The 221,013-nt window shown below is 42.8% G+C and overlaps 32 protein-coding genes, 2 long non-coding RNA genes, 3 other non-coding genes and 1 pseudogene across 49 annotated transcripts; 15 read left to right on the forward strand and 23 right to left on the reverse strand.

Annotated features, from left to right (window-relative positions):
- Positions 1 to 5,636: 5,636 nt before the first annotated feature.
- LOC6528165 (putative mediator of RNA polymerase II transcription subunit 26) lies at positions 5,637 to 9,901 on the reverse strand. The gene is made up of 3 exons (XM_002089194.3): positions 8,684 to 9,901; positions 6,966 to 8,627; positions 5,637 to 6,900 (listed from the first exon to the last, which is right to left on the reverse strand). Exons 1-3 carry the CDS (start codon positions 9,587 to 9,589, stop codon positions 6,175 to 6,177), a joined length of 3,294 nt encoding a protein of 1,097 aa, XP_002089230.1. The 5' UTR covers positions 9,590 to 9,901; the 3' UTR covers positions 5,637 to 6,174.
- Positions 9,902 to 10,553: 652 nt separating this feature from the next.
- On the forward strand, positions 10,554 to 17,286 carry LOC6528166 (blastoderm-specific protein 25D). 6 transcript variants are annotated; one of them, XM_015198401.2, is made up of 8 exons: positions 10,554 to 11,146; positions 11,909 to 12,153; positions 12,365 to 12,584; positions 12,737 to 12,817; positions 13,327 to 15,088; positions 15,532 to 15,958; positions 16,022 to 16,133; positions 16,195 to 17,286. In XM_015198401.2, exons 1-8 carry the CDS (start codon positions 10,891 to 10,893, stop codon positions 16,443 to 16,445), a joined length of 3,354 nt encoding a protein of 1,117 aa, XP_015053887.1. In that variant the 5' UTR covers positions 10,554 to 10,890; the 3' UTR covers positions 16,446 to 17,286. The 6 variants fall into 6 exon arrangements, with proteins under 6 accessions (XP_015053887.1, XP_039226440.1, XP_002089231.1 ...); XM_039370506.1 differs by having other exon boundaries at positions 15,568 to 15,958; XM_039370507.1 differs by lacking the exon at positions 10,554 to 11,146 and adding an exon at positions 11,710 to 11,842.
- Positions 17,287 to 17,721: 435 nt separating this feature from the next.
- LOC6528167 (bone morphogenetic protein receptor type-1B) lies at positions 17,722 to 70,883 on the forward strand. 2 transcript variants are annotated; one of them, XM_002089196.4, is made up of 4 exons: positions 17,722 to 17,857; positions 47,102 to 47,239; positions 68,349 to 68,536; positions 68,600 to 70,883. In XM_002089196.4, exons 1-4 carry the CDS (start codon positions 17,800 to 17,802, stop codon positions 69,905 to 69,907), a joined length of 1,692 nt encoding a protein of 563 aa, XP_002089232.1. In that variant the 5' UTR covers positions 17,722 to 17,799; the 3' UTR covers positions 69,908 to 70,883. The 2 variants fall into 2 exon arrangements, with proteins under 2 accessions (XP_002089232.1, XP_015053888.1); XM_015198402.3 differs by lacking the exons at positions 17,722 to 17,857; positions 47,102 to 47,239 and adding an exon at positions 51,672 to 52,747.
- On the reverse strand, positions 17,922 to 22,832 carry LOC6528169. Its single transcript, XM_043206848.1, has 10 exons — positions 22,531 to 22,832; positions 22,269 to 22,472; positions 22,128 to 22,209; positions 21,972 to 22,072; positions 20,775 to 21,714; positions 20,355 to 20,647; positions 20,093 to 20,296; positions 19,961 to 20,042; positions 19,806 to 19,906; positions 17,922 to 19,741 (listed from the first exon to the last, which is right to left on the reverse strand). Exons 1-10 carry the CDS (start codon positions 22,733 to 22,735, stop codon positions 18,804 to 18,806), a joined length of 3,150 nt encoding a protein of 1,049 aa, XP_043062783.1. The 5' UTR covers positions 22,736 to 22,832; the 3' UTR covers positions 17,922 to 18,803.
- LOC6528170 (probable cytochrome P450 4ac1) lies at positions 23,232 to 25,588 on the reverse strand. The gene is made up of 5 exons (XM_002089199.4): positions 24,898 to 25,588; positions 24,634 to 24,837; positions 24,494 to 24,575; positions 24,334 to 24,434; positions 23,232 to 24,278 (listed from the first exon to the last, which is right to left on the reverse strand). Exons 1-5 carry the CDS (start codon positions 25,097 to 25,099, stop codon positions 23,338 to 23,340), a joined length of 1,530 nt encoding a protein of 509 aa, XP_002089235.1. The 5' UTR covers positions 25,100 to 25,588; the 3' UTR covers positions 23,232 to 23,337.
- Trnad-guc lies at positions 47,458 to 47,529 on the forward strand. The gene has a single exon. It is a non-coding gene; the product is annotated as a tRNA-Asp (tRNA).
- Positions 47,825 to 47,896, reverse strand: Trnad-guc. The gene has a single exon. It is a non-coding gene; the product is annotated as a tRNA-Asp (tRNA).
- Positions 70,884 to 70,939: 56 nt separating the features above from the next.
- LOC6528173 (troponin C) lies at positions 70,940 to 71,761 on the reverse strand. Its single transcript, XM_002089200.4, has 3 exons — positions 71,644 to 71,761; positions 71,133 to 71,550; positions 70,940 to 71,071 (listed from the first exon to the last, which is right to left on the reverse strand). Exons 1-3 carry the CDS (start codon positions 71,644 to 71,646, stop codon positions 71,043 to 71,045), a joined length of 450 nt encoding a protein of 149 aa, XP_002089236.3. The 5' UTR covers positions 71,647 to 71,761; the 3' UTR covers positions 70,940 to 71,042.
- A 1,657-nt stretch (positions 71,762 to 73,418) lies between these two features.
- LOC6528174 (phospholipase A1) lies at positions 73,419 to 74,820 on the forward strand. The gene is made up of 5 exons (XM_002089201.3): positions 73,419 to 73,524; positions 73,574 to 73,682; positions 73,734 to 74,311; positions 74,371 to 74,539; positions 74,592 to 74,820. Exons 1-5 carry the CDS (start codon positions 73,488 to 73,490, stop codon positions 74,728 to 74,730), a joined length of 1,032 nt encoding a protein of 343 aa, XP_002089237.3. The 5' UTR covers positions 73,419 to 73,487; the 3' UTR covers positions 74,731 to 74,820.
- A 498-nt stretch (positions 74,821 to 75,318) lies between these two features.
- LOC6528175 (TBC1 domain family member 19) lies at positions 75,319 to 77,666 on the forward strand. Of its 2 annotated transcripts, none has more exons than XM_002089202.4 (7): positions 75,319 to 75,728; positions 76,019 to 76,205; positions 76,259 to 76,352; positions 76,406 to 76,658; positions 76,714 to 77,183; positions 77,247 to 77,328; positions 77,383 to 77,666. In XM_002089202.4, exons 1-7 carry the CDS (start codon positions 75,459 to 75,461, stop codon positions 77,554 to 77,556), a joined length of 1,530 nt encoding a protein of 509 aa, XP_002089238.1. In that variant the 5' UTR covers positions 75,319 to 75,458; the 3' UTR covers positions 77,557 to 77,666. The 2 variants fall into 2 exon arrangements, with proteins under 2 accessions (XP_002089238.1, XP_015053889.1); XM_015198403.2 differs by lacking the exon at positions 75,319 to 75,728 and adding an exon at positions 75,869 to 75,961.
- LOC6528177 lies at positions 77,588 to 82,055 on the reverse strand. Its single transcript, XM_043206887.1, has 13 exons — positions 81,830 to 82,055; positions 81,617 to 81,755; positions 81,452 to 81,559; positions 80,763 to 81,390; positions 80,437 to 80,706; positions 80,217 to 80,379; positions 80,005 to 80,037; positions 79,313 to 79,582; positions 79,123 to 79,261; positions 78,952 to 79,059; positions 78,213 to 78,843; positions 77,889 to 78,152; positions 77,588 to 77,833 (listed from the first exon to the last, which is right to left on the reverse strand). The coding sequence occupies exons 1-13, from the start codon at positions 82,021 to 82,023 to the stop codon at positions 77,667 to 77,669; spliced, it is 3,114 nt and encodes a 1,037-aa protein (XP_043062822.1). The 5' UTR covers positions 82,024 to 82,055; the 3' UTR covers positions 77,588 to 77,666.
- Positions 82,056 to 82,120: 65 nt separating this feature from the next.
- Positions 82,121 to 83,529, reverse strand: LOC6528178 (annotated as a pseudogene).
- Positions 83,530 to 85,363: 1,834 nt separating this feature from the next.
- Positions 85,364 to 85,942, forward strand: LOC6528179 (acylphosphatase-1). The gene has a single exon (XM_002089206.4). It carries the CDS (start codon positions 85,488 to 85,490, stop codon positions 85,848 to 85,850), a length of 363 nt encoding a protein of 120 aa, XP_002089242.1. The 5' UTR covers positions 85,364 to 85,487; the 3' UTR covers positions 85,851 to 85,942.
- A 2,141-nt stretch (positions 85,943 to 88,083) lies between these two features.
- LOC6528180 (angiotensin-converting enzyme) lies at positions 88,084 to 130,412 on the forward strand. Its single transcript, XM_002089207.4, has 9 exons — positions 88,084 to 88,600; positions 88,777 to 89,283; positions 90,692 to 90,850; positions 90,907 to 91,147; positions 91,212 to 91,936; positions 92,276 to 92,379; positions 92,438 to 92,536; positions 129,448 to 129,588; positions 129,920 to 130,412. The coding sequence occupies exons 1-9, from the start codon at positions 88,364 to 88,366 to the stop codon at positions 130,233 to 130,235; spliced, it is 2,529 nt and encodes an 842-aa protein (XP_002089243.1). The 5' UTR covers positions 88,084 to 88,363; the 3' UTR covers positions 130,236 to 130,412.
- On the reverse strand, positions 92,538 to 94,684 carry LOC120320835. Its single transcript, XR_005560417.1, has 2 exons — positions 92,871 to 94,684; positions 92,538 to 92,813 (listed from the first exon to the last, which is right to left on the reverse strand). It is a non-coding gene; the product is annotated as an uncharacterized LOC120320835 (long non-coding RNA).
- LOC6528181 (pollen-specific leucine-rich repeat extensin-like protein 1) lies at positions 95,069 to 100,399 on the reverse strand. The gene is made up of 3 exons (XM_002089208.3): positions 97,758 to 100,399; positions 96,894 to 97,367; positions 95,069 to 96,825 (listed from the first exon to the last, which is right to left on the reverse strand). Exons 1-3 carry the CDS (start codon positions 98,091 to 98,093, stop codon positions 96,190 to 96,192), a joined length of 1,446 nt encoding a protein of 481 aa, XP_002089244.2. The 5' UTR covers positions 98,094 to 100,399; the 3' UTR covers positions 95,069 to 96,189.
- Positions 105,077 to 106,045, reverse strand: LOC26534616. The gene is made up of 2 exons (XM_015199040.3): positions 105,798 to 106,045; positions 105,077 to 105,738 (listed from the first exon to the last, which is right to left on the reverse strand). The coding sequence occupies exons 1-2, from the start codon at positions 105,990 to 105,992 to the stop codon at positions 105,358 to 105,360; spliced, it is 576 nt and encodes a 191-aa protein (XP_015054526.1). The 5' UTR covers positions 105,993 to 106,045; the 3' UTR covers positions 105,077 to 105,357.
- Positions 107,537 to 109,664, reverse strand: LOC6528182 (MAGE-like protein 2). Its single transcript, XM_002089209.3, has 2 exons — positions 109,560 to 109,664; positions 107,537 to 108,779 (listed from the first exon to the last, which is right to left on the reverse strand). Exons 1-2 carry the CDS (start codon positions 109,569 to 109,571, stop codon positions 107,979 to 107,981), a joined length of 813 nt encoding a protein of 270 aa, XP_002089245.1. The 5' UTR covers positions 109,572 to 109,664; the 3' UTR covers positions 107,537 to 107,978.
- On the reverse strand, positions 119,577 to 122,381 carry LOC6528183 (zinc finger protein 512B). The gene is made up of 3 exons (XM_002089210.3): positions 122,253 to 122,381; positions 121,930 to 121,968; positions 119,577 to 120,872 (listed from the first exon to the last, which is right to left on the reverse strand). Exons 2-3 carry the CDS (start codon positions 121,939 to 121,941, stop codon positions 120,051 to 120,053), a joined length of 834 nt encoding a protein of 277 aa, XP_002089246.1. The 5' UTR covers positions 121,942 to 121,968; positions 122,253 to 122,381; the 3' UTR covers positions 119,577 to 120,050.
- Positions 130,413 to 132,097: 1,685 nt separating the features above from the next.
- On the reverse strand, positions 132,098 to 135,579 carry LOC120320834. Of its 4 annotated transcripts, XR_005560415.2 has the most exons (4): positions 135,102 to 135,424; positions 132,548 to 133,363; positions 132,343 to 132,460; positions 132,098 to 132,271 (listed from the first exon to the last, which is right to left on the reverse strand). It is a non-coding gene; the product is annotated as an uncharacterized LOC120320834 (long non-coding RNA). The 4 variants fall into 4 exon arrangements; XR_005560414.2 differs by having other exon boundaries at positions 132,343 to 133,363; positions 135,102 to 135,428; XR_005560413.2 differs by having other exon boundaries at positions 132,098 to 133,363; positions 135,102 to 135,579.
- LOC6528185 lies at positions 132,493 to 138,137 on the forward strand. Of its 2 annotated transcripts, none has more exons than XM_002089212.4 (5): positions 132,493 to 132,795; positions 135,575 to 135,749; positions 135,803 to 135,920; positions 135,988 to 136,691; positions 136,842 to 138,137. In XM_002089212.4, exons 1-5 carry the CDS (start codon positions 132,493 to 132,495, stop codon positions 137,249 to 137,251), a joined length of 1,710 nt encoding a protein of 569 aa, XP_002089248.2. In that variant the 3' UTR covers positions 137,252 to 138,137. The 2 variants fall into 2 exon arrangements, with proteins under 2 accessions (XP_002089248.2, XP_039227578.1); XM_039371644.2 differs by having other exon boundaries at positions 135,988 to 136,695; positions 136,842 to 136,994.
- Positions 138,138 to 138,215: 78 nt separating this feature from the next.
- Positions 138,216 to 139,845, forward strand: LOC6528186 (tenascin). The gene is made up of 4 exons (XM_002089213.3): positions 138,216 to 138,475; positions 138,627 to 139,184; positions 139,301 to 139,504; positions 139,561 to 139,845. The coding sequence occupies exons 1-4, from the start codon at positions 138,294 to 138,296 to the stop codon at positions 139,814 to 139,816; spliced, it is 1,200 nt and encodes a 399-aa protein (XP_002089249.1). The 5' UTR covers positions 138,216 to 138,293; the 3' UTR covers positions 139,817 to 139,845.
- Positions 139,774 to 141,828, reverse strand: LOC6528187 (fibrillin-2). Its single transcript, XM_002089214.3, has 3 exons — positions 141,300 to 141,828; positions 140,216 to 140,752; positions 139,774 to 140,156 (listed from the first exon to the last, which is right to left on the reverse strand). Exons 1-3 carry the CDS (start codon positions 141,713 to 141,715, stop codon positions 139,847 to 139,849), a joined length of 1,263 nt encoding a protein of 420 aa, XP_002089250.1. The 5' UTR covers positions 141,716 to 141,828; the 3' UTR covers positions 139,774 to 139,846.
- Positions 141,829 to 142,351: 523 nt separating this feature from the next.
- Positions 142,352 to 142,926, reverse strand: LOC6528188 (protein draper). Its single transcript, XM_002089215.4, has 2 exons — positions 142,680 to 142,926; positions 142,352 to 142,626 (listed from the first exon to the last, which is right to left on the reverse strand). The coding sequence occupies exons 1-2, from the start codon at positions 142,838 to 142,840 to the stop codon at positions 142,419 to 142,421; spliced, it is 369 nt and encodes a 122-aa protein (XP_002089251.1). The 5' UTR covers positions 142,841 to 142,926; the 3' UTR covers positions 142,352 to 142,418.
- Positions 142,927 to 143,193: 267 nt separating this feature from the next.
- Positions 143,194 to 144,989, reverse strand: LOC6528189 (von Willebrand factor D and EGF domain-containing protein). Its single transcript, XM_002089216.4, has 3 exons — positions 144,586 to 144,989; positions 143,832 to 144,395; positions 143,194 to 143,747 (listed from the first exon to the last, which is right to left on the reverse strand). Exons 1-3 carry the CDS (start codon positions 144,873 to 144,875, stop codon positions 143,255 to 143,257), a joined length of 1,347 nt encoding a protein of 448 aa, XP_002089252.1. The 5' UTR covers positions 144,876 to 144,989; the 3' UTR covers positions 143,194 to 143,254.
- A 489-nt stretch (positions 144,990 to 145,478) lies between these two features.
- LOC6528190 (tenascin) lies at positions 145,479 to 146,938 on the forward strand. The gene is made up of 3 exons (XM_002089217.3): positions 145,479 to 145,853; positions 146,093 to 146,635; positions 146,695 to 146,938. The coding sequence occupies exons 1-3, from the start codon at positions 145,546 to 145,548 to the stop codon at positions 146,789 to 146,791; spliced, it is 948 nt and encodes a 315-aa protein (XP_002089253.2). The 5' UTR covers positions 145,479 to 145,545; the 3' UTR covers positions 146,792 to 146,938.
- Positions 146,939 to 147,302: 364 nt separating this feature from the next.
- On the reverse strand, positions 147,303 to 148,380 carry LOC6528191. Its single transcript, XM_002089218.4, has 2 exons — positions 148,082 to 148,380; positions 147,303 to 147,910 (listed from the first exon to the last, which is right to left on the reverse strand). Exons 1-2 carry the CDS (start codon positions 148,202 to 148,204, stop codon positions 147,536 to 147,538), a joined length of 498 nt encoding a protein of 165 aa, XP_002089254.1. The 5' UTR covers positions 148,205 to 148,380; the 3' UTR covers positions 147,303 to 147,535.
- A 2,276-nt stretch (positions 148,381 to 150,656) lies between these two features.
- On the reverse strand, positions 150,657 to 152,651 carry LOC6528192 (multiple epidermal growth factor-like domains protein 10). The gene is made up of 2 exons (XM_002089219.4): positions 151,714 to 152,651; positions 150,657 to 151,548 (listed from the first exon to the last, which is right to left on the reverse strand). Exons 1-2 carry the CDS (start codon positions 151,924 to 151,926, stop codon positions 150,679 to 150,681), a joined length of 1,083 nt encoding a protein of 360 aa, XP_002089255.2. The 5' UTR covers positions 151,927 to 152,651; the 3' UTR covers positions 150,657 to 150,678.
- Positions 152,652 to 155,113: 2,462 nt separating this feature from the next.
- On the reverse strand, positions 155,114 to 158,528 carry LOC6528193 (protein draper). 2 transcript variants are annotated; one of them, XM_002089220.4, is made up of 2 exons: positions 158,231 to 158,528; positions 155,114 to 156,932 (listed from the first exon to the last, which is right to left on the reverse strand). In XM_002089220.4, exons 1-2 carry the CDS (start codon positions 158,441 to 158,443, stop codon positions 155,205 to 155,207), a joined length of 1,941 nt encoding a protein of 646 aa, XP_002089256.2. In that variant the 5' UTR covers positions 158,444 to 158,528; the 3' UTR covers positions 155,114 to 155,204. The 2 variants fall into 2 exon arrangements, with proteins under 2 accessions (XP_002089256.2, XP_015054449.2); XM_015198963.2 differs by lacking the exon at positions 158,231 to 158,528 and adding an exon at positions 157,505 to 157,701.
- Positions 158,529 to 159,092: 564 nt separating this feature from the next.
- Positions 159,093 to 161,439, forward strand: LOC6528194 (probable cytochrome P450 28a5). The gene is made up of 6 exons (XM_002089221.4): positions 159,093 to 159,339; positions 159,498 to 159,744; positions 159,808 to 159,912; positions 159,994 to 160,540; positions 160,606 to 160,872; positions 160,990 to 161,439. The coding sequence occupies exons 1-6, from the start codon at positions 159,152 to 159,154 to the stop codon at positions 161,151 to 161,153; spliced, it is 1,518 nt and encodes a 505-aa protein (XP_002089257.1). The 5' UTR covers positions 159,093 to 159,151; the 3' UTR covers positions 161,154 to 161,439.
- Positions 161,440 to 161,964: 525 nt separating this feature from the next.
- LOC6528195 (tenascin) lies at positions 161,965 to 164,843 on the forward strand. Its single transcript, XM_002089222.3, has 5 exons — positions 161,965 to 162,119; positions 162,184 to 162,286; positions 162,352 to 162,407; positions 162,476 to 163,394; positions 163,544 to 164,843. The coding sequence occupies exons 1-5, from the start codon at positions 162,055 to 162,057 to the stop codon at positions 164,504 to 164,506; spliced, it is 2,106 nt and encodes a 701-aa protein (XP_002089258.1). The 5' UTR covers positions 161,965 to 162,054; the 3' UTR covers positions 164,507 to 164,843.
- Positions 164,642 to 179,063, reverse strand: LOC6528196 (leucine-rich repeat-containing G-protein coupled receptor 5). The gene is made up of 14 exons (XM_002089223.3): positions 175,031 to 179,063; positions 173,655 to 173,726; positions 172,916 to 173,059; positions 172,447 to 172,590; positions 171,815 to 171,886; positions 171,669 to 171,740; positions 169,780 to 169,848; positions 168,532 to 168,669; positions 168,337 to 168,477; positions 168,205 to 168,270; positions 168,006 to 168,149; positions 167,576 to 167,943; positions 165,730 to 167,511; positions 164,642 to 165,672 (listed from the first exon to the last, which is right to left on the reverse strand). The coding sequence occupies exons 1-14, from the start codon at positions 175,594 to 175,596 to the stop codon at positions 165,356 to 165,358; spliced, it is 4,095 nt and encodes a 1,364-aa protein (XP_002089259.1). The 5' UTR covers positions 175,597 to 179,063; the 3' UTR covers positions 164,642 to 165,355.
- An 11,235-nt stretch (positions 179,064 to 190,298) lies between these two features.
- Positions 190,299 to 191,000, forward strand: LOC26534617. Its single transcript, XM_015199041.3, has 2 exons — positions 190,299 to 190,532; positions 190,602 to 191,000. Exons 1-2 carry the CDS (start codon positions 190,415 to 190,417, stop codon positions 190,991 to 190,993), a joined length of 510 nt encoding a protein of 169 aa, XP_015054527.1. The 5' UTR covers positions 190,299 to 190,414; the 3' UTR covers positions 190,994 to 191,000.
- Positions 191,001 to 192,984: 1,984 nt separating this feature from the next.
- Positions 192,985 to 193,056, reverse strand: Trnaq-cug. Its single transcript has one exon. It is a non-coding gene; the product is annotated as a tRNA-Gln (tRNA).
- Positions 193,057 to 196,361: 3,305 nt separating this feature from the next.
- On the forward strand, positions 196,362 to 202,125 carry LOC6528198 (very long-chain-fatty-acid--CoA ligase bubblegum). The gene is made up of 6 exons (XM_002089224.3): positions 196,362 to 196,518; positions 198,496 to 198,743; positions 198,843 to 199,188; positions 199,268 to 199,767; positions 200,803 to 201,394; positions 201,453 to 202,125. Exons 2-6 carry the CDS (start codon positions 198,505 to 198,507, stop codon positions 201,774 to 201,776), a joined length of 2,001 nt encoding a protein of 666 aa, XP_002089260.1. The 5' UTR covers positions 196,362 to 196,518; positions 198,496 to 198,504; the 3' UTR covers positions 201,777 to 202,125.
- LOC6528199 (epidermal growth factor-like protein 7) lies at positions 202,006 to 203,350 on the reverse strand. The gene has a single exon (XM_002089225.3). It carries the CDS (start codon positions 202,941 to 202,943, stop codon positions 202,269 to 202,271), a length of 675 nt encoding a protein of 224 aa, XP_002089261.1. The 5' UTR covers positions 202,944 to 203,350; the 3' UTR covers positions 202,006 to 202,268.
- Positions 203,351 to 210,341: 6,991 nt separating this feature from the next.
- On the forward strand, positions 210,342 to 212,716 carry LOC6528201 (long-chain-fatty-acid--CoA ligase heimdall). Its single transcript, XM_002089227.4, has 2 exons — positions 210,342 to 211,441; positions 211,608 to 212,716. The coding sequence occupies exons 1-2, from the start codon at positions 210,372 to 210,374 to the stop codon at positions 212,581 to 212,583; spliced, it is 2,046 nt and encodes a 681-aa protein (XP_002089263.1). The 5' UTR covers positions 210,342 to 210,371; the 3' UTR covers positions 212,584 to 212,716.
- LOC6528202 (insulin-like growth factor-binding protein complex acid labile subunit) lies at positions 212,599 to 214,944 on the reverse strand. Its single transcript, XM_002089228.4, has 4 exons — positions 214,062 to 214,944; positions 213,292 to 213,885; positions 213,036 to 213,233; positions 212,599 to 212,800 (listed from the first exon to the last, which is right to left on the reverse strand). The coding sequence occupies exons 1-4, from the start codon at positions 214,905 to 214,907 to the stop codon at positions 212,744 to 212,746; spliced, it is 1,695 nt and encodes a 564-aa protein (XP_002089264.2). The 5' UTR covers positions 214,908 to 214,944; the 3' UTR covers positions 212,599 to 212,743.
- Between the last annotated feature and the right edge of the window lie 6,069 nt (positions 214,945 to 221,013).

The raw sequence follows: 221,013 nt of genomic DNA on the forward strand, positions 1-221,013 counted from the left end.
ATACATATATTTTCGAATCATAACAGGAATAAATACTGATTCAAATTATAAAATTCAAAAGACCTATTCCATTTTTCAAGTCATACATTGTTCAGGTCGCAATTGCATTCGTGTTTTCAAAGTCTCTGTCAACGGCGAACGAACAAGTTCAATGCTAAGTGGCCGTCGAACATGTTGCATGCTGCAGTGTTCGCCACCGAACATGTTGCAGTTGCCAGCGCTCGTTTGGTCGCTCGACCCAGTTTCGTTCTTTTTCTTTTGGCCTGGCCCGTTGGAGTTGGTTTTATGCTGCTTATGTTCCCCATCTTACCGTTGTTTAGTGTTCGTGTTCTTTAACGGGGCCCGCTTTCTCTTTTTATTTTGGCCAAGTCAATTGATATGCTGCGCTATGTTTTGAAGTCTAGCCCCGTCCCCCTAACCAATATCACTCCCATTTCACCCAGCGATCGCCTGTCAAGTTCTCGCTTCGTGATCTTTCTGCCATTTGCTTGAGATGGCCGTTTCTTTTGGCCCGAAATCGAATGCCAATCGAATGCATGAGCGGCTTTCTGGATGAGATGCGACATGAGTCAACGACTGTTTCTGAAAACAAGCCAGCTTATTGTGCTAACTAATCTGCATACAGTGGTCCTTGGCCAGAAGGATTCGAATTTATTTTAGTTACCAATAAATTAAAACCATTCAAAGGTATTCTAGAATTGTACATTAAGCAATTAACTGTAGATACGTAAGCTGTGATTGCTGGCCTTAAGGACTTCGAGGGTTCACTGTTCAGGCCCACATGCTCGCTATTTCCCCTCCGCATCCGCATCCCCTACCGTTTGCTTATCGCACGTCCTTTATGGCGAAGTTAAACTTTTCAAGGTTAAGTCTTTGGCTGGCGACGCCGGCGAGCAATGACACTTGGGCATGGGCAGAACGAGCCTGGGGGGTAAGGGACGCGGATAGGGACCAGAAGCAACATCCAATTCCACGTCCACATCATCGCCATCGAACACCCTCTCGCACACTCACGCACTCACTCACACACACACGCAGCAAGCAGTTCGTTCACTTGCCGGGAACCCTGCCTCCTCGTTCCGCGCTTCGTCCTCCATCGGAATCTACCCTCCATCCTCTTGGAAGCGTCCACCATCTACCATCTAGCATATACCTCGTACCGTCTGCCGTCTGCCGCAATTCCTGCGCGACCAACCGTGGCACAGTGGGCCTAGGTGTACAGTTTAAGGATCAAATTCACAAAAATATATTATTAAATAAATATTTTTAATTGCTTTACAAGCAAAAGTGTAACAAACGCGTGCTGAGAACCTTACTGGAAATTTCTATAATGGTAAACTAGTCGTATACTTGATATCTATGCCTATAATTATCTGTGATTTAAGCCAACGTTTGCTGAAAACTTTAGATTACGCTTGTTTCAGCACGATCAGAATGGCTATTTAAATAAAAGCTCGATCGATGACCACTGTGCGTACGACACCCTTTAAATATCTTCTAACCCAGCTCTCCCCCCGATAATTGTCTGCCCGTCTGGATGTTATTGCTCATGTTCTCATTCTCTCAGGTGCACGCTACGCTCCAGTGGTGCAGTCTTTCCGCCCTTCTGTGCACTCTACTCTTCAGCAAGGACCAAACTTGCAATTTGAATAGAAAAAAACTAATAGATCAACAAAAAAAAGCGTTAAAAGTAGGAAGTTCAGGCTCAGCATAAAAAAACAACGTTTTACACTCTAATAATACATGTATTTATCTAAATATTTAATCTCTATATTAACAAAGCAAACTGACTATGAATAGCAAGTCCGAAGTTATCACATTTTATCCAATTAAAGTCATTAATCAACTTAAAAGCACGGAAATTCTGTGCTTAAATCATTAATAAACCCTGTTCATTGGCATTAAATTAACAAAATTACTGCCGATCAGCAGAAACTACATAGATGCACAGTCCTAACGCTTTGTACTACCAAGTATACAATGGAGTTGGCAGCAGGAGTCTGACGATTTCATTAGCCAGGCCCGAACTTACATAAGGTCGAAACGGGAGCGGAGCAGGAAGAAGATGTCTGAGCCTCGATGGCGATGACTTTTACTGTCGTTGGAGGTGCATATATATATATATCATGGTATATATACTTAGTTTGTTATATATGTATCTGTGTGTGGGCGTCGTCTGGTGGACTTGTTTGGTGAAAGGGAAAGGTTATTAGACTCGCCCCGTGCAGAATTTTAAGTAGTGGGGGTCCAGACACTGGCTGCTCCTTATTGTTATAATAACCTTTCGGTTTTCTGTTTTCACTGTCGACGGAAGTGGGCGGCGTCGGAGGCAGCAGGTGCCGGTGGGCGGGGCAGTGCAATGACAGCGGTCGACGTCGGTCCTTGGTCCTTCGAATTCGTGAAAATCATTTATTCGGCGGGCATTACGAAAGACTCCCTCTCCGTCTGTTTTGTATTTCTGGGCGACGAACTCACGGCCCAGTCACAGGCTCAGTTTGGGCCAGGATTTCTCGCCTTTTCGGGATATTTCGGCCGTTGACTCGACCTGCGGACATTGCCACATGGCGGCCTCAGTTGCGGACATTGCCACATGGCGGCCTCAGTTGAATGCACCCGACGAGGTCACAGGACATCGGCCCAACGAGCCCATCTCGGTCAAAGTCACATGGCCACTTGACCCCGAACCCCACAGATAACAGCAATTACAATGACTCGGAGATACGTACGTAGCGATGTGAATGATGAAAATAGGATTTGAAGTAGGCTTTTCAGGACGTTTGCATATGCTCAGGGGGTAGTGAACTGAACAAAAGGACTTTTCGGGGTCAAGTGAATGACGGCTGATGAAATAAGTTTACTGCTGTGTATATGTATTTTATTAAACATCTAAACAATGAATAAATAATCAAATGCTTAACTATAAATTTCTTGCATGCACTTAATAAGGGGAAACACAAATATTGTTGTGTACTTCGTTATTTCGACCAAATATGTGTTGCATGACTCATTTCAGTGATGTCACGAGTATTGGCATAGGTTTTTATAAACGACATAAAGATTAGAAGTTACCACACATGTGCTGTTATCAACTGCAAAATATTACTAACAAATCAGTTATCGCTTTGCTGAAGGTCACTAACAATTGGCGGCTATTAAATCCCTAAATCGTATAAGGAAATATTAAATTAAATGATATTATGAATCTTGTGTGTTTGACTCATGAATCATCAAACCAGTTGGATTGCCCCATAAAGATAGCTGTTAAACGGCCAATCAATTGATCAAATTTTAGTGGGTCAATTACCGGATGCTAGATATCGCTTTTCGTTCAAGAATTTTCCTTTTCACGTTTGTCAGCTGCAATCGGTGCACCGCACGCCTTATTAACGCTTTCCGCCAAAAAAAAAGTTTCTCCATCCCACTCAAGTTTCCCTCGGCGAGATGCAAAATATTTGGCGAGAAGAGAAAATGGTAAGGAAAATTCGCGAACAGATTTTATGAGGTCAAAACTCATTACAAGCGGTGGCGGCGGCGTTACTATGCTGTTGCATAGTGCACACTGTACAGTACATACACGTTAGCCCCAATTCGGCGAGTGGGAAAAAGAAAAGCTACAGCAAGCGGCCCATGACAGTTGTTGCAGTTGCAACTTTCTAATGCGGCAACAGCAACAGCACTGCAAACGGATGTGGATCGCGGCGACTGCAGCAACGTGCAACGTGGCAACAGCATTATGTGTGCCATGATGCACAGGCACCGCACCGCATCCACCATCTATGCCAGAAAGCAAGAAAATCGAATCGAATTTCTCCGACACTGCTTTCCACTGCAAATTACTTAACTATTTTCCCAGTTTTCGCTTTGTCGTGCAATTTGCGAACAGTTGTTGCATGTTGTTGCATATTAGCGGCTGCAACAACAGCAGCAACACGGTGCGGCAGTGAAAAGTTGGTCATGACAATCAAATGGCCAACACTGCGTGGCATTCAAGGGGAGAGTATCGCTATCTGCCGGGGGGTCTTAGCTGGTTTTTCTGCAACCACATACACATATACACATATTTTGCTGGCTTTGTTATGTGCCCACTGATGCATTCCGCCTGCTGCAACTGCCACTTAGGCGAGCCTAGGGTCCCTTCCTAACCTTTGCAGTCCTCCATTTTGCACGACTTGCTGGCGAGGAGGTCCACTTAGTCACTGGAATGACTAACCGACTGGTAGTCGTTGTTCTACCCTAAATTCCCAGGGTGACTCATATCAGTCCTTACCACAAACTCAAGTTGTTAACGTTCCTTTGGGCGCAGCCCTCGGTCATCATTGAGTGATCTTCGGTGGGGGAGATACAAGTCTTGTTTTCTAAAATACAGAATATGTCCTACTTACCAATTCTTAAGAAACTGTTCTTATACTAAATATCTTTATAATTAATATTTGGAACTCTGTAAATTAATTGAATTATCTAGCTAATTTCTGAGTCAATCGTACCATGGCGGAACTATAATCTTGGTTTCAAGTCCTGGCAAATCGGCTTAGGCACCTGTGTAGACGGTGGAAATGACGAGCTTGATGGCATCTTAACCAACTTAATTGCTGGCGGGTACTTAACGAAAAGTCACCCACTTTTCTGGGATTAAGACTTTCCTTTGGCGGAGACCCGAATACCGTTGGCCAACTTAATTAGAAACGAGTTAAGTGTCGCAGCTCAGCACTTAACTGATCTATTAACGAATTTCTTTCTACCCATTTCTATAGGTTTCTGTTGTCATCTTGCTTTGTGTTGTTGTTGTGTTTGGCTGGCGGGTCGGGTGATCGGGAATGGGATCCAGATGGAGATCGGTGTGCCCCAGTGATCTAATAAATGCCGCATTGTCATTCGCTTCGCTTGGCCACTCCGTTTGTCACTCAATGCCCATGGCCCCGAAACTGGGGCACATTCATTAATTTATCGCATGCAAAACAATCCGCTGAAATATCTAATGCTGCAGCTGACGTTGCAGTCGACACACAAAAAAATAGAAAGTTTTTCGCAAATCGCCAATCGCAAGCAGACTGCCGACTGCCTGCTGCAATTTTCTCTTTGCAATTTGATTAAATAAAATATTGTGTAAAAGCGACGCCGGCAGAGCAACTTTCCAACTGCAAACTGCAAACTGCAGGCTGTAAGCTGCAGTTTCGCGCCACGACTTCTAAGTCGGTTACTAGATGCAATAATAATTGCATTTGTCCCACTTTACTTTCACTTGGCGAACCGAGCAACAAGCAGTAAGCAACAAGCTTCAAGCATCAAATATCAAGCAACTAGCAACAAAAAGCTGCAGCGCAGGCGTCGACTTTGACTTTGTGTGCCTGTTGCAGCTTTTCCAACTGTCGATGTGTGTGTATGTGTGTGTTGCATGAAAAGTTGCAACTTTTTCCAGTCGCTTGGTGGAAATTGTGTGCCGTTTGGTTGACTGGCAAAAAGGAAAAGTGGGTCAAGCGCACCATTGTTGTTGATGCTGCTGCTGCTGTTACTTGTTGCATGCCCCCACTAAATTGACAATTGCCTGCAACACACACATTATGGGTTCGCCACTTTGGCATTTGATTTATGAAACTGGGTTACCGCTGCTTTCCTTTTTCTCGTTGCAATTTATATGGTTTTTGCTTTAACATTTCGTCAATTTATTCACTATCATTTAAAGATCTTTATATATTACTCAATAGTACAGCAAGCACTAGTCTTAAACATATGTACGTCTCTTTTTTTACATTGCCTTCAATATATTGTTTTATTGTGCTGTACATAAAAAATTACAATTAAATCCAGGGCTTTTTAACACAAACTCATTTCGTAAGTTTTGCTTTAGATCGAGTATGTGCCTAATATTTACAAAGATTTTGAATTTCGTAGCGTACTTTTTGCTTTTGTTATTTTTTGGCATCAAAACAATAAATAAAGTATAGAAAGATTAAACATTTAAGTTAGGCGAAAGGGAGTTGGTTCGCAGAAAACTAGCTTAAAATAGATCGCGAAAATGAACTCAGCCATGTCGGCAGAGATTTTCCAGGTTTGGTGTTACTATCTTTGAAGAGTGAAAACTGTTTTAAAATAAAAACTCAAACAAACTAATTGGGTGACTTGGTCAACAGAGTTATACAGAAAACAATTTAATAAAAAGGAATAGGAATAGATTGGTTATCGTCGATGCAGGATGTTTGATAGGGCGCGTATCTGCTTCTGCAGTTCGGAGTCCATACGGTACGCCTCCTCCTCAAAGACGAGTCGCATCTCCTGCAGCGCTGGTAGCTTGTCAGCCTGCATGTTGAGCAGATCTCCAAAGAACTTGGTCCACACGTGCTTTTTGAGGTAACGCGGCAGCTTCTGTCGGATATCCCAGCTGGAGCCCTTCTTTTGCGGTTGCATATAGTCACCAAAGAGCATCACATGAACGGTCGCCGCGATGCAGAAGAGATCTGTTTCGTAGGACCAGCTGCGGCCCTCCTGCATCTCGATACAGGTGAAGCCATCCGTTTGCACCACCTTGCGGAACTTTGTCTTCTCAGCGTTCGGGAACAGGGTCATATCGATAGCACAGCCGAAATCAATCAAACGCAGCGATGGGATCGGACTGTCCACATTGGGCACACGCATCAGCAGGAAGTTGTCCGGTTTAATGTCCGCATGGATGATGTGCTGGCGATGCAGGTGGTCCACGATGTTGCAGATCTGCGCTGAGAAGTGCATCACCAGCGATTCGTGCATTACTTTGGTGGTAGCCTGGCGGATTTTGTTGTTAATGTCCAGCAGCGAACCGAACGGAGAGAACTCGGTGGCTATTAGGCTAGCATTTGGGGCGATAATCGCCGTGGAAATGTCCATCAAGCCAGGCAACACTTCCGGCTCCTTGATGCGTTTAAGCACCTAAAATACGCAAATTGTATTAGCATTTTATTACAATAATAAGTGGTAAAGAAAATGTATCTCACCTGATCACATATGTAAATCTCCCAAGTGTTTGGGGGCTTCTGATACTTCAGCGCCACCACATTACCAGTCCGAGAATCAGTGGCTTTATAAACCGAACCGTAGGATCCACGACCCACCTCCTTGTCAATGCTGAAGGTAACGCCTTCCAGGACGTTCAGCGAGCGAGTGTTGGATATTTTTGGCAGTGGCGTTTGGACAATCTTGTAACTGGCATGGGCATCGTGATCGCCAGGAAAGTCCAGCTTAGCGAGGAAAGCACGGCACAGTTCGCTGTTAAACGGATCGATGGCCTCCTTGTCCATGTGGCGGGCAATCGTTTCAACGGCCTTCGATAGTCGACGCTCCTGAGCTTCCGTATCGTGTTGGGTGGCAAAGTAAGAGTTCTCCTGAAACGTCGTGAAGTCGGCCAGTGTGCTAGTGCCATTATTGTTGTTGCTGGTGCTGTTGTTGTTGTTGTGCGCTTGTATGGTCTTATTGACCGGATGGAGGATCTGCTGTTGCGATGTGTCGCGGAAGTTGAGTCTATCTACAGCCAAGGCCAGCGAGCTATTTGAGTTATCCAAAGCAGTGGCACTAGAGAACGAAAAGTTTGCATTGTCGTTAAATGTGCCAGGTGCTCCGGCAACCACACTACTCGAGGCGGCAATGGCCACATCAGCCGCCGAGGACGCCGAGTTGCTATTGCTGCAGAGATCCGGTTGGAACTTGCTGCGCTTGACTTTGGTGCGTGCCTTGCGATAGCCATTCGCCTCGCTTTTCGGCGTCGAGGTCTGGCCCAGCATGTAGGGATGAAAATGGTGGTGGCTTCCGTTGCGTTGACGCTGGATGGGAATCGGTGAAGCGGGTGCCGGGTCCGGTGAAGGGTGATGGACTACCTGCGTTGGCTGATGGATTATTTGATGGTGCTCCTGCTGCTGTTGTTGTTGCTGGTAAACATTCTCTATGGTATAGGCACTGTAGGTGCTGCTGGGCTCCTTCCTGAACTTTATCTTAATCGATCGGTTTTCCTGCTCGAAAGTGGTTTGCGCACTGAACTGCACGCCATTTGCGTAGGGTCCACTAGGCTCCTCCTCCTCATCGTCTTCCTCCTCTTCATCCGATTCATCATCCCCGTTATCTTCTCCAGCTTCCTCCTCTTCACCCTCCTCGGCGTCATTGTCCTCATCTTCCTCACCCGTATTTTCCTGTCCACTGCTAGTGTTTTGCCCGTAAAGAGCTCCATCCACGGCAGTCATATAGTAGGATTTCTCTGATTCGTAGGAATTATAAAGATTTTGCTGTTCTTGTTCTGCCGGCTCCGATGGCTTGGCTTTTTGTTCCATTAACTGCTTAAACTTGCGGGCTAGTATCTCCTCGGGACTGTACTCGATGCCTGCTCCTGGTGGGTATACCAACTGCTTGGCATAGTGACACACACGCGAGGGATCATCAGGCTCTTCGAGCGTCAAAGCCGGCTTCCAGGTCTCATGGTTGTTGCGGCCGTAAGCATGGAAATTGCGCGGCAAGCGCAGGCCAGCCACTTCGTTTGTCACCGGAGGACTTTGTTGAGGAGGTGGATTGCCGTTGCCGTTTTGCGGCTGCTGTGGCTGTTGTACTTGGTGCTGCGGTGCTGCAGTTCGTTGCGGATGCAACTGTGGCTGTTGGGCTGGTGCATAATGGGGCTAGAAATCAAAGGAGTGTTTATCAAGTAGCTTTAATATTACATTTTATTGCTTACCTCTGCCACAGGAGCATACTGCGGCTGTTGCTGGGCTTGCGCTGGTGGAATTGCTGCTGGGGACTGAGTAGCAGGATGTGGTGCATAGCGTGGCTGCTCCTGGTAGGGTGCCTGATAGGGCACCTGTTGTTCTAGCGGTAGATGCTGCTGTGGCACCGGGTGATGAGGCTGTGGGGCTGGATGTGCCTGCGCCTGCGGATGATATTGCTGATAGACATTCTGTTGATATGGCTGGGGACGGTGTTGTGAATAGCTTTGCGGCATCTGCTGCTGTGCATAGTTTGTGAGTTGCTGCAGTGCATCCTGCGGGGGATGTTGCTGCTGCTGTTGCTGGTGCTGCTGTTGTTGCCGCTGATGGAAAAGTGTCCTGGCATAGGCGAACTTGGTGTGGGCGTGCTGGAGCTCCGAGGTGAGCTGCGCCTTCTCCTGGAAGGCCAAGTTGAACACCGCCTCCGCATCCTTAAACTCCTGACGCGACTCGTAATAGGCAGCCCATCCAATGTAGAAGGCCGCCACCTGGCGACCAGTTCCTCGCTGAAAGAGCACCTGGTAGAAGTGGAGTGGATCCGTCTGCATGGCTATGTACTTCAGCCACAGCCGCACCAAACGGACATCCTGACGATAGTAGTCATTGTGCTCATACACCGTCAGACAGCGCTCCAGAGTCTCGCGGTACTTTAACTCCGGATCGCTGGGCGCATGATTCTCGTACCAGCAAATGTAGTTGTACCAATGATCGAGTGGATCCGGACCCTGGTATAGGGAGATGGCGTGCTCCCACGCCTGCTTGTCCTTCAGAAAACCGTGCATCTCGTCCGGACTGGCCAGTGGCGGTGCTCCATCTGCGACTACTCCTGCTCCTCCTCCAGATCCTGATCCCTGGCGCATGTACGAGTGCATGGCCATCTTAGCCGGACGGGAAACCCCCTGATATTGCTGTGGGATATTTGCCGTAACACAAACAAATGGATGCGAGACTGCGGTTTCTTCGGGTCACCACTCGGAAGTCTCGGATTTCGGATTGTAGTGCCTCCTGCCGATTGGACTGGATTGGCTGCACCAATTCAGTTAGTCCCTCGGCGTCGTCGGTTTGCACTAATGGCACATCCGCATGATTTTCGGTTGGATTTTTCAATCGTTTGCAATGCTCAAAGATATTTTGTATCTTTTCCTCCTTTTTAGCTTGCAAATGGAATTTATTAGAGCTGCAAAACAATCGATAGAACTATTGGCTGTCACTGTTGACGATAGCTAGACATAAGAGCTATCGATAGTGCGATAGAAACGTGTTAGTCGGAATTTGTAACCAAAAACTAATTCTGTTATAACTTTATTTCGTATATATTTAAAAAAAACTTAATTTTTTAACATAAAAAAATATAGCCGCTACTGCTTAGATTTAGTGTAATTTGGATTACGAGCAATGTATATAACTGTGTGTGTGAAACACTGCTTGATTCACGATTCACTGCTTGATCACGTAAGCAGTTCATTGCAATGCCTTAAAGCGCTTAAGAATAAATAATTTCAAAATAAACACCACGTTTAATTATATTAAAATTCACTTAGGATTCCATAAACATTTTGCAGCTAAAAAGTGTTATATGGGGAACCAAGATCTTTATTTCGGATGATATTATTTTATGTGACGTTCCTTCTCCTTTTGGGCAGCCTGAACTGACGTTTGCCAAGAAAGGATAGTGAACTATAAATGACAATTTGTTTTCTCTCGATACAACTAGTTTTTTTATTTTTTATGATAAATATTTTACTAAATATTTTACTTATGCGATAGTTGTGTAGTGCTGATGACGATAGTCTGCGATAGTGCCACCCCTGTCGCAAGTTCGCTAACTGGCCTCCAGAGCGCGCCACCGTGCTCGGTATTACTGCATTATTGTTTTTTATCAACTCGCTAGAAATTACGCTATTCCCAAAAAAACCGCAAACCCGCGAGTGTTTATGTTGCGTTCCGAAGTGCATATCATAGATTAGTAGTATTAGTAACCCCGCAAACGGCCTGCTGTCCAAAAAACACGCGTGATTCCCCACGCACATACATAGACCCCGAAATTTCTTTTCTCTTGTTTTCGACCCCTGACTGCGTTTGTGGATTTTCCCCCCAAGAAAAAAAAGCGAAGAGAAAACGCAATTGAGCAGCACATCGATTGGAACGGCTGCAAACTGAATCCCCCGGGATACGGATAATGGAGGTTTCCGCCGACCCGTACGAGCAGAAGCTCTACCAAATGTTCCGCAGCTGCGAGACGCAGTGCGGACTTCTGGACGAGAAGTCCCTGCTGAAACTCTGCTCCCTGCTGGAGCTTCGGGATCAAGGATCCGCACTGATCGCCAGCCTGGGCGGCAGCCACCAGCTGGGCGTGTCCTTTGGCCAGTTCAAGGAGGCTCTTCTCAACTTCCTGGGCTCCGAATTCGATGGCACGACGTCATCGGGTTTTATTGGTGAGATAGCACTAAGAATCAATCACTCTATAGATTAACTTACATAAAACAACAACTCATAGAACAACATACTTTTAATCTGTAATTGCGCTTTAATCACCTATCAAGCAACATCAGATAATCACGAAGTGTTTGCCAGGCACTTATTTCAGATAGTGAGTCGATTTTGACACGGATTTGGAACCGAATGGGTTTCCCTATTAATAAACTCTGATCTCATGGACCTATTTCAATCAATATATAAATTATTTCATACTGATTTTCCATAATTTAGAATCCCTAAAAAGGAACGCAGTTAGTGCGATCATGATGCTTATAGTAATCAATCTATGGGCTAATTTGCAAGGATAATACACATTTGCTTCAAACCCCTGCTTATCTGCTTCGGAAACTTCTAGGCAAATTTAGGACACCTTAGGATACGAATATCATAATCAGCACGCGGATTAGCACGGCGGCAGCTGGCGGTCATAAAATCATATATGCAACTTACAATTTTTTACGACTCCCAACTGTTCTCGACTACCTGATCCTGCATGATTCTAATCAGGTAGCTGGTTACGATGTCCTGTATAAATACGCGACTCATTCAGCTGGGCAGTTTAGTCTAAATCGAAATGGGAACGCGATTGTATTATCGCCGATCCGGCGGCCAGTTAACAGATCCAATTATTGAGAAGCTAGCCGCTCGCTTTGGTAGTCACCTAAGATCCATACAACTCTTCCAGTTCTCTACTAACCTATATCTATTGAATCTTACAGAGCGTTCACTGGTGATTACGGATGAGCCGCTGACCAGCACATACATTGAGAGTCCGCCAGAGTCTTCCGATCGCGAAGTTTCACCGAAACTCGTCGTGGGCACCAAGAAATACGGTCGCCGGTCCAGGCCACAACATGGTATCTACGAATTTTCCGTCACGGACTCGGACAATACGGATGAGGACCAGTCGCAGCAGCAGCAGAAGCAGCGAAATCTCAATGGCTGCGATGAGCTGGGAGTTCAGGTGAGTGTCGGCTGGCAAGTCACGTACGAAGTGGCGATACAACTTTTGGTTATGTATGCAAAAGTGCATAGTAAACAGATTTTGTTTAATCGTTAATTATTGCTGGTACGGTAGAACACCACTAAGTACCACAATGCAAATGAAGTATCTTCAATAAACATTATGAAATTGAATAAGTTTCTTATCAGCATCTCATTTTCACCAACCACAGGTGCAACGTTCCTCGTCCCAGAGCGATCTTCCTGGCAGCCGCCGCCTGCGGTCCGTCCACACCAGCGGCAGCAAACTGAAGCGATGTGCTTCGCTGCCAGCACGCCGAAAGATGAACAACAGCACCACAGGAGCAACTACATCGCCAACGGCAGCAGCCAAGTTGAAACAGCTATCCATCCAGAGCCAGGCGCAGCACAGCAGCAGCGTGGAATCCTTGGGTAAGTTCCCACCGGCCAGCAACCAACCCGAACAATCCCAGATTAGCCGATCCCCTTGTCCCCTTGCCACCCTCTGTTGTTGTTAGCCCAAAATGCGAAAATTACGTTTGAAGCAATGATAAAAGTAAAACACTTGTCGGTACACACCGTAGGCCATCACCTGGCCACCAATCCCGCACCGTCGTCCGAGCACTGGAGATGCTACCACGGCGGCCGTTGGTCATGCTGCAAAGGTTTGTGCGCTCTGAAGCAATTGTCAACACCCCCACACCCACCGAAACCCCAACCCAGTCATTCGGTTTCTAATCGCACCCTATGTAGCCGCACCATTGATTCGTTCTACTTACTGGTATAATCACATATTCCACATTTTCAACCCCTAGTAAAGTTGTGAATCCTTGACTACTTGTTAATCTATTTAGTTAAAGATTTTATATTAATGAATTTCGGTTAGGAAGGATATTTCTTTATAATGTGTTCCATTTTCTTGGTTTAATTCCTAACTCTTTAAATATCACGCCAAAACAGAAATATATTTTCTCATTTCGAATAGCCATTTGATATAGAGAAATAGCAAACTTTCGGCGCTTTCGCTTACACCATCGATTCACACACACCCTTCCCCACTCCCAATCCCACACCCACCTGGTATCTTGGGCTATATGTATAATAAATGTGTATATACAACAGCGAACCTAATCTCATTCGTCCCACGCTAATTGTTAATTGCCATGATTTACAGACACCGTGACGCCTCAGCAGCTGGAGACGATCTCAGTGCATAGCATTATCGAAGCCTGGGAGCTGGCAAGCATTCCCAACACTCGCAACCTACTTCACGTCCTGGGATTCGATGAGGAGGAGGAGGTCAACCTGCAACAGCTCACCAAGGCGTTGGAGGAGGAGATGCGTGGCCTCGAGGGCGATCACGAGCAATCGAATATGCTGCGTGCTTTGGCTGCTCTGCAGGCCACTGAGTTGGGTAACTACCGACTTGCCTTTAGGCAGCAGCACGAGGAGAACCTCAAGCTGAGGGCCGATAATAAGGCGGCTAACCAAAGGGTGGCCTTGCTGGCCGTGGAAGTGGATGAGCGGCATGCCTCACTGGAGGATAACTCCAAGAAGCAGGTGCAGCAGCTGGAGCAACGACACGCCAGCATGGTGAGGGAACTTACGCTGCGAATGAGCAATGATCGCGATCACTGGACCAGCATGACGGGAAAGCTCGAGGCGCAGCTTAAATCCCTTGAGCAGGAGGAGATTCGCCTCAGAACGGAACTCGAACTGGTGCGCACGGAGAACTTGGAGCTGGAGTCGGAGCAGCAGAAGGCTCACATCCAACTCACAGAGCTGCTCGAACAGAACATTAAGCTCAACCAGGAACTGGCCCAAAGGCCGAGCAGCATTAGTGGCACTCCGGAGCACAGTCCATTGCGACCAAGAAGGCATAGCGAGGACAAGGAGGAGGAGATGCTCCAGCTAATGGAGAAGCTGGCTGCTCTTCAAATGGAGAACGCCCAGCTGCGTGACAAGACTGACGAACTGACCATCGAAATCGAGAGCTTAAATGTTGAACTAATTCGTTCGAAAACCAAGGGCAAAAAGCAAGAAAAACTAGAGAAACAAGAGGAGCAGGAGTCGGCGGCGACGGCCACCAAGAGGCGTGGAGATTCGCCGAGCAAAACAAACCTCACAGAGGAGAGCCCTCGTCTGGGAAAGCAGCGCAAGTGCACCGAAGGAGAACAGAGTGATGCCAGCAACAGCGGAGATTGGTTAGCTCTAAACTCTGAGCTGCAAAGAAGTCAAAGCCAAGATGAGGAGCTAACAAGCCTCAGGCAGCGGGTGGCTGAGTTGGAGAAGGAACTCAAGGCGGCAAAAGAAGGCAGATCTCTAACTCCGGAAAGCCGCTCCAAGGAACTGGAGGCTAGTCTCGAGCAAATGCAGCGCGCCTATGAGGATTGCGAGGACTACTGGCAAACAAAACTCAGCGAAGAGCGGCAGCTGTTCGAAAAGGAGCGACAGATCTACGAGGATGAGCAGCACGAGAGCGATAAGAAGTTCACCGAGCTGATGGAGAAGGTGCGCGAGTACGAGGAACAGTTCAGCAAGGATGGCCGTTTGTCGCCCATTGATGAGCGCGATATGCTGGAGCAGCAGTACTCAGAATTGGAGGCAGAGGCAGCCCAACTGCGCTCGAGCTCTATTGAAATGCTTGAGGAGAAGGCTCAGGAAATTAGTTCTCTGCAATCGGAGATAGAGGATTTGCGACAGAGATTGGGTGAGAGCGTCGAGATCCTCACTGGCGCCTGTGAACTCACATCGGAATCGGTAGCCCAACTGAGTGCCGACGCGGGAAAAAGTCCAGCCAGCTCACCTATCAGCTACCTCTGGCTGCAGAGCACCATCCAAGAGCCGGCGAAATCCCTTGCTGACTCCAAGGATGAAGCCACCGCCAGTGCCATCGAACTGCTCGGAGGCTCACCATCGCACAAGACAGCCAGCCGGTGAGTATGAGAAGAATCTCTGTGTGTAATTGGTGTGAGCATCCCTGTGTGTCCCTCATAATTTGCACTGTTTTGTCCTGTATATATGTTTTAGTTTGATCCCTCACATCTAACCATGTCTAATATAAGTTAATTTAATATTTTTTAAGTGTATGTTTGTGCTTGTTTAATAAATATAATTTAAATTCATAAAGAAACTCATCACATTTTCGAAAATTATTGATATATGATTTCAATAAAGACCGCTTACATTATTACATATTATATAAAGGAATTGCACTTTTTCGGTTATGACATTAGCTGCTGGAACTGCTTTTATTTGGTTAATTTTCCCATTTGTTTCATTCGACGTTTTCATTTCGCATCTAAATATTAGTTCGACAATTTGTTCAACGGCGTTTTTTATTTTTTAAATAATTTGCATACAATGGTTCCTTAAACAGCAATAACCTCACCACTTCGGAAACATCCATCTTTAGCACAACACCCTTTGAAAGCTCTCAGTCGGGTCCTTCGCCAACAAACAGTGGCACCACCAACGCCTCCGGCGCCAATGCCGGTCCAGCTCCGATCAGCAAACCCAAGAGGGCCCAGAGCCCTCATCAGGCTCCATCGGAGGGAGAGATAGCCGATTGTGAGACGTCGTCGACGGCGTCCAACAAGAGCTTCGAATCCAACAGTAAAACGTCTTGCCTTAGCCACGAGAAGTGCAGCAGTCCGTCGGCACTGAAGGAGGAACTGAAGCGCCTTAAGTTCTTCGAGCTGTCGCTCAAGGAGCAGATCAAGGACTTGAGCCTGCAGCGGGACGGTCTGGTCATGGAACTGCAGCAATTGCAGGAGGCGCGACCAGTTCTCGAGAAGGCCTATGCGGTGAGCCGTGGATTTTGTTTATCGGAGAATATTTATTAATCAAATTTGGTGACTTATCATTAGCGAACCACGCATCCAACGCTTCAGCAGCGACTGAACCAATTGGAGCTGCGAAATCGCCATCTGCAGAATGTCATCAAGCAGCAGCAGCAATACACCGAGTCCCTGATGCAGCGTAAGTGGCAGAAACGTAACACTGACCAAGGACATTCAATTACTTTGTATGTCTTTATTAGAATCCTGGAGGCAGCATCAAGTGGAGCTCAACGATCTGCATAGCCGGATCGAAACCCAGGGTGTTTTGCTGGCCGAACAGACACAGCGACTGCAGAATGCCGACATCCTGGTGAAGGACCTCTATGTGGAGAACTCCCATCTGACGGCCACAGTGCAGCGGTTGGAGCAGCAGCGAGCTAGGGTTAACCTAATTCACCAGCAGCAGCAACAGCAGCGACTTGTGGGCGGCGGACTGCCCGGCATGCCTTAGTTTGCCCCACCGGCAAACGGATATAGTTTATAGTTAATTATGAAAAAGACAACCTGAGGAGGGGTGCTCAGCATCAGCAGACATCGAACATGCACCTACCCATAGTTCGTTATGAATGTTTAGACATATTTAACACTCGGTAGATTAAGTTTGCATACTCGTCGTATTCGTACGTTGCGTTTTTGTGAATGAATGTGAATCCATGTTGTTCGACACGAGAGCACCGCAGCAATAACTACAGTGACTATAATCTAAACTTAAACTCACCCACGCGCAAATGAGGAACAATCCACACTAGTGTACCAATTTGTAACACATCTAGTAATCGACTAACTAATACGAATGGATAAACTATTTACACGAGCTAAAGGCATATATTCGATTGGACATAGACGAAGAAGTATCCACGTAATATATGTTCGTTCATGTCTCACTGCAATGTTGACCTTACTAATTGACTACTGAAACAGTTATCGTATATTAATTATATTAGAAGAAACAGTATTTTAAATTTGTTATGCGTCTGAGTAGGCGAGCACGTTTATCAATGTTTATCACGTGCCCAATCAAATGCATCGGAATTGTTGTTAATTTTATTGATAGAGAAAATGAAAATGAGCGTAAACAATGATCTATGATATTGATGTAATATGTAACGACAAAAGACCTGTAAAGCTGTAACCATACACACGAATCTATGTATTTAAATGCGATTTAAGTTAGCCAATACTCTTCAATATTGCTTTTGCGAACGCGACTTTTTGTTAAATCTATATTCGTCCCAATAACTCACTCGATTTATATGTAAAGAAAAAAAAACCTCAACTTAGTTTATCAATCACACGATTTTGTGTAATCAGTGCTTAAATCAATACTTTCGATCAAAATAGAAGTTTACTTTTTAAAAGTATAAAAAAATAATACAACAAAAAAACCAAATATACAATTATTTATAAAACCAACTTGCGATAAATTGATTTTATTATTAATAATAATTAAAAGGAATGGGGGAATTTGTTTTATACTTTTTAAAATATGTTTGCCTTTTAAAATTCTAAGATCTATAAAGTTTTCAACCATTATAAATCTAGTTTTAAATTATATAGTGATAAGATTAAGATAGCAAGAATTTTGTTTATTGCTACAAAATGTATGTTAAAATTTTATTACGAAGTTCAAATTCGAAATATTTATCTGATCTTAGTTTTTCCCTTTTTTAATTGTTTTAAATATAATATCGATGTTCAAATGGTTGACACAATCGAAGTATCGATACCACTTCGCTGTTTCTTCCAGCTCTATCGTGCACGCGCTGTTAAAGTTTATTTGTACTGTTAACGCGAATTGGATTAAAATGTTTTGTTTTTTGTTAGTTTTCGGTATAAATGTGTTTCTAGTGCATTTAACAACTGGTGAGTGTGCGTTGTAGTGTATAAACTTTAAGGCAATTATACTGGATCCCTGAAAAGCTGCAGAATACAAGGGTTTTCCATGATGCGCGCGGTTGTGTGTGTGTTTGGTGCACTGCCAGTGCATGTGACTTTGTGTGTGTGTGTGTGCGGTTTGTTTTGTTATTCGATGCGCAGAACGGGAATATATAATTAAATTAGGCATTTTGTTGGCGAAACCATATTGTAATCAAGGCCTTTAAAGTTGACCCTCAAATCGAAGCAGGAAAAATCATTAGTTAGGTGTTGAAGACCATGAAGTATGTGGTACAAAATGTTAAGGACACCCTTTTCCGCTGAATTGTTTAAGCCATATATAATCAAAAATATTGTTTGTGTATATATGTACTTTTGTTTATGTCAAGTGATACATTTTCTCAGCAACAGGCATTAAAGTGTTATTCTTGTTGGATATTCATATCTTTGCCAATTGGAAATAGAACTAGATGCGACGAAAAAATTTTCTGCAAGTGCATTCGATTCTGTTTCGGTTCTATAAATAATTATAGACAATTACATTGTTTACGGTAGAAACATGTTTGATAACAGCGATGGCACATTGCATTGCACTCTGTTAACAGAGAGCTTCTATAAAAATATTTGTGATTACATTATTTTTTTATATTGCTTCATATTCTTTACATATGTTTTATTGTCTTTCCTCAGTGCGAAAATCAGGTTGTGTTTAACTTGTGGGATTCTAAAATGTTAATAAACATGCTTATTTCTTCCTTTTTTTTTACATATGTGTACCCTTTCTACATATATTTGACTTCAACCAACATTTTAAATATTTCACATTTTATAGCCTACTTTTCGGCTGCTATGATCAAGTAATTTCGATTTAGAGGAATTTTCAACTATTTGTAAAACACCGAATATGTTGATTTCTTCATTATTTACGCTCTTATTACACTCTTGCTTCAAATTTCACTTTGATGCTCTGCGCTGTGCGCAGTACAATTCCGCTCTCCAAAGTGAGATCCTCTAACCGAGTGGCGGGCAATAGTTTGAAGTTCCTAATGACCGTTGCCAGGAGCACCTTCATCTCCAGGATGCCGAATTTCTGACCAATGCAATTCCTTGGGCCTGCACTGAAGGGCACAAAAGCGAAGGGATGGCGATTCACAGCGTTCTCTGGCAGAAAACGCTCAGGCAGGAACTGATTTGGGTTCGGGAAATGGCGTGGGTCTCTCATGATGTCGTAAAGGTGGATGCTTATCTGGGCATTTTTTGGTAGGATTAAACCATTCATTACACTTTCCTCCACACATTTTCTGCCAATGATCGGTGCTGAGGGAAACAGCCTCAGCGATTCCTTGATGACACACTCCAAATGGACCAGTTCGTTGAACTGGAACATACTGATTTCATCAACGTCTTCGGGAAGATTTTGTATCTCTTCGTAGCACCGCTGTTGCACATCCTCGTGCAGAGCCAACAGGAGCAGTGTGAAGATTAGGCTGGTTGATGTGGTATCGTATCCGCCAAACATAAAAGTATTGACCTCATCACAGATACCCTGATGATCGATCTTGCCCTCCGCCTCAGCTGCCAAAAGGGTATCCAGCATGGCGTATCGCTGCTTCTTGCCGAATTCATCAACTTCTCCGAGTTGTTTCTGCTTGAATTGCTGCCTTTTCCGTTGGATGATACCGCTCGAGAAGCCGTGAATAGTACGTAGTATCTTGGAATACTTTCGATAGTCTCCGAAAAGAAAGAAGTACCAGTTGTAGAACATCAGCGGATTGCACATGCGCTGATTGAAAACTATTTCAAAGTCATGGATGGCCTTTCTGTACTCGTTTCCTTCCGACATGTCATCTAGTTTTACGCCCAGGGCCGTTTCTATAACATAAAATATAAAATATGAATATGTAATAAAATTTTATAACTAGATGATTAGGCTTGCCGCAAATATTGTTTAGAGTAAACTGTGGAATAATCTGGTTAAGTTCAAGTTCGCAGCCCACGTTTTTGTCCAGTATTTGGATAAACTTTTTGCTCTCCTCTCTAAAATGATATTAATGATCAATTAGTAGTTAATATGTTAAAAAAGTCACTCACTTAAAAATGAAGAGAAAAGACTGCAGAATATTAAAATGAAAAGCCGGCGTCAAAGTTTTTCTTCTTGAGTGCCATTTTTGATCTACAACGAATTCAATTAATTAATATTTATGATTACATACGACTGGTCACCTGTGCTTATCAGCAGCCCGTCTCCCAAAAAGGGCCTTATCAAATCATAAGCCATGTTCTTGGTAGTAATTTTGGTGTTCTGAAATATTTCTTCAGCTTCTTCGGCACGAACTATATTATATTCTGGTGCAAATAGGAAGTACCATAGATAATTTTGTCCATTGGCTTTGGCAGTGGACTCTCGTATAAAGTTAAAAATAGTAGCTGCAATATATATAAATAATTAGTTGTAAGCATACAACGATTTACATTCAATATATACCAGGCGTTAAATTAAGTAAATCAAAGTTGTTGCCAAATCGCGTTTTTCCAGGAATTAAGAATACTTTGCTTTCTAATGGACTGCCATCCGCTGTTCTCACTCGTTTACATAATGAAAAAATAAAGTATGTTTTATTAAGTTGTCTCAGCAGGAGCCAAAGGACTCCAATCAAAAGTGTAGACCCCAGAAGAGCGATCCACATTTTTAGGCTTTGGGGAACCGTACTACTGCGAACTTCAAAACCCACTGAGCTAAGGCATACCCAACGAAAAGAAAAGGCCCATGAAAAAGCTCTTTGTTATCGGAATATTTTATTTTATTGTTCAATTCTAGTCATTGAGTTTTCACGTTCTGTTATAAAAAAATCTATAAAGTTCAAACTGAATGTACAAAAGTAGAACTGCTAGTCTAGCGGTTTATTTATTATCCCTAAACACCAGCTTAACCTTAACATTTTGCCGCGTACGCAGCACAATTCCATTTTCAAAAGTAAGGTCCTCGAGGAGAGTAACAGGTAATATCCTAAAATTCCTGATGACCGCTGTCAGCAGAACTTTTATCTCAAGGATTGCAAACTTTTGACCAATGCAATTCCGTTGTCCTGCACTAAAAGGCACAAAAGCGAAGGGATGACGATTCACGGTGTTCTCCGGAAGGAAACGATCCGGTTGAAACATTTTCGGGTTTGCAAAATGCCGGGGATCCCTCATGATTTCATAGATGTGAATGTTGATTTGTGTATCCTTCGGCATGATCAAACCGTTGACCACGCCCTCCTCCACGCAGCGACGTCCAATGAAAGGGACCGAAGGAAACAACCGCAGAGATTCCTTGATCACACACTCCATATAGATCAGTTCATTAAACTGGAACACACTGATATCATCGCTGTCCTCGGGAAGGTATTTGATCTCCTCGTAGCAACGCCTTTGAACATCCTCGTGGAGGGCCAGCATGAGCATGGTAAAGATTAGGCATGTGGAGGTAGTATCGTATCCCTCGAACATGAAGGTGTTGACCTCATCGCAGATTCCCTGATGATCGATCTGACCCTCTGCTTCGGCTGCCAAAAGGGTATCCAGCATGGCGTATCTCTGCTTCTTGCCAAATTCATCCTCTTGACCGAGCTGTTTGCTCTTGAAAAGACTCCGCCTTTTCTCTATGATGTTACTGGAGAACTCGTGGGCTATTTTTAAATTATTAACCTGCTTCCGATAGTCACCGAATAGATAGAAATACACTACGTTATAGAAGAAGGGGTTGCATAAGCGTTGCTGCATCACTTCTTCAATGGCGTGAATCGACTTGCGATATCGAATACCCTCCGTCATGTCATCTAGTTTTACTCCCAGTGCGGTTTCTGCAATTATATTATTCACATAGAAATTCTCAGCATAGTTGTATGAACGGTGAGTGAAAATTGCTGCTATAATTATGATTCATACTAAAAATTTATTTCATTGATGAGATAGGGAGTAATTTCTGTATTTGCTAGTCAGCATGAGTTATATTTATTATAGTCAGCATGAGTTATATTTACTGTAGTCAGCATGAGTTATACATTTTAGTATATATTCAAAGGTGGCGTTATCAATTCATACATGTACTTGGACTTACCGCAAACATTGTTTAGTGTGAACTGAGGAATAACCTGATTTAGCTCCAAATCCTTATCCACACTTCGATGCAGGACTTTCACCAGCTTACTGCACTCTTCCCTGAAAAGCGATCGTGCTTACAACTTACTTAACCTTTGTTATTTTGTAAACTCACTTGAATATGGTCAGAAAAGACTGCAATACATTGAAATGAAAAGCAGGAGTCAGGGCTTTTCGTCTAGAGTGCCATTTCTGATCTATATTTGGTTGAAAATCCTTTAAACAAATTAAAGTTAAGTAAAAAAATTTTAAATACCTGTGCTAGTCAGCAATCCTTCGCCCAAAAACGGTTTCAGAAGGTCATAGATCATATTTTTGGTGATAAGCTTGGGACTTTGGAATATTTCCTCGGCTTCCTCGGCCCGAACCACATTGTACATGGGTGCACGGAAAAAATACCAGAGATAATTCCGACCTTTTGCTTCGGCAGATGCATCTCTCATAAAGTTAAAGATGCTTTCTGAAATATATTTCAAACCACGCTAATAACGGTTTAGTGTTGATTTCGTTTTACCTACCAGATGTAAAGTTTAGAAGGTCGAAGTTGTTTCCAAATCGGGTTTTTGTCGGAGTTACGTAAATCTTGCTTTCCAGCAAACTACCGTCTTCAGGGCGAATTCGTTTACACAAACTTAGAATGAAATAGGTCTTATTTAAATGGGTCCACAGTTTGCAGAAGATGAAAATCAAAAGTGGAACAGAAAAAAGGGCTTCCAAAATCATTTCCACGTTAATATAATATTCCGACTAGAGGTTCTAATACCTTCCAGATCAAGCTCTGATCTATAAATGCCGAATACTGATTAGAACTCAGTGATCGGAACAATTGAGTTTTGTAAAATCAATATTTACTTAGTATAAAACATGTTCCCATGCGGCATGCAATTGATGGGTATATTTAATTACTTATAGTGCAATGCATTTTCAACGTGTTTAAAACGTTTTTTGAATTTTACGATATTTATGTACATATATTTGAATTTGTCTTTCACGTAAGCTTTAACTTAAGCTCTATAAAACAGTACAAAGTCGTCGATAGTTTTGCAGCTTTGCAAATGTATTATAAAAAAGTACCCTCTTTATAAAAAGCCAACCAGTAATTAACTTAAATGTTTATAAGAGTCACGAACGTATTGCTTAAGTTAATTACATGTTAGGATCTGTTTTATTCAATCTATTTAATAATAATCCGCTTTGATGTAACTGAGAATATGATCACTTCTTTTGAATCGGTAACAGTATTACTGGTTTATTTGTCTCTATATATTACATATTACAAATAAATGATTTTTGGTTTTCGCTAAAATTACAATAAGAAATATTCTTCATGTGACCCTTTTCGTTAACTTTACTTTGATATTCTGCTGAGTGCGCAGTACAATTCCGTTCTCGAAAGTGAGATCCTCCAGCTGAGTGGCGGGCAGGAGCCTAAAGTTCCTGACCACAGCGGCCAGGAGCACCTTCATCTCCAGAATGGCAAACTTCTGGCCAATGCAATTCCTCTGGCCAGCACTGAAGGGCACGAAGGCAAAGGGATGGCGATTCACAGTGTTTTCTGGAAGAAAACGCTCGGGCTGAAACTGATTTGGTTTCGGGAAATGTCGCGGATCCCTCATGATGTCGTATATGTGGATGCTGATCTGTGTGTCCTTTGGCATCACCATTCCATTCACCACAGTCTCCTCCACACATTGGCGCCCAATAAATGGCACTGATGGAAACATTCTCAGCGATTCCTTGATCACACACTCCAAGTAGACTAGTTCGTTGAACTGAAACACACTGACGTCGTCGCTGTCCTCGGGAAGACTTTCCACCTCCTCGTAGCACTTCTTCTGGACATCCTCGTGGAGGGCCAGCATGAGGAGGGTGAATATTAGACACGTAGAGGTGGTATCGTAGCCCTCGAACATGAAGGTATTGACCTCATCGCAGATACCCTGATGATCGATCTGTCCCTCTGCTTCGGCTGCTAACAGGGTATCCAGCATGGCGTATCGCTGCTTCCTGCCAAATTCATCGACTTCTCCAAGTTGTTTCTGCCGGAATTGCTGCCTTTTTCGTTCGATAATGCGGCTTGAGAAGTCGTGAACTATCCGAAGTTTCTGCACATGCTTTCTGTAGTCTCCGTAGAGGAAGAAATACCAGTTGTAGTACATCAGCGGATTGCACACGCGTTGAATGAGAACTTCCTCGATGGCATGAATGGCCTTTCTATACTCGTTGCCCTCCGACATGTCATCCAGCTTCACTCCCAGAGCAGTTTCTGTAAATGGTATGAATTAGTATAAATGTAATTAGATGTGATCGCTTTAGCTTACCGCATATATTATTCAAAGTGAATGGCGGAATAACCTGGTTAAGTTCCAGTTCAGCGTCTAAGTTTTTCTCCAAGACGTTTAGGAATTTCTTGCACTCTTCCCTAAATTAAACACATATTTTATTTGCAATTGTAATAAGGAATTGTTAACTCAAACTTACTTGAAAATACCCAAGAACGACTGCAGGACATTGAAGTGAAAGGCCGGCGTTAAAGCCTTGCGTCTGGAGTGCCATTTGTGATCTTGAAATCTTCGACTGATTAGTAAATATAATACTGCAATCAATATTGACTGACTCACCCGTGCTTATCAGCAGTCCGTCTCCCAAAAACGGTCTTATCAGTTCGTAAACCACGTTCTTGGTTATCAGCTTGGTGCTCTGGAATATCTCCTCAGCTTCCTCGGCCCGAACCACATTATACATGGGTGCATATAGAAAATACCACAGATAATTCTGACCCTTTGCCTTGGCTGTCGATTCTCGCACAAAATTAAAAACACTAGCTGCAATAAAACAGTAAAAGTAGTTATAAAGTTATAAACCTTGTGAGTAGCATTACGAACCCGGCGTAAAGTTGAGAATATCCAAGTTATTGCCAAATCGCGTTTTTCCCGGCATTAGGGCCACTTTGCTCTCCAATGGGCTGCCATCCTCGGTTCGCACTCGTTTCGTCAATGAAAGTATAAAGTAGGTTTTGTTAATATGTTTTAAAAGAAGCGCCAGGGCCGCCAACAAAATTGGGGTCCCCAGCAGAGCGATCCACATTTCGGCGCAAAATTCTCCGCTCGGTCCGTTCTACAGGCAATTTCAGTACCCACTGAGCTTTGGCGTATCATCAAGCCTCAATAATCATAATCAATTGTATGTAGTATAGTATAGTATAGTATACGGTTTAAAACAATAACAATCGCAAAACAGCTTTCTGTTATCAACCAATTATATGGTTGGATTATTTCAATTATGGCTGCTGGGATTGTTAGGTTCTTTTGATACATACACTTGAACTTGCTATTTATAATTTTGGATATTGTATAGTTGTGATGTTTAGTTTCAAATCATTCCAAAATTTCAGGTATTTTCCCACAGAATTTGATTGTTGGTGTTAAATGTTTAATCATAGTTTTCTTATCTTTTAAGTTATTTTAGTCTGCAAGGTTGTGTTATTACTCGCGGTTATAAATGCGTCAAGGGTCAATTGCGATTGTCAAATGGTTAGTAGTAGAGCGATTAGTTGTGTCAACAAAAACAGGATAAAAAAATAATAATTGGAACATTTATTTTTATAACAATCCAGCACGTAAACCTCTTAGACTGTCAGAAATGAAACTAATTGCTTGCTAATGCATATAAGTTATATTGTCATGCTATCGAATTCAAAGCGTTTTGGTTTTATTTTTGTTGGCATTATGGGTTATAATTAGTGCCTATAAGTATACACAGGAAATTCAGTTTGAATTAGCTTATCTACTGATATAGTAGTAGACAAAATACTCATTAAATTCAAATCGTTATGAGCTGCTAAAACATAATGGTATTATCCATCAACCAGCTGCCTCCTATTAAGAGGCATAATAATTAATTGAAGCACTTGGCAGATATTGAAATTGTTAGAGGAGCATTTGAAATAGTTGAAACTGGCTTACGATCGTTTCATTTCCCCTTATGACCATTCCAGATTAATAACAATTTCTTGGCAAATTTCCTCCCAGGCCAAGCGGCATATTTTCCCATCGTTCCAACTATGGATGTGGCTGCAGAAAAAAAGGAAACTGGCAATGTCGCATCAAAATGCCGCATTGATTAAAGTTTGATTAGCTGCAGCTTGGCCAGATCGCATTTGGGCTTGAGGAATTAATTTGAGCCAAGTTTGTAATGCGCGCGCAGAAATGGCAATGCAGCAGTTGCAGTTGCCGCAGTTGCAGTTGCTTCAGTGGCAAGCTGGCCAAGTGCAGCCTTTGCTGCAATAGAAGTAAATGTGGAAAAAAATTAAATCACAGTAATTACATTTTCTGTGGAAATGGCAGAAGCCGGAGATGGACGCGCAAACATGCTGCACGACCACTGCGTGGACCTGGATGACAAAAATAGTCAATGCAGCAGCAGCAGTAACTGCATCAACTGCAGCAGTCGCAGCAGCAACAGCAACGGTCACAGCAGCAATCACAAACTGCATTTGGGCATGAAAAGTGCTGTGCCGGCACAATTGGATGGAAAAACTGGCCCTGTCTCTCCGTTTCTTGTTGTTATGAACAAATGTTATTGCGGCGGCAACATGCTGCATGTGTTGCTGCTGCCACAGGAGCAACATCTACTGCCCCTGCTGCTTCTGCTCCTGCTGCTGCTGCTGCTGCTCATTAAGATGCAAAAGACGTCGCTTGCCGCCTTTTTAGAATTACTAATTGAATCGACGCGATCAGTGGCAATTGCAGCGGCGGCATTGGCCACAAAAACCAAAAACCAACAATGAACAACAACAATTGCGGTGGCGGCTTGAATGTTTGTTTGTTTGTTTGTTGTTTCAACCGCTGCTGCGTTGAATCTTGCTGCTGCTACTGTTGCAGCTTCCGCTGCGGCGTGAGTACACAAACATACGGTCATACGCCTGCGTATTTATTTATTTACGTACGTGATTCGCGGCGTGGTTTGCGATTCTCTTAGGGCAAATTCCGCCGCAAAAATCTGAGCCAAAGCAGAGCTATCCCTTTAGTGACGATGCACATCCGCAAGCCGCTTGGGGCAATTGCTAAGATAACAAATTCAGAGTTACTTGGGAGCTGAGAACCCTCAGGCACCTGCTCCACAGTTGCTTATAAGGCAGAAGGCACTGGTAATAATCATTAAAATTAAACGGGCGCTTCTACTGAAATCCTCTATTACTCTGTATATCTTAAGGTTATCGACCATATTAGTCTTACATTTTGAAAAATAAAAACCACACCTTTCAGCCGCATTCTTTAAGCTTTAGTACACAAATTTTCCATCATTTTCCAGCATCTTTTTAGTCAAAATATTCATGTTTTCAGTGCTGACCTTAGTCGCTGCATTTCTGGCTAAGCACAAAGTCATGTAGCAACATGTTGCGCGGTCGCGGCAACATTTTCCGTGCGGCAACATGATTTTTCAATTATTGCACCGGCATGTAAAATTTGTTGTAAGCGCTTGCATATTTACTTTAACACCTCGTCCTCCGTATGTATCTTTTTTCCGTGCTATTTCCTTTTTTATTTATTTTTTTTTTTGTTATTTTTCTGCGTGTATGGGCTGACAGCGAACGATGCCGGCGACGAACAGGCGACGCTTGTTAGCCATGTTGCACGGCCTGACACTTGTTGCACGGCATTCTGCCCCAGCAACCTTTTGCGGTCGCAGTGCCCCAAAGATCTCAGCTCGCCGATGTTGCTCTTGCGGTCGATGTACAATGGTCCAAAAGTCGAATGTTTGGCTACCTATTATTAGTTTTCTTTATTTTAAAAATAATTTTTCACAGATCATTAATTAGGTCTTTAAAATCCACTTTACTCAATGATATTTGCTTACAAAATTCTGTTTCTTGATCTGCAGATTACAAATATATTTCGTTTAAATGTGACTGGAAAATGCAGTTTGAACCCACTGTGCAGTGTTGTTCTTGGGTTGCTTTTGGTGTTGATGTTGCTGCTGTGTTTTTTCGCGTTGTCGTTGGCGTGTGTCTCTCGCTCCACTAAACTTTTAATTAAAATTTGGTCGTATCACAGTGGCTGCTGCTTCCTTTTTTGTGGCTTGTTAATGTCACCTGAAGGAGGCGGGGAATACGGGCAATATACTCCACTGATTTTTATGCAAATTTGCCAGTCTCGTTTTTCGGTCACCGGGCAACTTGAGGGGCTTCCAGACGACGAGGGCTCGCTTTTGGGATCGCAACGGATCGGATCGGGTTCCCATGCCGAGCTGCGTTCGTCATTAAGTTGTCATGACCATAATCATCTTTTGAGATGGCCATAGACCAACTTTGGCGTCCACTTCTTATATAGTATGTCTCTGTAAAAACTGAACCGTCGATCAATATGGCAATTGGCATTTCCCCTACGATTAAATAAAATGATAATTTTAAATGGATATTTTCTTGAAAATTGCATGCGAGATGATTGAATTTACTTGCTTATCTAAAAGATTTCAGACCTATGATTTCTAAAGAATCTTTATACATAACAATACCCATTTTAGAGTTATACACTCTTTTCTCCATGAAAGTAACATTAATTGAAAAGAAAATTGGACAAGTTCCAGCTTTGGTTGCCATTTCGGCGTGGGACAGGTGCATAAAGATATATTGACTCCCGTTTGGATGTTGCATGATCCGGTGTGGCAATTGGCCAAGATTTATTGACATAATGAAGACTAATTCGCGCGTCTGTGGCCGAGCATTTTGACAATTATTTATGTTGTATTAAGTTGTTTGGCGGCAGCGCGTGTAACGATGTAATTAATTGCCATGGATTAGACACCGCCGATGGCCGATGGCTGAAAAGACCTGGTCACGCAGACCAGACCGAGATGCGGAGGCACCAAACCGGGGCACGATCCGAGTTACTCAGCCAGGAAAGCCAAAGCGGCTTAGGCCCATAAACAACCAAGTTTATTCGCGACGACCATCTGTGACGATCCGAATTGAAAGCGGAATGGAATCGAAGCACTTCAATTGGTCATTCGACTTTGATGCGATTTTAAAGCGATTTAAATATGAATATCAAAAATATTTGCCGTGATCAATTTATACACTTCTTGGCGCACAGATATTGTTCGCTTTATAATAGAGATGGCTGGATAGTCGTTGGTAGTAAAATTTATAGTACAACTACTTCTGCAACACATATCAAAGAGCAAAGTCTATAAAAACTACTATTTCTGATAAGAATCCTTCTAGTTATAATATTTTATTGCCTAACTGATAACCATTTCCTATAAACATTTTGTTTGTAGTTATAATTATCTTATCTTCTCTACATTTGATTTGGAAAGTAGGAGAAACAAGAGTTAGTAAGTTGTTAAGTATTTTTTTAAAATTTATTTATACCGTTTGGGGTGAATTATATTATTTCTCTGAAATAAATCAGGCTGCATTAATTTTATGTGCCACACATCGCTTGCGTATTGCTTCCACTTTAAATTTAATTAAATTTTAGCTGCCCGAACTAATTAAAAAAACAAATTTCATTTTAACAACCGCTTCGAATGGCTCTTGCCCATAAAGTGTACACAGACTTCGGCGGAATCGCCAAACTGAATTGGCTTTCTCGAATGGAAGGTGGTTTTTAATTCCAGCTCTATTCCACTTGGCCACGTATTTTGTTTTATAGAGCAGCTACCATTATGAGGTTTATGGATCTAAGCTCATCAAAGCTTAAGCAGGCACTTTATAGGCAGGCTTGTATATTATTTTGCAGCCATTGTTCGTCTGCATTTCGTTCGCAAAGACAATGCCGAGTGTTGACAGCCAGCAGGAAAGAGTAGCTGGGTGTTGATAATCCGTAGACCAGTCTAGTTAATTTGCTTTAACAAGAAAACCGCACGCCGATCGTAAAGTTGGCCAAGAAAATCAAACAGATTTTGCCGCGCCAAAAACGCGCGCGACTCGCGTTCGAGTTCGCTAATTGAGTGCGACAGGGCGGTGGTGTTGGTCCGTCGTCGGCCCTTTTCGCCATGTCCTTGTGCAGAAAAAAAGGGAAAAAGCGGGGGAAAAAAAATAAATAAAATTTATTACGCCACGAAACACATGAAGGACAATGCCGCTGCCTCCTACTCCACCACCTCCTTATTTATTGCTTCCACGAATCGAGCGCGTTGTTTCCAAGAAATGTGCTCGCAACTCAGGCGATCCCGTCCAGAGGTGGCTATCTGTCTGGGCCCGCTGTGGCCGCGGCTTAACAAGTCGACACTTTTCTTCACACCTCCTGATAGTTGGCCAAGAATTTACTTGGCCATATTAAGCTTAATGGCCGCCCGTTGCGATCGCTGCCCAACTGACCGGTGGCAGTTTGCTGGCTCGTTTCAGCCGCAATGCGATTATTAAATGCAAAAATTAAGATAAGCCTCTGGAAGGGCATTTTTGCCAAGGGTTTTTAATCCGGTTTTACACAAAAACAAAAAAATATGAAGGAAATGGTGGCAGTGAAATTTCTTTGATATATTTGTAAAGCATGATATGGAGATGACTGAACGTTTCTATTTTCAAATCAATCCTGAAACTGAACTATTTTTTTATTTTACTTACATTTTTAGTTATTTACACCTTTGGTTCCTGTGATTGTTCTATGTGTAACACTGGCTACACAGGTTTTTTGTACAGTTCATGGCCCGAAGCTAAGCAATGTCACGGCTAATTAGCAATAGAAAAACAGCGGGCATCCTCATTTCGGTCACGAATGTGCATATTTTGCTCATATTTTCCGCCAGTTCGAACACGTGGACATAAATCGCCGCATTTAATGCCTTTGAGCCCAGTTCTTTTGGGTGCTCCTTTGGCAGCTGTGACTGTAACTGTGGCCATAGAGTGAGCTTTTTATAAGAGCGGCGATCGTAAAATTGCGAAATTTATATGCACTTAATTGCGGTCTTCTTTGGGCTTCGGTTGCTTCGGTTGCCCAGGAAAGGCCACATCGGTTCCACCAACGTCAATAACATTGTCCCTGCTTATGATGCACTGAATCAACTCGGAATTGCCCCAAGCAGGGCACACACAATGGGGCAACTTGTGGAGAAAACTATTATTTATTGAGCTTAAATCTCAGCCAAGCAGTTTCAAGATGGCACAAATGGCGGGAGTACTCGTTGCGGAAATAATCTCGCAACTGATGAGGGCAGTTTTGCTTATCACAAATATTTTTAATACTGCTTTAATTAACTAGACTCCTTGATTTGATTCGAGCATTCGTCAGGGCTCTATATTACCGCAGCTCTATAAATGTTGGATGCCTGCCAGTGTGTACTTAATTAAAAAGTAGCCAGCACAATTTAATTAGAAGAGTCTGCTGCTCTGGTCTTTGGATGTGGCATAGAGCATTGTGGATGGGGTATCCATGGGGTTAATTACGCGTCCCGCTGGCGACACCTCATCAGTCCCAGAAGGCAAGACGCGTCGACCGACAGCAATTGCCAGATATGACTTTAATTTCATTTAATTGGCAAATAGGCTGCAGAAATGCAGCTGGGAACGCTCATTACGCTCAACTATAATAAGCTGGGCCAGACGTATGGAATGTTGATCCGCACCATTTGGATTCCATTACCAAAGCTTATTTCCTGTTCAGTCTGCGGACTTACTTTATTTTTTATGAGCTAATCCTGAGCCTCAAGTTTGGGAACTAATCAAGCGATTGGTTGCGCATGCGCGTGAAGCGCTTAAATGCGCAGTTCTTCCTCTCGTTTCATTTTTATTATTATTTTGTTAAGTTTCCGAGAGAGCGGCTTAAAGTCCAGCGAGATTTATACCACCAAAGGGCGCAATATATTCAGATATGATTAATTGTGCGTCGCATTCCGCTTGCGGAGCCTCAAACCTCAGCGATCCAAAGGCGGCGATAACAACGCCGCAGAATATTTCGCAATTCTCCACAGTTCCTCTGGACTTCCTTGACTTGACTTCTTTTGCGCAGATCCCAAAGCATCGCACACGTACGAGAAATTTCGCGCTTTGCTGGCATCTTGCATCTTGCATCTGACTGGGCTGGCCAGCCAGCATCTTCCTTCAGAGGAAAGCGGAGCTGGCTTTTGCATAAGCCAAAAGCAATTTATTTCCTCTCTCTGGTTTCCAATCTATGCGCAGAAATCTTACCCAGCTCCGCTGGACTCACTCGAATGTCTGCGGAAAACTGCAAGATGACTGACAGTGTTCATATATCTGCATAGGCATTGACAGTCTTCTTCAGTCTCAGGAAATATCATTCGACATTGCTAAGAAGCCTAGAGCTTTTTCTTTTTTTTGTTATGAATGGTTTAGTTTGGCTTAAGTATATCATAGCTATAGAAAACACTGCACTCTTGCAATAAGTAAGAACATTAAAGACTTAAACTGAACAACTCAGTCCTATAAAATAGGTGCATGTTTCTTTTAAAAACTGTTTTTTTTTTGTATTTATGCCCTCCTTCAACTGTTACCTCTTTAAATTTCGTATGAAAACGGGGCACTTTCAGGATCAGTAGTGCAGCCTAGTGGCCTACCCTTTTGGCCACCCTGGTCAAAGTTTCTCTGCGGGATCGCTTCATTTTTAGTGCAAAGTCGTGTTCGATTTTGCATAAAATGTTCGCCGACTTCAACTGAAATGGGAAATGGAAGTGCAAATGGAAATGGCTGATGCATCGGCGATGTGTGCCGTTCTCTGTCCGTCATTTGTGGGCTTTTTCAGTGGAGCTGGGTTGTGCAAGCTTCCTGCTTGGAAGAATGTTTCCGTCGCACCCTAATCACAATGTCAATATGTGCGGTGAGACATTCGATCAAACATTTGCCAGCGCTGTAAAGTGTAAACAAGTTTGAAGTTGAATTGTCTCCCTCTGTCTCGAGGTCCAAAATGAACCTGCAGTGGTGCAGATACTTCTATCTATCCGGCGAGGAAGAGGACCGACCCCTTTCCCAACTCGGCTAAATTGAGTTGATTTTTATCGCTGTCACATTTATGACATTATCGGAATCGGTCAATATTAAAACAAACTCGCACCCTCGCCGCATGGGTGCAACACCTTCATCCACACAAGGGATCGCATCGCGGCGATTGTGTTTATTATGACTATTATTATTGACAGCTATCGTAAATAAGGCTGCGATCTGGTCGTTCTCGATGGCTGTTTAAATTGAGCCTAACCACTCGAGTGCATTCATAACCCATAAAGATTAAAGTCTCAACGATAAACGCAGCCACACTGACGAAAATGAGTTCTTTGCCTCACTTCTTGACACAAAAGGCGTCCAATGAGGCTTTTATATTCAATCCATCCATTTTGGTAGAATTTTTGATCAGTTATCTTAAGTACAACAGAGTGTGCCTTCATAATCTTTAATTTAGTTCATCCTTATGTGGCTTCAGCATTTTTCGCAGTGCAGCACACTTATTGTTATTGCACTCCTTGCATGTCGCATAATTAAACATTTGATAGGATGAAAGGGGCAACCACCAAAAAAAAGCCTTAGCTTATCACCATTTAATTTGTAAATGTCGCTGGGCAAAGGCGAAAAAAATAAGCCAACCAAAATAAAACCTAAAAATAAACTGGTTCTTAATTAAAACGACATTGGTCGAGATCTCTGTAAATAATCGTAACGAATCAGACAACATATAAACGAAAAGTAAAAATGAGGAAAAAACAGAACAGGGAACCCAAATCGACCCAGAGAACCCGAATGGATCCAAAAAATAAAAAAATAAAACGCCCTAACCAGAAACTGCAGCGCGCAAAGGTTTCTTATAATTTGAAAACATTTTTCTGGCATTCAGCATTCAAACGAGTTGAGTTTTGGAGAAGAAGGTGCCGTGTGGAATGGGGGATCCATGCCGCCTGGCTTTGGGCCAACATTTCTTCGGTTTTAGGCCCTGTTTTGGTTCTGGTTCTCTGTTCGTTTTCTGATCCCATGCGTTTTGCCGATTCTCCGTGTTGTCGCCTCGAACTGATTTATCGAGAGCCCTGGCACTTGAGACGGTTTTGAATTGTATTTTTGGTCTCTTCAAATGACAAGAACTATTAATTTGATTCTTCTTTCGGTGAGCGGGTCGTAAAAAAAGGCGTTAAAAGGCCAAGTTCGGGCAGGAAGATGTATGGAGGTGCCATAAAAGCGAAGGATTTAATGGAAATCAATTGTGACGCTGATTGCTAGAAAATAAAGGAGATTTTACTGTTTCGGTGGGAGTTCAAACAGATTGTAAACGATTTGGTAGTGCTTAGATAAGGATCCGATAGCATGCGGACTTAAAACTTTAAAGTTTTTGATGTGATAATAGTTGTTAAAGTGCGGGTTGTTAATTATATTTAAGTCGTTTTTAATCCTCATTCGTGATGTCGGCCTTCTTTTGTACTTTAACGCTTTGTAATCTAATTGTCTTATATACTCGAAGACATCTCGAATTAATTGCTGTCCTTATCTTTTATCATGCGTACTTTTAAAAATTGCATTAAGCACTTGCGCTGAAAATATCCATGATTTCATAGCTACAATCGCACTGAAGATATCGCAACTTACGCATAAATATTTTCAAGTTAACTAAGTTCTCCCAGTGAAGTTTGCGCAACAATTCCTGCTCATAATGCTAATTGAATAACCTTAATGTGGGACTGTTTCGTGTAATTTGGGGTAATTGTGTAGCCTTACTGTTATATGGCAGGCTAATTGATTCGCCAGCATCCGCAGCTGTTTTTGCCCATTTCCCTCCAGAGATTCAGGTTCGCGGATCCATTAACTTCCCGATCCCAGGGCTCACTCTCTCTCAGTGTGTGTGCGTGCCAAGGCGAAACAGTAGCCAACTGGCATGGAGTCAAGCCGCCACATAATCTGTCAAAAGAAAAAGTTCATAATAAATCAAATGTCACGTAAACAATATTATTAAAATGATGCAGTCAGCGACACGGCACCGAACCCAAACCCAAAACCCGAATCCAAGGACCGAGGACCCAGACCCAGACAACACTCATTAAATGGGTGAGCCTGCGGCGGGGAGAAGGGATCTTGGCGGGGGCGGGGCAGGGTGAATCGACTGGCATGCAAAGCGAACTGCAGCAGAATCTATACACTGCGAGAAATTGGTTTTACAGCGGCTTGGAAGTGGAAAAGAAGAGCGCCAAAAAAGTCCATTATATCTATCTATTATTTTTAAATAAATGTAAAAAATACTTATCAGATTTAAACTTTGATTTGGAAATCATAATAGTATCCGTAATTAGATTTTTAAATTAAACTTTTTTTGGCCAGTGAATAGACTGTTCCAACTGCTCGTTGCTTATCTGCAACTGCTGCTGTTGCTGTGGTAAGCATAACGAGTTGGGGCATTTAAGCCCCGAGCCACACAAAAGTTACAAACTGCCATTCAGGTAGACGGCGGCAAATCGAGATGCAGCACACTGGGATCGGGATCGGGATCGGGATGCGGATGGGTATGGGTATGAGGTGGTGGCTGGCCGGGATTCTCGTCGGGTTTTTGTGCAGCTTCTGCGCGCATTTATGAGGATCCACGGGTCCCGCGGGTTTTTTGTCAACGTCGCACTGGGCCGTCGAGGGAATCTGAAAAGTAAGTAAGAATGGCAATACGAAAGACCAGAGACCGAAAGGCCAGAGCTTTGTGTCAAAAAGGCTGGGCCTGTCCTCGATATTCCCGTCTGAGTTGCAGGTACGCGTTAATCACACTTTGCGCTCGCCGTTTTCGGATTCTTGTGGCTGAAAAATACATTTAAAATTCCAGCCACGTCTGTCGGCCAGGCGAATTGCCTTGGCATTAAATTAAAGGCTTTAGGGCTGCTCTCAAGACTTTCAAGAGCTTCAAACGAGTAGCTGGAGCTGGCAGGACCAGGACCATCAGCTTTTGGCAGCCTTTGGGGAATATGAACAGGCTGGAAATTTCACACCTTCGCGTACAGTTTGCAGGATCGCACAGAAAAACGTCAGTGTAGGCGTAAACCTTTTAGGAACTCAAATGGGCTTCCAGCAGCCCGTAAAACGTAATGCATACCCTTTGTTTTGTGTAATTTGGTCCGTAATAAGTCGGTTGGTTGCTTACCCAGTGGGTCATCGAACCCCTCAGCTGCATTGCCCATATTCAGGGCAGCCCACTCTAATCGATAATTTATTGCTGGCCGGGGAACAATGCGATCCAGGCATCCAGGCATCGATCGGCAATGGCATCGCCCGAGCTTGACCAGCCAGAAAGCCAAGAGAAAGCTAGACCAAAAACCTAAAAAACGGCTGCAAAATGCGAACTTTTGGTTGCACTCGGCTGTTCTGGCCAAGAGATCCACATCTGCCACAAAAAGAGAAACGAAAACACGAAGCTGCTCTATGGCTCTGACTAATCTGCCGTGGCACATCGCGATGTGCCAGGACCGGCTTTGCTTGGTCTCCACCTTCCTTCCTTCCCATCTTATCCCATGCCATGCCATCCCATGCCATTCCATCCGATCGAATCCCGTCCTGCACTTCCTCGTCTCGTTGAATTTATGTTTAAGCATTTCTTGGCAATGCCGGCCGCGTACTGTTCTTGATATGAGATCTTTTTTCAAGCGGTTCGTCGATGGGCGCGTGACACGAATTTCAAGAAACTTTAATCCCTAAATATGCAGGCCGTTATCCTTTTTACCCAATTTGATTTTGTAAAAGTATATTGAATCATACTTATCCTTTAATAAACAGTTTTAACAAATTTATTTAACATTTTCTGCAACGGAAAGTTTTTATACAGCTTTATTATTTGAATTTAATATTTTGGAGCACCGTTTACCACCTTTTTGTCCTCTACCATCTCTAGACCCTGTTTATGTTTGGCTCCTGCAGCTCGTTCGCAGCTTGGCCATAATATTTATGCCGTTTTTGTGTGCCCTTTTGCCGCTGCCACAGACGGCGCGTTTCCCCCTGCGATCCTTCCGATCCTCCTGCTCCCGTATCCCCATTTCCATCTGCAGCTTGTCCATGGAGCTGCTTTGTGCCTTCAGCTGGGCTGGTGTGAAATAATGATGCCGTTGCTCAGATAAGGTGCCTTCTAAAAGTGGAGTTTCGTGCCTGCCCCATTGTGATTGGGGGATTGTGTGGAGATCGGGCCTTATAGAGAGTGAGAGAGCCCAGGAGTGGTGGACGCAGACGCAGACGGAGACGTGGAGACCCGCTGCAAGAATAACATAAATGGCTCGACGGCGGACTGGAATGGTAAATCTCGAGCTGTGCATCTTGGGATGCAATTTGAAATGGGCTTCGTTTGGGCCCCACAACTTCGTTTCCCTCGATTCGTACACTGGCCACCACGTCCAGTGTCCGCCGTCCAGTGTCCGTTGTCCGTTGCAATTGCAAATTTCTTTTAATAAGCCTTTTGACGCCTCGCTGCCAATGCCAATTGTAAATTGCACGGAACCTGCCCGCGGAAAGCGAAGAAGCAGAATGAAGGGAAGGAAGGAAGAGGGGGCACAAATTATATATACTTAGTGCCGCGTCCTTTCCGGTCCGATTGAAATAGCAGACCCAATGACGCAAACGGAGACGGGCATAATGAGGATAAGGATGCACCAGGCGTGAGTGCAGCCCAACTGTCGGGGTCACTGGAGGTGCAGATGAGGGCTACCTATTAATATAATTGATGCTTTTGGGACACTGCATTCGTACTGGTTCGAATCGCACTGTACAACTACCGAGTGCATCTTAAGTCAAGGCAACTTAAAATAAGGGAAGTGGTCGCCTGTAGTATTCATTTCTCATTTCTTTCTTAGCCCGATGCTCGATCATTTATCTTGTCAAAGCTAATTTAAAGTTAGTGCTTCCTTCGACTCGTTTTCTCTGCTTAACCGTCCCTTCTTTTTACTCATTCACGCTGTCTTATTTCGCACGTAAAGTGTTAAAGAGCAACAACAATGGGCACTGCAAAAAAACTAAATAAAAAACCCCTCACTCAAAGAATAACAATTTATTTCTTCCTGTACCTTAACTCAAAAAGCGCAAGAAATATTAAACAACAAACCAAAAATATTCCTCATTTTTGTGCAACGTCACGTAGGCAAGTTTTGTTGCCAAAGTTGTTGTAGCTGCGCTTATAATGATTGCTGTTCTGGCAGTATATTAGCAACGTGCATAGTGGGTTAAGTGCTTGAGGGTTAATTAGTGTGCTGGTTTGTAAATTATCCCAAAACTAATTAAAATCTTTTAAAAAAATTCCTTTTAATTTTGAGGGAAATTTAAATGTTAATCACAAGCTTTTGGTAAATAAATTGAAGATTTGGAATTACCCATAAATTTGAACAATAAAATTTAGTGTTAGTCTGCTATGCGGATTATGATAATTTTTAGTCAACACCACTTTGACATTTTATTTTAAATTATAATCAGCACAGATTAAAGCGAGGTAGGAAGCAAAATTCGCCTAGAGCTTCTGATCTTTTTTATAACTTTAATCTTATGTGTAGCTATGCATTTTCCTCACTCCGATTTCAGTGTCACTCGCAGTTGAAGTTTTGGCATTGGAAATTGAAAATTGGCATTGCTTACTTATTCATGCGTCAAAGTTGCGTCTCTGGGGTCTGAGATTCCTTGCTTTATGTGGCCATTGTGTGCCTCGTCTGGCCAAGATCAGAGGAACCCAGAGAAGACCGGACCAGACATCGGGGTAATGAGCTGCGTCTGCGTCCGCGTCTGTGGGCTGCTGCATGTTGCATGTGTCTAGCCTTGCGACATGCCATTCATCAATTAGACTTTTCCTCAAAAAATCCGGCCGAAAAACGCCCGACTAGTTGGCCCAACTTGCTCTTGGCCTGTCCTCCAGTCTCAAGACCATTGTGATTTTCCTTCTTTTGTAGTTTTTTTTTGTGTGTTGTTTTGTATTTTCGGGGCACCGAGAACATGATGTTCAACACCACAATTTGTGTTGTACTTCGTGTACTCGACATGGGCAGATGGAGTGGGCACGGATTTGGAGAGACGAAGGTGGAGCATCTGGGCGGAGGACATCGCGTCTTTTGCATTGCAAAGTACAAATGGGGAACGACGTTGCTGCAGACTGCTGCTGCTGCTGCTGTGCAACGACCCTGAGGAGCCGCCTCCGAATCCAAATGGAGTTGGAATCGCAGAAGCAGCAGCATCAGCCTCGCATTGTTCAGCTCCTGACTGGACCTGGGTTCCTTCTCTGGCAATCAATTGTTGCATCTTGCTCTCGCTCTGCGACTGTGGATGTGGCAACGAAGCAGACAAACGGCGTCGTCGCCTCGTTTGCCACACTGCCAAAAACTATTTCAACTCGGCATAAAGATGTTTTAACCATATCTAAACAGTTTTTATCTACCTTGAAATTAATGTTTCTGCTACTAAGTTTATACTCTTTCAAAAGCAAGCTTTTCTGCCAGTGCATCCTGACCAGGCTGTGTCTCCTTGGTTTCCCAACGGACTGGGTAGGTGATATTGCCTTATCTGATGTGTCATTTCACTGTGTGCCTTTGCTGCTTCTGTGACTCTTTGCACGCGCATTGCGAGCCTTAATTTTTGGTCAACAGTTTTTTGCTTGTTAGCCAAGTTATGCGGAGACCGCAATTCTGGTCAACAAAAGAGAGAAAGCGAGAGAGGAGATGCCAAGAAGTTGGGAAAAGGCCAAAAAGAACGAAAAACCGTTTACCACATTGCCCAAATAATTGTCGTGTTGCGGGCCCGTCTTTGGCCATTCACGTTGCCAATTATGAGGCACGCTCCACGCGCTTTTTCTGCCCGTTTTGTTTGCCACATCTAAGCGGTTGCGGCACGCCCACATTGTGGCAACGACTCCCACAACCAACCAGTCGCACTCCCACCACTTTGTGGCACCTTTCCACCTCATAGCTGGCCTCCGTGGCCCCGCTGCCATAACCATGTTTTCCTCGGAAAACCCTGCTCGTTTATCAGGCGGCAGGCATCGGGCACCAGAGCTCAGGCCGCAAATCCGTACCCAATCCGTATCCCCAACCCAAAGTCAGTCCAAATGGCAATAGCTTTTTGGCCTTAGCAGCTTAACTACATTCGTGTTTATCAAAATGAAATGTAATGAAGATCTGCATAATATTTCCTGTTTGGCGCAAAAATGGTGGCAAAGTCAAGCTCGAATGGTACAGTTGGTAACTTCTAACCAGAAACTTAACTTATAATACGATCATTCTATATAGGTGCCAACATGTTGCAGACTCCCATTATGCCATGTATCTAAACAATAGCAATGACCAGCAGTTTTCCAGTTTCCGCATCGAATGCAAATTAGTCAGAGGCCGATACAGTTCTACGATTCCTTCAAAAACAACGTGTGGCAGTCATAAAACATTTTGACCACAACCAGGCGAGTTCAAACTTCAAAATTCGATGTGCTTGTGGTTCCGAACAATAGTAAGCTAACGCACGGAAAAAAGACCACTCTGTTGTCTAATCAAACGAAATCGAATCGAATCGAGAGTCAGCGATCGATCTTGTTCTACTTTTTGAGTCCAACCTTTTGTGCTTTTTTATTTTCCTCGATTTCTATGGGTTTTTTCGGTGATTCCAGCGCATTCCTCGAGGCCATTGGCTGCGATGGTAAAAGTCATGCCCATTGTTCTGTTTGGCCCAACAATTAACATTTCCAGATCGCAGATCGAGTGGGAGGCGAGTTGAGTTGACTTGAGCTGAGTAGATGTATTTATTGATTTAGCTTTGCTATTAACAAATTTGTGGGCTAATTAAGCAGATGTCATTCCATTGAATTAGCATTTGATGCGATTTTTAAGCGTTGGCGTAGGAGTCCAGTGTAGAATAGCATTCGCACAACATTTGTTCACAAATTATTTATTGTCCGGCCTCTGAACGATCATTATTCTTGAACCTCTCGAGCTCGTACAGCTTCTGGTTATTTATGTATGTGCTTTTAAAAGTTGACAACAACGAATTTAACCAGTGTTTGCTACTTAAAATGCTTGTTTTTTAATTTCCAAGAAGTAGTTCTATTTTATTTATGTGATGTATGCAATATTCAAGCCATAAATAAAGGAGGCAATTTGAATAAAATTCAACTAGCAAATGGCTGAGTTATATTCTCCTGCTAATGATTTTGTAAGATTTGGGATTTCTCACATGTTGATTATCTCTAAACTAGGAATGTGTGAAGATCTTAAAAAAGCTCTCGTGCAGCTGTCGGCGAATGTTCTTTTGTGCTTTTCTTTATTTCTTTTTGGCCCTTGACTGGCAGACGTTCTTTGAAAGTGATACCACATACACACTGACAGGTACACACACAGATACACACACACACACCAGCTTACTTTTCGGTGGGGACGCGTCAAACACTTGAATGTGTCAGCCTTTAACACTTTTACAATTTGATTTGCGTTGTCTGTTTCCAAATGCGGCTGTCGTCTCGTCCTCAACCGCCAACCTCTCTTACCACTCATTTTGGACATTCATTTCGAAGTTTCCCCAAATACGAACAGCATAAATATATGTAGATAGTCGACAAAACTGAAGAATACTAAAAAAGCATAAACTGCCCGACCCCTTACAGAGTTCTCTGCTTTTATTTCGGTGCTTGTTTGGGCTGCCCGAAGTGCTCACTTCATATATGACGACCCTTTTCAGAGATCCGTGGCCTCTGCGAGATTGAGATCGGTGCTGTCTTTCTTTATCACTGGGCATCTCGGCATCTCTATCTGTATCTGCAATGTGTTTTGTGTTCCTGGTTTCGATGGCGATGTGAGCGTGACAAAAGTTTCGCGGGAAGTGGTTCTTTCAAGAGCATTTTTCTGATCAAGAACGTAGTTCCATGTGCTCACATAATAAGATATTGCACAAGATGTTAAAAATGGTTTGTTGTTTCTATATATACATTACTTTTTTCCTGTATCAGTCGCTCAATCAAAACTCTTTCCCATCTCTGGTTAACTACCTTATCGCACATACCTTCTTTTTTTTTTGGGCTCCTGGTGCTGCGGTTTTCCTGCTCGCTGCTGAAATTGTAGACAATACATTTATCCGAAATGCGCCTCTTCACACTTTGGCATTTATCAGTTCGTCTTCTCGGCCCGTATTGAATTACATGCCAAAGTGGCTGCTGACATATCATCATCAAGTGAGCGGCCGAGTGAGCATCCGTCGTCCCATCCATCCAATCCTCATCCACATGAGAATCCCCATACCCATGCCCATGCCCATCCCCATAACCATCCCCATTCCGTTCTAAAGTCATCCAACGAAATTGCCGTCTCAGCGCGGCTGCATCAATTTCAGCGCTTTCGGGTGACATTATTCAATTTAAGTGCTTTCTATAGAATCATCTCATAATGAGCATCATGATCATGAGGTTGCCACCGTCAAACAGGAAATCTTCAATTGCGAGTGGAGAATTCTTTTTCGCTAGCATACGAATCGTTCGCCGTCTCTAGGTCTTTGATATCGAGAACTGCGCAAAACTCTGCCATCGTCATAGGCTGACAAAAAAAAAATATATATATATATATATATTTATGTGGGACCACCCAAAATGCTGTCATTCGGAAAAGCTGAAAACATAAAGAGCTAGAAATTATGCGGCCGCCTTTTTCAATTACAAATCAAACGTCAGTCAAAAGTTGAAGACCGTGCTGCGTTTTCGGCCTCGGCCAGCAGGAAAAATATTTGGAAAATTCATGCGTGCACATTTGATTATATAAATAATCATCATAAATGCATGACTGCAACTAGGAACTCTGGGCGGGATTTCTGTTGCCCTGTGTGGCCATCGAGTTGCACATTTGGCTGAAATAGCAAACAAACATCGCGGCATGAAGCCATAAATAATAACAAAAGAGGCCAGTTAACTGCAGCGTCGATACTTGAAGGCTATGATAAATGATAAATTTTGAAAAATATTCGCCAGGCAAATGCATTTGGTGAATGGCTTCCTTATTACAAAATCAATTAAAAGACTTTGTAATATACGATGTGCTGATTTGGTAGAGTTTAAATAATCTAATCACTCATTTCACTCACCTCGGCAATTCGAATTATTTCAATATACGGGAATCAATCAGCCAATCACTTGGCAGCTTCATTAGCGCAGATCCTAGAAACTTTAAATGAATTAAGTTATTTCGGAAAAGAAAACTTTCCTAAATGTTTTTCGTGGCGAAGATGGTGTTGTTGCAGACAAATTGATGTGATTCCAGCAATTTGAGGCTATTCTTTGCCGGCGAGATCATTATGCTGCATTTATGCCCAAATTGAAGTGAAGATCTCCACTTTCAGCCAACACCTGGGGGCCACAAGAACCGGGTCCATTGACAGTGCTATTATACCATGAGTTTTCATTTCTCATCTGGGATAGGATCGGATCGGATCGGTTCTGGTCTGGCCTGATCTGATATGGGCCCAAAGAAAATTAAAGCTGCATTGTGTGATGCGCGTTTGAGGAGCAAAGCAAAACGAAGCGATATGATTAAGCAGAAAATGATGCACTGCGCGAAATAGTTTTGAAATATATACAATAAGTAGTAGAGAAGTTTAATCATAAAACAGGTGCACATGTCTAGAGAGCAAATATTTTATATTTGGCTAAGACGCGAACATTAAATCCAAATCCCGAATGGTCAAACATAGATTTTTTGAAGTGTGGATGAAATGAGGCCCAGCTGCAATCAGCGGGCCAACTTGTTGTAAACAAATTGAAGTGGCACTCAGTGATCCCCTGCTCCTCCGCTCCTCTTCTTGCGTTGGCCATTACCAATTGCACTCGGGTTCAACCCTTACCCTCGCCCATTCCCCAATCCCCATTTCCCACTCCCGATTCCCCGGGGCTCGGATTGTATGGGATTGCATGGGATTGCATGGACGGAGTGGTATAAGATGGTATAGAATACTATGGTATGGTATGGTATGGTATGGGGACGTGCCTTCATTAGGACATGCAGAGCGCGTAGGCAGAATGTGTAAACACACAGCGATTTCCATTCCGAATGCGTCTCGTGTGCTATGCGTAATTTTAATTGATTTCATTTACGCATTTTTGACTAATGTTCACACGCCGATGCATTGCATCGGACTGGCGGGGGGTGCAGCTCATTTAGCATGGACTCGGCGCGTTGATGGACAGAATCCAACTCCAAATGGCTGCATCGGGGAATCTATTTTTAACCCTGTCGTCCCACTCTCGCATCCGTCGTTCGCCTGGTTTACACCCCACACACTCCCAAAAACCGAAAATATAAGAAAAAACTCAAAATCTGTAACATAAATTTCACTTTGATCTATTTTTGAGTGGCCAAATGCAACTTTGCTAAATTCTGTTCAGCAGAGGGAATATTTAAAATTTTTAATTGCTACTAGAGTGCGAGCACTCTACGGCGACGACCCAGTTTCAAAACATCTTTGCTGGCCAAAATCTCGAATGGGTCAGGGGATTTCGAATGGGGGTAAAGGAGGGAGCACTAATCTTTAGAATGCTTTTTTATGTTTCGAAATATTCAGATTTACTCTAATTAATGTGTGTGACACATACTATTTTTACCCATCTGCATATGCATGAGCATTTTATGAACGACCAGAAACATGGGATTACATGCAGGAAATGTGATTCAATTTCGCTATGCATAACTTTAATCACACCCCCACTTTGCTAATTGCCCAAGTCTGCTATCGAAAGTCCAATATTACAACACTTTTGATTTCACCACTGAGATTGCCTTGGGGTTTTCTTCCCAGTTCTGCCATCAATCTCAAAGTTGACATCCCAACCATGAGCGATTTGGAAAGAAACGTGTGACTTACCGAACGACAAACTGAAAGTAAACCTCCACGTTGCCCGTTCCATCAACCAATCAGTCACTTAATATGAATATGAAAATATGAACCCGAACCCACAACAAATGCAATGTGGGTTTATCTGGCGTACATTCGCCATTCATTATTCATTGTGTGTTTTTCCTCTCGCCTGCCAAGTTTTCTTATCTCGGGCAACAATGTTTTGCGGTGTTTTTGTTTGGGCCACTGTAAGTGCAACTTGAAAGGCGATTTTCAGACCATTTTTGCAGTAAATGCAGTACTTGAAGCATTTTAGTAGTTCAGTGAGCAACAGAACCACTGAAAAGCCCAGTTACCCGGACCACACCCAATAGATTTTCACTCACTGACCATCTGTAACATGCGCTTATGACACTAGTCGCCTTGGAATATTAACAAACTATATTTTAGATACATGGGCTTTTGCTTTCTCGGTTATCCCACAATCTTTGTTTGTAATATACTGGATTGATTGAACTTAAGGATATCCTTCCCCTTTTAGGCCTAGTGTCATACAGGCTTAACTTTTTCGCCATTTGGCTGGGAGCCATTCAATTCATTTGCCATGCAGTCGGCATTTGCTTTTATTTCTACGTAATTGCGAATCTTTTGAAGCGATGCGAACTATATCATCGCAGTACATTGGCCTACCCGTATGCATATTGATTGATAGGCAATTTGCACGTGCTCCAATTTGTGCCTGGGGTTTGGTTATTGTCGCCATGTTCTGCACATACGAAATCAGTTCCATGGCTCGCTGTTCTTTGGCTGCACCCACATGGATTGTCACGTTTATGTTTTGTTTTGCTATTGGGTTCTTGGAAATGTGTCGAACACAAGAGCCGCGAGTTTTCCACCCAGCCATTTGCAATCTTTGATAGATGGCTTATGTAACTGCCAAAGAGTGTAAGGCACAACACAACACCAAAGTGGCGAAAATATTAGACGCGTCGGGGGAATTACGTAGTTTGGTCGGCGGGTTTGGAGTCGACAAGTGCAAGGCACTCAATCAATTAGCGATAGTCGAGCCACAGACATGGGCTTTTATCAATGCTTCGGTTTACTTCGTGGTTGCACTGGGAAATATCGTTTGGCTGAAAAGTGTCCGATTATTAGTGTTCCGAATATTAGCAAGGGACATTGAGCAGAGAATTGTTATAAACCTTGCTGCCAGTATGAGTACTAAATTTGAGGAGTCAAAAATATTCATTAAAATAATAATATAGGCACTATTTTATAGAATAGTTTACCATAATTTACAGCATTCATGTTACGCTAAGTTTTTATTGAGTTCCATTAATTTACGACTTTCTATGCCTGTAATTAAGATAATCCTTAGCTCTCCATGAGTGGCAGCTTTTTATCGGACCTGCACTCGCATAATTCATCGTATCGCGTTTTGACAGATTCGGAATGAAATCGCGACTTTCCTCGCCCACCCAACACGCGCGCGATTTCAATTGGCCGTCGAGTGGCACACATATATATTAGCTCTCGAAATGAGACGCATCATAAATAATAACTAATGTTTTGATAAGCCCCCAATGAGCGCCAACCACTTTTGCTGTTTATCAAATTACGTATGAAGTTTGCTCATTAATTTTGGCAAAGTGAGTGTGGGGAAACGTGGATACTCGTACAGCATGGGGACATGGGTACCCCTGAAGGAGACCTAACCCCTTCCGCTGAGACTGCGTCTGAGTCGCTTCCGCTGATTTCCTCTGAAAGTTGCCCAGTGGGGTTTTTGCACCTTCCTCATGGAAGGGGGATTTCTTGGCTTTCAAGTCGCGCTCGTTGCGTGGGCTTTGAGCCGTCGAGGAACGTCATCTCCAAGTCTGTAGCGTGCAGACGACAGAACTAGACGTAATCTTGGCTAGCTGTCAAACAGTATCTTAAAGATGCCTCTCTGACTACTTGGCAACTGGTTCTGGTTCTGAACGCAGCCGTCTGCGTAGAGGCACTAAATTCTGCGGCCTTTTGACCAAGTTTATGACACACGTTTAGCTGTCTAGTTGGCCCACGCTCATCCGCTTTCAGCAGGAAGAGAGTTGAAGTTCTTGCCCATTCTCCGCTGGTATGGACCCCCCATTTCCCTCTCCAATGCCCTCTGTGTTTCTATTTTCAATTAAGATCTCGTATTTCAGGCGCCCGACAAACGCGCAATTGTTGTTGTTAAATTATTAATTGACATTTGCCTGGCGCCACAGAAGAGCAACTCAAGTGCCACGACTCCCACCCGCTCTCCCTTTTTGTTTACAAATTAGTTACACAGTTTTTCAATTTACTTATATTTCGTATTGCCCGTTTTTCTGTTTGCCCCGTAGGTGAATTCAGTGCGAATGTTCCGCCAGACGTCGAAGCTATGGCCGCCGCCGCTTTGAGTGGCATGGAAATGGGATCTGGACCAGGATCAGAAGGATATGAGGATGCCGACAACGAGAAAAGCAAGGCTATGGAAAATGGTGAGCGAACCTCTTTATAATGCTTATAAGTTTTTGAATTTAAAGTTTGGTAAACAATCTTATCCCTTTTTTGTGTGATAAATCAGCATAGAATGATTGCAATTTTATCTTATAAGTATTTTATATAAGTTAGAATTAATATAGCTTATGATCACAGCACCTTTCTGTATGGATCAACATCGGGTCAATATTTTGAATTTGGCGAGCTCAGTTCAACATCCTCGATAGTATAGTGGTTAGTATCCCCGCCTGTCACGCGGGAGACCGGGGTTCAATTCCCCGTCGGGGAGATGTGTAAAGCATTTTTTTTTCTGTTTATGTATTTATGTTTTTGTATACTTGTATACTATTAAAAATTTGGATTTATAAATTGCCTAGGTGAATACTTTTAGTTTTATTCGATAGCGCAGAGGCATTTTGTTTTTTAAGCAAACCAAAAGATGTTTTTAAAATAATTTATTATTTAAAAATGTGCTGTGAAAATAAAAGGCAGCATACAAGCTAACAACCTTTTTTTATTTTAAATTAATCTAAATTCTTGACATTAAATAAAAAAACAGGAACGAAAAAAATATGCTCTCGCATCTCCCCGACGGGGAATTGAACCCCGGTCTCCCGCGTGACAGGCGGGGATACTAACCACTATACTATCGAGGACGGTGAACGACGCTCGCCAAAAGCGATATACGATTCTCGTTAGACTTCAGTTGGATTCCATCCGCGGAAGACCTTCCCTCTTTTGGTAGTTCGTTTGGCATTAAGTTCTGTTTGGGAATATATTAATAGAGCAGATCGGCTGCAGTCACCCTCGAAAGGTGTTAATGGGGGGAGTACTTAATGTTTTTACAAATTATGTTTGACGCGTCTGCACTCGCAATGCGGCCGAGGAGTATCTGTGTGCGTTATAACACTATGATTGTGTGGGTAGATTTATGCCCAGCGTGTAATTATAATTTATCGTTGTTGAAATTCCATAAAACTTTAACACCTCACCTTGGGACCGTGAAGTGCAGCAGAACGAAAAGGAGCCTGAGATAAAATCAAATATGAGTTGTTGCCTGGGTAATTGCACTTCAGTTTTTGACGAAGAAGAGATTTAGTGGTGTTAATGAAGAGATGCCAGGGTGATCTGCTTTTCGGTTTTTCGTGTGTGTATCTATCGGATTTAATTCAATGCAAAAGTGTGCAAGAACGGAACGAATTCCGAGCATTTTTCCACATGTTGCTGACAACATGAAATGTCTTTGGTTTATTTTTACACACACCCAACAACACGGGCACACAATAAAGTGTCGCCCACGTTGACACAAATTTTTGGTACAATACGAAAACTTCCATGCTGCAGAGATACAGATACACAGACTGCTATCCATGGGATGCTGGACAGTGCTACCGACCAAAAGACTGAAGGTGGAAAAGGGAAAAAGACGGAGAACAATCGGGTAGCATTGCCTGACTTTGATTTAGGGTCCAGCCACACTCCAAGTGACATCTTGGACCTTTCCCGAGACCTTCGTCTTTTGTCTGATTTCTGGTGATTTCGTTGATTGGGAGCCTGTTGCGCACATCTGTTGGCCATGTTGCAGTGACCCGGGGTTCAACTCTCTGCAGCTTTGTGTATCTAATGCTCTGTTCTAACAATATTTCCAGAGATACAGTCGGATTCGTTACAGATACAAATACAGATACATTTGGCCCGCCAGTTTGTCTGGCCTTTTTCCTGGGAGTGTCGGCCCCGTTTTGTGTTTATTGTATGGATGGAACAGTGTTCCCCCGCCCTATAGCGTTTTTCACACGAAATACTCGAAAATTCAACATGGATTTTCTATTGTCTAGATTTCAAAGTAAATATGTATGTATGGTTAGAATCAACCTTTGGCCCCCGCATTTCCACTCGAACGAAAGAGCAACCAATTTCAAGAGCACAGTGCAGTGTTAATGGAAAGAACAAATCGAAAGGTTTTTAGCACAGGTGCTAATTGGACAATGCAGCGAATACTCGCGTTCTCCTATTGTGAGAATTAGCACGGATCGTTCGCAAATTTAGCGCTAGAGATACTTTCAGAATTCTGCCACTAATCAATTGCGATCCACAAGTCATGCCATCTGCACATTCTACTTAACTACAAAACTGTCAATTTCTCAAGCGTATCGGACCAGAGAAAAGATAAAAACTAGCTTTTTAACAGCGTTTAAAAAGTTGGTCTAAGAAAGTCCATATCATTTTTAAAAATTACATTACGCACATCGGTTCAATCATTTTTTATATTTAACAAAATGTTAAGACCTAAAAGATAAAAACCAAACTAAATTAGTTAAGTTTAAAGAGCCCCTGATAAGATAACAAATGGTATATTAAGTTCTTTTAATTCCTCTGATGAGCTAAATATAAATGGTATGCTGCTACCCATTACACTCAATTGATGGCATCCCCAGATCCAACTTTATTTCTTGGCTCCTCTCGAAAGGGGTACACGAACAGTTGCCCTCTGGCCGATTGCATCCAAGTTCCTCCGAGAGCCTCCTTCTCTGTCCCTCCTGGTTCCCTTTGCCCTCTCTTTCGATTCTCTGTCTCTGGTGCAACCTCTCAGCGTCTGGCTGTGCACCGCATGACTCCTACACTTGAGAAATCACACCTCGAAGGCACCACCAGCAGCATCAGCATCTGCAGCCACATCCACAATCCGGGCATTTAGGGAGCTGCAGCTGAATCTGGAGCTGGGGGCATCATCCAGAGATTTTGACTAGACAAAAGCAGAGCAGATCCCGAACCAGATCGAAATGAATTATGGCCGCGGGCGTGATAATAAGCGAAAGATCACCACTGGAACTCAAGTGGAAATGCACGAAGAAAAAATGTTGATTTATTTCAAAATATATAAATTTCATAAATAAATTTGAATTAAGAAAAAACTAAAAAATAATATACGCATACTCTATATATTTGATTATGAATTACTTTTATAAAAGCGCAGTTTGTAGGTCTAAACATAATATATTCTTGCCATAATAATAAAATTGTATTCATGTATAAGCATATTTTTTGTAGTGATGGTTTAGAACTTTTTATACCCGTTACTCGTAGAGTAAAAGGGTATAATAGATTCGTTAAAAAATATGTTACAGGCAGAAGGAAGCGTTTCCGACCATATAATGTATATATGGTCGAGTTCCCAGACTATCTGATACCCGTTACTCAGCTAGTGAAAGTGCAAAGGAGAAATTTCTATAGTTTTGCCAAAAAATATGTATTTAATCATATGAACTCCGCACCCCGCACCCAGCAACCAGCACCCAGCACCCAGCACCCCGCACCCCGCATAAAAATTGATAAAAAACAAGAGAGAACGCTATAGCCGAGTTCCCAGACTATCTGATACCCGTTACTCAGCTAGTGGAAGTGCAAAGGAGAAATTTCCACACTGACAGTTTTTGGTGCGGTAGCACCCCGCTGAATAACGGGTATCAGATAGTCGAGAAACTCGACTACAGCGTTCTCTCTTGTTTTTAAATTGTTTTTGTGTGAAATCAGAAAGATATGGCAAAGGTGGAGGTTGAGGTTCGGGGGGCATAGATTCTGGCGGGTGTTATCGCAAGTAATAAACAAAATGAGCAAGTTATGAGCGGATCGCAGAGGTCATCCGCTGGTTCAAATGCGTTTTTAATGCCAGGAGTTACCTGAACAAACCCGAAGTGCTAAGCGCTTCTGATTTCCACAGGTAAAAGAATGGAAAACCTCAGAGTCTGGCCCATAATTAGCAGCGACTACTGTGCGCCTAATGAGTCCGTCCGCAGAGCCTGGATTACTGAAATCTTGGGGATGCAATTGGCGGTGGCGGTGGGATACTTTCTTATAGATGCGCTCGGCAGAACAGGAGGCGGAGTTCTATTAGTTGGCAATGGTGTTGCTGCTAATCACACGTTTGTTCGCTTACAAATTCGACCAAAACTGTTATTATTCCTGCACATAGTGTGCATGCAAAAGGGCCCTGCAATTATGCAGGCTATTCCGATTCTCCCGGTATCTTGCCACCATATGTACGTAGACCCCATCTAGATATGTCAGTTATAATAAGCAGCTAAAGAAATACGAGCACGAGCAACAACAACTACAGCAGTGCGATGCTAACTCAAAGATCAAGATACACACGCACACACCTTCGTAAGAAAAAAACTTGAAATTCAAGTGAGAGCTGGCAAAACAAGAACAAATGCAAAGGGAGAGAGCCCAGAAGAGAGAGTAAATTTACCTTACGCGCGTTTTTAAACGCTAGCAAATGTGTGAGTTGCGCGATTTTAAACGCCCGCTATCAGCTCACTCTCGCGTTTTCCGCCACGCTCTCATGTTTTTCCTTTCTACTCTCTCTCTTCGTGAGAGCGGAGCACTTAATTTGCTCTCTTTTTTGGGTCTACAAGCAGCGGCGATTCCAACTGTTGCACATTCGTCGATACGTTCTCCGCGAGTCGTGACGTATCCACCGGATTGGAAAAATAAACCACAGTTTGAGATACAATCCCACGAATCGTCGACTTTGTTTACGCGTGAAATATTTTCGAGTTTCAACCAAAAGCCTGTGCCTAAGCTGAAATATTGTTAACTAATAAAAAACCAATACTAAAAGTGCATTAAAAGCAATCCATAGTTAATGATTTTAATCGAAAAATGCACAAATATTTCTATGCTTAAACAAGTGTCAGTGTGAATAATCGAAATAGTGTAAACACAGGGAACAACAAACAAACCAGAAAACACACAGGATATGCCTCAACTGCGGATTGAGTTTCACCTGATTTGTATTGCCACCTTTCGTATATAATTATAATCAACGTGATCACGCGCTCACACCAAGCCAAAGCAAAAGCACATCGGCAAAGAGCAGGCACAACAGCAGCAGCAGCACCACCACCACCATCACCACCACCAGCAGGATCAAGTTTTTGGCGAAACCCATAATTTCGCTCATCTTCCTCCTGCTCCGTTTCGTCGTCTTCTTCTTCGCGGGCTCCATGGTGTCGCCGGCTTGACCGCCGCCGCCTGCCTATAAACAAACCCAAGTCTTGAAGAGTCCAACGGCAACCTCAACCCCAACTCCAGCTCCAACTTCGACTGCGACTGCGACTCCATAACAACGCAAAGACTCGACGAGATACAACGAATCCAGTTCTACAGTTCTCCTGTTGCTTTTGTTTTGCTCTTGTTGCTGCTGCCTCGCTGCCTCGCGTTTATTGTTTTGCTGCACAGTCCGGAAAAAATAAACGTGGCAACGAGGGGTTATCGAAGGGGGAACTGGCCCCAAAACACCCGGTATCCCGATACCCTCTCTATATAGAGGAAGGCCAACAAAAACAACCAAGAACGATCGGTTGTGGCAACAACAACTAAGTTGCATTGCAGCCGCCGCCGTATAAAAATCATCAGCCTTTGGCCCACGTCGTTGCTGTTGTTGTTGCTCTTGTTGTTGTAGCCATCAGACATGGCGCCGAAATCCAGAAAGAAGAAGGCTCATGGTAAATATTAATATAACATTTCTTTGCCTTTTTCTCTCTCGTGCACCTTGAAACCAGGGGAAAAACAATTGTTTGGCATTCTATTGGGGTATATTAGTTTGAAAAACTTCAATTGCCATTCGAATGGCTTTGTCTTGGCACTTTAGAAAGTGGTAATCTAGGAGGATGAAGGATTACCTATTCTTCTCCAGCTCTTAGTTAGTTAAACTTTGCTCTTTAGACAGAAATTCCCGAATTGTACTATAACTATCGCAATGACAATCGCTCTTCTCATTCTATATACAACGGAAAAGTTGAAAGCATAATTTTGATAAGGCAAACAACATTTTTTGTTAATATTTATTATCACATCTTGTTAGTATGACAACGATAAGTATTGCTGATAGATAAAAGCACCAAGCTGATAAAAAAGTTTGAGCGCTCTTTTCTTTGTGTTAATAAAAGTATTTTTGGACATGATAAGTAAGTGTATAATCATAATAATGTTTGTAATATTTAAAGTTTTAATGGCACCAGTTTTTTGTGCTGCTATCGACCTTTTAGGTATTTATTTTTTGAAGGTGTAATACCACAATAAGTAGCAATAAAAAAACCATACGAAAAGGGCTCTTAGCAGATACTATTAAATAAATAGCAAACCACATTTATGCCTTATCATGATTTTTTGAGCTGTAAAAATACCAGCTTAGTTGAAATTGAAAATAGAACGAGTGATCTTACCAGTTTTTCACAATAAAAGTAGTTTTTATTTAATTATTTGCTCGTAAAAAGGAGTATTTAAAATTCGATTGGGTTGCCTTTACCGCCATTTAGCCTGGCAATTGGCTCTTTGAGCATTTATGGTCTTAATTGCGATATTCTGGGAGATTTCCTCAAGCTTTCACCGCAGCTCAGACTGGTCGCTTATCGGCGAGTGGATCGGCGGACATGGCCATCTAAATAGTAGTGCCATTATCATCGGCATGATCATGGTCTCATAAGTATTCAGCGCTCATATTACAAATCTGTGGGCATATCCTGTTGGTTAGTTTCCCTATGCTCATTCCTTCCCCTTACCGAATTCAATTGAAATTCGTTTTCTAATTGCGTTTTGTTGTTCAACCAACTCCGGTTCTATGCCAAGTGTGTCTGGGATCTCGGCTCTCCTGACCAGCCCAAGGAGATTCCGATTCCATCGGCTTAAAATATGCGACGTTTCTCCACCGCTCCTTTCTGGAGTTGTGCATGTTTTTCTTAATTTTTTATGACCCTGAGCAGGTAGAACAGAGTCGCTCTGAAAGATGGAAAAACGAACAAATAATACGAAGAGCAACAGCGAACTACAATCCGGGCACCCCTTGCTGAAGGAGTGGATACCCAAAAAACAAAACCAAATACAAAAACCAAAAAAAATCGAATCGAAAAGGGAGAGAAAAAGATCAGCTGTCAATTTTATGGGTGCCCCTTTCTCCAACTCCGATTCTGGGGTGTTGTACGCACATATTTTATGCCCTTTTGTGTGCCCAACTTTGTTGTCATTTCATTTGCTTAGATTATTTTGATATGCATCTGAGCATTTGATTTGGGCTTAGACAGCCAAATGAATTTTACGACCGCGCGTGGTGGATACACACTGTTATAATCCCTTTTCATCCTCTTACAGCAACGCATTGCTTGATCTTTTAAACACTCTGATAGTATTCAAATTCAGATAGTTAATAGTTTCGGATTTTGCCAGACATCTAAGCCATAAATGGAAGCAATTTTAAGCAATTAGCCTCACTTAAGGATTTAATAAAATATTTATAAATTACCACACACTATTCAATATGGCTTTTTGCTAAACTTGTATATCCAGATTGTATTAAACCATTATTAGTATGCATTGCAATTAAGCGGCTGTTGAAGATTTTAGTACTATTGCTATATAAATGGCCACGAATGCTTATTTAGCTATTCAATGCTACTTTTAGCTTTGATATGTAATTTTGGCATTAAATCAATAAAGTTAGAGATAAAATCAATTGAAATCCAATTTGGGAAAGTAGACTAATAGTACTGTCTTTTGATGAGTAAAATTAACTAAGAAACTGTTGGTATAAACAATAGTTTAATGCGAGTGACCACTGCTTATTGCCTTTAGAACGCCTGCCAATCGTCTGTGCATCCGTCCAGGTGCAGATCTCTCCGATTATGTATTTGATTTGCTTTGTACAGCTCGCATTCTCGGCCCGGGTCTCTTAATAATAAATTCGCCACGGGTGGCTCCCGTCCCCTTGGTCGTTTCTGGTCCTCCTGGCCAGTCGGTTGCGCCCATGACAAATCGCAACAAATGCCAAACAACAGACAACAGATAAAATCCCTCGAAAGCGCAACAAATACGAAAAACACCTTTTGATGTGGGCACCGTGGCAGTCCGAAAGACAAAGAGACCAGGGCACACCCACGATCGAAACAGGAAAATCTCTCGCAATCGAGTTGTTTTCTCCGTAAAAACCTTTGAAGAAAAGTCGGCGTTTGATTGAAATAGTAAGCTCCGTTGGCCAGAGACCCAGTTTCAGTTCCACTTCGATCATGACAAGTGCAGACCTGTCATGAATCTATATGCCACGGAACTATTGCGATGGAATCGAAGTACTCTAAATGTTTCGTGGAATCACCTAGCCAACAAATTGTGCTTTCTAGCTGATATGGAACGACGTATGCTGATAAGAGCGTAGAAGTGTGGGTTTTGGGGGGCAGTAAATACTAATTCCCAGGTATATGACCGACAGGCCGCTGTGTTTAGGGTCTGGGTTTGGTAGTTCCTAAGTTCCCGAGTTCCCCGGCTAATCTTATCAATTTGTCGTCCGCCGCCTGTTCGCGTAAACAAACAAAAATAGTTATAATAATAATAATAATAAGCGCAAAGCAACACAAAAACAATATAAATAGTATAGACTTCAAGTACATAAGCACACGTTTCTTTTTACGACGAGCGTGTGGCTGCATTTCGAGTGCGTTTTACTAGCGTTTTTAGTCGCCTCAGCGCATAGCAATAAGGTCTTTTCAAAGATTTGTGATACATGCTAGAAAAACAAAGCGTTGCAACCATAAAGTACATCGCCATGTCGAACACATATCTTTCTTATATTTATTTGCTGCGACCAGCACTTTGCGCACATTTCCTCAGCGAAATTGTATTTATTTAAATAAAGTTTAAATGCCAACCTGTCGATTTTCCCTCGGCCGAAAAGCACACGCAAAGAAGGGGGTCATTGATTTGTCGGGCCTTCCGAGCGATGCGTTCTGACCGATCAGCAGAAAACCACCGACTAGACAACCGTCGCGTCTTCAGACGGAAAAAGTAAGGCGTCATACTAATATGGCCATATCTCTCGGCTACGTGCGATTACTCTGCCATTGACTTGAGCGGCGACTCATGATCTTCAATTTGAATACAATATTCACAATTGAAGGCTGCCCATTGCGATGCGCTTATCAGATGAAAGATTAACGAATTATTCTCAGAATCGCAAATCAGTGAGTCGGGGAATTCAAATAAAACCTGATTTACTCGGCTCAGCTAAACGTTAGAGTACAATGGCATACGATATGTGGCTGTACCTTCTTTATTGAGGGAATTACATGAGAAGAGCGCGGCGCGAATTCTGAGATTCGTTCTGAGAAAATTGCATAAGTTAATAACAGTCTGTACCTTGGGTAAATGCTATAGAAATGCAAATAAACATTTCACTTAAATGTCTCAGAGTAAATTATATAACATAATAATAATTATATAAAATGCACAATATAACAAAATCGAAACACATCTTTGGTTGATGTTTCAGTTACATTGTTATTCATAGGCATCACTTCCTTTCGAGCTGTCGCCCCGTGATCAACTACAGATTATTCCATTTATTCTTAATCAAATAGCACCATTCAATTGAGATATGTTTGTTCAGTCTCGTCTTGCTTTCTGCTCCTCTGCTGTTCTGCTGCCGTTCTTCGAGTGCAGCGTGCGCATATCCTGTTTTCTGGATCAGCCGATGCGATCTGTCGCCAGCGTGTGGAGCACACATGTGTGTGCCGCTCATAGGGCGCGTGAAAATGACGATCGAGGCGAGGCGAATCCGTCCGTCCTCAGGTCGTCCGGTACTCTGGTCCTCCATCCATCCGACCATCCGAGCATCCATCCATCCGAGTTATACACTGCATCCACTCCGCATCTGCACTCTGCACTCTGCACACCGGGAAGATGCGGATATGCTGAATGCTGAGTAGGCGGCAGCTGCTGCTGTTTGTCAAAACATTGGCATGGAATTCGCTGTGGGGCGGGCAAGTAAAATGATATGTATCTGCCAGATACACGTACTCGCGCACATGCATCTGGAGCGTATGTAAATGCAGCTTCCTGCCGGCCCAAAAATGAAAAGCCATCAGCTAACGACTACCGTCTCATCCACAAATTCCGCTTAATTTCGTTGACGATTAATCAAAATCAAATAAATGCAAGTAACTTGGCTCTCCTTCATCTCTCAGACTTTCCAGCTCCTTTGCTAACTGCTGCTGGCCGTTGGCTGATGACCCGTTCTCGGGTTGGTTTTCGTTTTTGTTTTTTTTTGTTTACCCCATACAAATGCGTTAAATGCTCGAAACGATTATCTCGGGTCTGCAAGGGGGCTCTCAGTTTTATGATGGTTTTTGAGTGTGTACGGATTCACAGTTGTGCTTAAAATTATCATCAGAGTTGGGTTTCGTTTTAATTGAAGAACATTTTCGAGTTGAGAAAACATGGATGATAAATGACAGGAATAAATATAACTTTGGGTATAGTAGTTCTATTACATCCAGTGGTATCTATTAATGGAAGTAAAGTTACATCGTTACGGGGACTATTTTTGTGAACTCTGCTGTAAGCAGCACCTCCAGCTATAAACGTCACCGTTATTTTTATGAGTTTGCTGTAGCTGTTTGACTTATGCAGGATTAACATCATATGTGTTCTTTTCATCTCCACTCTTTTAAATTTATGATCTTAGCTGCTCTGCATGGTCATTGTTCCACATTCTTTGGAGTTGAAATCTTGGTAATCCTGCAAGAATTAAAAGTTCCCTGCCAAGTTTTCCAGCTTTTTGGTGCTACTACTGGCCAGAAATATCATTTTGGATATATAGGCGCTTTGTTGGTGGAGATATTCTAACTTTTCACCAGCTTTTGTTGTTGGTTGGTAAATGTGTCGCACAGACAGCACGGCGGCATGTTTATTAGAGTGCGAACACAACGGCAACAACTTTTGTTAGCCGCACAATAAGAACCGCGAATCGCGAATCGCACGTTGAGAGCCCATGACAACGCACATTGGCACGTATTGCTCATTTGGCCGTATGTGCATATCGTATAAAATAATATTGCTATATATACATAGGTTTGAGTTGTATTTTTTTCTATCTAAAATGCGAAATCCGAAATTTGCATATTTTCGGTGTCTGTTAGTCTGCTGGCTGCGATTTATATATGCTTTCCTGTCTATTAAAAGCCTGCACACGTCATGCTGTCGCCGAGGCAGCCTTAAAAGGCAGCGAGTGGTGGCCGGTCGCCAATGTTTGATTCATCATCAGGTGACCAAAAAAGCGTAACAATAATGGCCAGCAGTCAAACAGTCTGGCCAAAAGCAAACGGCAAGGAGCAACATGTTGCTGCTGCAGTAGCAATTGCTTCGGTAGTAGCGGCAACAACATGTTGCTGGTGAATCGATTTGGAATTGCTTTTGGATCTTTTTTGTATGCGCAGTGGGCTGTGGCCATAAATCGAATTGACATTTTGACGCGACTTGCATTGAATGTTGACTGGCCCACCCACATGCTTTCAAGTCTCGTATGTAAAGAGCCTGTTCGGGCGCCACTGGGTGATTCATCAACGATCCCTGCTGGACATCCGCTGTGGCTTCTTGGTATCTTTGACAGTTGTAAATCTGGCTTTCCGATGAATAATTTCGACTGTACACCCACTTGAGCTTTACTTCTCAGTTCTGAGTCCCTGTCTGGTCGTCAGTTTCCTTGTTTCCTTAGCAATTTATAATCGTGTTCTCAGAAGGAGTCGTCGCACGTAAAATGTTGGCAACAAATCGCAGACGACAAATGCGCAGACAGCTTGACTTTATTTTCGTGCCGCCAAGCTATAGCCATATATACTATATATACAATGTCTGCGTACAAGTTTATTTCTAGCCAAATAGCATTTGGTATTTCGTCTGGCAGGCGCATAAATTTCGATTTAGAAACAAAAAGAAGCGAAACATTCAAAGCGACGACGACTAATTAGCCGCTCTGTTGTTTTTATTTTAATTTTGACCCAGCCAAGGCAACGTGGCAGCAAAATAAGTATGCTCCTTCATTTCGCTACTGTGGAGCAAATCATCTGATCATTTTGATCTCAGCTTGAGTGACTTTTGGCTAACGCCTCCTACCGATTTGCATTCGAATCCAATTACAATTTCGATCTTGCGGCGATGATGATTGGCAATCATCGCCCCAATATCAATATTAATGTCGTTGATCCCCCGATTCGGTTTGCTCATTTTCGATTTCTTGATAAAATCGCAATAAAAATTATATCAGCTGCTGCTGCCATTGAATTATGCAAATTTTGTCTTATATAATTTTTTTTTTTCTGCTCTCGATCGGTAATTCAATGTCCGCCATCAAAGTCGTTGGCCGATAAGATTTTTATGTGGATGATTATACCCGTTACTCGTAGAGTAAAAGGGTATACTAGATTCGTTGAAAAGTATGTAACAGGCAGAAGGAAGGGTTTCCGACCATATAAAGTATATATATTCTTGATCAGGACCAATAGCCGAGTCGATATGACCATGTCCGTCTGTCCGTCTGTCTGTCCGTCCGTATGAACGCTGTGATCTCAGGAACTACAAAAGCTACAAAGTTGAGATTAAGCATACAGACTCCAGAGACATAGACGCAGCGCAAGTTTGTCGATTCATGTTGCCACGCCCACTCTAACGCCCATAAACCGCCCAAAACTGCCACGCCCACACTTTTGAAAAATGTTTTGATATTTTTTCATTTTTATATTGGTCTTGTAAATTTCTATCGATTTGCCAAAAAACTTTTTGCCACGCCCACTCTAACGCCCACAAACCGCCCAAAGCTGCTACGCCCACACTTTTGAAAAATGTTTTGAAATTTTTTCATTTTTGTATTGGTCTTGTAAATTTCTATCGATTTGCCAAAAAACTTTTTGCCACGCCCACTCTAACGCCCACAAACCGCGAAAAACTGTGTTTAAGACTCTCCTTCTCCCTTCCACTAACTGAGTAACGGGTATCAGATAGTCGGGGAACTCGACTATAGCGTTCTCTCTTGTTTTATTTGTGATTTTAACTTGCCCATACGTTGATTACATCAAATTGCTAACTTGTTTTTCCTTTCTTTTCATTTTAGGTAAGTGTCAAATCAGCAGGATAATAGAAAATCAAATGTGGCTAAGTAAAAATTGTAAAGAAAGTTATCTATTTCAAGAAATTTGAGAGACCTGAAAACATTTAGATTATCTGCATTACTCACGACATGACAGTTTGGCGCGTTTTGCTGGCGATTTCGGCGCGTTTTTAAACGCCTTCGGCGGGGTGGTCCACAGCTGCTGCAATTTTTCATATTTGTATATGCACATGTACTTTTTTGCGAATGTTTTTTAATAATTTGCGCCTGCAATTAAAAATCATTAAGCCAAATCAGCGCGGTCTGCCCGCCGGGCTCTCTAATTAAAGCTGATTGTGTTGATTCGGCTGCCGTATGCAGAGGGAAAATGTCGGATAAAAATATATGAAAATTATGCACTATCGCAGATGCATGAATACTGCAATTGTTTTTAATTGCCCGAGTGAAGGAGAGGGCAGATTGGGGATAGTCCATATGCCAAATTGTGTCAGACACAAATCTGACCATTAGCATCGACCATCTGCTCATTGTAAGTGAGGTTTGCTTTGGCGGTTGTTTTACTTTCCTGTTAGCGTTTCATTCACAATTTCCACGTGACTACGAAAAGACAAATACCAAATAGAAACACACCAAAAACTCAATATAAATAGGCAGCACAAGCATTAATTATGCCCGTTTATAAGGAAAAATCGTTTTAAAAGTTGTCATGCCCAAGCGTGGAGTGTGCAAACAACAACGGCAACAACCACAGAGGCTTGGCAACCACCGCCATAAACCCGTTTACCTTCGCCATCATTCTTTTTATTTATTTTTTTGTTTTTTTTTGGTTTTTGTTAGGAAAACAAACGATTTTGTTTTGACTTCAACTTTGGGTTAAAGTCTTTTCGCTCCCTCGCCTCACAGCCTCTCCCTTTCCACGCGATGATTAATTTATTTCCTTAGCTTTGTATCCCATTTCTGGGTTTGTTCAGAACTCTGGATATAATTCCCACCAGGATTTGGGGAACATAAATTGCTGGCCATGATGCTCACACCTGGGGCATAAATTCCTATTTCTAACGAAACTGATTTGAATGATAGTAATTTGATTTCTCAGAATTAAAGTTAGCTCAAAGCCCGAATCACATTCCGCATGACAAATCCGCAAAAACTAGTTGGAGTTTTGTTGGCTAAACTTATTAACTTGATAAATACCCACATTTTTTTGCGGTCATAAAACTTTTGGTTGGCTCTTGACTTTCAATTAACGCCTTAAGCAACGCCCAAGCTTTATTTAAAATAGCATTTCTCTCGCCAACAATAAAACCCTAATTAAGCTCATAAACTTTCTTCGTTTACCATGTATTTGAAACGCTATTGCAAAAGATTGTATCTTAATATCTATACAAAACGGCTATGTTGGCCCGGGCCATTGGCAATCTATAAGTCATTGTTCATTGGAGGGCGTATGCAAAACGAAATGGGAAGAAAACAATTAATTGCTATTGATTTACGGGGCGTATGCTTGATTTATTTAGCAATCGCTTGACCAAAAGACGGGCGGGCAATCATTTTGCTTAATTTTTTTTCTCTTTGTGTACTCGAATATTTTATTTATTACCCACATGCGCGCCACAATAGAAGCTAACCCACCCGAAGCCAATAGATAATGATGACTTCATTGCCAATGTTGCAACATCATCATCAGCCATAATCACAGTAGCCATTGAAGGAAGCCAACCCGCAGGCGAAAAATTTGAAAAACCATGTGGGCTACTGTTGGTTATTGATTTCGCGGTTGGTAAATAGCCGGTAATAATGCTGATGCTGTGGAGATACAAGTAATTACTAATGGTCGAGCAGCTAGTTAGGGCAATCTGTTAAATTTAAGATACTGTTGAGCTGATTCCAGTGTTACAACTAGCTTTGTAAATGCATAGTACTTCAGTCCACTGGCTTTTGTTTTCTTAACTGTTTTCGCTGTCGTTGTTATCTTCTCTCGAAACGCGGCTAATTTATGCAGCACTCTATGCTTTGCATTTCAAGCAGTTTCCTCGCTCGATCACATGTCCACCAAACTGGTATATATATGTACATAAATACATATAGTATATAAGATATACTACATAGACCCGGATGTCTTGATCTGTGTGCCTTCTCTCTCTCTATCTCTATTTCTCTGTCTAATGCCAATTCAATTTGAGGCTAATGTAGATTGAGATACGATTTATGCAGATTATGCAAAGGGCGGTCGAAGCCGATCTATTCAGCTACTCGGGGAATGGAGTGTAGGTGTCTTCTGAAGTCGATGGTACTTCCCCTTTCCACAGAAGCTTGGGCAGCATCTACAGCATCTACAGCATCCACAGCATCCGGCTGCCCACGCACTAAATTGGGAAAGAAAAAGACTCAAAACTAGACAGACATTTTGTTTAGCATTTTGTTGTGCCAACTGTCCCATTTGTGCGATTCAAATCGCACTCCTCCCTTTTGGTTACCCTCCAGAGCCAGAGCCCACGCGGCTTTTATCGCCTAGAAGTCGCGTCGCCTGGGCGTTTGTGATTTAATTAAAAATATGCGACACTTAATTAAAACGCATGCGACGTAGAGACACTTGCAAATATTTCGAGAGACTGCAGCGCGTTTTATTAAGAATTTTGACAGCCTTTTGATTAAGAGCCCAGCCGCCCGAGGCACTTGGCAGGTTCGCTCCAACGCCCACGATCTTTTGGGATCTGAGCAATCTCGGCATGGGAAATAACTGGTTGCTTAGCTGATTTATCGGAAGGCAATAGGCAATAGCCAAAGCCAGAGCCAGTTGGCCATTGGCCATTCATGCGGCTTACAGCTGCTGGCTAACAGCAAAAACATGTTTGTATTGCCTGTGACACGTTTTGAAAGTCAATTAAACGCTTGTAAAATGCATTTATGCAAAGCAAAACGCACTCTGGTCGCACAACAATGGCGATTTCACAGTCGCTCGATGTTGAGCTACAGTGACGCAACAGTGCGTTAACAGTGGCCGTCGGATGCTACTGAGAGTTCACTGTACCAGCGACCCACAGAACCAGTTCTGAGAAGTTAATTACACAGAGCAGCTTTATCTCGCTGGATATCTAGCTGGGAATGTCGTCAAATGTCTAATCTAATGCCAATTCATTCAGTGCTTCGCAAGGGAAAGTTCCGTGCGCCATTTACTCAAGCGAAAACAGACTTAAATACGCAAATGCCTTGATAAAATTTGGCAACCTCACAAACAATTGCGGCAACTAAATTTAAATTGCCCCCAAAAGAATTATAGCCAAGTAAACCAAAGCAAAGCAGACCGATCCGTATCGCCAGGCAAACAAACAAGCATCACTTGGTTGGATAAAAAGCCGAACCAACGACGTCAGCAAGTCACAAGTAGAAGTCTCAGGCGACCGGGAGACCGGGTGAATAAATCTGCCAATATAAATAAATCCCCCGTTTGGCAGGAGACTGTGGATCAGATAGGAAAATCAAATGCCAGCCAGCCAATTCATTAGCAACGACAGAAATTATGGAAAATGCCGCCCACTTTTCTCGAAATTTGTATAATAAATACCGGGGAATACAACATGCCGCGCACTGCCTACGTTGAACAATAAAACTTAACATTATTATATAAAAATGTATAGCGCAGAAACAACAAGCCATGGAAATGAAAACAGACGCCCACAGTTCGCAGGCCTCCCAAACCAAAAATAAAAAACAAAAACAAAATGAACGGAGGAAAACGTGCAGAAAAGCACAAATGCCACAAGTGGAATTTGGTATTTAACAGGTGACTGGAAAATGCCCTGCCAATAGGAAAAAATTAGAAATATGAAAATGTAGTGTATTTTGTTCCCCACTACTCAAAAGATTCTAAATATAAAACATTAGATGAAAATGAAAGTTTGGAAAGAGTATTATGCTTTCGTTGTTCCATCCAAGCAAGGTTCGTGTCCCGGCTAAGCACCTCTTCAGACGTCACAGGCTCTTTCTGTTTGTTAGTATTGCAGTTACTGCTGCTTTTGTTTGGACTAGAATTAGGGAGCTGATGATGCATGAGCCATTCCATTCCATTCCTTTCCATTGATGAGCTCACTCCAGCAGCGCCGGCAGGTGTGCGTTTTTGTGCTGTGAGTACTACGAGTAGTAGATAGACTTGTGTATACTTCTCGATCACATGACTGCGCGAGTGCTTCTTGCTTTTATTCGCACACTTGAACATCTGTAGAAAACATTTGAGTAACTAGGACGGAAAAAGCAGTTCAGAAAGGTTTTCATAATGTGCATATGTGCATTAACTAATCCTAAGTTTAGCATTTTCATCTTGCTAGTTGCGCCATGTAAAAACTTGCTTCAATACCGAACGTGTTGTATCGCTAATTGAATTAGATTAGCCTTATCTACAACTAGCCCACTTCGATAACAGCCTTAATTTAACTTAACTGACCTTATTTGATAAGTTAGTACTTGACTTTTTTATAAGTGCTTAATCTCACGTAGAAATGCAAGCAGATTCCAGACCATTTAAAATTAAATGTAGTAATCAGAGGCGCTTAAATTCGATTGCGACTCCTTTTCGGAACGTTATGCCCGATTTGGAGAATCCCCAAGCAGATTAACATTGACCCGTAATTACTTTATATGGCTCGCAATTTTAATTAGAGTCTCGACTTTGAGCAGCTGCTTTCGAGCCATAAACAGTGGGTAGCAAAAGTAATGGTTCGATCAAATAGAGAACAATCAGCAGCGGTGGCTGTGTTCAAAGGTCTGTCAATTGCGATGGGTTTATAGTTTTGCAACGCAGTGTCGGTGGCATGTGGGGAATTTTTTATGGCATGATTCAGCTAACGATTTCCGCTGCCAACGCTCCTCTGACATGGGTGCAGTTTTTCCCGGTGCCGATTCCCCACCACCCAGGCCTCTAACATCATCATAGTCCCAGAGTCACCATGATGATCCGATCTCCAATCTCCGAGAGCCGTGAGTTGTGTGCTGTTTACTGTGGGCGTGGGCTGCCTGCCGCCTCCCTGTCGAGATCGTGCCGCAAACATCGCATCAACTTGCTGGCCGGGCTAAAAATATGTATTCGATGGGCTTGCTCCACCCACAAGGGCCAAGTGGAAAAGCTATAGCCTTCAGCTTGAGCTGCCATCACTTTCCCATCGGTTAACAGTTTTAGGCAACTGACTCACAAGTTCTTGTTAGCTAAACTGTATGATATTTTTGTATCGTATTTATTTCGCTTTTCATATTTTAAGACTTAAATTACAGACTGTTTTTGGTTTCCTTCCACTCATAAAACAAGAAACGAAATATCTTCAGAGACATGTTTGGAATAATGTCAATTATGATTGGAATCAGTTTTTTCTTTTTTTTGGTTTGCCAACCGTTTATGATTGGAAATATTATTTTACGAGGCTGCATCTTTGTGCGTTTAAATGCCGGCCATATAGGGCCTCGGTTCCTGTGACTTCCCTTTCGTGTTTGAAGAGTTTCACATAAAAATGGTTGTTTATTGCAACCAGCTAGCAAACAAACTCGCGCACAAGGCCAACCTGGAGATTGCTTTGTTCTGCGCCTGCCGGCCAGATTCTGTTTGGTTGCCTCAGATCTGTTTTTCTTTTTTTTTTCCTCACTTTTCGGGTTTTGCTGAGTGGCAAGCGCGTGCACTTGGCGCCAACTTGGAGCCGCCACATCGCCTTGCCCCCCGAGCCAAAACTGAAGCTGAGCAGCTAACCGAAAGAGGCAACAATTTGGTTTCGAAGCGCGACGTCTTCTTTCTCCAAGCCTCTTTGATTCCCCTTTCTGCCCGGCGGATGCCACTTGGTTGTCCGCGGTTCGTTTCATAATTTGGTTGGTCGTTTTTGTTTTTTCTTCTTGTTGGTCGGTCTGGTCTGGTAAGAAATTCATAATTTGTCTGCACCGCAAAAGGCTACCGTGCTACGTGGTCATCGTTCTCAGTTCTCAGTTCTCTGTGATTTGTTTTCTTTCGCTTTGCTGCAAGAGATGAGAAGCAACAGGTATTTGCGGATACAAGTTGGCAGCGAATAAAACTTGGCTAGCTGAAACACAGCTAGTTTTCAATGAAACCCAAAACAATTGGGTGGGTATGTATCTGCATCTGCACGCTTTGCATGCCAAACAGCAGCAGATACAATTGGCGCGATAAAAACCGCGAGGGAAACGCGTGGCGACAGCGGCCCAACAGCAGCTGTCGCTGGCTATTAAATTGTAATTAAATTATTATCTCGCCGTAGCAATGGGCGTGCCCAAATGCAGGCAACATCCGCCAATTTGTGGATTTGTTAGCGTCTTGCTCTTTAGTATTTGTATTTGTATTTGAATTTGTATCTGCAACTGAAACTGAAACTGCGCACTGTGATCGGTATGCATGTGTCACTTGCATTTTTTGCTGCAGCCTTGGCAACACGCGACCTGCTCAGATATGGCTCCCCCAAACAAAAAAAACGCTAGGAATTCGCATCGTTAATCAACGGAATTGTATCTTTCGGAGCATTTTTAGGCATTACCATTAATAGCTTTTAACTGCGATCTGCGATCTCGTTTTTCGTGTGAATGTTGTGGCTTTGATGGATGGCCGGGGTCTTGTAACGAGCTCGTTTGAGCGTAAATAAGCGAATGGAATCCGAGAGTTTTGTTTTTCCAGAATTGCGAACGCCAATAAACAATAATGAGAATCGGAAAACAATCTACAATCCCCACCAAAAGCTAGTCAGCAAAAGTGCGGAGCGATCTATGTATGTGCGCTCCAAAGTATAAAGCAGATCCCACAGATCCAGCATGACACACATCCGTTTCGGGCTTTACGACTTATAAATGGTCAATAAAAATGTCTAAAAATATGCTAAATACCTTTCGCACAGTCTGCGGGTAAACAAATCACCTTGTGCCAGCCACGAACCGTAAAAAAAAATGGCACATTCGCTTTGGCATTAAAGGCGTTTTTATGAATGAACTCAACTGCAAGCGGCTGAATGCAATTAAATGCGAAACCGTATTGAGCAGGTCGGGGCACTCGCACTCCAACTATCCGACGATCCATGGGAAAGCCACCCACTCGACCGTAACTCATTCATCTAACGGCTGGCTGTCTGCCCCTCATCTCTATCGAGGAAAAACGCACTTAATGCTTCCCTCGATGGCTGTCGCAGGCGGCAAATGGCCGTAAAACTAGCGCCCAATGGCCACAACGCCCACTCCATAACGGTTGAGCTCCAGCTACAGCAGCTTCAACCACAGCTCCAACTCGAGCTGTCTGCTCTGGGCTCCTCGTGTGCCGATGCAGAAGGCTTGGTCAAGTGGCTGTGGAAAAGGCAGCTGCTGCCGAGCAGAAACAGCAACGAGCTTGTAATTAGTTGCAGATTTGCCAGCGACCTGAATCAATTGCCCGACTTACCGTTAGCAGCTACTTGCAACTTGCAACTTGCAACTTGCTACTTGCTACTTGCTACTTGCTACTTACTACTTACTACTTGCTAGTTGCAGCCACGGCCCACTCTTCATGCTCAAACGCATTTTAATGCTACAGTTGCGGTTTGGTTTCTGCCGGCGTTTATAATCGCCGAGTCAGGATAGCCAAGTCATTAGATTGATTTTGGGAGGAGTACTTGACCATTAATGTTTAAGTACAGGGCTTGGTATTTTAAAAGCTACAAAGCATTAGTAGGGGAGTTTAGCGCGTATTAAAAAAGTACTAAAGCCGTAGTATTAAGATGTTATTAAACCTCTTAAAGATTTCTTCTTTTTTTATTATCCGTAGTTTCCACATTTATGAGCAAGATTAAGGAGATTATAATTAATGTTCAAATAGTAGCCATAACTAGTATTTTTAGGAAACATTGTTAGCAGGTTACTTCTGTAACTAATCCCAATGAATGATTGCGGTTGATTGGTTTTAAGGCAGGGATTAGACCAACCCACTCGTCAAATTTAAGTGCACTATTGCCGCAGACTACTAATTATTATAACCGGATATCATTAGGACATACTGCAGAGGAGGATCAGGTGAACATGATTAGGAAGCTAACATCTTACGATCAGCATTAAAGTTATGATCAATCCTATTTAAAATTTGGGATGTTCATAAGATAATTTGATTCTTACCAGACTCTGCATAAGGTTAATCAATGAAAGGTATATTAATTTAATATCTGTTGTGATTACAGCCCGCTCCTTGACCTGCTACTGCGATGGCAGCTGTCCAGACAACGTGAGCAATGGAACCTGCGAGACCAGACCCGGTGGCTACTGCTTCAGCGCAGTGCAACAGCTTTACGATGAGACGACTGGGCTGTACGAGGAGGAGCGGACCTATGGCTGCATGCCTCCTGAAGACAACGGTGGCTTTTTCATGGTAAGTTCGTTGCTAAAATCAATTTATGAATCCATAGCTAATGAAAATATACTTTTGTTACAGTGCAAGGTAGCCGCTGTACCACACCTGCATGGCAAGAACATTGACTGCTGCGACAAGGAAGACTTCTGCAACCGCGACTTGTACCCCACCTACACACCCAAGCTGACAACACCAGCGCCGGATTTGCCCGTGAGCAGTGAATCCGTACACACGCTAGTCGTCTTCGGCTCCATCATCGTCTCCCTGTCCGTGTTTATGCTGATCCTGGCCAGCTTATGCCTCACCTATAAGCGACGTGAGAAACTGCGCAAGCAACCACGTCTCATCAACTCCATGTGCAACTCGCAGCTGTCACCTCTGTCCCAACTGGTGGAACAGAGTTCGGGCTCCGGATCGGGATTGCCACTGCTGGTGCAAAGAACCATTGCCAAGCAGATTCAGATGGTGCGACTGGTGGGCAAGGGACGTTATGGTGAGGTCTGGCTGGCCAAATGGCGCGATGAGCGGGTGGCCGTTAAGACCTTCTTTACGACCGAGGAGGCTTCTTGGTTCCGCGAGACTGAAATCTATCAGACAGTGCTGATGCGACACGACAACATCCTGGGCTTCATCGCCGCCGACATTAAGGGTAATGGCAGTTGGACACAGATGTTGCTGATCACCGACTACCACGAGATGGGCAGCCTACACGATTACCTTTCCATGTCGGTGATCAATCCCCAGAAGCTGCAGTTGCTAGCGTTTTCGCTGGCCTCTGGATTAGCCCACCTGCACGACGAGATTTTTGGAACCCCTGGCAAACCGGCTATCGCACATCGCGATATCAAGAGCAAGAATATACTGGTCAAGCGGAATGGGCAGTGCGCTATTGCTGATTTTGGACTGGCGGTGAAATACAACTCGGAACTAGATGTCATCCACATTGCACAGAATCCACGTGTCGGGACACGGCGCTACATGGCTCCAGAAGTATTGAATCAGCAGCTGGATCCCAAGCAATTTGAGGAGTTCAAGCGGGCGGATATGTATTCAGTGGGTCTCGTTCTGTGGGAGATGGCCCGCCGCTGCTACACACCCATATCGGGAACCAAGACGACCACCTGCGAGGACTATGCCCTGCCTTACCACGATGTGGTGCCCTCGGATCCAACGTTCGAGGACATGCACGCTGTTGTGTGCGTAAAGGGCTTCCGGCCGCCGATACCATCGCGCTGGCAGGAGGATGATGTACTCGCCACCGTATCCAAGATCATGCAGGAGTGCTGGCACCCGAACCCCACCGTCCGGCTGACTGCCCTGCGCGTAAAGAAAACGCTTGGGCGCCTGGAAACAGACTGCCTAATCGATGTGCCCATTAAGATTGTCTAAGCAGCTGTTTGTAGTCTCGTTTTAGGTTTGACCTAAGTTGCATTTAGTTTTCTGTTTGTGTTCAACTTCTGTTGAATGCGAGGTTCCGACCTTTTGTCCGGAATTTCCTAGTTAGGTTATAATCATAAGTTGCCTGTACTTGAGCGGAGCAAAGCAGAGGATCCTTCAGAGGTGCCTATTATACGGTTACTTTAATCGTCGCACTGATTGTAAGCTAGACGTTAAGTTAATAGGAGCTAGTTACTAAGGCCCCTTGCAAAATCTTTGGTTAGAAAAATGCTTTAACTATTTGAGAAATATAGGGAGTATGTATTTTGGATGACACCTATTCATGTTGATGTACATAAGTATGAGAACAAAAATCAATCGAAAGAATCGAAATTTATTTGTAACATACTTTAATTTTTGTGCCAGCTTTTTTACGCTTTAACTAAACGAGTTAAGACGCCTATTCTTTGACCCCCGAGGCTTTAGCCTCAGCATAGAACATATTTACATGTGTTTTGTTTGTATGTAGTGTTTAAGTGAAAACTTTGCAGACTTTGTGCAAGTAAATGCTGCCTTTTGTAAAATCCACGGAATTAGTTGCCTTAAGACAGAGTGTAAAGACAGGAGCCAACAGACAGGAGCCCGACTCCCTTCCTCCCTTCCTTTAAGTAGCACCTATTTATATATGTATGTATATCCAGAGATATATGGAACTGGCAGTTGCGTATCTCGAGAAGTGCACTTGTGTCGGCTCTTTTGTTTTGTGTAAATAGCAAAGATGTTTATAGGCCGCTAACCATACAGATATATAGTATATATATTATATATTATCGTTATAAGCGATTCTGTAAATACTATATATGTATCCTTATCTGTAACCGTTTAACTTATATCTTATCGTTCTTATCATGTAACCTTTTTTAAGCTAGAGTTAGACGACTAGCCTGTAAGAGCAAAAAGTAAACTATATGAACTAGATGGATATGTATCTTTCAGTTTTTTTTCTGTTTCATTATTACTGCTCGCAGACCACAAGAACTAAAGTTTGTATTAAAGCGGTTAGTTAATTTATTTAAAAATAATAAAAAATTATAATTAAACCCAAAAGCTTGATTTTCTGTTGGTTTTATCAGCACTCGTGATTCCTCTACTCGCCCGCCATCATCTCCATGAATTCTGTGATCGAAAATGGCAATAAGTGAGCATATAAGTTTTGTATGTTACTGGGATTACTTACCATCAAAGTCCACGGTACCAGATCCATCGGTATCAATCTCAGCGATGATGCCGTCCAGATCGCTGGAGGAGAGCTTGTCGTCGAGGGCGGCGAGAATTTCCTTGAGCGTTGAGGTGGTGATGTAACCATTTCCCTCGCGATCGTACAGACGGAAGGCCTCTTTCAGCTCCTTCTGGATGGCCTCGGCATCCTCCTCCTCCAGGAAATGGGCAGCGATGTTGCAGAAGCCATCGAAGTTAACCTTGCCGGTATCCTCCGGATCGTTGTCGTCGATCAGAGCCTGCAGTTCGCTATCGTCGAACATCTGACCCATGCTGTTGAGGATCGTCTTCAGACGCAGCGTCTCAATGAAGCCCGTCTTTTGTGTGTCGAACATTTGGAATGCCTTGCGCATGATGTCCATTTTCTCGTCGTCCTCCTGCGGTTAACAAAAATTAGCCCGATCACATCATAAGCGATTGCACAATATCCATCCGCCCAGTGAAATGCAAAAACAACACCCGATAGATACCATTTTGTATCTGTTGGCCAAGCGACAATTTGCGAGCGAGCGAGTATTCCAATCTCCAATGCGTTCCAACTGCGTTGGCCTGCGGGCGCGCACTAAACCGATCGCCTGGCCAAGATCATTATTTATAAACAACAAATTTCGCTTAGTGGAAGCGTCACTCATACGCAGCGTTGTACACCACGTCGGCAGAGGAGCAGCGGATCAGCGGAGCAGAGCATCCCATCCATGGGTTATTGTTGGTTTGGCTTTTCGGCAAAGCACTTTATTAACAGCCATTGGAATGTGAACTAGTGGAGGTGGCGGTGGTGGTGGTGGTGGCAGTGTGCACAGAGGTGGTAGTGGAGGTGAAGGCGGATGCGCAGACTGATTCTGGCCAGACGCTGATCTAAATCAGATCAAAGTGTTACAGGTGCACTGCCTGTTGGCCATTGGGTTATTGGTTGGGTATTGGCTGGGCTGGGGGTTGGGTGAGGGACGAGGGTACTGATGCCTTAAGGTCGGCCGGCGGCAGAACGGCGACGTCATCTCCATCATCTTTGGCGCTGGCAGCCGGAAAAACGAGCGCACAACGCACGCCACAATTATGCAAAAGAGCAGCAGATACATCAGATACACCAGATACAGCACATACAGCAGATACAGCAGATACAGATATAGGTACACCCTCGCATCCATATTTCTGCGAGTGCAGATGTGTGTGTGGCCTGGTCCGTCGGTCACTCAGTCAGTCACTAAAAATCGACTATAAACGTCTTCACAATCAGTCACAAAATCAGTGCGATTTTCTCACGGTAATTGTATTTTTAGTACTTTATAGCAATTTTTGTCCATATGATCATGAGTGTGGGCCAGATGCCGATGGCTGGTCCACAGCCGATTCCACAGGCTCTTCGCCATTTGCTGACTACTTGCTGGCTACCCACCACTACCCAAAGCCACTAGTGCTGCGGTTAACCAGACACCCTCTCCACTTTGGTCTCGAAAATGTTGATTTGGTTTTAGATTTTTGCTTTAAAACAAACAAACAGGCATTCAGGCTGGCAAATGGACATCACGCTAGATGGACAGGCCAATTGTGGGGGATGCTATGTATATAGTTCTTTGGGCATGGGTTCGGATTTGGATGCGGATTCGGATTTGGATTCGGATGCGGACTCGGATTCGGATAGTTCTGTATGAGTGGATAACCTTCCCGGCAATGGCATTTTTTGGCAAAGGCGCACAGTAGTCGCTTTGATGGTCATTTGAGTTTTATTATTTATGACAAAACGTGAAACACTTTTGGAATGTCCCAGAGAGCTGACGGAATGGTGCTGGTACAATGGGAAGGGATTGGGTTGCTCTGGCGAACACAGTGCACTCACACAATGTCACTTCGATTGTTTTTGCATAATTCCCAATGCCCAAACTGTGTATCTGTATAAATAGCTTGAGTGTTGGCCACAATTGTGGCATAAGTTCTAATTCGAACGCTGACAGTTTGGTGGCATGAAATTTAAGGCTAGATTTACGACGTAATTACCACTGCAAATTTTTTCCGCTCAGGAGCGAAGTCAATGCGAGAAGGTCGACATGTTGATTTATGTGAATTTCGAATAGAGTATTGACTGATATTTGATCAAATTATTACACTTAATCTTCATCATACCAATTCAAAGGTGTGAGAATATTTTATATATTGGCGCCCCACGTTGGGCGCTTGATATGCACATCTTTTGTAATTATAAAAGCTTTCCGGTTACTTATTCGCTTGAACGAAACGAACCTAATTAAAATAGTTTATAGAACCTGAAGCATATAAAGTTGTAAAATAAAACTAGTAGAGATTTCAAAGGAATCGGCGAATGATGACCAATATCTTGTCTTTGCTGGTTTTATTAGGTATTTTAGGCTGTCCTAACAATAAAGTCATAAAGTAATCTTGTTTTAGGCTGTCCATGTCTTATTCTCGTTGCTGGTTTCGTAGATGAGGAAATGAACTGCTTTTCGCTGCGCAACGAGTCTTGTCCAAACCACAATATTTCCTTTTGGCTCTACACGTAAGATGAATTTATATTGCAATGGTTTTCATTATTTACCTGAATGCGCAGAAAAGAAAATCCGGAGGGAAAGAAGCTCCCAACAGTTGGACTTGTTAAGGATTCATTTTCTCCCCTCAAACCGCTTAAAGTTCTGATCCATGGCTTTAATGGGCACCGAGATTTCAGCCCCAATATTCAGCTACGCCCGCTGTTCTTGAAACAGGATTATAATGTGTTATCCTTGGACTATCCAAAACTAGCCTATGAACCGTGCTATACGGAAGCGGTTCACAATGCCAAATATGTAGGTCTATGTACTGCTCAGTTTCTACAAAAGCTCATCGAGGACGGATTGGTCAGGACAGAGGATTTGCATCTAATTGGCTTGGGCTTAGGCGCCCATGTGGCTGGATTCGCTGGCCAGTTTATTCAGCAGCACACGCTGGAGCACATCACAGCCCTCGATCCGGCAAAGCCACTTTACCTGGTCAACGATACGGCTGAAAAGCTCGATCCCACTGATGCCAAGTTCGTGGACGTCGTGCACACGGATGTGATGCTACTTGGCTTACTGGAGGCAGTGGGTCACGTGGACTTCTACTTGAACATGGGTGTATCACAGCCCAACTGCGGACCCGTTAATCAGAGTAAGTAGTACTAACATCTGTTTACTCATATTTCCCTTTTTTCATGGTTCTACCTTTAGTGGAGACTCATTTCTGCTACCATAACCGAGCCGCAGACTATTATGCCGAGTCCATTTCATCCACTTCTGGATTCTATGGCTTCCACTGTCCCAATTTTAAGAGCTTTGCGACGGGGATCTGTGTTCCCCAGCAAAATATACAGCTGATGGGCTTCCACGTCCATCCGGAGTAAGTGGCAGTACCCATTCTTCCTGATCTTTTTTCATCTATTTAATTGCAGAGCGAGGGGCAGGTATTTCCTGGAAACCAATAATGGTCCTCCATATGCCAAGGGAGAGAACTTTTCCACTATGAACCGCCAACTAAAAGGTCGCACTTACGTGAACGACGATATCATAGAAAAATTGCTTGAATCATAGTCACGAAGAATGCTTTCCAACTCTGAGCAAGAATTCTTTTATTGCATAAAAAAAACATGGAATAATATAATAATAATATATTAACACAGATGAGTATATATTATATCTTTATTTTCGGGTTAAAATGTTAAACATTTCAAAAACTAATTTTGGCCTGGTCTAAATAATATTCCGGTGAAAAACTTTCGACACTCTGACATGTTCAGGTGAGTTTGGCCCACCTTTGCAATCAACAGGAGGAGCCACACCGACGACCACGTCAACAACTCGTTGGGCCAGGTGACAGATGCCAAGAAAAAGGAAAAGTTGCCGCCACTCAGTTTCAGCGTTTCAGCGTGTTTTGGTGTGCATGAAAATAAAATTATATGGAAAGCAATTTCACGCGCCTCTGGCTTTTCATTTGAAACGAAATATAATGGAATTTCTTGGTTGCGAGGGGCGGCAAGCGAACGTATCAAATCGAAACTAACGCGAAACTAGCAGCCAAACAAGTGTTTGCATTCCGTCGCCAAGAAGCGACGACAGCCGAGGATGTGACTCGAATCGAATCGAGTCGAGTCGAATCGACTCCAAATCAAAGCAGGCGACGGAGTTTGATCGATAAAAGTCAAACGACGGAGTTAGGAGAGCCCAAAGTTGGGGCTAATCAGTATCAGAACGGTGTAAATAGTTAGTTGGTAGTCAGTGGCAGAGTGCCACGTAGTGAGAACGGTCGAGGAGCTATCGGCATGGAGGAGCTGCAGGATGCTAGCATCCACCACATGACCGCAAAGGTAATCGCGGCCATCAAGAACACGAAGAGCTATGAGCCCATCTACAAGGAGCTGCAGAAACTGGTCTGCAATCCCACCGTGGATACCCACGATATGCGCAACACCCTCGAGGATGCTATCAAAAGCGCCGGACTGGAGACGGAGATCCGGAACATTGTCTTCAACTTGGTCCGGACGCGACTGTCCAAAACGGATGACAAAAACCTGGCCAATAAACAAGGAGCGGTGCGTACCAAATTTTGCCTTATAATTTATAATGGAAATCATAGTACTTGAATTGTTACTTAAACGTATTCCTTGTTATTCCAATCATTTTCTTATTATTTGACTTCATTGCAAAAATTTTATTTTAAAGCTTAACGTTTATCATATAAATTAAAATGCTAGTTGAAACCGAAAGATCTCAAAGTGCCACAACTATCGAGTTGTCAACTAGCTCGTTAACCTTATGGACAATTGTATGTAGCTATTGAGCAACTGAATTAAAAAGCTCTTCACTATGTATTTTGCAATAGAAACCCACCGTTAGTGATCCACTTGGTTATCTGAAAAGAGCTGGTGTTCTTTGGGATCGAAGGGTTAGGAAAAGTTTGAATGCCATGTGCACAGAGCTGAAGGTTCCATTGCATGGTCAGCCAAGGATCAGTGCTGATCGCGAGGACTTTATGGCCAAGTGGAACGAACTGAGCAACTACAATATGGGTAAGCATCTCGTAAGCATTTCAGATGAAACTCAATCTTGAGATAACTTCTAGATCTGGCCAACTATAGGCCTGTTTACGCTCCCAAGGATTTACTGGAGGTGCTGCTCTCGCTAAAAGGACCGGCCAAAACCACGGAAAATACGGAGTAAGTTTTGGTTTATGTCATTAACTTGGGTAATTTGGCGATTTGCTTTTTAGTCAAATACCACAATGGGAGTTCTCCCACATTGCACTTCCGGTGAAAAATCTGTTCGAGCTGCGTGCCCACTATGCGGACCTGCTCCGAAGTGATAGCTACCTGGGAGTGCCGGATCTAACGATTCAGTGCCAGAGGATTCTGGAGGGCAGGCATGCGCCCATGTGCCAGCAGTTCCTAAAGAAGGGCTGCACTCCCGCACCTTACAGAGGAGCTCTGTGGGCTTCTGTGCTGGACAGCAAGCTGCATGACTATGTAACTACTGGTTTTATAATCAATAACTTGTAAATACGACTATATACCTCCGAAGGATATTGAGTACTGGCAAAAGCTGCGCAATGCCGTCTGGACCACGGATCACATCGTGGACAAACTGGTCTTCAAGGACATTCAATTGACGGCCTCCAACGACGACCAGTACTTTGTGTTCGAGGACGTGCTCTACCAGGTGCTGCTCTGCTTCTCCCGGGACACGGACATCGGTGGATGTGTGGAGTACGAGGCGTTTCCGGTAAAGGGCAAGACATACGAAGGTCCGCCATCGGGCGTGGTGCCCTTCCACGGCATCTGCATGTTTGCCGCACCCTTCTGTTACCTGTATGACTCGCCGGTCAATCTGTACTATACATTCCGGGCCTTCTACATCCGCTACTGCCATCGCTTGACCACCATCAACACGCATCCGCAGGGGATTGTGAGTCTGTGCCTGCTCTTCGAGAAGCTGCTGCAGACCTACGAGCCGCAATTGTGGTCCCATTTTCGGGAGCTCCAGATACAGCCGTGAGTTGGGACTGGGTTATCCATTTAAAAGTTTTTTCACACATTTCACCGCATCTACTGCAGCCTGCGGGTCGTCTTCAAATGGCTTATGCGAGCGTTTTCCGGACATTTGCCACCCGATCAATTGCTGGTCCTCTGGGATCTGGTAGGAATTACGCTTCCGTACTTGTTGGTAGTACTATAATCCCTTGCCTTTCAGATCCTCGGCTTTGATAGCTTGGAGATCCTTCCGCTATTCGCCATCATCATTCTCAGCTTTAGAAAGGAGAGCATCATGCAGGTGGCCTCGTTGGACAGCATCGAAGCGATTCTGGCGGACTTGTCCTCCATCAAGGTGCTGCCCCTAGTGCAACTAGCCCTAAGTCGGGACTGAGAGTGTGGTTTTTAGTTACAAAATTAAAGTATTATCGGTGTTTTGAAATATACTATGTATGCAACTGTATCTAAACTATATCTAATATATAATGTATTAATGTTGAATAACTATTTGCGCTCAACAAAGTCCAGCCAAACGCCGCCTTTCAAGGCAGCCATAAAGTAGGTATCATCTATTATATTATCCTTGCGCGTTTTGGGATTAACCTTGATGTCAAAGTTTCGCACGATCTCGACCAGGGCTGCCTTGATTTGGGTGAGTGAAAAGCGCATACCTGCAATTAAAGTATATTTAGTAACTTAAATTGTTCAAATAATTTGTTTACACACCGGGACAAATGCGTGGTCCATCGCCAAAACCAAAGTATACACCCTGATCTCTGTACTTCTTGGCTCCACCATCCAAGAATCGCTCTGGCTTGAAGGATTGAGGGTCCTCGTAGTATTGGGGATCGTTGTGCAAGGCGTTAATTGGAACGATGACAACATCTCCGGGGTTCAGTTTCACGCTTACTCCATTTTTGTTCGCAATCTCGTAGGGCTCCGTTACCACCTTGCGGGCAGCCAAGCCAGGTGGGAAAATTCGCAAGGTTTCTGGGGATGTAGATACAATTTCAGTTGGGCTACTCCTTCAGATTTAGCCAAAAAACTCACCATGGATGCAGGCTTCAGTGAAGGGCAGCTCGCTTATCTGTTCAAAGGACAGCTCGGCGGTACCGACCTCCTCCCTCAATTTCCGCTGCTCCTCGGGATTGCGGGCCAGGAAAAGGAGAGTGTGGGTAAGCACTTGTGCGGTGGTCTCGAATCCGTCCGTTAGAAATGTCATGGTATGCGAGGTCAGCTCCAACGCATCCAGTCCCTTCTTCTCCTGCAACTGCAGCATGTAGTTGAGGAAGTCATCTCGCTGCTGTGCCGCCGGACTTTCCCGCCGCACCTGGATGCACTTCCTCATGATGTCGTAAAAGAACTCAGCCACGTCCTTGGCAAAAAGCGAAACGCTGAAGAGCTTCGTGATTGGTGGCCATAGATTGGCGACCACCGTGTAAAAGATAAAGCCGAAAGACTGTTCGAAGACGCGCTTCGTCATTCCAACCATCGGTGTGGGATTATCCGTGAAACTCTGGGCGGAAATGCCCAGGACACAATCGGAAATCACTTCGGTGGTGTAGCACAAGCAGATATCCTTGGCATTTAGTCCGTGGGAGGCGGCCATTAGGCTCTGTCGCTTTATATATTCCACGAACTTTTTGCAAACGCGCTGCGAGACGGGATAGGCAGCTTTCACCTTTTGGGGAGGCAGAGCGTTAATTGATGCGAGCACTTCAATTGATAAGGGTATCAGGTCCAACGAGATACCTTTTTAATAAACAGCTCGAGGGAAACCTAAGCTTACCCGATTTGCCGAAAGTCCGGGTGTGACCTCAGCGCGTCTTTCTTTCCAGGCCTCACCAGTCAATATGAAGGGATTGTTCGACAGAATGGGATCCTTCTTGGTGTCGGTCTATTGGGTTAATCACCTTATGAGTTGGTGCTCTTTAAATCTGTATGTATAGATTCTACTCACAAACTTGGCCATCTCATTGTCGTGGAAGCTGCGGAAGTCGCTAACAAATACCTTGTGCGCATATTCTGGAGTGGTGACCATTAGTTGTGGAATCCTGGTTTGGAACACTCCCACAATGCTATCGGTGTTCTTGTACTGCCTGATAAAAATGCAATTAGTAACTAGATAACGTAGCTAGCATAACACATACTCATAGATCTCATCCATGTCGTAGACCACGTTGCGCTTCTGTGTGAAAATGCTGGGAAAACTGCCCACAAAAGGCCATGACTTCGCCGTAGGAATGCCCCTCTTCTTCCAGTAGCTAAAGTTCCAGGTCAGGAAGACATAGATCAAGGCCAGAATGGCCGCAATCGAAAAAAGAGCCGTGGAAATCGGACACATGACACAACCGCTCGCCAACGCGGATGCAAACGAACTGGAGGTCAGTTGAGCAGCCGCAATCATTTCATTTGAACTTGCCAGTCAAGTGGATGGATTCACCCAGTAAACAAATTGATCAAATTGCCTTCACCACCACTGTTGAAGTTGTTGTCGTAAATAGAATTGGCCCATTTGGTGATAGTGCCCGATTTCATTATCAAGCTCAAGGGCTACTGGGTATACTCGTATGTCGTGAGCCACCAAGTAGTTGTACAAAATTGTTAAGATAGGACTAATTTTTCCTATCATGATGAAACGGAATTTTTCACCTACTCATTTTCCAAAGTGCTTACACAAATTATTATTGAGTATGGTACGCAGATAAGTTGTGGTTTGGGGGAACTTTTTAATACCGGAAAACTTAAATACGCGGTAGGGGGATTTAACGACTTTAACCACTTAACAATTCAAATTAAATGCGAACAATGTGGAATATAAAAGCTTATGCATGTATGTTACATGTGGTCAGAAGGTTCGTCTACCTGTTGCATACTTTTCAAGGAATACAACATACCCATTTTTATATAGGAATAATGGGTATTGTTACTCTGCAAAGCACTATATGTAGCTGTCTAACTGTCTAAGTGGTTAATCAAATTTATTTCTGATTTCATTTTTAATTGGCATATTTTTATCTTATCAACACTTGTAACAACACTTCAACGGTTTACTATCGCTCCATAAATTCTAGCCAAATACCGCCCTTGAGAGTGGCCCAATAAAAAGTGTCACTCAACCGATTATCCGATCGCGTCTTGGAGTTAACGCTGATCTCGAAATTTCTTACGATCTCCACCAGAGCTGCCTTGAGTTGAGTTAAAGCAAATCGGATGCCTATAAAGAGATAGATAGAGTTATATGGCTTCCGAATCAATTTACACGGCTTCTCACCTGGACAAATGCGAGGTCCATTGCCAAATGGAAGGTACACACCCAGATCACGATACTTTTTCACACCGCCATTGGCTTCAAGGAATCGCTCTGGCTTAAACATATGCGGGTTTTCATAATACTGGGGATCGTGGTGCAGGGAATTTACGGGTATGATGACCACGTCTCCGGGATGCAATCGCAAGAAGGAGCCATTTTTGTTGGCAAATTCATATGGCTCGGTTACCAGTTTGCGAGCAGTCAACTGTGGCGAAAACAAACGCAATGTCTCTGGAAATAGACAACTGGATATAGAGAAGGATCCAGTTAAAAGCAGATCCCTTTACCATGAATGCAGGCTTCCAGGTAGGGCAGTTCGGTCAACTGCTCGAAGCTCAGTTCCGCCTTGCCAATCTCATCCCGCACCTTTTGCTGCTGCTCGGGATGACGAGCCAGCATTAAGAGGGTATGCGATAGCACCAAAGCTGTGGTCTCGAATCCATCAGTGAGGAAAGTCATCGTATGAGCGGTGAGCTCGGAGTCAGCCAGACCCTTCTTCTCCTGCAACTGCAGCATGTAGTTGAGGAAGTCATCGCGCTGCTGTTCAACTTTCTCTCGCCTTAATGCGATGCACCTCCCCATGAGGTCGAAGAAGAACTCCTCCGCCTCCTTGTTGAACAAGGGTAAACTGTAGAACCTGCGAATTGGGGGCCAGATGTTGGCTAGCACGCCGTACAAGATGAACTTGAAGGATGAGTTAAACACCCGCTGGATTACTGCCAGCAGGGGAGTTGGGGTGTCCGTAAAGCTCTGTGCGGATATGCCCAGGACGCAGTCGGACACCACTTCGGTGGTGTAGCAGAGGGACAGTCTCTTGGCGTCCAATCCCTCGGAGTTGGCCATGCGCTGCTGTCTTCTTATATATTCTACAAACTGTTTACAAACACTCTGCGACACTGGATACACGGCCTTGACCTACGAGTGTGGTAAGATTGCTTATGATTATAATCGATATAAACTCTTGTACTATTCTTACTCGATTGAGCGACAAGCCCGGCGTGATTTCCGCCCTTCTTTCCTTCCATTCATCGCCTTTCAGGACGAAAGGATTGTTGCCCAGAATCTTGTCCACCTTCTTGTCCACCTATCGCAGTATACGTTGTGGAACTACAGTGCTCCACGCAAATATGTTTCTACCTACGAAATTTCCTCTTTCATTGTCGCGGAAGCAACGGAAGTCACTAGCATAAATCTTGTTTATATATTCCGGGCATAGCACCAGCAGCTGGGGACGTCGCGTGGTGAACACACCCACCATGTTGTCGGTTTCCTTGTACTGCCTGCGATTGAAACACAATATGTAATCGACACAATTCTAATCGAAGTAGAAAATATCTATTCTCATGGCGCGTACTGATAGATGTCATCGATGTCGTAGGCAACGTTACGCTTTTTGGTAAACATGCTGGGAAAACTGCCCACAAATGGCCATGATTCAGCTGTTTCGATGCCCCTCTTTCTCCAGTAGTCAAAATTCCAGGTGAGGAATACGTAGACCAGTACCAAAAACCCTGCTATAAGGAGAAGCGTACAGCAGATGGGACACATTGCACAGCCGAACGCTTCGCCAGACAAAGCTCAATTGAACAAAACCGACCCCAATTGAACAATTGAACCTGAATTACGACACAACTAGTGATGATAATTAAGCTATTTTTCATCTAATCTCTTTTATTCAATCAAATTACGCAACAAATTAACACTTGTTGTGGTATGTTAAATCCGTACTTGTTTTGTGTTAGTATGTTGATTGAAACTTTAAACATTTTTTGATTTTCTATACATTTTTATACAAATATGTTAAGTAAATCTTAGGTCTTAAAATAATAGAACAATAGAACCAAAATGTTGCGCACTAGATATCTAACTTGTCGCACATGGAGCATCACTGTCAAACCCTGTTTGATCGAACTACAATGGGTGTATCATCTGAAACTTTTTGATTTATGAAATAATAAATTCTGTTTATCCTTTTTTTATTAGTCAGCTTTGTTCTTATCAAGCTTAATTTCGATTTATATTATTGCGAGTACAAAAAGCAGCTTACTATAATAACTAACAAGAGAGAGCGCTATAGTCAAGTTCCCCTTTTACTCTACGAGTGACGGGAATAATGATTAAAGGTCCTTAAAGTCAAGGTAAATACCACCCTTCAAGGTGGCCATGAAGAAAGTATCATCTATCTGATTGTCCGAGCGGGTCTTGGGATTAACCTTGATTTCAAAGTTTCTTAAAATTTCCACTACAGCGGCTTTCAGCTGAGTCATTGCAAATCGCATACCTGTATAAGGAAATCGAATTTGTACATGATTTTCAGACATATTTTCATGCTACCAACCTGGACAGTGACGAGGTCCGTCGCCAAACGCTAGATATACACCCCTGTTCATATAACTTTTCATATCACCTCCATTGCTTTCAAGGAAACGTTCCAGCTTAAACGCCATGGGATCCTAATAATACTGCGGATCGTGGTGCACAGCTTTTACGGGTATGACGACCACATCTCCGGGTTTCAAATGCACAGTGGGTCCGCTCTTGTTCTCAAACTCAAAGGGTTCGGTGACCAGTTTGCGAGCTGCTACTTGCGGTGAGAACAAACGCAAAGTTTCTGAAACATAAAATAATGACGCAGTTAGATTAGATAACGCAGTTAGACTGATACCAAGAACTCTATAAAGATTTCCCCACCATATATGCAGGCGTCCAGATATGGGAGTTTGGACATTTCATCGAAGGTCAGATCCGCATTGCCGATTTCCTTGCGGACCTTTTGCTGCTCCTCCGGATTACGTCCCAGCAGCAGCATAATGTGCGCCAGAACCAGAGCCGTAGTCTACGCTGTAGAACTGGCGCACTTTCTGCCACAGGTTGGTGACCACGCTGTAGAAGATGAACCCAAAGGAGGCATTGAACATACGCTTTATCATTTTCAACTCTCATAGATATCATCAATATCGTAGGCGATTTCCTCCTCGTGGTGAAAATGCTCGGAAAACTGCCCACGTGGGAGCTGTTTGTATGCCACGCTTCTTCCAATAGTTGAAGTACCATGTTAGGAAAACATAGACTATAACCAACAAGGCTAGCACGACAACAAGAAATGTGGTTAGTGACCACATTGCGCAAGGTAGTTAAAACTAAGGTACACTTAAAGGCAGCGATCATATTTATACCCAAGAACTAGGAAAGAACCAATCTAATGGTCTTCACAAATCTTAATTATACCCGTTACTCGGGTAGAAATACAAAAGCTAGAAAGTTGAGATTAAGCATACAGACTCCAGAGACGTAGAAGCAGCGCAAGTTTGTCAATTCATGTTGCCACGCCCAATCTAACGCCCACAAGCCGCCAAAAACTGTCAGTGTTGAAGACTCTCCTTCGCACTTTCACTAGCTGAGTAACGGGTTTCAGATAGTCAGGGAACTCGACTATATCGTTCTCTCTTGTTTGGTTTTGAATTACTGGAAAACAGGGTCGTCTCGTCCGTTATGAAGAATCAAAACAAAATAAGAAAATAGTTTCCGATAAGCCATTTCAAACGCACAGGGCCATGTTTATAGAGCTGTCGAAATATTGCCCAACATATAAAAAAGACCATCAGGCATTGGTGCTCCGGTTTTCGAAATCGTAAGAATTTTTCCATTTGTAAAACGGGCACTTTTGTCTGGTCGAAATGAAAAGTAAATCCTTTTTTATATCAAATCAGATCTTATTTACTAAGGGAAAGAAATAGTTTAATCAGTGGTCTATTGTTGTTTACTCCCCATCACCACAAAATCATTCTGCCACTTAGTTATTTTATAAAAAAATAACTTCTGACCCCACCTCATATTTGGCAAGCAAAATTTTGTCGTCGGCAACAACAATTTACGATTTGGTAAGGGGTCGATAAGTACGTCGCCGAAAGCTATCGCGAAGGTTGCCATACTGTTGGTGAAACGAAACAGGCAGACAAAAATACTTATAAAATATAAAATAATTTATTAATTAATTAAAGGAGGGTCAACAATATTGTTTGTAAATAATGCTATTAACTTAAAAAAGTAAGTGCAAACATCGGAATTAAAACTGTGAAAAAGGTGGCAGCTCTAGATTTTCTCAAGCCCTCCAAGTCTGCCTTCTCCTGGCTTCAAAACAAGTGTGGGCGCCCAGACTAAAGCCCAGTCTGGCAGCACGGCGTAAGCAAGTACTAACGCCAACACCATTACTGGAAGACGAAAGCTTCTGATATCGTCAGGCTGGCCACTCTGGACTTCAGCTTCGCCGCGCAAATCAAATTTACGGCATCAAATCAAGTCTCTTAAGTAAATAAAGCAGTAAGAAAATAAAGCAATTGCAAATATGAAAGGCATTTTTCACGTTGTTTGATTTTGACAAATATAAGAAAACAGGTGCTTGAGCAGCAAGAAGTGATAAGAAACAAAACATTCCGATAGCAAACATTTTGCGAAAACCAGAGCACCTAAAACGAAATCGTACGATTTGGCCCAAATCGAATTCGAAAAAGAATTGCGATTAACGGAACATGCCTGATAATAGTTATACGGCATTTAGAATAGTCTTTCATAAGACATAATCTGTAAAGTTACATTCGAAAATGAAAACTAAATATCTTATCATCGGCAGATTAATCTTAACTAAAATATAAAATAGGAGTGGCTTAAATAAACTAAATAAATCGCTGAAAATACCTTTTCTAGTAATTTAGCTATTTAGCGATTTATTTCAGCAACCTAAAAGTAGGCAACAGCCAAACGAAGAGAAATATATTTTTTTACAATGTAGAACAAATGTAGAAGTCTAATTAAACACACGAGTGCTAAATTTACATGCCGGTTAATCCAAACATTGTGTATGTTTCGTAAATTTACGTAGCTTAGGTTGTATACCTTTCGTTTTAGTTCAAAATGGAAAATACTTAATACATTTTTTACCCCTTTTGATTCCGTCAAAAGTCGAAACATTGTATGTCCCCCCTTTCCAGAAGTAAAAGGAGAGACTTCTTGCGATGGCGGCCCAGGGTGTCCATTCCTGCGAATTCGAGGTATTCGGCAGGGTCCATGGCGTCAACTTCCGGCGGCATACCCTGCGAAAGGCCAAGATCCTGGGTCTGCGCGGCTGGTGCATGAACTCCGGCAGGGGCACCGTGAAGGGTTACATCGAGGGTCGGCCCGCCGAGATGGATGTGATGAAGGAGTGGCTCAGGACGACGGGCAGTCCGCTCTCCAGCATCGAGAAGGTGGAGTTCAGTTCTCAGCGGGAGCGCGATCGGTATGGCTACGCCAACTTTCACATCAAGCCCGATCCGCACGAGAGGCGCCCAGTTCATGAAAGATTGGGCAGTAGTTCCAGCCACAACGATAGTCAGTAGCGGATTTTTGACGGAACAACAAAATTAAACGTAAAAATAGGTTGTAAAACCATATTGTCCTAGTAATAAAGGGAATTTTGGTATTCAAGGAAGGCTTAGTTTATTTATTTCCCCTGAGCGAATTGATAAAAATAATCTGCATAGTCCCTTGGAATATCTGATAATATTCTGAAATCCTTGAATTACCGATGGGAAGTCAGTTTGGGATGTAGAGTCACAGTTCGGTGGGTTTCATTTGTTCTCAATCAGTCAACGTCTTCTTAATGATGATTAACTTGTTGTTTACTTAAAATAAGCGGAAATAATCTAAGCCAAATGCAAAACATAAGCGCGCTCTGTAATTAAAATGCATTTAATTATTGTGTCTCGCAGAGGCTCTTCACTCAATAGCCACTTATTAAAACCATGCAAATAACTATTGCTGCAAATAAAAATAAAACGTATTTGCAATACGTGCTCGGTGTGCGTCACTTGGCGCCATTTTCCCACGGTTCTAAGCTCTCCAGAACTTGTACTATATTCGATCTGTGCAAAACGCTGTGGTAATAAAACCCTGCCCGACCTTGAGTGGTAATTAGCTTTTGGACCAAAATATGGTTTTATTTTGGGGGGTTCAGTTCCAGGTAGAAGCCCGAGCCAGCGAACCACATCATAAAGTGTCTAATATTTATGAGCTCATATCCGAGACAGATAGACTTCGCAGATCCCAATCTAATTACTGCCTGAATCACATATCTCCCCGCACACATTAATCTATAATATATTATATGCAATCCCATTTGTATGTCAGCAGATTGACAATCAAGGCATCAGTCAGCGTGCCGGGCCATTCATTCGATTCATCGGGGTGAAGAGTCATGCTTCCCCCATTTAATATCTTTGTAGATAGTTCTCTTCCCATATATCATCTCGATTTTCTCCGGTGATCGTTCACCTGACATGAGTCACAACCTTTTCACATGCCGTCGGGTCAAGTTGAAATTGCAAATTCCACGAGCGAGGGTGGAAGAATTCCGATCGCGATCCCTTGCATTTTAATGCGATGTACTTTCGATTAGAATTTAAATGCTCAAGTTGAATGACTAGTTCCCAAACTATTTATATTTGAATAATTTCACTGATACTTAAGGTATAAACGTAAATAAAAGTAACAAATCTTAGTGTTTAGTAATTTTCAGAAAATCGCTTTGCTTTCATGTTATGTAGAAGTACTATAACTATTAGTTTAATGGGCTGTTAAGCAAGTGCACAGCATCACAGGCGTCAGAAGTCATTTACTTCAGCCCATTAACCGGTGATTTGCTCTTGCCGCTAGTTTGGAACGCATTTGTTGCAGCACGTTAGCTACACCTGTTTTCAGTATTTGCCGGTATGACTCAAAATACTTGCCACATTTCTCTAGGTCAAGAGCAGCAATAAAATCGCCACAAATGCGGGTGGGTGCTAGTGTGTGAGTTTAATGCAAGTCCGGCTTAGTCTAAGCTCTGAGCTAAACAAAAAGCTTAACGGCGATTACTTTGTATGGATCTTCTTATGGTGGATCATTGATAGTTTGAAATACTATATTGATACTTCCAAATGGATTGTATTTCAAAATTATTTCTGTTAAGTGTATCTGTATTATAAGAAGGCTTACAAAATGATTTCTGTTTAGTGTAGCTGTATTATAAGAAGGTTTGCTGGGATTGTGTTGTTGCTAAACTTAATTTGAGTCAAAGAATTTCGGAATCTGAGTCGCCTGTCTTAGTTTTTCTTAACACGTGAGCTGATATTATGACTTCTAACTCATTTCGAGTGAGTTGCAGCCCAGGCAGTCCACTCAAATGCCGTTTGCTTTCCCACCGCCAACTATTATTATGCGGTTGAGCTTTTCGCCTGATAAGTACGCGAATATACCTAGATACGTGTGTACGATGTAGGGGCACCCTTGCCCTCCCTTGAAATGGCCAACATGCATGGCAAAAACATTTACATACCATACTCACTCACACAAGCACAAAAATGGGGGTTCCGACTCATTTTCGTTCCCAGGTTTGTGGAAGATGCGATTGTAGTTGTTGTCGTTGGCAGTGCTAATTGCGATTATCTCACACGAATATACAAAATATATAGAGAAGTTGGCGGCGACGTCAACTGCAACGACGGCAGCGACTGCGTTCAAATTTGAATTCATTTTCGAGTTGAAAAAAAAGTGGCAAGTAATTTCGAAAAAAATTCTTACTGTCTAGTCAGTAGAGTTTTAGACGTGACACCGGACGCTACGTAGGCGGTACCAGCAGAAGGGACATTGTGTTTGTTAAGTGAAAGTGAAAACGGAAAGACACAAGTTCTTTGCCCTGCCCAAAGATCTTACAAATATATATCAACATATCCATAGAATTGTGCGATCGTGTGCGGCAAATGTACTGCCAGTTACTGGCAATTAAATTATTTAATTGCTTGCGAAAGAGTTAATAACTAAGCTGTCAACGGCGACCTTGGCAGTGTGGAATATAGATCTTAAGATAAACGCAATGCACAGTGTTTCGCTTCTGGGCTGTCTTTGCCTTAGCCTGACTTTGAGCTTCGCCAGTCCCCAGCTGAACCTGCCCACCCCGCAGCCCGAGGTCTTCTACAATGGATACACCCCGAATGTGGCCACCACTCCGGCCCAGCTTCGAGCGGATCGGGATCGCGATCAGCGCTCTGGACCACCTTACTCCGATGCGGGAGGAGGTGGCAACACCGACGACGGACTGGACGACTTTAGGGTGGGTGTGGCACATCTTTCACTTGAAAGTCTGTTTAAAAGCAGGATTTTGAATGCATATAATGTGAATCACATGAATTGTGATTTTCTATTAAAAATACATTCCACGTAGAATGTTATTTTCTCAGTGTTTAATTGCCATCCTCTTTATCTTACCTCTTGACATTCCGCTTGCAGTTTGGCCAGACGGATGACGAGCGGATGAGGATCGGCTATGCCTATCCCACGCCCCGCCTGAACTTCAGTGATTCACCCTTCAGTGGGGCTAGGTTTTCCAACCACAACTACGGACCCGTTTCCAGTAGCACCGATCGTAACTACGGCAACGATGCCAGCCTCAATGGACGCTACTCGGATGTGCCCTACTCCTCCCAAGGAGAGCGTAACTTTAATCCCAACGATCAGTACAACTACAATAACAATCCCAATGTGGAGTTTGTGGGCATCAACAATCGCAATCGGTTCGAGAATCCCTTCCTCTCGAACCAGGATCGCTTCAATCTCAATCAGGGATACTTGGAGCGGCAGCGGTATCAGCAGGATCGTCGCTATCAGCAGGAACTGGAGAAGCTGCGCATCCTGCTGGTGGAGTCGGACCAGAAGGGATCTCTGGAGTGCACCGCCAATGTGGCTGCCCAGTGGAACTTCGAGACGAATGTGAATGATTTTACCCAAACGGAAGCGGTGAGTGAGCGGATTTGGCCATACATTCGTACAAATGCCAAAAACTAGTAAATCGCGTAATTGTGGTTGAACGGCACGCGATCTTTGCGGTGCGGTGGTGGTGGTTGTCGGCGTGCTGGTGGTGGTGCAGTTTTCCCATGGCTCGTTGTCGTGGTTTTCTTACACACGCACACCCGTGAAAAGTCAGAAAAGTCGCATTCTGAAGGTCGAATCGCCTTGTCAGATTCCCAGGCAGACATGCCAATGTCATGCGTTTTCCCAACCAAACTGTTTGTGGACTAATCGGTGCTTGAAGGTAGATACATAGTATGACTGGGCCTCATGTGTTACAGCGGAACTTATCTTAAAGTTAGTTTACTTTACAATCGGGGCTTAAGTTTAAAGTATTTAAAAATAAAAAGAACGTCTTCGTTATATTAAAATAGATTTATTAAAATAAATATGTCTATCTATACGATGTATATTAATCTAGATCACAAAAGCACGGAAAAAAGCATTTCGGCTACAGGGTTAACTAACGTTTAATAATCTGAACTTCGTAAATAGATAATTAAATTGAATAAGATGTAATGAACTTCAAAGCTTAATTGTTTATAAAATGACTAACATAAGCTTATAAATTGTTAATGTGGCATTGCCTGACCAATTTACTAAACTTGCAGTGTAGTCAATAAACTATTAAAGGTGTGATATCTGATATAATTATACCCGTTACTCGTAGAGTAAAAGGGTATACTAGATTCGTTGAAAAGTATGTAACAGGCAGAAGGAAGGGTTTCCGACCATATAAAGTATATATATTCTTGATCAGGACCAATAGCCGAGTCGATATGACCATGTCCGTCTGTCCGTCTGTCCGTATGAACGCTGTGATCTCAGGAACTACAAAGGCTACAAAGTTGAGATTAAGCATACAGACTCCAGAGACATAGACGCAGCGCAAGTTTGTCGATTCATGTTGCCACGCCCACTCTAACGCCCACAAACCGCCCAAAACTGCCACGCCCACACTTTTGAGAAATGTTTTGATATTTTTTCATTTTTGTATTGGTCTTGTAAATTTCTATCTATTTGCCAAAAAATTTTTTGCCACGCCCACTCTAACGCCCACAAACCGCCCAAAGCTGCTACGCCCACACTTTTGAAAATTTTTTTGAAATTTTTTCATTTTTGTATTGGTCTTGTAAATTTCTATCGATTTGCCAAAAAACTTTTTGCCACGCCCACTCTAACGCCCACAAACCGCCAAAAACTGTGGTTAAGACTCTCCTTCTCCCTTCCACTAACTGAGTAACGGGTATCAGATAGTCGGGGAACTCGACTATAGCGTTCTCTCTTGTTTTTTTTCATAAATTTCGTAATGGGTAATAAATTTGATTTATGATATTTTCCTATACTGAATTTTTAGCTGAATGCTCAACAGCGGTATGTTGAGTTCCAGCGCATCACCGCCGAGCAATCCAAGCGGATCAACAAGGATCTCATCTTTGACCGTCGCCTCTACAGACAACTGATGCTCCAGTCGGAAGTGGGACCCAATGCCCTGCCCCTAGATGTTTTGGATAGGGTGAGTCACATCAGCACCCCTATAAAACATAATTTATAAAATAAGAGATTTTGCAGTACAATCGCCTGCTCAATGAGATGCTGTTTCTGTACAACAGCGCCGGAATATGTGCCTATCAGCAGCCCTTTCAGTGCGACCTTCACTACATACCCCAGCTGAAGGACATCATGGCCAAGAGCAGGGATTGGGATGAGTTGCAGCACACTTGGGTGGAGTACCACAGGAAAGCGGGACGCGGAATGCGGGATAGTTATGAGCAGTTGATCGACGTGATGCAGGAGGTGGCCTATACAAACAGTGAGTATAGAGTCCCTAGAAAACTAGAACTCAAAAACTTAAATCAAATTCCATTTCTTTGCAGATGTAACCAATGGCGGAGAGTACTGGTATCTGGCCTACGAGTCGGGCAACTTTCGCCAGGATATGGACATTGTTTGGGAGCAGATACGGCCTCTCTACGAAGGATTGCATGCCTATGTTCGCCGGAAGCTGAGGGACTACTATGGCCCAGATCGGATAAACCGCATAGCGCCCATTCCCTCGCACATTCTGGGCAACATGTACGGCCAGTCGTGGTCCAATGTGCTGGATATTTTGATACCCTATCCAGGCCGTAAGCTGATCGACGTCACCCCGAGAATGGTGGAGCAGGGCTACACACCGCAACTGATGTTCCAGCTGGCCGAGGAGTTCTTCACCTCCATTAACATGTCCGCGGTGGGTCCGGAGTTCTATCGCAACTCCATATTCGAGCAGCCACTGGACCGGCGGGTGCTGTGTGAGCCATCTGCCTGGGACTTTTGCAATCGTCACGATTTCCGGGTTAAAATCTGTGCGGATATCAACCAGCGGAGTTTGATTAGTGTGCACCATGAGATGGCGCACATTCAGTACTTTCTGCAGTACCGCCATCTGCCCAAGATCTTCAGAAATGGAGCAAATCCGGCATTTCACCAGGCGGTGGGCGATGCCATTGGGTTGTCCGTATCTACTCCAAGGCATTTACAGACCCTGGGACTTTTGCAACGATCCCTCGACGAGTCCAGCTATGATATAAACTATCTGTTCACCATGGCCATTGACAAGGTAATGATAAAATGGTTATTGTGAAATATTTTTAAGTGGACTCTTTGGGAGATATTTCTACTGCGAAGTATAGCTCTTATTCCATTTATATTTTCCCAAAAGTTGATTGTGATGAACACATTATAGTTACTCATACAGTATTTGATAAATGAAACCATGACGTGGCTCTGGATTCTTGAAACTTTTAGATACTTGCTCAGCGTATGGAAACTGTAATCAAATTTGTGACATTCCTCAGCTTTGCTTCCAATGTGATTATCACATAATTTTATAGGCTTAAATGGTTTTAAAAAAAACGTACATTAAGTGTAAGTGTATTAAACAATTTGTTCCTTCCAGGTGGCATTTTTACCTTTCGCATTATCTCTGGACAACTGGCGTTACGATGTCTTTAGTGGCAATGCGAATAAACGAACAATGAACTGTCACTATTGGAATTTAAGGTTTGATTTAAGGCTTCTGAATAAGAGCAAACTTCTATTAAATTATTTTATATTTCAGAGAAAAATATTCCGGGATAAAGCCCCCAGTTCTGCGATCAGAAAAGGACTTTGACCCGGGCGCCAAGTACCACATACCAGCAAATATTCCCTACATCAAGTGAGTACCCAAGATGTTCTTTATTAAGCCATTGATTGCATAATTACTTAGAAAGCATTACTCTGATATAATTATGAGCTGCATAACCAGGACAATTAAAGCGTCAGACAGCGGCTTGTTATTAGCTTTGCTATTTTTGATTGCATTTACACACAATATCAAACATTTTCCGTCAAATTGCCGGCGATTACGCGTTGCGATCGCTTGGGATCGTCGAACCGGCCATAAAGTTGGCCCACTAACATCACATAATGTCCAACACAGGCACAAAATCAAGCTTCGGGTTTGTGAAAAAGAAAATGAAATGAAACTGAAACTGAAACTGAAAACTCACATGTCTGCAATGTTTCCCGCATTCACTTTCCACTTGGCTGCCGCCAACAAGCCGAGCGTGTTTAGTTGGCCATCATTTAAATAAGCCCGGTTGAAAAACTGTTACGAAAATCCAAGACCAGACGATTTTAACTGTTCACTGCCAAAACCCGAGACGTTGACCCACTAATCTACACATATTATCGGGTTTCTAATTTCCACTTGTCAATGCCGAATCATACAATCTCCATTCATAAGACCGTTTCGCCTAAGGTTCTTTAGTTATGGTTATGAAGTAATTCCATGTAGGTCTCTTATAGCAATTAACCACACCTGGTTCTATAAAGCTTGGCTAATTTTACTGACTTTGTTAATTCACTTAATAATAGAATATTAATTACTCTATTATTGCGAAATCTTTAAATAAAATGTGTAGCTACTAACTACTGAGTTTAATGATTTCGTGAAAAGAGTCCAAAAGCAGCGCCTGAATGAAGTGCCAGCTCGGCTCCCCATCAGAGCCATTAGCCAGATTTTTATTGCAGCCATTCTTTTGGCATTAGCCACACATTGAGTTTGTTGGGCAAACGGGGGGTGGTGGCGGTGGCCGGGGGTGTCGAAGGAGAGCATTACAACACCAGTTCGCAGCTCGGGCATTGTGCTGGCGATTATTTATTGCATAATCAATAAACTGCAAACGCTACAGTTACATAAACAAAAGCTAGAGCTACCAGAAACAACTAGCCACCAAGAGAGTTAGCCCCAATATGGTAATAAAAAAGAGCTGTGCCTCAGCACTCGGCTCAACTCGACTCGACTTAACGGGTACGGGTACGGGCCTTATGGCTCAAATATCGGTTAGCAGCACATGTCCTACAAACCGACTGGAGGAAAAACGTGATAAATCCGTGGCCCACTTTATTTAACCCACTCTGCAAATTGCAGCGGCTTCAATGAAGCCGAAAATGCAAATTGAAACCCAATCTTTGTGGTCGCTGCAACAGGCGGCCAAACTGCAGCAATAAAAAAGGAGTAGAAAAACAGAAGAAACCAAAGCTAAAACCAAAAACCGAGACCGATACAGATACAGATAGCAGAAAAAGCAAACCCCCTTTTTGCTGGTGCTAATAAAAAGTAATGCCCACACCGCAAAATAAACGCTAGGAAATGGACACGAGTGCTCCAGCTCGAGGAAAGCGAAATGATGGTGTGGAAAATGTAATAAACATGTTGAACTGTCTTGGCCATTTTCCTTCCAAACGCCCCCCGTCTGTATATGCATGTAAATATGCCTGTCTGGCTGTCTTTCTGTGGGCGAGACACTTTGAATATGCAATTATGAATGCAAGGCGATGTTTACCTCATTTGAAAATTAGATAAGACATTTATGGGCAATGAAGGAACGACTTGATTCGGCTCCTCGCCTTCCATGGCTGCTTTTCTGTGGGCAAAGTGAGTTGGCTGAAAAGTGAATTTGGCCAATGCAACGCTACAGTGTGTGGGCCACGTTGCGGTTGAGTTGGGATTATCGTTATTATGGGCTTCACTCCAAAAGGGAACCATTCAGTAGTTGGAAATTGCTAAAACTCCTCAAATTCTTCTATGAGCTGTAGTTGTTGAACCTAATCAATATTCATAATCATTTCTTGAATTTAGTAAATACTCATAATGATTTCTTGAATTGTGGTAAAATTAAAATTATCATAATTGCGAATTAACTCTAAATGAAACCGCTTTAATTAGTAATTAAAAATTGTTGAATTTGTTTGAAATATCTGGGTAAACTGCACTTAATGCTCTAATTGCCTTTCCCTGTTTTGCAATTTTACAAAGTATTTACAAAGCTAATAAAATTTATTTTCATGTTCATACGCCTTTCTTGTAATTTGTATGGTGCAACTGTTGATGTTCATAGAGACGTTAGGTGAAGTCATTAATAAAACTTGAAACTTTAAGTGACTGGAAAAATGGCCAAGTTTCTTTTGGTACACTTTGCTATTGCACCAACTTTTTGAAATAAAATGTTTTTAATTATGTTGTAGTAATGTTGCTTATATAGTTAAGTAGTTATTCGCTGCGTTATTACCATCAGCATTGGCTTTTGTATGCTGTTAATGGAGTACGTGAAAGTATCTAAATAATGACATAAAATGTAATGCAAAAGTGCAGATTTTCCCTTGCTGTTTGTAAGGGAATAAGATAAAATTGAAAAACAATTGATTTTTCGTTTTGATCACTTGGATTTTCATTTATTTAATAGTGTATCGTTCATCAGCTTCATTTTGTATGAGATTTTTTGTTTGTTTTTATACAGAGTCAGAAGATATTTGGTAAATTAAGTACTTTTTATAAATCCGTTTCGTCTGCTTATGCGAACAAGCAACATTACATAGATGTATTACAAACTAGGTATAGCAATGAATATTACAAACACTAATACAATACGTTCGATTACAAACTGACTTAAATAGGCGTCTCCCTATCTCGAATATCGCACAAGCTTAAACGCTATCAGTAGTCTTATCACACGCTCACAACGCTGGGACGCTGCACACAACTGGATGGGCTGATCGTAGTCCTGTTTGCTGGACACAGATATACTCATCTCACTTGGGAACCGGAACGGGTGCACGAGTCGGGTGGACCAGAGCAGAAGAGGGGGGAGCCGCGGCTGGAGGACAAAACAGCAGCAGCAACCACATCGATGTTGCACCCAGGTGGTGTCGCTTCCGTCCATCCAAGGTTCCACACAAATCGTAGCAGTACAGGGAAGCCTCGCATCCTGGGATCCTTTGCTCCTGGATCTGTTTGGCAACTGTCTGTGTTCGATCGGGTGTCTTGGAGGGGCGGGAAGTGGGTCGGTGTTCTTGTTCTTGTTCTTGTTGATGTTGATGTTCTTGTTGTGTGGGCTGTGCGGCCCAAATGTGTCGCTTAGAAGTCTTAAACTAAAGTTCCTTTACAATCCACTCATTCACAGTGCTCACGGGTTTCGTCGTCAACGTTTCAAGGTTTTCAAGGTATCCATTTGTGTTCTATTATTGTTTATGGCTTAAGGCTAGAAGAGAGTTCGGTCTAAAAGCTATGTTCGTCGGTTACTCGTCTGGTTTTCACTGAATCTCTGTCGGTTATCACGTTCTGCATAGCAAAGTGTGTGTAGAAGAAAGGTGGTATGGTATGATATGGAATGGAGTAATGTGTGTTATGGGTTCGGAATCTTTCTTTTTGGATTTGGGAAATAGTGGAAATGGAAGTGGTTTAGCTTGCCATCCCAGTTCATTCTCAATGCTGCAAAGAAAAGCGAAAGAAGGGGAGAGAAAGAGAGAAGATTTCGATTCACCAGGTTAGTAACCGTGATATGAATGATAATCATGAGAGGCAAATTCATGCTCCACCTCGTGCTCATGCTCCACAATGGGGTGCGAATGGTGATGGATGGGGGCGTGGTGATGATCCTCCTCGATGTGCTTGTGGTGGAACTCCGGCTCCTTGTAGGTGACATGCTTCTCGTGGTACTCCGGCACGTGCTTCTCGATGTGAACATGGACGGGCTTCTCCACGGGGATCTTGACCGGGTACGGAACGTGTTTCTCCACCTTCACTGGCACTTCCTTGATCACCGGGTAGGGGGCGGGCACATGGACCTTGACCTCATAGGGCACTGGCTTCTCCACATGGACGGGCACGGGGCGATCATAGGGCACATGGACGGGCACTGGCACCTTCTTGATCACGGGCACTGGCACTGGTTTGTCCACATAGTGGGGCACTGGTTTGTCGATGTAGTGGGGCACTGGCTTGTCGACGGGCACCTTCACCGGGTAGTGGACCACCTTCTCCACGGGATATGGCTTGTCCACGTGCACGTGCTTCTCAACATTGTAGTGGACAATCTTTTCGACTGGGTAAGGAGCCGGAACATGAACCTTCACGGGCACATGGACCTTCTTTTCGACTGGGTAAGGAGCGGGCACATGAACCTGTGGACACAATGGACAAAGAATTAGAACCCCGATTGCTTGGAATTCCCAAGTGCGTCCCAACCCACCTTAACGGGCACTGGTCGGTCGTAGTGCACATGGACGGGCACATGGACTTGCTTCTCGACGGGATAGGGAGCGGGCACCTCGTAGGGAACCTTCACGATCTCCTTCACCTCATAGGGAATGTGCTTGATCACCGGATAGGGCTTGGGCACCTTGACCTTAACGGGCACATGGATGTGCTTCTCGACCGGGACATGCACGATCTTCTCGATGGGCACGGGCACTGGCACCTTCTTGATCACGGTCAGTGTCTTCTCCTCGTGCACCGGGAAGTGGGGCACGTGGTGGTGGTGGTAGTCCTCGTAATGGTGCAGTCCTCTCTTCGACTTGGTGGTGTCCACGCTGGCCGCTGCCTCGGCAGCCTTGGCCTCCGGCTCAGCCTTCTTCTCCTCGGCGGGAGCGGCGGCCTTCTCGTCCTCAGCTCGGACGTAGCTGGTGGCCAGGAGCAGGACCAAAGCCAGCGATGTCGCTGTGCGCTGTAGGTAAAAGGAGTCCTTGTTAGAAGACAGTTTGCGGTATTTAAGACTGTGGCGATTGCATTCAAGGGTGTTTTCAAGTCACTTCATATGCAGCTAGTTTGCATTTATTTAAGAAGTAAGGGAAAATGCAATGACTCATCTTTTTAAAATTCTGACAATTTTAGACCACGAAAAGTTCATGTCGGATTACAAAGATTTTTTTAAAGAAGAATTTGTATCGTTTCAATTAAAAGTTCATATAATGTTTTTTTTTTCACTATGTTTAGTGTTTGATGTTATGAAGACATTTCTGCATGTTATCACGAATTGGTTTTAGTTGTCATGCTTATTACTGAGTCCTTTAAGCCACTTTCCACTGCACACATTCGTCCTGCCAGCGATACTCACCATCAACTTCATGCTGCTGCGTTTATCCTTCGATGGACGGGAATGGAAATCCGTATTCCCAGGTCGTGTGGCACGCGATTCGAGAACTGGGCGAGAACTGATCCCGTTTTTTATCGAGGGGGATGGCTTTTGATCACTATTCCACACGTTCCGTACCACTCTAGGCTGTGCTGTAGACTGTTTGACGGTTAACGGTTTAATGATGCCAAATGCAGCGCCTGCGCGCACTTTTATAGTTGCCAATCGAAAGCCAGGCCAAGTCACTCCGCCGAATGGAATGAATGGATGCACGAAGCGAGTTAAGCCGAAGAGCATACGGCATACGGCCAAAACCATCGGCAGCACCAATAATAATCGCAATGGCCCAAAACACACGCGGCGCAGCGAATGGTGAGCGGTACGATGTTTTTGTTATAGTTGTTGTGGTTGCTGTTGTTATGGGGTTGCCTGTCTACTTTGCCTTCGGTGGTCCGCTGGATTTCGGAGGCGCGAAGTCAAGCCAGCCAAGCGCCAACTGCAGCGCCACCGTCTCCGCAAAAACCAAAAACAAATACCAGAATGGGAATCGAGTTTAAATATACCGAAATTTTGCATACCCTTTAATTAAAATTGGTTGAGCAAGCTTACTGCGCTTATTCAAAAACAAACAAAGGAGATTGTATGGAGCATGTAGCTTTAAAAGGGAAATTTTGGGTTTTGAACCCAGACTTGCATTTCGTTTTAGGAATAACGTACTGCATTCTTATATTGCATCAATAATACAAACTAACTATATGAGATGCGCCTAATAAAATAAGTTTTTCCGTTGCTAAACCATATAGTTGGCTCCTTTAACATCACATAGAAATGGTAAAACAATTACCAGCTATATTCAAATTATACTTGGTCCTTAGGCATTAGTGTATGACATTTTGAATAGATTATTCAACCATTAAAGAGTGGCGTGCCAAAGCGATCTTAAAAGTCGTAAAGCTCACTGCAGAGGCATAAAAGCAGAAATAAGATTGCAATATCCAGAGGAGACTCAACAAGTGGGGGCTGCCGGTCGACTCTTCAGGGGAATTGGTGGAGGAGCATACGAGGGTCTATGGATGCGTGCCATTTTGCTGTTTAATTCGACTACCGTCAGCTGCCGCTTATTTTTGCTTGCTTCTTGTGGCTGCCGCAAGTCAATGCACGTAAAAGGCTTGAGAAACCAAAGCCACAACGGCAACTTAAGCAGCAGGCCCCACAATTTCTGGCTGGTAATTGAATAATACTCATATGGATGGGCCGCCTTCAAGCCACTTCGAGTGATGAGCTGTTCGCTTTGCTGGCGGTTTTCATTTCAATGTTGTTTTTATGTTAATCACAGGTGATTATGTACTTGCTGCTGTTGGAGTTTTATTTGCCAGCACCTCGTAATTGGCGATTGTTCTGTGTACCGATGTAATTGTGCAGCTAGCAACGATCTTCAATGTCCAGTAGGATTAAGGAACAGATAGACCTGTTGCAAAGAATACTCAAAATATTGCCAACTACCGTTTGTAAGAGTTTTTTTTCCTACTAAACATTTATTGTTATTAATAGGTTCAGATTTTGAGGCATTACATATTCATAAACTAGTTAATGCAGTCTAGGCAATTAGTCGTAGGCTAAATGTGGTCCAAATTCACATATAAATCATTGGTCATGCTTTGAAAAGACTAATCTATTTCAGCTTTTCCTTTCACCGCTTTGAACGCTTTTCCTAATTGAATGCTTTACTAATCCTGGTTGGTTTTTTTCTCCTCTAACAAGTCTTTACCCCTTCGCTTTTGCTACACCCCCTTTTTTTTTTTGTTCGTGTCACCTGATTTTCCCCTTCCTCAACTGACCACAGACAATCCTCTGTCTGGCTGTCATCTGCATCCTTTTACTTTTTCCCCACTCGCATTATGCCATTATCCCATTCACCGGACCCAGCCCCAATGATTCCAGACCAGTTTCCGCGAGGTGGGGACTCAATCTGCTGGAAATGGAGAGTGTGTCAGTCGGTCATACCGTTGTGGTTGTGTCACTGCTCCACATTGGAAGCACCAACCATAACCTAAGACAAAAGGCAGTCACATGGAGTAGAAACAGAAGCTGGCGAACTAAGACGCTACTTCACTCCAATCAAATTCAATCCACTTCCATTGCTGCGTAATTAATACCACTAGCACCGTGGACAGTAATGCGAGTCCGAGTCCAAGTGGACCCTGGACGGGGCGGGTCCAGTCTTAGTCCGATTACCTTCCTCGTTATTATGTCAATGGGTCTTCAGTCAGCTGTGGTTTGGCACACATATCGAGTGTAAATATATCACACTTAAAGCATGGATAAGAGTGGATAAAGTGCGCGCCATAACTGCTATTTCTCTTGATTGGTTACGATTAGGATATACAAGTACTACGATCTGCACAGGATTGCGTTCATTGTTGATATATACTATGGCTGTATATAACTAACCATAAGTATCCATATCCATATCCGTATCCATATGTAAATAACTATCCATAAGACTAATTATTTTCATAATAATGAAAGTAATCATATTTGGCATTTCAAAGTTCTTTCTTTTATCTTAAATCACTGTAATGATTACTGTAATGATTTCTTAGTGCTTAGTGGTACTTTTTACATATTCTAATTGATGGTATTAATGGGACTGAAATACCATTATTAAACCTAATTTTTAAGCTCTTTGAAATGTAATTTCTTGTAGCCAAGCTGTGGTCTTGCACTCATGTCTAGTACCTTCTAATCCAAGACTTGTTACGATAGCAAATATTTTCTCGCTTTCGTTGCATGCATGCAACTTTCGATTTCGTTTCGATTCGCGTTTGTTGCATGTCTTGACCACATTGTTCGATGCACATTTCCACGACCGTGCGAAAGAGATGGCGCACAGTCAGAAGAAAGAGAGGCAGAGACTGGCGCTTGGAGGCTGCCCCAGCTGATGGTGATATTATGTCATATGTTCGTTTGCAGTGGCGCACGCCTGGCGTCAGAGAGATGATTTTATAGTACATTGTCTAAGCCGCCATCAAAATCGGTTGGTGTGCACTTACTTCCTCGACTTAATTACCATATGCCGCCATATATATCAGCTCCATATATGCATACTATCTCTGCGCCATTGTATTGGCACGTCTTTGAAAATCATCATTCGATTGGAGCTTAGCTTCTTTGTGGCGATATTCAGGCTGCAGCTCGTTTGTTTACATTGTTTGTGGCCTGACCTTGCCGCATTTGGCGATCAACTAAGCTTTACATAAATTCACTCATCTATAATATTTTTTCGGTGGCTCTTTATTCACCGACAAAGGTGTCAAAGTTGAACCAGCTGTCGATTGATCATCGATTCTTCGATTTGCATTCGCTGCCTGATTTGTGTAACAATTTATTGTCTCCGCTCGAGCATTCCATTCCACTTCGTTCCCATTTCGAGTTGTGATGTCTCAAATATTGGACGACATCCAGCAAAAATAGAGCTATAAGCCATGTAGGCGAAATGACAGTTATGACATTTTATGTGCCGTTTACAAACTGCCATTCAGCTCTTTGTCACCTACAATTGTGGCTGGTTGTTGTTTCGCTTGTGGTTTCCACTTGCCAAGGTGTATGTAGTATAACTGTTTTTGGGTCTCGGCGGTTTAACCGATACGCTTTTTGTTTACTGCCACTTTGGTTTCATGTTTTTATTTTTGGCTTGGGCCACCGCAGGGTTCATTGCATTACTGGTCAAGGTCGATACTTGGCTGGTTAGCCTGCCCAGCTGAGCGAAAACTTGGCTCTGAATTGGCTGCCCAATATGTGATAGTGGGAAACCTCACGAAAGTACGTCAATAACTCGGTAAGAGACCAAAATGAGTACCTACGTGACGGTAGAGATATAAAAGAATTTTTCAAACATAGTATAGATTTATAATGGTGTAGAGTATGCAGTAAATGCATGTCCCTCATAGGATTTCAGACGCACCATTAGTTGTCTACAAAACGTCAATAGTAAATGTGATGGTGTTTGCATTACAATAAAGATATTGATCTTTAATGCACATGGATTAGAAAAGATATGCAGATTGTAGACCGAATTATAAAGATTTTAAATGGTAATTATTATAAGTGGCAGCCATGAACGTCTTCATGAAAACAGAAAGTAAGACTCCTTGAACTAGAGTTATCAGAAAGGGGAAACCCCAAAAGTTCAATGCCAAATCACTGTTTGCCCACCCAAAAGGTCTATTCGGCAAACAAATTATTAACTATCCACATGATCTGTTCGAAATTCAGGTTAAAGACCATTCCAACGAACTTGCAATACGTGTAAACTGCAATCACTGCCCTCTTACAATCGGTTGGCTGCGATCAGCTCTCAACTTTTGTACTCTGCCCAACCGCTCCCTCAATGATCGTTGCAATTAGGGCTCAATCGGGGTTTACGATCTCGGTTTAACGCATCTCTAAGCCGATCGGCGAAAAAAGACTTATAAAAACAAAAAGCTGGAAATGGGGTCAATGGCAAAAGCATTTGAACTCTTGTTTATTTCCGACGGGAGTGTGTTTATGCCTTCTTTTTTGTTTTGTCGTGAAAACTCTTTGAGCATTCACTGTCCGAGAAGCCAAGTAAAAAATGTTTTAACAATATTTGAGCTTCTTCTAATTGGATCATACAAAAACTTAAATATTCAATACTGATTTATGCCTCTGCAGCTAATCGTGACGTTTACTTTATAAAAATTCGCGGCCTGCAGCCTCTCTATTTTAGAGGGGAGTACACTAAGCTAAACTGATTAATAAGGAAGTTGAGCCTGCGACCCACCTGCGAGTTTATGCAGATTTTCATTCGAGAAAGCCAGAAAAACCAGTCAAAGGAAAACTATTTATTAGCATAATAATTCCGCCTTTGGCCCAACTTTGAGTTGGCCAGCTGTGATGGGGTGTAATAGTTGACCCATTGACTTAGTCAACAAATTTTGTATTTCCAGCGAAAAGCTGGCGAAATATTATGAGGAAAATCCGCTGGCTGTCGTCACTTCTTCAACAGAAACTATTTTAAATAAAGACTTTAATTTCGATTTCAGTTTTGGCCACAAATCTCATTTGTTTCTCGTGGCCATAATTACAACAACACCCCAAGTTGGCAATCAAATGTACGTTGTGTGTTGTTTCTGCAAATTGCGTAAATTGAATAAACATTATGCTGAAGTGTAGCCCAGGGTAGCAAACGTACACATCGGACGGGCTGGTCCGTTTCTTGTCTGAATTTTCGTTTTACATTTGGTAAATCGGTTTTTGCCGCTCTTGGGTTTCTTGCCTTCTGAGGCGAAGCCGAAGTTGTTGCTTAGTGTAAATGTGGAGGGGCGTGCGAGGCGTGCTTCAGCAGTTCTCGGATAAGGTTCATCAATAATTAAGCACTTTTGAAAATACCTTATAATTTGTTGAGAATGAATTAGGATTTTACAATAAATTTAATCAAACTTAATATAAAATGAAACTTTAATATTTGTTTGAATATTATTTATAAAGTGCAAAACGTCAGTAAAGTTGTGTATGTATGTGTAATAGAAGGAAAGATTTTTTTATTTTAGTTTTTGAATATCAAACAAAAATCTCATACAACTTTTACCGCAGACCTCGGCTATTTTAAAAATATAGAGCGGAGCGTAATTAGGCAGCACTTAAATGACTGTAATTAACAAAACAACTGCAACAAAAGATAAATACGTATGTTAAGAAATAATCTTAGCCAAGACGGGGATGGAGTTTTAATATCCTTGTAAATTTTACAAATTAAGAAGCCAAAGGAAACCTAAAATATTACCAATTATTTTAGCCGGCTCCATAAATATACACATTTGTATGTTGGAACATCACTGAAGTAATATTTATAATATTCCTGCATATGTTAAAGCATGGAAAAACGCAATATTAAACTTGATTGCGCGAATCGACTTCCGAATATGAAAATAAGTAAGCAGAGAAAGTAAAAGCAGTACGCATTAAAAATACATTCCCTGTTATGGCTGGACACCTAAAAACGCCAACTCCAGTTTTAATAATATTAAATACTTAAATAACTTAAGAAATTAGTAAAGACTATTCCATGCAAAGCTTAGAGTATGTTACGACCATTTTGAGATGGACAATCTTACTATAGTCAATGCAGAATATATTTGCAGTTTTTTATGGTGCATTGTGAAAATTAAGCTACTTTTCGGCCATTAAAGATCTACTTTGTGATTAATGCCAAAAATAACTCATACAAGATTTGTTCGCCTTCAGCGTTCGCTCATTTGGCTCTGTGGGATTGTTGAAATGTGGCAACTGTTTGGGTTTGGAAAATTTCTTTGCAACCGAAAAGTTGCGAGCAAAAGAAATTGCAAGTCAATTACCGCTAGACGGTTTGCATGGCGCCATGACGCAATCGCCACATGTGGCAGCCACACAAGAAACCACAACGAAACCAGCCGTTAGCAGCCACAATAATATCAGCCAAGCCGACGTCATCAGCATATCGCTAATTGATTGCGTCTGCATTGGTTGTTGCTGTTGCTGTTGTTATTGTTGCATTCACTTTGCTTTTGGCTTTTTAGGTCGGGCCATTCTCCATTGCCACACACACATTCGCAATTGAAGCAGCACGAATGAAACGAGTGGCTCCGTTTCTCGGGTTAGGACAAGATCAATGTTGTTGGCGTTGGTCAATCCAGGCAACAGGTTCTCCCAAAACGAAAGACTCAGGCAGCGAACTTGAAACGCGTATTGGCTCTTTCTGGATTGCTTGTCATTGCAGTTGATTGCGCCGATGAATGTTGCTGCTCTAACTCACGTGCATTAATTGTTGCATCACTTTTCCCCGCCTTGCTTTTCATTTCGTTTTTGCCAAATTATTCACATTATATTTTGCTTAAGTGCCGATAGATTATATGAGAAGTTGTGGAGTAAAAGGGAAGTAATCCGTTTAAAGCCGCCGGCTTATATACTCGAATATCGATAGGAATTTATATGCCGAGTTTATTTATTATTAAGACATAGAAAGCGTTTGAAATTAAAAATACTACATCATAATATATATTTATGAGTATTGCACAGATAAGCCCGAGTTGCCTTATAACCACCAGAATGAACATTTAAGTTTTTATATATATATAAACATGTAAAGTAATATATATTTTTTTAAGAAATTTTGATTTTCTAAAAATAGTATTATTAAGTTTGCTTTTCGTTTATTATAATTTCAAAATCATTTAGGTGCTGAAACTCCCAGTAATTTCCAGGAGTGCTCAAATACATAATTAAATTAAATAATGCGACAGTTTATTGAGCAATACTATTTTATTTCGTAAAAAATGATTCTGGGCTGGACATTCATCTGCAAACAAAGGCTTTGCTTTTTATCACTCCACAAGTACTTATCATAATAAAACTGAACTTTACTTTTTATTGTTTCGCTTGTTTGCTCATTGTGAAATTCACTTATATTGCTTTCTCACTTTAATGGTACTGATAAACACGGTGCATTACATGAAATTAAGATATCTTTTTTCATTCATATATATAAAGTATTCTATTTGTGAATATTTATTTTTCTTAAGTTCTACAAAAGAGCTGTTTGCATTTCAGAATTAAATTTTACAATGCTGATGCTATTATCTGATGCGAATCGCCGCTTTTGGAGAATACGCAAAGTAATTATAAAAGCTAAAACAATTATTAGAGCACCAATTCCTATAGCAACAGCCAATACAAGAGTGCTGTGCTTATTATCATTAAATTTCGTCAAAGAGCTGGGCGCATTTCCTTGGCCAGATGAGTCCGATTGGGGAGATGATGACTCAGTAGATTCGGTTAAATCGTAAGTTTCTGTAGTCGATGTGGGTATCGTTGTTGTTGTGGGTGGGATGGGTACACATTTTCCGTCGGTGGATTTTTCGAAGCCTGCACAACACACTTTTTTTTCTTCTAATTTGGTTAAGGTCTAAAGATTTTTGGCCATCTTAAATACAACTTGGTCATTGCCTATTATATGCAGCTTACCACTTCCTTTTTTCCTGCAGGTATACCCAGTTGCTTGAAAAATTTCGAAAAGTTTCCATAGTCTTCCATGGGCCTAGTTACCCTTTCGGTATAATTTACAGTCACTAGCTGACGACATAAATGAGGATCCCCATCGCAACTAGTGAATTTATATGCCATAAAGCTGACCGCCATAAACAATAATATTTTATACATTTTTGTATTTTCGATACGCTCTTGGAAACATTCAAACTGGGACTGATTTAACCATTTGAGAATTAAGATACATTTCCGTTTCTGAAACGGTCATAAGCGTCGACGAATTTTTGTGAAAGGGAATGGGGTTTATATATCCCATTTTAAGAGGATTTAAGATACAATTTTCTTGTATACGAGTATATAGATAAATATACAAAATATCTACTAGAAACCCCCTATCTAATCTAATTTTACGCCAACTCTGTGCGAATACATTGGAAAGCTATAGGAGAGATAAATGGAAGCTTGTCTTTAACTCAGACTTTTTCGGTGCATAGCGCTAGGCTTTAAAGATATTGGGTTGGCAGGCAAGCCATTATCACAATATCCGCAAAAATTCGTTTGTTTATAATATATTTAATGTTTATTTATTTCACTTAGAATAATTTTAAGATATTTTTCACATTTTTGTCCGACAATTATATGATTTGATTCAAATCTTGAAGTTTCCAACAAAAATGTTTTATTTTCGCTAGAAAATTTTATTCAGAGCTTATTCCACTTAGACAGGGTTTAACTTTTAAAGTCCGTTTTAAATTTTATAAAATATATACAACTAATTTTTTTAGAACTTAACTTACTTCCTTAAGGGTAGAAGCTTTTAGTTTAAACCTTGTTGTTAGCGTTGAAACTAAAAATAAAGATCAAAGCTTAGAAAAGCTGCAATTTATCACAATTTATTGCATAAATTTGGGGCTACTCACTAAATTTACAGTTTGAAAAACATTGCTTGGAAACAATTATTTTATGAAGGTATTTGACACACGGTAAAGTACTTTATATTAATCTACAAAGTTACAAAATAAATAAAATTTTCGGAATAGGAAAACAAAGGAAGAGTACGTGTATTCACAAATATAAGAATCTCAGTTAAAATATGAATGTTATAAATATGTAAGTTGCAACTTTTAATCTCTTAAGTATGTAACGACAATATTTGTAACACTTACGAATAGTTTTAAATGGGATGAAATACTTGAGATCGGTGAATTATTTCCGTTGTTTCGATTGCCTAAGAACAGGAAATTTTTTCTCACCAACATAGATAACCAATCCTGCCTATTGCTAATAGGTTGTAAATATGTAAGCACACAATTTGTTGCATAGTTGTGGGAATATCGTCTGGCTGAAGTAATAAATATGAAACCACCCTCTTAAAAAATAAAATTTACCAATAAATATATAATATGCTTACATTTATTCTTAGGACCATTACTTTGAAACCAAAAAATATATAACATTATTCGAAGCCCTCAGTTGGCAGACCAGAACTTCGTTATAACAATAACAATTAAATCCAAAATAGCAATGCAACGATTCAACAACAAATGCAACATTGTCAGTTTCTGTCGTTACCATAAACAAAATTTAATCAATCTTTTAGTGCAAATACTCTATATACCCTAATAGTACCGAATACTCTATATACCCTAAAAACACCGAACTTTTAAAATTTTATTTATGGGAAGGGCTATAACCCTTTGGTAAAAAAACAAGTTTTATTTTTTTTTAATTTTCGTTTTATTTACATTATTTAAATATGTACAAATATTTCATAGAAAAGAAATTTACGCGAAAAAGTCGAAGGAGCAACTCGTCAGCAGGTATTTCTCTGTGATTGTCTACAAAAGAACTGTACACTCGATGGATTTGGATGCCAGGAGACAGGCACTTTTTAAACGCCCCAGATGGGTTTTGGCAAGCTTTCTATAATGAATTGCGTCAGTTGTGTGATTTTCTCCTGGTTCCGATCCTTCCAGAATTTCGGTTGGTATCACAAACTAAAACTAAATTTTTAAGTCGTACGTTGGCGGTTGCTGGGCGTGGGAAAAGAGGGTGGGGTGCTTGATTCTTAATGTCTGTTGGATACTTTCGACTTGTTCGTTTGCTCGCCTTCACCCTACTTTACTTCTCGCTTGGCTCTCGACAGCAATGCGATTTCATCTACTTTTTGTGGAGGTAGCCACCGTGGGCGGAGCTGCCGTAGGAGGAGATTCCGTGTCCGGAGATTCCGTATCCGGAGATTCCGTGTTCGGAGATACCGTGTCCGGAGTAGCCGTGGCTGATGATGGCAGGAGCAGCGGCAACGGTGTGGGTGACGGCCACGGCGGGCTTCACGTGGCTCTCAACGTGGACAGGCACGGGCACGGCCACCTTGTAGGGCACTGGGCGCTCCACATGGACGGGCACCTTGTGGATCACACGCTTCTCGACGGTGTATGGCACGGGCTTCTCCACGGGCACGGGGTAGGGCTTGTCGACATGGACGGTGTAGGGACGGTCAACGGGGATCTTCACGGGCACACGGATGACCTTCTCGACGGGGTAGGGCTGGGGCACCTCGACGGGCACCTTCACGATCTCCTTGACGGGCACATGGACGATCTTCTCCACGGGGTAGGGCTGGGGCACGGGCACCTTGACGGGATAGGTGACGGTCTTCTCGACGGGGTAGGGAACGTGACGCTCCACCTGGTAGGGCACCTGCACGGTCCTCACCACGGTGTTGGTGTGCACCTGAGTGGGCAGCTCAGCGGCAACGGGAGCCACTGGAATTCCAACGCCGATGCCGGATCCCAGGATGGCGCCACCCGCCGACGGTCCGTATCCGTAGCCAAGGCCGTGGCCAATGCCGCGCTTCTCCTGCTTCTTCTCGGCGGGCTCGGCGGTCTCGACGGCCTTCTTGGGAGCCTCCTCACTGGCGCTGGCCACCAGCACGCACATCGCCACAAGGCCGAAAATGAGCTGCAATGACAAGTGGGTTAAATTCGATCGACACCCAATTGGCTCGGTTGGGTGGTTATGCAACTGCAGCCGCTTCCGGCTCCACCTCCGCCCGGTTACTCCATAATTTGGAATATGACAATTATGCAATGCTGGGTGGAAAGTTGGCTGGGCAGCCAGCCAGGTTCAATTGGGGCCTCGGCCCCCTAACATATTGGGCATGCGGCGTATACTTAATGTGGACTGCTATTTTCGCAATATTTCGGGTGAAATACATTTTGGAATCGGGCAAATTTACCTCTCTTTTATTTCTTACTCAAAGCTTTTTCAATGTTATTTTAAAAATGCTTACAACTTTTTCTAAAACTTCCTATCATTTCTTTTACACTTTTGGTTTTTAGTTATTATGTTTACTATTATTACAAATGTGGTGTTTTTTTTTAATAATTTTTAATGTAGAAAATTTAAAGTTTAAATGAAATATTATTTGGCTTCTCTCTGAAAATCCTTTTTTAAAACAATGCTCCTAAGTATTTAGAAAAACCAAAATGCCACAAAAAAGTAACATATTTTGAGACATTTTAGAACATCCGTTATTTCCTCGCATTTGAAAGAGCTGATGAAATCGTGCGATAACTTGCTTTTATATATATTTTAATTGCAACACCGACATTGGCTAGATAGTTCCAAAAATATATTATTTGTGGACTTTGGTCACTTAAACTGAATCCGAGTTCTTGAAGCACAATTATTCTAGGTAACACTTCGAAGGAGAACACACTGAGCTCAGACCGAACATACCATGTATTTCATTTTGCACTAGGTTAGCTCCTCAACACTTTGCGATCAAGATGGGCTTGTATGTCTCAACCAACCCGCAACAGTTAACTGAATAATTTCGCACAGACGCAGCGAGCTTTTATATGGCCGATGCTGCGCCGGGATTGTCTTCAGCCGCGGCTGCGCAGTCGCCGTGAATCGAGATCGCAGCAGCCGTGTTGGAAAAGCTCGCTCTCCATCCGTCCAATACATTCAGTCAGTCCCATCCGTCCTCTCTCTCTTTTGGCCAACTGTCCGTGTGAGCCGTGGCCCAAAGGAAATGCGTCAGCCAGCGAGCTTTTTCGAAAGAGGGTGCCTCACACGGACAGTGTCCGTGTCGTCCGTGTGATCTGCCTCTGTGTGAGTGCGTATCTGTGAGCACTCGAGCTCCAACTGTAGCGATCTTTGGGAAGCACTGAAAGTATTCCGATACCAAGTACCTGGGGGCACAGTTTAGTAGAAGGAAGCATTTCTCGCCCAGCATAGCCAATAGTTTTAAATTTGTCTTATCCACCTAAGAGATTCAATCAATTTATTCCGATAATTGCTCTTTTTATGAGGTTATAGTGATGGATTTTAATCCACAAACTCAGTTGACAATATGGCGTACAGTTTGTTTCTAGAATTGTCGAATAGTGAATATTTTTGTTTTGTTTGGTGGGTCTATTGGAAACATCTTCAAATTGAAAAGTCCTACAAAATCTGAGGCTAGGCAATTAATACCTAGATTACTAATTTCCAATAAAAACCGCAAATAAGATAAACCGTTTAGATTTTTGAAAAATCTTTTGAATATAACGACTAGAAAAATTATATAAAATGAATAAATTATTATAAATTTAATAATGAAATATTAACAAAGTTATAAATGGAAATATCTTTTTTTGCTATCTTACAATTTATGGGCCATAATAAATAAGTAATATTTGACTAGTATTAAAACCTTGCCTAGATTAAACAACAAATTTGAAACCCTTTTGTAAGAGTTCTTGTGTTGGGAAATTTTCGCTTTTGTTGCATTTTTCCGCGTCCGAAGCCTTGAGCCATTAATAACTGACCGCGAGCACTTCAGTCACATAATCAAATTAAACACAACGGCCAAAGTGTTCCACAGCCATAAGTTAAATTCACATTAGCCACACATTTCCGAAAATTTCATGTGGCAAATCCAGTTGCAGTTGCAGTTGCATATTGAATGTAAATGCGCCGCATAGTCTGCTTGATTCTGTGTGGCTTCGTGACTGAACTTTTGATCTCGGATTTGTGTTTGGCTCAGTATTCTCGTTTGCATGGTTTTTTCTGTTTTTTCTGCTTTTTGGCCAGGCTGAGCGGCGTTCAAGCCTTGATATGGGTGCATTGATTGAATGCTGTGCCAGTGTGGGTAATTTGACATTTTAATGCTGCAGAGGAAATACTCTAGCCAATGGCCATGTAAATGGAACGTGTGAACAATGAGTGGACCGCAAAATGCGCGCAAAGGAGAACAAACACGAGCACCAAATCATGTTGGTTTTATGTGCATTAATTTAATTGTGGACATAGCGCCGCTGACATAATGGCAACCGAGCGTATTAGGCTTTGTAATGTGCAGTTGAAGGCGAAGGTCGCCAGATATCATCGCCATGATCACCGCCACGATCATCAGCATCACAATTGGTGGCAAAGACTGAGTCAAAGTTGAACTACATAAATGGTAGGCCTTGCCCGGCGTGGCGCTTCTTTTGTGGCCGGCCAGTTTTCGTTTTCCAGTTTTTTCTTTTTATTAATGTGAGGCTATAGTATCCACCGCAGAATCACAGCAATGCAGCCGTGCGGATGACTGAAGCGCTTAGATAAAAATATGCAAGCCAAAAAACACGAAATGAACGGCAACAAAAGAGCTCAAGTTCAAGTTTATTGTGGTTTCCTATTCGTTGTTCGAATTTGATGAATTTTCTAGATCACTTTCATTTTTTTTGTTGATTCGCGAACATTTGAATAAATGGACAGAGATAGATCGAAGATCTTAGATTAAAGTTTTTGTTGTTTAAATACGATTTTCGATTTAAATACCGAGCACTTATGGAGTAGACGGGTATTTCGGTTTTAAAAGCATCTACATTTTTGTAGTTAATTTATTTAGTTAATTAATTAATTTAACTACTCAGACTACCCACTAATCGAACTAAAATCGATCTAAAAATCAAAGTGATAGGCAGAAAATAAATTAGAAAGTATCAGTTTTTCACAAGAACCATATGATAACACTGAGAAATTAATTATTGATTATTCAATTTCCGTTTAGATATGCAAGGTAATACTGTATTCTGTTTTTAACAAACAATTCTACATTTCATTAGCATATGATTTTACCCGCGGCTTTTGAAGAGGAGGGTCTTTTATTAGTAAATTTGTTGTTTGACATTTCGCGTTCACCAGCCGCCACTTTAACTAACATAATTAATTAATGCTAAATTGACGTCAAGCCTCAGATCGTAAGCAAAAAGAAATTATCACGGATTACGTTAACTTTGGCTCACTTTAACGTTTGGATGCTCTTAAGCAAGAATACGATTGCTCGAATTTGAATACTTTAATCTTGTAACAAACTATTTGCTTTAAATAATCAACCCTGTTGATTTAGTTGACTAGATTGGTTTCTTAGCGGGTTTCATAAAAAAACATTACTATGTGGTTGAATATTTTATTTTATTTACTTTTACAGAGTATTCAACGACAGTATCAGAGATCTGCCACTGTTTATTTTGTATAATTCTGTTCTTTTCAGAGGAGTTAAACCACAATTTATGAAATTTTCGGGGGATTTTTTGTTAAAAATAATGATTATATAACCAAACGAATTAGGCATCTTCATAGTAGATTCGTTTATAAGCTCGCAGGCAGAAGTGATGCCCAGAAATGTTCTTCTCTTTTAGACAATTGTGCCATTAAAAATGATTTAAATCTTAAACACGACAAACACCTTTCGTGTTCAGGGGGTCATAAAATATACCGCATCAAAAAAAAAACTATTCAATTTAGTAAAGCGACTTTCCGTAAGCATTATACTGCTTTTGACAATCAAAGACAAAAAACCCCGAAACAGGAAGTATTGCTATATATTATATTTTGCTATATATATAGATGGTAATTAACAGTCCGAACACAAAGGAGTGTCATTAATTATAGGGCAGAAGCACTTATGAATTTTATTCAAGCTCGTTCGATTTATTGGGTGCTGCTTAACATTTGTCATTTGCCATTTCTTGCCATTTTATTTTTGCACCTTTTCCAAATCGCCAAGTCCTCAAGCATTCTCTCTATTCGCTTGCTCCAGTTTTGAGATGCCACACATTTGTCAATCGAATGCCGAACATGTTTGGATGTCTGAGCAGAGCAAAAATGCCCCAAAATGATTAAATTTGCTACGATTTTGTGGCCAATCAAAACTGTGGAACCACTTTTTGTGCTGCAGCCAACTAATTGCGACCTAATGGCGTTCGAGTTGGTTTCTAAAATGTCTAAACTGCAAGTCTCCGAAACTTATAACTTGATTGAAACTCAATCGGAATGCATATACATGCTATATATATTGAGAATCGTTGATTAGCACAAGGAAGCTGATTCCAATCAAAACTCATTATCATCCACTTCTTCTTTCCCCCGCTCATCAGCAGATTTTAACCCCGTTAATTTATCATAATCACAAGTTCCGAAAGGAAACTGCGAAGGTAATGCCAGCAGACAGCGAAATGTAAGTGCTTTATTTAATTGAGCACATTTTTTTCCCCCAAATTTTAGTACTTGCATTCAGGGTCTTTTCGGCGGTAGATCAGGCAGAAATTTGTCATAATTAAAGAGACGCCGAGCGACATAATTTGACCCAAATTTTGGAAATTGAAATCGGAATGCGAATGAAGTGGCAAAAGATTTTCTTGGATGGCCATAAACGTTTTCGTGCTGGAGCTAAGGTCTTTTGAGCTTCAGCTTGAGGTTTTGCCTAGATCGGCTTGGGTTTTGAGCCCGGGCAAATAACATTTGTCAATTGAAATGGCCAGAAAAACAGAAACTTGTAGCAACTGCGGGTCGAAGACAATCGTGCAAAACCTTCGACATTTAATTTTGTTTCGTTTTTGTTTATCTCTGGTCTGCACGTTTGGTTAGCAAAGAAAATTGTCTAGAAATAAAAAACTGTTTACATGGAGCAATTGTTGTTGCCTCTTTTTACTTCGTTTGATAATTGCCCGCAAAAAGGTCATAAGAGACCCCGAAAATAAATTTTTGATTCGCTCGCTGATGGACACAATTTTTCGCCACTGTCTTGCCACCGTTTTGACCTCAACACCCACAAATGAACAAAAATAATGACCTTTGACTGTAAGTGGTTCGCACTTAAATCTCTCGTGCTGTAATATTTTTGGGAAAACTCCAGTTCGGGCTACAACAATAGCTGGCAAAGGAAAAGACCCAAAAACGAATCTTTTGATTTGACATTTTCCATGTAATTGGCCAACTGCGGTTACGGGCCCGGCCCCGCTTCGAACCTTGAATTATCAGACCACAGCAGCACCGCCTTCGATTGCCGTCGAACTCGAAGTGCACACGGAACCAGACTCCAAAGCCCCCGAACAGAACCCGAGGGGAAGGCCCCTATTCCAGCGATCTTGGCGGCTGACTCCAGTGAAGAACTGGCTGCCACGCCCACCGAAACGCCCACGCAAACACCTACAGCAGCCAGTTTGACGGCCCAAAAAACATTAGCAATAAGACAAATAAAGATATTAGTTGAGCTGCGTCGTGAGTGCCTATAGAAGATAATTAGGAATCGAGATAGGAAATACTGGTCTACAAAATTTAAGAGGTACAGAATATATTTAAATTTTAAAGTGATCTTTCTAGTTATGTATGTGTTGAATTTACCAAATAAGTCATTGGAGAAACCCGAATTTATTTATCTAAGATCCTGAGAATGGCTTCCAGATGTTTCAAGAGTCGTTCTTGTTGTCAGTTATATCGCATGCTGCTTCATTGACATTCTGGTTTTCATGTTTGGGGCTAGCTCGTGTTTGGCAATAAAAATAAATAAATCATTTTGAACTCTGGCCATTGTTTGTTTGTACGAAAACTCTGCAGCAATTAGTGCAAAAAAGCTTACCAACAATAAGTTAAAAAAACAGAACTTCGAATAAAAACGTAACGAATAACAATAGTTTTCGTCGGCCTGGGAATCATGTCGTTTGCTCGACTTTTGTTGCTGCATTTGAAGCAATATGGCAAAGTGTGAGAGTGTTTGTAACACCGTGTGAGGTGATGGAATTTTGTAGTTTTATGTAGCAAGCGTATAAAATTCCCAGGCACATAGTTGTCAGCACCGAGGAATTCAAATGAAATATCTCAAAAGATTAATCATCTTAGAAAGCAAAAAAAAGTTAACCCTAAAAGGTGTACTAAAGTAACTTAACGTGTATTAGTTTATTTGCAAACGTTCTTGTAAACACCAATATGTGTATCATTCATCTTCTGTAATTGAGTGATTTGCAAAAACTGCATATTAACTTGATTTGCTTAACTAACCCAAGCATTTTCAATTGCTCGATTGACATTTAGCCAACTGCATGGAATGCCACGCCCATTAGGATCAATGAAAAATTAGTCAAATGATTCGACTGCAACAACATGTCATGACTCGACGCGACTTTGTGAAATAAAAAATTACCAATATCAACAGCAGCCATCCCACAGAAGACAATGAATGGACAGAAAACGGAGCCAGTTTGCTGCAAATGCCACAGTGACACACTAACTGGGTGACTCCAAAAGCCGCCACAACAGCAACAGCAACAACAGCACCTAAATGCAAAAACAAAAATTATGCAACTTCTCCAAAGTATCTCTTTTTCGAGCAGCTGTAGCAGCAGCAAGTCGCAGCATGGTAGTTGGCTGGACTCCTGCAGTTGCCTGGTGCCCCAGCCAGATTTGGGAATCTGCCGCTGGTGCAGTTTGATTTCTTTTGGGTTTTTGGGAAAGATCCCAGTGATGTTTTTCAAGAGATTTTTCAATTCAATTTGGGACTACTTGCTTGGAGTTCAGTCCCCAAAAGGCGTTGGCTGGCATTTGTTATTGTTGGCCCGTTTGACTTAGTTCGCGGCTAAGATAAAGAACTTGAAGGAGTGTCCATAGTCCCAGTAAAACACTTTCAATACGGAAATGTCCCACTGAAGCTGGGAATAAATCGCGTTGAATTCGAGTTCGTTGCCTGAGTCTTTTGTTTCGTTCGCTGGACGCAGGTGAAAGGATCCGCGCGGCGCAGCTTTCGTGAGAGAGAAACACACCCGTGGTCGAGACTAGGCCAGACCAGACCACAATTTACGGCAATAATTCAAAAGAGGCATTGCATAATCCTATTGAATGCGACGCGATGCGGTAGCACTTATGCGCTTAATTGTTTGCAATTTGAATGCACCATCAGATGGGGCGGAGATGAGTACGGACAGGTGGTTAGCCAAAAGTCAAGGAGGTCGAGTCATAAGTCTATGTCTAGATATGATCTAGAGTGCCTCATAGATGGAGTGAACAACATCTTAGGAAGCCAAATAAGGAATTTTAGTTGTAAATATATTTTTGGGATATATTTAGATGTATTCCACAAAATTACTCTTCTTCAATTCTGGTGGGCAAGCAAGTTTGTCGTTAAGTAAAATAACTTTTTAGCATATACATAAGTCAGACCCCAAAATGTACATTTTACAAGATCTTTTTTTATTGTTGGTTTTTTATAGTTTTTCTTTTTATTATTATTATTTTCTTATTTAGTGTATTGAGTTTCAAGTCATCGCCGTGGGGTCAACAGTCTTAGCATTTAGCTGATTTGCGATCATGCACCATGTCAATTGCATTGCGGCTATAACAAGTATTTTATTTGCCGACTGGCTGGCCAAATGAAGCGGCAAGCACAATTGCAGGGCAGGCAAAAACAGAAGGCACATACGATGTAGGGGGAGATCTTGTGGGAGGGTCTTCGGAGGGGGCTCGGATGGGTTAGGAGACACGGAGATTTCCAGATTGCCAAAGACGCTCGCTTCACTTGAGTTGCGCACCGGCGACTTCGATTACGTTCGCAATTTGAGTTTCGGCTTTTGGTTTCGGTTTTGGGTTTTGAGTTTTGTGATCGAGAAACTGGTGCAAGTTTTTTTGTCGTGATTTCTGTGCAAACCGCTGGCGAACGAACATGCATTTTGGCCAAAGGAAAAAACATCACATACTTTAACTAAACCAATTCATTTCGCAATCGGCCGACAACTGTTTGACGTTGCAGACGCATTCGGCTTGGATTTTGGCGATGGACAAGTTGGTGGTGACCTTCAAAACGTCGCCGCCGACTGGATAGTCGCTCATTAGAGCAAAAGTTTCACATTTGGCAATATGTGGAACGTCTTGAGGTGGCCTTTTCTCAGACTCAACCAAACGCCGAGAATTGCGAAAAATTCGCTGTCAGCTTGCCATCTTTTATCGTCCGCCGTTGCGATTGTGTCTCCATCATTTTGTGGCAATTAATTAAGTCTCAACCAGTATGCGTACCTCCCCCATCATCAAATCATTTCCACCGATCTCCCCGCCGATCGGCGCAAGAAATATGGGTTTAATTGGCCGCCGTCGGTTGGCGCAATTTGTTGTCTTGTCTCTCGGCCGGAATGGTTATCATTGCGTAAATGCTGCAATTCGGGCAATTCCTTTACATGTCTGGTATTCAATTTTTACGGCATGTGTGGGATCTCTTCTTCGATTATGGGCGGAAACCGATGCGATGATTTATTAATTGACGGTGCTCCAGTTATGAGCATCGTCGATATTGCGGATATAGACTATGCATGTTAATGGAAAAACCTTTAACGATTCACATTATTCATATAATGCCATTTAATTTGAAAAAACAAATTTAAGTTGATATAATCTCCCTTCTGCGCTGAGAAAATACGATATTCGACATTTCGGTCAGATCTTATGTAGATTTTGTTTTTTTCAATGCTTCTTTATAAATCGTACAAAATAACATTTTAGCGATCTTGTATTTTGCTATAAAAACTATTTTTATTATAAGTTAAATATTATTAAATATTAAACGGCGACCTCTGAACCAATCCTCTATATAAGCATTTTATGCATTCTATGTAATTATTAACCATTAAAATATATTTGTATTTAATTACTATCTGGAGGCAGTGGTATTGATCAACGTGAAGCATTCTTGTGCAAAGTAATTCGTTGTAATTAGACCCTCAGCTCGGCGACAATTAAGCTTGATAGAGAGATCCGCTTTATAATCGTTGCATAACCCGAAACAATAACCAAGTCAAGAACGAAACTAATGCATTACGAGAACGTGAGTGTAAGAATGGGATATGGATATTTGCACACAACACCTACGAGTGCCACAGTTGAGAATATAATTCGTAACAAATTATGGTTGAAAATACAGAATTACGAGTGCATGTAACTCGCTGTGCCCCTGCCACGCCCCCAATGCATCCATTGCAATGGATGTGTGCACATGCTGTCCGCAAAGCCGCCGACCTTCAAATGAATTCCTTGGTCTGGAACTGGTTCTGATTCTGATTCTGATTCTAAAACCGATTCTAGACGGACTCAAAGATCGGCTCTCTTTTGTTTCTAAATGGAAGTCGAAGAAAATTAAGTCAGAAATTAACAAGAACGGGTGACTTTTTATTAGAAAGTTGTTTCAGTTCCGTCTTTGCCATGATCAACGTCCTTGGGATCAGATCTGAGCCCAAACCCGCCCAGAGGGCTTTGGCCCCGTTCATTAAGGCAAATAATAAAAAAGAAATACGGATCATCGCCAAAATACACGGGCTGATCTCTAATATATGGTAAGCGTGCTTAGAAGAACTGTTTTAATTGCCCTCGTTTGGGTAATAAGTGAGATGGACCGAACCGGATTTTTGTTTTATTTTTGTTTGGCGTTGAAGTAAACAAATGCTAAATAGCCCTAAACTTAATTGATTCGATCCATCAAAAAACAAACATGCTCAGAAGCATTTTGCAGTTTGAAAGTTGATATTTTGGTATTTGATGAGGAAAAACCCGGCACAGTTCGTTCACTTGTCGTAAAAAGTTGAAAACCAACATTAAATATCAAGTGACTACTCCTCTTTTTTACGCATGTGGCTAAATGTTACTCTGAAATTTATGAGCGACTTTTAAATGAACTCACCTGACGTTGACTTGGAAATGGATGACAGTGGAGAAGTGCACGTCATCTTTGGCTACCAACTGCTCCGGTCGACCTTGTGCACGTCTTGTCCCAATCTGATCGGAGATCATCTTGGTTTTTACATCACCTAAATTGTAATCGATTGGCCTATGAGCTTGTCCGCTGGAGGTATCCACAACTTGAAGTTTTCTTCCGTCTCAACGCAAATGCAGTGCCAATTTGGGTCATGTCACCTCAGCTGACTGACTGACATGGTGAGAGGATACTCGGATTTAAGGACAAGGAAGGCGTCAAGACATATGTCTTGATTGTAACTGAGTATTATTGACTTATTAAAACTTAAGCCGCACTTAATTACAGGCATGCGTAATTCATATCCCTTGGCTTGAAATATATAATGGTATCCAGCTCGTCCCCTTTCAATTTTAAGGGGGTATCATACAACTTTTAATTATAAGTGAAACACACAGTTTTTTATGCCTTCAATCATATTAATAACTCAATACAGTTTTGTAATAATAATCTGTGTTAATTAGTTTGAGTCCACTTTGAAGTGCTGTAAATCAATAGCCGCATATTCTAGAAAATATTCTTCAGAAAGTTCAGTAAAAATATTATTTTAAAATTTAAATTATTTAAAATAATCCCGAGTATCCACCCATTCAAAAACGAAAGCTGATTAATAACGACATACTCTTTATTTACAAAATATATATTTACAAGATATGCAATTACAAAGAACCCTATGACAAACTATTTCCAGCAGCGAACCAGTGACAAAGACGGTGAAATTTATTTTATACATTTTATTTTATTTGTCCTTAATAGATTTTCACATAGACATTTCTGTTCTTATTATCCATTCAATTCATTGTGCGCCGAAACCTTTCACTGATAAACGTGGCCAGCTAAGCTGTCCATAAATGGCGAAATTTACAAACAGTTAGCTGGTGTTTATCCTAAACCTGGAGTTCGTGGCCCAGCACAATGGCTTCCATTGGATGGCTGGATTGGAAATAATTTACAAAAGGCATTGCTTGTTTCATCTTGGGGGTTCTTATCAGCTACAGAGAGTGGCAGGGCGGAAGTTGGACTTCCAGGGGGTATTTTTAGGGTTATCTTTTTCGCTCGGGTTTGGAAAGGAAGGCTGACAGGTGGAGAGAGTGGGGAAGATAATTGAAAATGTTGCTAGATTTCCTTCGGCTCATTTCCATAAGGTCCGCTCGCTCCAATGGAATCGCCTGCTTCCGGTCCATTCCGTCCGCTTACTTGTGGTAACCATGGTGGTCGGAGTAGACGGTGGAGTCGTGGCCAATGGCGCTAACGGGGTAGCTGCTGACGGCGACGGTGGGTGCGTGCTTGACCACGGAGTGGGACACCACGGGCACCTTCACGTAGACGGGGTAGGGGCGGTCCACATGCACGGGCACCTGGACATTGACGGCCTTCTCCACGTAGACGGGGTAGGGCTTGGCCACTGGCACGGGGTAGGGCCTGGGCACCTCGACGGGCACTGGACGATCGACGGGCACATGGATGGGCACCTTCTCGTGACGGATCACCTCGTAGGGCTGGGGCACTGGCACGGGCACCTTGACGTACTCCTTAACGGTCACGGGCACCTTGCGGATGACTTCGTAGGGCTGGGGCACGGGCACCTTAACCTCGACGGGCACGCGCTTCTCATGGACAACGGGGTAGGGGCGGTCCACATGCACGGGCACTGGGATTCCCTTGGTGATGGTGATGGTCTTGTGCACATCGGCCTGCTTGCTGATCACATATGGGGCGGGGGCGTGGTGGACAGCGACGGCGGGGGCGGTGTGTCCAACAGCGATCGCGGGTCCACTGTGGCCCACGGCGATGGCAGCGGGAGCAGAGTGTCCGGTCAGTCCGTAGCCATGTCCGTAGCTTCCGTGTCCGGAGATGGAGCCGTGGCCCAGGTAGCCGGTGTCCAGACCAGCATGACCGTAGCCGTAGCCCAGATCGAGCAGGCCGCGCTTGTCCAGCTTCTTCTCCAGCGGCACCTTCTCACCCTCGGTTTTGCTGGCACAGGCGGAGGCCACCAGCAGAGCGGCTAAGCAGATCTGCAAAGAGTCGGGTTGGTTCGGTTGGTTATGATCGAGCTTAAACTATACATTTTACAGAGTTTTTAACATAGTCGCAAAATCATAGAAATTTGTTATTTTATAGAAGTACTCATATTGTAGTTCATATGTAGTTCATATATATAGGCTTAGATAAATTCGTAAAATGTAAATATGCTCTATTACAATAATTTCCACTGATTAAGTAAGATTCTGCATTTTAGTAATACTATCTTAGGATTCTCGGCTCTACAAACTCATCTACCATAAGAATCCCATAGCTTATTCTGCAAACCGTTTAAGCTATGATAAAAAAATGTAAAATATGCAGCCTACATATATTACCCAACGAAAAGGTTGACTTTTATCACCCATTGCCTAGTTTGATCGATTACCTAATCGCATTAGAAAGCGAAGGCGATATGTGGCCCGATTCGCATTGTGTCGTCCGTTGTCTCATCGCCCTCTTTCGCGATTCAAATGGTCAAGTGAAATTCGTGCGTGCCTGGCATAAATGATGCAGTGCAGACATCGCCCACTGCCACGCCCTGTTTCCGCAATTCGCCCCCTCCGACTGGCGTCACGTTACGCATACGCAGTGGGCAACGCAGCGAATGCATTTGGAGCTGGCTTTAATTGAGCACATGAACCCAGTTGATTACGGCCTGGTAATAGACGTGGCTGGCACTCCAATTATGATCGTTCAGTTAATAAACGCTTATTAGCCATGTCGTTCAAGTTGAATTTGGTCGTTTGCGAGCATTTCACCTTTGATTAGTGCAATTTATCGGATTGGTTTGTTTAAGGAAGTTGTTCGAAGCTGAAGATGGTCAGGTAAACAATATGCTATTTGCAATGCAAAATGCTGTATTGTTACACGGAGTAATTAGTGCAAGTCCGCATTGTTCTGTATGCCATTCTTTGAATGATTTCTAGTTTTCCCACACTAAAATATGCTACGAACCGCAATAATTCACATATTTGCACCCATTTACATATCGAACTAAATTCTATTGAATTTCTATATGTCTAATTACTATATGGCTGTTGTACTTACGAATACTTTCATTGTGGAGTCTAATGGGACTTGCCAAGGCTGTAAATAAACAAAGAAAACAATAAAATTATTTAACAGAATGCAGCATGAATTTTTGTTTTACATCAGCACTTCAAGTTGTGGTAATAATCTGTTCTCTGGGAATTTAAACTTATTAAAATGTTCCTTGAAATATGAAAGTCATTTAGAGCACAAGTCTAGCACAGTTGGTAATTTTCCACTTTTAATTCACAGCTTAACTTTAACTTTATTTAAATTTCACAGAGACCTTACACGCATTTTAAAAACAAACAAAAATCAACTTGGCATTTGGCTTCACTTACAAGCAACTCAGAAACAGCGAAATAGACTGTGGAAGGATTGTAGAATCACTAGCGATTCCAAACCTTTGACTGGATGCTGTCTGTGGTCAGTGGCGCGCTTTTATACCCCCAAAGAGTTTTTGTGTCAAAACGAAACTGAAAACGCCGCCAAACCAAGTCGCTGAGCGATTTCCAAAAGCTTTTCCCACCACAAACCAAGCCAAATGGCTCTCTTCAAAGCTCTTGGTTCGGCTTGGTTTTCGCTTGTATTGGTAAAATGTTTAAGTGTTAGTGCCGCACGGAAAGTTGCAAGCGGAAGCGCTCACCAATACATTGGCAAAGCACCAATACTCGCGCAATCGTGGATTTTCGCTTTGTGTATTGGTGACTTTAGCCGCCGACTTGAAAGTGGCTTATAAAATATGGGTGCAAATTTGATCAAATCAATTTGGGAACATAAAAAGCAAATAAAATAAATTAACCAAATCTGAAATTGAAATTTATTTTGGGAAAATCCCGCAGAACGTACTAGTAATCTTTTGTTGTTTGTTATTTTTATTTGGATGAAGAGTCTTCGGGATTTCTAGCAAAATATTCCCAAAATATAGATTTCAACGAAAGGTCATATGTCTATCAAAATCGTTATGTTTTGTTTATCAAGTTTCAGAAGTCAACAGTTTGGCTCGAACCTGATTCCTAATATCAATAATTCTGAGTCTACTTAATGGAAATTCAACTAGATTTTGTTTTGATTCCATTAAGTAATACAAAACTTGCTTATTAATATAATATTTATACGTTCGGCTCGCATTTTGAACAAAGGGTCTATAAATTTGGAAGCGTTCACCACTTTCTGGTTTTTATCCGAATTTTGATCACAATATAATGTCGATATAAAATTTATTAAGAAACATTTGAGGAACAGCAAACAATAGAGTAACAAAGTAATTTCTTTTGTTTGATTTAAATAAATCTTAAATACAATTTTGAATAACTTGATTTAACAGTAAAGCTATTTTTAGATAAATTAATGTTTTGTTCGATATTATGAGCATTTGGTGAACCGAGGTTTTTTCAGATATTAAAATTTAGTTTTTAGCCAATTTCAGATCTTTTTAAATTTGCTGTGGATTTTATTAAACAGATGATTTTAATGAAAGCAAGCAAACTGCAGTAAAGGTCGCTGTACTTTTTCCCTTTGTTTCCCTTTATTTGCATCATTATACATTGTAGCAAGATAGTAATTTGAGTGTGATGTCTCAATTTCTACTGCGGTCATAATTAGGCTTTCTGGTTTTGTTGTCACCTTCATGGGATTCGGGTTACCATTGCACTTCCTGCAACAACCAGGTGAAAATGGAAGCTGTATCTCTGGAATTTCTCGGCCTCTTTGACGGCGAATGGTTGAATGGTCACCGGGCGGAAAAGATGGATGTAATCTGCGAATGGGGGTGGTGTAAAGTGATGCAACCGATGCGGTGCATAACCGTGGGGTGAGGATCTCAAGTTTCGCATTTGAAATTGATTATCGGAACGCAGGGTGTGGGATTGTGGTGTGGAACACCAACTGGGATTGCAAATGGATCTGTGACTGGAACAGTGACTGGATCGGGTGCCATGCGTGAGATCTGCACTGTGGCGCAAAAGTGAAAGGCCTTTATGGGTCGCCGTTGCAGTAGCGTAGTAGCATTGGATGCTTGTGCTTTTGCACAAAATCAGATTATTTTTCAGCCAGGCTGAGTCCGTGGTTTGGCAATTGCCAGCATAATTATTTGTTAATGCGCAAAATGAAACCTGTTGAATGTTGGACTCTGCTCCAAACGGCCGACTGGCAGCCAAAATGATATGCGTGTGCCGTGATTGACTAATCCTAGTCCCATTGTCTTGCGCTGACAGGCGGGAAAGATATTTGCATTTTCTATTGTCTATATCCGATTCTACATAGGCAATCAAACTAAAACCAACATTTACCTATCGCCATATAAGGTCGCTTTCCAATCTCTAAAGTGTTTTGTCAACACTTAAGCTTTTTAGAGTTGAACTAATAAAAAAAGCTTGTTTAACTTTTGCATGCGATCTGCCTTTTATTCCTTATTAACCTGTCTGACAACTATCAAAAATATATCTGCCGTTATTTAAGTTTTTATTCGCAATCTAAAGATTCTAAAGTTTTATAGCACTCATAAAATTTTCATAAGATAGTTTTAATAATTTTAAAGGCTATGTGGGCGTTTATTTGAGGCTCTACGCACTGTAGTGCCACTAAATCCTTGACGTACTTTAAGCTTTAATATGCACAAAATTATAAATATTCAAACGCAAAATTTTTAACAATCTAAAAATCCCCAATGGAAAGGTGGCTTTAAATTCAAATCTGCATATAATTATGTAATCATAAAGAAGAGAACGGAGGAGGATTAAAAGGTTCTGATAAATATTTAAATGTGACCATTAGCTAACGCATCCAATTAACACTAACTGAGATACGCGAAAGGCCAAACCTGATTTGCCTTCTGAACGACGCCCTTGGCCCCAAAGAACTCAATTCTGGCTTGTCTTCTCCATTACATTGGAGTTCCCCAATCACAAACCACACTTTTTGGGTCTAAGCAACTTTTACATTCTGCGGAAAATGTGTCGCTCCCAATGTTTGCCCACATGGAACACAGCCCAGTCAGCTGGACCTGTGCAGCTGTTTGCCCACAACAACGAGAGTTACAATTCTGTCAAACGTATCTACCAGATACTCCCATTTAGGGGGTGGTAAGAGTAAGAAAGAGAGGGGGCGTGGCGGGTTGCGGTTGCAAAATCAAAGACCCTCCCAGTTTGCAAGCTGCTTTTTGGACGCTGTGCGGATTCTCATGTTCCAAGTCGCCATAAATTGTGGTCAACCGATGCGACGTTATTCATTGATTATAACGACAACGGTAACTGCAGTTGGGCCAGTGCATATAGCCGCCTATTGATTTATGGCCAATTGTTTTGCGCTGTGTTAATGTTCGGTTGTTTTGCCTGCCTTGTGCACGCTGTTGTGGCCTGTTTTCTAGAGTTTTGCCCAAGCTACTTGCTCTCAGAGTGTGTCAAAGGGGCCCCAAGTTAGCCAAATAATAATTAGGCTTATTTGGGCCGTAAGTTGGAGGCAATCCTCGCTCATTCTCGCCGCCTGGCATGCGATTATTCACACGATTGTAGCGTGTTGGGCTGCAGGTAAGCGACTTGAAATGCGAGTTGAAAAACGCTCTGGGAAATTTCGACCCGCATAAGATGACTAATGGCGGAAACTGGAGTGTTACAAAGTGAGGAATAATGAAAACTATAATTGTGTTGGAGATATTTTAAAATCTTTTTCTGTATTCCACAACTTAACTCTATAAAGTTCAAACAATGTAAAGATATATCGTGTTAGAAATTTGGTGTTAAATATTTTAGAAGACTCAACGAAAACTCTGTTTGAAATATTCAGCTTGACCTCAGCATTTAAGCTATCCTTGCCATTTTTCAAACGCCCATCCTCTTAAAAATTATGAGCTGCCAACGTAAACGATTCGGTGTTTAAACCGCTTTATTTTGACTACCATGCCGAGCTGCAAACTTTTTACAACTTTTTGCAAGCAAACGAGCCCAAGCAAAATAATGTAAAATGATAAAAATAAAAATAATCATTACTGCGAACATAACAACTTGAATGGCGGCAATTCGGATAGGAATTAGATCAAGTTCGCTGCCAGCAGTCTGGGTTGCTTTGAATGGATTGTCTGGCGATTGGGTTCACAAGATTATTGATTTATGCGCACGGATCTAGCGACAATCGAGGCACAAGCAAAGTGATCTCAAATTTAATGCTAATTAGGTTCCGAAAAGCGGATCTAGAACAATAAATAATGATACAATTAGGAGTGGAATTACATAGAGCTGCATTTTGTCTTTACTCGAAAATGAGCATTAAGCTACCGCGAACGGATCGGAATTGGAATTGGAGTTGAAATCGGAATCGGAATCCGAAACTGAAAGTGCATTGTGCAACGTACTGAATCGCCATCCACGTCGACATCAACTCGAACTCTATTTATGGCCAAGACACAAAACCGGACCGACTTCTTGCCGAGTTGGAGCGACTGCATCCGCAATGTTTCTAAACGAGTAGACAAAAAATACAGTCGATGCGAAAAAAATAAAAAATAAAATAGTATAAAATTAAACTAAACCATCTGAGTTGTGATCTTTTGAAGGAAGCCGTTGGCCATTCGCTGTCTTGGTCGCATTAGTTTGTTTAGACCACACGCCCATGGCGCTTAAATGATTTGCTGGCCGGGCCAAGAGAGTGGCGTGGCCAACAGGGCGTATGCCTAATGCCCCGGCCATTGGCTCCACAACGGCATCGGATTGGGGCTGGCCACGTTTTCTTTGCAAAGTTTTGGCATTTTGACATATCAAGTGAAAAGCCTAAACGATTTCCGACAAGTAACCAGTTTTTGCTTCGGTTCATTTTTTGTTTACAAAAAACTGCACATTACAAATGCGCATAAATTTTGGTAACATTTAAATAAATCTAAAAGTTGGGAACTAGGTATGTGGGTGTGGGGTAAACATTAAGCAGATTGCCTAATGGAATCAATTTGTCATTAAAGTAAATTTAAGATAGTAGAATTCGACATGTAGATTTTAATTGCTGCCAAAAACTGGAACGCTTATGCGACGAAAAAAAAAACTCAGAATGATCCCAAAATTTCTACCTAAAACACACTTATTTGAGTCCAATTATTTGATCGCTCTTAACTCTATGTGTGCTATGTCGGGCATGTATGACCCGAATATTTTATCGCACAAATTGAGCTGGGAAGTCATGAACTCGGCATGTTAAAATTAATTGATATTGCTTTCGGATTCCCCCACGGTTCCATTACAAAACCCGACCCGTTTCCACCTGATGAGCATGCGCATGAAAGTCAAGGTCGGTCCTAAAACAAAAGGAAGCCGAAAAACAAAAACGAAAAATGTGTAAGTCGCAAGTAATTTTCGCTTCGTCAAGCGAAACAATAAGAAGTGATATTTGCCCTAAGAGTAACGACATTAGCAGCAAATTACAGGCCGCAGCACAATTTCAGGCAGACCAAAAGGCAGTTTCGCGAAACGATTGAATGCATTCATGGGTCCCCCAGTCAATCAGTCAGTCAGTCATGGACATTGAACCACTTTAGGGGCATGGCTAGCAGGCTACTGGTTAGAAAACGGCATCCAATGAAACCAAAACCGATCTGAGCTAGTAGTAACCCAGTGTGACCTCAACAAGTGACATTCACATCACTTGAAGAATTGAGCTTGAATTAAATTATAAGCTCAAACGAGAAATCTATAAGCATACCATTTATAGAAAACTAGAGTATGGAATACTAGATATATTTGTGCGATAGGAGCATACACCTAAAAGCCAGTTAAATATACATTTGCTCCGTTGCTTTCCTTGAGTTCCCACCTGGCCTTTGGCCTACTCGCAAATCTTCCTTTGAAACCGCCATTGTGCAAGAAGTTCGCGGCTTAAGTCTTTTGATTGTCTGCTGGACCAGCGGACAGAAGCAGAAATGTCAATTGCCATCGATTGCCCGAAACTCGATGGGGGAAAATAGCAATCGATAGCTCAGTTAGCTCAGTTCAGCTGGCCCATTCAGCAATTGGCCAAAATGAATGGTTTGCCAACGAGACGAGAACCCGAAAATCCGAAAACCGATCATTAGTGGCGATCGCATAAACGACATCGTTCATACGCCCCACGGCTGTTGAATAATTGTACTCGCTTTGTGGTCTCCGAAAATTAAAGATTTTTCGCATATTTTTCATTGGTACACATGTTCCATGTCCCCTCAGACGTTGAATAGAATTTTCGCAACATTTAATTTTAGCACAATGCTGCTGAATAGCGGCTGCTGCAGTGGCTGCTACAAAAATTGGACTAATTGCCGACAATGTTGGCTCTGATTGACTGGACCAAAGACCGTCGGACTGGCCGAGTGTTTGATTGAATGATTGAACGAATGAATGGCAAGCGTTGAGACAGCAAACAGCAAAAGGCAAGCGGCAAGAGGCAAGAGGCAACACCACACCAGCAAGACGACGAGGCAGCTGCCTAATCCCTGTTATTGGGTCATGTCGCGTCTCTGGGAAAATGTGGCGACGATGTGGCAATGTGGCAACCGCTGCCAAGTGCCAAAAACATAACACACCACCGAACCACTGAGCCAATGAGCTAGTGAGCTAGTCAGCTAGTGAGCCAGTGAGCCACCGGGCCAAGTGGTTGCAGTTGCAGTTGCTCTCGTCAATGTGGCTGAAGCTGATGCACTTAATGGTGGCTGGGAGTTTTGCAGCCGTGATCGAACATTGTGAAAAGTGAACATTAAAAATGCCATTTTTTAGACCCCAACTTGCAACATTCTCGCTGGGAGGAATGAACAGTATGTTTGACTGGGGTGTTGGAGAGTGAACGATCCAAGACCTCCAATTTAGCCGTCTCTATGACGCTTCTGTTGGGGAACCCCCGAGCAGAAGGCCGAAAATAAATTATCGCCTCTTCCCTCTCATTTAGAAAGAAAACAAACAAAAGAAATCCATTAGTTGAACTTGTTCTTGGCCCTCAACGCTAAACAAAAATCACAAAAAATCCACCAATATATTGCATAATTATTATAAATCAATGGACAGTGACTCCGCAGAAAAATAGTTTCTTCGAAAAATATTTGGTTCCTATAAAATTAAAATTTTAATTTAAAAAGCAAAACCCAGCTGCTTCGGATAGAGCCGATTCGAGCCTTATCTTTTGAATAATTGCTACCTGATTGCGCAGCCGTCGCCTTAACAATACAATAAAAATGCCATAAACATAAATGCGATTAAATGAGCATAAAGCAAATGGCAATTACAAGACCACAAAACTTGACTTTTGCATGATTTCGTAACTGCAAGAGAACGACTTTGGCCGGCGACTTGCTTCAGTTTAAGGCTTCAACTGGAGCTCGACCTTGAGCCAGAATGCGAACGAGCGGCCAGCAGCTGAACTGCAGCTCCAACTGAATCCAACTTACAACCGCCAACACCATTAACACGAACTGTCATACAAAGCCACTCTCACTCGAGACAATTAACCATGTTTAAGTCGGCCAAGAAGCGTGACCGCGGACGTTCTAAGTCGAAGTATCTCTGAAACCACGTTTCCGTCCTCTTACAGATACTTTTTCTCCACGGTTCTGCAGTTCCAGATCTACCGAGGCCTGTGCCGCGAGTCCGGCCAGTATGTTCCGGGCGATCCTAGAAAGCCGCTCCACCAATGCGACATTTACCGCCAGCCGGCAGCGGGAAATATCCTCAAGTAAGTAAAAAATAAATATATTTCTAATAACTGGTTTGATGGCAGTTTCCAGTGGTAACATTTTATTTCAACATTCAGTTGTTGTTTAACTTCTAAAGCTATGCTTCATTTCAATCGTTCTTATTTGTTTATTGAAACAAACACATCTCCTCATGAATATTTAGATACACAGTTTTAATTTTTTACTCTTTTTATTTGCATTCGGTATGAGGAAAGTACATTTAATGTTTTAAAACTTAACATATTTATTGTCTCTGTCTATTTTGCATATAACATTGATAATACTTGTATCAATACCTGTTCCAATTATAAATTAAATTTCTCCCCACAGAACCCTGATGTCCAAGGGAGCCTCCCAGCCATGGCAAGAGGTCCTTGAGGAGACCCTGCGGGAGGGTCGCTTGGATGGCACCGCTCTGCGGGAGTACTTCGCTCCTCTGGAGGAATGGCTGCGCCAGGAGAATCTGCGGACCAACGAGTATGTGGGCTGGAACTACGATGGTGACTACTGCAAGAGGAGCATCGAAACTGCTGGTCTGCAGGTATTTGGAGGCTATTACAATGGAGCGACGGGCCAAAAGTCCTCGGTATACCTATACACTCTGATCTTGCTGACTTACTTTTACTTCAGCTTACGTTTGTTATAAAGTTCTGTAATTTGCAAGCTAATGCCTAGAATATGTAAACAAAACAGTCAGACAAAGTGTTGTTCCACTTAATACTTCCGCTTATTCAAGTCGCACCTATAACTAAGCTGAACTTGAATCAATGCCAAAAAATACACACACACAATTCTAAAATTAAATAAATGAAAAAAAAAACAAGCAAATCTGACAAATTGCCCGACTGGCTCTAGCTGCACCCTAAAAACTGCAACAAAACGAACAGAAACTACGGACTTTGCTCGAATGCAGGATACCCCTTGAAGTGGCCACATATAATATAAAATAAATTATGGAAGTAAGATGTGTCAAGGGAGGAATTTAGTCAGCTTTTCCTATTATTTACGGAAAACTCTTAAAAATCCCAGAAGATGTCGCTGATCCTGGCATGCACTATTGTTCTTTCGAATACCCCTCCTGCAAAACCAGTATCCAAATGGGGGAGGAGCTGAGTGGGAAAGGGGCACTTGGGGCAGCTCCGAGTGGGATGGTGTGTGCAACCCATGCGGGTCATTGGAACTCCGGCGTCGCACGCACATTGCTCACTCATTTGGTGGGTTTGTTGTTGCCGCTATGGTTGTTGCTTACAATTTAATCAAATAAAATAAATAAACGTGCTGCAATTTCATAGTTGTGCTTTTGTTTTTGCTGCTGCAGCTGCTGCCCCGTCTGCGGTTTCAGATGGAGTGGCCAACTGGTTTTTTGTTGTGTATAAATTTGATTTAATAAATTGCAGCAGCAGCAACTTCGGTGTAAACAAGACAATCAACACTTGAGTGGGCTGGCCGGGTGTTTGGGGCATTTCATGGGGCGGTGCACGGTCATCACGATGGCATTGTTCTAAAGTTTATCTAAGAAATAAGACACTTAAGCTAAGTAAGTTGAGTGGTGCAGCTCACTTTCCGCATACTTCTAATCAACTTAGATGGAGACGATTTCGTTGGCGATGCGAAGAATGTGCGGAGCGATTTAAATCTGTTCAAGCGAGATAAGTAAGTATAATCCTCATTCAAATTACCAAGTCGTATCAATATATCAGTGCTTTTTTGCACAGATACAGCAAGATTACTTGTTTAAATCTGGCAGTTATTTAATGTAAAGTCATATAAATGTGCAGCTACTCTATCCGCTTGTAATATAAATAGTCTAGTTAGTACCAATAAACATAGATATAGTTTGTTGGCACTCGTTTTGTGGTTTAGTTGTTACTTAGACTGGAAAAGGCTTGCACTTAAGTGTCAATTCAGTTTATGCTTATCGTATCATGTAATACAGTAACTTGGTATTAATTTATATCTTTATATTCTGAGCTGTAATTAAATACCCACTTACATGTAATGTTATATACTAACTAATTATTGATTTGATTTAATTTTATATGACTTCGTTGTATATTATTTTAGCCAGCATACTTTGAAATCTCCGTTATGCCACTTAATACCCAGTTTTGGATCATCGCCTAATTGGAGCTGAAGAAAAGCGCAAGTTCGAAATCAAAACAAAAGTGACAACAAAAAAACAACAGACGTAGTCGGGTTTTTGCCCCGCAATGACAGCCGCATGTTAAGGACATGATCAACATTTCAATTAGATGCAATCATCGCCCTCGTCGCGATCGCGGGGCTAGTGGGAATGGGGTGTAATCGCTTTGGGGAGTTGCGTTTCATTCACTTGCAGTGGAGACTTCGCTGCCCGCCGGCGCGCTTTACATTTCACTTTCGCTTTGTAGAATTACCATGAATTGTAGAATTGGGTGTGCAGTGCGTACTTCCGCTCTCCGATCTCAAGTCCCTCGCCACCCCGGACGGCCTTTATTGGCTCGACGACAATTTGCAATGACTACTGTATTTTGTTGCTGCTTTCCGTAGTTTACTTTATTTCGAGAAGGAACATTCGGAGCATTCGGGGTGAGTAACAGAATCGCCGCCAACGGGGAAACAGTTTTCACGAGACTCGCGATCCAAACGTACACGCAGCGCTCATCAAATGGATTAAATTGATCGTTGTAAATGGATAGGATCCTTATTTGAACCAAGAGTTGATCGGAATTATATAGTAAAGTTTAATTAGAGTAAATAGTTTAAGAACTTACACTTCGATTTATAAACAGAATATCCGGAACTTTTCAAGGAAATCAATCAAGAACAAAATCTAAGATCAGTAATCCTCGATAGATATGCAAATCGCACAATAAAGTGAATGCTTTTAAGCTGTTAAAAATAAATAAAATAATATAACAAATATGATAAGAGAAAAGCTTATCGGAAAACTGCTCCTGCTCCTCGCGATTGTTTTACCTTTGGGATCAGGACAGAACAGCACCCTGAAGATCAACACGAACGTGAAAGACATCGAGGCCGGGGCCGTGGCCCTGCCCTCTATCCAGGGACCCGGGAACATCTGCATCCGCGAGGAGCCCTACGTGGAGCATGTCCAGGTGCCGGAGATGCAGCCGGTGCGAGTGCGCACCTCCAGCTGGTGCATGGAGATCCCGCCGAGGTGCGCCACCTTCAAGACGGAAATGCGCGAGGTGATGAGGGTGCAGGTGAGTGAGTTGTGAACTGCTTCTGCCTCCGGATCAGGGAGCCAGGCAACTGACCAAATATCCAAATGGACGCAGGTGTTCCACTGCCGGCTCTGCCTTTGCGGGCATCTCTTGCGTCACCGCGATCCCAGCCAGTGGCAACACCTTCGCCGTGGCCACTTTTTCCACCATCCCGGGGAGCCTGCGCCACAAACCTGATTTCGATTTTGATTTCGATTTGCCCAACCAGGAAGCCGCTCGCCACGATATCCATAAATTGCCCCGATTCGATGGCCGACTTTGATTACATTTCTCACAAACATCGCTCGCTATATGGGTTCTGTCCGCGACCAGATGCATTGCGCAATTCTGGCCAATCTAAACGGGGTTTCCTGTCCTTCTCGTATGGAGAACGGAAGCTCGTGGATTGGCTTTTGAGGCAGCTGCGCTGTGCAGCAGGAGGTGCCGATGCACTTTACTTGGTCAAGATGCAAGCGACCGGTTTTGACCTGAAGCATCCGAGGCACCACTTGCGTCCTTGGCTGCCAAGTTCTTGAACTACTGGGAGCATGTGGTGTATGCGCATAATCTATAATGTAGTTACTGTGAGTGTTAGGAAGATCACTTTAAAGTTTTGCTTAACAAAGTAATAACAGTAATCCAAAAACTATTTCCAATATATATAATTATTCTTAATGTTATTATAAAAAAATATTTAAAAATGTTAACGCAAAATGTTTGATGGTGGTTATCAAATAGCAAACTTCGTCTATTAGTGACGTTTATTTAAATGATCATTTATTACCTCTTTAAAATGAAAGAACCAGCTCGCTTACATCACAGTTGTGCGAATGCTTGTGTGATAAATGATGATAACTGATTCCCCATTAGTGTCAATTAATAGTTATTAGTTTTAGGCAATTGTTTGGAGCAGACAAACAAACTATTAAATCCACAAAACCCGCCGCCTGGCCATTTTCAACTGCGCAGTGGGAAAAGCGATGAAAACAACGGCAGCGGCCAAGTGTTGACCAAGCATGGCCAGAATCCGGTTGCAGTGGCTCGAACCGAGGGGTCTAATCAGGCTTGGCTGGTTTATTATATTTTTCTATTCATTTATTTACTTTGCGCACTTTTTCGATGGAAAACCCGCACGGGGGGGTTGGCAAAATAATTATGTCATGGTGTCAGTGATGGAAAGTGCAAATGAAAAGCGGAAAATCCAGCACTTATGGCCGGGCTGGATCGCCAGGCGGACCGATCTGCAATTGGGCATTAAGAGCTCCACTTGTGTGCGGTGACTTGATGCCAAAGCTGTTGACACACTTTCGATTGCATCACTAAGCCGAGTTGCAAGCCATGACGACAAGAAGCAGCCAGTTTTGGCTTAGTTTATTTTTTACCTCGGTTTCGTGTCTAATGATTTGTGGGATTCGAGATCGCTCGCGCTTGGCTCGAATTAATTTCATAATTATTTTAATTGGAGCTCTTCAGCTCTTCTGGCCGCCTAGCTACATAGGTGTTTGAAGAGAATCGCCTTAACGGCCTGCACTACAAAACCATATTTATTCGATTGATGAAACAATTTTTTAACCCTGCCGCTTGCATTCCTGGCGATTTTGGTCAACGCCTGCTTGGCCAACACTCTGTTTTTGGTCAGAAAATGTAGCCACTAATTTGCCAATTTAATTTAATTAATTAACATCGAGGTGTACGCCTTAAGAAGTTCGAGTGTAAGTGGAAAAATAGATTTGATCTCTAAACTGGCAGTACCTTGAGCCAGTAAAGTGCCGCATGATTTTCGATAGCTTTCCAGAGGAAAGATGTGATTACAGCTGTGATTGATGGGCAACCACATTGCCACTGGGAAGGGGTGAAGTGGGTTGAAGGGATGGCCATGCGGTTACTGGAGTAGCAAATGTACAAATTGCTCAACTTGTATTCAATTACTATTTATGACAAACATTTGAAAAGCCAGCCGTAATTATGCAGACACAATGAATCAGAAGACCAAACTCGAATCGAATTTCACTGTTTATATTAAAATTTCCGCCTTATTCATTCGTGGGGGACACACACACATGCAGGCAGATACAGATACAATACAGCTACAGATACAGATACACAAGCCCCATTCAGATACGAATCCATCAACTCGACGGCGAACAATGCGTAAATCGGAAAATGTGAACTGGGAATGAATCTGGGACTAGAATGAGTGTGAGAAGCTCGCCCGGAATTCAGTTATCCAATTAAATTGGCAACTCAAGGGGTTTCAAGGGTGATGCGATGCGTGTACTTCTTCTTGGGGCGGAATGACGACTTACAATAATCTCCATCTTAATTCTGTAACTGTCGAGAGCCGGATCAAAGTCCACTGGCCACAGGGGCAAGTGACACTGAGGCGTTGACAGGGTTGATGGCGAGGAGTGCCCTCTACAAGTTTATCCAATTAATGGACTCTTGCGATGATGCCCTCCTCAGCGTCGTAGATCAAAGCGTTTTTATGGCAGCTCTGAGATTTCCCAGCAATCGGGTCAGAGCCCATAAAGTATTTCAAGTTTATGGGGTATACTTTTAGGCTGTGTGTTACTTATGATCACTTTAAAGCTAATTGATATGACATTGTTTTTGAATTTTAAAATGGAATTATTCAGTAAATTTATCAATTATATTGGGACAAAACGATGTATCTTTTAAAATATATCTTTGTATTCCTCGTATTTATAAATTTATTCCAAATTTTCGATGGTATAATTATCATATTACCAATGAGTGTTCGTATGCAAAATGCTTTTAGAAGTTGAACAAGACGCGCACAGTTCGCTTTTGCTGCCAAGGGTACGAGGGAAATCTCTCCGACAGTCAAGCCACGTGCAAGCCCATCTGCAGGGGCGGATGTGGGCGTGGCAGTTGCGTAATGCCCGATACTTGCAGCTGCGAGGAGGGCTATATTGGCAAGCATTGCACACAGCGTAAGTTCATATACATATCCGTATCACTATGTGGCTTAATGAGCTTTTCGCAGGTTGCGATCACGATCGCTGGGGGCTGGACTGCAGAAATCTATGCCAATGTCAAAATGGAGCAGCCTGCGACAATAAATCGGGACTTTGTCACTGCATCGCCGGTTGGACAGGACAATTGTAAGGATTGCCCTTAAAAAATAAAGTATTTAATTAATATCTTTTGTACAATTGTAATTTCTCGTAGTTGCGAGCTGCCGTGTCCCCAGGGAACTTACGGAATCATGTGCCGCAAGGCCTGCGACTGCGATGAGAATCCGTGCAATCCCCAAACGGGTGCCTGCATACAGCAGGATCAGCCTCTTCAGCTGAATGTGAGCCACGTCATCGTGGAGACTGTCAACTCCACGCTGGAGAAGATGGGCATCATTCCGCGTCCCACCACCCCCGTTCCCCTGCCGGAGGTCATAGTAATCAAGCAACCGACCAGCCATGAAAATGCCCAGCACTCGCCAAAGATCATTGTCCATCAATCGGGCAGCGACCTGCTAGAGAATCTTCATACGGCTGCAGCCGCCGGAGTTCCCACTCCGGAGGTCATCCACGTCATCACCAATGGAATCACCTCCCCACAGGAGCACTTGGCTGGATTCGTCGGTGGTGACTCCAACTCAAGTCAGACGGCGACGGCTGATCATCAGTCCGGCTTGGTGATCACCCTGGTCAGCATAATGCTCCTCCTGCTGGTCGCCATTGCGTGTGGTTCACTGTACGTGTACCGGAGGTATCATCACAAAAATTCAGCCGTATACAATGCCAACGGAACGGTGACCACGCTGCCTGCAAATCCGGAGGTGGTTCTCACCGAAGCCGCGGCCCTGGGAAAAAACTTCCACGAGCCTCTGCCCGAACCGCCCGTGGCCTTCGCAATCACGCCCCAATTGAACGAGGGTATGTAAGTGTCTCTGCCGACCTTAAAATAGCTATCCACATTACTATGCAGTTATATTATTTAAATTTCGACTTTGTTTCTAGTATAAATCACATTCTTTGGAATGATATTTAGATTTTATAATCAAATGAAATCACATTCTTCCACAGCACAACCAGAATTATATGACACCCCCAGCAATAATTCCTCAATTAAAACACCACCCTACGCCTATGCTAGGAAGGAGTCCCTCTACTCGGTGGTTTCGCCCAAGTCTCGAAAGGGAAGCCTGGACTCGCACCTGTACGACGAGATCCGCTACCACCAGCAGCACCACCAGCAGCTCCACCATCAGCAGCACCACCCACGGAACCATCAGCATGTCCAGCACTCCACCACCGCCTCCGCCTTCCTGCCGGCCAGGCCACAGGTGATGCCAGTGAACGACCAGTTCTCCAATGGAAGTCTTCATCCTCACCAGCGATCGCATCATGTCACCCACTTGATAATTCCGCCACAGAACTCCAACTTTTTGCAGGTTCCCGCTCAGATCATAGCCAAAAGAGTTGCCCACCTGTAAATTCTTTTGCTGAAACAAGAGATTTTTCTCAACATATGAAAATGCGTTAGCCCCTTGGTAACTTTTACATATTGTACAAATTTATTTTAATTTAAGCTAAAAAAGTGGTTTTTACCATACACCAGGTAATTATATACCAAATTATAAAATAATGTGTCCCAACAGTTACATTTTAGGTCTGCGAATTTTCACAACTATACTTATTTTTATAACATATTTAGATCAATAAATATATGTACAGGCGTAAAACCAAATGCTAGGTGACTAAAACAATCAGCTAACTTTATTGATTACATTATTTTAGCTACCCAGGAAATATTGTAATACTTTTTGATTATTTTATTTATATATCAGTTTGAACTGAGAATTAATAGATCGATTAAAATACTTTAAAAAATTATTTCATATATCATATTTACTATAATAAGAGGAAAAGCCACTGTGTAACTGTAGGTAGGTAGGTTACTACTAAGGTGGTTAAACTCTATACCTATCAAGTTAATACAGCTTCACCTTATTTGTATCACTTTCCAAATGTGAATTTGCATGGTTAAAGGTTTCTGCATTCTTTAGGGTTACTTTTTGTTTAGATAAGACTTTTATATCTATGAAAATCTATTGGTTAGATTATAGGTTTCGTTAAGTACTACTTAAGTACTTTGTGGCGTGTTCAGTTTGCCGCACAGTAAATTCCAATGTTATTTGTTAAGCCGCTAATAATAGTTTTAAAAATAAAATTTTCTGCCTATTTAAAAATTTAGTTACGAGTTCATACAAAATGTAATTTAACTATGATAACATTATTATATCATTTAACTAATTACGTATACGTTAAAGCATATTTATAAACATGTATCCACAATAAATTAGTTAAATACAAGTATAATTGCCTGAAAAGGGCCATATGTTTTCATTTTTCTCTGAATGTTTTCGTTTTCTGAGAATGAGAGTTGGTGCTGATAAGGTCTTTTGAGTAGATTCAAACCCATTGGCTGCCTATTCATTCGCTCCTCGACATCGAAGCTCAGAACACCAAGACGGGATGCACTTTAGTGGACCGTGGGCCGTGCTTACCACTCTGCTGACGCTGGTGGCATTTCCTGTCCAGATTGAGGCGGATTCCACGGAGCTTTACGGGGACATAGAGAACACGGAGTATGGCGACTTTGAGTCACTAAGTCAGACGCTCGAGCGCGAGCAACATCTCTGCCATCGCGAGGTGCCGTGAGTAAAATAAAGTTATTGATAATAAGATAATTGTAAATAAAATAATAGAGGCTAAGACTCGGTGCAATAATCCAAATATTTCATTTAAGCAAGTGCTAGGAATATTGATTGCAAGCCCCCATTGATTAATGCGATTCTACGATTATAGCTCCGTGTTTTTCCAAACCGAGCGGGATTCCCCGGTGCGTGGCAATGGATCCACGATCTACTTCCATCGCATAGAGGTGTGTTGTAAGGGCTACCGTCGAGATCCGCATGCCCATGAATGTGTGCCGGACTGCTCCGAATCATCGCCGGACAACTGCCGCAATGGATTCTGTCGCAGTCCGGGCATTTGCGAGTGCTTCGCAGAGTTTGTGCGTAACGAGCATGGTGCCTGTATCCACACCTGTCCAATTGCCTGTCAGCACGGCAGGTGTTATCTAAATGGCACCTGTGCCTGCCACCAGGACTTCGTCCTGGATCAGGAGACCCGCCAGTTCTGCCGGCCGAAGTGCTTGCAGGCATGTGGCACCCATGAGGAGTGTGTGTCGCCTGGAAGGTGCGACTGCTCCCCCGGCTACCGGAGAACGCCGGACTTGGGTTGCCAACCTATTTGTGCTCCGGACTGCGGATTTGGCAAGTGTGTGGCGCCCAACCAGTGCGAGTGCTTCGCCGGGTTCATTAAACGGCCCAACCGCAATGTCTGCGAGGCTGAGTGCTACCTGTAAGTGTACCAATTTCATCTAAAATGTATTTATAGTATCTAAGAAATGTGATGTACATAAGCTAGTTTGGTTTGTGTAAAATACACCAATTTAAACCACTCAAAATCCCCTCCAGGAAATGCGAGAATGGGTTCTGTGAGTCGCGGTACAAGTGCAACTGCCGAGAAGGATATCGCTACAACGTGAATACCACCAGCTGTTTGCCGGAGTGCAGCGACAACTGTGGCCAAGGAAATGGGGTGTGCATTGCACCAGGAGTGTGTCGCTGCTTCCAAGGATACGAAGTCCACGGTGCCGACTGCCGGCCCAAGTGTGAGAGGTCTGTTTCCGGGAACAAAAAGTGTACACCTTCCTGATGTCCCGCTTATTCCGCAGATCCTGTGGCAAATACGGTCGGTGTGTGGCTCCCGAAATCTGCGGCTGTGGTGAGGGCCAACAGCATTGCCGGAACGGAAGTTGCGACGATGTGGAGCACTGCAGTTGTCCACCGGGGGAAACCCACTTCATCGATCGATGTTTGAAGTCAGACCGCCTCAGCCAGCAAGTGAACAGCAGCGAAAAGAGAAAGCACTTCAATCGCCAGCTTGCTTACGAGTTTAATGCCCTGATCGGGCGTCTATTTAACTTCTGAGGGAGCAACAATAAAGTTTTTAAGACTAACTTAGACGGCCTGGCAGGTCTGGCGTCCCTTGATGCCGCTCTTGATGAAGCCCGGCCTGCAGATGCAGAAGTTGGGGGCACTGCAGAACCCGTTCTGGCACCCATTGGGGCAGTGGGGCTGGCAAATGTTCCGCTGGTGCTCGTCCCTCACAAATCCGGACTTGCACTCGCACTGGTTGTTGCCCACACAGACGCCGTTCAGGCAAGGAATGTCGCACTTGGGCAGACACTCGGCCGACTTCCGGTCCCACTCGAAACCGGAAGCGCACTCACAGATGTCCGGTCCAATGCAGCGTCCGTTCTTGCAGGGTCTGAAGTTGGGAAATCATTTCATTTTTCAGACTTTCTTGACCTTAAAAGCCACACTTACATGGAGCAAATGGGTTCGCAGCGTCCTTGGAGCTTCAGGTAGCCGCCGTTGCAGTTGCAGTGTCCTGGAGCCGTGCACTTGCCATTCTCGCAACTGTCGCACACTGGCTCGCAGGATCCGTCGGCGGCCAGGCGGTATCCTTCGAGGCAGGCACACTTGTTGGGCGCCACGCAGCGTCCAAAGGAGCAGCCGGGCTTGCACTCCGGCTGGCAGTACTTACGAGTCTCCGGCTCCAGCGAGTATCCCTCGCGGCACTTGCACTCATTCTGCTCATCGCACACCCCGTTGCCGCAGCCCAGCGGACAGGTGGAGATGCACTTGCCCTCGGAGGTGCGAACGTGTCCGGGAATGCAGACACAGGTGTTCGGAGCCGTGCAGATTCCATTGCGGCAGTCATCCGCGCAGATCGGCTCACAGCGGCGGTAGATGTGCGGATTTCGCTCATAGCCATCGCAGCAGACTTGGATGCGACTCATGTCCGGGGTGGTGCCATTGCCAATGAACTGGTCCCGGGAGTTGCGCAGGAGCGACGCGGTTCTAAGTTTATAATAATATTAAGTTTCATTTTTAGTGAAATAGCTTAAAATTGTTGTTGCATTAACATACATTTTCCTTCTAGAAACTGTCAAAAACTGATTATATACTTATCTAGCTGCTACTTTGGTTTAAAACTAAATCTTGCTAGGAATTTAATTGCTTGTATAACTATCGCAAATCAGTATTTCAAAATTCTAAATAATTCAGTTGTGTTTGTTAGGTTAATTCTTAACCCACAGATGGTCCAAAACAATGCAAATGAAACTAATTTAACTAAATTTAAAAACTTTGCGCTTATCTACTGACCTTCCTCTCGTTGCATATTAAATTCGTTCACATTATTAGCTTGGCACACTTATACTCGTGAAATCAAGGCGCATTTTAATTATCAGGCCAGCGGAGGAAGTTGAGGTCGTTAGTTCACTATTTTAATGGTTTGCCTTGTTTTCGAATGCCTTCCGAATTGGGCGATAATTTCAAGTGGAATAATAAAAGTGTTTTCCTCGCGATTAGGATTAAATTTTTTTCGGAACTACCCACTACTTACGGAACTTCCTTGAAGCACACACCACTGGCCATGCCAGATCGGGTTTTGTTGATGAACAGCGCCGTTTCATCCAGGACCTGGACACGATGCGCCGGCGGAGTCACCGGCTGCACGTAGTGTCCATAAAGGGGCGGCAAAGTGACCGGTTGGTAAGTCTCGGCGGGCACAAACCCAGCTGATCCCTGGCCCACATGGTTTTGCTGGGTCCAGGCATAGTTGCTCTGGTTCTGACTCCTCCAGCCGTAGCTGCTCTGGTTGTAGCTGCTCCACCCAAACTCACTACTATTGCCGGAAAGCTGGAGGTTTCCCGATGGCGGCTGGCGTGTCTTGATGCCAGACGTCTTGAATTGTCCCTGGCCCAGGGAACAGATGGCCAGCAGTACGCCTAGAGTCACCAGCTGATGCGATGAGCTCATGGTGATGTCACTTGATTGCGGATTTCCTACGTATGCAAATTGATTGTGCGCCCACGTTCACGTTCACGTCCACGTCCGCTGGCGGCTGTAGTTGCACTTCGACTAATCGGCTCCCGATGCGAAGCTCCGGATCTCTCAGCCGCCAATCGTCAATCGCCTCCGGCGACCTCTTGTCCCCCTTCTAATCAGCACCTCGTCAATGGACCCATCCATGTGGCAAACGGAGCGAAGGTTTGCTCTCAGCAGCTTCGAGCAAAGCAAATTGATCACTGCCATAAATTGCGGTTCGTAAACAAAACTCATTGCTTTCGGGTAATTCCAAGAAAAGTGTGAGTATAACGATGACTTCAGGTATAGAGATGGTTTCTTAATGAAAGAACACAGAATATAATAACAATGAACTTCTGAGTCTTTTTGAAGTGATAATTTAAATATTTCTATGTTGAGAGGCACACGAATGCTCAAACAAAACTAATTTATAGTATTTCATATCATATTTCTACATCACCACAGTATAGGAGCTATAAAAGACATTCAAGAAATTTACCTATATAAAGTGATTACAAAGTGATTTGGTACGACCGTATTTGCCAGCAAAACAAACATTCATTTGCTTATCTAACCAAAAAAACAGCATTTTAAGAAAATATACCATTATTAATATCAAATCAGAGAATATTGCATTTGAAATGAGATTTTTTTGTTATGCCATGACAAAAATACACCTTTTGTTGCGCCTATAGAATCCCGGAGCACACTCGCACTCCTCGGGCGCAAGGCACAATCCATTGGAGCAGTCCTCCGAGCAAATGGGCTCGCACTTCAGGCTCTGGGTGGTTCCCTTATTCACATAGCCATCGCAGCAGTGGGAGAGCTGACGACTTCTGGAGTTCGGATTGACGGCGTGCACGCTGGGAGGGAATTGATCTTGAGATTGGTTTGGGGAACGGAATGGTTTACCTACGTGAGAGTCCTGTAGCAGATCCCGGATCCCCTCTCGGCCAGAGCCTCTTTCCGCCACTGCGCGACAGGATCCACGGACCAGAACTGGGCGGCTGTGGGTGTGGGCAGCTCGATCCCCAGGCCGAAGATAAGGAGCCCAATCAGCGTGGATGTCAAGTGCATTTCGCTAAGATTCAGCAGAAAGCGAGGTCGTATCAAAATGCGAGCGCAATGCTCGCCAGTGTCTCGGTGCTACTAAATTGTCGTCTGTGTCAAGCGCGGCATTTAAGTGTGCGGAGATAGAAATGTTCCATATTCCGAAGAAGATAATTATGTGTTCCGTACCCGGTATTCGTGGGGTATATTGACTATGCAGAGATACCAAAAATGTAATACTTATTTAAATAAAACAACTTTGGAGGGGGTACAAAATCTTCCAGAGATTTTTATTGCCTAAGCTAGGCTTGCTTCAAAAAGCAAAACCCCAAGGAATGAAGCCACAAAGAATTTCAGACACGCCTGATAAGACCAACACGTTTTGAGAAATGCATGAGTATTTATTAAGTGAGAGTATTTTGGTAGCCCGGAGCTCTTATCTCAAAGCCACCACATATCGGTGAGTGTGGTCAAGTTGAAGTGCCTGCCCAGCAGCAGATTGAACTCCTGGATGAGCGATGCATTCACCTTGATGGGATTCATGGAGGCGTACGTGGTGACCGTGTCCGGCGACATGCAGCGATCGATGAATCGCGTCATGCCCACCTGGCAGCGGCATCTTCCCATGGCGTTGCACAATCCGTACTCGCATCGCTGGTAGGTGCTTTCCGGTCCCGGGACTATGGCACATCCGCACACATTCGGTGCGATGCACTTGCCGTAGAAACCACATCCACCCACGCAGACCGCCTCGCAACGCTCCCGATTCCGGACGTAGCCCTTGAAGCAGCGGCAGTTTCCCGGCGAGATGCACACCCCATTGTCGCAGTTGTCCCCGCAATCCGGCAGGCAGCTCGACGTTCTGTTATCGTAGCGATATCCATTCTGACACACGCACGTCGTTGAGTTTGCACAGAAGCCATTATCGCAGCTCCTAAAAGACAAATTACATTTACATTCACATTTACGTTGAATGAAATCAGCCATAAAATAGACGGCGTCCAGTCTTAGTACTCACATATAGCACTCGCTTTGGCAGGATATGCTGTTATTGCGCTTCTTGTATCCGGGGAAGCACTCGCATTCGTTGGGCCGAACGCAGTGGCCGTATCCGCAGTCAGGAACACACAGGGGCTGGCACCCCAGGGCGGCAGACTCCCTCAGTCCGCGGGCATATCCCTCGGCGCAGGAGCACTTGCCCGGCTCCAAGCAGACCTCGTTGTGGCCACAGGTGGAGTTGCACTGCGGCAGGCAGAAGGTGCGCGATCCGTCCAGTTCGTATCCCTTGTCGCATTGGCAGGTGCCATTCAGGTAACAGCGGCCATGCGGACAGCCCAGCGGACAGGTGGGCACACAATTGTTGCGGTAGTTGAGCACAAAGTCCGCGAAGCACTCGCATCTGCCGCCCGCCGTACAGAAGCCGTTTTCCTGACACCGCTCCCCGCAATCCGGGACGCACTGGCTCCAGTCATATTCATAGCGCCGCCAGCCCTTGCAGCAAATTTCGATCACATTCATGTACGGATTGGTGCTGCTGTTGCCGACGATCTTCACCTCCTTGTCGTACTGGAAGAATACGGCCCTGGGGATTGGATGGTGTGCTTTTTAAACATTTTATCTATCTAGCATATATCTAGCATGTTTTTGTACAATTGAAATTTGTAAACCATATGACAACTCGAATTATAATTGTTTATGAGACTTCGGTCTGATTATAGGCAAGGTTGAAAATAGCCCCTCGATTTAATGGGCTAAATGTTACACCCACTTACGGCACTTCCCGGTAGCACTTGTCCGGATGTTCCCCCCTCCGGGGCAGCGACAATCCGTTGGGGATTATATACGGTTTCCGTGTGGTAGTCGAGGACGAGAGGCGTCGCTGGAGGGCCTCCTGCTCCCGCAGCAGATCCCGCTGGCGCTGCTCCGCGCGCAGGCGCAGCTGCTCGTCCCTTTGCTGTTGCAGCTGCTGCTCATGAAGTTGCAGCTCCACCGCCTGCAGCACGCAGAGGAACAGGACCAGGAGCACCGAGTGGAGGCACAGAGATCGCAGAAGTGGCGACATCTCAATGCTGGGGGCAGATTTCTTTGTGCCGCGCTTCCGAGACGCTCAAGTCGCGATTGTTTACTGCTCCGGAGACGGCGCAGTTGGGGCAGCCTCTAATCACAGCCGGAGGCAACGATAAGAGGGCTTCAATTCTTAATTCGGATCTGGAAGCGGAGTTCCAGAGCTCGCAATGCCAATGTATGTCAAATGAGAACGAGCTGAAGATCGTCTCATGTTTTATGTTCTTTCATTGCTAATTGTAGGACTTGCCTTGTTTTTTCCGGGTGAATAGTGATGGTAGACAAAAGAAGTTTTTAAGAAACCAACATTAACGGTAAGGTTAGTAATAATTTAGCATATCCAAGTATTAGTTTCATTTTGACGGAGTGCTAGGGTAAAGAAATGTGCTTTCAGCTAGTTCAAAAATAAAATTATAGAAATAAATTGAAGAATGTTATCCGAAAGAGGTATAAACAAGTCGCAAGACTGAACTATTTCGATTCTCGTGTTTTCAATCCTCTCAGAATCAAACTGAACCAAATTCCTCTCATCTTAGCTTATGCATCGAATATAGCTTTTCTGATAAGAAAACAAAACAAAATCTGTTTTAGTGGCGAAAATTAGTACAATTTTAGCTGGCAAATCGTGAACACCTAGAAAATAGAACAAAATAGTGCGGGTACTCAGGATGTGGCTCCGAGATTTGGGCATTCGGCTAAGTTTTTTTCACCTGATGGTGTGTCTGCCCAGTATTTACACAAATGTGCCAAACTATTCGGATCGGTACAACAGGAGGCCCGTATCGCAGGATCCGGGAGTGGGAACCTATGGCCGCGGGTACATAGAAAACAGACAGTTGTCCTATAATCGACCTGGACCAGCCAATTTCCAAGATCCCAGAAGTGTGGAGCTGCAACCGAAGCGACGAGAGTATCTCATTCGATCCCATGAAACGCAATCCGATAGAGGGCAGCACAAATGCCGCATTTGGGTGCCGTACGTATGTTAGATACACTGAAAACCACGTTGAGTGTTGTGTATATAAATATTTTTTATACATATATATATTTGCGAAAAATACTTTTATTTTATTTTAAAAAGAACTAAATTTCCTTCCGGGAATACGATATCACAAGCCTTATCTATCTTAACCGCCAAAATTCATAAACATTGATAAAAAATTGAGCAAACTATAGTGAACTAAGTCCACCCATACTCGTTTTCGATCTGAGCAGCCCCGATACGGTGGAGAAGTACCAGTACCCCAGCGTCATCCAGACGGACCAGGCCAACCGGCTGTCCCTGATCGAGGTCTGCTGCACCGGATACTCGGCCAGCCGGCTGATGGGCGTGACCGTGTGCCGGGCGCAATGTGGCTGCCAGAACGGGAGCTGCAAGATTCCGGGGGAGTGCGAGTGCTATGAGGGCTTTGTGCGGAACGACAACGGAGACTGTGTGTTTGCCTGCCCGCTGGGCTGCCAGAATGGTCAGTGCTACTTGGACGGCAGCTGCCAGTGTGATCCGGGCTACAAGCTGGACGAGACGCGCCGCTTCTGCCGCCCGATCTGCAGCAGTGGCTGTGGCAGCAGTCCGCGACACAACTGCACCGAACCGGAGGTCTGTGGCTGCTCCAAGGGCTACCAGCTGACCGACGACGGATGCCAGCCCGTCTGCGAACCGGACTGTGGAATCGGCGGACTCTGCAAGGACAACAACCTGTGCGACTGCGCACCTGGTTACAACCTGAGAGATGGCGTCTGCCAGGCCGATTGCTATCAGTAAGCTGGAATCCTCGTGCTGGGTATACCAGATTAATGGCAATCTCTATTCGCTGCAGGAAGTGCAACAATGGCGTGTGTGTCAGCCGAAACCGATGTATATGCGATCCGGGATATGCCTACCATGAGCAATCGACCATGTGCGTTCCGGTATAGACATTTCAAAGTGTGGTTGATTTGTATTCCGCCATCCCTTTGGTTTAGATCCACACTCATCCCAAAACTTTCGTGAACAAATACATTTTCAGATTGATATGAAAAAAGAAATCAAACAATAATAAAGCACTTAATATCTTAAAATTATTTAAATTGGCTAGTTAAGCTTATTTTATACCATTGCGATAACTTGGTTCCATTTCGCTTAAAAGAAATAAATGCTTTATTCGAGATAAAACTTTTTAGGCGTTTATCAGAACAGATGAGTCGTGTTTATTTTTAGTTTTTAAAGACTCATGACAAAGCCATAATAGATTAAAATTTGTTTTTAAAGTGAGTTATACATTACATCTTTTTTTTAGAAAATATTATTTAAATACAAATCGTAATTCGTTTTTAAGCTGATTCAAGCTGGTAACTGGTATTACCAAAATATACAGTAGTTTTAGCAGGGATCAAACAATAATAAAGCACTTAATATTTTAAAATTATTTAAATTGGCTAGTTAAGCTTATTTTATACCATTGCGATAACTTGGTTCCATTTCGCTTAAAAGAAATAAATGCTTTATTCGAGATAAAACTTTTTAGGCGTTTATCAGAACAGATGAGTCGTGTTTTTTTTAAGTTTTTAAAGACTCATGACAAAGCCATAATAGATTAAAATTTGTTTTTAAAGTGAGTTATACATTACATATTTTTTTTAGAAAATATTATTTAAATACAAATCGTTAGTGATTCGATTTTATGCTGATTCAAGCTGGTAACTGGTATTACCAAAATATACAGTAGTTTTAACAGGGATGCACTGCTCTTTTACAGTATAAGAACCATGGCGGCGTACAATATAGTATATCACCCCTGCTAAAATAGCCAAAATAGCTAAAGTGACGAAAATCCAGATGACAGTTTTGCTAGAACCTGAATTTTCATGGTGAAGTTCGTCATGTGTAAACATCTTCGGTGTCGTGGAAAAGTCAGGTGATGAACTTTCACTGACTGAGCTTTCCTCTGTACTTCCTTCAGTAGATGTATCCCAAGTGGATTCGGGTTGGGTTGTGGTTGAATCTGTTGTCGCTATGGTAGTTGAGGTTGAACTGGTGCTCGGAAATAGAGATTCCTAAAAAGGTAGGTTTATTGTGACTTTTTGAAGTTGAAATTTAGCTTTTTTCAGCTCAATACGTATTAAACTTAATTTTTATAATTAATTGTATATCACTTATATATACCAATTGGCGCCTTGGCGTAACAATTTATTTTTAAAGATTTTACGGATAAAACAATTTCTTACATTTTGTGGTTTTGGTCGAATAGTGGTGGTGAACATGTGGTGCCCATGGCTTGAATGGTAAGCTAAGGAACTGTTAATAGTGATCAGTGCCACGCAAACGAATGTCAATTGAAAATAATGCATATTAGCGACTTGTGACTTATTAGTGTCAACTGTTCTGCTCAGTGCCAAAATATGAACTAAGCTTTGAAGTTTTGGGTTCCTTCTGCGGAGCGCGCTTTATACCCTTTATAAGTAAGGGGTAGGGGTATATCCATTTAGATGAAAAATAGGTAACAAGTGTTTTCATTTTTTATTTATTTTGTTTTATAAAAGTAGAAAGATTAATTATTATATTATTTTATATTCCACTAAAAGTAGTTTTGTATATGTATATACAAAAGTGGGTTGCATGTGTGTGAGATTTATTTTATGAATTTACTGTACAAAACTCCCTCATAAAAACAAAAAGTCCAGTAAGTAATTTTACTAGTTCTCGTACGTTCTACATCCATGTACATATGTATGTATCAGAGGTCTCAAATGAGTTGTAGCTCATGTGACTCAGTAACTTTACTGTGTTACTCAACACATTTCCTGTGAGCAATGTTCATCCCTAATTATTTAGCAGTATTTTCTTCACCGCAAAGGAGAGGAATTTCCATTGCTCATAGTTCGAAATCGAAATTTTTTAATAAAAATAAGTTTTTTGTTACTTGCACAAAAACACCCGGGTGCCTGCTGTGCAATAAAGTTTAGGGTGAGTGACGCACAAGCAACGATCGGCCGAAAGTCATTCTGTAATCATAAAATTTGTATGGGTGGAAGCGAGATGGTCTCAGAAATGAGGATGAAAGGGAACACCCAAGAAAAAGGTGGTGCACATGTTGTTGCGTTTTGATGTTTTCAACGCCTTAACATAAAACAATCTTATATATTATTAAATAATTTGTATACTTAATTATAAGTAAGGTAGCTGAAAGTATTACGTTACATTAAAAGGAAATAATGAATAATACTAAATAATAAATAATACTAAGTATTAAATACTAAATAGTACTAAATATTATATATGTGCTCTTCTCTGCGCTTCTCAAAAGTCCTACCTAAGCAAACAACTTGTTCGATGTTTTTTTGAAATACTAATTGTGAGTGAGCGGTGCTATGATTTTATGTGGCAGCATATGTAGTTTCTTTATGTATCACTTGTTAGGGTCGTTTCTTGTGCTCTGTTTTACCACGTTATCTGTGTTTCAAGTATAGCCTAATTTCTGAAAAAAACTAGTCGCATACTTGCGACTACATTAGTAGCTTATTGGAGAATGCGTAGTTAACGTAAGGACACAGGAAAAGGTTTCGTAAAAAATAAAATTATGAATTGAACTCACACTTCCAATTTATCTCGCCATAAATGTTGCCTAACATTAAGACGACCAACGAATTTTAAACGGTTAAACGATTTAAAAACTTGGTCGAGTTTTTCCTAAAAATCGGCGCAGTCTATGGGGACCAAATAGACGTCCTACCTGATCCAACAACATTAAGTCGAAAGTCGGATGCAGAAGATATGGGGACTGTAATCTCGATGTAGATAAAATAAGCTGTGGATAGGGGAGGAGCCAGTGCGAACGTCGACTTGTGGACTGACTAGTAGTCCAAACAACTTTTTGGGCATCATTTTCCATTATGAAAAAAACTTCAAACTTTGTGATATAATCTTGGGACTTAAATCGATGGATTTTCAAAAATCGACTGCCGAAAACGTTTTAATGAAAATTAAGTTCTTTTTTTTCGGAATCCTATGTTGGGAACATTGATAATGTTAAGTTTGTGACTGACAGGGGAGTAAATATTAAAAAGGCTTTAGAGGGCAACACCCTTTTAAATTGTAGCAGGCACCTGTTGTCAAATGTTTTAAAAAATATCTTTTGACGAGGCCATTGAACTCAACAAGATAAAAAAAGATTTTTTAAAAAGGCAAATTCGCCAGATTCGGAGTGCTCCTGTACACTCGCTTGTGTTCTTGCCAAGAGCAAAATAAAAAGTAATACGCTTTAAGATAACGAAATTATCAGGGTTGCCTTGGGCAACAATCAGTGTTGTAAGACGTTCTTGGTGAATGGCAAAGCTTTAGACAAGCCTATATAAAGAGTTGCCGGAGTAATCCTCAGTCGTATTAAAATTCGAAAATTTAACGGCCCGCAAAATTGCTACCCTTACGCAATTAAATTTATTAAAATTTTTACTAAAAGTAATCGACTGCCGAAAACGTTTTTATGAAAATAAAGTGCTTATTTTCGGAATCCAATGTTGGGAACATTGATAATGTTAAGTTTGTGACTGACAGGGGAGTAAATATTAAAAAGGCTTTAGAGGGCAACACCCTTTTAAATTGTAGCAGGCACCTGTTGTCAAATGTTTTAAAAAATATCTTTTGACGAGGCCATTGAACTCAACAAGATATATAAAGAGTTGCCAGACTAATCCTCAGTCGTATTAAAATTCGAAAATTTAACGGCCCGCAAAATTGCTACCCTTACGCAATTAAATTTATTAAATTTTTTACTAAAAGTAATTAAACAATTTTTCTACCAACTTTGCAAGGATAATTTAGCTTTCTATTCCAAATCACATTTGTACATGACTGGTTCGGCTTCATCATTTTGCCTAGAGATTGAACGTCGATAGTACTTCGTACCAAAAATAGCGACGGCCACACAAAGGATCATTCCAGCGCAGGAGCCCATAATAATCATCCACTTCTGGGACGATTCAGTTCTCTCAGAAACTGCCTCGGCCTCGGAGTATGGGTGCAGGTCGGCAGTTGAGGTTTGGAAATCTTCACTCGTGGTGCTGTATTCGTTGGAGTCTGTCGTGGTTTGGGACTCGCAGACGGGCTGACACATGGAAGTGACAGGATTTGTGTTATTGGGTTGATAGCCGTCGTGGCATATACAAATATTGGGTGCCACGCAGTCTCCGTTGCTGCAGCCACTGTCGCAAATCGGATCGCAAACGTGGTGGGAGTTGTTCTGGAAACGATATCCCGGATCGCAGGAACAGGTTCCTGGGCTGGTGCATCGAGCGTTTTCCCCACACTTGGGCGAACAAATGGCATGACAGGCGGTGCCGCTTTCCATTTTCTCGTACCCGGGCTCACATTTGCATTTTCCGGGCTCCGAGCAAAAGCTATGGTGTCCACATTCCTCTCGGCAAACCGGAAGGCAATTGTCGCTGCTAGAAGTTCGATTGTAGCCATTTTGGCAGCTACAGACTCCGGGCTGATCGCAAATCTCGTTTTTTCCGCATCCCGCCGGACAAATTGGTTGGCAGTCGGATCCGCCGTAGCCCGTGTGGCAACTGCAAGTATTGGGAGATGAGCAGAAACCATGTGCAGGGCACTTCTCTCTGCAGACAGGTTGACAGTTCGGAATGGATCCCTCGTAGCCGTCACAGCAAATTTCTCTCACTTCAGTTTTATGGGCAATCTTTAAAATAAAATTGAAACTACAAATATGTGTTGAAATTTTCTCGTCCACACTCGCACAAGCTGAGTAACGGGTACCTTATAGTTGAGAAGCACGACTATAGTTTTTTTTTGTTTTAGAGAGGCTAGTTCCTCATTTATCTTTTATCGATAGATTTGGATTTACCTCATTTTGTGTGTAATACTCCGTGCGGTATTTCGTCTGCCAACCGCTCCAGAAAGAATATTGCTGGTAAGGTAACGATCTACTCTTGTTGACATTTCTCGTGTAAGAAACCACCTGCCGACGTGGACAAACATTCATCCGATCGGGTTGAATGAAGTCGACGAAAATAATTAAGTAGCCCAGACACACCCAAAGACATCGGATGTGTGACATTATGGAAATAGCAGAAAACTTATGAAATGTAATTTTGGCTATATCTGTAAGTATGTTCGCTGCAACGTTTCAAAGTCAACTAGGTTGCCAATGTGAATTGTTATATTTTAAATTATTTAAATTTCTCAACCGTTGAGGACTCGATAATCTAGACCTTCAAGTGTATATTTATATGTCAACTGCTATGCTCTGTACCAAAAACTGCACTAAGCTTTGAAGTTTCGATTGGCTTCTGAGAAGCTGCTTAATATCGGGTTAAAAATTGGATTTTATGTGTGAGATTAACATTAGTTTGTTTTCTTCCTCGAATTCAATTACTGTACAAAAATTACCAATAAAAAAATCAGTTGTTCTGAGTAATTTCATTTGTTAGCGTACATTGTACATGTATGTATCAGAGGTCTCAAATGATTTGTACATTTCCTGTAAGCAATAATAATTATTAATGCAAAAATATTGCCAGAATTATGGGAATTAAATGGTAAATATAATAAACACGCAAATTGCTTAGATAATGAATTAGTTTTTTCCTTTTTCGGAAAAGAATTGTTAGCACGGTTAACTGCAGTTGACGTAGTGACAAACAAACTAAACATACTACTATATATGGTATATGTTGGAGACGTGGGTCGGTCATTAATGTTTCGTTTGTCTTTCACAGCGCAGAGAGTCGCCGTGGTATCACATTATCAGTTCTTCTTTTCTCTACGGAGGGCAAGCTCGAACTGCATCTGCTATTCTCTATTTCACTTCTTCTTCTCTGGCTAACATTGTGCCATGCTCCACAGTGATTTCGCTCTCCCTTCCCACCGCTCTCTCATTCGAAATCTCTCTTTTTCATTCCCTTTGATCTTCGTTTACTTCCATAACGGTTACACTGAGAATTTTAGTAATTTAAAATATTTCTTCCTCACTAAAGGTTCACCTGTGTTATCTAACTCAACATAAAATTTCATTTCATCAGACATTAGTAGGACATCAATTAACATAACATTTATTGTAACTCTTACTGTAACTCAATCGTCTGGCTACCAAATCATTAGTCATCTAATCTCTGTTTTATATATTTAATAAATTGTTTCCAGTGTATTCTTTAGATGCATTATTCTTCGGTAAATTTTATTCAAATTATACTGAATGTACATGTACGGTTTTTAAATTCAAACTACATATATATATATTTTTTTATATATGTATATATTTTTTTTTCTTTGGAAATGTTTCTGCTTAATTTCTCTTAGTATGTTTCAGTGCATCATTTCAAATAAAAATATTAATGCAGATTAAACTCACTCAATACTTGAAACTTATTTGCCATATTTCAACCGAAAATTTAAGCGCGCACTCTCTAAAACTGAATTTCTCTAAAAATATAACTAAAATAGGTTAAGTTAAATAATATAGAAAAATATAGTTAAATAATACAAAAGTGATAATACTGCATTTAATGACCCTTAATTAGGCGACAAAGCTAAGCTTAAAGTTCTCATAGTTTCTTTGTCAGTAGCATACTTTCAGGATGTTTTAATATAATTGCTTCAGTGACCACTACAATTTAGTTCACGATAGCGAACACAAAATCTGTCGCTGCCTACTTTTTTTTTATTACCTTTACTTTTATCATTTTATGAATTGTATCCCTTACTGTCCGCTTTGAACGGTTTTATTCTTGTCTATCAAATGGATATCCCGTGGCTAAACGCTACTTGACAAATATGTATTTATACCCGTTACTCGTAGAGTAAAAGGGTATACTAGATTCGTTGAAAAGTATGTAACAGGCAGAAGGAAGCGTTTCCGACCATATAAAGTATATATATTCTTGATCAGGATCAATAGCCGAGTCGATTTGGCCATGTCCGTCTGTCCGTCCGTCTGTCTGTCCGTATGAACGTCGAGATCTCAGGAACTACAAAAGCTAGAAAGTTGAGACTAAGCATACAGACTCCAGAGACATAGACGCAGCAAGTTTATCGATTCATGTTGCCACGCCCACTCTAACGCCCACAAACCGCCAAAAACTGCCACGCCTTCACTTTTGAAAAATGTTTTGATATTTTTTCATTTTTGTATTGGTCTTGTAAATTTCTATCGATTTGCCAAACAATTTTTTGCCACGCCCACTATTACGCTCACAAACCGCCCAAAGCTGCTACGCCCACACTTTGAAAAATGTTTTGATATTTTTTCATTTTTGTATTAGTCTTAAAAATTTCTATCGATTTGCCCAAAAACTTTCTGCCACGCCCACTATAACGCCTACAAACCGCCAAAAACTGTGTTTAAGACTCTCCTTCTCTCTTCGTCTAGCTGAGTAACGGGTATCAGATAGTCGGGGAACTCGACTATAGCGTTCTCTCTTGTTTAGTTTTGATTTGCCACTACCAATTGAGTCAAGCAATAAATTACCAATAATATAAATATCGAACCTGTTGATCTCTAACATTAGCCGAAACCAAGTTGAAAACAAGTGAGAGCGCTATAGTCGAGTTCCCCGACTATCTGATACCCGTTACTCAGCTAGTGGAAATGCAAAGGAGAGTCTCCAACACTGACAGTTTTTGGCGGTTTGTGGGCGTTTGAGTGGGCGTAGGAAAAAGTTTTAGTGAAAATCGATAGAAATTTATATCCAAATTTTATAGATCGATAGAAACTTATATCCATAATGTTTACACAAAATTTTAATTACATGTATTTAATCATATGCACCCCGCACCCCGGACCACGAACCCTGCACCACGCACCACGGACAACGCACCCCGCACCCCGGACCACGGACCACGGACCGCGCACCCCGCACCACGACTATTGATCCTGATCAAGAATATATATACTTTATATGGTCGGAAACGCTTCCGTCTGCCTGTTACATACTTTTCAACGAATCTAGTATACCCTTTTACTCTACGAGTAACGGGTATAAACATTTTGTCCAATTATCATATGATAAATTTGAGGTAACTCTTATCTATTACGTAAAAAAATAACTCAATGTTAAATTCAGAAGTTTTTACGGCGCCAGAACATTGTCGCATATGCCTTTTTAAACAACAAGATTAACTATGTACCTGTTAGATTTTGAGCGTGTTCACGGGCTTACCTTTTTTAATTGTCGTTATACGATTTGTTGGAGAAAAATTTCCAAAAATTTCGTTTGTGTTCTTGCCGAGATCAAAATAAAGACTAATTCGCTTAAAAAAATAAATTTATTACAATTTTTCTGAAAGTGTAAAGAGAATGAGTAATTTTGTTTGGGTATAAATTATTCCAAATCACTTTCATTTCACTTGTTCGACTTCAATGTTTTGTCTGAAGGTAGAACGTCGATAGTACTTCGTGCCAACAATTGCGACGGCCACACCAAGGATCATTCCAGCGCAGGAGCCCATAATAACCATCCACTTCTGGGACGATTCAGTTCGCTCAGGAATCCGTGCCTCAGCCTCCGATTTTGGCTTCTTCGCCTGCAACATGTGGCAGACGTAACGCGAATTCTCACCGCTGTAGTCCACGCTACTATCCTCTTGGCACACCAGCTGGCCACTCGGCAGATCGCAGTGGCAATTATCCAAATCGAGGCACGGCTGGTCCTGGGGATCCACGCAGACCTTGGCGCACTTGGCCGTATTGAAAGTGCCCATCCCATCATATTCAATCCAGCACATGCAACCGGCAGTGCAATTTGAGTGCGGAACCTCGCTGGATGGTGCCTCTATTGCATTAGGTGTTGTTATGGAGTGTGGGTCCAGGTCGGCAGTTGAGGTTTGGGAATCTTCAGTCGTGGTGCTGTATTCGTTGGAGTCTGTCGTGGCTTGGGACTCGCAGACTCCGTTGACTTTCTCGTAGCCCATACTGCACTGGCAATTATTCGGCGCCACACAGGCTCCGAACTTGCAGTCTTCGCAGACGGGCTGACACATGGAAGTGACAGGATTTGTGTTATTGGGTTGATAGCCGTCGTGGCATATACAAATATTGGGTGCCACGCAGTCTCCGTTGCTGCAGCCACTGTCGCAAATCGGATCGCAAACGTGGTGGGAGTTGTTCTGGAAACGATATCCCGGATCGCAGTTACAGGTTTCTGGGCTGGTGCACTTGCCATGAATACAGTTTAGGCTGCATTGTGGCTCACAAACTTGATTGGGACCCATTAGGTAACCAATATTGCATACACACGTCTCTGGGGAAAAGCAAAAGCCATTGGTGCATCCCTTGCTGCACTTGGGCTCGCATTTTTTGTCCGCCCCAGGCGATTCATAGCCCGAAAAGCACTCGCACTGGTTTGGCGCCACACAGTGTCCGTACTCGGGGCAGTTTTCCTCGCAATGCGGCTGGCATCGATCATCTCTCATCACGTAACCTGGCTTGCAGACACAAACGCCTGGACTCATGCAAATTCCGTTCTCCGGACAAGTGGAGCACTCAGGTCGGCAATTGGTGCCTCCTTCGTCACCGGCATATCCATTGTCACACTCGCACATTCCTGGCCTCACACATCGGCTGTTTTTGCCACAATCTTTCTGGCAGAATGGCAAGCAATTGCCATTTGCATCGGCCTTGTATCCATCTAGACAGGTGCACAGTTGTGGCTCCTGGCATCGAGCGTTTTCCCCACACTTGGGCGAACAAACGGCATGGCAGGCGGTCCCGCCTTCCATTTTCTCGTACCCAGGTTCACATTCGCATTTTCCGGGCTCCGAGCAAAAGCTATGGTGTCCACATTCCTCTTGGCAAACCGGAAGGCAATTGTCGCTGATAGAAGTTCGATTGTAGCCATTTTGGCAGCTACAGACTCCGGGCTGATCGCAAATCTCGTTTTTTCCGCATCCCGCCGGACAAATTGGTTGGCAGTCGGATCCGCCGTAGCCCGTGTGGCAACTGCAAGTATTGGGAGATGAGCAGAAACCATGTGCAGGGCACTTCTCTCTGCAGACAGGTTGACAGTTCGGAATGGATCCCTCGTAGCCGTCACAGCAAACGTGTCTCACATCAAATCTATGGGCAATCTAAAGAGCGAGAGAAATAACCTCTTTAAAATTAAATTGAAACTGCATAGTTAGCGAAGCTATAAATACTACAAATTATAAGTTCGAATTACCTCATCTTCGTAGGCAAATTGATGCCTGTACCTGTTCACCCAACCTTAAAAATTGCGCTGTTGAAACGGAACCAACTTATTCCTAAGAACCTTATGGGTATACTGAATCCTTTCCGGGTGACTGCAAACATTTTGACCATGTAACAAGGCCAAACTTGTGCCAAAGGACAATGCCAGACACACAAAATGCAGTGGAAAGGAGTAATGCATGAGTAATGTTACTCAAATCGTCCCATGAAGTACATATATTCACTATCTTAAGCAACCAGTCTGTCCGATGAAATAAACAGAACTGTACCCTCAATTTTTTCTGATTTTGTTTTCTCTTTAATTTGAATGAATTCCAGATTACGAGCACACTCCATCTTTAATAAAATATCTCGTTTGCTTTGTACAAATATTAATATATTAAAATGAATTGTATTTTTTTTTAAAGAGGCTAGCTCCTCATTTATCTTTTATGGATAGATTTCTATTTACCTCATTTTGTGTGTAATACTCCGTGCGGTATTTTGTCTCACGACCTCTCCAGTGATAATACGACAGGTAAGGTACGGTTCTACTCCTGAGGACATTTCTCGTGTAAGAAACCACCTGCCGACGTGGACAAACATTCATCCGATCGGGTTGAATGAAGTCGACGAGAACAATTAAGTAACCCAGACACACCCAAAGAGATCGGATGTGTGACATTATGGAAACAGCAGAAACTTATGAAATTCAGCTTTGCTATCTCTGTAAATGACTTCGGCGCAACGTTTCAAATTCAACTGAGCTGCAGCTGCCCATGTGAATTGTTATATTTTAAATTATATAAAGTTCTCAACCGTTGAGGACTCAATTATCGAGAACTTCAAGTGTATATGTATATGAAAACGGCTCTGCTCAATACCGAAAAGTGGACTAAGCTTTGAACGTCTGTCCGTACGTTAAAACGCCGAGATCACAGGAACTTATAAGCTAAAAAGTTGCATGCAGATTCCAGATACATAGTGCCATCGTGCCACGCCCACTCCAACGGCCACAAACCGCCCAATACTGCTACACCCACAGTTTTAAAAAATATGTTGAAATTTTCTCGTCCACACTCGCACTATTTGTGTAACAGGTATCTGATAGTCGAGAAACTCGACTATAGCGTTGTCTCTTGCTTGTTTTAGAGAGGCTAGTTCCTCATTAGTATTTTATCGATAGATTTGTATTCACCTCGTCTTGTGTGTAATACTCCGTGCGGTATTTCGTCTGCCAACCTCTCCAGAAAGAGCGTTGCTCGTAAGGTACCGTTCTAGTCCTGAGGACATTTCTCGTGTAGGAAACCATCTGCCGACGTGGACAAACATTCATCTGATAGGGTTGAGTGAAGCCGACGAGAACCATTGAATAACTGAGACACACCCAAAGGCATCGGATGTGTAACATTATGGAAATAGAAGGAAACTTATGAAATTAAGCTTGGCAATATCTGTAAAAAAGTTCGGCGCGACGTTTCAAATTCAACTGAGCTGCCAATGTGAATTGTTATATTTTAAATTGCTCGAAGTTCAGCTACATCCGTTGACGATTGGATAATCTAGACCTACATATGTACATAAACAGCTTGGGATTATCTTGGCAATTGTGTATCCTAATATTACAAACGAATATGTAATCCAAAAACAAAAATGTAATATGTTATACATATGCTGTAATATCATTTACTGAATAAATTTCATCATCAGCCATTATTTAGTCGTCAATTACACCCAGAGTTAATGGGGATAGTTCAATTACTCTACCTGGTAAATTTCACTTTGGCTGGTCGAGTTGCAACAGCAAATGTTTTTGTTTTTTTTGTAAAGAACAAGACCGTAAATAAATAATAATGGCTTGATATGAAGATTGACCGCCCGCAATAATGATTAGCTCTTATCATTTATATGTTAGTACTGTTTGCGGTGAAAATGTGAGTAGTTTACTCTCTCTCAGTGCCTCCTGTGTATTGAGCACTCAGGTATCTCGGTCATCCAGACTGTAGAATACCTCTCTCAAATTCTATCAGCAGCTACAAATAGAGCAGAATATCTGGTTCCGCGACAGACGCCATTTAGAAGTCTACGCGCGTGGAAGCAGATTTTAGAGCGGTCGAAAATGGTTCTGATTACTTTGACCCTGGTGTCTTTGGTGGTGGGCCTGCTGTATGCTGTTCTGGTATGGAACTACGACTACTGGAGAAAACGGGGCGTCCCTGGTCCCAAGCCCAAGATATTTTACGGAAACTATCCACACATGTTCACTATGAAGCGGCATTTGATCTACGATCTGAACGATATCTACAGGTGAGCATCATCGCCAAAAAGGCAAAGTGCTATATTCACTACCAAATATCAGAAGAACTTGTTTTCACCATCGAACACAAACAACCAAAGAACCGCTGACTTAAAACTCATTTCAATTATAACGCTTTAATAACATTTAATGTGATTATTCTTTTTAGGCAGTATAAGGACAAGTACGATGCTGTGGGCATTTTTGGCGTTCGCTCTCCACAGCTGCTGGTGATCAATCCCGAGCTGGCACGTCGAGTATTTGTGTCCAACTTCAAGAACTTCCACGACAATGAGATCGCCAAGAACATTGATGAGAAAACCGACTTTATTTTCGCCAACAACCCGTTCTCGTTAACGGGCGAAAAGTGGAAGGCTCGAAGGGCGGACGTAACTCCTGGGCTTACGATGGGACGGGTGAGGCAGTGCATCCCGAAGTGTCAAGCCCGAAACATACTGATCCATCCAATATAATTACAGATAAAGACAGTCTATCCGGTGACAAACAAGGTGTGCCAGAAGCTGAGCGAGTGGGTGGATAAGCAATTACGCCTGGGCTCTATCGACGGCATCGATGCAAAGCACGTAAGATTCTTTGTGATGGCATTGTATTATATGAATATTATATGAATACAAACCTGTTTCGTGCTACTTTGCCATACACAGATGAGTCTCTGCTTTACAACCGAGATGGTCACCGATTGCGTTTTGGGCCTGGGTGCTGAAAGCTTTTCGGACAAGCCCACACCCGTAGTGGCGAAAATCAAGGAGCTCTTCAACCAACCCTGGACCTTTATGCTGTTCTTCATAATGACCAGTGCCTTCCCATCGCTGAGTCATTTGCTGAGGCTACGCTTCGTGCCAAAGGATGTGGAACGCTTCTTCGTCGACCTGATGGGCAGTGCGGTGGAGGCACGTCGTGCCCAGTTGGCGGCGGGAAAGCAGTTCGAGCGGTCCGACTTCCTGGACTACATCTTGCAGCTGGGGGAGAAGCGCAACCTGGACAATCGCGAGTTGCTGGCCTATTCCATGACCTTCCTGCTCGACGGATTCGAAACGACGGCCACGGTTTTGGCACACATACTGCTCAATCTGGGTCGTAGTCAGGAGGCACAGAAGGTTCTGCGAGAGGAGATTCGTTCCCATCTGCAGGATGGCACCATTGGCTTTGAAAAGCTTAACGATTTGCCCTACCTGGACGCCTGTGTGCAGGGTGAATTAAATCACTTTTCAACCTGCAGTTATTGTTTCTAACTATATTTACCCTTTTATTGGCAGAAACCATCCGACTCTTCCCACCCGGATTCATGTCGAACAAACTGTGCACCGAATCCATCGAGATCCCCAACAAAGAAGGTCGCAACTTCGTCGTGGAGAAGGGCACCACTGTGGTTGTTCCTCACTACTGCTTCATGCTGGATGAGGAATTCTTCCCCAATCCTCAGTCCTTCCAGCCTGAGCGATTCATGGAGCCCGATGCTGCAAAAACCTTCAGGGAACGAGGTGTCTTCATGGGATTCGGAGACGGACCGCGAGTGTGTATTGGTAAGTAAACTTTTCTAGCATTCTGTTATAATGCTAATGTCCTAATAGTTCCTACTGTAGATCTTGAGCTATGCATAAATTATTATGATTGTAACATTTTATTATTTTTCTTTTCAGGAATGCGATTTGCGACGGTGCAGATTAAGGCTGCCGTTGTGGAACTGATATCAAAGTTCAATGTCAAGATCAATGCCAAAACCCGCAAAGACAATGATTATGACCCTGGCCAAATAATCACTAGTCTGCGTGGGGGCATTTGGCTGGACCTTGAAAAGCTTTAGAGATTCAATTACTTAACAACTCCCCTCCGGGCGACGAAACTAATCGAAAAGCTGATTGGTGCCGTTCCCCAGTCTATTTTTATGGAATATATGATATGTATGTACATCCAGTGATACATTTAAGCTCGCAATTGGCTGAGTTTGTTATTGTTTTCCGTGTATATATATACATATTTTGTTGTCTTTATTAAATGTATTTCGCATTTTAAATTGTGTTTTTCGACATCAACATCGGGTTGGAACTATAACTATAAAGCCGACATAATAAACTCGTAGTTATTTGGAATTGTGGTGATTGAATATAATGATTGAGGGGATTATAACGTTTTAAATATACATGATTTTCGGCGGCTTGTCGATATTTAGTTTAGCAAGGGGATATTAAAGGGTTTTTCTACGGATTGTTCATTTTCAAGTGTTAATCTGTTAACTGACCAGATATGAACCTATAACTTGTAGAATCTCTAGAAATCGCATCCATGCTATTATTAAGTTTGGTATTTTCGAAAGCTATCACCAGTAATTTCGATTTAAAATTAGAAACCAGAGATGATAATGATAGCAAATCTGAAGTTCTTTATATGGTACTATAAATTCAATGTTAAGGATCTGAATGCGAGTGGTCGGTCTGCACTTGGACCCGTATCGCAATCTCTGGGGCTATTGCTCTGCCTGCAATTGGGTTCATTAAACACATACGAGCTTAACGCGTGGGTATCTGTCCCACATGAAAGACGATAGAGAGAGGAAAATAATACGTTTAAATGATAAGCGCTTAAGTCCGAGATACTTACCCATGGCATCTATGGAACGTCAATTGGTGATCATTTGTCAAGCGTAACTTAGAGTGAACAGTTGATCGAAGTCGTTTGGTCGAGGATTATAGGGTTTTCATTTGAATATGCTTGTTCTCTTCGTGGTTTTACTGACCAGCCTGCAGGTGCAGGGCTGTGTCAAACAAGCTCAGTGAGTAGACACAATGCTATTTTGAATCCTTTTAATTTCAATTCTGCGGTTTTTTGAACTTAAGGGTGGTTAAAATGCGTGGAACTTTGATAACAATGCGTAAGCACCAGAACTCAGCAAACTGCACCACAAACTGTGGACCCCTGGTGGGTAGAACCAAAACTGAGGTGAGCTATACGTCCGAATTCGAAGAACTTAAAGGCACTTAGTGAACTTTCTGATTTTTTCTCAGACTTACATGGGCTTTACTGATGTCTGCTGCGACGGCTATGTACGCGATGAAAACAAGTAGGAACCCTAAGAAATATATCAGCTTAATGGATACCCATTAGTACCTGCACTTCTTTCTCTTGCAGCGAGTGTGTGCCAGAGTGCAAGGATTGCGGAGTCGCGGGAAAGTGCCTTTCGCCCAACGTGTGTGTGTGTGGAAAGGGCTATGCAAGTCGTCGGGATCGGGGTCACTGTGAGCCGGAGTGCAGCGAGTCCTGCGTCAACGGAAGGTGTGTGGCCCCGGATGAGTGTGAATGCCTTCCTGGCCATCGATTCGTGAATGGCTCCCAAACGGCGTGTGAGCCACTTTGTGTGGAGGACTGTGCCAATGGCCGCTGCATGGAGATGGGAAAATGCCAGTGCAACAACGGCTATCAGCGGGATGAAAAGCTTAAGAAATGCGTGCCCATCTGCCAGGATGCCTGCTATCATGGCGAGTGTGTGGCGCCCAACGAGTGTCGCTGCCTTCCCGGACATGAGCAGCGCTTGGGTGTGCCGTGGATTTGCGATCCGATCTGCTCGAGCGGCTGCGCCAACGGCTATTGCCAGGGAGCCGAGGTGTGCGCCTGCAAGGTGGGCTATGCCCACAAGGATAACACCCTCGCCTCCGGCTGTGATCCGGTGTGTAATCCGCCCTGCGCGAATGGCACTTGCATCTCACCCGGCCACTGCGCCTGCCCCGCGGGTCACGTGTTCGCCGATGGATCGCGTCACGAGTGTGTTCCCAGCTGCCTCTCCGGCTGCGAGAATGGGTACTGCAGTGCCCCTAATCGCTGTGAGTGCCACGAGGGATTCGTGAAGACCTCGCCGCACCGCTGTACGCCCACATGTGAGCCGGGCTGTGGCCAGAACTCCCGCTGCACCGCTCCAGGAACCTGTGCATGCGATGTTGGCTACGTCTTCGTCAACGGCAGCACCACGGAGTGCGAGCCCTTCTGTCCCAGGAACTGCCGGAACGGAATCTGCAGTAGTCCTGGTGTCTGCACGTGCTTGGAAGGGTTTCAGGTGGGTAACAAGTATATAATCCCAGGACTTGCAAACTAAGACCCAAAGGATTCAACGGTTCCTCGCACTTTCAGCTCCTTTGCGAGATATTTTCGCAACACACAGAATACCAAAACTGATTGGTACACCTTTTATCATCTTTTTACCAGGCCCTTCTCTCGTTCTACTGCATACCCATTTGCTCGAGGACCTGCATCCATGGCAGTTGTGTGGCGCCCAACGAGTGTCGCTGCTTCACCGGCTACCGGCCAATTCCCAGCCTGGGAGCGCATGTCTGCGAGCCCATCTGCAGCCAGGGATGTGTGCACGGCGTTTGCATCGCCCCAGGAACCTGCCAATGCGATGTGGGCTTTGTCAAACGATGGGCCACTGGGCCCTGTGAGCCGCACTGTCCACAAAAGTGCGTGAACAGCCACTGCTTGGGATCGGGAGAGTGTCGCTGCTACGAGGGATACAAGCTGAGGCCGGGATCCACGTCCATCTGCGATCCGGAGTGCTCGCCAGGATGCATGAATGGAACCTGTGTGGAGCCCAACAGCTGTGCCTGCTTCGCTGGCTATGAAGACACCAAGGTGCACTACGAGTGTGTGCCCACCTGCCGTCCGAGGTGCGAGAATGGCCGGTGCTCCGCTCCAGGACACTGTGAATGCGATCCCGGTCATGTGGTGACCAACTCCAGTGAACCGAACTCATGTCGCCCCCAGTGCAAGGAGCAGTGCATCAATGCCGAGTGCCTTGCGCCGGAGAAGTGCGTCTGCCTACCGGACTACCGATTTTTGCCCGGCAGCAGCACCGAGTGCGAACCGATTTGCTCGAAAGGATGCCCTTCTGGGCAGGAGTGCGTTGCACCAGACACCTGTGAGGGTTTTGAGCCCCGAATGAGTTCCACATATAGCAAACATATAGTTTTCCATTGGGGCATGTTCATCCTAGCCATTTTGCTGTGCTTGGCTCTGGTTATGATTCCCCTCTTGTTGCTCAGGGAAATACAGCGACGTCGTCGTGAAGGCTACAAGCACAGGACCCGGCTCATCGAGAATCCCTCCTATGGAGTTGTGCAGGCAAACAGCGAGGATGCAAACAGCGAGTTGGGCATTGGACTGGGGGATTAACCAAACTAAGTAGATCTGATTTCCACAACCCCTAGAGCAATTAGGAACTTATAATTGCTTCATAGATCGACTTTTATACGACTTTTAAATTTCACGAAGGTTTTAAACTGAAGACGGGAAAATTCAGTTGTTGTATGTGGAAATATTTTAATTTCAATGTTTATGGCTTGGTTTCCTTTACAATCTTCTCATTCGATTAAGTTTTACACCGAAGGATGCTTGGCATCGAAAATAATACACACGTATATAAATATATATATATATATAGTTAAGCTAAACATTTATGGTTAAAGTTTAAAAACGTAATCTACCGTAATAAATTAGGTAATACTTAATACTCATCGTCAGCTTCAGTTTCTCAAAGTGTTGTTCATATACCAGTTCTGGTTTACTGGTTGCTGGCAATCGAATAAGGGTCATATATTTACCTAAATAAAAATTAATACAATTTTACGTCCAGTCGATGCACAAAACTCAAAAAACTTTTTTGTTGTATTTCAACATTTAACAATCATTTGAGAAACTAGAGTTGTAACTGATCCTTTTAACGTTGCTATCCTTTGGGCTTATGTGTTGATTTAATTGGATCCTGATCTTCGGCTGTTCTCACTTAACAAATTGGCTACTTAATGCTACAAATACATTATATTTTTTATGCCTAATGCGAATATTATATTTTGTGTCTTTCTTAGCCTAAAGGCCAAACACATCGAACAGCCCTCAACACCACCCCATCCCACCCCATATACAATCTATGAACACAGTCAGCTTTTGTCCTGTTCCCCATTACTTTTACAGAAAGGTCTCCCGGTTGGCCCCATCCAATCTTCGCCAGCGCCAGTCCCACCATCATATTGGTGCGTCGTTGGGATCGGGCGGTGGCTTTGCTGGCTGCAGCACCACCGGTGGTGGGGAGGTGGCAGCAGTGGTTGCCGCTATTAGGAAGCCGCTGGACGCCCCAGGAAGTGGCATGCCCAGAAAACTGGCCACTCCCGTGTTGGCCGAGTCGCCATCCTCCATGACGACAGAACTGTCGGCTGCCGAGGGTATGGTGGGCAGAAAACGCACTCCCAGACGAGGTGGTGACGAGTCCTCCTCCTCCTGGACCGCTTCCTGGCGGACCAAGCGTGGCTTTACTGCATCCAACTGGCCCTTCCCGTTGTGGGCTGTACGTAGGCAAGGTGTTTCTACTCATACGTGGATGATTCGCAACTGGTACTTACCTATGATGGGGGGCAGGGGTGTGCTGCTGCCGGCACTCGACCGGGATAGCCGGAAGGTGGAGGTGCTGGCGGTGGTGGCCGAGGCGGAGGAGTCATTTCGCGAGCTGGACAAGTTCGAGTCCTGCGACGTTTTCCGCGTGATCAGCCAGGCGGAGTGGCGCCTTCTACCATGACCGTGCGGATGAGCATGTGGCTCCAGCATCTTCAGCGGCATGCTGCAGTTACCCGGTGGCACGGGAGCTGACGATGGTGGCCCATGTCGCCAGCTGGAGGATCGTGAGCTGCAGAAGTTCTCGCTGGAAATGGAACTGGCTCGATTCTGGCGTTGCTGACGCAGTTCAGCGAACTGATACTGATACGGATTCGCGGCTGCGGCAGTATAGGCTCTCTGACGTCGCTGCTGCGGTTGCCGACGCTGTTTGCGGCGCCTTCGACTCTCCCCGCAGCAGAAGGTTCTCAGTCTCTGCCACAAGCTCGGCGCCTGCTCCATTTTGTGCCAGTTGGGCATTTCGCTGGGCAACATCCGCAGACAGCGACAGCCGGGCGGATGTGCCACCGCTGCAGCGGGCAAGAGAGGTGGCGGGAGCTCCCCCCTCTTGGTTCTGGCCACTGCACCACGGCCACCCGGCCCACCGCCGCCCACAACGCGGGATTCCTCGAAGTGTTTGCACAATGTTACACAGTCCTTCTTGAACTGCTTGGTCATTATGGCGTAGAGAAAGGGATTGCAGCAGCTATTCAAGGGCAGCACAAAAACCGTGAAGATCTTGGCCTGCTCCAGCGAGATCAGTTGCAGACCGAAGATGGCAGTGATGGAGAAGAAGGCGATCGGTGACCAGCAGAGGAAATCCGTAAAGACCAGCAGAGCCATTCGCTTGGCGATTCGCGAATCATTCGTGTTCCATGCCTGGCTGCCCCTAATGGCCCAGTACATCTTCAGGTAGCAGCCCATCAGAGTGAGAAAAGCGCATCCGTTGATGAACATCAATGAGATTACATAGGTCAAGCTGGCCGGTCCAGTGGTAGTCTCGAATGGCAGGCACACGGCAAACTTCCTGTAGTCCGAGACTCCCAGCAAGGGCATCAAGGCCATGATCAGGGCAAAAACCCATCCCACACTCATTATATATCCCGCCTGCTTCAAGGAGAGCCTTTTGTTCAGGTGAATGGCATGAGTGATGGCGTAATTGCGCTCCAAGGTGATCACTGCCAACGTGTAAACGGACAGTTCTGAGCTGAGTACGGCGAGAAATCCGGACAACTGGCAGAGCACGGACATCTGCCAAGGAATGGCAAACATGCGAAATTCGCCCAACGTCGCCGCATCCACAATGGCCAAGATGCCCAGGTAGATGCCCATGAAGAAGTCCGCCGCGGCCAGATTACAGACTAGAAATCGGGGCACATCCATCTTAGATCGCGAGCACAGCAGCACAAACACCACCGTTCCGTTGCCCAGGAGCGACAGTAGAAACACCACCCACACTCCACAGCGCAGAGTCCACCAATCGAAGAGATCGGCGCAGGGCAGAAAAGGTCCTGGCATAGGCAGGCACTGCACCGAGCCCGGCTGAAAGTCCTCTGTGGACATACCGGAGAATAGCCCAGTACCAAATCCGTATCCCGTGGCAGGACCACTCACATCGTGCTCCTCGAAGTACTCCTCCATGTAGCTGGTGGCGATTTGGCCTCCCGTCTGCGTCTGCAGCTGCTCCTCGTTGAAGTTGACAGCCGTCTCCCAAGGATCGTGCATGGAGGCGCCCAACTGCTTGCTGAGATTATCTGGGGAGTACATAAAATGTATATAATAACACCCTGAAATTTTATAGTTCAAATGTTTACTTACGCATTTGCGGCCAGATATTCATCATGCTATTGTTCCACAAAGTCATATCGAACTCCGCATCGGAGGGAAAGAGGACTGCCTCCTGGACCTGGGAGGTTTTCTTCTGGGAGGACATGGCCACCAATGGCAGGAACGCGCAGCAGTGGTAGGCATACGAGAGTATAAGAGTTTGGATCCTGGGAAAGGTGTCAGGTGGGGGAAACTCCCTAAGCTTGGGATTGTTGAAGGTTTTTAAGTGTAGCAAAGCGCGCAGGCCCGATTCAGGCAACTCTGGAAATATATTGTTGCCCAAATTAAGATCCTCGAGGGCTGTGAAGCCGGAGAAGGCCTCCTTGTGTATGTACGAGATCTCATTGCCCTCCAGGTCCCTGTGAATGAAACGAATAATACTACATTCTCTACAAATATATTCCGGTTAAAGTGAACCCACAGAAGTTGGAGCTTCGGAATGCCCTGAAAGGCATCTTGGGGCAGTGCCTTGATTCGATTGTAGGAGAGCAACAGATCGTGCAATTGCTTCAATCCATTAAAGGGCTTCCCTTGAATCTTTTCAATTTGATTGCTCGATAGATCTCTGGGGGAAATTACATTATTATACACTGAAATATATTCTTCCATGCGGAACTCACAACAGCCTTAAGTCTCTGCAGCTACTTAAATTTGGGATGCGTTTTAGGGAATTGGTTTTTAGTTCTCTGCAGATGGAATTATTACATTATTATTGCAAACTAATAATAATATCATATAGCTAGGGCACTCACAAACTCTTCAGTCTTGGCGTTTGACGGCACAGATTCGTTGGCACCTCCTGAATGCCGGCACGATCCAGTTTCAGTATTTCCAGCGCATGACAGGCCTCTAGTTCGGGAAAGGAGCGCAGAGTGCGCACATCCGATAAAATCCTGAAAAATCGAGCGCTTGAACTTCTCTGACAATCCGGACATTGAGATACTCACAGCTTCCGCAACTTGGTCATCCCCCGAAACGCCCCTGCCGAAATTGTGGACAGCGGATTGGCCCTCATGTCCAGCATTTGCATGCTCCTGGGCAGTTCCGTGTCGTTTATCCAGCGCAGTCGATTGCTGGTGATGGAGCTGGAGGGTCGAGAGGTTGAGAGGTTGAGAGGGGTGGCAGAAGTTTAATAAAAACGTTTATCCAATGCCAAGAAAAGTATCTTTCGAAATACACACTGCTGGCAAGTGGCACTCGGATGCAGCTGCATTTAAAAGTCAAGTTTCGCAAACAAGCCAACAAAGCCAAAAATAAACTGTGACAAGAGCATACTCTTGGGCGCTCATATTGTTAGCGTCTTTTTGTGTTTCTTGGCCAACATTTAGGGGGTAATGAAACTTCAAAGTGCTGAAAGTGGCGCTCACCTAGAAAGGCGTGTTTTCAATTCCTCGACAGCACCATTTAAATTTTCAAAGCACACAAATTAAGTTGCACTTAGATTGCAGTCAGAATATCTGACTGCAGGAAAAGATCTATTTGTTTATCTAGTCTAACATACTTTGTTGCAGCGACTTGGCTTAGCTTCCATTCTCTTTCAAATGGAGTCAACAGAACGCAGACGCTTACTTGAAGCTCCTAATCCTTTTAAATTTAATTTTTTGTTTGTGCCACATCCCAACAAACCGCACACACATGACGGCAAAGTGGAGGGACTTGGATTTTTGCTTGTACACTCATACAAATTTATTTACCCGCTTAATTCCCCAATCATGGATGCACTGGCTCTGGAGATGCAGCACAGCGTGGCTTTTATCGCAACATTTAACATGCTCATAATTATCCTGTTTACCAGAAATTGAATTTCCTCGGGGAGTTCTTGGTCCTTGCCATCGCAAGCGATGTCAGTATTGCAATGACAGTCTGGATGTGGCTGCTTTGCTCCTTTCGGAGTTTGAAGTCAGGGAATCGGTCGTGTGACAAAAACAAACTGCAACTTGCAGTTGCACGATTCGTGGTTGGCAGGATATGGAATAGAACCGAGCCGGCTGCGACTGGATATGGCCATAAATTGGACAAGTAATGATGCGTTATGATTTTCGGTTTCCGCCTGATTGCCGCGCCACAAAGTGGGAAATGTCGTGGCAAGTCAACAACACCAGTTTGGCAGTTGCAATTGCTCCCTACGCTCTACTCTCTACTTTTTGCTAATATGGACCAAGCACCTGTGCTTCTCGTTCATCTGATATACTTACAGCTCCTGCAGTTGCGACAATTTGCTGAGTCCTTCGGGCAGGCTGCTTATTAAATTATCGTCCAGCTCTCTGCAAAAGGAGAATGTAGTGTATAGTATGTATAGTATGCTTTGAAATACAATTCCTGATTTCGATCATAGAAATTGAGTTGCAAATTTTGCTTTCGCATTTTACTTTCCAAAGAAATCACAGCCATTTGCATGACTTTGTTTGGGGGTCAGTTTTCAGTTTTCCTACGTGACATCACGTAGCTCCAAGCGGTGGGTTTTCCATTTCCGATGGGGTGACTCCTGGTAGCAAATGCAAATTTATGCGTGAGCATAAAGTTTGCGAGTATTTTTCAACAAAATGCATTGATTCCAATTACTTATCATATTTTTCAAGAAATTAGAAACGTTGAAATGAATTGCTAAATAGACAAGTTTGCCTAATTATGCATACATTAACATAATTTCAGTCATAAGTAATTAATAATTGAAGTAATTTATTGGATGGCATTTTATAAAAAAAAAATGCACTTAATAAACTTAAAGGCTATCACAACAAATAATATTTAATGCAGTAAGTGTGTCGTCGATTGAGGCCACAAAACAGCGAACAAATATTTAAATACATGTAAAGTGTGCATTAATTTAAAACTTTTTATCTCATATGTAATTGAGTTTTTTCATTGTTATAGTTTTTTAATTGCCATGGATACAAAAGCTTAAATGAGACATATTTTTTATCAGTATTGAATCCATTTTACAACGCGACTGTTGACCTGTTTTTTTTCTGTAACTTCTTTAACAATATGCCAAAGGGTGCTGAGAAGAACAGATGCTTTCGCCACCAACTTTCAATCTCATTTTCCAACACATTTTCCCCCACAAATGACCCACTCTAACTCCACTTTCGGTGGGCGTGACTGTGTTTCCATAAATCTAGAAGCAAACGGCACTGTGCACACGGAATATTTTCCTCATTCTCGGTGAATGGTTAGATTTACGCATTGCACGGGGAGAAGTTTTTCACTTTCACTTGATGCATTCCTCGCAAGGTTGGCCACGCCCCCACCTCAGTCCTGCTCCACAAGGAGGTAAGAGAATGCGACTCTGTCAGCCACAACATAAATTTGCATATTTGTCTGCCGCTGCGATGGGTGGTTGGTGGTATAAGTGGGTGGGTGGTTAAGGAGCCGAAAGAAGCGCTTGTTATGCGCCCACGGAAAAGCGGGCAGCGGAAAAGCCAAAAATTTGCGGTAAACAGCAGCGCAGAACGTCAACGCGGCGACGACAATTTAAGCTGTCGGAACCGAACCGAACCAAACTGAACTGAACTGTACTGAACTGAACCCAGTGCGCGGGGGGAAAATAAAGAAAAGCCAAAAGTTTTCCACGCTCTTGCTGTAAAATTGAAATTTATTCGAGCCATGGCCGCATAACGGATAAACGCCATTTCCACTTGCCACTTCTGCTCGCTGAGGTATCATCGCGTTTTCTGTACATTCTACTGGCAATTTCAACGGGCTAAATCAGTTAGCCTGATTCAAAAATGATAATTATAAGTATGCCCTACCATTTATTTTTGTTCGTACTGTAATATCAGACATATGGTTATTTTGGTCACTGTATCTGGAATTTCTTATAAGAAGAAGGGCTTGGCATTAGCCCCGTTTGAAAAGGCTGCTTAAGGTAGACAGTTGCTTAATACCAGAGAAAAAGTACAGGGTATTGTTTAGCACGTCTCCTGAAAATAAATTTTTCTATTCGATATCAATTGCAGTTTTGTAGGTCGTCTTGCTGTCAGTGTGTTTATGTCATGTGCCTTTCGCTCATGTGTGTGTTTGCGTTTCCTGGATAAACTTCTTAAAGTATTCGAAGTTATTTCGCATGGTTCTTGCTACTTACAAAACTTTTAAGACGGTTAAATTTTTTAGGGCTCCCGCGGAGATTTTCATGATTTGATTTCGCTTCAGCAAACTGCAAAATGAGAAGAAATAAATGCTCAAACTTATGCACATGACTGTGGCTACCAGGAGACACCAATTACTTACAGGACGATCAAGTTTGGCATTCGCGGAAAGTCCTCGTCGTTTATTATTGTCAACAAATTGCTGCCCAAATTGCTGTCGATGGTTCAAGTGGAAGCAGAAGACAGAAATTATGAGCAATCGCATGGTTTTATGATCCCCTAACTTTCGCTTATAATTCAATGGTTTTTTTGTGGCTCGAGTAAGTTTATAGATTAAAAATGGTAATATACTTCAGTCGAGAATGATTACGGGTTCAATGTTCGATGAAAACATGCACATAAAATTATTATTATTGTCTGTGGTAAGTTTATATGGGATTTAGGTGAAGTATTTATCCAATTGTTTGGAAGTAAGCCATAAATTAGTAATAATGTAGATATGGAGTTTAGACAACCCCGATTTCGCTGCCCTGCACATAAATTCTTCGACATAATAATTAGCCTAATTGGTTTGCTTATATAAATAAAAACCTTTTACCAAAGTGCATGCCAAAACATAGAACCACATACTATACATAATGCGCCAGTAGCAACAGGGATTAAAGAATCAAAAGGTAATCGATTTGGCCAATTCACTTGGTTACTAATTTTGGTAGCATGCAGGACATTAATTAGTCTAAAAACTCTGGAATTGAGGCAAGTCAAAGGGCTCACAGTGCTTCTAGGGTTCTGAGTCCGGCCAAGGCATTCGTGGGAATGCGATAGAAGAGATTGCCCTCCAATCGCAAGGTGCGCAGTTTCTGCAGGTGGCCCAGACAATCGCCATCCAGACTGACCAGGGCGTTGCCATTCAGCTGTCTGTGTGGGGGGTTTTTTTTTAAACCATTGCAAGAATATCAAAATAAAAGGGGGAAAACAGCAGAGAAAAGCGGAAAATATGAGAAAATAGCGTGTAATTGCTCGGCAAGTGCATGTGCGTGTGGCAATGTGTTTGCCCCGAAAAACAAACAAATTCATCCGGCTGAGAAGTCCTCGCTGTGCTCCTACATCTCCTCTCGGCGATATTCCCAACTTAATTGCAGTACTTAAAAGCAAACGCAAACGTTCCACTAACACACTCACACACACACACATAGACCGGGGTCTGTATTTATTATTTAAAAATTTTCCTTTGCATACTTACAGGCTGGTCAGCTGAGCAAGTCCTTGGAACGACTGCGGTGGCAAGGACTTGAGGCCGCAGTTCTGCAGGCTCAATCGTTTCAGTTTGCCCAGGCCATAGAATGCATTGGGATCCATATTAATGATGCTATTGTCCGACAAAGTTCTGCAAATAAACCTTCCCTTGGTCAACAGATAATACGTATATAACCGCATAAAGTCAAACTAAAGTCGAGTGTCGTCGGCTAAAGTGCAGGAAATTGCAAGGATAGCAAAGTCGGGAGTAATTAATCGTGCCAACTCGCTGAAATATACAGCGTAATCAAGTAATTTATATTACCAAGTCCGACCCAAACCAGGACTGGGGGATCTGCGGCTTGGTCAGGATTGGGTCGTATGTTGACCGCTGTGATATTTCCTTTTTTTTGCATGGATTCGCTGTGAAATTGAATAATGAGTTGCCAGGCCCGGAGACGGCAACTTTGACTGTTCAAAATGACGAAAGTTTTTATATTGTTGTCATATTTCTACACTTTCGCTGCAGTCTAGCACAGATTAAAATGGGGAAGTTTTGTGGTTTCTAAAATACCCCAAGGGAGCTGGGTGTTTGGTTGTTTTTACTACAGCTTAATTTGGGATGGGCAGGATAATCTGGACCATGAGTGAAATTGGTGAATTTGTCATTAATTAAAGGGGACCATAAAACTGTGGTGCTGAACAATTTCCGTTGGACTTTTACATCCATCAGGGCTTATACTCACAGCTCCTCCAGATTGGGTGCCATAAAAAATGAGTTCGCCTCCAATTTGGTTAAGTTGTTGTTACCCAAATCTCTGTTGGTGAAATGAATGACAGAAGGAAAACAATAAACAAATTAATAACTGTATCGCTGCCAACATTTCATCTATCAATAAGGCAAAGAGAAAACATTTGCCACTCTCATGAATGGAAAACGAGGCTTAAATGAGTGCTGCGAAGGGGGAAGTCTCTGTGGGCCATCAATCACACTGGAAATGGCATAAAAACATATTGAGCTAACCCAAGATCTCTGCCCAGCGGAAATAGCGTAAAAATGATGATAAACTGCCCGTATCAGGTATTTTTCTTTTGTTGCAAATGCTCCTCTTGCCAAGTGGAACTTTGGCCAAAATCCAAAGAATCCCCCGTTTAAAGTGAGTGGTGGATCTGCTGTTCGAGTGATTTTAATGACTTATGACTAGTGTCCCTGAGCGATGCGTTAATTAATAAATTATTTATTTATTTATGGACCGTTCGAGTTGGCCATTAATCAGTTGAAACTTTGGCTAAGCCAAAAGCGGTTCCCAACTCCTTTGAGAGAGCCCGTCGGCGGCAAGAAAACGTGACTCACATACGTGAGCAGTGGCTGCGATGACGACGCGACGGTGACGATGACGATGATTGCGAAATGCTGCACAACGTGGCGTATGTGTAATTAGATTAAACCGCATGCCAAAATCGACCGAAACCGAATCGGACCGAAGACTGCGAAATTGACTTGTAATTATGCGATTTGCGGAATTTCAGCAGCGGGAAATGGTCCAATACCTCGTGCTGAGCAGGCTTAATCGCTTAATAAGGGGAAGTTTTCGAATTATTAATCGCTTAATTAAGCGGCTATTGTGGTAACTTAGAGTTGAGGATACACCCTATTTAGTATGTATTGTTATTGCGGAAAGAAATCAAATGTTAGAAGACTAGCAAACAAAAAGTGCTCAAAATAAATACATTAGCTGAGCATTTGTTTAGTAAACCTATTGCTCACATTAATCAAGTTTTAATGCAAATGTTTTTTAATGTTACGTTACAAGCTCAGAACAGCTGTTTAAATGTCTTATGTTTGAAAGATAGTCTCCGAACTCTGAAATTAATATTTGGACACTAAAAACAACACTCTTTAATTTGCATTTATGAATACAAAATGGTAGAAATGGCCATTTCCTATGCGCATACATTTCAAAAACCTTCTTTTCCTCAACATGAATAATTTCATCAGCTTTTACAGCATTAATATCGTTATTATTATCATTAAATTAAGGAACAACTATTATGTAGGAATGAACAATAATTGTTGGAAACAATTATATAAATGTGTTAAAAGCACTGCAAGTATACTCACAGGACGACCACCTCGCTGGGAAGGTTGACGGGCACGGCCAGGATCCCTATTCCTCGACAGCTGAGCCGCAGGACCTCCAGGCTGCCGGTGCAGTGGCAGTGCTTCTGCAGCCACCGCTCACACACGGCGTGCAGCGTCCGCTTGCCGGCGGTGACGTCGGCGGAGGCGGAGGTGGAGGTGGAGGCGGTGGAGAGCTGGCTGCCGTGGTACTCCTGCAGGGACTTCTCGTACAGGATCTGGGCCTCCTTCTCGGGATCGGCCGATGGCAGCATCACGTTCTCCCTGATGCCCGTGGGCGTGGCAGTGGGCGATTTCGCTGTTCTATTCACGGTAACTTGGCTAAGTTGTTGGACGGTTTGTGGATTTTCCTGCTGCTGGTGCTGCTGCTGCAGATGTTGCAGGTGGGCATATGGCTGCTGCTCCTGGCGGTTTTGCATGGCCGGAGCGGGATTTTCTTTGGTTTCATCATGGCCCATCGCCGCTGGCAGCAGAAGCAGAAGCAGAAGCAGTTGCAACAGCAGAGGGCAGAGCGCCAGGCGCCAGCTCCACCGGCAACGTGCTGCCATCGTCGCTGTCGTCGCTTTTGTTGATTGATGCTGTCAAGCATTTGTCATTTGATGACAGTTTTGTGTGCGATTCGTTTCTCGCTCATGATTCTCGGCCGCCGTTGCGGTTCCTTAAACTCAGCTCACTCACTCACTCACTCACTTCTCTGCCGCAGTTCGAATTTATTTCATTCACTTTGCATTCACTTTCCGCTTCAGTTGCACTTTATTGTTTTTTTTTTCTGTTACGTATATATTGTACGACGGCAAATGGAATTCACTGTGATTGCTGCCGTTTTATACGCTTAATGTGGCTCAAATGCAGCGAATTCTCGGGTTATCGGGGTGATTGATGCTGTCTAAGGGGACGCGATAATGAGGTGTCAGTCACGGTTCGTAAATGATTATATATATTCATTATATATGGGCTCTTGATGGTTTGTGGCTAGTGCACGCCATTAACTCCAGCAGCACATTATGCTATTACCACTTTAATGATTATTATCTTAATTTAAATTGTATGCAACATTTTTAACTAGCAATCTTGAGTCAAAAAAGTTGATTCTGTCAAAATGCCTTATATGTCCAGTGCTCCAAACTTTTTGTCACACTACCCTAATCATGCCGGTACAAAAGAAACACCCACACTTAACCCGAATTCATAACGTACAAATTTAGCCAACGGCCCATCAAACACTTCATCTAAACAATGGGCCCAAATCACTAGATGGCCCAAACCGGTGGACACAGGACACTGGACCGAGCCTTGTTCCTGTCAGAAACAAAAGGCTAAGAGAAGAGCTCACACACACAAACCTGATGAATGACAAATTTGACACAGAATGTTTCCGGCCGAATCGTGGGCCACGACCCATTTTTCACCACTATGACCAAGTCATAATTAATGAGTCTGTTGACAGTTTTAGATTTGCGATGGGCTACAAAGTGTCGACGAATCGCTTTTTTCGTATATGCGCGCCCAACAACTAAATGAATCTTAACTTCACATTCCGCGCGCCCCAAATGTCAGTATGATGAGTTCAGTGCAGGATGAGGAAGGACAAAAATATGTCCAAAAATAAAAGAGATTTCCCAGCACGAGCCACATCCACCTCCTCCGCGAATTCCCTCACACTTTTGCCGGATGATTTATGGCATGTTTATGTTCCACTGACCTCGCAACTAGCAACCGAAAACAGCAACAACTGAGCGGATAGTTGGGCACCTCGGAAAAGTGCCTGTGGATAAGGCAAAAATATAAGAAAATGCAGAGCCAGTTCTTGACAATGACGACCTTAAGATACTTATTAGTCCCAGAAAAGTATTGACCTCATTTTACACGGGATACAATGACAATTCAAACCGCATAGTATAAACCTACAGTATTGAATTCTCCCAAAGAATTAGAGTTACACAACTTAAAAGCCTAAGTGAGCAAAACTAATACAAGTTTAAGCAAATGATTTTTGTAATTATAGGAACAGAGTCTAAACTATATATACCCATTAATAGTATTCTTTCTAAGGTATTAAATAGCACGAAAAAACCCGCAAGCGCTGACGACGAATGAATTCAATTGGCTCTAATCGAATCTGGGGAGTATTTTATGGCCCATTTTCATTCATGAATAATAATCTTTGCGCTTCCCTCGCCTCAACTAATTGTAAACAATCAACGATTGTTATTTATTTACTATGAATATCGATTATAAGCATTCGGTTATTTAGTATCTTTTATGCGAATTTGAAAGAGTTTGTGCAGGTAGGCGACAAGGTGATGAAAATGACTATGTAAACTTCGGGAAGTGAAATAAAGTGAATTGAACACTTGAATCTCTTATCTAAAAACATAGTCTATAGAAGGTATCTATGGATTTATTTGTTGCTTTTACTCTTCCCTAGCAACACATCCTCGAGGTAGATTTTCAACCCTAGACAATCGAAAACTTTAAGCCATCTGCAAACGAATGGAAAATTCAAATATTTACATCCAAAGTTGGGTGTGAAGAAAATGAAAAAGGTAAAGCAAAGCAAAGCAACAAAATAAAATAAGTGGAAACAAAATCAAAACCAAAAGGCAGACAAATGCAAACACACGTTTTCCGGATTGGGATTGTTTGGCTGAAAATTGGCGGGCTGATTAAATTATTTTTCAAAACGCTGAAGAAGGTTGCCAAACTTGTTTGTTTGCTTGTGAATAACCTGCGAAAGGACCTGAATTTCTCATGGCTTAATTTACATAAATGGAAATATAGCTGCTATGCCTGATACGTTTATGATAAATTTCCAAAGGAACCTCAATGCTTATATATATTTAAGTATCGCTTTAAGTTTCCCGATTTCTAATCTCGTCTAAATCAATCCTCGATTCCCATGCCTTTGGACGGGTCTTAATTAACTAATTATATCGCTATTAGCCGCCTGGCTGATCAGATGACATTCACTGGATATTGTGACAGATCAATCTCAGTGTTTATCACATAATCGTTAAAGCGGTTTATCGTATTTTTCGCCGAGCCATGCAAATGTGCACAGTTGAACGATTGCCAAGTCAATCGGTTCGGTATTTTGCGGATTTAATTGTCACACGATTTTGTTGTGACTGTGACTTTAATTGATATATGGTCAGTTGGCACATAGTCACCGCGAGTGTTTTTTTCGGTTTTCCACGCACTTCAATGCCAATCCGTGGGCAACCCACATAACTCCGCAGAAGGCTTCAAAAATTCATGAAAATCTCATAAATTTTTGCATTCGCGGCGATTAATTACAAGAACCCAGACACTGACACGCCCCAAAAAAGCGATCTGTGGATGCGAGTGTGAGTGTAGATGTGAGTTCAGTTCGTCGGTGGGAAATATGAAAAATATGAAACCCGATATGGCAAAAATTTAATTTTCTTGCTGTGAATTGATTTTGACATGGAGTGAATTTATATTTCCCCAAAAACAGAGCGCCGGCATTCTCTCAGCCTGAGATGCAAACCTGTGCGGCATGATTGAATCAATTTCAATTTCAGCTCACTTGATATGTAAAAGAAATCAATAGTCACTCGTGAGTGAGCGTGAGTGCGTTTTCTCGAATATATCTCGGCTTGTGTGTTTTTTAAACAACAAGTGCACCTCACCAAATACAAAACTGGATTTTCAACGCAAAATGCAACTTCAATTTGCCGCTGTTGTGTTGCTGGCGCTGCTGTTGCATTTATGCTGTTTTTACACTGACCTTGATTCATTGTGGGATATTTTCGATTTTTTGTTGCTTTTGGTTTTTTCGCGCTCGACTTTATTAATGACAGCTGTTGCATAATTTATTTAATTTTTTGGCGCGCTCGAATCTGTTTTGAGAGAAAAATAATTAAATGTGATTTCTGTTTAAGGTGAAAATCAATTTTCTAGTAAATCGCCTAAGGAGAAACGTAGCTGATGAGTATGAAATTTAACTAATTAAATAGTTAAAATATATGATATAAGGTACTTATTTATATGCCACAAACTCAAGGCAATGCTACGATTAGCTAAGAATATCTTTTCTAAATAATGGCTCGCTTATAAATCACAAATTGAAATGTTAGGAATGTACATAATTAATCCAAATATTATTATAAACACCAAGCCCATAGTCTGACAATAAATGCTTAGACATACAGAACTGTGGATCTTTCTTCAGGCCTGCCAAACAATTATCAATATGAGTTCCCCAATCAAAAGAAAGGCCACACGAAAGTTCACACCTCACGGGTTTGGTATATCATGGCCTTATCCCACTGATCGGGGAACTTTTGATCGCTTTGATCTCGTGGCTCTTTTGCTTTTGGCCCATTGTTGAGAAGCTCACATGTATTTTGGGATGTTATTATTGTGCGGATTGCTGTCGAATCGATTTCGTGTATCTTTAAGATGGCCCCAGGGAGTGATGTTCCCATATCCCATCTCCCATCTCCCAACTCGCTGGCAGCTCTCATTATTGGCGATTATTCAACTGTTTATTTTATGGCTTTCTCATTACATTCTCCTCGGCTGGTGCGGTGCAAAGTGGCAACGTCATCGCGGTCATAATCGACCTATTAGCCAGAAGGAGAGAAGGCTTCTTATTTACATTTCATGCTACTCAATTTTATTGGCAGTTTGGGTCAATTGTCTGACGACCGAAATGTGTCTGAAATCGTTGTTCAGATTCTTTGTTGAAGACAACCGAAAGTAATTAATCCCCGAAATCTTGACCCTTGATTGGTTTGCAGCTTTTGTTTTCCATTCTCCACATTTCCTTCATATTTTCCGGGAAATTACGTGCATGCAAGCAATTTCATTTTGGCAAATGGAAATGCCACTTTGTTTATTATTGCAGCTTGTATCATTTTTTGGTTCTCTTGGCTGGCAATCAATAGAGTATCGAGCACAAAGGCAGCTGCCAACTGGCAACTGACCTGAAAATGTGTCCAAAACTCGATTAAGTAAATCGTTGCAGTGGGGGAGCCAAACAGATCGGGCCTTACTTATTTGTGGCTATCTTTCGGAGAACGTGACACAGCTGCAACAATTGATTACGCATACGACCCGTTGAACCCTGTTAACTCTGACCGCTGCACTAGACAACAATACCAAAAATTCCTTTCTCCTCCGCCATTCTCGGTGTTTTGTTTTGCTGCAGACATTTTTATAGCTCCCAAATTGGTAACACTCAAATGGTCGGGCTGAGATGTCAGTAGCAGGCCACTAAGATGTAGGAGGTCCTTTCCAGGACCCTCACTATCTGGCTGATTGCTGACTGACATTTGTGGGCTGCTTGTAACCATTTCGATTCTATGAGCCTGTTAACAGACACTTTAAGTAAAATTAAACTAGGAGGATTTATTTCTTTCGTATATATTAAATTGGTAATAAAGCTACAGTTTAAACCAACCAGCTTGAAGCTCACCTTTTCTTATAACATTTTCTGTCATTTAAAATGTTATTATCTCAATAACCTTTCTTTTTGTCGCGTGTACTTGAATTAATTGATGAAGCAACTTAATTACGCATCCCCACACACACACACTTTAAAGGAAATAAAGCGAGTGAAATCTCATTTTGAGTCAATGAAGGGTAAATTTTCATCGTCACACCTTGAAGTCTAAGGGTCGCCATGGAGTTTACTCGAAGCCAAGTAGAAAATTTTCCATTTGTGGCAAATGCGCAAATTGCATTAGGGCAAAAGTTTTCCTTTCAGCTTGAACGATTTTGTCAGCATCTTCTTCTCGGCTCCATTTTCCCCAGCGCCCCGTTCCATTTGCCTAATTACACCAATGTGGCAGCATCATTAAAAGACTTGCACCGCTTTTTTGATTAACACCATGAAAAGCATACATATAGATTTTATAGACGAGCGCGTTTCCATATATTGCGACCCATATTTCGGTAATCGTGTCAATTGCTCGATTTTGCATTTTCTTCCCCACTGTACGACAATTTCCGCCAATGACGATCAAAAAGCCAGAGAGAACCCACGCCCACGCCTGCGTTATCGTATCAAAAGTGATGTCGCCTTTCAATAAATATAACATTTTAAATGAAAATGTTTATTTGTGCGCTACCAATTTTTGATTGCGGTCGCCCGACTTGGTTGCCTGCGAAATACTCTCACTTGATCTGGGAATTTTGTGCATGAAACTAATCTAATAAATTAAATTCCTTTATATTTAAAATAGCTATATTGCCTTTTGAATATGTCATGGTCTGCAAATAATGTTATTTCTGATGCTGGATTTTTTATTGATTCATCCATTTGGCGTCGAGCACAAAGAACATTACTCGGTCGGCTATTTGTGCATTTTTATCACACTTCTGTCTGTCATTGCAACGCTTTTGTTTTTTCTTCGGGGCTTTTCATAATGGAAATTAGTTTGTTCATGCGTAATTCTTATAAACTGTCGTCATCAATAGAAAACCCCGCTCTCCACCTCAATTCAGATCGTTAAGTTGCCCCGGCTCGCCTTGGAAATGCACTTAGGCTGCGCTTTTCGTTATTTGTTTTGTATACATTTTTCAATTAGCTGCAATTTGCGAATCGCAGCGGCAGCTGCCCGAGAAAGAACATTTGCCAAAATTGATGACGCCCCGGAGCAACCTTTTTTCGGTTTTCGGGGCTTTTGGTGAGGCAAAACTTGAAGCTCGTAAATTAACAAGAAGAGGGTTATGCTCGGGATTGCTGATGGATTACAAATTAAGTTGAAGCCGAACTTGATGTGGGCTGCATCGTCGAAGAGACTTGGCAGCTCTGATTAAATATGCAATCCGAGTGGGAATCGGAATCGTTGGGAATTTTTTGGTTTCAGAGCGCCCAGTGTCCAGGGCCTAAATGGAAATCCAAACACGCGTCAACACTTTGTGGCCGGTGGTCAGTGGGTGGTTATGGCTGGCGGTGACTAGGGTGATGATTTCAGTCTTTCTTACATTTTGTGGCATTTTTTCTTTGTTTTCGGCTTAATGAAATGCATGAGATTTCGGCTGTCTGCTGATATCTTTGGCGCTAAAGTGTTGTGAACATTTCTGGCTACCAGATTGGCATACATAATTAACAATTGCACTCGCGGCGCGCTCTCTAGGTTGATGTGGCCATATTTAATGGCTTTCGGGGACTCGAATTCTGCCCCGGGTGCATTGACACTCTTCTCGGGGTTTTCCCTCCATGGGTTAACGAAATCTGACAGCAGATAGTCGCAGTGAATGAAAAGTATTCACATGCATTATGCTCGCCTTGGGAAATTTGCGCCAAAGGCATTCAACTGCGCGAGAATTTAGCTTCGGGAGTTTAATAAATCTTTCATTTTGTTTGGGCACTAATCCCAGACAAAAACGTTTTAAACGGCACAAAAGTGGTTTTTGGACCGTACTTTTTAATACATTATTAAAATGTTCCCAAAAGTACTCTTACTTTAAATTTAAAGTCAATCGTGAAGCTTTTGAGTTAATAGTTATCTAATAGTTATATTGGCAAATTGATTCCCGTCTTTCTATAGACTTTATTTGATGTACCGATACAATAATCGAATTCTCCACTCAATTAACTAGTGAATAAACTGGCACTATCTCGATCCATTAAAATGTTAATTTCAATTTCATATCACTTTGCGATAGCAGATTTGAAATAATTATCCATTTCAGCTGGCACAGTTTTCACGTATCACCAAAGCGCGTGTCATATGTGCATTCGAATTTATAAATGCGAGTATGCTATCACGATCACGATATTCTATATTCTATAGGCAGTTAAAGCGTCACGAGCTGCTGCGTTCAACAAATCGACGTCATAGATCAGTGTGCGAACTTTTATTATATATTTTTGTGGTCGCTGGGTCGTTTTGTGTTTTTATTGAAAATTGAAAGTGTGTTATAAACACTCACACTCACACTGAAACACACACACGCGCGCAGTGACAAATGCAAGCACCAACACAAACGCAGGGGAGATGAAAATCAAAACAGCAACAAAAGTTGTTGATGCCGCCAAAAAGTAAACGACCTTTAACGCCAATAAAACACACACCAAAACAGCCGCCACAAACAGCAGCTCCACAGAAGAGAGCACAGCGGTACTGCCGACTCCTTGCCGCAATTTGCTGCCGCCGTTGGATCCGTTAAAATCGCGGTCAGCGCCCAGAAATTTAATATATGCGTAACGAGTTCACGCGCCTACAAATCTACAAATCTACAAATCTCGGTGGCACCTTGCTAATCCGTTTACTGCCCAACTAAACGTCATCTACGCTTTTTATCCGTCAGAGCCAACCGCACGCGTCGAACGCACAAAGCGAACTGAAGCGAGAAGCGTTTTCGGAGGAGCCTCCAGCCGCAGCAGCAGCAACAGCAACAAAAGCAGCAACAAAAGCAGCAGCAACAACCACAGCAGCAGCAACATACATCGCAAGTTGCCAGCAACACACAGGAATGTTGCCAAAAAGGCTGCACGTGGGCACTCCTTTGGCTTCTTTTCGGTGCGAAATGATCATGGGTTGTACATTGTAGTACGAAGTATGATCATCACTCAAATACTTAATAATTGTTAGAAACTTAGAACTTTAAGATTTACCTTTTATTATCTCTTAAGAGACTTTCATTTTTCAACAGTTCCTATTTTTGTGTAGTTATGTTGAACACTCATGGTCTCAAACTTTAGTTCTGAAAGTTATAATCCTAGAGTAAAATGACTCCTTCTAGACTTTTAGAACATGTAACCCATTCTTCAGTGGCATGAATGTTTTTGTGAATATCTTAACATAAAACTGACAATCAAATCTGCTCGTTCCGTCGAACTGCGATATTATGTGCTAAACCGAACTTCGTGCATGTTTGAATTTTGTGACTTCCCAAAATGTTGCAGAGATTGCGCAGTGAGGGCAGTGCAAATGCCTAACCTGTTCCGTTGTACCATAGCCCCGTTCCCAGCTCGTAAATGCGGCCAGGTCCTTGGGAGAGCTCGGCTGGGAGAACTGCTTAGTGCAAGATTTACGCCGGCATTCATTGAGTGGCCATAAACACCTGTTGCTGCTGCCGCAGCTCCTGTTGAAGTCCGACATTTTCGCTTTTCCGACATTTGCTACATCTGCTGGCTACAAGGAAACTTTTTTATGGCCCACTGCGAAAGCAGGAAAGTTTCTATTATTTTTAGTCATTTGAAAGCGGCTTATGTGAAAATAGAATATTGTTTTATTGTTGTGTAATTTATTTGTTCTGCCGCTGCTATTCTTGCGAGCCGCTGGAAATATTTCCCAGAGTTTTCTGTTTTTCTGTTTTTCTTTTGCTTTGTTGTGGCATGACAGAGGTCAGAAAAAGTTCAATTGTCGGCACTGCCGCCAAAAAATGTGTAAATTGTCAAAAGGCCAAAAGGAAAAACTGTCATTTGTTAATTGAAAAGCATTTAGTTCGGAATGTTTTTGTGGTCGCCCGGTGTCAATTGAAGTCTGCGATGTTTTTAGTTTTTAGTTTGTGTAATTATTAGAAAATTACTTGTGCGACCATTATTTTCAATTAGCCAATGATGTCACGCGTTTTTACCAAGCTTTTAGTAATTATTTAAAATTTATGCTCATTTTGTGTGTAAAGGGAGATTTATTATCTCATCCCGCTCGGCATTAGCATATTATCCCAATAAATCCAATGAGAACCCCCCATCCGAATTTGAAAATCGAAATTAAACACTTTCCCACTGACAATGAACCAACAGCACTTTTTTCCCTTTCATTTGCAAATTTCCACATTCCGCTGACGGCTCATAACTTCCAGCCACGAACGGACTACGAGGAGGGGGTTTTGAGAGGGGCCAAGCGCATTATGCATAAATTCCCGTTAATTAAAAGCGCCACAAAGTGCACCAGATAGCCGGGGAATGGGCCAGAGAAATAGATATGGGGCAAGAGATGGAGAGTTTCTGCTGCTTAATGCAGGCCCAATATAAAGTATGCGTGTCGGTAATTTGAGGAATGCAACAGAGGACCAAAGGCCCCGTAAATTTTCAAGAGCTTGCCATGCTGAGAATCACCAGCCTGCCCGAACTTCCCTCCCCTCCGTCCCTTGAACTCGGCCAAGCCAAACGGAAGCGGAAGTTGCAGCAAATGGCGTATGGGATTGAGTGTGTGTGAGTATGTGTGTGTGCAAGTGCTAGTGCGGGATATAGCACTTCAGAAACAGGGGGACAATATTGGGGGGTGGTGGTGAGAAAGGGGAACTCCTTGCCGACTGTCCTCGTAACAAGAGTCCTGACCAGGCACACACAAACAGGATAACGACGATAACTACAACAGGGAACCTTTCACGCTGAAGGGGGCCTTTGGAGAGCAAAATATTTACACATACTAAATCAGGCGAAAGTCCTTGTCAGCGTGTGAAAGTGTGTGTGTAATGACCTTGTCGGGATGTTTGCCCTGTGCACTTTGGTTCAACTGAGTTTTCACTATGCACTGGACAGAGTTTTAGCCTCAATTATGCAATTAGGAGTACAGCATGTTAAATCAATTTAAAAGCTCAATGAATTCTTTTCCTTTAAGGTTCCCATTAAAACCTCCCGTGGATTGACAAATGGGCCAGGGAAAACGCAACTCATTTTGCATATTTTTTACTTGCAGCCATTCATTTGGCATAATAAACTATTCATTAGCATTGAAAAAGCTGCCAAATGCAGAAAAGCGCGTATTTAAACCATAATTCATCAGCATTTCAATTTCAATGCCCAAGGAAACTGAATGTGTGTTTGCGAAATTATCATAAATTAGGCAACGCTGAGGAGAGGATGGGCATAAAATGATTGATTGCCTTTAGGTTTTAAAGCCAAATTGTCTAGGAGAAATATAATAAAATAATATAATAAAATTAAGACAAAAATCGTAATAATAAAAAAATGGTAAATTGGTTTACGATTTTTGTCTGAGCTCCGTTCCGTTCGGAGAAAATATCTATGGCCATCAACACTCGTTTAATTCTGGTTCATTTGGAAAATAGGGGATCAATGTCCAAACAATAAACATGCAGCAAAAGTCAGCTTCTGTGTTTTTTTACCCACATCGACCTACTTACTTACCAACGCTGGCATATTGATGGCTAGGATGGAAAATATAGAAAAGACGGCAGCATTTAGCTCTCATTCGTTATGTGTGTGTGACAGTTGACTGAGGTCCTTGGGATGGGAAAGCGGTGATATCATATAGAAAGCGAGAGCCGAAACCGAAGCCAACCCAGATGAGCATGGAGCACACAAAATTGCATGTCGAGTGCTGCATAAAACTCGAATTACAGCAAATTTGTGGATATCGCTTCGCAGCCAAAAGTTGTGAGGAATCTGGTGGAAAGCGAGCCAAGCGCTCATATGCATTTGGTTTTTATTTGACAAATACTTCAGGGCATAATCGGGAGCAAAACGTCAGCTCAGTTATTTGGAAATGAGAACTTTAATTTATATTTTTTAAGATATAATTCACTGGCTCCGCTTTAATATAGATTATAAAGTGGCACAGTAAACACATTTATTTATTTAGTTTAACAAACATTTGTACTAGTTATACTTTGTAAATTGGCCCACTGTGTGTCACAGTTTGCTGACCATTGAACTTTTCTGTTTCACGTTTCGCGCTCTTCGCCGAATGAAAGATAAACAATAGTCAGAGACAATTAAACTGTAAAACAACACCGAGAACGCGTCGTGTCACAACATTTCTGACACTTTAATTGCCCCCAAAAGATGTGAAGAAGCTGCCACAAGGACGACAGGATGCTGCACTGCGGCCAGCGAGTCAAGTGACAGCGACCACATAATTTGCGGCTCTCGCTTGACTTTAATTGCATTTACCACTAGTTGAGGAAACTTAATTCAAACAATCACAGGGTCAGGCGTGGGCGCAATACACACAGGACTTCTTGGGCGTCGTAGTTGGGGTAATGCATTCGCAGACGCCATAAAATGCAAATTCCTGCTGATCCTGTTTGGCGATGCCAATGCATGGCTCGCTCCCCGCCATTTAGCCGCGTTAACTGGGGTTGCTGCCTGGTAGATGGTAGATGGTAGGGATGCTGTCCCATCCGCCAGGATGCCAGGATGCCCTGTCATGTCTGCTGTGCGCCAATTTCCATGCCTTCCACGGGCGGCGTTCCTGGCGCGCTTCAGCACAAACCAATCTAAGGATGTTGTCGCGCCCGCAATCCCACTGCGCCTCCAAATGGGCGAGTGGAGGGTGGACGAGGCTCTGATCCAACCTGCTCCAGTGGCCCTAGCACAAATATTTGATTTGAATTTTCGCTTTCAGTTTTCTATTTTCTCTCAACAGTTGTCTACACCGAAATAAAAGGGCGTAAAGCCTAAATAATGGGAATAAAAATAAATTAGGAAATACATACTCTCCTTGAGATGGAAAAAGTATTTTTTAAAAATGGGTAAGGCATTTGATTTTATTATACTCCTTTGTGAGGTCAATGAGTTGTGTTAAACGTCCAAGTATTTGATTTACATTATTCTCTGTGCATATTTTTAGCACGGCTAAACCAAGCTTTGCGACTATCTATATTGAAACTGGCTCGACATAATCCCCAAGTATTTTAGCGCTGGCCCTGCACCTTTGACCCCCATTTGCACATCCACGTCTCACGCCGCCCCCTGCGAACAACTCATCAAAGTGCCATTACTTTTACCCCCAGCAAATCCGACAAGGGCAGTGGCGATGTTGTCACCAGTTGGAGCTTGTAGCCTTAGATAAATATGCAAATGGACTGCATGCCAGTCAAACGGAGCCCTCTGTTCTGTTAACGTTAAGTATACGACATGTGTTTGAGCATAAAGTGCGATTAGCCCGGTACTTCAAATCGAGACAAGCAATGAATGGATTAGATTTCGTATCGAGCGTGTTCATAAATCAAACTCAAATGTACAAGCTCATTAGATGAGCCGAGTTCATTGACCGACACACGCGCCCTGGACTAGAAAACTTTAGACTGTTTCCGCTTCACCCTTTTGTGGCGTATCCGGGTCCGCCGCCCAAAAGTAGGCAACACAACACACTTTTTATCGGGCCCACGCACGTCAAGGCTCGGGCCCATGTCACGCCCACTCCGCCCCTTTGCGGCGTTATATATGTCCCTCGAATTCTATATCTCTATTGGGTTTTTGTTTGCCCTGCCCTTGTGGCTTATTTATTTATTTTTTTAATTTACTTCTTCCGTGCGCTGGGCTTTGTTTAGTTTGGTTTCGATCTTTGCGGGAGGAGAGCCATAATTCAAATTGAAAATAAATGTTGGTGAGGCATATATTTGAACGTTTTACATGTAGATTGCTTACGGCTGCATAAATTGTGTGACACAACTAAACTTTATATGTACGAGTATTATTTGGTGCGAGGTAACCATATTTTGCAAATGTGAAGCACTGGAAGCAGCTTTGCCATGCAGATTTTCGTGTGTCTGATTATACAGTTCTTGACATGGCCATATTGCGATTTTCATTAAGATATTCTGTGGATAGCAGAGCACAAACGACGTTGGGAATTTGTTCACTTTCCACAGCATTGAAGTGGCTTACAGCAGGCTATTCAGCCTATTAATCAGAGCTAAAATAATATAAAAAAGTTATTTTTACTCATTTTAGTCAGTGGACTAGCACAGAAGATCTCTTAAACTTGACTTTAATATTTATTAATCCAACTAAACAAGCTTTTTTGCGATATATGTGTGCTTACCCAACTCATATTTAAGTTAACTGAAAGTTGTTATCTTCAAAAAACTATTCCCATCACCATAAAAAGCAATCGTTTGAGCATCCTCTGACCCGACGCATTCCATTCCCGTGTTCTGCTCGCTCTCCTTTTGAGCTTCTGAGTACGTGCTGCGTGTCCTGTCGTCCTTGAAGAGGCTCAACTTTAAGCAAGTCAAGCCGAAAAAATCTGCCAAATCACAGGCCATTTCAATTTAAATGTCCCCGAAATTGTCCACGCCACCACCTCGTCCATTATCCTTCTCCACTTTCACCCACTTAGCGGTTGGGGAGTCCTATGCCTAATGTGCTTCCTGTTGACGATGCCAAATCGTGAATTTTTGTTTGCTGCTCGTTTTCGTAAGCCCCATACCCACACTTACCCCTGACTTCGTTGGCCAGTTGGCTTCGGGTAACATGTCAAACACGCAACTGGGGATTTCTCCAGTGTCTTCGTCCGTCTTCAGTGGCACAGCAAATATTGATTATTATTATGGTTGGCCAGAGCACGCCGCGGATTTGGCCAGGAGCTTAGGAACTGGCCTTTTGGCCATTGACCTTGCTCCAAGACGAACCTCTGACATTCCGGCCCAAATGAGGCGGCAATTTTTCCACACTTTTCCACATTTCCGGGGGGCGGTAATTTGTTGATAAATTACTTCACAATGTCGGCTCTTTAAAGGCTCTTGTTTTGGACAAAGAAATCCGCTGCAAGAACTGTAAGTTTTTATGACTGTATTAAATTTGTCACAATGATAATCGCGATAAGGAAGCCAATTAATTTGGCTTGGCCACAAAAATTTGCGTTGACATGTTTAGGATTTCATGTGCAGAACTCGTCCATTTAAAGCACAATAGAATAAGTATAGTTAAGTAAAGAAATTTCCAGCATTTACTAGAAGTTACTTTCGGCGAATTATTATGGCTTATCATTAAATTTAAAAATTATGTGCTCAACATTTTTTACTTACGGAAAGCGCTGAACTGTTCCCAGTAAACCGCTTTTTGTTGGGAAAACCCCTTTTCCAATCCTTTCTGGCCACTCATAAAAGGCAAAGTTATGCACTCGAATAAAAGTTTTCGTATCAAAAAAATCCAGCAAAAATGTTTCATACATGTGCATTCACTTACAAGCACTTAAAAGCGACCAGGGCAAAAAATTTCAGCGCATTCATTTTTTATGAAAATTGTTATATTGGTTTTTTGTTATTGTATTTTGGCATGTTTTATCGGTCGCATTGGATATCTGTTTTGTAGATACGCTTCATAATTCTTTATCGGCGCGATTTATCAATTCCAATAAAAGAAAGAAAATAATATGTGAGCCACCGGGAACCGATGAAAGGCAATTGCAGAGCGAGGAAACCTGCAGTGAAATGTTTCTCTTATGCAAAGTAAATGGACAAGTTGGCTTCATGGTCGAGAATATGGCCAAACGTGCTTGGTCGAAGTTGAATGCGTCAATTTTTGGCAAGAAAACTAACTAAGATAAAAGTACGATTTTTTTCATCAAGTAGGGGCAGACTTTCAAATCATTCATACTTTTTAAGCTGCTTAAGCTACAAATTTATAGTCCGTTATATTTAAATTGTTGTTTTACATTTCGCAAACTAATTGGTCTTAAACTTTCAATAATGAATAATGAAGCATCGAGAAGGAAACGCCAAAGGTGCACCGCATCGCTCAGAGATATTTTGTCAAATCTGGGCATTCATAACAGAAGGGACTGGTTCGAGTATTTTGATAAGACTAGTAAGTTTCGCACTACATTTAATTAATTATTAACTTTAATTTTCATTATATACTTATTCACACTACTAGGACCGCCGCATAGAAGCGAAACGTTGGCCAAAAAATCTGAAAGAAAATTTAAGGAACATTCAATACCTTTAGAAAGACAAAGAAGGCAACTTGAAAGAAGCAAGAAGCCAGAGTCACTACAGACGGTGATTCCCCAAAGGGAAAGTTGGGTAGCCCGAATCTTCGATCAAGGACCTATTGAGCAAATCAGCAGCCTGGTCTTCACTATATTCACCATAGCTAAATCGGTGGTATGGAGTATTATAATGCCATGCATTAAACATGTTTTCTATGAGCACGGCTTCCATACATTTCCTCCATTTATATTTTATCCATACGAGTCTATTATGGATAGACTAGCCCCCTTGAATTTAAGTTCACCAGCTCACTCGGACCATTCAGTCGATAACTAACGCCAAAGATTTGTGCCCCCTTATAACTTGGTCGATGTATTTGTTTATATTTTGTCATAATAGCTTGATAAACATATTATAGAAGAAAAAAACAATTTTTGTTTTAAAAACTTTATTAAATTATTTATATTTTTATTTAATAATTGTAGGGCAAGGACAATTTCAGAAGTTGAATGAAATGTGTCGATTTTATTGCCCCCAAAGAACGTCATCACTTTAACAAAACGATTTTACTTATCTTCAGCACTCAAAAATCAATCTTTTTCCGCGATAGCAATAAATCCACTAAGTCATCATGTGCAACTGTCGCGCTGAGAGCTTTGTGATTAAATTTAATAAACCATGTGATGTTTGATCTATTCTGGCCGTAATGGACACCGCAAATGCTCACTTTTCGTGGCATCATGTGGAGAACTCGAGTGGGGAGAAAAGTCATAACAATCCCACCTCGCCACATTAAATGCAATCAACACAAATTTTCGGTGAATTTTTATGTGGGAGCGAGTCAGCGAAGCGCATTAAATAAACGCCACGAGACGAATCTCGTTTAGTTTAACGTCAACAGTTTTCCACCTAACATGGCACAAACACATACCTACTTTCCTCTTTCCCCCCTTCGCGGTTATCACCAAAACAAGTTCACTGAAGGGGTTAAGAAATTCTGCTGCAAAATGTTCGTCTTTGTGGCTGGTCTGGCTTATCGCCGACAGCTCCAGTTTGTCTGGGACAGCTCGTGAGCTAAATTATTGAAATTTGACAAGTGCACAGGATGGTCAGAGGAGTGGAGGGATGACTGGCTGGTGGTCAAGTAGCCAGCACACCAAATTAGCCAATCCAATTAATTAGCTCTTGACAGGGCGACACTCGAGGTATGAAATTAAAGCCAAGCGATGTAGCAATTGTTACGCAATTTGTCAAATATCGATTATTGATTAAGGTTTCCCTAGCTTTCTATTATTAGCCTCCAGTGTTTGATGCCTTGGCCTGCTTGTAGGGTCTCCTGGGTCAAAGGTCAACAGGGCGGATAATTGATTAAGAGCTGGAGCCGAACAGGGTACAATTTTACGTTTTATATTAAGTCAATAAATAATACAAAGTGGCATGTTTCAGCTTTTTGTATAGGAGCAGGTAAAGGTTTCATTTAAATTCACAAGGTAATATAAATCTCAAATATAGAAACATGAGAGAATTCTTCAGCTTAAGCATTCTATTAAAAAAGTAAAGGTATTCTTATACTAAAATAAATTCAAAAATGTATTCTTAAATTTAAGTGTCATTACTTAAATTTGTTCTGCGCCACCTTCCGCCAGCATAGATAAAATTTCCATTTTTTCCAACTCCAGCTTTTCAATTGCTTTACTGCGACCCAGAGATACAAACTCACTGGCGACTCTGGTGCTGGTGGAACACTCATAATGGCCAGCTTAGTGTCGGCTAAAGTCAAGTGGTAGTCCGGTCTGCTGATAGTCTGGGTTTCACTGGGTGCGAGATGCCTCCTTGATTTGCCAAAAACTTTAAGCTGACAAATTATTCAAAACAATGTTGTTGGGGCCAAAGTTGGCAGCCAAAGTGGCTAATGAAAGAGCTGCGCATTTTCAATTGTTTGGCTTTCAGGCATTTCGTATCTTTCAGCGCGAAATGAGTTGCCACTTTTTATGGCCAATGCCATTTTATTGGAGCCCCAAAACTATTCGGTGTAGTTAAAGCTAAAAGGAAATAACAGAAGCTGTAACTGAAACTGAAACGCAGACAAGCCCCCATACATATGCAAATGCAGTTGTCTGTTCTCGGTTTGCTGGGATTGTTTGATTGTACGATGAAACCTTGTTGTTAAATTGAAACAGCAAACTCCCTTGGCCAAAGACAGCCGTTTCGGATTTGGTGGTCAATTGGCTGAAAGCGATGATTTTTTAAACTAACTCGTTCCGGAGCATTTGCGCTAAAAATGAAAAAGATACAGATAAAATATTCAGAAAAAAAGAGTTTCCCGAAGGTTCTACCGAGATTTGAACTCGGATCGCTGGATTCAGAGTCCAAAGTGCTAACCATTACACCATAGAACCAGGTGAAAGTCCCACGAAAATTTGCACTCCTGAACGCGGTGATCTTAAAAGGGAATGAAAGAGCTTTTATACCATAAAATCTACAGGAATTCAGTGTTATTATAAAATAAAACCAAATATAATGCTGTCATGAATAAGAAAACAATTTTTATTTACATATTTATACATGTTCCCGTTCTGTATTTATATTTGTAAATATAATCATGGGAATCCGAAATTCATTCAATGCAGTTAAAAAAACTTAAAAATTCAAAACCTGCTGAGGACAAATTCCCATTGCAAGCAAATAAAATAGTGTTTCGCCCAGAAGTAATTGTACTTCTCGCCTCCTAAATTTCTTTGAGTTCCTTTGTTTGGATTTTTTGCGGGGCGTGTCAGGTCAATTATGTGCAGTTCACTTTCGTTTGTCTGGCGTTGTTTGTGATCCTTGTGCTGTCTTTGTGCTGGTGTCGCACAATTAAACGGAGCTAATTAGCCAAACACTTGTAATGCTAACCCGACCGTTTCAGCCCCTCACTCAGCCGCACTCGAAGGACCCATTCCGACCGACAGGACTTGTTGAAATGCCCGGACACGTTCATTGCTTTGCTTACCTCTTGCTTAAATGGACTTAAGCGCTATTTTTAAATAAACCCTCATTGTGCATATATGTCCGCAGGAAAAGGCTCCTCCTTTCGACTCCCACTCCCACCGACGTTATTATCACATCATTTGCATGCGTTTAGTGGGGGCGGCAATGGAGGTAAATAAGTGGAGCTCTGTGCAGCTCAGCGAACGTAATTCGATGCCAACTTTGACGATGACAATCTCATTAACATGACACCGAAATCAGAGCTCGTCGGGTTATGTTGTCATATAGTCGGGAATAAAATCCGAGGAACAGTTCAATGATAGATGCTCGCTTTATGCTCGTCTCTTGTCTGAGTAAACGGCGATTGCCAATCAAATTACCATTGCCAGTTCAACTCTGATTTCATTTACTTTCTTCTGCGATTGAGAGCTATTTTACTTTACATAAGTTTTACACGTCCCGTAAAGCTGTGTAAAGTTTTCCGAAGGTTGCAAACTTAGCTAAACAGTGAGGATTGTAAAAAGCTTGTACAGTGTGCTTAAAAAGTAATCGCCCTAATGCAAAGATGAATTCTCGTTCTATTTTATTTTTAATAATTTTAAGCTGGGTGTTAAAAAAATGTTAAAGAATATTATTAAATATCTATGAGCACTTATCATGGTTTTAAAAGGCTATAGTATTATCGAAAAATGTTTAAGAAAATTATTAAATAATACATATAAGCGCTTATCATGGTTTAAACAGGTTATAGTATTACTGAAAAATGTATAAGAAAATTATTAAATATCTATAAGCCAATAAAATGGTTTTAAAAGGTAAAGGTATTTTTGGATCCTCTTGAAAAAGGCATTATAAGGTTGTCAACTTGGAGTGCCCATTAACTAGAGCTATCAGTCTTGGGAAGTGAGATGACCCACAGGTGAAAGCCCGTACTTGGAGGAGCCACGCGAATTTGTGGACACGCTCTGTTTGGCTGATAACAATAAAAAGGCAACATTTTTCGGCTAATTTTTCCCATCGCTCGCATACAGGGGATGCTTTAAAAATAATTCGTAAATATTATCGCTTATTGCGTTAGCATGTACCCGATAAGGCTGCACTCAAGATCAAACGTTTTTATACAATCTATGTGGAAATACACGCTACGGGCAATCGAATGTACATACATACGTACATTATAGGGAACTGCAACTGGCGATTAGCTGGAAGAGATTTGAGTGTAGATAGTCGCACAACCCATTGACATTTTAATCGGGGAGATCCTAGCAAACTGTGATTTATACGGGAGCTATACTATCTAATCGTTAACAGATAACCGTAAATTTCACGGGATAATCAGCGTTGTATTAAAACCGTGACGGTGCCGTATGAAACTCAGCCGAAGTTGAACCATTGGACGGGTGGAACTATTTCCACGGATGTGGCATAAATTTAAAAGGGAATTGCCGCCTTATATACGCCTAATATATATAGTATTAGTGGCAGCAGTTTAATAGCCTTCCATTGGTCAAGTGTTCCGTGTTTATCAGATCATAAACTGTTTTCCAGCTTGTGTTGTTCGATAAGAGCTATAACAACACCCAACACCCAAAATGCCACCCCAAAGGTAAAGAACCAACCATTGGCAACAGTCAAAATCGATAGGTGAATCTCCCGTATTGTTTATATTGCCCTCATATTTGCTGACGCGCTGCCGATATCAGCCTTTATTAAGCCCTTGAATAATTTACCAAATATTTGGTTAATTTCTGTGAATCACTGGGCTATTATAACCGTGCTATTCATGGCTTATGGTTCTGCATCTGCTGTTTTTCTTTTTAATTAATTTACTTATACTTATCTTTACTTTCCCGGAATGTCAGCTATCTTCGCCCCCCACTAAAATAAAAGAGCTTGACTTGGCAAATTTTAAGCAGTCTATATTTGGTTGAACACCTGCTTGGATTGAATATTTGTTTATAAGAAAGCCCATTTTTGATAACTGGCCTTAACAGAAACTACAATCAAAAGGATCTCAAGGAACTAGCCACGGAGAATATTTTAAAATGGTAGCACAGGTGAATACAACATTTGTTTTATTTGGTAAATTCAAGACAGGCACCCAAGTTTAAACGCCGTCTGAAGGTTGTTGAATTTCATAATATTATTTTAATGCGTAATTGCTAATATTGGTTCGATTGGCTCTAGTTTCCTGGGGTTATCAGTTGTGTCGCTACAAAATCGTAATTATTTGAGGTACAAGCATTTTCATCTTTTTCCGGACATAAACCCGAACTTACATATCCCAAAGTTAGAAATTTGTAATATTGCCTTGTCCAGCCAAAGCGTCGAAGTTAGGAAGATAATACCCTTTTTTAGACAATAAAATTGCCAAGCAAAGTTTACAAGCCCCTTTCATAAACATTAACTAAATGATATGTTAGGTTTTTCCGCTATTTATAAGTACCACTCATTCACAATGATCCCCTATGAGATCGTGTTACTGCGAGGATTTCGAGATTAGTGTTATTACATCCATTGCAAGATGCCCAACACGCCCCACTGATAAGCCCTAATTGCTAGGGCATTGTGAAGAGATGTGGTGGTATTCACACTTGGAGCGAGCGAGCACGCCGATCGCATGCTGCTGATAAGAGGGTATCAGTACCAGGTAGCACCCATATCGTCGCAGACGCCGGCAGAGCGATCGGAGGCCGCGCCGGCAGAGGCTTCTCTATAGCATCCGATCCTGAACGGCGTTCAGTTCACGCTTTACCTTCGCCGGATTCGGTCGTGTGTGCTGTCGGTTCTCGAGCGAAAGAGTGGGAGTACAGAAAATAGACGGCAATCGATTTGCGTGACCGAGGAACAAACATATCGAGAACGCCGTAGAAACCAAACTAGTTAATTATGTAAGTTGGCCGGGGAGAAAACAATATGTAGAAACAATATGTACACAGAACGAAGAACAATTGAAATTTTGATTGGATAGTTGCTGTGACTTCCGGGCAACACGTGATAGATACCTCGCATTGTCTAAATCTAATTTGTGGGTCAGTGCACTTTTTCGGCGGGTTCATTGTCATCATCATCGCCCGATTTCGTCCGATTTCGCACTGATTTCAATTCGCCGCACGAATGCCAATTTCTTTTCACCTTGCCATCGATCGAGCCTCTTTTACATCAAGGTTCTCCATTCTCAGACCATTCTCTTTCATCTCGGTTCCCTTCACACTTTCGAAATGTCTTTCGTGTGGAGAGCGAAAGCCCCGAATAGTTGTCAAATATTTTTAGATGCTATGCCCCATTATCAGTTTTGTTTTTACCCCCCATTTCTGTGCGTCGCGAAAAATTCCGAGTACGTTTGGTTTAGTTTCGGTCTGAGCAAGAGCACCCAATATTTCCTCCCCGATCTCTCCGATCGACGGGCCGGTTTTCGTAGTTCCCTCCACGTATCATTAGATTCCCGTTCTGGCCACTTTGGATCACAAGAACAAATGGCAAACAACATTTCTGGCATTAGAGAAGTTGATAAATAAGCGGAATTTTTGCTTGTTGCTAGTAGTTCTCTTCATCAGGTATCGACAGTAGCTTGTTTTTCTAAACGCTAGACTATAGATGGTATGATGGTTGCAAAAGCTACTGACTCATTTTCATGCCCCGAACGCGTGCGCCACTTTAAGTACTTTGAATTATTATCAGCAGCAGACTGCCATTTATTTGCCAGTGATTTATGATTCTCAAGTAAACTATGTTAATGTCGTTGGTACCTCCCATATTTGCCGAAAAGTGTGCAAGACGCACTTCCATTAACCTGATAATGATTGCCCTCGGGGTCTTTCCGAGTGAATCAATTCAAAACTTACAGCACAATTTAACTGTCAATCATCCACGATGTTTATGCCAATCAATCCGAAATCGAGAAATCTGAAAATCATTGCAAAATTCGCGTTTATCTAATAATTATATTTTCCCACTTGTCATAGAGGGTAATTTATGTGCTGACCCTTTGGACTCAGCTGACTATTATGTCAGCTGTTGGGTTCTTTCATTCTTAAATAACCCGTACCACACTGCTTACTGTGGGTCTTATCAATGCTTAGTTGTCCAGAATTTATTGATTAATAAAGAACGGAAAGCTGCAAGTAAAACAAGCTGGCATTATTGTAGATATCAAGAATTACGATTCTTGGCCTTTGCACTGCGAAAATAAAACTCATTCAAAGAACTTACCACTGTCGAATCGCTACAACTTCTGATATACCGAATTTGATAAGGGGCTGCGCCTGATAAGTTATTATAGCATAAAGAGCGGAATAGTTGGTAATTCTGATAAACCAGCTGTGTTGTTTTCTGCGGCCCAGACAAACTTATTCAACATATCTCGTCATACCTTCGAATTTTCCTACAATTATTTTTCCCACCTTGACATTGGTTGTTACCACCTTATAATCAGGTGCTAAGTTATACGCGTACGATAAGAAACCCCTTTCCACGGAAGCCTTGACATAGGCCAACTAGAGTAGAGTGCGGGTCTTATCTTGAATGGTTAAATGAACAAATATTCGCACGTACTTTAGCCATAGATCGTATGATTCTATTCGACAAGGCAATTTCCATATTTTGATTAACCATCGTGATTTCAAAGTTTCGCTTCATTGACTTTAAATAGTGATTAAACTTTAAATCTATAATCGATGCGAGTGAAGGATTAAACTAAATGTGTGTAAAAACATAAAGCTACAAAGAAACATAAATACAGATTATGTTAGTATACAATAACATGGAATAAGTAATGAGAATGGGAATGTGTAGTAGTAGTTCACCATTAATAGCTTTAGTTAAGCATAACACTTTCATAGTAATTGACTCCCAATTCGCAATTACAGACTTGCACCATGTCCGCGATAGACGCGCTCTACAATCGTCCTGGGCCCAACCGCCTCCGGCAGGCGGAAGCCTATCGCACCACCAACCGCGAGGACGCCGTCAAGATAAGGCTGGCCAAGGATGGCATCGGCGCGGAGGAGCCCATCTCAGTGCCCGGCCTGCTGAAGCGAACGGTCAACAATTACGGCGACTATCCTGCGCTGCGCACCAAGAACGGCAAGAACGGATATCACACTGTCACCTACAAGTGAGTACCGCTAATCGAATTGCTGGCCGATTGCCAATTTGGGCGCGATTCACTTAACACTAACCGGATTATCCGCCTGCCATCATCCGCCATCCGCAGACAATATGAGCAGAAGGTGCACCAGGTGGCCAAGGCCTTCATCAAACTCGGCCTGGAGGAGCACCACTCCGTGGGTGTGCTGGCCTTCAACTGCGCCGAGTGGTTCTACTCGGCCATGGGCGCCATCCATGCGCGCGGCATCATCGCTGGTATCTACACTACCAATTCCGCGGATGCAGTGCAGCACGTGCTGGAGAGCTCACATGCCCAGATCGTGGTCGTCGATGACGCCAAGCAAATGGACAAGATCCACGCCATCCGCGACAAGCTGCCCAAACTGAAGGCCGCCATTCAGATCCAGGAGCCCTATTCCCCCTACTTGAAGAAGGAGGATGGCTACTACAGGGTGAGTGACGACCTTCAAAAGTGTGCAGGTGTTTTCCAAAGCCTTCCTTATTTGAATTAATGTAACCCATCACTCGCAGTGGTCGGAGATCGAATCCATGAATGTGAGCGACGTGGAGGACCAGTACAAGACCCGCCTGGAGAATGTGGCGATCAACGAGTGCTGCTGCCTGGTCTACACCTCTGGCACAGTGGGCATGCCCAAGGGCGTGATGCTCTCCCACGACAACATCACCTTCGATGTGCGCGGGATCGTCAAGGCCATGGACCGGGTGGTGGTGGGAGCGGAGTCGATCGTCTCCTACCTTCCACTCTCGCACGTGGCCGCCCAGACGGTGGACATCTACACCTGCGCCTTTGTGGCGGGCTGCATCTGGTTCGCCGACAAGGATGCGCTGAAGGGAACGCTGGTGAAGTCGCTGCAGGATGCGCGTCCCACGCGATTCATGGGCGTGCCGCGTGTCTACGAGAAGTTCCAGGAGCGCATGGTGGCAGTGGCCAGCTCCAGCGGCAGCCTGAAGAAGATGCTCGCCAGCTGGGCCAAGGGCATCACGCTGAAGCACTACATGGTGAGTCAAGGGTAAGTATTCCCCCGATGAGGCCTCTTCTTTAAATACTTCAACTCCGACTTTGTGTGCGCATAAATTATGCAAAAAGGATGCACAGTTAAAGTGGCTGCAACGACAGAATTCCACTCGCAACTCCCATTCCTGAATTTTTCATCGTTCACCCGGCTTTTCGGCCAGCTTCCTGGCCAAGGAGCTGAGAGCCCACCAGCCCTTAGGTGCACAGAACAGAATTGAGGGCCATTAATCACTGTATTGAGAAAAGAGCTTTTAAATGGAAAAGAAATACCTAAAAATGAAGAACTAGTTTTCATGTAGCTGGTTTAGTTTAGTTTGCTTACAAATATTGTTAGTTGTTAGCAGCATTTTTCTTCTGTGTACATGTGTGCCGAGTTTCGGGGTCCGCTAAATTATGCAAGCCAAGCGGGCCGACAGCGCTTCTTAAAGCGAAAATCACTGACAACAACATTACTCATACGTCACGTGGAACGCGCTGGCAACTCCCGCTGCTATTGCTGCTCCTGGTGCTGGAATGTGCCAGAAAATAGAAAATGCAGGAGGAGCAGGATCACGACTAGGAGCAGAGCCAGGACACGCCATGCGGGCACGTCCTCTTAAGTAAAAGCGGGTGAATGGGAAGTGAAGAGGGAACTGGAGGGGAGATTCGTTTAAGTGCAAATACTTTTGCACTGACTGCAGCATTAGGCAGCCCATCAGACGATCCAAAATCAAGCGATACATTACATGTAATTGGGGGAAATTTAAAACGAAAGCTGGGCTTTTAAGGCCTTACAAATTATACGGGCTATTTATATATAACTAATAGAATGCATTTCTGGCCGTAAATGGTTATTAAGGTCGAATTTAAACGACTACATGGTATCATAATATTTAAGGTGCATTTTGCTTGTAATCCCTTGTTTATTGATGTGTGACTAATTCGCAAACACCACTCATCCCATTGCACTTACCCACACTCCCTCCCAACCTTCAACAAAACTCATCAGTCAACAAAGCTAATTAAACTTTTTGCCCACAACTTCTCGCAGCAAGAGCTCCGGGGGATTCCGCTACAAGATTGCCAAGTCGCTCATCATGTCCAAGGTGAAGCAGGCCCTGGGCTTCGATCGCGTCCTGACCCTGGCCAGTGCCGCAGCTCCCATGTCGCCGGAGACGAAGAAGTACTTCCTCAGTCTGGACCTGAAGATTGTGGATGCCTTTGGCATGTCGGAGACGGCCGGTTGCCACACCATCTGCCTTCCCGATTCCGTGGGTCTGAACACCATTGGCAAAACTCTGCCTGGCTGCGAGTCCAAGTTCATCAACAAGGACGCCAATGGCCACGGAGAGTTGTGCATCCGAGGACGTCACGTTTTCATGGGCTACATCGACAACAAGGAGAAGACCGAGGAGTCACTAGACGACGACTGTTGGCTGCACTCCGGTGATTTGGGATTTGTGGACGACAAGGGATACGTTTCCCTGACGGGACGCTCCAAGGAGATTATCATCACCGCCGGCGGCGAGAACATTCCGCCTGTGCACATCGAGAACACGATCAAGAAGGAGCTGGATGCCATTTCCAACGCCTTTTTGGTGGGCGAGCAGCGCAAATACCTCACTGTTCTGATCACTCTTAAGGTGAGTCCCAAATCTATTTCAATTTGTTGCCAAGCATCTAAGTGCTCTTGTTTTCCAGACCGAAGTGGACAAGGATTCAGGCGAGCCCCTGGACGAGCTGAGCCACGAGTCCTCCGTGTGGGTGAAGTCGCTGGGAGTGGAGCACAAGACCGTATCGGAGATCCTGGCCGCAGGTCCCTGCCCCAAGGTGTGGAAGTCCATCGAGGACGCCGTCAAGCGGGCCAACAAACAGTCCATTTCCAATGCCCAGAAGGTGCAGAAGTTCACCATTCTGCCGCACGACTTCTCCATTCCCACCGGTGAACTTGGACCCACTCTGAAGGTTAAGCGCAACGTGGTTTCCAAGATGTATGCCGACGAGATCGAGAAACTATATGCCTAGATTTCTCGCTGCGAAATCGACACTGAAATTTGCCGCGGAACTTGAGCTTTAATGTGAATTTGAATTTACCGGACTTCCAAGCCAATTGAGTGCCACTTTTAAATTGATGTTAACCTTTAGGCTGATGTTAACTGTTGGATATTACACTTAGAACAACTATGGCCCTATGCCTGGGTAGACACTAGCTTGCCAACGATTAGGTCCAGAGATCTTTTAATTAGTACCTAAGTTTTATTTTTTATATATTTGGTTGTACCAACTGAACAAACGAAAAGTGTTTATTGTCTGAAGAGCAACAATAAATTTGTAACTAGATTTGTAACTGCCAACTTGGTGGTGATTCTCTTAATTGCTTGTATCCGTATCTTTAGCTTTTGTTATTAAAAAAATTAATTCACTTTATTGAACAGATCAATACATGGTTGATGGCTTAGCACTGGAGATTCAGATTGGTTAACAATGATACAGTTACTCGTCCTGAGGCTTTTGCTTCTACGATTCCGGTTCGTTGGTCGCCTCGTCCTCCGCCCCAAGTCCCTTGGCGAGTCGCTCGGCGACGCGCTGCATCAGCTCCTCCATGCTCATCTCGATCTGGACGCAGGCACGTCGTGCCGGATCGAATCGCTGCTCATGGCCGCACTGCACCCGTTCGCAGCGCAGGCTCAGGCTGAACCAGCTGCTCGCGTCCTTGAATCCCGGCCAGCACTCGCACTCGTTGTGCGCCACGCAGTGGCTGTGCTCCGGACAACCACCCTGGCAGACAGGTCGACAGACGAGCTGGTGCCCAGTGGTGTGGAGGTGCGACGGCTCGTAGCCCCGCTGGCAATGGCAGCGATCCGGTTCCGCACAGTAGCTGTGGGCGGGACACGCCTCCTGGCAGACTGGCTCACAGAAGCCAAACAGAATGGTCCGATATCCCGGGCAGCACACCTGGATGTTGTCCCAACGCACCCGCTCCTCGTACACCACATAGCTGTCCAGGTCGCCTGGATAGCTGGAATTCGAAGGACCTGCCATGCGGGTCTTGGCAACGGGCACCTGATACTTCACACTGATGTTCTTCTGGCAATGGCCGTTGGTGATGGCCAGGCTGCTGACCTCCAAGTGGTTCGTCATGAGGACGAGGCCCAGCACAGGATACAGCACTTGTTGCAGCATTGATGCCATTCGCTTCGGGCTGGGTTCAAGATTGTGCGTACGTCGTCGCAAGTGCACTAAGCGCAGCAGCCGCAGATTAAAGAGAAACCCAATCCGATTCGCCTGCTGCAGCTCACTCGGAAAAAATGTGGCATCCCAAAAAATAAATCAAAGAACAATAATTATAATACATGGGTTTAGTTTTCATGCGAATATTACTTCAACTTGTGAGATAGATACAAAATATGATTCCTAAAACATTGTTGTATGTATACTAAAATCCGAAAACCAACTGGAAATCAGTTAAAAGTGTAATTTATTGGAAATAATTAAGTAACTTTTTAATAGCAGAATACAGTTTTATCTATCGGATAACTCACAACCTATTGATATCCATTAGATTCGCAATTTATTATGCATAAGATGACTACCCGATGTTTTCATAATATAGTAATATAGTTATTAATTCATCCATTTTTGTTTTGTGTGCATCATATGAAACTTCGGCCGTTCGCAGTCTTTGGTCGTATGATAAGTGAGTCTGTTGGTCTCTTATTATTACTTCTTTTTGCATCGCCCGCCGTTCTTATCAACAGCATTGGAAATGTACCAAGACGACCGTTTGGAGAGTGGAGAATCGGCCTTGGCTCGAGCATGTTGGCTTTGGCTGCAAGTGGGTTCGAATCGAACTCACGGAACTCGTTCCAACCGATCGATGCAACAGGTTGCATATAGTAATATACCCCTCACTCGTACAAAAAAGAGGTATATTAGATTCGATTAAAGGATAGTTACCTTGATCAGGATCATTACTAAAGTGATTTTGACAAGAGCATTTATCATAAGTAGGTCTAGGTTGCAAAACTAGAGATTTTTTAAGAAAATTCATGTTTAATTACTTTCCATTTAAATCAAAGCAAAATCAACAGACTGGCTTTACTTTAAAGCCCAAATCATCTATTCTAGTTAGTTGGATACGAGCATACATGCAAATGTACGTAACATCTAAGCGGAAACAGCTGAGCAAATGGTTTTCTTTAACTGGTTCTAAATCTAAGCATACGTATGTAAATACTTGGGCATCTGCTAGCAAGCTCTCACTGCCAAGATTGTAGGAACGCATGTACACTTACACTTGGCAAAAAAGTATAGTCAAATAAAAAATATTGTGCTTTATACATACAAAATACGGACGCCATATTCTTGGGCCACTTAAAAAATTTATGTTGGAACCATCATTGAGGAAAAACGTTAATAATATAATATTATGTCAAATCTGTTTACAAATTGAACAGATGAACGATCATCAAGATTCTGAAATTTGGAAACAATAATATATGTTGCAGAACGCATTACTATACTATTGCACTATTGATTGCAGTATTTTTCGAAGTGTAAAGCAACATACAACTCGACAGCAGACGGACTAGGCAACCAGACACGTGTTCCTTTGCTAGCCGAGCTCTGATGGATGCGGATGCTTCCGTCGCAGGGTGTACGGTGTACGGATGCTCGGGGAGCGGGGGCAAGAGCTCGGGGTGTACCCATAACCCATGAGTCTATGGGTATACGGGTGGCACGGTAGAGTTGTATGTGCCGGGCGGGTTTTGCATATGAGCTTTGTGCGTTTGTGTTGCTCGATATATACAAATAAACATAAGCAGCCAGCAGGCGAGCAGAAACGATTAGCAAGCCGAAAGAGCAGAGGAGCGTGTGTGTGGTGTGCAATGCTCGCATGTTGTTGCTGTTGTTGTTGTCGCTGCGACGGCACTGTGTAGTTATGGGTTGTTGGGATGGCGGGGGCTGGGTCGGCGTGCGGGGTGCGGGACGGTTAATGTTACCCCATGAAAGCTAAAACGGTAACGGGCGACGTTCTCACAAATTCGTAGGTATGTGTATGTATGTAACGTACACATGTTTACATACCCGTCTATCTACATTCCCCACCGTGTGTGTGTGTGTGCGTGTGTGTTTGTAATGAGCAATAGCACACGGGGCAGTGCGAAAGCCAAAACCAGAAATGGAATCAAAATGAAATGTAATAGGCGACGGCGAGGAGAGTGTTCAAATATGCAAAGCTGCACCGCAAAGAACTACCAATAGGAAGGAACGAAATGATAGAAATAAGGAAAAGGTGAGAGTTCGTCAACGCCACAAATAGCTTAAAATTCTCAAGTGCTTATTTAGAAGAGCACGAGGAGCACGGTAAACGGCTTACTATACCAAAAACAAATGTTTTGGTGAAATATTTTTATTTTCTTTTACCTTACAAATTTATTTGTGGACTATACTATCGTCTCTAAAAAATAAATAAGTAAATATTTGTAGATTTGCTTTATTTTTCTCTCTCTGCATAAACATGTGAGTATGTACTACATATGTAACTGTATGTAGGCAGAGCGACCTGTTCGCATGCCAATCAGCATGTGTGTTGTTGTATGCCGGCACTGATGACGTAGCCGCTCACGGAGATTGCTTACCGGCACGCCATCAGCAACAACAACAACAACAGCGAGCTCAGAGCAGCAACAACTTTATTTGTTGTGATTATCGGCTGGCGGCGTTCAGCGTTTCGGCCACAGTTGTTCCCAGAAAAGTAAGACAGCAGCATGGCACAGTGGCGGTCAGGAATAGAGTACACCTTGTGAAAATTTAAGCCGTGTCCCAAGTTCAAGTTTCGCAAAAGTAATACATACATATATGTAATAGCAATTTATTAAAAGCGTGTCTCGATCACTCACAAATAATATTTATCAAGATTGTATGGATTCGCAAACAATAATATCCAACCATTAAAATATTGTATGTACATATATCTAAATTGGCCGGTCTCCCCAAAGCAGCGTTTGTTTTTTGATATATTCTCATTTTAAGGAAATACAGGAGGAAATTAGTAGAATATTTAACATACATTTGCATTGTTTCTCCTCAGTTATTGTACAAAAACATTTGGATAAAGAACATTTTGTACTAAACTTTTTCAATTAACCTCGATATTGTTTTATTTTAATGCCATGCAAAACGTTCTGCTCCATTTGAAGAAATTACAAAAGTCATCGCCCACTTTCCATGATCGAGCAGAAGGCACAGTCTCCGCTCAATTAACACCATTGTTCTAGAAGTGACTTCAGAATTTTCCACTGATCAACAATGACGACAGAAAATCAAGGCAACCCAAACGAGAGGGAGAGTGTGGCTCCATATACGGTGCGTGAATGATGGCTGATAAGGCGACGCTATAATCGATGATAGTGACAGTAATGATGACTATTACACGGGGTGCATCCATATGGATGCATATGCCCGGTGCCGTTGCACCGACTATCTCCAGGAACTTATCAGCGAGATGCACCCAAGTTGAACTTGTGACTCTGCTGACGACAGACTTGAAAAGGAGGTCAACGTTAGTTCTTAAATGCATATTTAATTGCAGATGAGTTTGCATATTTCCGCTAACTTCTAGTTATTATCACTTTCCACATTTTGCTTTGTAACTAGGTATACCAAATAGATCTTTCAAAATACCTACTTAATACTTCTTAACGATGTTTTTCAATTTCCATTGTTAAAGGTCAGCAATGATCTATTTGAAAATTAAATAGGTCATTTTATTTTATAGGTACAATTTCTGAGTTTTTCTTAAGTTTGCTTAGGTATTTTGGAATTAACTCTTTTTGGATTCATCTCTTTGCCGATCTAATTTAATTCTGGATGTAATGGATGCAATTTTCTAGATATTACTCACATACATTTCTAGCTGAGTTCACCTGTGAAGGGTATCTAAAAGTCGACGTGCACTTGTGACCTCGTTTTGTAGTTTTCTGGACTTGTGACGACTTCGTCGCCTGTACATCGATCTTTGGCAAGACTTCTCATCATTTTCGTGCTAATGCTGGCATTAAAACCGTTTTAAATACCGGTTGCCTCATTGTAATTGCCACTTATGAGGCTGACCAGGCGGATCCGATGGGGGGGCCAAGAAATAGAACCAGAATCGGGGAGAACGAGAGAGATAGAGAGAGAGGTCTGGGTTGCGAGTGTGAGTAGGGCGGGGTATAGAAATGAGTTTGAATGAGTTGCAGGAGACATACAGATGTACATATGTACATACGGATGTACATACTTGTGCATACTCGTACTGGTTTGCATGTATATCGCCCGTCCGTCCACTTGTTTGTCAATATGTACAGGGTACACATGTTATTTGATTTTCGTTTCGCTTTTTATGTCTGCGCTGTGCTGTGGCTGTAGCTGTTGTTGTTGCTTTTGCTTTTGCTGTTGGTACATGAATATAAATGCTGTTTATCTCTACCTCCCCTTTTTCGCCCCACAAGCCCCTTCGGTCGTGTGTGGCTGTGTGTGTGTGCGTGTGTGGCTCGAGTGTATGTGCACGAATGTGTTTCCTTATTGTTGTGTGTACTTGTTTGTTTGCTGCTAGTTGTTATTGTTGCTCTTGCTTGCTGCTTTGCTCGCATGAACTTTTTGCTTTGGCTCGGCTCTTTCACGCCTGCTAATCAATGCTGTGCGCCGGGTGGTTTTGCTATATCTATATGTACACAAACAAATCTACAAAAGTCCCAGACATGTGCGCCACCACCACCCATTCGCAGCCCCCCGTCCACCGCCCAACTGCGGCCCTACCACGCCCACAGCCCGCACATTAGGTCACTCGATGGGCGTGTAAATATGTACAAAGCATATTGTTACACATGCCGGACGGATCGGCTGAACGGCTGAATGGCTGAGGGCTTGCATATCGATATAGCCCATGCCACAGCCGAAGATATGGCAAATCACTTTCAACACGTATCCGCCAAGTGGGCCCGTCTATGCGACTGTGTGTGTGTGTGAGCGTACGCATGTCTGCATGTCAAATGGCTGAACGAATCAATGGGCCACTCTACTTAGGCTGGACCATGTAGTCACTTAATGTGCTCAATATGCGTCAGATAATGAATTAAAATGTATTTCGCAGAAGTGCAGCGACCGTAGGATACCCTTGCTTTATGAAATATGCTGAGTATCAAGCTCAATTTGAAAACTGCTACTTATTTTTTTTTTGATAATAAAAGGCTAGCCATACATCAGCTTACTTTAAGTATGTACTATAGAATATTAACGACTGATGTAATTATTAGAAATCATACAAATGACGTATTTAATATGAAAGTATGCCCTTTCTACTTAAACAGTTTTATAAGCCCGACTGTATCTTAAAGATATTCTATTTGTATAAAGATATCCATATCCCAGTCCCGAACCGATACAGCCAAACCACCCTAGTCATATGTAACGTGTTCAATGTCCGTTTTATTGTTAGCCCCACTGCTATTTCCCATTCAAAGTGGGCTTTTCCTTTCCTCATGCCGATGCGGCCATGTTTGTACCAGGTCCGTACATACGATTACATCTGCTTTGACGCCCCTTCGGCCCCTGCCCGCATATATATTATACATATTCGGATTTTTATTCTTTCCCGGCATTAGTTGATATAAATCCCATGTACCGCACTCACACTCGAAGCCACATGTATACAGATATCTATATAGTTGCGAGTGGAATAAAAAAGACGAGCAAGGAAAGCAGAATATTGCAACTATTTGTGTTGTAGTTTTGATGCAATAAAGCCCCCGTTCACACCCCCAATGCCATCGAAATGCCCACAGACAACGGCTGCACTTGTTAGCGATTCATGAGCTGCTGTTCATTGGTAAATAATTTCATAATAATGTTGTTGTTGCGCGCATAACAAAAGATAAGCTGAAAATTGCAACAATTACATTTGAGTTAATAATATTTTCGTTTTATCGAATGGCCCGATTGTCAGCGCATTTGGGGCACGTTTTTCAGTGTACGCATGTGGCCGGGCCGCTTGACACTTAGCAATAAAATAAATTAAACAATAAATTATAAATTTGTACAAAAAATGACTGTTCGTCGAACAGGCGACCAGAAACGCCAGAAACACCAGGCCACTGCGAACTCGCCTGCTATTTGTTGTTTTTCAGCTGGCCTGTGTGTGAAAGTTTTTTCTCTCCCCCGGTTTCATATGTGACGAAGTGCGTGTGTGTATGCGGCATATGTCTAATGCGCCCCACTGACCAAAGTGGGTAGTACGGGCTCTGGAGGGGGTAATACCGGTCGTGTAACCCCGTTTCCCACTCATCTGCAGTACCTGGTCTCCGGTTGTTTGGGTATTTTTCCACATATGCATAGGGATGTAGGGATGCATGGATATACCATTTGGCAACTTTGCACTCTCGCTACCTGGCAGAAGGTCAGAGTTTTCAATTCGAAACCGATTAACCAACCCGAATATCACTACTAACCTGCATTAGACAACGTTATTTGAAAAAGTGCAATAAACTTAGACCACAAAGTTTAACCCGACCAATTAACCTCATTACCGCCGAACTCAGCTATTCCAGCCAAATATGATTATTCCATTTTTCCCCAGGGGCACATGTTTTATATTAACATTTGCTACTGCTGGTTGCGTTAGATCAGTTCTGTTTTGACACAAAACGGAACTTAGTTTCATTTTATTTTTTTTATAACCATCAGTTGTATCAAGATCCTATTAAAAGGTAAATATACACCAATACAAAACTAATCCCCCTTTCTATTAACGACCTTTGAACACTTTGGATTTCGGGAAGAAATACCATTAAAGATCGAATTGTCTTGTGCGAGACCGCTGATTATAATTATCAGTCTTGTCCGTGTTGAATTGTTCCCACAGAGATGAACTTGCGTTCTTATCAGCCAAACATTGATCCCACTCCCAGTTCGTAACACATGTCTAGAGGTTGGTCAATGTATTTCAAATGGCAGACAAGAACTCTTGACTAATCGTTGCTTGTGGCTCAAGTGATTACCAAAGGTGGTAACCTATTTATTGCTCCCAGGCACTGTGGTTCAGCTTACGAAATATTCCCATTTATTTAATCTTTATAATGAGCCAAGCTTGTAGGCCTTAGAGGACATAGCAACGTTTTGATAGATAACCTACGCGTCCGCCTACTTCATCTCAAGTTCTGAGATTCCTGCGGACAGACAGGCAGATGGAACCAAATTCATGGGATTAGTAATCCTAACCATGGATATTTAGGAAAAAACTGATATATACTTTTATGTTATGTACTTTTGGTATACCCCTAATGGGTAGAAAATATTTTTCTAATTTTTGGAGTTTACAATAGATTTTTTATACTTTTATTACAACTACCCATACAAATGGAATAGGCATAACCTTTACTAGGATCATCCTGGTTCGTCGTCGCTATCAGTTCTTGAAATTTCAGAGATCCGCCGTCGTGGTTTAACCACAGCTCTCGGTTCGGATCTCCGGGTTCTCCGACTTTTACAAATGTCCGGTCTTATCAGCATCTGGTGGCGATGGCATAAATACCCGTGATCAGAAGCCGACCGAATTCATTCGTCGCGATCGCCTTCAGCATGAACGACCTCAAGCCAGCTACAAGCTATAGGAGCACCTCGCTTCACGAGGCCGTCAAGCTGCGTCTGGATGAGCCGTCATCCTTTTCACAGACAGTGCTGCCACAGACAATTCCAGAGTTCTTCAAGGAATCCTGCGAGAAGTATTCCGATCTGCCCGCCTTGGTGTGGGAAACCCCAGGATCTGGGATCGATGGTTGGACCACCATTACCTATGGCGAGTACCAGGAGCGAGTGGAGCAGGCGGCGCTGATGCTGCTGAGCGTTGGAGTCGAGGAACGCAGTTCGGTGGGCATTCTGGCCTTCAATTGTCCCGAGTGGTTCTTCGCGGAACTCGGTGCTTTGAGAGCTGGAGCTGTTGTAGCAGGAATTTACCCGAGCAACTCGGCTGAGGCCGTTCATCACGTCCTAGCCACAGGAGAGTCCTCCGTTTGCGTGGTGGACAATGCCCAGCAGATGGCCAAGCTGAGGTCCATCAAGGAACGCCTGCCTCTCCTCAAGGCGGTAATCCAGTTGCACGGACCCTTTGAGGCCTTTGTCGACCACGAGCCCGGTTACTTCAGCTGGCAGAAGCTGCAGGAGCGGACCTTCTCCAGCGAACTCAAAGAGGAGCTGGTGGCCCGGGAAGGCAGGATCCGTGCCAACGAGTGTGCCATGCTGATCTTCACCTCTGGTACGGTGGGTATGCCAAAGGCAGTGATGCTGTCCCACGACAGCCTCGTATTCGACACAAAGTCCGCAGCCGCACACATGCAGGACATCCAGGTTGGCAAGGAGAGTTTTGTGAGCTACCTTCCGCTGAGCCATGTGGCTGCCCAGATTTTCGACGTGTTTTTGGCTCTTTCCCATGCCGGATGCGTCACATTTGCCGATAAGGACGCACTGAAGGGAACGCTGATCAAGACCTTCCGAAAGGCGAGGCCAACGAAAATGTTCGGCGTTCCACGCGTCTTCGAGAAACTTCAGGAGCGTCTGGTGGCCGCGGAGGCCAAGGCGAGACCCTACTCCAGATTACTTCTAGCAAGGGCTAGAGCAGCTGTTGCTGAACACCAAGTAACGCTGATGGCGGGGTAAGTAGAGATAGTCTAAAGTAATATTATCAAGAATTATTTGAGGTCACCAGTCAGACATTAGATTGAATTCAGTATAGCCCTTTAGGCTTTAGACTTTGTTTGAAACACTAAATCAAAAAGTAGTATATGACTTAGAATTTAATAAATTTTTTTTCTTTTTCAGTAAATCCCCCTCCATTTATAGCAGCACAAAATATTGGCTGGCGTCTCGAGTAGTCAAGCCAATCCGTGAAATGATAGGCCTAGACAACTGCCGCGTTTTCTTCACCGGCGGAGCACCAACTTCGGAAGAGCTGAAGCAGTTCTTCCTGGGACTGGATATCGCCTTGGGCGAGTGCTACGGGATGTCGGAGAGTGGTGGTGCCATCACCTTGAATGTCCAGATAAGCAATCTGTACAGCGCTGGTCAAGCGTGCGAGGGAGTCACTTTGAAGATCCATGAGCCCGATTGCAATGGTCAGGGGGAGATTCTGATGCGGGGTCGCACGATGTTCATGGGCTACTTGGGACTGCCAGAAAAGACTGAGGAAACGATCAAGGAGGATGGCTGGCTGCATTCTGGTGACTTGGGCTACTTCGATCCCAAGGGAAATCTAATTATATCCGGGCGCCTGAAGGAGCTGATCATCACCGCCGGCGGGGAGAACATTCCACCTGTGCACATCGAGGAGCTGATCAAGAAGGAGCTTCCCTGCGTGAGCAATGTGATACTTATCGGCGACCATCGGAAGTATCTGACTGTCCTGCTGTCCTTGAAGACGAAATGCGATGGAAAGACAGGGATTCCACTGGATGCTCTGCGGGAGGAGACGATCGAATGGCTGCGGGACCTGGATATCCATGAGACCCGTCTCTCCGAGCTCCTCAACATCCCCGCCGATCTCCAGCTCCCCAATGACACGGCCGCTCTGGCGGCTACCTTGGAGATCACCGCCGAACCCAAGCTCCTGGAAGCCATCGAAGAGGGCATCAAGCGAGCGAATAAGTATGCCATTTCAAATGCCCAGAAGGTCCAAAAGTTCGCCCTCATTGCTCACGAGTTTTCCGTGGCCACCGGAGAGCTGGGTCCCACGCTGAAAATCCGGCGGAATATTGTCCACGCCAAATATGACAAAGTCATTGAGCGGCTGTACAAGTAAATGTAATCTCTCAAATGGAATTCTTAACCTAGGTTTAAGTTTTATTTTACTCAAGCGTTTACATTGTAATGATTAATTACGAAATTCTCTTATTATATACTGCATTATGAACTGAATATATTTGTTATTATAGCGTTGCATATTTTATTTTTAAAGTGGGCTATGATCTCTGATCGGGATGGGTTCTGATGGGCTGCCACTGAACTTTGCTGACGTACTGAAATAAACAAGCGGGTTATCGATAATGGGGGAAAGTCAAGCCAATCAATTTGATTAGTAAATATACGAGTAGTGTACTGATTGCGATTGAATTAAGTACAACATTAGCTAATTGCTTAACAATTTAAAAGTATTTTTTCATAGTTAGATTCTATTTAGATCAGGTTGGTTCTTGAAAACAGTGATAAAAGCTCCCTTAAAAGGGGCCAAACATTTAAAATTTGTTAACAAACCACATTGTGCAGCATCTTTTGGCCCAGTTTACGTTTCTCATTGCGATCCACGAATCGTCGCAACCAACGGAGTCCTGCAAAAGCTATTGCAATGGCCACCAGCATCCAGATGATCACCGATCGTGAATCAAAGCGATCTGTGGGAATCTTCGGCCAGGTGAGAGGTGGAGGAGAAGGATTGGTGTCATCATAGGCCACCTTAAAGAAAATTCTCCAAATTAATGTACCAACTTGTATTGTTTCGGTTTTAACTTACCCCACAATCGCAATTATCTGATCTTTGTTGCGGCACTCCACTCACATCCAGCAATATTATGGACCGATTACTGCCGTCCTCAATGCAGTCTATGCCCTTAATATTGGTGGTATTATCACTCCAATTGTTAATTACGGTCCAGGGACGGGCGAAGTTGACAGAGGTTGGTAGCTTACGCACCAAGTTAGCCACTAACCAGTCGCAGCTCCAGATATTGTCAGCTAAATTTATATAACGAAAGTGAAGAAGACTGCTGAGGCTCACTGATTTGAGGCGATTTGAACTGAGATCCACGTAGAGAGAAAGACGATTGACTGATGGCGAAAGCTTTTGCAGGAAAGGGGCATCACTGATTGCATTTCCCGACAATTTAATGTATCTTATATGGTTTTGATTAAGCAACATCTGCGAGGATATCTCTCCTATTTGGTTGTTGGCAAGGACAATCTCCTCCAGTTGAGTGTTGACATGAAATAAAGTATCTGGCAGTGTGGTCAGTCGGTTAGAGCTGATATCTACTTGAAGAAGAGCGACTAGGGAGTCCAGGCTTTCTTCTTCTATTTCATCCACATAGTTATGACTTATGTTGAATCGCTGTAATAAAATTGATTAAAATTCTTTTTTTGATATTTAGCTCAAATTTAAGATATTAACTTTTCAAGTTGCCATTTTTGTGATGTGGCATAGTTTGAAAGCTACTTTATCAGTTAGCAAACTTATAAGATAGCAGACCCTGAACGAAGACAAATACAATGATTATAAAAACGCACCTCCAAAGAGTCCAATCCCGATAACGAATCCTTGTTGAGCTTAGTTATGTTATTATAACTCAAGTCCAGGTCCTGCAGTTCGAAGTTTTTGGAGAATACCAATGGCTCCAGTTGTTGTACTCCATTATTCGACAGATTCAAGTGAACCAGTCGAGCCAGTCCTCGTTGACTGAGAAACTGAAGGCTGCTTACGAGATTTTGGTCCACTCGTAGACTTCGGAGATGGGTATTACTCTCAAAGGCGTCCATATCAATGAACTCAATGCGATTATGCTGAAGTGATAAACTGGAAAGGCGATGGAGACCTCGAAAGAAACTACCATCTATGTGCGCCAGTTGGTTTCCGTTCAGATAAAGATGCTTTAAGTGAGATAATCCATCAAAGGAGTCCTGCTCGATTTGAGAGATCTGGTTGTAGCGCAAGTCGAGCTGTTGCAGCTGGGGAAATAGCTTAAAGCTATTGGGCCTCAGCTTGCACAATATGTTGTGGCCCAGATCCAAGTTGGTTAATGCTCCCAAGGGATCACTGGACCAGGATCTCAGACTGCTCAGATTATTGTGGGCCAGGGAGAGGAATTGTAACTTGGTCAATCCATTCAGCGAAAAGTCATCCAAATCACTAAGTCCACTGTGCTTCAGTTCCAGATGGAGCAGATGCTCAAACCGCACAAAGAAGGCATTTGTCAGATGCGGCAGGGTGCAGTTGCTCAAGGTGAGTGACGTCAAGAGCTCCGTTTTCCGTATCAAGGTCACCTCAGTATTGTTGCACTTGCTCAACTGCAAGCAACTTACCCTCGCGCTGAAGCTAAGGATCAGCAGAAGGAGACCACCTGGTAGTAGGTACATCGCGTGAAACAAACCTCGACAGACTAACTCTATGGATCTGGAGATCTGTAACCCAAAGCCTTATCTTATTGCAGCAGCTTGTAGCGCCAGCCGACAACCCGTCAAGATACGTAATCACTTCATCTACTAGCCACCGTTTGCAAAGCCAAAATATTTGCCCATCTATCAGTCAGAGGCAAAAAGCTCTGCTACTGTGTCAAGAACTCGCCAAGTGCATAACCAGATAATCGGCATTATATTGCTTTACAATATTTAATTTCTATATTTTAGACCTAGACTATATCCAACTTGGCAGTTACGTGTGATTTAACACTCTAGAGTTGTTTGTATTTTCTGCTTAATAAAAAGATAATCCAATAAATGATTAAGTATTTAAAATCAGTAAACGTGTATTTGCAAAACTAGTTCCAATTAACCAGTCAACAAAAACTTAAAATGACTGAAAGGACTTTACATAATAAAATTTCGTGCAAGCGCAGCTGAAACGGAAAATTGTATAAAGCTTTTTGTTCAAACAAATTGCGCATATTTCAATTAAAATATACATCAACGCAGTGAAAACTTTTCACTGGTGCTCTGTTTTCATATTTGCTGGTCGATTTTGGTTCGGTCTATTTGCCTTTTACCTGCATTTCAACATTTACTTTATCCTATTTGCTGATTTTGACGGCATTACGGAAATGTATATCAGTGCATATGCATATGTGGAATTCCAGTGAGAAATAGTTTCGCAATGCTGCAGTCCTAAAAAAGATGATAACCACAGCAGAAAAGCCGCAAAAAGCACGCCAATGAACAGAAATGTTTATATAGATATTGAACAAAACCAGAGCCTCCCCAAATAAAACGATTATGACTACACAAATTCGCCTGTTGCCACATTGTTGCAATGTTTATTAATGCAAAATGTTGAGTCTGTGCCAAAAGTGCTGTTGTTTTTGTTGCTCGAGTGGGCGTCCGGCTTGCAATTGGGCGAAAGGTCGGCCATAGCAATTGGGAAAGGCTTTCGAACTGAGCCACAGTGCAATCCCGAAACAATCTTAGTGTCATCATAAAATAATTAGAGTGCCATTGGCTTGGTGTGCCAAGAGGGCGGTAAACTAGGCGGAAAATGAAGAGAAATTAATTGTGTTCAGGGAAAATACCAATATATACAAAAGCAGTCATGGCAAAATCTTGTAGAAGTGCCAAATATCTGGACCAATAGTAATTGTAAATTGGCGAAAAGTTTGATCTGTGGCTTGTAGCATACTTTTGGGCGGCTGGGAAAATCGCCGTTAAATATAACTTATTCGCCTACTAATGCGCAAGAAGCAACTTGCTTTCAGCGATTTCTTCAGAATTTTCCTTAAACGTTTTGTTCTTTCACCCCCAGCCAATTGAATTCGATTTCCCAGCCTGAATGCGGTTTTAAATTATACTACCACAACAAATTCAAGCGGCGGACGAACTTTGACTTCAATGTCCCCGCAGATATAAACTCGGTCCTTGCGCTAAAATGACAAATTTAATATGTACTTCTTGTCTGCCGCTTGTTTGTTTGCCTTCTCGGCGCTTCAGCTGCATTTTCCTTTTTGGCCAATGCAATAAAAAACAAGAAGAAATTACGATGACTTGGCCAAATGCCAGCTGGAGCTCGCGGAAGGCAAAGGACGGCCGACACATTTGCCAGAAGCATTGCAGATGGTCGGGAGTTCAGGAAAAGCGGAAAAACGTTCGGGAAAAGGAGCAGGAGCAGGAGCAGAAGGAGGAGGAGCAAAAGGATATCTGCACACTCACCAAACTGTTTTTATTTGCCAGCAAGTCTGGAGACTCGCAGTTCTATTGCAGAGGCTCTCCATTTTGGAGTGTGTATATATGGGTATTAAAATATTTTCCTACATATTTCAGCTGCCAAAATTATTTCAATTTAGTTCCGCAAAATAAATTTGCTTCCGTTTTTGTCTGTTCTTGGCTTTCTGTGATTTTTTCGTTTTCATGCGATGAACATGAAAGTGCCATATTATTTACTTAAGCGAATTATATTTATGACAAATTTAGTCTTTGAATCGTTTGACCTAAACCACTTGTCTGTAAACTTAAATATTTTGGTCGATTGGAGGACAATTTAAATGTTTGTACTACTAAATTATAATAAAATAGTTAAATATTTAGTTTTGACTTTATTTGAAAGTTTATACTTCAAACTAAATGCTGCTCTTTCGTCTAAATACATCCTTGATAAATACTAAATACTTCTTCATTTCTTCATTTCTTTATAGAACTTATTTAATTTTTAATTGTTTGACCTTACCGCTGTAGACACTGCACATTAATTTCCCCTGAAATCAGAAGAGCTTTCAAGCAGTTGGCCCATTTTTCTCTTCTATAAATATTTCAATAGGCGCATTGTTCTTTTTCCGAGTATACGGTTTTTCTTTGCCAAACTCCCACACAGGACTCATCCGAAATGCATGTCCCTAACCGAATTTCCACTTCCTCGACTCATTGTAATTGCAATTCTGAAGGTTGGCCAAGTGCACACAACGGTTCGCAAAAAGGAGCTTAGTTTCCTTCCCACACTTAATAGAATTTTTGGCCTATTTACTGAGCCCACAAATGGGATACAATGCGAAACTTAAAGAAACTTCTTTCTTTTCCGTGCAACAAATACCAAAATATGTTATATTTAATTTTAAATTGGAATAATAATCGCAGTTGAAAGTCGCAATTAATTTTTTGAAGCAATTGAGAGAGATTAGCTGAAAAAGCTCTTACAGTCATCAGTTCCCTTTCTGAGCCAAAAATAACAAAGAAAGTTCTAAAGTTTTCATTAGCGAAAACACAAGGATGCATTCCGTTTGATAGTTCCGTCCAGACTTTCAGCTAAAGTTACAACAATTTCTTGCAGCTGCGTGTATGTGCCACTGTTTATTTATTTTGGTGTGCAGTTAAAATTTTGGCATGCCAACAATGGACGGAGCGAAAAACGGACCCGGACACGTATGCGGATAGGGATACGGATAAGGACCATGACCAGGAGCAGGACACGCTCCTGAAATCGCTCTGAAACTGGCTGACTTTCGAGCCACATTCACATGTATTTTTGCCTGGCGGGCGGTGGTGCTTTTCCGGTCCCATGCCGTTTCGTATTTAATTTCATTTGAGCTGCCCCAAACCGAGTCCTAGTTCCTATTTGAATCCCGGTTCCAGGCCTGTAAAAACATTTCGTTTGTGGTCGCCCGACCAGGCCGGACTTCAATTTGCTTTCGTTCCACGATTCTGTGTTTTTGTTTGCCCTGCTGCACAGCCCTCGTAATTTCAGTGCATTTTTTAGTGGGCGAGAAATGGGCAAATGGCGAAATTTGGGGCGTGGGCGGTGTTGTTTTAATTGCTGCTGACAACGAAACTTTCAACAAATCAGAGTAGTGTGTATCCAAACGGGCAACTGGTAAAAAAGGATTTGCAAAATGGATGATGGCGAAATGATTGAATAATCGACGTAATTTTCTGGGTATTTGCGGTGGCTGTGGGACGGAAACAAAAATATAATGAATATGAGTTGAGTGAAAAGTTTTGCATGCAAATTTTAATTCTGAATTCACAACTGGATTGCGAATAACTAACCTGGGGATTGTCTGGATAAAATAAGAGTTATATAAAATCCAGATTGCTATTTTTTTGCATTCCCCATTTTCATTCAGATTATTTCACAGTTTTTATCACTTGTGCACGAGCATATAGTAACCGCAGCACTTTCGACATACTTTATATATCACTCTGATGGAAAGATTAAGCCATCAAGCGGCAGACAAGTTGGAGAGTGAGCTGCATTCCACGCTTCCTTTGCAGATGCTGATGCAAATTCGTTGACAGTCGTGTGCAAAGGGCGAATTGAGTGATATCTCAGCTTTCTCGGAGGCAACAGCCGTAATAAAGCCGCCCCACCTCCCTTCTCCTTTCTCGCATCAAAATGGCTGACTGCACACACATTTCCGGAGGGGCACGCCGTGTTGCATGCCAATAAATCATAACGCTGTGACTCCGGACTGCACATTTATACCTATATATATATATAGAGATGTATTTCGATGTATGTATCGGAATGTGTATATATGTATAGCGAAAAGTGCGGGCTCAAGCAATGGCCATTCGAAGTGGCTGGATTCGAAGGGTTTCCAGAGCGGTAATGGTGCAATCGGCCATGTTATTATTGTTGCTGTTCATATTATTATTGCTCGCCATCGGCACGATTGAGTTCGTTTCGTTTGGCCCTTACGTTGTTGCCGGATAACTGGCTTGGCTGCTCTGGCCAAGTTGACTTGTCATAAAAATTGAAATTGTTATCAACTCGTTCGTGCGTCCGACATTCAAGGATTATTGCATTAAAGCAGCCAGTACGAAGCAGTCGGAGTACAAACAGCGCACAGGACGAAGAGTGACTGCACAATGAGAATATCGTTTTTGGAACTGCAATATTAAATACCCTTAAAAGTCTTTCCATTTCACGGAGCCAAGCGGAGCTGTTTTGGCTCGAACTTATCTGCAATGTGAACTTTATATCTATGGTGTCAAAGCATACTGCATAGTTGTACAGCAGGATCCTTTGTGTTTGCCAAAATATAATATATTTATGAAATTTACCGAGTGAGCAACCGATGCCACCCGTGGTTAAAGTATGTGAATCTGCTCCTGGAGAGCTTAATGGAATTTTCGCGTTCAGGTGCCACGCCTTCGAAAGTAGCTGCAGTTGGTGAAACTTCCGGCTGATTCATATGGATTAAAATCCCGATAAAGTCTTTGTCCCCGATGCGTTCGCTTTCTGCCTTTCTCCTTCGATGATGGGCCGATATCAATACCGCCTGTTAAATCGCTGGCAACAGTATTGCCTATCGGAGTGCCAATAAATTTCCTCCTCTCCCATGTCATTTATCATGTTTGACTCGGTTGGAGATGAATAATGTGCAGCCAGCAGCGATATGAAATGCCAAATGAGCATCGAACATCAAGCATCGAGAGCCAATGCAATTATGGCAGTCGTGTTTCTTTACGTCTTGAGTACTTCGCATCAGCGAATGCGGAAATTGGAAATGGAAAAGAAATGCTCACCTGCTTTTTTTTCTTTACTTTCCCATTTAAAGAGGCCATTTCATTGGCGTTGCTACTGGAAACTTTTCTAGCTGGTAATGTTAAAATCATGTTTGGAAATATTTAGCCATTTTCTCCCTCCTTAATTGACTTTAGGCGTCAGGCGAATAAATTAAATTCCCCAATTATTGGACAAACTATTTTTAAGCGTCGATGTCCTCGACACAGTTTCTGGCTAAGAGTCGAGAGCCGAAAACTGAAAGAGGACACTCGCCAGGCGACAATTCATTTGACAGTCACGAAATCAATTGGAAAAGTGAATAAGCAGAAAGTGAGAAACGAAATCAAGCTGCATAAATTATCGAGAAATCAGATCGGCAAATTGGAACAATTGAGTGTCACTGCAAATTCCCAGGAACTGTCAATTTCGCCGAAGCCTCAAATGGAGTTCCTGTGCGGCCTTGTGAAAATGCCTCGCCATTGAATGTGCCGTCCTCTGCCATTTTCCGCTTTCTAGGCACTTTCTTTTCGCCACCAGTGCAGCCGTGTTGCACTCGGTGCCAAATGGTGTCTTGCAAATGGGTCGTGAAATCAGGCAGATGCCTTGATTCGGCTTAAATAAAAAGCCTTTTGCATGTCTCTCTCACGCCTGCTTTTCCATGGTCTCCGCTCTAAATTGCAGTTTATTTGCGGTTTGTTGATTTTATTGCACAACTTTGTTTACAATTGTGCTTAAATTTCATTACACGATCCGCAGCGAAAGGAACTGGGCCAAGGGAAAAGAGATTTGCGGGTGTGTGGCAGCGTTGGATTGAAATTGAATGCCAAAACCTTGATATGAATTAATATTTGAGCAGGGCTGCCAAGTGGAGCAGACATCCAAAGGGAGTGGGGTTTGACCGATGCAAATGGACATTTGTTTGCATGAAATGGACATTGGTTAAATGGGTCAGCTCGTGGCGATTGATTGGCGCGCACACGTTGGTTTCGGCAAATATTAAATTCGGAAAATGCACTCCGTGCGCACGGAAACCCATTG

Source organism: Drosophila yakuba, chromosome 2L (assembly GCF_016746365.2).
Source record: "Drosophila yakuba strain Tai18E2 chromosome 2L, Prin_Dyak_Tai18E2_2.1, whole genome shotgun sequence".
NCBI lineage: Eukaryota > Metazoa > Arthropoda > Insecta > Diptera > Drosophilidae > Drosophila > Drosophila yakuba.

Excerpts from the sequence above, each read along its gene's own strand:
- LOC6528180 (XM_002089207.4), top strand. The coding sequence starts at position 88,364 with ATGCACAGTGTTTCGCTTCTGGGCTGTCTTTGCCTTAGCCTGACTTTG. Across the intron at positions 88,601-88,776 it reads ACGGACTGGACGACTTTAGG|TTTGGCCAGACGGATGACGA; the intron begins GTGGGTGTGGCA and ends TTCCGCTTGCAG. Across the intron at positions 92,380-92,437 it reads TGTCACTATTGGAATTTAAG|AGAAAAATATTCCGGGATAA; the intron begins GTTTGATTTAAG and ends TTTATATTTCAG.
- LOC6528179 (XM_002089206.4), top strand. The coding sequence starts at position 85,488 with ATGGCGGCCCAGGGTGTCCATTCCTGCGAATTCGAGGTATTCGGCAGG.
- LOC6528189 (XM_002089216.4), bottom strand. The coding sequence starts at position 144,875 with ATGTCGCCACTTCTGCGATCTCTGTGCCTCCACTCGGTGCTCCTGGTC. Across the intron at positions 144,396-144,585 it reads AAGTGCTACCGGGAAGTGCC|GGCCGTATTCTTCCAGTACG; the intron begins GTAAGTGGGTGT and ends TCCAATCCCCAG. Across the intron at positions 143,748-143,831 it reads TGCCAAAGCGAGTGCTATAT|GAGCTGCGATAATGGCTTCT; the intron begins GTGAGTACTAAG and ends TTTGTCTTTTAG.
- LOC6528202 (XM_002089228.4), bottom strand. The coding sequence starts at position 214,907 with ATGTACCTACTACCAGGTGGTCTCCTTCTGCTGATCCTTAGCTTCAGC. Across the intron at positions 213,234-213,291 it reads CAGATAATTGCGATTGTGGG|GTGGCCTATGATGACACCAA; the intron begins GTAAGTTAAAAC and ends ATTTTCTTTAAG. Across the intron at positions 212,801-213,035 it reads AAAAGATGCTGCACAATGTG|TACGTCAGCAAAGTTCAGTG; the intron begins GTTTGTTAACAA and ends TGTTTATTTCAG.
- LOC6528187 (XM_002089214.3), bottom strand. The coding sequence starts at position 141,715 with ATGAGCTCATCGCATCAGCTGGTGACTCTAGGCGTACTGCTGGCCATC. Across the intron at positions 140,753-141,299 it reads GTGTGCTTCAAGGAAGTTCC|AACCGCGTCGCTCCTGCGCA; the intron begins GTAAGTAGTGGG and ends TTATAAACTTAG. Across the intron at positions 140,157-140,215 it reads TGCGAACCCATTTGCTCCAT|ACCCTGCAAGAACGGACGCT; the intron begins GTAAGTGTGGCT and ends TCCCAACTTCAG.
- LOC6528194 (XM_002089221.4), top strand. The coding sequence starts at position 159,152 with ATGGTTCTGATTACTTTGACCCTGGTGTCTTTGGTGGTGGGCCTGCTG. Across the intron at positions 159,913-159,993 it reads ACGGCATCGATGCAAAGCAC|ATGAGTCTCTGCTTTACAAC; the intron begins GTAAGATTCTTT and ends TGCCATACACAG. Across the intron at positions 160,541-160,605 it reads CCTGGACGCCTGTGTGCAGG|AAACCATCCGACTCTTCCCA; the intron begins GTGAATTAAATC and ends TTTTATTGGCAG.
- LOC6528175 (XM_002089202.4), top strand. The coding sequence starts at position 75,459 with ATGGAGGAGCTGCAGGATGCTAGCATCCACCACATGACCGCAAAGGTA. Across the intron at positions 76,206-76,258 it reads ACTGAGCAACTACAATATGG|ATCTGGCCAACTATAGGCCT; the intron begins GTAAGCATCTCG and ends GATAACTTCTAG. Across the intron at positions 76,353-76,405 it reads AAAACCACGGAAAATACGGA|TCAAATACCACAATGGGAGT; the intron begins GTAAGTTTTGGT and ends TTTGCTTTTTAG.
- LOC6528185 (XM_002089212.4), top strand. The coding sequence starts at position 132,493 with ATGATAAGAGAAAAGCTTATCGGAAAACTGCTCCTGCTCCTCGCGATT. Across the intron at positions 135,921-135,987 it reads GCCGGTTGGACAGGACAATT|TTGCGAGCTGCCGTGTCCCC; the intron begins GTAAGGATTGCC and ends AATTTCTCGTAG. Across the intron at positions 136,692-136,841 it reads CACGCCCCAATTGAACGAGG|CACAACCAGAATTATATGAC; the intron begins GTATGTAAGTGT and ends ATTCTTCCACAG.
- LOC6528170 (XM_002089199.4), bottom strand. The coding sequence starts at position 25,099 with ATGTGGATCGCTCTGCTGGGGACCCCAATTTTGTTGGCGGCCCTGGCG. Across the intron at positions 24,838-24,897 it reads TATTCTCAACTTTACGCCGG|CTAGTGTTTTTAATTTTGTG; the intron begins GTTCGTAATGCT and ends GTTTTATTGCAG. Across the intron at positions 24,576-24,633 it reads CGGACTGCTGATAAGCACGG|ATCACAAATGGCACTCCAGA; the intron begins GTGAGTCAGTCA and ends GAAGATTTCAAG.
- LOC6528193 (XM_002089220.4), bottom strand. The coding sequence starts at position 158,443 with ATGTTACACATCCGATGCCTTTGGGTGTGTCTCAGTTATTCAATGGTT. Across the intron at positions 156,933-158,230 it reads AGTATTACACACAAGACGAG|ATTGCCCATAGATTTGATGT; the intron begins GTGAATACAAAT and ends CTCGCTCTTTAG.
- LOC6528166 (XM_015198401.2), top strand. The coding sequence starts at position 10,891 with ATGGAGGTTTCCGCCGACCCGTACGAGCAGAAGCTCTACCAAATGTTC. Across the intron at positions 12,585-12,736 it reads CAGCAGCGTGGAATCCTTGG|GCCATCACCTGGCCACCAAT; the intron begins GTAAGTTCCCAC and ends TACACACCGTAG. Across the intron at positions 12,818-13,326 it reads CCGTTGGTCATGCTGCAAAG|ACACCGTGACGCCTCAGCAG; the intron begins GTTTGTGCGCTC and ends CATGATTTACAG.
- LOC6528196 (XM_002089223.3), bottom strand. The coding sequence starts at position 175,596 with ATGGCAGCACGTTGCCGGTGGAGCTGGCGCCTGGCGCTCTGCCCTCTG. Across the intron at positions 169,849-171,668 it reads TTAACCGTCTTAAAAGTTTT|AGAGCTGGACGATAATTTAA; the intron begins GTAAGTAGCAAG and ends CTCCTTTTGCAG. Across the intron at positions 168,670-169,779 it reads TTGTCGCAACTGCAGGAGCT|CTCCATCACCAGCAATCGAC; the intron begins GTAAGTATATCA and ends TCGACCCTCCAG.
- LOC6528192 (XM_002089219.4), bottom strand. The coding sequence starts at position 151,926 with ATGTCACACATCCGATGTCTTTGGGTGTGTCTGGGCTACTTAATTATT. Across the intron at positions 151,549-151,713 it reads AGTATTACACACAAAATGAG|ATTGCCCATAAAACTGAAGT; the intron begins GTAAATCCAAAT and ends TTTATTTTAAAG.
- LOC6528198 (XM_002089224.3), top strand. The coding sequence starts at position 198,505 with ATGTCCGCGATAGACGCGCTCTACAATCGTCCTGGGCCCAACCGCCTC. Across the intron at positions 199,768-200,802 it reads CACTACATGGTGAGTCAAGG|CAAGAGCTCCGGGGGATTCC; the intron begins GTAAGTATTCCC and ends AACTTCTCGCAG. Across the intron at positions 201,395-201,452 it reads CTGTTCTGATCACTCTTAAG|ACCGAAGTGGACAAGGATTC; the intron begins GTGAGTCCCAAA and ends CTTGTTTTCCAG.
- LOC6528165 (XM_002089194.3), bottom strand. The coding sequence starts at position 9,589 with ATGGCCATGCACTCGTACATGCGCCAGGGATCAGGATCTGGAGGAGGA. Across the intron at positions 8,628-8,683 it reads AGTATGCTCCTGTGGCAGAG|CCCCATTATGCACCAGCCCA; the intron begins GTAAGCAATAAA and ends TTTGATTTCTAG. Across the intron at positions 6,901-6,965 it reads AGATTTACATATGTGATCAG|GTGCTTAAACGCATCAAGGA; the intron begins GTGAGATACATT and ends TGCGTATTTTAG.
- LOC6528177 (XM_043206887.1), bottom strand. The coding sequence starts at position 82,023 with ATGTGTCCCATCTGCTGTACGCTTCTCCTTATAGCAGGGTTTTTGGTA. Across the intron at positions 81,560-81,616 it reads ACAATGAAAGAGGAAATTTC|GTGGACAAGAAGGTGGACAA; the intron begins GTAGGTAGAAAC and ends ATACTGCGATAG. Across the intron at positions 78,844-78,951 it reads CCGGACTTTCGGCAAATCGG|GTGAAAGCTGCCTATCCCGT; the intron begins GTAAGCTTAGGT and ends CCTCCCCAAAAG.
- LOC6528181 (XM_002089208.3), bottom strand. The coding sequence starts at position 98,093 with ATGGTTTTGGCCGTATGCCGTATGCTCTTCGGCTTAACTCGCTTCGTG. Across the intron at positions 97,368-97,757 it reads GCAGCAGCATGAAGTTGATG|CGCACAGCGACATCGCTGGC; the intron begins GTGAGTATCGCT and ends TTTTACCTACAG. Across the intron at positions 96,826-96,893 it reads ACCGACCAGTGCCCGTTAAG|GTTCATGTGCCCGCTCCTTA; the intron begins GTGGGTTGGGAC and ends TTGTGTCCACAG.
- LOC6528199 (XM_002089225.3), bottom strand. The coding sequence starts at position 202,943 with ATGGCATCAATGCTGCAACAAGTGCTGTATCCTGTGCTGGGCCTCGTC.
- LOC6528201 (XM_002089227.4), top strand. The coding sequence starts at position 210,372 with ATGAACGACCTCAAGCCAGCTACAAGCTATAGGAGCACCTCGCTTCAC. Across the intron at positions 211,442-211,607 it reads CAAGTAACGCTGATGGCGGG|TAAATCCCCCTCCATTTATA; the intron begins GTAAGTAGAGAT and ends TTTCTTTTTCAG.
- LOC6528167 (XM_002089196.4), top strand. The coding sequence starts at position 17,800 with ATGTTTTGTTTTTTGTTAGTTTTCGGTATAAATGTGTTTCTAGTGCAT. Across the intron at positions 47,240-68,348 it reads AAGCAAGGCTATGGAAAATG|CCCGCTCCTTGACCTGCTAC; the intron begins GTGAGCGAACCT and ends TTGTGATTACAG. Across the intron at positions 68,537-68,599 it reads ACAACGGTGGCTTTTTCATG|TGCAAGGTAGCCGCTGTACC; the intron begins GTAAGTTCGTTG and ends CTTTTGTTACAG.
- LOC6528188 (XM_002089215.4), bottom strand. The coding sequence starts at position 142,840 with ATGCACTTGACATCCACGCTGATTGGGCTCCTTATCTTCGGCCTGGGG. Across the intron at positions 142,627-142,679 it reads ATCTGCTACAGGACTCTCAC|CGTGCACGCCGTCAATCCGA; the intron begins GTAGGTAAACCA and ends ATTCCCTCCCAG.
- LOC6528169 (XM_043206848.1), bottom strand. The coding sequence starts at position 22,735 with ATGATTTTGGAAGCCCTTTTTTCTGTTCCACTTTTGATTTTCATCTTC. Across the intron at positions 22,473-22,530 it reads CCTTCTAAACTTTACATCTG|AAAGCATCTTTAACTTTATG; the intron begins GTAGGTAAAACG and ends AATATATTTCAG. Across the intron at positions 20,297-20,354 it reads TTTACTTAATTTAACGCCTG|CTACTATTTTTAACTTTATA; the intron begins GTATATATTGAA and ends TATATATTGCAG.
- LOC6528186 (XM_002089213.3), top strand. The coding sequence starts at position 138,294 with ATGCACTTTAGTGGACCGTGGGCCGTGCTTACCACTCTGCTGACGCTG. Across the intron at positions 138,476-138,626 it reads CTCTGCCATCGCGAGGTGCC|CTCCGTGTTTTTCCAAACCG; the intron begins GTGAGTAAAATA and ends CTACGATTATAG. Across the intron at positions 139,185-139,300 it reads TGCGAGGCTGAGTGCTACCT|GAAATGCGAGAATGGGTTCT; the intron begins GTAAGTGTACCA and ends AATCCCCTCCAG.
- LOC6528195 (XM_002089222.3), top strand. The coding sequence starts at position 162,055 with ATGCTTGTTCTCTTCGTGGTTTTACTGACCAGCCTGCAGGTGCAGGGC. Across the intron at positions 162,287-162,351 it reads TGGGTAGAACCAAAACTGAG|ACTTACATGGGCTTTACTGA; the intron begins GTGAGCTATACG and ends ATTTTTTCTCAG. Across the intron at positions 163,395-163,543 it reads CGTGCTTGGAAGGGTTTCAG|GCCCTTCTCTCGTTCTACTG; the intron begins GTGGGTAACAAG and ends TCTTTTTACCAG.
- LOC26534617 (XM_015199041.3), top strand. The coding sequence starts at position 190,415 with ATGAATAATGAAGCATCGAGAAGGAAACGCCAAAGGTGCACCGCATCG. Across the intron at positions 190,533-190,601 it reads CGAGTATTTTGATAAGACTA|GACCGCCGCATAGAAGCGAA; the intron begins GTAAGTTTCGCA and ends TCACACTACTAG.
- LOC6528191 (XM_002089218.4), bottom strand. The coding sequence starts at position 148,204 with ATGCATTATTTTCAATTGACATTCGTTTGCGTGGCACTGATCACTATT. Across the intron at positions 147,911-148,081 it reads TTCGACCAAAACCACAAAAT|GAATCTCTATTTCCGAGCAC; the intron begins GTAAGAAATTGT and ends CTACCTTTTTAG.
- LOC6528174 (XM_002089201.3), top strand. The coding sequence starts at position 73,488 with ATGATGACCAATATCTTGTCTTTGCTGGTTTTATTAG. Across the intron at positions 73,683-73,733 it reads ATTTCCTTTTGGCTCTACAC|AAAAGAAAATCCGGAGGGAA; the intron begins GTAAGATGAATT and ends CTGAATGCGCAG. Across the intron at positions 74,312-74,370 it reads CTGCGGACCCGTTAATCAGA|TGGAGACTCATTTCTGCTAC; the intron begins GTAAGTAGTACT and ends TTCTACCTTTAG.
- LOC6528173 (XM_002089200.4), bottom strand. Across the intron at positions 71,072-71,132 it reads TGGTACCGTGGACTTTGATG|AATTCATGGAGATGATGGCG; the intron begins GTAAGTAATCCC and ends TTTCGATCACAG.
- LOC6528190 (XM_002089217.3), top strand. The coding sequence starts at position 145,546 with ATGTGGCTCCGAGATTTGGGCATTCGGCTAAGTTTTTTTCACCTGATG. Across the intron at positions 145,854-146,092 it reads AAATGCCGCATTTGGGTGCC|CCCCGATACGGTGGAGAAGT; the intron begins GTACGTATGTTA and ends CGATCTGAGCAG. Across the intron at positions 146,636-146,694 it reads TGCCAGGCCGATTGCTATCA|GAAGTGCAACAATGGCGTGT; the intron begins GTAAGCTGGAAT and ends TATTCGCTGCAG.
- LOC26534616 (XM_015199040.3), bottom strand. The coding sequence starts at position 105,992 with ATGTATAAAATATTATTGTTTATGGCGGTCAGCTTTATGGCATATAAA. Across the intron at positions 105,739-105,797 it reads CTGCAGGAAAAAAGGAAGTG|ACCTTAACCAAATTAGAAGA; the intron begins GTAAGCTGCATA and ends AAAAATCTTTAG.